At 39.2% G+C, this 205,797-nt stretch overlaps 4 protein-coding genes and 1 long non-coding RNA gene across 6 annotated transcripts; 3 read left to right on the top strand and 2 right to left on the bottom strand.

Moving 5' to 3' along the window:
- The first annotated feature begins 6,463 nt into the window (after window positions 1-6,463).
- LOC129779328 (uncharacterized) lies at window positions 6,464-31,250 on the top strand. 2 transcript variants are annotated; one of them, XM_055786747.1, is made up of 8 exons: window positions 6,464-6,826; window positions 7,618-7,797; window positions 20,849-21,046; window positions 21,115-21,210; window positions 25,919-26,017; window positions 26,077-26,208; window positions 26,277-26,565; window positions 26,631-31,250. In XM_055786747.1, exons 2-8 carry the CDS (start codon window positions 7,675-7,677, stop codon window positions 26,819-26,821), a joined length of 1,128 nt encoding a protein of 375 aa, XP_055642722.1. In that variant the 5' UTR covers window positions 6,464-6,826; window positions 7,618-7,674; the 3' UTR covers window positions 26,822-31,250. The 2 variants fall into 2 exon arrangements, with proteins under 2 accessions (XP_055642722.1, XP_055642723.1); XM_055786748.1 differs by lacking the exon at window positions 6,464-6,826 and adding an exon at window positions 6,854-7,102.
- A 6,343-nt stretch (window positions 31,251-37,593) lies between these two features.
- Window positions 37,594-167,693, top strand: LOC129775841 (carbohydrate sulfotransferase 1-like). The gene is made up of 5 exons (XM_055780985.1): window positions 37,594-38,379; window positions 64,981-65,583; window positions 137,750-137,929; window positions 165,757-165,958; window positions 166,022-167,693. Exons 1-5 carry the CDS (start codon window positions 38,180-38,182, stop codon window positions 166,136-166,138), a joined length of 1,302 nt encoding a protein of 433 aa, XP_055636960.1. The 5' UTR covers window positions 37,594-38,179; the 3' UTR covers window positions 166,139-167,693.
- On the bottom strand, window positions 158,967-159,883 carry LOC129775842 (uncharacterized). The gene is made up of 3 exons (XR_008743019.1): window positions 159,531-159,883; window positions 159,247-159,472; window positions 158,967-159,158 (listed from the first exon to the last, which is right to left on the bottom strand). It is a non-coding gene; the product is annotated as an uncharacterized LOC129775842 (long non-coding RNA).
- Window positions 167,694-183,161: 15,468 nt separating the features above from the next.
- Window positions 183,162-184,629, top strand: LOC129777122 (thioredoxin-related transmembrane protein 2 homolog). The gene has a single exon (XM_055783195.1). The coding sequence runs from the start codon at window positions 183,319-183,321 to the stop codon at window positions 184,147-184,149; it is 831 nt and encodes a 276-aa protein (XP_055639170.1). The 5' UTR covers window positions 183,162-183,318; the 3' UTR covers window positions 184,150-184,629.
- Window positions 184,630-201,849: 17,220 nt separating this feature from the next.
- On the bottom strand, window positions 201,850-204,122 carry LOC129775788 (minor histocompatibility antigen H13). Its single transcript, XM_055780883.1, has 3 exons — window positions 203,675-204,122; window positions 202,732-203,609; window positions 201,850-202,669 (listed from the first exon to the last, which is right to left on the bottom strand). The coding sequence occupies exons 1-3, from the start codon at window positions 203,876-203,878 to the stop codon at window positions 202,549-202,551; spliced, it is 1,203 nt and encodes a 400-aa protein (XP_055636858.1). The 5' UTR covers window positions 203,879-204,122; the 3' UTR covers window positions 201,850-202,548.
- Window positions 204,123-205,797: the final 1,675 nt, after the last annotated feature.

Below are 205,797 nucleotides of genomic sequence, written 5' to 3'. Positions count from 1 at the left end.
GTTGTCACATCGGGACATCGGTAAGATGCTGGGAATCGTCCAATCCACGGTCAACAGAGTACTAAAACGATACTTCGAGAACCTAACCATCGACCGGAAGGTGAAGAACGGCAAAAATGGATGCTCCGTCAGTGAAAAAGATCACAAGCGCGTAGTTAAGCAGTTTAGACGTGATCCGAGAAGTTCGGTCCGGGATGTCGCCAATAAGCTGAATTTGTCAAGTTCATTCGTCCAGCGGACCAAGCAGCGGGAGAGGCTGCGTACATACAAGGTTCAGAAGGCTCCTAACCGCGACGAAAGGCAAAACATGGTGGGGAAGACGCGAGCCCGGAAGCTGTACACCGAAATGCTGACGAAGCCGCATTACCTGGTAATGGACGACCTACGTCAAAGCGGACTATCGTCAGCTGCCGGGCCTGTTGTTCTTCTCCGCAGAGGACAAATTCAGCGTTCCGGAGGAGATTCGCAAGCAGAAACTATCCAAGTTTGCCAAAAAGTACATGGTGTGGCAAGCGATCTGCTCTGCGGAAAGCGGAGCGCCCCCTTCGTGATGACCGGCACGGTAAACGGGCAGGTTTGACTTAAGGAGTGCCTACAGAAGCGCTTACTACCACTATTGAAGCAGCACGAGGGCCCGACCATCTTCTGGCCGGATCTCGCTTCGTGCCACTTTTCAAAGGACGTGTTGGAGTGGTACGAAGCCAACGGGGTCACCTTCGTGCCAAAGGAAATGAACCCGCCCAACGCGCCGGAGCTTCGCCCAATAGAGAAATATTGGGCGATTATGAAGCAGGCCCTCCGGAAGAACCCAAAAGTTGTCAAATCGGAGGCGGACTTCAAGAGAAAATGGATTTCTGTTAAAAAAAAATTCTTAAGAAGGGATCCGATCTCTCACAAAGGAAAAGGAAAAGGAAAAAATAAGGGTATAAAGACAATCACACACGAAGATCGATAGCTTCAAGGAATACATATATTTGGGACATGTAATCAAGGTCTAACCGAGCCAACACGTCTCTCACCGGCACCATGGGCAGCCTTCCTCGGGCCCGAAGTGTGTCTTCTAAATTCGATCTGGCGACAAGATACAGCTCGCACGACCAAACAACGTACTCAATGCCGTGGTAACCTTGGCCACAAACACAAAAATTGTTGTCGGCAAGATTAATACGAAAGAGTAGCGCGTCTAACGAACAGTGATTGGACATGAGTCGGGAGAAGGTGCGAATAAAGTACCGACTCAAGTCCAGACTTTTGAACCATGGTTTGAGGCTAACCTTAGGGATAATCGAGTGAAGCCACCGGCCCAATTCATCTTCGTTCTAATTGCGTTGCCAGTTAACTATGGTATTTTTGCGGACTAAAGAATAAAATTCATTGGAGGCGATTTTACGCTGATAAATATCGCCTTCAATTGCACCTACCTTTGCTAATGAGTCAGCCCTCTCATTACCCGGAATTGAGCAATGTGAAGGGACCCCGACCCAGACAAAGGTAATGACATAACAGCGTCTGGATAAAGCACTCAACATTTCTCGTATTCTCTCAAGGAAGTACGGCGAGTGCTTTTTCGGCCTCACTGAACGGACAGCTTCGACAGAGCTAAGACTATCCGTTACAATGTAATAGTGTTCAACAGGTCGTGAGGTCGTGTCCAGCGCCCAGTGTACCGCTGCCAATTCAGCAATATACACTGAGCAAGGATTCTGAAGACTGTGGGAGGTGCTAAAAAATTCGTTGAACACTCCAAATCCTGTAGACTCATTCATAGAGGACCCATCAGTAAAGTACATATTATCACAATTGATATCCTTTTTTTTTTTGATTGATAAATTTGCATCGAAGATCGTTGGAACGGTCCTCGATCGAAGATAATCTGATGTTCCATGGATATCCTGCTTCATGGACAGATCAAAATGCACAGAGGAACTGATGTAATCAGGAAAACAAACACGGTTGGGAATAATGTTCTACTAGTTAAGCCTTTTCATTTGATATACATATTTATGGGGTTTTGAGAAAATGTGTAATCCGCCATTTTGTGGTGGCGGCCATTTTGGATTTGCATTCCTCATGAATAACTGTGTCCTACTAGTCAAGCCCTTTCATTCGATACCCATTTTGATGGGGTTTGGGATAAATCCATATTGATAAGGTTTTGAGAAAATATGTAACCACCATTTTGTAGCGGCCGCCATCTTGGATTTTTAAAATTATGAAATACGCAGTTTTATAATGACTGCAGATATAAAGGTGTGTTCCAAATTTCAGATCGATCGGTCGACAGGAAGGTGTTCAAACTTACAACCTACAAAAAAAAACTTAATTTCAATAAAATATTGAAAAAGTTTTTGTTAGAAAAACTTGTTTATCTTAAATATGCACAAGTTGCGATGTATGGAAGAGTTGTAGGGCACATATTTATCTACCATTTATCTACCATTCCATCAAAATATGAGATGACAATTTTGAGAAAATCGACTATTAGATTTTAAAATCGTTTTTTTTCAGTGTGAGATTTCAAAAAATATTTTTTCAGTATTTTTTTTGAAAATTCAATTATTTTCCAAAAACTCTTCCACAGATCACTTTTTTGTAGGACTTACCATTTTCGAGATTTAAAAAAAAATCGTCAAAAATATTTGGCCTTTTCCATATGTTAGTCTAGATAAATTTTCAGAAAACTAAGTATACCAAGTTGCTTAATTAGGTAAGATCTTCACGCCCACAAAGTTTCATTAAGTTCTGAGAGGGTCATGCCAATCCCATAGACGAGTTGGTGCGAAATCCGTCAAAGAAAACGCCTCTAAAATCAATTGACCCGGCGATATATGAACTGCGCGTATGCTTTATAGAACTTTACTCGCGACGGCAAAAAGTTATCTTTGGAAATCTGAGAAGGTAACCGAGAGAACTCCTTTTGAATGAATCGATTCGGTGATATATTCCGTTAATAATGGCGCATGCGTTTTGTAAAACTCCCAACGCGAATGTGGAGTATAATGTTTGTCAAACTCAAGAAGGTAACCGAGAGAACTTCTATACACATATCGGAATGGCGATATATTCCGTTAGTAATCACGTGAAGGCTTGATTCTGAAATTCAAAAACTAGAATTAGAAATCCTATCTCTGAAAATTTAAGCGTAAAATCTCAAAAAAGAAAACTAAGTCTAATATTTGAAATTTCGAAAACGATTCTCAATAAGAATTCCAATATAAGTTCATTCTGAAACCTAAAATCAATGCAATCAATGTAGAAGGAAAATGATAAAAGAATGATTGTCAGAAAAAATATGTTATATAAATTTTAAATTGCTACAAATGAATTACTGATAAGTAATGAATAATATATTACACATACATCATATTCACACCTACACAAAAACACGCAATATATTCACAAATAACTATAAACAAACATAATCTAAATTAACATGTTAAAGGCGAGGAAAGCATTACAAATTAGAAGAATATGACATCCCCTGGAATAGCGACACACCAACAAACCACGTTTCTACGAACATTCCTAAATATGAACAGATATAATGCAGAAAGTTCATTCAAAATTCAAAATTCAGAACTTCATGTACAGTAGACGAGCACTGCTACGAAGCCGAAAGTTTTGCTTTTACGTTAATTATGTATCTAATCCAACAAATCAAAATTTTCAAACCATACAACAAATCAGTAGCATTTGGATTTTAAAAACCTTAAAATGTAAATGGACACCGTAATGAAAAAAATAAAAAAAAATACGGGTCTAATATTTTGCGAAAAGGAACAAAACTACGAACTTTCACGAAAATATGAGAACCACTATATCGGTTAGGTATGGAATAGCTGTATTATTGTATTGAGTTTTATTTGAATTTAGTTTCAGATGGATACGTTGCAACACATACCGGACTCGAAATTTTTTACCGTTCTGAATCACATTTCAGACGCTTAGGGCATATGACGCAGAAAACAGATCTAAACTTTATGCACAGGTATTATTTGGTTGATATTTTAAAGAATTTGTTCAACATGCCTTTAAGCTTTCTACTTTGGTACCTATTTGATTGAAAACATAAAAAAAATCTTCGAATAAAATGCTTTTCGAATCAAGCGAATAAAAATCAAACTTCGGACACTATTTATAAAAAAAAATCATATTTCGGACAGATTGAGCTTGAGCTTGAGCTTGGGTAGACTGTACAATTCGTAGTTGCTCTCCGTGATTGACCTGAACCAACCAAATTGCACAAAGAACACACAGAATGACGCTTGGGACTAGCAAATCATTCTCGTTGTGCAATTTTCGGTGATTCGAGGTCAATAACGACGCCGGCCACGTCCTTACAGTCACCAGGGGAAGGGAAGGAATGTTAGTATGATATTCGCCGCCCGAAGGCCAGAAGGGTCGCCTCTATAGCGTGGTTCCCTAGCGTTTATCATGGAAGGGATATTTGTTAGTGGGATAGGTTAAAAATCAGGATTCACTGCGGTAAGTGATGTGATTCTGTAAACTGTGTATTACCTTAAATCGAATGTATTTAAGGTAATACACAGCCGGACGTACGATTCTATACTTTCTGGAATATTATAACAAAGAATATATATGATTATATATGATTTCGACATCTATGAGAAACCTGAGAAGGTCACCAAGAAACCTCTCTACAATAAGAAGGATCTACAATACATATCGTGCCTTATTGGCTCGAGAACATTCTATTTTTCATATATTTTGACATCCAACGACGGAGGTTATGCATGAGAAACCTAAGAAGGTCACTTGAAAGCCTATCTACAATAAAACGAATCTATAATATATTTCGTGGACTGTCACATCGCATGCTTTGTAGCTTTTAGAATATTCTAACAGCCAAATTTCTGAACTCTTGGAATATTTCAACACTCGACCTACATTGTCTTCATTGTACTTCGTGACCAATCGCATCGCATACATGTTAACTTACGGAATATTTTGTCACCCGACGTTGAGTTGATATTCATGAGAAATTATTTATCGCACATACCTTTCATTGAAATAACTCTCAGCGTCATCTTTGGTAAACCTGAGAAGGTAATCTCAAGAGATCTACATATTCTACTATTTCTCGCACGTATTTGTAACTAGATCTAATCGCGATGACGAAGTGTTATGTTTGGAGAACCTGAGCAGGTAACAGAGGGGAATTTATATTTTCTAATTTATCGAAATTATTTTTTTTATCGAAATCCTATCGCGAATGCGTACAGTTATCTTTGGGAGACCTGGGAAGGTAATCCAGAGAACTCTTCTAAAATCAATCGAGCCGGCGATATGTATCGTTATTCATTGCACGTGCGCTCCGATCGAGTTACTTTTGAAAAACATGAGAAGTTAAATTTACATAATCACTCTTATACAAAACGAAAAGAAACTCTACAAAAGAACTACAAAACGGAACACTAGCTCTTCTACACATAGGTTTTTATCACAATGTTTTTTTTAACTGAATTGCCAAAACATTACAAATTCCTACAATTTTGCTACTCATGTAAGAATACTGGTATTTAGGCTAAATCAAAATCACCTGGCATCCCTGTATGCCGCAAAACAACAGACATATACCCACATATACATCGATGGAGAATAAACGAAATGTATAACACACAAACAGCTCCAACTCTGGATTCCGTGGAATAATAATACAAATACATGTGCAAGGGCAAGAGAGGGAAACCCCCAAGATAAAGAGCGAGCAACGATTGAGTGCACAACGATACACATATTTTTCACCAACATCCTGAAGAACTAAAGAATTAAAGATCTACTTGGAGAAATGTATAATGTATGAATAGCAGGAAACTTAGCTAATCAATCAAATTTCGGACAGATTGAATTCAAATTTCGGATACTTTATTTTGTAATTTTTTGGACGAAAATTACATTACACTTGATTATATTTTATAGCCACCTGCGAAACCCTTACCAAGCAATCACAGTAAACTGTTAACGATGGTGAGAACTGATGAAACACGGGAGAAATTTAAACACTGATGAACGGGTAAATTCTACGTGCTCATCCTAAGCAAACGATAATGAGTAGTGTTGTCAGATTTTTGCCGATTATGTTATAATTAAAATGTAGTTCTCGTATGAAATGATAGTGAAACCAAGGGATTACTATAAAGAAGCAATTATGATATTAATTTTATAGTTATATTATCAGTGTATTAAGCATTTCAAGATATTAGAACAAAGTGTTCAAAATATGATTCAGAACGGTACTTCACTGAAAATGCGATTCAACACAGAAATGCAACCCCTCGGCTCTGATATCCTGTTTTATCCAAGCTTTGCGCATAGCGAACGCATATCCATTCATAACATCAGAAGCTTTTCATCGCCTAGTTACATCCTTGAAGGCGGTTTGCTGGGTGGTGGTGTAGCTTTATCTCCCTTCCGCTCATGCTGTCCGTACAGTTTTTTCCGTCACGCTCGGTAGTTGTTTGCTGATGAATACGCGTGAAGCAGCAGCAGTGGTAGTCATCATCGTCAATGTGATAAGCGAACGCGACAGAAGCGAAAGGACATTTCCGACCATGTTCTGCTGAAAAATTTGGTGTGTCGTGCGTGCGTGCGTGTGCTGCAAATTCTTGCAGAAATCAACGGACGGACGGACGGACGCGTATTTCTCATCCGCCTGTGGCGTGTGAATTCTTTGTTGCGTATTTTGTGTGTTTGTTACAAACCAAAAAAAAAAGCTAGTGTTGCACCTAGGAAGTGGAACAGATTCAAAACGGCAGCCCTTTCGATGGAAAATTGATGAAAACTTCAAGTGGTGGAAAAATTATAGGTCACTCACATTATCACGTTTTCTATTCCTTCTCCTCGCTCCTCGCACTTGTCTATTGCAGCTCTCTTTCTTATGCTCCCTGAAGTTCCTGACTGGTTCAAATACAGTGTGTGTAGATATTACACTGGGATTCTAGTGTGTTTCTCTCTTTCGATATCGATTATTTCGCTTGTAATTGTAGCATGTGTTTACTGTTCATTTTTACTCGCTGGCGACATGTGATAAGCAAAAGTTCTCGCCTTTCAATCGGCTGCAGATCTTTCCAATCAAGGATAGGTAAAACTATGATTGATAAGAAAGCTTGAAGGGAAAGTCGCGTTTTCGCAGTGCTACAGACGCATACACATATGCATACATACGCTAGTAGCGCTTATTTGTTATGTAAAACCACCCCTTGGATTGGCATTCCATAACCTCATTTGAACGTGTGCCTCTTTCTAGTGTTTTTCTCTTGACATCCGTTCTCTTTCTTACCCACTCCAAAATATCATTTCAAACTAACACGTTCGAAGTTTCTCATCAAAAGGAGTACATTATTGACATTGGCAGGACAAATGCCATTATTATTGTGGTTTTAAATCTCCCTAATTCGAACCATCAAAATATTTCCCAGCACGATGTATTGACCCACAATCGAACTTCACATACCGTCACATATCCTTTCCCATACTCCCATCACAGAAAGGAAAACAAGTGTGTTACACGCCAGTCAAGTGCTTGTGGCGTTCACGTGTATACTAACTAAGCGTAACGCAGCTCTGCTCTAACGGATTCGTTCTTCTACTAAATAGTTTCGGGAGACGGACCAGTTTCGCATACGGTGATGGGGGTGTACCCCCTGACAGGAAATGCAACCACCCCAACGTTACATACCGTCAGTTTCTGATTTATACGGTACAGACGAAATAGAATTCCTACTGGACGAAATTCGGGATCTCGAACCGGCCTGCTGTCAGCTAGAGGACATTCAAGTACGTATCACCTTGGAACTCGGATGCTAGCAAGGGAAAAGTTTATCTAGGATAATGGTGCATCATAATTGTTCTTCTGAGGTATTATTTATAAGTGCAATCATATGTGTTTGTCACACACGTAATCAATACACGTTATGCATTGTGATTCAATGAGAGCATGTCATCAGAGGTTCGCATGCTCCCCCGGTGTATAGCTTGTAGTGGGAAAATGAAACTGGAAAAACTTCATCCCTTTGATTAAGTGCGGAAATTGGAATATACACACAAAAGAAGATTGAGACCGTTTATTCTGTGATTTTGAGCATGTCGTAAGAAGTAAGTAGGATGCGGAAGCGTATAAGCTTCGGAGAGTTACAAGTTTTAGGATTACAGTTTAAAACTTCCGAGGTATGTACATAAAAGTTTACAATTTTGCATATATGAAATATTGGGGATCTTGACACACTACAAGAAAATACAACGAATCAGTGTGGTGAGCCATCCAGAGAATATGTCATGTAATGTCTCTACGTTTCCATGTTGAGTTGTGTCGTAATCAATGGAGGCATATCCACGCTAATGGATATGATGCCGCAGAATAGAAACTTAATGCTCTGTTTAAATTTAACATCATGTTATCTGTCCGATATGTGTGGCAACCATTCTACAGATGAGATGGGATTGGGAAAGTGAGCCGAAATCGGGTTCCCTAGTAGCCTAGAATCGGGTTGGCTCATGCTGTATCAAGAAGTCATTTCCATTTAATTCGCTACTGACGAATGCACGGATTTATTCGAGTCATCGTGCAGACTATTCTGTTTCTGATGCCAGAAGGGCTATTGAGAAGAAATTTTTCAGCCGGGTTGTCATCCAACATCCTTACTTATCGTAATTCACTGACTTTTTTCAGACGTGCAATGGCGTTATCTTCTTGCGCCTTACCATTTTCCGTCTTTCGCCATAATTCTAAAAAAATCTTTCATAAACTCTAAGTGCACTCAGGTCCTTAACGAGCAGTGTGGTTGCCTTGAGTTCATAGAGGACAGCCGGTGTTTCGTACAACATCCCCTTCGTGCAGCGACGCACTCGATCCGATACCAGCGTCTCCCGAAATAAAAAGTAGACACAATTTCCATATTGAATGAGTCTCTGAATATCTTTGTTGTCGCTAGTTACCATTGAACCCAACTACCATAACCCTAAGACAAGATGAGACAACTGGCTTCTTACTCTTCTTTCTTCGTACAAGAACGAAGCCATGACATAAAGATGCCAGATTTCCAAATATTATTAGGCTGTCAAAAAAGTCCTGCGGTATTTTTTTTTAATTTTCATTCGTTCATAAAATTAGTTACAATCATCTGTTTTAAGTCAAATATGCGCCGTTTTGTTCGATGACTTGTTCCCAATGAGATGCCAACTTCATAATACCCCTGTTATAGAAGCTCGCTTCCTTATTGGCAAAAAACTCGGATAGCCAATTTTCACAGGCCTCTTTTGTGGCTTTTGTGGCTGACTACCTAGCTCGTTCGCCATGGACAAAAACAGGTGGTAGTCACTTGGTGCAAGGTCCGGACTATACGGCTGATGCAAAAGAATCTCCCATCCGAGCTCCCGGAGCTTCTGACGCGTCACCAAAGAAGTGTGTGGCCTGGCGTTGTCCTGATGGAAGACAATGCGGCCTCTGTTTATCAAAGATGGCCTCTTCTTCATGAGTGCTACCTTCGAGCGGTCCAGTTGTTGGCAGTACAGGTCCGAATTGAGCGTTTGGCCATAGGGAAGCAGCTCATAATAGATTATTCCTTGACAATCCCACCAAACACACAGCAGAACCTTCCTGGCCGTTAATGAGGGCTTGGCCACCGTCTGAGCCGCTTCAGCGGGCTTCGACCACGACCGTTTGCGCTTCACGTTGTCGTAAGTGACCCACTTTTCATCGCCAGTCACCATCCGCTTCAGAAACGGGTCGATTTTGTTGCGATTCAGCAGCGATTCACATGCGTCGATACGGTCAAAGATGTTTTTTTGCGTCAACGTGTGTGGCATCCATACATCGAGCTTCTTTGTGAATCCAAGCTTCTTCAAATGGTTAATAACGGTTTGATGACTTATCCCCAGCTCTTGGCCGATGCTACGGCTGCTACTATGCCGGTCTTTCTCGGCTAATTCAGCGATTTTGTCGCAATTTTCGACGACAGGCCTTCCGGAGCGTGGCGCATCTTCGACGAACTCTACACCAGAACGAAAACGTTGAAACCATCGTTGTGCGGTGGAAATGGAAACTGTATCGGGTCCATAAACTGCACAAATTTTATTGGCAGTTTGAGATGCATTTTTGCCTTTGTCATAGTAGTACTGTAAAATATGTCGGATTTTCTCTTTATTTTGCTCCATATTTGCGACACTATAACTCACGAACGACTTAACCAAACAAAACACTGTCAAGGATTATATTACCGCGCAAAAATACCTTTCCAACAAGCTATAGTATGACTCGATACAATGAATACAAATAGAACTACGCGCTTACAACGACACCTCGCGGAAATACCGCAGGACTTTTTTGACAGCCTAATATAAAATTTCGGTTTTTTTTTTAATTTCTGTTTTTATGAATCGTAACATTTGGTTGGTGCGAAGGCAATCTCAAAAAGAATAAAGGATAAAATAAGTCTTTTGAATACCCATATCTATAATATAAAAATGATATCCATAACAACTCGTCCAAGATTGTCTGGAGAATCTTTTCTCGTTGGTTAGTGCAAACACAACGGCGCTCAACTCCTACAATTCAGAAACAACTTAAAAATCGTAACTCTTTCGCAATACATGACCGTAGTACCGAATGCTTCGCATACAGCCGATACACAAGAACATCTTGTTGGATTGATGGACTTGCTATCAAAGCGACGAGAAGAATGTTCAGCCCAGAAATTGATGGACAGTGAAGCAGCATCGACATCATATCATATCGGCTTCATCTAATTTTAGTGATAATGTGGATGACATGAATATTGAATTCGACTATGAGTACACCGTCGATGAAGCGAAAGCTTTCCTCGACAGAACAGAACAAAATTCGTAGCTCTTTACATCATCAAAATAAGTCAGCGGGAAAGAACATGTCAGCAGTGTAACAATTGGTAGTCAGCAAAACACAACCTGGATGGTATCAGCCATCTCTTTTTTCATATTTACGAGCTAGAGTTAACAACTCTGCCATCTGCATAGTGAATGATGAGACTTTCCATTTCTTCTTAGCAATGGAAATTATATTAAGAAATGAGAAATCGCATTAGGGACCTAACGAAGCTAAATTGACAAATGAGTGTTTTGCCGTTCACTTTACTCCATTGTGAAAAAACACATACATAAACTTGCATATAATTCCTTCACATTTCCTTTAAACTAAATATCGTAATATTCATTAAATTCGCAATTTCTAATTTCAATACAAATCCAACGCTATTTATTTTTATTGGCAACACTGAAAAATCGGTTTTGTTTACAAAATTTATCGAAATCAGCCAATCAGAAATCAGAACGACTGACAGAAATTTGGTCCGTGAAATGCGATCAGAATGGATGTTGTATTAGTGATCGGACCACAAGTTTGTCGTGAAAGCGGACTACAATGCTTCGGTCAGGGATGTGGCCAAAAATTTGACTAAATCTTTCGTTCACAGAGCCAAGGACCGGGAGGGACTGCAGACGACAACGTGCAGAAGGCTCTAAATCGTGAAGAACTGCAAAATACGGTGGGAAAGTCATGGGCCCGGAAACTGTACACCCGATGCTGACGAAGCATCATTGTCTCATCATGGATGATGAGACTCACGACAAGACGGACTTTCGACAGCTTCCGGAGCTACTGTTCTTCACCACCCAGCACAAGTTTGATGTTCTGGAGGAAGTGAGGAAGCAGAAATTTTCAAAGTTTGCCAAGAGATACATGATTTGGCAAGCGATCTGTTCATGTGACAAGAGAAGTGCGCCGTTCGTGTCTACAGAAGCGTCTGCTTCCTCTGTTGAAGCAACACAAGGGCCCTACGATCTTCTGACCGGATCTAGCTTCGTTACACTATTCAAAGGATGTCCTGGAGTGTTACGAAACCAACGGGATCACTTCGTACCCAAGGACATGAACCCCCTCAACGCACCGGGACCGGAAGGTCCATCGAAAAATACTGGGTTATTATGAAGCAGGCGCTACGGAAGCACCCCATGGAGGTCAAATCTGCGAAAGACATGAAGAAAAAGTGGATTTCCGTACAGAAGAAGCTGCAGCCAGATGTTGTACAGAATGGAATTGGATTGGAATTGGAATTGAAATTGAATTAAATAAATATGTCAAAAGCTTATTTATGGGTTATATTTATTGTCTGAATGTTAGAAAAGGATCGGTCAACTAGATAATTTTATTTTTCATCCTGAATTGTCGTATAGTGCTCCCGTGGCCGAGTGGTTAGCGTCACACCTAACATGCCGGAGTACGGGTTCGATTCCCGTTCTGATCGGGAGAATTTTTCGTCAAAGAAATTTCCTCGGACTTGCACTGTGGTCACGCGTATTCTTGAGCTTGCCACTCAGAATGCATTCAAGACGTGTTATATAAAAATCTCAACTAAGTACTAATAAAAAATAACGCAAGTAATACTACGTTGAGACGGCGAAGTTCCTCTAGGAACGTTAGTGTCATTTAAGAAGAAGAAGAAAAAGAAGAATGTCGTGAAGTTACGGGCTTTAATATATTAGGCTGCCAAAAAAGTCCTGCGGCATTTTTTTTTAATTTTCATTTGTTCATAAAATTAGTTACAATCATCTGTTTTAAGTCAAATATGCGCCGTTTTGTTCGATTACTTGTTCCCAACGAGATGCCAACTTCATAATACCCCTGTTATAGAAGCTCGCTTCCTTATTGGCAAAAAACTCGGAAAGCCAATTTTCACAGGCCTCTTTTGTGGCTTTTGTGGCTGACTACCTAGCTCGTTCGCCATGGACAAAAACAGGTGGTAGTCACTTGGTGCAAGGTCCGGACTATACGGCGGATGCAAAAGAACCTCCCATCCGAGCTCCCGGAGCTTCAGGCGCGTCACCAAAGAAGTGTGTGGCCTGGCGTTGTCCTGATGGAAGACAATGCGGCCTCTGTTTATCAAAGATGGCCTCTTCTTCATGAGTGCTACCTTCAAGCGGTCCAGTTGTTGGCAGTACAGGTCCGAATTGAGCGTTTGGCCATAGGGAAGCAGCTCATAATAGATTATTCCTTGACAATCTCACCAAACACACAGCAGAACCTTCCTGGCCGTTAATGAGGGCTTGGCCACCGTCTTGTATTTGAATTTCCCATAGATAGCTGTGTTCTACTAGTCAAGTCCTTTCATTTGATACTCATATTGATTGGGTTTTGGAAAAAGTCACAGAAGGGTTGTGTCCGAGACACGACCGCATAATTGACGTAGGATTCCGTTAAGCTATCTCTTGATTCTAGATGAGTTGGAAAAAATACATCGGTAAACTTTTCGATAATGATTTGGTGGCCCTGAAAAGGACCGTTTTGTTTGGTTGTTCGGTATTGTTTGTTCTCTCCACCACTGTTTACCGAGTGATGATGATAGAAGTATGATAAACAGTCTTTGGATGGTGCGTATCAAAAAAAAGTTCCCGAACGAGATATGATGAAAACCGCCCTCTGTGATCCTAGACGAGATGCCTCCTGTGTTATGTATGGATGAAATGAAGAAAAAAACTCACCAATGTAAAATATAATTATTACCAATAATTATCAATTTTTCTCATCAGTAAAAACATGTTACTTCAATATACAAAAAACAAATTTGAAATGGAAAAGGCAATTTTGTTTTTTAATTTTTACTTTCTGAGTGTTTATTCAAACCAATGCGAATTTTAATTGGACTAACAACATCTATACTATACTATATATAGAGCATTTGGGAAATCACTTTTTCTACTATTTCTTCACTTTTCCAATTTTTCTCGCCGTATAAACTTTCCTAGGATGAAAATGAACACAACAAAACAGACAGCTTAAACCGAATGACCCATTCTCGAGCGGGAACACACCTTGGTTTTTATTTATGAAAATTAAAATAAATCGTTTCATATATCAAGTCATTTTTACCACAACTGCTACCATATACAATTTTACACCTAAACTTGTGCTAATTTTTTCACAATACACGATCGTTCATTGGTATACCCCCTTATTCTACGTGGCGAATGACGTGAGATGGCTCAAGTGACTGCATTCCCGTAGGCGAATGGCGTGACTATAGTCCGTCAACAGGTGAGATTTGAAATCGTGTCCTCATTTGTTATCGACTCAAGCGTCAAATAGGAGCTAAAAAGTAAAGTGGCTTCCAGAATTAAGTAGTAAACTTTGCAATCTCACGTCACTCGCCGCGCGGAATAAAGGGGATTAAATTTCACGAAGCAACCAACATTAAAGTTCCAAATTAGGATTTCATTTACTGAATTAATCGTGTCACTCACCTTACTTGCAATATAAAAATGTCGCCGACTTGCATATATTTGCAATGTCGAGTTCATCGGCATCTTGACCAGCATTACGACCATATATAAAAGTCCACGAGATTAAGGTCCAGGGAGCTAGGAGGGCACAAAGTCTTATCGAGAAAATCAGTTAAATTCTTCCAACACCACGCTTGGACGGTATTCGCTATGTGGGCCGGTGCTCCGTCCTGTTGAAAGACTTAATGATCCTTTCCGTTGATTTCCTGAAGTGGTGCCACATACTTCTTCAGAACTTCGGTCTTATAGTACGTTGGGCTTTGATTTTCACGTTTTTGACGTGAGACTACGTCTAACCGGAATATATGGGGGGTAAAATGAAAACATAAACACAGAACATGCAGGAAAAAATGAAAGATTTCGAATGCTTACAACTAGAACATTTCATACTGGATCGGAAAGATGTTTGCATCAATTGGTAGGGAATATTTCTACGCATCTATCGCAATTAATAAAATGTTATTCTTCATTAGATAAACAATTGAATAACTGTAAAATGTTGAGCGTTATCTAAACGCCCTAACTACCTCGTTTTGATTGGCCCGATTTACAGCTTTCCCAACACAGCCATCAAAACCATGCAGCCTTGGGGGAATCAACATTCCAAATACATGAAAGTATGGGGATTTTTGTTCTCACCGAAATGTGTTCCCTAACACAGACTTCAAAACCAAGCAGCGTTGGAGAAATCGGCTTTGCAAACACGTGAAAGTTTAGGGAGCTTCTGATCCCACAGAAATGTGTTCCTTAACAGAGATTTCGAAACTTTGGTGCCTGGAGGAAATCGGCAAAGCAAATTCATGCAAGTCGGGGGTATTTTGGTTTCGACTGAAATGTGTTTCCCTAACACAGACTTCTAATCCATGGAGCGTGGGGAAATTGGCATTGCAAATTGATTCGAATCGGGAGTTTTTTTTTCTTCCGACCGAAATGTGTTTCCCTAACACAGACTTCTAATCCATGGAGCGTGGGGAAATTGGCATTGCAAATACGTGCAAGTCAGGAGCATTTTTGTTCCCACTGAAATGTGTTCAAAAACTTCAAAACCAAGGTGTCTGGGGAAATCGGCTTTGCAAATAAATGGAAACTGCGAGTACTTCTGTACTCTCTTGCCTTTGTGCAGACTAGAAAATGTTTCCCTAACACGGTCTTCTAAACCTGAGAGAATCATGCATACACTAGAGGCGAATGAAATTTCAAGTTTCAAGCAAATTCGCGTTTTGAGCAGTAAGTACACTTGAGAGAACAAACAAACTGCAAACTTCAGGGGGAAATGTTAAATAAAATAATCGTTTGATAATTTTCCCGTTCACATATTTTGTCCTAGGCATCATACCAAACGTAAAAGGACTGTCATTAAATTTACTTGTAACGAAGAGCATAATCTATCACAATGCAATGAATTAACCTTACATGGCATTTGTTCAATCTTTTTACTCACAAAGCAAATACACTCGACAAAAAAATTAGAGGAACAGAATGCGAAGTCGGAAATTTTAAGTGATTTTTGACATGCTGTAGAGGAGCATTTAATCGGAAACCGTACCAGAAGTATAAAATCATACCCGATTCTCAGAATGAACGATTTGTAACTTTCGTCTTTATGAGTTTGTGGGTGAAGAGTGCGTGTATGTGTGGAAATGCGTATGAATATGTGTGAGTATCATCACTCCTTACAATATTTGTACCTACAAATGCATGAAAACGAGAGTTACGAATCGTTCGTTCTGAGAGTCGTGCAGGATTTTGTACTTCTGATACGATTGCGATTAAATGCAACTTTAATTTACTCCAAACTTTGAAAAATCGGCTCGAAAAAACAGCTAAACCTATCAATATGAAACGTTCACAGATGTTGAGAGAATGGACTAGGCTAAAAATTTGCCTGCAAATATTAGAACTTACTGCGATATTTGCAGAACCACAGTGAATTTTGTAAAGCACTATGAAAATCCTGGTTTTGACCCTTTTTTGAAATCGATGCAAAAAAATTAAATAATTTTTTTTCGTCAAAGTAACAAAATATCCTTGTACAGAATTTATTGGAGATTTCAAAACTGCCTTCCAATTTGCGGTACGATGGTTGTTTATCGAATTATTCATCATCATAGACGAAGCGGTAATTTTTCATTCAAATTGAAATATCTCTGTGTGGGAAGGTCCTACAGGAAGGTTCTTGGAACCAAAAAAAATTACGGATGGGTAATGTCGGGGACATAACCGGATATATAATTTAAATATATTGTTTTATTTTCTTCTCCTACGTGAATACCTACCTATCTACCTGAAAAATGGATTAGTTTACTGTTTACTCTTTATGAATATGTTGATGGTTCTGAAAAGAACCTTTGGTGTTGTGTTTTTGTTATCACTCGATATTCCCATCTTGTTCGGTTAAACCTTCCTGTTTAGCTATTGCGTTTGCCACTCGCCACAGCTTTCACAGTCGGAAAATTCCCATCCAGCTTGTGACATGTTGTTCAGTAAATTACATTTAATGCGACGTGCCGGAGAAACACTTTGCCACTCACTGAAACTAATTGTTGCCTTGATGAGCGCCGAACCGAAGCTGCTCTGTTCTTGATGCGGGTTTTCTGATTGTCGTGAGCAGATTTGCAAGCCAACTCGAGCACTCCGACGGCCGAAACTCTATAATCGCTGTTAGGTATACTGGTGCTCCGGCACCAATCCGTTCGGCCTAGTTACCCTTGCGGAGCAATCAGGGAATGCGACCAACAGGGAACTGGAGACCTGCACGGTTCGAGTGAGACTTTGCCTTTCCCTTAACTTGTCCTCCTTTGTTACGTCCACGATGCCGATGCCGTACAACCACACGGATTTGAAAGAAAATAAGATATTTTTTTGGGGTCCGCGTGTTTTATACTCTAGCGGTACACACTCACAGGATAGAGACAAATCGGCAGACTCAGCCAGAGGGGCGAGTCCAACGAGACGAACGAATGAGCGTTAAAAGGGAGCGATGGCAAAAAAATACATTCATTACGATTTGTTCGCTCGTTGGATTCACATGCAGGCTAAAAAGGGTCCTTTTCAGGATCACAAAATTATCTTCAATCTAAAGAGTTTATTGTTTTGTTATCATTCGATATCCCCATCTTGTTCGGCTAAACCTTCCTGTTTAGCGATTTGTTGCCACTCGCCACAGCTTTTTTTTTTTTTTATCTTCGCTTATTTTTCGTCGGCCTATTTCCGCCACTTTAGTGCCAATCACCGACATCAGGGAGGCGACTCCACCTGTTCCTACCTATCAGACTCAACAACTCATGAGCCGGGCCAACTTCTTTTACTTCCGCTCCGAAGGAAGACGTAACCAGAGATTTTTCGCCTCAGAAAATCTCAACGACGCCAGCTGGGATTGAACCCAGGCCGATCGGATTGTGAGGCTGTTACGCTAACCATACAACCACTGGCGCCGTCTCGCCACAGCTTTCACAGTTGGAAAATTTCTTCCCATCCAGCTTTGTGACATGTTGTACAGTAAATTACATTCAATGCGACGTGCCGAAGCGCCACTCAGTGTCGCATTGGAGGCGATTTTAACCTGTAATTGAACATTTGCGATGACAGTGGTACAGTGTCGACTTTCAATGTGGGGTCATAATTTGGATCTCTATGTTTACAAAAATGTCCAACTAAATAAGTCGCATTACATGTCCGTCCAATTAGCTAAATGTCGAACTAATTGTAAATTACTGTACTTTCAATCTGGAAACAATTTAAGAACTGGTGAAAATTGAATAATCAGGAAAGTCCCCAACTATCAATAAGCTCAGAACAACTGCCAAATTCACATACTCATCAGATCCTGGCAAACAAATTATGAAAAAATCAATTTTTTTTTTTATTCAAAATATATATTTTATTAAGGCTCATATGGCGTCAGCCTAACGGGGCCGGGAGTTCAATATTTTGACAATGTTTGCTTAGACTATGTTAGTAATATGTAACCGATTACTCGCGGTTGACTCGAGGTTAGTATTACAAGTGTTCTCATAATTGGTATGTCGCAGTCTTCGATGCTCTGTACGTGTGCCCGACACGGGATACTTCCTATTGGGATGCAGCTGACCATTAATCAGCAACGCCCCCCTAGTCTGTACCCCATATCTAGCGTGGTGCGTCTTTCTCGACTCGAGGAATCCAGGATAGAATGGTCACTAGCCGGCGCAATCATCAGCTCGTGTAGAGTTGTCATGAGCGGTACAACCTTTGGCTCTTGTTGGATGATCAGTGGACTGCACAACCTTTGGTCAATTTGTGTTTTATTATTATTTTGGAAAATGTTTTAGAAAGCTGTATTTCCTAAACTCTTTTTTGGAAGGTTTAATGGCCCTGAAAAGCGCCTTGTTTTATGGAATGGTTCCAATTTAGAAAATTTAGTACTCGTGGTTTTGAAAATAAACCATTTCGAACGCCCTCGATGCCGCCTTTTTCTTCTGCTACCTGATGCCGTTTTGTGATTGCGTTTGCCACTCGCCACTCACTGCAACTGCCTGTTGTCTTGATGTCCACCGAACAGAATGTGTTCTGTTCCGAATGAGGGTTTTCTTATCGTCGCGAGCAGCTTTGCCAGCTAACTCGATCACTTCGGCAGCCGAAACTATATAACGCCGGCTAGGTGGACTGGTGCACTGGTACTAACGCGCTCGGCCTAGCTACCCTTGCGGGGAACTCCAGATCAACACGGTTCGAGCGGGATTTTGCCTTATCCCTCCCCTTTTCCTCCTTTACCATGTCCAGACATGGCTGCTTGGGTTGGTTTGTTGATGTGTTGTGATGCGAACCGATGTGGTGTACGGTTTGAATGAGAATGATCGTTACGGCAGCGGAGCGGGGATTTTTGAGCTGACTGGCTGGCTCGAGAATTACGCATGTGTGAGACTGCGACCAATGTTTCGTTCATTTTTTCTTTTTCCTTTCCAATCGTGCTTCATTCTATTTCGTTGCTGCTCTGGTTGCCCGTTTTGGTCGGTACGATTTGAGGAGCACAAAATGGACCAATCAAAAATGGGCACATAGGGCATTTTAACAATGCTTGATATTTCACAATTATTCAGTTATTTATCCCATGAAAAATGAAATGATATTCGTTATGATAGATGCGTAGATATATTTCCTATCAATTGATGCAAAAACCTTTGCGATCTATTGAGAAATGCTCGAGTTATAAGCGTTCCAAATCTTGCATTTTTTCATACTTGTTCAGTTCAGATTTCCATTTCACCCCCTATATCTTCCGGTTAGACGTAGTCCTACGTCAAAAAAACTGATTGATGAGGTTAATTGGATTTGCTGTTGAGTTGGTTGGCGAAGAATTGTGTTGGTCCAGAATATTCTTGAAAAAAGAAAGAAATATCGATTTTTCTTCCCGATATTGTTGCCCACTACACCTACACACACCAAGATAAAAATATGTACGTAAAATATTCTAATACCTGAAAGTTCTAGCTTCAAACTGCGTGATCTGCGTGCCACGAAAGTATCAGTTTGGCTCTGTCCAGGCTTTTCTTCGTTGTATCCTTCGTTACCTCGTGAACCTTGCGTTTCATGTACGGTTTGTATACCAGGTCCTTCGTCATGATGGTGTAGGCAATCCCAATCGACACATCCAGGTCAGCTGGGGTCTTACGGATCGAGCGGTTCATTTTTCGACGAACCCGCTCCCTCACCACCTTGATGGCTGCTGGCGTCCTCGCCGAACGTGGCCGCTCGGATCTCGCACGATCCTTGCCTGGGCCCATCTCCCAGTACCAACGGATGGTGGTATAGATGAAATTTCGCTTCACCCCGTGGGATTTCAACTGCCGGAATATGTCGCAGGGTCGCTCACCTCTCACAAACAACTTTACTACGACGTCGCGGTACTCTTTCATCATGCGCCGTAAACAAACAAGTGACAACAAGTCGACCCCGTGCGCGTCGGTTAGCCTATATACGAGGCTAAAGCTGACACCAATACCAATACACAGAATGCACATGGTGCGCACCTGCACAGCGATGAACTTATTGAACACCATGTAGAATACATAATCATGCACGTCATTATTTTGGAGCGAGTGAATGAGTTCCGAGTAATATATGAGCGAAGGTTTTCATGATGTTATGCCACACTCATAACGGTGAGATATGCTACCCCATGTGTTCACCGAAGACCTTAATACTGTTTTGCAGGCGTTAATAGATGGAGCGAGAAAAGTCCGAAGAAATCGAAACCTTAAGTTGAACGACAAGAAACACAACAAATGGTGCGTCCAAATCAGCTTTCGAAATGGGCGGTTGGATATCGTGAAATAGTCGCGCGAATATGAGAGAATCGCGAACAACATAACTGTAGAGAAAAGTATTGCCGAGAATATTACTAATAGTCAAAGCTCCATTCAGAAATTCAGAAAACAATTTGAACACCGTATCCTAGGATAAAACGATCAAATCGTCGTATTCTCAACCAAAAAAAAAGAGTGGTAAAAAAGAATAATGATAATATTTTTGTCAACTGCAGGATTTTGAGATAGCTGGCAGCAGAGCTGGTGAGCTTTCAATCTCGCTCGAATCACCGCTGGGGACCTGCACATCCTGGGACTCACATGCACATTATCGTCAAAGGATAGGGAACACACCGCTACCGTGGGGCGTTGCGTTGCACTGCGACGCCTCACATCTGACCACTCCTACAGGCATTGTTAGGATATTGCTGGTGGTAAGTTACGAGATCTTGTGAAACAAAGATGTGGAAAATTAGAATAATCATATATTTTTAAATTTTAGATATCATCAGCAGCCTGTCTCGCTTGTGAATGTTCGGCTGGTACCGTACAAGTGGGATTGTTTCTACTGCCACTCATTGGAAGGTTGAGGTTGATGGTAAGCCTATAAATAATATTTTTTAGATTCGATTAAACTCAGTTAACTCTGGTGAATATCCAAACTCTTAAGTTATCCAAATTGGGGTTAGTACTTCCGAAATATGTGTCGTCGGCCCGAGCCTATAACAAAAAAAACTTGTATATGTAGCAAATCACTCGTTAAATTTTCGGTCTGTCATATACACACAAACAAACAAACAAACAAACAAAGTCAATCAAGTTTGAAAAGTACCCGTTTTTCGTTCAATTTTTGAATATTTCGTCTATGTTTTTATAATCCTTCGACATTTGTGTACAATTTCTGTGGTTTATCAACAAAAACTTTTCCAAGTGATTTTCGACAGCTCAAAAGCTTTTCCAAATGATTCTCGACAGCGGGTTATGCCATGCCTATTTCCTTGCTCCCAACATACCCAACGCACCAACTCATTTGGCTTGAACAAAAGCTTTGAAGTTGTTTGTGGTGGCTCGCTTTGCTTACCCTATGATCTTCTGCGAGAGATATTCCTGTATTTTATCCACTATCTGTGGCTCATGACGATTTGATTCAAAATGGCTCAATTTCGTTGCGTCTTAGAAATGTTAACTTGCGTTTATTTATGTGACTCCCAATCATCCTGTTTCTTTGTGTAGTTGGACTTTAACAGATGATTCCAAACTATCACATGATTGATTCTTATTTCATTAGCAGCCTATTGACAGCTTGCATGCTGGTCTCACTTGACTAATTACAAAATTTTCAAGTTTTACAAATATTGGACAAAGGGAGATAAATCTTTTACATCAAAATTTTCAGAAAAAAGTCTAACAAACCAATCCTACGTTCACTCACAGTATTCGGATAATTTTCACAATTTTTTCGGTATTTTTCGCTGCGTATTTACCTTTTCTGAAGTAAAAAAGCATCACATAGCGTATTTCTTCAGAAATATCACTCATTTTCAAATTAATATAACTTTTGACACGATTCGTGAATCACCAAATTTTGTTTACAAAAAATGTAGGTTACATTGTCATCTTTGAAGAGCACGTTCCTTTTACACAATTGGATTAGTGCTGCTCAATATATGACCATCAACAATACCTAGTGACAAAAAACTGGGGATATTTTTTAAATGACCCAAAATATTAACCACCAGTAATCATAGTCGATATACGATCTTCCATAAAACTTTAAATAAATAGTGGAAAACGCATTCAAAAACATCGAAGACCGAATGTTCAGCAAATAGTGAGTTTTTCACCAAGACTAACGGTAGGGGAACTGTCCGCTATGGAGGTGCGACTCAAAACAGCGTTTGTTGCCCATATCAGGGGCGACACAGGGAGTTGGTGCAGGCCCTGCGAGCCATACGGAGAAATGAACAGCACAGGGAAATTCGTAAAGAAATTCGAGACCAGACTTTCGAACTAGACCCAAGTAAATAATACGGATTGAAGATTAAAACTTAGAACATGGAATTGGAAGTCTTATAACTTTCTTGCAAGTACCCAAATTCTTTCGGAAATATTGAGAGCCCGTAATTGCAACATCCTAAGAGGTCCGGGAAAGCCTATTCAGCATATGTCAGGATCTAGGACACAGAACAGTTACCGGTGGAGTGGAATGAAAAAGTAATATGCCCCATCTAAATAAAGATAACAAGCTGTAAGAACCGTACAATCACTATCCTGAATGGTGTCTATAAAATTCTGTCTCTGATCAGTTTTGGTCTTCTACCGCCAATAATCAGTAAATTTACGGGGAAAAATATCAGGCGGGATTCATGCCGACGATGGACCAAATGTTTGCGTCACTGCGTCAGATGCTTCCAAAGATGTCGCGAATATCAAGTCCCTACGCAACGAATCTTCGTCGACAACAAGGCCGCATATGATACCATCGATCGATTACAGCTATGGTGAATCCTGGACGATTTTGACTTTCCCCGGAAGCTGACAAGACTGATCCATCGAGGAAAAGGAGAAAAAAGCCAAGCAAAGCTCTTCGCGAGCGAGGTGGTTGGACCACTTGAAGCAGGACCTAACAAAAATCAGTTTGGTCCGAAGGTGGAGAACTTTAGCTATGTACCGGGTTTACTGGCGGAACAATGTTGTGAATAAGATACAATCTCTTCATGGGATGTACTACATGGGCTGAAAATACCCGGGATTTTTTAAACAGATAGCGCCACTAAAAATGAACAGGATTTATTTCGAGAGGTTCATCTGTCACTAGCTTATATGTGAAGTTTCATGACATTGCGTTTATTTCTTTACAAATTATAGTCGTTTAAATGTCACTACTTGAGCATTCGTAGAGAAAATGGAAAAAGAGGAATATCGTATTTTAATCAAACATAGTTTTTGATGGGAGAAACTCCTCAACAAGGAGACGAAATGTTATTCCACTTCTGCTCCTTCGAGAACAACAGTTTATCGGTAGTTTAGTGAATTTAAAAGGGGCCGTACAAGCACCGTAGATGCACCTCACTCTGAAAGGTCAAAAGATTCTACGAATCCAGAAATCCTAAAACAAGTGCATAGACTCGTTTTGAACGATCGTAAAGTGTGAAGTTACGCGAGTTAGCTGGACCACAGACATTTCAAAAGAATGAGTGGGATACATTTTGAACATGAAAAACCTATCCGCGCGATGGGTGCCGCGTTTGCTGACCGTCGCGGCGCGTTGATGATTCAACAGCCGGGTTTTTTTTATATCTGTATTATAGTGATTTTCAACTCCTTTAGCTGGTTCGTCACTTTTACTTCCATTTTTGGACGACTGTCGGGAGTGAGAATTGAACTCGTGACCTTTAGCGTGAGAGGCAAGGATGTTACCACTACGCCAGATCGCCTCCACTAACAGCCGGGTTGGGGTCGTTGAAGCGCAATCGAGTGGACTTCTTTCGAAGTTTTGTGACAATGGATGAAACGTGGATTACCACTCTCCTGAGTCCAATAGGCAGTCTGCAGATTGGCACTGAGGCGTAATTCGAAGACTTAGACGTTTCGCACTACAAAAAGGGAATCGAATGTTGGAAACTCGCTATACCAAGTGTATTGCCCTCGAAGGAAACTATGATCAGGAATAAATACAGCTTTGCTCAAAAACGTTTTCATTAAAAATCCCAGAGCTCTTTAGCCCATGTAGTAGCATCCAGAAAGGGCTTCGTGCCACGAGCAGAAATGTGTCGGAATAAGGATGGGAGTATACTGACGAACGAACGTGATTTAACCGAAAGGTGGAGGCAGCACTTCGATGAACTCTTGAATGGCGTACAGGCAGATGACCAAGATGACGATGGAAGCGATTACGTTGGTGCAGTAAATAATGAAGATGTACCACCCGCAACGATAGGTGAAGTTAGGAATGTTAGGAAACAGCTTAACAGCAAATCAACTGGCGAAGATGGCATCGGAGCGGAACTCATCAGGATGGGCCTGGAAAAGTTGGTTAGTTATCTGCATCGGCTGATTGTCAGAATTTGGGAAACAGAACAACTACCGCAGGAGTGGAAAGATGGGGTTATTTGCCCTATCTTCGAGAATGGGGACAAACTGGACTGTGAAAACTTTCGTGCAATCACCGTCCTGAATGCCGCCTACAAAGTGCTTTCCCAACTCATTTTCCGTCGTCTATCGCCACTGACAACCCGATTCGTGGAATGTTATCAGGCCGACTTCATCGATGGTCGGTCTACTACTGACCAAATTTTCACCTTGCGGCAGATCCTCCAGAAATGCCGTGAGTACAGAGTCCTTACGCATCATCTATTCATCGACTTTAAAGCCGCATTCAATAACACGAGAAAAGCTATGGAGAATCATGGACGAAAACGGCTTCCTAGTGAAGCTGGTAAGACTGGTTAAGGCTACGAAGGATGGAATACAGTGCTGTGTGCGAATATCGAGTGGATTATCTGATTCATTCGAGTCCCGCAGAGGGCTAAAGGGTGCTATGAGACGAGCGGCGTTCAACTTGCGTGGTATGATTTTTAATAGATCCAGTCAATTCATCTGCTTCGCTGATGACGTAAACATTGTCGGCAGAACATTTGAGACGGTTGGATCAATTTGTCTACCTTGGCTCAATGGTACCGTCTGACAATGATACCAGCCGCAGGATCCGGAGACGCATTATCAATGGGAGTCGTACCTACTATGGTCTCCACAAATACTTAAAATCAAACAAACATAGCAATCGTGCGTCTTGAATTTCATTTGAATAAGCTTGTCATAAATGCACAACTAAGTTCTCGGTTTCTTTAATGCAATGCAACTTTAATGTGAAAAATGGTTACAAATGAATCATTCATAATAGCGTATCACTAGCGACAACTTTTTCCCAGCTTTCTGGTAGAGCTCGAACATTGTTACGATAAAAGTATTATGTTTTGATGCTATCCATGACATTGACATTGAAGCATATACGCAGGCGGTCGCCAACACAGAAATTACCGTCTTTGAAGGGAACCAATCGAGGCATGTTTTTTTCACTCAAAGCAGCTTTACCGTAAACTTCTTTGAACTCTCGATGCGCTTCAGTTTTCTTCGAACAAAAGAATGAAATCAGAAATTCCCGTTAAGGACAATCATTTGCCACAGACATTTTCACACAAAAAAACTTGCGTACCTGATAGTAATAATAATTTGATATGATATTCTTTACGTGTAAAACATTGATATGATATGCATAATTCATCAATTTTGAAATATCATTTCAGGTATTTTGTGCCCTATTTTCACTGTTAGTAACGTGTTTGATGCTGTTCTTGGATATATCGCATATAGCGTTAATGTTTCCCTTCAACTGGGGAAAGTTGGTAGGATAGTTACAAAATCTAATCGGTTTTGAGATAATATATCCATTTTGTCGTTCCAGAATGCATGGATGTACCTGACAATCGGTTTATTATTTCTTGTTGGTTCATCATTGCTAATCCATATGGTATTCTTTGCTGAGGAATTTATGTGGGTGCCGAAGCACACCAAGGACACATTGTTCATATCAGCGGTAGGAATGGATGTAGGGGAAAGAGTGCTGAAAATGGTTGTGAACTTGTTTTTGGTTTTCATTTGCAGATAATAGGTTATGTTTGCTCCATCGAAGCCGTGATTCTTGCGGCGCTTACGAAATGTCCCTCCCAGTATCGTCACGTGATCGACGACTACAGCGACATGTGCTTGGAGGAGCGCGAACTTAGTCCTATTTGTAGTAACGAGCTAACTAATAACATTAACAACACTTCTACCGATAACAATAACACAAATGCAGCTGCGAACGAATTAACGAATCATCGGAATTACAACAACAAAATCGAAACGGGTGATAGCGTGACACCAATGTGTAATCAGAAACCTTATATACCAGGTATGTGATTGGGTCAAAATATCGTGGGGAGGATTGGTTCTTACTAGACTCATATTTTTTTCTAGTGAAACGTCCCGACCAATCGTATAATCAGCGTCCTACCCTAGGTAATATGCAAAAATCGAATCATCGCAACCGCCAGGGTTATCATTATCAACCAATTGCCTCAACGTCACGGCAAAGTCCCACGTTCGTCCTGGACGACGATGCCATACCGGGACCGTCGAACCGATCACTGGACTATTCCAGTGCGTGATAATAGAGGTACTGTTCTTTTCTACATCTTGTCTTGGTTCTCTTCTATCCAGTGGGAAACGGTCTATAGGAGATGAAATGATGCATCATTTTAGTACCTTGCACACAGCAGTTATCGTTCGGAGTAATGATGTGCGAGAAGTTCACAGAACAAGATAGATTTATTTGATAGGTTATTGTCTTCAACAAATATTTTACCGGTTATTTTTATTGGGAAGATGAGTGCAAAAGAACTTTCTCAAGTATATCCGCTATGAGTAATCAGAAAGAACAGAAACATCAATGCAGTAGAGTAGATCACAACGTAGGATTAAATTAGTTCAAGTTCCATTCCTCTGGTCAGATCCATTGTCCAACTATTTAGAAATATTTACGCGAGTATATAATTCGGAAGAGAGACGCGATCAAATACATGAAGAAAAGGAGCTGATCGAGTATATATATATTATAATTAGACATCAAACAAAATCAAATCCTTTTTGTATATAGAAGAAACCGAAACTCTGAAAACGCATAGAAGTATGCATTCACACCCATTTTGTGGAGTAACTGGTGGTAGTAGCTAGAAGATGCACCGTGCATTGTTACAACAAATGGGAATTCGAAGTTGGTGCGGGAGGATGAAGAAACAATAAGATATAAATTATATTAATTTAGCAATCAGAAGATTTCGTAAAGTAATAAATTGAGCAAGTAAAAGTAATAAAAGTATAACAAGAACGTTTTGGATAACTAGTTATTTAAACTTGAACTGACATATGAGGAAAAAAACATAGAAGTGTATAATTTCATAAATATTTATACTACATAGCAGAGCAAACTAGTCAACAGTTTTTTTTTAATATAACAGAAGATGAGAATTGTAGATATCATTACTAATGCGGACGATTTTTGCTAAAGCCATGCGAAAATACCTAGAGGCTAGAGTTGGGAATAGAAGAAGAAGAAGAAGAAGAAAAACGCAATTTATGAAAGTTAGAAATGTGTGGTAAACATTTTCCCAATACACCTTTGTGATGGAAAACACATATTCGAAGGTGATTATTTGTTATTCAAATTGACATATCTTTAGCTATGTCATCATTTCCACCGCGTAGGAAAATGGCTTAGTCAAATGTTATTGCTATCCATTTTGGTTATTACTGCAATTCTCTCGCACAGTGGGCAAACAAGATGTTGCTTTTTTCAAGGGTAGAAATGTTGGCTTGTTACCACAGATGTGTAGTTAATGCGCCAATGTACTTGTAAAAAAATCTGACTTGAGTTTAGGACCAGAATTCTGCTTAAGGATCGTGAAAACTGCAATGACAATTGAGCAATCTTTATAATAGAGACAGTGTAATGGAAAGTCAATTCGGAAGCGTTTGATGCCAATGAGATGTTTCTATTTACGGTTCATACAGAGTAACGTGTACATTAGTAAGGAAGCTTAGCGCTTGAATACTTCTCCAACTAACATAACCTACACTACATCCGTCCCAGTGAAACTATTTTATAGAACTATTTAGATTCAGTTTGTACTTCCATCTACATTGTAATCTCTCCGTAGAACGAAATTATGGTGCGTAGCTGAGTCAGTTTTTGGAATATTTATCTTATGTGCCGTCCATATTGAGAATATAAAAGAAAATGCGAAAGCGCAACATACAGATTGGATTACGGGGACAGAGAGCGAACGAGTTGATTCGCCCACTTCTTTTCAAAACAAAAGAAAATGTTGAAATTCGTTCGGATGTGACGCATAACGATAGGTTTGACAATAAAGTAGTTTCGTTCCTGCTGTCGCATGTATGATTTTGGTTTGAAATAGTACAATTTTTGATCAGTAACTTTCCTTGATTTCACGTACCGTTCAAAGACAATAAATAGGTAAAACAGATAAAATCCGAAATGTCTCAATGCTTCACTCGCCCACTGTGCTTCTCCTTAACACACACTGAATTCCTAAAAACAAAAACAATGTATCATAAGCTCGCTAGTGTTTTAACAAAAAAAACCAAACGGTATTAAAATGGTCCCAAACTACAGTTTCTACCTAATTAAACGGAGAGTATTACATTTACAGAACTATTGTTTACACAACTCTATCAATTTTTACCATCGTTCATGACAGGTTTTGCAGCAGTGAAGACAAAGTTTACCAATTATCAAAATGGTACTGGAGGTTTCTTTAAGCGCCGAAAGATAACAATCGAACAAATGCCGCGAACGGGCCAACTAATCGAGACGAAATTCCTCAGGAAAATGTGTTCAAATAAAAACAATTAGAAACACTTCCTGTCAAGTGTTGCATAAGTAAAAAAACAAACTCTAGTGACAAATTATACTTAAAAACAAGAAAAAAACGAAACATAACCAATCGAGTCGTATCGTTTAAAAGGGGAAAGTATTAACCATTTTAATTACGCAGCTCCCGCGGTGCGAGAGCTCTTTCCAAACGCACAATGGCATCATTGAGGACCCGCAAATGTTCAAAACTAAGACAACGACGATACTCTTAGCGATAAGAAGCACCGCGATGGCCACCTCAATAGTTGGTAAACTTTGGCAAATAGTTGTAACTTACAAAAAAAAAAAGAAATCTCAATCTCTTGTTTATGCGATTACTTTTCACACAAATTAATGAATAAATGAGTATTACAAACAAACATGTTCAGTCTTTCCCAAACACACACAAACACAGACGTTATCTTTTATTTGCAATTTACTAGCGAAATAGAAAAAAAATGAGCGCTTTAACAAAAGCGTGGTGGAGAATCAGAAACTTAAAATGATACATAGCGCGACACATTCTAGTTTTTTGAATGTTCAGTAAATGAGAAATGGACAGACGCAAATAAAATGGCATGTGAACTCCATTGAACACAGACAAAATCGGTGTAAATATAGATTTTAGATAGTTTTGATGACGGTTGTAGGAAGATTTATAAGAAACCAAAAAAAAAATAAAAGAGTAACATACCAATAGAGAGAACTACTGCCAAAGAATTATCCTGAAACGTTAGTCGTCTTTAGTGATAATATTAAAATTTAAAAGCAACAAACTCGTGAGAAACTTTGTTTGGAAGGAAGACAACCTACTTGATCTATATTTCCCTACGCCAAACGTTAATTTCGGATGGTGCATTCGGTAAAACAACACACGGAAACGTGCGAAACTCAATTAATTCGCAATCCGCTTCTATGCACAAGCACAAAACGAAATAAAAACGTTTCTCTTACCATTTTGTATTACATTCGCGTCGGGAACGAATCGTATAGCAACAAAACAAAACCTAAAGCATTAGTTTCTTTAACCAAAAATATAATCAAAATTAAAACGAAAGCAGAAATTCGATTCAATATACCATGATTTTACAGGGTACATAATTAAAATTCCGTTTCGAGTGTGATTTGGACAACACACATCTTCGTAGAAAGTATAATGAAACAAACGCGCGAAATTGAAACAAAATTATATGAGTGAAGAGAATTTTCAAAAAAACAAAAAAAAACAGGAAATCAATTCAATATTTAAACATAATACGGTTTTGACATAACAAACGATGTAGATAGAATTGTTGAATATGAAATCATGAGATCATCGTAAAAGAAAATAATATTAAGAACCGAACAAAACAGTTTCAAATGTTCACCCAATAAAAAATCGAAAACTGAATTGTGTGAAGAGGAGAATTCCACGTAAGCTTGTGAAAGTAACAGTTTAGTACTGATTTTTGAACTAAAGTAGTGAAAATAGGGCGCAACTGTAAGGACACTGAAACAGTATGTGTTACTTTTTTCCTCCTTTCCATTTTTGTTCATCGTTTCCCCCCTCTATTTAGTGAATCTTTAGGTGTCGCAAGTGAGTGTAATGTTCGAGTTTTCTTAGTTAAATTCGAAACACATTACCAGATGTATGTAATTAGTTTTTGAAGAAGGAGAAAAGTGCCTGAGTTAGGATATATGTTTGTGGACGATATTTGCGGAATTTTTCTCCGGATCAATGAATGATCGACACAATAGTTTCGATAAATTTTCTCACTGTACAAGCACAAGCTTTCTAGGCAAATTTTCTCGTACTAGTAACTAATATAATAGTCATTTTCACTTGTTTTCATTTTCGATTACATATATGAAATGTGTCGTATTGAAATCATTTATTCGATTCATCGATCGGTAACGAATGACACGTCATACCACACAGTTACACATTTTGGCGATATTCGAACCGTTGGAGGCTAGAGAAAAAAGAAAACATTTAACGAAAATTTAAAACAAATCATAAACGTTTTGAGCAGGAAGTATTACTTCGTGGCGAGAAAAAAGATTAATGAAAAAAGAACAACAAAACCAAAAAAAAAGAAAAAGATTATAGCAAAATTATTTTAATTAAAACAAGAAACAAAACGAAACAAGACAAAATCATTGTAAAAATAGATAATTCAACATTCCCAAAATAAATGTTGTTTTCTTTATTAAATAAAATATTCACTTAGCAACATAGGAAGTTGAGAAATAATGCCTCATAGGGGGAAATTATCATGTCTTCAATCATACCAAGTATATAAATATGAAACCGGATTTTTTCCGTTAAAATTTCATTCAAAGTAATGACCATTAGAATCTGCACATTTTCCTCATCTGTCAGACAATTAATGAATGCCTCACCATAAAAATCCATCTGTTATTTTAGCTAAATCAATTATGGAGCCATTTTCGCACATTTTTATAAGATTTGAAGAGCATCCCATCGAGTGCGTATCCCATCGATGAAAAAAAACGAAACTGGAAGGGTCAAAATTTGGTGATTAAGCCGCATGCGTTAGTTGGTTGGTCCCAATTGAACAGCTCAACCATTTCTTTGGCCTGTCTTGCTCGGTGTGATCCGGGTCTTGTCTTGTCATCAAGAAAAATCACTTTGTATTGTTGCTTCTGATGTTCCGGACGATTTTGGAGCAGAACACGATTGATTTCGATTAATTGTTTTCGGTAACGTTTAGCAGTTTCATATGTTTTCAGGGATTTTCTAATACTTTTGATGGCTTCCCACGTTCCTCGTCCCTTAAATTAAAGTTTGCACTTTTAAACTTTTTGAATCATCCATGACGTTGTGCTTATCCGAGCGCAACCGATATTAATCGGTTTCATTGTTGAATAAAACCACTCCTGATAGAATCTGAGGAAAGCCGCCAGAGCAATACTGCATTAAAAAATAGATTAATTTTGGATGACGATGAAAAAAACAAAAGATAGTTCAAAGGAACAACTTTTCTTACATTTATAAGGGCTTTTACGAAAATGATTCGACACTTTGCCGGGCGGCCGTCTTACAACAGCTGGCCGGATCTTTAGGCATGACAGTTGAAAATATGGATGTCTACATGTTCTCCAACTCTTTCGTAGCCTTGACGGTCAAATGGTTTTCCGTTTCAATCACGAAGTTATTGGAGTAGATCCTCTATTTGAGGTCCACCCAACAATTTTCTGTTGGTCGCAGTGGGGGACGTTGGGAGGGTTAGCAATCTTCGGTAGAACGTTTATTTCAAGTCGGTCCATCTATTCTAGTGATTTCTTGGCATGATACCTCTTGACTTCGGACAGATTCTTCGTACTGTATATCTCTTCATTCACCATAAGCCCTGAAGGAAGGAACAGCGGCTACAGAAGAACCTTCTTCGATAACTCAATGTCATATATTTGATGTATTTCCCAGTCGTTGCCGTCCAGCGTTAAGTAGGGTTCGTCTCGACGTCGCGCTTCGCAAGAAAGATGTTTTTCATCAACACCATCAGTCGCTCCTTCCAGGTGCTCAGACACGATCGCTCTCTACTGACGCTTCCTGATAAAATGTCCATTTTGGCCAGGTACTCCTGCACCGTTTGGTAGGTTGCTCCGATTTCTCAGCCCAGGGCACGGAACGGTTATGCCGCCTTTCTCTCTATCTTCGTCTTCAGCTTCAGCAGCACCTTCGGGTGGCCGAAGTTGGGAAAATCGGACTTAAAGCAATTTCCGGGACAGGAGTTTTGCACAGTGACGAGAAGGGGAAAGGTATCAGAAATCTTCAATATCATGAAACTATCCAAGTTCTCCATAAATATCTTGTTTTCGCAGGCCATCTGACCTGAGAATGGAATAACGGTATTTTCATCGCTACCACTACCACTACCAATTTGAAGACTAATTTTATTTTAATTTTTGTCAATGTTCAAACAATTTATTGCGAAAAGTTTTGAAAAATAATTGCAAAATAATTACTCGAATGTCGTTTCGCGTTCAAATTCTAAACGAGCTGTATCAATCACGTTATCACAATGCATAATAATAATTACATATTTTACAAACATTTTAATAATTACATTTTATTTTTTATTTTTGTATGCTCCTCAATTGAGGTCTCCCCTATTGAGAGTCTGCGCTATTCATTGAGCATAGTAATACAAATGCCATACAAATAAAACACTAATTTCTGCATTACTCGAGAATTAATCAAGCTAATGAAACGAAATTTGGCATGTGGAGGTTTTAACATGCAATAAATGATTCTGACCTGAATGGCGTTAACGTTCCCTGTGGAACTTCTGCCGTTTCAACGTACGCATTAACTAGCGTCATTTATTAATACTTAGTTGAGATTTCTTAAGCCAAATAACACGCTTTGAATGTACTCCGAGGGGCACAGTGCATGTCGAAGGAAATTTCTCTGACGAAAAATCCCCCGGCCAGAACGGGAATCGAACCCGAACACCCGGCATGATAATGTGAGACGCTAACCACTCGGCCACGGATGCACCATGCTTTTCGTATTTTAGAATATTGTTCAATGAAATGTATTAAATAATGACGGGGAATATTTATTGAATATGCATTGCATAAGATCATAACCGGTCTATTCTTATTTAGTTTTAGTCTTTTTTGGTCGTAGGATTGAACGGATTCATTTATTATACGTTGTTATATTCATACGTGCAAACGAAAAAAGCAAATGTTTGACTTTCGTATAGTTATTCGCTAAATGCAATGGTCATATATATACTCACTTGTGAAAGAAATGGACTTGTGGAAGAATTGTGAACTGTAAACTATAATCGGTGGCTTATGGTTATTTTTCACAGTTACAGTTTCGGGGATATTTTTTTATATACGTTTTTATGTTATTTTATAGCTCTTTATACTTTCATGAATTATATTTAGTTGTTTACTTTCAATTAATAACAGGAAAAAAGTCGAATTTCATCATTTATGTTGGAGTATTAAAAATTACTCTGCATTGAGGAGGTTGAATTAGATGATTAGTATTAAGATGAATGAATTAAGATGAAGAAAACATATTTTCTGAAGTTTTACATTCAATTATACTCTCTTCTTCAAATAAATATGAACAAAGCCTAGTAAATATACAATAGCAATATTACAGAGAAGTTCAATTTTCGGTCTGTGACACCGTGCGCGAGTATACATGTTATTATTCTGCACGCGAGTACAGGAGAGTTATTGAAGGAATGAAAGGTTTTGTTTTTAAGAAACCAGTATGTACGACTTAGACGAAAATTGTGAAATAATAAACAAATATTGTTCATCCGAATCTTCCAACTCAATGGAAAGCTAATGAAGCTCCACAAGAATTTTGTTGTTACGAAAAATGCTACCGTAACGCAAAATGTCTACCGTCGAAGACATTGCATATGCAGACGTTAAGGGGTATTCTAGTGTAGAGACGCGAATTTCGGACGTTTTTTCGAGCTCCTAAAAAATAAAACAAGGAATATTTTTATTATTTATTTTTATTGTCGTCAATCAAAATTGTAGACCAATGCATTCTGAATACGGTAATCTATGTAGAAAATGTTAGGGTTTCTCAGGTGCCTAATCCTTGCGTAAAAATTTAGGTTTCCTAATATTTCTTCTGAGTCCACTCGTTGTGATATGATGTCAATAATAAATAGAATCATGGCAGAGTTCCGACGTTCTTTTAAGCTTTTCATATTGATTAGCATGCAACGTGCCTCATATGGAGGGAGATGGTATGAAGACCAGCATAGTTTACGAAGTGCATAATAGAATAATAGAAATTGTTTTTGTACAGATTCAATTCTGTCTTCGTGTGAAGTTATGTAGGGGGACCATACAATACTACAGTATTCGAGAATTGATCTGATCTGATGTTATATACGATGTTTTTATTGTGTACGGATCGTGGAAATGGTAACTAAAGCGTTTAATGAAACTCAACATATTATTTGCTCTATGGATGATTGTATTATAATTGTCAACGCAGGTTAGTTTTGAATCTAATACTTATGACAGACATACAGCTGTACTTGCGTTGTACTTCGAAAATTGTATGTCTGTCACCATGTACAGCGCTAGAACCATGCAAGCAACTCGGTACAATCGCTGTACCTGTACCGACCTATTTTACCGCTGTACATGGCTACAGTTGTACTGTGCGCAGCGCCATAGACGGTTAGTGGTGGGTAGCATGAACAAATCGTATCAAAACACTTGGCAAACATTCTTTTCACTGACTTTCTCTTGAGTTAATAACTCAGAATGGAAATTTGCTTGTTGTGTTTAATAGTTTAGACGCTAAATAAAAACCTTTTTCATTGAAATATGTGGTGAAAATTGGAAAAATTCTGATTGTCAGTTTGACATACGGTACAATGTATAACCAAAGTATGTCTGTCATGGTACGAAAGTACCTGTACAACGCTGTACTCTTACAACGCAAGTACAGCTGTATGTCTGTCCCTGGTATAAGACCACGCTTAAGTTTCTTACACGTTGACATCTACTGATGGGTTGATTTCCCAGCTTAACACCATTGTTCAATGGTGTTCTTCTTCTCGTAAAAGTCATCAAAGTGCATTTCCTAACATTGAGCTGTAATAAACTCTTAGTGCACCAATTATTTCATTTTGGAATGTTTGAGAGTCTTCATCATTCTTTATTTCCATGTACAGCTTCATATCATCTGCGTAGATTAGTGCCTTGACACGCAAACGTCATTAACAAATAAAATGAACATAAGTGGCCTCAAATGAGAGCCTTGAGGAACTCCGGATGTAACAAATATTGGTTTTGAAATTTTCCCATCAAACCTTACTATTTGCGTGCGGTCAGTCAAATATGATTCTAGCCATTTCAATAGCTTGACTTCTATCCCTATTTTTTGAAGTTTAAGAAGCAGTAATGGTATATCAACACGATCAAAAGCCTTACTAAAGTCAGTGTATAGAGCTTCAACTTGATTACCATTATCCATTGCATTCAAAGTGAATGTGACAAATTCCAGCAAATTTGTTGTTGTTGATCGTCCTTTGAAAAAACCGTGTTGTTTATTCGTAATTCGTGTCGTTTATTCGTAATTCGTGTTGAAAAAGTTTTTGGTTTATTATTGCTTCAAAGAGTTTTGGAATGCAAGAAAAAATTGCTACTCCACGATAATCTATTACCGGATTTGAATATAGGTACAAGAAAAGAGTTTTTCCATATTTTTGGGAACCTTTCTGATTCCAATGACTTATTGAAAAGCCATAAAAGTGCCATAAAAGAGCCATAAGAACCGGTGGAATACCGTCAGGACCAGGCCGTTTTGAGGCATCAAGCATATTTAATGCGTCAAAAATTTCAATGTAAGTTAGTTTTCTGACTCCAACATCACATGGAAATTCTGGAAGAAATGCAAAGAAGTCACGATCTCGGTCCTCCTCAGCTGTTTCAATATAAACTTCTTGAAAAAATGTTGCAAAGAGGTTGCAAATTTTTTCTGGGTCATTCCCCACGGTATCGTCAAGGTGCATGCGTGATGGAAAACCATTGCTTTTTAATTTTGTTTTTATGTAATTAAAAAAAAATTTTCGGATTAGACTTTATGTCCGACTCTGTTTTTAAGTTGTAATCTTCAAAAGCGATTTTAACAGTTGAGTTGAGCTGTTCACAAATGTTCAGATATTTTTCGAGATTGGCGTCAGATTTGTATTTCTTATAAATTTTATGTGCCTCCTGTTTTTTATTTTTTAGATTCTTTATGTTTTGATTAAACCAAATCGGATACTTTTTGTTTATATTTCTCCTTTTTCGTCTAGTGAAGTGAGAGGGTTAAAATGTGAATGAAGTGAGAGGGTTAAAAAAAAGTTGTGCCATGGCGTACACGATTCCAGCCCTTCTGTTCATCGGAAACAAAAAAAAATCGAACAGATTCTGAATCAGTGAAGATGCCGCTATCGCATGAACCTCGGACAAGTCAAAAACATATTTTTTGATAAAATGGTCGCCGTTTGAAAAACAAAATGCGGTTTAAACCGTTTTTTCTTATGTTTCCCGATTTTTTAAAAATAGTGAAAGTTGAAAGATATTATTTTTTTAGAGGTTCATGCGATGCCTGCAGATTGTATTCATAAAAATTCGACATGAATCGGCTCAGTAGAACTTGAGATATCGTGTACGCCAGTTTGAAAAAACTAGTTTCGAGAAAAATGCGTTTGAAGTTCATTGTTATGGCCGTACCAGGTCCTTTCTAGAGTATATTCTTGAACGCCTAAACTACAGAAATATAAAGAATTTTTTTTTTTTCAAATTTCTAGACTAGAATACTGCCTTAAGTGAGGGGATAGATTTTTGCAATGCCATTGATTTCAGGATGCGCGCAGACTAATTTTTGCGTATTGACCCACCTGCTTAAACTCTCTATTCATCTCGCTGAAAAATAATTAGCATTTGCCCGCCTCTTCCGCCGCTTGACGGTTCGTGCTGTCATAATGTTACTGTCGCTGGCGGGGAAGTTAAATGGATGGAAAATATAAACATTGGAAACGAAATGCACAATCAATTCACATCCATACGTCGCGTATTCAACGTCGTCGCGAACAATTATATGCACTTCGTATGGCATTCATTCGTGCGTGTTGTGTAAAGATTGATTTTTGGTGTTGTTAATATCGAGGCCAAATTCTTGATTATTATTGGATACGTGCATACAGTATACCTATTGGTTTTGCCTGTGGTCCTAATTCCTTTCTGGGGAGAAATTCTATTTGAGGGATATGATGACAAGGTGTGACGGGTTGTGTGGCCAAATTTGTGTTTTGAAGATGGTAATGGCACGGTAGAATGTGGACAAGGTGAAATTTAGAACGGATTTATAATACAAAAAGTTATTGGTACAATCTTGTTTTATCGGTCTAAAAGGGTGTGTTTTTTCATAAAGTGAACCTGCAATGCATATGTGTAACTAGTCATTCTTATCAGATACTGATAAAGCTATTGTGAACTGGAAATAGTTAATTCCGAGGGAAAATAATTGTGAGAGTAATTTAAAAGAGGAAAAAGCTCAAAAGTTAAATGTGGATGGGAGTAGCTCTGCTCTACTCTGTATATGGAGAAAGTAAGCGAACAAAAACGGGAGATAATGTCACGCCGCATAAATCTTATCGGAGTTTGTGCCGTCAGTGGTTTGTGTATTTTGCTGCTTTTTGCCAGCCACCGGCTAACGTCCAACAATTATGCGACCGAGTATTTTAAGCCGCGGGAGCGCAATGCCAATCTCCGTCTGCTGAATGCGCACAAATTCTATGGGTAAGTTTGATGGACACGATAGCGTAATTGGTATTCGGTTTCAGTGCAGAAACGAAAGTTGATTTTGCTATGCTCATAGATTTAGGTGAAACACCTCATGCAGACACAGCCAAGCATGTTGGATTTCCAAGCTCACATAGGACTGTAATTGAAAGTGAATGGCAATGGTGTTTTCGTCGTCGCAACATATGAGCGGTTACCTGGTACATTTCTAGACTAGTTTGTAATAGAAAAGGGGTGATTATCCTCTAAGTATTTCTTCACAACTTTAGGCGTTCAGCATTTCAATGCACACTCGTGTGACAAATAGTATTCAAATGAGGTATAGTTGAATGTAGCAATCAAACAACTTTCAACCCTTTCACTTGTGTGTAATATGTCATTCTGTCAGTCTCTCTTATCAATCTGAAACGATATTTCAATAAATCTGAACGATCGAGACGGTACCCTTAACCGGTTTGCATATGTGATTTGTGATGATGCGTGTTGTTGGTAACATAAGGTTGTTTTCATCACAATGAGTGTACGAATGAATAAGTACCGTTTTGTCTCAAATTCCGAATACTGAAGCTTTGATGGCCATTAAATAGTATCTCATTACTCAAATTGGTACTTTTTCGCGAAATTAATTTGATTGTTGGATACAATAGAGCCTTCTTTTTTTATTTGACTTAGTGAAAAACTAAAAATATGTTTAATCACATTTGTCTCAAATTCCGAACACCATTTTTGTCACTGACTCGTATTCCTAACACTTTTGTCTTAAATTCCGAACAGTGAAAATGCATTTTTTTTAAATCATAACTTTTGAACTACTGGATCGATTCATATGATCGATATATCAAATTAAACCAATTAGCTAGTCTTTTTTGAAAAAATGTTAAGCCAGCGCTACACGATGCTACGAACACGCTCGAATGCTGGACGCTCGATGATTCGACGCATCGTGTAGTCGACTGACGAGCTACAAACCTCCAGTGTCGAGTGTCGAATATTCGCGTTGGAAGGTAATCCGTTCGTTGTGGATTACCTTCCAACGCGAGTGACACGAGTCAAAGGATTTTTGTCATTCGGTGATTCGACACTCGATGACATCCGATACACCGCTACACGATTCGTCCGAATCTATCTTTGACAGATTGGTTTGTTCACAAGTTTTAGGTGAAGGAACTATGAAATTGATTCTTAAAGTTAAAAATATTCGGCGAAATATTGTATTTTAACAATGTTGATTTGAAGCATTTTTCATTTACAGCCCGATATCAATACAATTGCTACGGCAGCAATTTCAATACTCGCATCGTCATTCAGTTTCCTAACGTTTTTGATGGTAAATAAAAACAATAAACATTCGATCCAAATACTCGCCGATTGTTTGGACCGATTGCATTGAATCGAACATTCACTTCACCGTGTAGCAGCAAATTCGTCACAACATTTGACGATTCATCGAGTCAAATGTTTGAGTCCAACATTCGAGTGAAACGTTGGACGAATCGTGTAGCGCCCGCATTATACTCGCGAACATTTGGATTTTGTTTTCGTATTAATTGATTGTATTTCTATTTCATAGTTTACATGGTTTTGGAACCAAGAACGCTATTTTTTTAAATTTTTTTCTTCGAAGGTGAGATTTGTTTACAAAACATATCTAAAAATGATAGATGTGTTTTTTTCGTTTTTGAGTTATAATTTTCCAAAGTTGAGTTGTTTTGTTTGCGGTAGCTTATTGGACACAAAAACGGAACAGGGAAAATTTGCAAGTTTAATATTCAGCTAATGTGCTCCCTTGGCCGAGTGGTTAGCGTCATAACTAACATGCCGGGTGTTCGGGTTCGATTCCCGTTCTGGTCGGGGGAATTTTTCGTCAAAGAAATTTCCTCCGACTTGCACTGTGATCACGCGTATTCTAGAGCTTGCCACTCAGAATGCATTCAAGGCGTGTTATTTGGCATAGAAATCTCAACTAAGTACTAATAAAAATGACGCAAGTAATACTACGTTGAGACGGCGAAGTTCCTCTAGGAACGTTAGTGCCATTGAAGAAGAAGAAGAATAATATTCAGCTAATTGACTTCAATTTTATATGTCGAACATCTGAGTTGGTCCAGTAGCTCAAAAGTTATGAATTTTTTAAAAATTGTATTTTTGGAAAAAAGGTGAAATTTTATTTTTCGGACCAACGGTTGAAAAATTTAACTTTGAAAAAACTATAAAAACGATAAAAATCACATCTTTAATTTTTGGATACCTGATGTAGAAAAAACTTCAGTTTACAAGAAAACCATGTACCGTTTTGTCACAAATTCCGAACAGTTAAGCTTTATTGGCCATTAAACAGTGTCTCGTTATTGTGCCCGTCTATCATCGCACTCCAAGAGGTAAATCGAATTTCCCCAACAAACATCCAAAAAATCCGTGGGGCAAGTTTCACTGGCACACCAAGCGGGGATCCGTCCTGCAACACTCCGTTGCACTGGGCGTCCTAAGAAATATTCCCCATCTCCGGAAACAAATTTCCACTGAGCTACCAATAATAGCAGTCCGAATCGAGGCCCCTATTCCAATCACCATTATATCCATATACCTGCCGTGTGGCACAATCCCGGAACTACGACGGAAGCTGCTTGAGGCATTAGAGGGCTTGGAGGACCCCATAGCCATTTTGGGGGACTTCAACGCTCATCACCGCAATTGGGGAATGCAAACACCAGACGTCAGGGGGAATATCATTGCCAACCTCCTGGAGGAGCAGGAGCTCTCGGTATTAAACGACGGCACGGATACTTTCAGTAGAGGCACCAGCAACACAGCCTTTGATGTTTCAGCAACCAGTTTTAACTTGGTGGATAGGCTAGGGTGGAACAAACCCGATAACCATTAGCTTCAACGGCCCGCCGCCGCTAACGACTCGAAAACCCAGATGGATCTTCGAAAGGGCTGACTGGGCTGCTTACCAAACAACCTCCGACTTCCTGCTAACTAGGGACAACCCGACCATCATCGCCAATTTCAACAAAATCATTATGGAGGCAGCCGAAGCCTCCATTCCAAAAACGAAGACCACTCCGGGCAAAAAAACGTTGCATCGGTGGTCCGAGGATATCAAAGGGGAGGTCAGGAAGCGGAGGAAGTTCCTCCGTGCGGCCAAACGACTACCACTCGGAGACCCTATGAAGGAAGCGGCCATGAACAAATATCGAGCGCAACACATCAGGGTACGTCGATTAATCCGGAAGGCGAAACTAGACAGTTGGACTCGTTTTCTTGAGTCCATCAACGAGAACCAGTCCTCGGCGGATCTTTGGCGCAGAGTTAACGCGCTGAATGGAAAGAGGAGACTACACAACCCTATTCTTCAAGTGGACGGTAAAACCCTCAGAAACCCTGTAGATACTTCGGACACGCTCGGAGAATATTTTGCGCGACTGTCCTCCATCTCCGAATATGACCCCGATTTTATCCGTCGACAGGGAGCGGGAATCACTTCGGTCAGCAACTTCATAGTCCCCATGAGTCGTCCTGATAATCCTCTCAACCGGAATTTCACCATCGAGGAACTTTCCGTCGCCCTACGTTCCGCGAAAGGTGAGTCAACCGGCCCTGATGGTATCGGCTATAAGATGCTGAAACAACTGTCCCTGCTCGGACAGTCCGTCCTTCTCAGCATCTTTAACGACCTGTGGAGTACACACGAATATCCCGAGGATTGGAGACACAGCCTAGTAATACCCATACCTAAGGTCGGCCAAAGCCGCAACAACTGCAAAGGCTACCGTCCAATTTCCCTAACCTCCTGTGTATCCAAGATCCTGGAAAGAATGGCGAACAGACGCCTGGTTACCTTTCTGTCCGAAAACAGGAAATTGGACTATCAGCAGTTCGCCTTCCGGCCAGGTATGGGCACCAACATCTACTTCGCGACCCTCGGAGACGTGATAGCCGAAGCCAACAGGAACCGTCAGCACATGGAGATGGTAGTACTGGACCTGGAAAAGGTGTACAACAGAACATCGATCCCGTTAGTGCTGAAACTCTGGCAGACTGGGGTGTTGACGGTAAACTACTTCAATTCATCAAGAACTTCGCCACACGCCGAACCTTTGAGGTCAAAATTGGGAACACCAGCTCCCGAGTTTTCCACGAGGAGACAGGAGTACCTCAAGGTTCCGTTCTAGCCGTCACCCTCTTTCTCGTCGCCATAAATAGCCTGTTCCAGGTCCTGCCTAGGGGTGTCTTCGTGTTCGTCTACGCGGACCACACTCTTCTGATAGCAATGGGTGATATCCACAGGATTCCACGCATCAGGATACAGGCAGCTACCAACGCCATCGGACATCAGGGTCCCACTTCCAGGATCCATCTATACAAAGAATACATTCCTCGTCGAAAAAAAATTAAAGATCCTCGGAGTGCTGGTCGACCACAAACTTAGCTTCCTCCGCCATTTCGAGGAAGTTAAGAAGAGCTGTGCCACCCGGTTGAACCTTCTGAAAACCATTTCCAAACCGCACCGGAGCAACAACAGGAAGATCCGGTTACGGGTGGCAAAAGCTATCATCAGCAGCCGCCTCACCTATGGCCTCGAGCTGACGTGTTTGGCCGGAGACAAGCTCCCAAAAACTCTGGCACCGATTTATAATAAGGCACTACGGACTGTCTCCGACCTCTTGTCATCAACACCAGCTGCCTCTGTCTGCGTTGAAATTGGGGAACCCCCTTTCGACCTAATCATCGACTTGGCCATCATATCTAGGACTGCCAGTTCTTTGTCGAAAACCAGCGGTAGGGGGGAGACCCACTTGACCGCCCTTAGCAACACGATCCTGCAGCGGGTGGTGCATTCCAAACTTCCCCCGGTGGCAAAACAATCCTGGTTTGGGGCGAACGATTGGAGGTTCCCAACGACTCTCGTGGAGAACAGTATCAGGAACAACTTCCGAGCCGGGGTGAGCTCAGCCGGTCTGCCAGAACATTTCAAGGCCATCATAGCAGAAAAATACCGCCTCCACGAAATCAGGTATACGGACGGCTCGAAAGGACCATCAGGAGTTGCATTTGGGGTAAGCGACGGTAATAACAGACTGATTTCAAGCAAAAAAGTGGCGGACATCTGCCAGGTCTTCTCGGCAGAGGTGGCCGGCATTTTAGAGGCAACCACAATCCCGTCCTCTAAGCCGTTGCTGGTCGTCTCCGATTCGGCAAGTGCCATTGATGCCATCGGTGCGGCTAGGTCCAAACACCCATGGGTACAGGCCGTCAGTGGTTGCCCAAAATACGACGATCTGTGAAATCTTTATGGAATCAGCGGGAGCGTGCGAGATATCTTAAGCGACGAACCAGCGAAAGTACCAGCGCTTTTCTACTACTTAAAAGATGCCGAACTATTCTTCAGAGTCTAACGCGTGGAAAATGGATCAGCCACGAAGATCCTTGTTCCTTCCCCTCCACGATGAAGGGGAATAAGAACTTCTCGGCATCTTCAACGGTACGGCTTCCTCTCCACTGGCCTGGAGCCATGATCCGAGGACATCCTTACCATCTGGTCCAGCAAGCAAGCAGCAATTGGAGTAAAACTACAGGGTTTTCCAACTTTAAATTCCGAAAGTAAATTGAAATAAAACACACTTAGAATTCGAATTTCGATGAAACTTGAAAAATTAAAAATTAAAATTGAAATTAAAGTTTGGTTTATGCCATTATGTCCGAAATACAACATCATTCAAATGTCCACCTAGGGCTTCCTCGCACACCTTGATCCGGAACAGGTAATTGTCGATGACTTTTCGGCACATATGGGGCGGTATCTCGGTCATAACTTCACGAATGTTGTATTTCAAATGTTCAAGAGTTTGCGGAGAGTTGGCATAGACACGGTTTTTCGCATAACCCCACAAAAAAAATCTAGCGGGTTCAATACGCATGATCTGGACGGCCAATTGGCATCACTAAAACGCAAAATTATGCGTCCCTCAAATTTCGTTCGCAATATGGCCATGTTCGGTCGTGTTGTGTGGCACGTGGCGCCGTCCTGCTGAAACCACATGTCATCCGTATCCATATCTTCAATTTGTGGCAAAAAAAAAATCGGTTAACATGCGGCCATAGCGCTCACCATTCACAGTTACCGTCTCGCCGTCCTCATTTTCAAAGAAATACGGCCCGATGACTCCACTAGACCATAATGCGCACCGAACAGTGACTTTTGGCGGATGCAATAGCCTCTCAACAATCACGTGTGGATTTTCTGAGCCCCATATACGGAAATTTTGGGTGTTCACATAGCCACCGAGCTCGAAATGTGCCTCATCGCTGAAGAAAATTTGTTGCGAAAATTCAACATTTTGCTGCTGTTGTTCGTTCACCCAATCGACGTATACCCGACGCATTCCATGGTCACCACGCTCCAATTTTGTACCAGTTGGACTTTGTATGGATGTAGGTGCAAGTCCAAATGCAAAATTCGCCACAATGATGTGTTTGACAAGCCCAATTGCTGAGCACGCCGTGGAATCGAAACATTCGGGTAATCCTCCACACTGGCAGCAACAGCAGCAATATTTTCGGCCGAACGCACATTACGATGATGCACAGGTTTCACAACATCCGCTACGGATCCAGTTTGTTCGAATTTACGCACTACATTAGCGATAAAACGATCCATATTGTAAAATGGCAGACATTCAACTAACGATATGACGCTTTGGTTGACAGCTATGTCAAACGGTTGTCAGCGCAGGGCTGTATACTTTCGGAAGCCCGAAATGGAAAACCCTGTAGTATTTTTTATTCAATTTATTTAAAAATGTTTTAATGCGTTCTTCTTTCGTCGTCATTTCAAGGTCCAGTCTATGTAGTCATTTTACGTTAATGTTTTATGTACATTTTATGTAAGTTGTTGTACCTTGCGGCAATATTTACTACCGTCACTACAGAGGCGAACCAGCCCAGGAGGCTGAAAGCCTCTCAAATAAAGAATTTAAAAAAAAGTGTCTCGTTACTCAAAATGTTACTCTTTCGCGAAATTAGTTTGATTTTTGGATACAATAGAACCTTTTTTCATTTGGCTAAAGGGTGTGTCACATCAAATTGCATCACGGAAAAAACGCTGTAGAAATTTAATTTTTAGGAATTATATCTTCAGCTTTCACTTATAATCAGATAAGAGAGTGTATAGATCACGTTGGCCATGCTTCACTGTCAATTTTTCGTAAATTTGGAAAAATATCGTCGAACGAAAAAGAGCGTCGTGAATTAATCCTGTGCACTCATTTCGAGAATCCGGAGTTGTCACATCGGGACATCGGTAAGATGCTGGGAATCGTCCAATCCACGATCAGCAGAGTACTAAAACGATACTTCGAGAACCTAACCATCGACCGGAAGGTGAAGAACGGCAAAAATGGATGCTCCGTCAGTGAAAAAGATCACAAGCGCGTAGTTAAGCAGTTTAGACGTGATCCGAGAAGTTCGGTCCGGGATGTCGCCAATAAGCTGAATTTGTCAAGTTCATTCGTCCAGCGGACCAAGCAGCGGGAGGGCCTGCGTACATACAAGGTTCAGAAGGCTCCTAACCGCGACGAAAGGCAAAACATGGTGGGGAAGACGCGAGCCTGGAAGCTGTACACCGAAATGCTGACGAAGCCGCATTGCCTGGTAATGGACGACGAAACCTACGTCAAAGCGGACTTTCGTCAGCTGCCGGGCCTGTTGTTCTTCTCCGCAGAGGACAAATTCAGCGTTCCGGAGGAGATTCGTAAGCAGAAACTATCCAAGTTTGCCAAAAAGTACATGGTGTGGCAAGCAATCTGCTCTGGCGGAAATCGGAGCACCCCCTTCGTGATGACCGGCACGGTAAACGGGCAGGTTTACCTTAAGGAGTGCCTACAGAAGCGCTTACTACCACTATTGAATCAGCACAAGAGCCCGACCATCTTCTGGCCGGATTTCGCTTCGTGCCACTATTCAAAGGACGTGTTGGAGTGGTACGAAGCCAACGGGATCACCTTCGTGCCAAAGGAAATGAACCCGCCCAACACGCCGGAACTTCGCCCAATAGAGAAATATTGGGCGATTATGAAGCAGGCCCTCCGGAAGAACCCAAAAGTTGTCAAATCGGAGGCCAAAAGTTGTTTAATAGTTTTTATTTTACTGTCTAAAATTTTCAAAAGGATCGGTCTACTGGACGAATTTCTACAGCGTTTTTTCTGTGATGCAATTTGATGTGACACACCCTTTACAATAAAATTAATTTGCAAATGAATATTCATGGCGAAAGACTAAAAATATGTCACCGACTCAAATTCCGAACAGCAAAAATGCATACGATATGTTCCTCGTATCTTCGGACGTTAAGGTCCATAAAAGGGACTATCTACATTAGGGTGCCAATGAATGTATGGGAAAAAATCAACCCTAAAATTCCAAAAAGTTACCCTATACAAAATGTTTACCACATCGAAAATACACCCTATGCCGAATTTCAACTCAATCGGACCTATGGGAGGGTGGCGCATAGCGGTCAAAGTTTTAGATTTTTGAAAATCGAAAAATCACCCAAGAGGGGAAGAAAGGAAGGAAATCGGAGGTTTCGAAAAAAAAATTCATGCCAAATGTCTTAAAATGGCATGAAACGTCAAGATCTAGTGTCATCTCGAAAAAAATTTTTTTGTCAAAAATCGGCATACGTACTTTTTCATCCGAGTACGAAACGAAAAGTATGGTTTAGGGTGCCAATAAAAATAGTTATCTCGATTTTTCATTCGGAACATGCTACGAAATATTGATTTGCACGATAATATACTTTATGTAAAATATTAGCTCATCCGGACTTCCTTTACTGGTGTCACAAAGGTTAAAATTTGTTTTTTTTTTGAAAACCAAAAAATCACTGGAAATAGGGGTTTTAAAAAAAATTGATGCCAGATGCCTTAAAATTGCATGACACGTCGAGATTTACAGTTATCTCAAAAAAAAATTGTCGAAATTCAATCAGAAGAACGAAAAACGAACAAATCAGGCAGAAAAACGACCAAGCGCCAAGAAAAACTTTTGTCAAAACAAAAAAATCGAGATAACTGTAAATCTTGACGATTAATGCAATTTTAAGACATTTGGCACCAAACTTTCTTTTTTAAAACCTCGATTTTCGGTGATTTTTTGTTATTCAAAAAACTCAAATTTTAACATTTGTGACACCAGTAAATGAAGTCCGAATGAGCTAATATTTTGCATAAGGTATATTATCGTGCAAATCAACATTTCGTAGCAAGTAGCAAGTTCTATTTTTATTGGCACCCGAAACCATTTTCGTTTCGTACTCCGATAAAAAACTAAGTCGCAGAATGCCGATTTTTGACAAAAAAAAATTTCGAGATGACACTAGATCTCGACGTTTCATGCCATTTTAAGACATTTGACATCATGAATTTTTTTTCCAAACCCCGATTTCCTTTACTCCTCCTTGGGTGATTTTTCGATTTTCAAAAAACTAAAACTTTGACCTCTTTGCACCAAGAAAAGAGCTTGCAAACAGTTGGTCAAATGGTCTTTTTATATTGTTGCTCCAGAATTGGATTGTCCTTCTAACCCAGTTTGTGAACTATTGCTGTATTTGTCTGAAATCATGCGTCGAAACATGATTCAAATTCCCAACACTAGTTAAATGCGAATTTCTATGAATATTTCTGCATAAAAGTTCATTTTTTTCATCCATCAAGAACAGAAAAATTCGCGATGCTGGTTTTTTACGAAATTTACTAACGCAAACATTTTGACACTGGTTATGATAGCCACTCTTTTCGAAAATGCTCAGTATTATAAAATATAGGCTGTATCGATACATGTAAATGGTGTTGAAATGAAGCCTATTACGATGCTACTTCAGAATACATCAGTTGACTGATTTTCCCATTTTCCTTCAAAGTCTGAAAAAAAAGTTCTCCCCGTAACATTCATCTACAGGCAGAGACAAATACAACAAAATAAAGCCTGCAATTCAATCGAAATCGACATTAGCATTCTTAAATCCGTTCGACTAAATTCAATCGTTCAATGCAATGTTAATATTCGTGAATGATTGTCCGCCATTATTAGTATTTCTTCGTTGATATATTGGATACCCGCCTACGCTTGTGATCGTGTCGTTGGTGAAATCTCAATTAAAACGCCTTTTACATATTCCATCTGCTATTCAAGGTGATAAATTGGTTTGGAACTCTTTCGAATTTCACGATTCGATCGAAATCGACATTAGCATTCCTAAATCCGTTCGACTAATGTAGTAACCTTGCTTTGTCGCAAAACACACGTCAAAATAATTCATCCGTATTCGTGGAGCAATTTACTCTCTATCAAATTGACAGTCCTGAAAGCAATTTTAGATTATTTTTTTTAATGAAAATTCATACTCGGTGTCGTTTGAATATTTAGAAGCAATAGTCCAGAATAAAGATGGGCCGAACAATTCACTTCGATCAATGGTTCAGTCACTAACCGTTCATCTGAGTTCTTTTGAACCGCTTTTAGGCTCTTTCGTTCAGCGGTATTAAAAACAACATAGAATATGAGCTGGAACCCAACATCAATAGATAGGTTTTCATTGATATCGTTGGATTGAATGTATTTTTTATTCACATCGGATTTATATTTTTGAAATTTAGTCTGTTAGCACAAAACACAGGGTCCATGTGAGATCATGTTTCATAATGGTTCATTCAGAGTCCAAAATCCACCATTTTCACTAACAATCAAGCATACGAGCCATCACGATAACACGCAATAGACCAAACAATGGATTGAAAGTAACGAAAAAACTGTTTTCTAAACTTGCCCTCACTAGAATATTTTATGTTTACTTAATTCATCCCCCAGATTTTTTTTCTGATAATCAGGAAGTATATGAATGTTACGTGGAATTGAACAAAAAAACACATTAAATTGAAAATATATATCTTTGAGAATATACCTCCAAAATAAAATAATGTAACTGACGGATTTACAACATCGAGTCTCACTCGTGGTGTACTTGCATAACATAGGGCGCTAGAACGCTCAGCAGAGTAGTGAAATCACTTGATGTGTGACGTATTAGATAATACGGGAAAGGGGTTAATACCAGCACTGCATTTGCAATTCTTGCAAATGCTGGAGATCTCGGCTTTACTCATGTTGCTAAACAATGTCACACTTTTCTTTGTTGAATTCTGATGATTACGCAGAAACAAAATAATGGTATTTCTTTTCCGCCACTTTAAATTTGCTGCCGGGGCGACTGGTAATTTTCAAACAACTGCAGAGTTTTTATTCATCCTTTTGGTATCTATACAATCCATTTATTATTATCATATCTACAGTGACTCTTAATAGATACCTAAATCTACAACAACTATTCGATACCTGACCGACCGATCGAGCTATTGATGACTATTGTTTGAGAGCTGTCGTTGCTCTCTGAATTGAAACATATTGTATTTGACTGCAAAAAAGCTGAAAACTGAAAACTTTAGCATCCATTAATCTTTTTCTACCTGTTATAATTTTTTTCTATAACTGTACACAAAAAAAAAGGCCTGGCCGGATAAGGAAGTAAAAAATGCGCCCAAACCAAATCACCAGCTGTATGGCAAATACTCTATAGGATATTAAATAAGAAATTTTAGCGGTTTTTTTGAACCCCTATGTGGTTTAACATAAGATTTATGGTGAAAAACGTACTTTTTCGTTTATTTCACGCCATCCTCAAGAGCTTCGAGATAAAAAATTTGAAAAAAAATACTGAATGTGCATTTTTCTACGGTGTATCAAGAAAAATTAAAAAAAACTTTCATAAAAAAATTAAGTACCAAAAAACTTATTGAAATTTTGAAAACTTTTTCTTTAGAATTTAGAGATTCAGTACTACTCTAATTCATATTTCAACGTGTTCCTACGAATTTTCTAGATATGTGTGATTTTTTTCAGTGTTACGCGGTACAAAAAATATTGTTTTTATATTTCCAGAGGGTCTGGCTGGGTAAGGGAGTAGGAAGTTCCCCAAAGCAAATCACCAGCTGTATGGAAAATATTGTATAGGGTACTGAATAAAATATTTTGGCAGTAGTATCATATATTTGAGTCCTCATATGGTACACCATAGTATCTATGGTGAAAAATGCACCTTTTCATTTTTTTTGCACGCCATTCTCAATAGCTTTGAGACAAAAATAAGAAAAAATACTGAAAGTACATCTTCAAACGTTTTTCTACCCATTCTCAACTCACGGTTGTCATCAACTGTTTTTAGTTCACAAACACGGTCAACATCAAATAACTTCTATACACTTTATTTCTCATTTTTTTTTGGTACCAAAGACACGATACTCTTTATATTAAATTATCTGAAGAAAACTCAACACGACCTATCGCGTGGCGTGAGTCTCTAGAACTCCTTAACACTGGTTACTAAAGTCCTAAGCTAGTAGTTACAACAATTTGTGTAGAGTTTCACTGGGAGGAGCCAAGTTGATTTCAAAGGGGAATAGCCAATCAATCGAATGCAGTGTTCGATGTGAATGGGGTCAAGAAATAATAATGCTTACTGCACTCGTAAGCGCGCATATCGATTTCATGGGAAATCGTAAAGTGTCACGACGACTTTGTATATGGTCGCGTATTTCATCAGAATAGAACTAGGTTTGTTTTGGCTACTGGTTTATTGCCTTTAGCTGCGCGCGATATGATGTAAGAGTACATTCATATCGTCAGCGCACGTTGGCTTGTTTCTATGGATGAATGTGGGGAAAAGCAATTAACTAAATAATGCAGTTGTGCTTGAGGAATGTTTCATGGGAATTGTAAATCGAAGTGACTACGCATGAGTCATTTATTAAGAAACAATCAACTGCTTATGAGGATGGGTTTTGGGGATGGATTTAAAAAATGGGTTATGGAATGATATATGGCCTATGAAATATGGGATTTGAAATGAGATTTGGAAATGGGATTTGAAATCATACTACACCATCCCTCTTCGGGAGAATGATGTAATAAAATGAAATCATTCTTAGTATTCTGGTTTTCAAATAATTGTTCCTTGGCTTCTCTCAATGTTACAAAGTTTGATACATATAGTTTTTATTTCATTGATATAAATTTTATTCGAAAGTTCATGTGAATATTTTTAAATATATATATTGGATTTGTAAGATACTTAATAAATAATGTAATTTTAAACAGTTACCAAGATATTAAGGATAATTAAAAGTTTAACTAACTACTATACTCTTGTAATTGAAATATTTTTGAAATTATAGGGAAAAAAAATTTTTTTTTTTTGTGTTAAAAAAAATTCGTTTGGAATGGAATACAAATTGTTTGTCATATTTCTTGTTTATGTTTTTATTAATCTATTTTTGTGTACAACTTTTTCATGGTTTGTTCTAGGGTTTAAAATTTTACAATTAGGATCTAATAGTTCCTGCACTATGTATGGTCCATCGTAGAAAGGATCTAATTTCCTTCTGTTTTCTATTTTCAAATAAACTTTATCGTTTATATTTAAATGAATTGGGTTACAATTGTTTTCAGTATTGGTTGCTCTTTGAACTTTCTGATTTATTAACTTATCTCTTGCAATTTCGTTAGAACGTTGTATTTTAAATTTCAATTCTTTGCTATATTGTTCAAAATTATATATTGGTTCTGTTCCATTTTTGAATAATTCCTGTGGTAGTTTAGCTTTATTTCCAAAAACGAGTTCATGTGGTGTAAAACCATGGTCTGAATGTGGGGTTGTATTATAGTTGAAAGCATAGAATTTTAACCATTCATCCCAATCAGTTTGATGTTCATTAACGAAAGATCTCAGGTATTCATTTAAACACCTGTGATTTCTCTCTAACGATCCAATCGTCTGAGGGTGATAAGCTGTACTGAATTTTTGTTCGATTTTAAGCATTTTACAGATCTGCTCAAAGACTTCGTTATTATACTCAGTTCCTTGATCAGAACGTAAAGTTAGAAATGTTCCATAAGTCAAAATAAAATTGTCTACTAATGCTTTAGCAATTACATTAGCTTCTTTTGTGGGCACAGGAATCAATACGACATATTTTGTCAAGTCGCATTGGACACTAACTGCATATCTATTGTTGTTGTGACTTCTAGGTAAAGGTCCAACTGTGTCTATGGAAATAATTTCGAATGGATAAGATGAAGTTGTAGTTACTACTTGTTTTTCCTTGGTATGCTTTATGATTTTGTTTCGTTTGCATAATTCACAGGCCTTAATGAATTCTGCAATCGATCTTTTCATATTGCTCCAATTGTACACCTCTCTTATTTGAAGGTATAATCTATGTTGTCCGATATGTCCTCCAGTAGGGGTATTATGATAATTGTATAATACTTTTTGAATATTTTCCCTTTTTGTTAAAAATGTTGGTGGATTGTAAATAATAATTTCTATTAAATAGACTCGTGCATTTGCTAACGTTTTAAAGTTTTCAATTGATAGCATTTTAAAAATTTCATCTTTAGTTGAGAGCGCTAATTTATTTTGGTTCATTTTAATCATTGATTCTTCCACTTTTAGAAGTGCAGATTCTAATGTCTGACTCCCATTTAAAATTCTTTGATGCACTTGCGCAATAATTTTATTGTTTTTCTTTAATATAAATTTTATTTCATTTTTGTCAACTTTTGTTTCAAGTTTAATTAATTTGTTGGTTTCTGATGGATTATTTGTCATGTACGTAGAGAAGTGATCAAGTTCTCTTGGTACAGAAATCTCTTTATCTGTTGATGTTACTATTCTGTCATCATTTTTTATGTTACGAGTCATTGCTCTCGTGCTTACTCCTAATATGTTTAAATTTTTTAGTTCGTCAGAAGTTGTTATTATTCTCGACAAAGCATCTGCTCCTACATTCGATTTTCCTGATATATATTCAATTGAAAAATCATATTCTTCTAAATCAAGACGCATTCTGGTTAATTTTGATGTTGGATTTTTCATTCCGAACAGATAAACTAATGGTCTATGGTCTGTTTGTACTAAAAATTTTCTACCGTATAGGTAAGGTTTGAAATAATTAATAGCCCAATGTATGGCTGTTAATTCCTTCAGAATAACTGGTTTATTTTTCTCGCCAGGTGTAAAAGTTTTACTTGCAAATGCTATTGGTAAATTTCCGTTTAGTGTTTGTTGTGACAATACAGCTCCACAGCCAATGTCTGAAGCATCTGTTGTTAATATAAATTGCTTCGTAAAATCTGGATATTGGAGTAATCTAGGTGACATTAATGAATTTCGTAATATGTTGAATGCGTTTTGGCAATTATCTGTCCATCTGAATTTTGAATCCTTTTTTAGAAGTTGGTTAAGTGGATTTGCAATCAATGCAAAATTTGGTACAAATTTTCGATAATAATTACAAAATGCAACGAATCTTCTGACTTCATCTGCATTTTTTGGGATTGGGTAATTTTGAATTACTGAAAATTTAGAATCATCTGGTAACATGCCATGCTCTGTTATTTTATGACCTAGAAAGGTAACTTCAGTGCTAAAAAATTTGCATTTCTGAGCATTAAGTTTCAAATTATAAAATCTTAATCGTTCAAAAACTTGAGTCAAATTTGAAATATGATGATTAACTGAACATCCCGTGACGATAATATCGTCAATATAAATAAAGGATATTTCTGGAGTTAAACCAGCCATTGCAATGGTCATCATGCGTTGAAAACTGTTTGGGCTTATATTTAATCCAAACGGTAATCTCGTAAACTGATAATGTCCATTTTGTGTTGAAAATGCTGTAAATTTTCTAGACTCATTGTCCAAAGGTATTTGATGAAAACCTGACATGAGATCTAAAGTTGAAAAATATTTTGCTCTTCCAAGTTGGTCTAAAATATCATCAATTCTTGGTAGAGGAAATTTGTCTGCTAAAATTTTCTTGTTCAGTTGTCTGAAATCGACAACTAAACGCCATTTCTTGTCATTGTCACAAGATTTTTTTGGTACAAGAAGAATTGGTGAATTATATGGTGAAACCGAGGGTTCGATTATATTACTCTCTAACATTTTATTCACTTGTCTATTTATTTCATTATGTTGAGCATGAATCGTCTTGTAATTAGGAATATATACAGGTACTTTGTCGTTAAGAACAATATTCTGTGAATAGAAATTGTTTCTAGTCACATCCTCCTCTGGGAGACAAAATATATCTTGATATCTAGCAATTAAATTTTTAAACTTGTCTTTAGCATATATGGGGATTTTTTCTGTATCTATGATTTTAAAAATTTCATCGAATCTCTTATTATTTTTGTTATTACTATTAAGTATTGTATAATTATTTAAAATACTTAATGTAGGTTTAAATTCTGAATAGTGTATATACAAAGGTTTGTTTGTGGTATTTACAAATTTTACATAGGGTTTTGCTGGTGAAATTATAGTATTTCCACAGAAAACTCCTGGATAAATTTCTTCCGAATGAACTACCATATCTTCTATAATATTTAAATATGGTATCCTTCTAACTACTTCACTACGGCTTGGTAACATGAAGCCTTCTTTTAAATTATCTTCTATTGGTATTGAAATCTGTACATTAGCTATATTAAAGGTAAGTAGCCAATATTCATAGTCTATTAAACACTTATAATTTATTAAAAAATCCCTTCCTAGTATACCGTCTGCTTGTATTGGTAGGTCTGCGGTAACTAGATGAAAATCATGATTTAAAGTTAAAGTATTATTAAAACACATAGCTGTATTTGTTATACCTAAAGTTTCTACACTGTTTTCCGTAATTCCGGTTAATCTAATTTTATTGTTACTATTTACAGGTTGAGTTGGGAGAATATTTCGTGCTTTAAACAACGAAATATCTGCACCGGTGTCAATGATTAGGTTGCATACTTTATTTCCAGTCATGTGCACTTTGACCTGAATAAAGTTTGATGCATTTAAATTTATTGTCAAAATCGGTGAGTCTGACCGTAACAATTGTCCAGTTAGTCGACATCTGCGTTCAATTGTTACTGGTTGACTAAAAAATAATCAGAATTGTAATTTCCTGATTGCGTCGTTTGATTGTTGGGGTTAGGTACTGTATTGTTGTTATTGAATGGTACCAAAGCTTGGCAATTATTATCCGATTCAATTTGTGGATAAAATTGATTATTGTTAGTATGTGCGTTCCGTCGAGGAATATTTTGATGATTTACAGCGTACATCCTAGCTGGAATGTTATTTCTATTGTAAGTTCCGTTAGGATTTCTATTGTTATTCTGGTAGAAATTTCTTTGAGTAGGATATTGTTGTGACCCTTGGTTGAAATTTCTGTTAATGGGATATTGTTGCCAATTCCGATTGAAATTTCTGTTGTTATTTGGGTATCTATTCTGATATCCGCATTGAGAATAATTTCTCTGGTTGAATCGATCGGTCATCATTGAATTTCTATGGTTAATATTGTGGTTTAAGTACTTGTTATTATTCTGTCCAGAATTGTTTGGAATCAATAAAGGATTTTACTCCACCTGGACTTCCATCATAGGTGGGTATAAGTGTTGCTAGTTCAGCAGCTGTCTTAATACTTAACGCCATTATCTTTTTGTTGTTTGCTCTTAGATACCAAACTACAATTTTTGCTAGTATTTTGAGCTTAAATTTTCTCTTGACCAGATTTATTTCACTGCGCACTCTTAACAATGAGTCTTCAGTGTCTGGTTTCAAATATTGGAGTAAGCCAGGAGGTTTTTCGCTTGTTTCCGGCTCACTGTCATATTCTCGTTGTATAACTTGAGAATTGTCAAGTAATTTTATACACTTTTGGTATATTACCTTCAATGCTCCGTAGGTTTCTACTTCTTCATTCCACTTAGATGCATTGATTCTGAATTCGAATGTTTTTAAAACTATTCTATATTCCTCCAAGTTTTCTTGTATTTGCTGTCTTTTTATTTCAATATTTTGTAAGGTCCTAGGTCGAAGTTTATTTTTGGTTAGGTTTTGAAATTCTTTCTTTAAATGGAATTCGATTTCTCTAAGTCGATCCATTGAAGAGAACTTGTTCGTTTAATTTGTACACCCTACTTCTCATTTTGTTGGTGTAATCTCTTGCCAGTTTCATAATCTATCCAGGTAATTGGATCATCTCCAGGCAATTCACGTATTCGAGTTAACAATTCTTCCCAAGAATTGAATACTTCGCTCGTTTGTAATGGAGCAAATGGTCCCGTTCCTTTACCTTTTCCTACTTCATCTAGGAATTCTAGAAATTCTTTGAGCTCGACTTCCGAAATCATTTTGTATGTTATTTGTATTTAATTATTGATGAGAAAAAGATTAAATTTATTTTTAAATAGGAGGAGAGAGGAAGAGAAAAAAAAATGTATATACGCATATGTGTTTTTATGCTATTTCCTGTAGACCAGCGATAGTTCGAGCGGCTCTCAAAGCTTCTGTCCGCGTACAATTTTTATACAGTTTGTAAACTTTGTTTAATGCAAGCAATAGTGTGATGATTAAAATCACACACAATATAACTTCATTAGTTTCATGGAATCGAGAATGCTGCTCAAGGTAATTTAGAACTGTGACCTGTGGATCTCCAGTATTCGTTACCTTTTTAGAGCTAAACAATCCCATGTTAGTTCATATTCGAATTCCTTAAAGTTTCATTATTATTCGTGTTACATTCGTGATTCATTAATTTATTTCATTAATTTATTTCATTAATTCTTTGATGATATTTGAATGATAAAAATTATTTAATTGTATAATATCTACTTGCATTTCATTTATTTAGTCTTCTTTTTTTTTTCAAATAACTCACTCTTGTTTCATCATATCATTTTGATTAAAAAAAAAAATTTCTGAAGTGAACTTTCATCGTATATAATCTACAGACGTAATCGATAAAAAAAAAGATTTAATCATTTACTTGAAAACTTCCTTTGGACCACCGTCTAGGTTGATTTGCTGCTCATCTGTTTGCTGCTCACGCTGCTGCTGCTAGTTGATGGCCTTCGCCGGGAATTTTCTTCTGCGCCTCTTTTGGTTTTCTATCTACCCGCCTGCCAGTTCCTTACTGCTGGCAGTGGTCTCGCCTTCCAAGGAGCACTTGCGAGCCAACTCTTAGGCAGCTTTTTTCCATGTTCATTGCACAGGTCGTTGTTCACTGGACACTTCGGTAATTGTTGTTACAGTCCGTTATCTGACTTTTTTTTTTTTTTTTTTTTTTTTTTTTTTTTTTACATGGCCCTTTCGCACTGCGATACAGTTAGTCTTTCTTCTGGCACTGTTTCTCTCACTACTCAGTTAGCTGCTTTTTTTTTTTCTGGCACCGTTTCGCACTGCGATAAAAAAAGTTCTGAAGTGATAATCAGTAATGTCCATGCTTTGTTCACTCCAATTTTTGGGTTCACATTTACTATCACAGTTTAGTACATTGTTGTGATACGGCTGGTTGGTTTTGCACACACTTTTTCTTGCTTTGTTTCACTCAGCCACACCAAGAATTTCGATTACTAATTCTTATCAGCGAACTTCATTTCACTCTTGCACCGCAGTACTCTTGCTCACTTTCATCCTCAATAATATTGCACTGGATCTCCTGGAATTCCGCCGATTTTCCGATGAATTCAAATACCGTCGCACATCTAGAGCTGTTACATCGGATCGCTTTTCCTGTGGCTCGTTTTACGTGTCGAGCACTATCATATCGCACTCGCATCCGAAGATTGCATGAATTCTTTTTAAAACACGGTCGCCATCAAACGTTTTTCTACCCATTCTCAACTCACGGTTGTCATCAACTGTTTTTAGTTCACAAACACGGTCAACATCAAATAACTTCTATACACTTTATTTCTCATTTTTTTTTGGTACCAAAGACACGATACTCTTTATATTAAATTATCTGAAGAAAACTCAACACGACCTATCGCGTGGCGTGAGTCTCTAGAACTCCTTAACACTGGTTACTAAAGTCCTAAGCTAGTAGTTACAACAATTTGTGTAGAGTTTCACTGGGAGGAGCCAAGTTGATTTCAAAGGGGAATAGCCAATCAATCGAATGCAGTGTTCGATGTGAATGGGGTCAAGAAATAATAATGCTTACTGCACTCGTAAGCGCGCATATCGATTTCATGGGAAATCGTAAAGTGTCACGACGACTTTGTATATGGTCGCGTATTTCATCAGAATAGAACTAGGTTTGTTTTGGCTACTGGTTTATTGCCTTTAGCTGCGCGCGATATGATGTAAGAGTACATTCATATCGTCAGCGCACGTTGGCTTGTTTCTATGGATGAATGTGGGGAAAAGCAATTAACTAAATAATGCAGTTGTGCTTGAGGAATGTTTCATGGGAATTGTAAATCGAAGTGACTACGCATGAGTCATTTATTAAGAAACAATCAACTGCTTATGAGGATGGGTTTTGGGGATGGATTTAAAAAATGGGTTATGGAATGATATATGGCCTATGAAATATGGGATTTGAAATGAGATTTGGAAATGGGATTTGAAATCATACTACAATCTTACTAAGGTGTATCGATAAATATCTTCAAACAATTTTTTCATCAAAAAAATCTAATAATAAAAAAAATTAAATACGCGGTGCAAAAAATATAACGTTGAAACCCACTTCTGCTCTTCTTTTTATTTAAATGCGTTTGTATGTGTTTTTTTTTCTACATTTTCTTCTTTTTATTTAAATGCGTTTGTATGTGTTTTTTTTTCTACATGTGGCGTAATTTTTCCTGAATTTTTAAAAGCATTGCGAGACACAACAATAATTTTCTTCATTGTCTGCATTATTATTTTTATTTTTTTGAAATCTTGAAAAAAATATAGTTATTTGGATTTTTTTAAGTGTTCTTCTCATTAATCCGAATGATCTTTCCACAAGGACTTTTTTTTCTCACAGAGTTCTATCGTACTGTTGACTCCTATGAATTTGGTAAACCATTTAAATCCAATGTAAAGATAATCTCATATATTTTAAGATACGAGAAAAAAATCTTTGTACAGCGCAATGCTCTAAATATACCGACAAAATTTAGACGTATGAAAAAAAAAATTTAAATAAAAATCAGAGCAGTACTGAAATAAATACAAAATAAATTAAAAATGCCCAAATAATTCAAGAAAAAATACGCAACCTGTGGAAAAAACAACACATACGAACGCATTCCAATAAAAATTAGAGTAAAATTGGGTCTCAAAATAATTTTTTTTTTCAAAATTTCGAAATGACTTAAAATGTATAGAATGTTTTTGTACCACGAAAATCATTCTAAAAATTCTAAAAAAAATCAAATATAGTTAAAATAGACGTAGGAAGAAATACTAGGGTAGTACTGAATCTAAAAATCAACAAAAATAAAAAATTAATTTAAAATTAAAATAAAATTTTTTTTTTTGATTTTTTGATGAAAAACTTGTTTGAAAATATTGATCGATACACCTTAGTAAGATGTACTTTCAGTATTTTTTCTTATTTTTTTCTCAAAGCTAATAAGAATGGCGTGAAAAAACTAAAAAGGTGCATTTTTCACCATGATCTATGGTGAAAAATACACCTCTATGGTGTACCATATAAGGACTGAACTACAGTTATACCTCGATATAAGGCAACCTCGATATAAAGCAACCTCGATATAATGTAACTCGATATAACGTAACTTTTTAAGATGTAAACATAAACAATACAGAAATAGTTTTTGGAGTACAAATTATTTTGAATAAATGTTTCTAGTAAGTTTTTAAACAAATAAGTACCGTAAAATGAGGAAGCTTCGGTAGTTTTCATTTTGGATCTCAATTTTATTTTTTGATAAAAAAGAACTTGTGGAAAAGCAATGTACGAATTGTTTTGTACATTGCTTTTGAGAATTTGTCCACGAATGAAGTACACATGCCTTCAACCTGATATTCTTGGGTGAACTTTCCACTTGGTATTATTATGAAATTTTTCGAACTTTTAGCATAACTTTGAACATGCTTCAAGACCAAATTCAGAGGAATTTCCATTTGGATATAAAGTAAGTCAAACATAGAAACTATAAAATAAACATTGATACTAGAGATGAAACGGATATCCGGCCTATCCGGTCAATATTTGCTATGCGGATGTTGGAAATAAAAACCACAATTTCTCAGAACATATTAGGCTGTCAAAAAAGTCCTGCGGTATTTTTTTGAATTTTCATTTGTTCATAAAATTAGTTACAATCATCTGTTTTAAGTCAAATATGCGCCGTTTTGTTCGATGACTTGTTCCCAACGAGACGTCAACTTCATAATACCCCTGTTATAGAAGCTCGCTTCCTTATTGGCAAAAAACTCGGATAGCCAATTTTCACAGGCCTCTTTTGTGGCTAACTTCTGACTACCTAGCTCGTTCGCCATGGACAAAAACACGTGGTAGTCACTTGGTGCAAGGTCCGGACTATACGGCAGATGCAAAAGAACTTCCCATCCGAGCTCCCGGAGCTTCTGGCGCGTCACCAAAGAAATGTGTGGCCTGGCGTTGTCCTGATGGAAGACAATGCGGCCTCTGTTTATCAAAGATGGCCTCTTCTTCATGAGTGCTACCTTCAAGCGGTCCAGTTGTTGGCAGTACAGGTCCGAATTGAGCGTTTGGCCATAGGGAAGCAGCTCATAATAGATTATTCCTTGACAATCTCACCAAACACACAGCAGAACCTTCCTGGCCGTTAATGAGGGCTTGGCCACCGTCTGGACCGCTTCAGCGGGCTTCGACCACGACTGTTTGCGCTTCACGTTGTCGTAAGTGAGCCACTTTTCATCGCCAGTCACCATCCGCTTCAGAAACGGGTCGATTTTGTTGCGATTCAGCAGCGATTCACATGCGTCGATACGGTCAAAGATGTTTTTTTGCGTCAACGTGTGTGGCACCCATACATCAAGCTTCTTTGTGAATCCAAGCTTCTTCAAATGGTTAATAACGGTTTGATGACTTATCCCCAGCTCTTGGCCGATGCTACGGCTGCTACTATGCCGGTCTTTCTCGGCTAATTCAGCGATTTTGTCTCAATTTTCGACGACGGGCCTTCCGGAGCGTGGCACATCTTCGACGACCTCTACACCAGAACGAAAACGTTGAAACCATCGTTGTGCGGTGGAAATGGAAACTGTATCGGGTCCATAAACTGCACAAATTTTATTGGTAGCTTGAGATGCATTTTTGCCTTTGTCATAGTAGTACTGTAAAATATGTCGGATTTTCTCTTTATTTTGCTCCATATTTGCGACACTATAACTCACGAACGACTAAACCAAACAAAACACTGCCAAGGACTATATTATAGCGCGCAAAAATACATTTCCAACAAGCTATAGTATGACTCGATACAATGAATACAACTAGAACTACGCGCTTACAACGACACCTCGCGGAAATACCGCAGGACTTTTTTGACAGCCTAATATATAACGGACGGCGCCAGTGGTTGTGTGGTTAGCGTAACAGCTTCACAACCCGATCGACCTGGGTTCCCAGCTGGCGTCGTTGAGATTTTCTGAGGCGAAAAATCTCTGGTTACGTCTTCCTTCGTAAGGAAAGTAAAAGAAGTTGACATGAGATGTTGAGTCTGATAGGTAGGAACCGATGTAGTCGTCTTCCTGATGTCAGTGATTGGCACTGAAGTGGCGGAAATAGGCCGGAAAAAATCAGCGAAGGTAAAAAAACAGCATAAATCATAACAAAATAGCTCATTAGCTAGCTAGCATAGCATACCAAAAACATTTATCCACAATTAAAAATAAGATTTGATTACTGAAATGCTAAAAATTTTATTTTAAATTAAATTAATATTTACTCATAATATTAATTTATGAACAGTACTCAAAATTACCCAGTGGTTATTATTATGATGAATAAATAATCAATTTTCGGAAGTTGATGATGACAATCGATTACGCTTTGTTCCGTAAACCAGGCTAACTTCAGAGAACAGTCTTCGCTGTAATACTACTGCAAGGAACTGAAAGATAAACTCTAGCAATCCTTGCCCTCGATTGACTGGTTAGATTTTAATGACCACCAAATTCCGAATCGATCGCAAACGTGATTCACATTTCGTCGATTTCGTTAGCAACGGGACTTTTTTTCCTGAACGCAACTCTTATTTTCATTTGCCACTTCGTTGAAACAGGTGTGTGTGTCGTGAGTTTCGTGTATAAGGTTTGATTCAGTTTCGTCTCTTTTGTTTCATTTATAGGTCTTGAAGATGACGATGAGCTGATACTCTCAGACTATTCGTCGCAAAATGCTTTATGTACTCCAATAACATTGCCACTGTCTGCCACTGACTGTTTACGTTTGAAGAACTCCTAAATAGTCTGACTTGATCCTCGGGTCTAAAAAGGTTGCAATTAAGTAATTCTGATCTTTTCATAAATAGTTGAATCCTTATCAGAAAAAAATCCTGTTGAAGATTCCTTGCAGAAAACTTGAATCTCTATTAAAGGATATCCACGGAAACGAGAAATTTATTCATAGCTCATTATTTTTATGTAAAAGTGTGTTTATTTCTTCTAAAATGTAATCCTTTATTCACTTCATGCACAAATGCAGTGTCATCCAGTTTCGTATTCACAAATAAAAATCCGAATATCCGACTGCCAGATATCCGCCTATTAGGCCTTGAAGCTATCCGGTACCCGGCCAAACTACTAGCCGTTACATTACTAATAAATACCAATTTCAAATTTTTTCAGACTTTTTCTTCTATCATGTTTGTCTACGAAAATTTTCTTAAATGGGCATAAGAAAGGTTTATAAACACTGCTGGGTGATATAAAATTAGTTTTTGCGCATTTTTGAGTAATCATGAACAGTTTTGCATCAATCGAAAAAAATATTTTTTTTGTTACGTTATATAACTCGATATAAATATACAATATTTGCCATGCATTTTGAGAAAACCGACTTTTAGTTTTTGAAATCGAATTTTTTCAGTGTAGGATATCAAGGAATATTTTTTAAGTATTTTTTCTGAAAATTCAATTATTTTCCTAAAACTCTTCCATGGATCACTTTTTTGTAGGACTTACCATTTTCGAGTAAAAAAATTTTATTAAAAATAATCAAAAAAATGTAGCCCTTTCCATATGTTAGTCTAGATAAATTTTCAGAAAACTAAGTATGCCAAGTTGCTTATTTAGGTAAGGTCTTCACGCCCAGAAAGTTTCATTAAGTTCTGAGAGTGTCATGCCAATCCCATAGACGAGTTGGAGCGAAATCCGTAAACTGCGTTACATGTATTTTGCTCGTAAATGAAAATATCGTTTTATTTTTCTTACAAGCGTTCTCGTTATATTATATTATATTCATAAACAGTTCGTTCGTTCATAACCAGTTCGTTCACAAACAGTTGACTTTCAATCAGTTCGTTCTCAAAAAGTTCACTCGCAAACAGTTCTTTAGGAATCCGTTCGCTCGCAATCAGTTCGTGGGGCGAACTACCGTTATTTAAAAAAGAGTGACCGTTCGTTCACTCTTTTTGGCGAACTATTTCTTTCGTACCGTTCGTGAACGGTTTGCCAATCTCTAGTCCAGACCCCAACATAACTTACTTCTGTAAATTACCTTAAATTCCCATCAAAACTTTATCCAAAATATGAAAGTATCATCAGACACAATTTTCGCTCAAGATTTTTCCCCACTTGCAGAGAATGTACTGCTTTTTTACATAGAACACATGATAAAAATATTGATTTATATATTGATAACCCTTCATCTATGGAAGAGAAATATTGTCTTATTTTTTATTTGTTGATAATACATCACTCAGTAAATTCGTGGGCGTAAACAGCGTCACTAATGGAAAAATCACTTGATTTTTTTGAAGGTACCACTATTCAAGCGACATGAGTTAAAAATTCATGACAACCTCACGTTTAATTCACAAGATGCTTGCATTGCAAAAAAACGTGTAAAAGTTGAATTTCCACTCAATAAATTCGCATGATGATTGAACCAATTCAGGCAATCTTCAAAAGCCACCAATCTACATTCACAGCTACTTTTACTGCTCGACCTTGTCAGTGAGAAGGGCTATTTTGAAGTTCAAGGCAAATTGAAAGGCTGTTGTTTTAGTTTCTTGTTTGTCAGAGTCCGAATTCTTCAGTTAACCGTTTCAATACGGCAGTGTGCTCCGCCGGAGTGCTACCGATGAACGGAGCACTGCGCCGAAAAGTATGCATATCGCGCTGGTGTGATCTGCACATCGATCACACCAGCGCGTATCACCATGAAAACGAAAGGGTTAACTCATATGATTGCACTATTTATGGCTCATAAATGTTTTGAATGTGAAAACTATTTGAGCGATGTCTTTAAACGTCGACTGTTCAAAAGCATTTATACGTTCTTTGAAAGTTATGCACATTGTACATTCACTACTAAACCATTTAAAAAAAGGTATTCAATAAACAACACTTTGTATTGATGCTGTAGTCATTGTTCCAATTGAATTTGTGTTGGTTGTCGTAAAAATGTTGAAATACAGCAGTATCAAGAAATCGACTGACTGTTAACTGAAATTGTATTGTCTCTTTTCCAGAATGAAAACATTCAGCGCGGCTTCATCGTACGACACGTACCCACCCATACCAACGCCCCAGAACTCCACAGTCACGATTGACGATGTCCTCAGCTATCAGCGATCGCGGATAGCAGACGAAATGGCCGAGTTTGAGTATCCGAACGGACAGTACGATAACAAGGCCACCAAGCTTGCCGATCTCACACCGGAAACGAACGGTCAACCGATGCGGAGTATCATCATCACAACGTGGCGATCGGGTTCCACCTTTTTGGGGGACATTTTGAATGCGATGCCCGGTAACTTTTACCACTACGAGCCACTGTTGGACTTTGACATAGTTCAAATACGGGGCCCTCCGAACGACCGGATAGCGATACACAATCTCAAGCATTTGCTGAACTGCGACTATAGCGATATGGAGAACTATCTTGAGTTTGGCAAGACACACAACTATCTCTTCAGCCACAACACCCGACTGTGGCGCCATTGTCGTCTGTTTCCGCACTTTTGCTACGAACCAAAGTTCCTGGGACCATTTTGCAAACTCTTTCCACTGCAGAGTATGAAAGTGGTTCGCCTCAGGGCCTCGCTCGTTACGCCACTGCTGGAGGATGAAAGGTAAGTGCCAGCTTGTGTTATGCAATTTCTTTTTTTTCCTGCTCCACTTTTGAGAGTGCCAAATCAATACACTTCCCCCCGCTACAGGCATGTATAATGTATGCATAATTGGCATACGAAAACGGCACTTTGGTGAGGTTGTGCTGAGGTCATGTGTAATATGTAATTTTCTGTGCATTCAATCATTTTTTTTTGTTCAATTTCAATTCAAATTTTGCTGCATTTAAAAAACCAGTTTCCACTCAACTTCTCTTCGCGTCACGCGAATCCAATATTTCGTGACTGGCAAAGCGGTAATAATCCGCATTGAGGCGGCGTTGATAAGAATCAAAAACCACCATACATGTAGCCATATCGTTGGGCCAAAAATACCCTCGAGCAAGATATGGTGTTCATTGTGGGTTATCACTTCCTACTTGATCGTTTTTCTGGTGATTTTGTTGGGAGTTCTTCTGCACATTCTGTCGTCTGCTCTCGAATTCAAGCAATTTCCCCCACCTCCGCATGAGGCAAGGATCGATGTTGTGATGCTGGTGATGTTCACGAATTCACAGATATACAATTAATAATTCAAGGTGACCGAGATAGTAAAACAGAATACCTACATTTCTGTTGAAAGAGTCAGTGACATTCCACACATCCGACGGTATCAGACAACTCAGAAAAAAAATCAAACATATTCGATATATGGGTATAACAACAGCTCATGCTCCAGACTCAACCGGTGCGGGTACTGGTGGTTGCATTTCGAGGAGCACTAGAGACGATGTTGCTCTTCGGGCAAAGAAAGTACGTAATGTACCCAACTGCCCGCCAACACATTATATTAGACTGAGGGTATGTTAGATATATGCATGTCACAATCTTTTGGTCATTATTTTCATCGGTTTAAATTAAACTGGGTCAATCGAAGGTACGGTGGAATAGAGCGTGGAGAAATACGATAGCGGTAATCTATTTTGTGATTCAATGCAAAATGATGCTTAAACTTGGGTCAGAGTTTTGTTTCTGAATTATTTCCATTTTTTTCTATTAATTGAATTGTGGTTCTTATCGCTGTGGAGGAATTAATTATATTGTGGTTTAAAAATAACGGCTACATTAGACCCTTACTTACATAAAATTGACGTTGATTTTGTAATTATGTAACCAATACATCACAATTTCTATAGTTGTGAAGCATGTTTTGTTCCCTTTATTTATGTTTCGCGTCTGACCAAAACAATACATGGTATAAACCTCGTTCTTATAAACGAAGATAATTATTATATCCAACTTTATGTATATCGTTTCAACTAAGCACTTATAAAGGGTCATCCATTAGCGACTCGATTGTTTTGTGTCTTTATGTGAACGAACCCTTAAAAACCCCGCCTGCGAATGGCGGATGTCTATAGGAGCATGTCCGAAACTATTGAGAACCAGAGCAGTGGGTCCAAAGCCCCTAAGGAGCCGCTATAGAGGCGACCCTTCTGGTCTTCGGGCAGTGAATATCATACTAACATTCTTTCCCTTCCACTGGTGACTGTAAGGACGTGGTCGGCGACGTTGCTGACTATTTGAAGTTCGAATCACCGAAACTTGTACAATAAGAATGGTTTACTACTCCCAAGCGTCATTCGGTGTGTTCTCTGTGCAATTTCGCTGGTTCAGGCCTATCACGGAGAGCAACTACGAAGTGTACAGTCTACCCAAGCTCAAGCTCTAGCTTTATGTGAACGAACCCTTAAAACATTTTAATGATCTGTCAATGTCAAAACGTTAGTCAAAATATCGTGAAGTGAAGTGAAGTACACGAACGAGCAACGCTTAATGATTATTGAAAATTACTACCGAAATTCGAAGTCGGTGGTTGCAACTTTAAGAGTGCCTACTCCAATTTTCGGCCACAATAATTGTTTCAGCCGGCAGGCTCTGCATAGTTTAGTGAGCAAATTTGAGTCTAAATTTTCGCTGTTGAGTGTTCCCGTACCAACGAGAAGCCGCCCCGCACGAAGTAACGAAAATATCACAGCTTCAAGTGAATTCACCCGAAATGATTCAAATCAGTCAATTGCATGGCGTTCTCAAGATTTGGGCACCTCCTTAATCTCATTGTGGCATATTTTTTTTCGCCTTGGGCTTTTTTCCCCTGTTGGGTGTGAACCACTGCGTCCCTTATTCTAACTATTGTGGTATGCCCCATTTTTTCTACAGCGCTTCAAGCATATCTACTGTTTATTGATGAAGGAGTAGACTGGAAGCACTCATTTTTTGTGAGTTTCCGGAGATATGTAAGAAGTCGGTAGAATTGAAGTATATAGTGTATGATATAACAACTATCTTCATTTGAAAGACTGGCCATTTGAACTTTATTGTTCAGACGTGAAACATTCCAAAAACAAAAATGCCAGTGTTTCATAACTATAGAACCAAATGGAAAAAATCTCACTCCTTTACAAAATTAACGCCAATTTCACATGAATTACAATATGTTTCTGATTCGTAGGTCATCAATTCATAACATCCGGAAAGTCAAGGCATATTTTATTGAAGAGGGGCTTCAGATTCTGGACTGGTCAGCTTGTTTACCAGATCAAAACTCTATTAAGAACTTATGAGGAGTGATCGTACGAGTAGTAGATGCAGCTTACAAGCCGTATGAGTGATTTGAAGAGCTTAAACAAGCAGTATCCTCTGCGTAGAACGAGATACATACTACAACATGACGCAGCTGGGTTAAAACAACTCCGAATGGATTATTTGAACTGATTGAGAACTAACGATGACCTACGAATTGAGCTTGAGCTTGGGTAGACTGTACAATTCGTAGTTGCTCTCCGTGATTGACCTGAACCAACCAAATTGCACAAAAAACACACAGCATGACGCTTGGGACTAGCAAATCATTCTCGTTGACTAAGGATGACCTACGAATTAGAAACATATTGTAATGCATGTGAAATTGACGTAAATTTTGTAAAAGAGAGAAAGTTTTTCCATCTGGTTCTATAGTTATGAAACACTGGAATTTTTGTTTTTGAATGTTTTGCGTCTGAACACAACAAATAGCCAGTCTTTTAAATGAAGATAGTTGTTATATCCTACACCACATACTTCAATTCTCTGGACATTAAGAAAAAATGGGTGGTTCTATAGTTGTGAAACGCAGTGTATAACGAGATAGGTGCCAATCAGGAAAAATCTGTTTTATAAAATGTATAATCCTGATCGGCGACACAGACTAAACTTTCTTGGGCTCCAGAGTAGCTTGATCAAGGTGTGGAAGCCTGCGTCTTGTTAGAGCTCTGCAATTGCAGAACAAATGTTCCGAGGTTTCGCTTTCGACATTACAAATGCGACAAATATCATCTTATACTAAACTCAATGAGGTACATATAGAGGTGGAGCAGTAGGCGAAATGTATCTGTATTGGCAAGCCAAATATCGTGTCGTAATTATTTGCATTCAATATGGAATGTATATGGAAGAAACAAAACAATGTTGAAAGTACTTACGGTTGCATGATAATTTGAGCCAAAATTCTCATGAAATCATTCAACTGGTTGTTTTTTAACAGATGACAATTATATCGTGGCTTATTTCGATTACCCATGTGGTAAAAAGATCCAGAGAGCATTCGTATGCTTAGTTCCCGAAGGCAGTAACATTTTCGATGAAATTTTGATTAATTGGCAATTATTATCTCACAACATACACACCGACACTGAGGGCCTTCGAAACATCAACTTCATAACGGTAAAATAATGAAACATTGTTTGTTTCTATGAACGTGTGGGAGTGAAAATGGCACATGGAAATATCACTTTTATCCGTCTTTTTCGACGTGATTTCACAAATATTCACTTCACGCTATCACATTAGCCTCATATTCAGCGGGAGCTCTACAAAAATTTACATTTTTAATTGATAAATTACTTCCTGAAAATAGCATTTTTATATGGATGTGGTGGGCAATCAAAGATAAACACAACGACTGACGTCACTATTTGCGAAATAGTTATGGCAGCGCATGCTATGTCGCTCGAAACTCGACCATCTACCTTTTTTCCAAGACATTGTACTAAACCTATGTTTTTAATATGGTATTTGCTCGGATGGTGTCCTGTTATAAGACCAGTGAATGTGCTGAACTCATCCAATTTGCTTTTACTTACCGGTCTTCACATTTATTCAGCCCACTATTAAAATGACAGTCAGAAATTCCACAGAATGGTTGATGGTGATTTAGACGAGTGAATGGTATGGCCACTTCTGGCAAGTTCATCTGCTTGCTCATTTCCCTCTATACAGCAATGACCGCAATGGAAACCAGTACAGTTGTACCGAACTTATCTGACTCAGTTGCCGTAAAAAGCAAATGTATTCCGAGACAATTTTTAACATAATTTAAAACCATTAAGAGCTTTAAGTGTCGTTTGACTGTCTGAGAATATGCAGATTTCTATATTTTCTTTTGAGGCAGACATTTAAAGATCCTATTATTGCAACTATTTCTGCCTGAAAAACTGTTGGCCAGTTTCTCATAGCTACAGAGATTTTTATTCTGGGCCATACACTCCGGCACCTGTTCTGATTCCGATTTTCGACCCATCAGTGTAGAACCATTACGAACACTGGGACCACCTTCAGGTTCAGGTTCAATTACACTTTATGGAATGTCGTCATTAGTCCTAGGTTCCATCCAATCACTGTTCATCTCTGAGGATGGTCCTACAGGTAGGATATTCAGGATGCCCAAGTGACCTGTTTTGTCCCCGTCTAGTATTGTTTTCCATCTTTTAGCCTTTGAGTGCTTTTCTTAACCACTAGCTCAGGGATCCTCAAAGTAGTCGATATCGACTTGAGTTCAAGGGAATATCGTTCTCAATTGTTTTTTTTTTTTGGGATATCGATATTCTCTCTCGATATTCTCATGCAAAGACGCCTCTTCCGATTCGTGCCGGCTATGAATTTTCTCTGAAATTACTGGACTGCACCGTGTTAGGTCCAAGACTGATAGCGTTTGTGAACGTTGGTTCATTCAAAAATTCTAAAAGACACTCACCTCGGTTGGTAATGTCGATACTTCGTTGGTATCGTTGGTATCGCAGCTGAACATGAAGTTTTTGTTGACTTCTCTCAGGTACTCCCACAGGAAAATAACCCCACACAGTTACGATGTTGGATCTTCCTTTGGCGGTTGGAACATCAATTCTGAAGGCGAAGATACCCATTAAATGAACTATGTAATAGGAAAGAATTCGATATGTATCAACTAAGACAGAAGCTCTTAGGATGTCATGTTTGTCATCGTAGAACAACTTCTTCTGTGGGAGCCTTGAACCACTGCGACTATTAGTTTTATCAATTGTAGTGAATGAAGAACAACTTACATGAACTCATTATCTTAATATCTACTTAATATCTACTATTCTTCTTTCATGGACTCGAGGGCTTTGAATCAGAGCTAGATTAACAGCGTCTTTTATGAACCTCCTGGACGGCACACTAGACGCTGCCTTTACGTGATGGAGATTAATTTTCAGAATCCTAATGTTCCTGATTATGTTGGATTATACGATCGCTTGGATCTTTTTGGACAGTCGGAATCCCATCTGTTTGTGTAGAATTTTTTTTTGTTTTTTTTTTCTTTGCCAGTATCCGAATTCGTGTTCGATCCAGAGTATTGCTGGCTTTGAAGGAACTCACCTCTTTTAGTGTTTCTAAATATTTTACGATTGTCGCTGAGTTGGTACCGCTTGGCCCAGAAACTGCTAGATTGCCAAACTTCGTGGAATTCGGAGGTTTATCGCGGGGAATTTTCGCATTGCCAGAAAAGCTGATGACGTCTCTTTGAGCTTTGGTTGGAGCCACAAGTCACCACGAACCATGAGTCATTTCCATTTGCATTCCTCTGTTATTCCCAAAGGTTTAACGAGAGCCTGGTTTGAGAAGTTGAATGTAATAAAGCAAAGTTTATCAAAGTAATTGTAATAAAGATGATGTCTTGGTCGATGTCCAATAGCTCCGTGTAGGTCTTGCTACTAAAAATTTGTGCAATCGTGACTCAATACAGTGATATCGAGCACATTTTTGGCTATGTAGCGAATTTCGTAATGAAAGAACTGAGTTATTTATAGAACAGCAGCCCGATGTGTCTTGCAGAGCAGAGCAGTTGTATGGATGATCGATCTCAAGGTTGGATCATCAACGTCAGACTGGTTCTGTAGTCTCTCAGGAGTGCTTCAGGGAAGCAATCTTGGCCCTCTGTTATTCTCGCTCTTCATGAATGACGCAACTTTACTTCTGGAGAACGGGTGCTATCTGATATACGCTGACGAAACTAAAATTTTCGTGATCGGTGATAACGAAAATGATTGTCGCCGGCTTCAGGAGCTACTGGACAAGTTTGCATTATGGTGCCGTGCCAACAACATGACCTTCAGCGTTCCAAAGTGCAACATCATCAGCTTCCATCGTAAGAAAGTCCCCCTCGAATACACAGAAAATCACTCGAATACACTGTCAATGGAACACCCTTAACACGCGTGCAGACGGTGCGCGATCTCGGAATTACTTTGGACTCGAGCTTAACATTCAAAAACCATCATTCAGAAGTAATTTCGAAGGCACGACGACAGTTTGGTTTTATTGGAAAGGTAACGAAGGAGTTCAAAGATCCCTACACACTGAAATCGCTGTATGTCAGTCTGGTTCGTCCCATTCTTGAGACGGGTTCGATCATCTGGGATCCGTTTCACAGTACCGTAACCGATCGCATAGAGGCCATTCAGCGTAAATTTGTGAGATTTCCCCTCCGCAACTTGCCGTGGAACGATCCGGTCAATCTGCCGCCCTACCAGGACAGATGCCAGTTACTAGAACTGTAAACATTAGAACAAAGGAGGAAGAATGCGGAGGCTGTTTTTGCCGCTAAGCTGCTGAACGTCGAACTCGACGCTGCTAACCTCCTGGCACTAGTGGACATAAACGTTCCTGGTTATGCACTTAGGACCTTCGAATTCTTTCGCCTGCCACGATGGAGACAGGACTACAGTGGTAATGAACCAATACGAGCAATCATGTGTCATTTTAATTCCGTGTTTTATCTATTTGATTTTAACGAGAACACAGCTCAGTTTCGCACAAGGCTACGAAGAAATGAGAATTAAGTACCCTTCATTTAGACTATATAACGTTGGATGAAATAAAACAAATAATAATAATAATAATAATAATAATAATCTCATTTCGACCGTGGATCGATCTCCATCGCTGATGATTGTTGCGTGGACGTTGTTATTCTGTAACAACACAAAGATGGCCAATGAGGGCCCTGAGGTTTGAACTCACGATCGATCGCTTACTAAGCGAACGCGCAACCATTGTGGCTACGGAGACCTCCCACTTTACTCTTGATACCGCTCATCAGTCGGCGCACCCCTTCTTCGGTCACAGTCCTGGCCAGCCGGTTCCACTAGTTCATCATCTAGCCAATGTGACTGCTCCCTCCATCTTCAACTTCGCTTCGTAGGTGCCCAATATGTATTGGACGATAGTTTGAGGCTTCGGTTGGGTTGTTTTCTTGCTCGATAACACCTGCAGCATTCACGGAGACATATTCGCCGCATAGTATCCACAGCATTCAGTTTTTATCACCAAATCATAATCCGAGATGTTGGCATCATCCAAATTCACCTCAGTTGACGATCAAGGTTATCATTCACTCGCCTGGGTTGTACTTTGCGAGCAGTCGTGAGAGTTTGCCTGTACCCTTAGTTCAAATAACCGAAGTTTTTTTATTAAGCCTGCATCACGTTCACGATATGTTCGGAACAACGATTCTTACCTCTGGAACTCTTGATATAGTCTGTTACATAATCTGACTATGATTTACTCGACAGTACGAGCTCGACAGAAACTTACATCGTTAACTCTACGGACAACATGCTATGACGGAATGAGTTTCAAATTTTTTCTTGAATTTAGGGAAATATAAACAAGGCTTCTGTTTCCGAATCGATGTTCGACCTCAGGTTTGATAGTATTGAAGCGATACGGAGAGCGGCGAACAAACTAAATTCCTCCTACCAGACTGAACCTGATGGAATTGCAGCGTGTGCCTGGAAAATTGCCTTAACGATTCGTTTTCACACGAATTCCATCCCGACAGAAGCGTCTTAAGTATTTGTATGAGTTCACATCTTTTTGTCTTCACCACATTAAAGATGGTCGATCTGGTATAGTGGTAACATCCGTACCTCTCGCGATCACTTACACTTCACTTAATCTTTTGGTGTCTATCATCATTGTCACGGATAGTTGCGAGTAAAAATAAACTCCGTGAAGTGAAAGAGCTCATTCCCGTTTATAAGAAACATGTCAGTTGCATAATTTCGGGGCGTTTGAACGTTATATCGGTTGCATAATTTCGGACGTTTGAACGTTATGTAGGTAAAATTAATAAGTGTATGCGATAATATTCCATTTAACCCTTTCACGACCACGGGGACGCCGATGTCCCAAGCAAAAATCATGGATTAATTAAATATTCACGTAACCATTGTAAATTATTTTTTTATTTTAATATTTCGGAATGTACCTTTTTATTATTTTTACTGGCAATACATAATAGCGACCATAGGGACATATTTGTGCCATAAATTTAACAAAAAAAAAGGTAAAAGTTTTTTGAATTTTTAGTATAAATTATGTTTTTAGGGTGCCTATTGATTCATAACATATAGCTAAATTGATTTAATAAGGTACCGTAACCTTATGGTCCTGAAAGGGTTAATTGAACGTATGTTTTAGAATGACAAGTTTGCGATTATACCTCGATAATTTGGTATTTCAATGCCAACTATTCGGACTCATTCCATGAATCATTTGCTTGGTGCGTTAGTTTGCTAAATCAAACGCTGGTTCAAAGATGAGGAGGACTACTTGGTTGCTCTTGAATAATGTAGTTGTTGAATATATGGGAATTTAATTTCCTCTTTCTATAAATTACTCTAGAGATCAAGCATGACTATCATGAGTTCAATAATCGATATCTCGCATACTCTCGTACTCAGCTCTGTCTTACTCGTCTGAATAGTGAGAAGTATTTAGTATAGCTCAACGTTAGAATCATTTTTAAGAACCGTTTCTACAATTTTGATGAATAATAATATCTTCTATATCTCAGAATAAACCCGGATGTATCCATCTCATGATCAGAATAATCTGAGCTACTCCCATATGAGATTCTGAAGTTTAATCCTCTTATCCTTCCCATTCTCGTGTAATTTTATATACGGGACATGAGGTTTGATATAATTATTTAAACAGAAACCGGTCAGTAGCGTCGGTCAGAAGCATAATTTTCATATGAAACATCTGATGAGTTTCAAGGAATTTGCCGAAAGCAGAAAATTATTCAGATTTTCTTTAGACGGATATCAAAATTATGGAAAAAGAACTAGAGAATAATTTAAAAATTATTAATTTAAAAGCTTTGCAATGATAGATTCATATTTTCCTTATTTGAAACTTGAATATTCTTTCATTCGAAGTATGTCTTCAAAACAATATCTTTGAAAATATCTATTACGTAAAAACAAAAGATCAATGGCCTTATTCGATGTAACTATCGTCCTGATTCGGGTCTTGTCCACCAATTGCGAATGTTTGAATTACAAAAACCAGCTCTGCAATGTTGGAAAAACATTACAGTTATTATTTTATATGCAAAATATCAACAAATCAATATTATACATAATCAATCATAATGATCGTTTTGGGCCAGTGGCCTCCATTGCCATTTTATGGGGTTGCAACTCGCTCGCAAAAAAATTCTATTCAATTAGGACAATCGAAATTAGACCTTTCGCCATGTTTCAATCGGTTTACGGGAGCTACATTTTTAGTCCTCAATTACATTCCATAGCTCATTTATCGAATCCAAATAAACAAATTTACGTCCACTGGATAGTCAGGATTTCGTTCTAAAAATGCCACCAAGCGGGTAAATTGCTGTTTGTTTACCTTTTCTTTCTTAAAAAGCAAGACAAGATTTAAAATGTTAGCAAAAAAGCTAAATAAATCAGAAATTAAACTTACTCCATTTCACGTGACTAGCTTTCACCACCTAAAACACAAGTGACAAATATACTTGTTTTTTCCCGTGACGTGACAGTATCGTGGTATTCATAATAACACCGAGTTCATCGAAGTTGTCACGACGGATGAACTCCATGGATTCTACACACACGGTGGCAGCCGTAATAACGTTGTATACAATTCACTTCGTTTTCATCGTGAACTGGCGTTCGTGAGCCCACAGAGAGATAAAAAAGGGCAACAAACTGACACTTTTTACACTGAGCTTAGAGCAACATTCGACAAGATTGATCACAGGTTACATCTGACAAAACTACGAAAACTTGGATGCTCCGTGAGGCTCGTTGAATGGCTTCGATCATATCTTCTCAAAAAATCGGTTTCCGCAACTCAACCTGGTTGAAAAGCAGTTCTAGGGTTTCTCATTCGAGTACACTGTCGGCCGTAGGCCGAGTTCAAACAATTCGGAATCCTGATGCCATTCTCTCCTGCGTCAGTTCGGATTCGCGAGTAAGGAACTCAGTGACCCGTACAGGTCGAAATTCTTGTATGTGTATCTGTTTCGACTTTATAAAATGAGGTCCTTACCGTTGCACTTAGATCACTCGCATCGAATCCGTTAAATAATTCGTCAGATTCGCTCCACGTAGCCTCCCATAATATGATCCAATAAATTTGCTGCCGTACGAAAGTCACTGTCAGCTGTTGGGGTTAGAAACGCGAAGGTGGGAGCGGGCTAAGGAAATTCTCATTGTACAATTGTCGCTGCAAATAGATATGAAAAGCAGAACAAGCCTACATGCGTCTAATTTTTCATAGACATTCAATTTTTTTTGTTCATTAAGAAATCTAATGAAAGAGAGAAATATTGGAGACACTTTAAATCGTTCACTAAGCACTAGTTGAAGTTCCAATGCCTAAAGATTATTTTGAGTGGCACGCCAAATAAAGCCTGTCCACGTTAAATTTCGGACATCAAGATAATCCCAGTAAAATAAAAATTCACGTAATAAAACAAAACCGATTGTTTATTCCAGTAAAGTAGACTTATATCTAAATCAAGGAAAGCTTACTTCGATGTTGATTACGTTGTCTGTAAAATTCACGAACTTTCTTAGGAAAATCTGCCATTAGATTCCGTACAGTATCCTCAGATATGCTGGCGGCGGCGCTTTTCCACCTCCTCTGGAAATCACTAATGCCATTAGCTTTCTTCTTAGTTTCGAATAGTTTTCGCTTAATCAGAGCCCAGCACTTTTCCACTGGGCGAGGTTCAGGACAGTGCGGTGGATTTGCTGTTTTTGGCACATATTTGACCTCATGTGCATTATACCATTCCAGGATGGATTTTCATAGTGACAAGAGGCCAATCTGGCCAAAACAACGCTGGAGAGTCGTGGCTTCTTATGAATGGTAGCAACCGCTTCTGGAGACATTTCTTCTCGTAGACATTTTTGTTGATAGTGCCGGTAGAGACGAAAAATTTAGATTTTCGGTCACAACTGCATATGGTCTGTCAAACCAAGTACTTTTTGGGGAATTTAGACTGCTTCTTGGTCCGGAAACACTCGGCTACGGCATTCCTTCGCATTGCAGTATAAAAAGCGAGACCCGGAAGCTGTTTGAAGTCTTCGAGAACATAAGTTTCATCGTCCATTATGGTGCATGATCATTTTTGCAAAAACTGGGTGTAGAGCACCTTAGCACGGCTTTTTGCAGTGAAATTTAGCTTATCATCACGATTGGGCACCTTTTCCACTTTGTACGCCTTCAATCCATGCCTCTGCTTCACTTTTTGTACATATGATTTTGATTTTCCAATCTTTCGAGCCACATTTCTAACTGAAAGTTTGGGATATTTCTCAATAATGGCAACCACCTTTCGGTCCATCTGTCGGGAGCATACTTTTCGATTTGTTCCGCTTCCAACCTTCCGATCCACAGCTAAGCGCTGATCAAACGATTTGCACGCACTAAACACGGTACTCTTCGGCAGTTTTAGCTTTTTGCCGAGATCGCGTACCGACAGTGTTGGATTTTGCTGCCGTTCGCGCAAAATGCGTTTGCGTACTTCCACTTGATTCGACGCCATTTTACCAAACTGAAGAAGAATGTAAACATGTTGGACATCGAAATGAAGAGGAAGGTTTCAGCTTTCATGTAAGTGAAATATTTCATTGATTAGTGAAATATTTCATAAACTACACTGAAAGAAAAGTGTCTGGAGTTTAACGGGGACAGGCTTTAATACGCGAATACTAATGCAAACCGATAGATTCATTTGATGAAAAATCTACCTACCATAAAAAAATCCAAATCCAATCCATTCCAATATTTGTGGCGCCAACACTCAGCTATGAGTACCCGTCATCCTATGATCGGTTATTGTAGCGATTATGATCATCATGCGAATGGATATCGACTATAATATACAACTCAAACTAGTTGTCGTTGAATTGGATGCAGGCCATCCATCCTCCGTATTCTCCAGATCACATCAGATAAATGTGCCGCGAAAAGCGAAACTCGTCATCGCCCAACTTTTGCAGCGTACAAAAACAAAAAAGCGAATAGGATAGGTCTTGCACGCGAAGATGTTTGCGTGGTGACCTTTTCTCCAAAACATTTTGCGATCGTTGAGTACCTTTTCCATTACTTGAACACTATTTGACTCATATTGATGTTATGCTCTATCCAAGCGACAGCGAGAGCCATTATCGAATAGGATACAATTCACCTTTCAATTTACGATACCTTATGTTCTGAGTGCTGTGGAACTTCAAAGTAGGGAATGGATAATGGCAACTGTAATTTAAAACGATGCGCTCATTCTGTTCATTCCAATAACTGCTTGCATGGATTCTCAAGTGCCCTGGACGTGTTCATTTGATTATGATAAAGGTTTCGAGATTTTCCTTCTTCCGCTGCAATTCATTCTCAGTTCCTATAGCTTGATGTAGAGTAACCCGGATCACAAAAAAAAATCATGACCCGCAATGGAATGCAATATATCTGCCTAATTGCTTCGTGCCGCCACTGCTGGCGCCTTGACATCTACAATCGCGCTGTTCCCTTCCGTTTGGATGCACTCTAGAAACCGGTCTGGCAGGCTCTTTCGCCCCGTGAGATGGGCTTCTGCAAACCAGTGCCGATTAAATGGCGAATCTTTTCAATGCCAATGACTCTTCCAATTCAGCCAGTATCACCGGTTCTGCTCGATCCGGTACAATCGTTAATTGCATCGAACAATTTGTCTACCCGTCGATCAGTATTTGTGCAGTGTAATCCATTTATCATTGTTCCTCTAGTGTTCGTGGAACAAAAGTGAACAGGTGTCATTTGTGTGTTATTCTCCACGAAACATCAAGTTCATAACAGTTACCGTTTGTATGGTCTCTGTGCATAAAATGCACACCATCGGCATTAAATTATTTCCAAGCCACGACTGAGCTATTAAGACAGTTACGACCAAGCGCTTGGGGATACCCCGAGTAATCCGGCGCTCATGCGAATTACCCTAGGAAATATGGTACTGCCTCATTACCTTTTATTTGATTGCATGCATTCGCGTTAACTCGCTCCAATTCCACTCTATAACAGATGTTCTAATAGCGCTCCTGACGTGTCTGTCTGGTTTTGGTGCACTGTTCTTACGTTGTAATGCATTTATCGGGCGGTGTAAATCAATCCGTTCGATAGCGATCGCGCGCGGCAATTCTCCAATTTGCGCTGCACTGGCTGGCTAACGTTTCCCCGCCCAGGCTGACAATGTGAGATGCTAAAAGCATGCATATAACCACAGTAGCAGCAGCAATAGTTTTGTGCATCTTTGCGCACTGTTTAATTTTGTTTGCGAAAAAAAATACAAACGATACTTCATTATTCTGGCGAGCTGATAGTAGTGGGGCTTGGCAGCATCGTGCAATGCCATACCGCAAATTGAGCTTGGGTGGGTGTATGAGAAGTCACTGCAAAGGTCAATTAACAATGCGCTGAGTTGACAGCGTCGGCGGTAATTGTCGATACGATCGCACACTTGTGGGATGGTTCGATGCGAGAGGTGCGTTGTAGTTGTATTGGCAGGTGCATAAACAAAACTAAGGTATTGTTTCCGTTGTTCAACTTTTGCCATAAAACATAACGAGAACGGTGACAGCGTGGGTCAGAGCATAGCTTGAAGCAAAATGATCTCTGACGATGAACCAGTTCTGCATGTATGATCATCTACTTGTTTATGTGGCATCATTGGGAAGTACATGGTGGCGCATAAGTCACGCAACCGATTTGCTCAAACAAAAATTCCTATAAAATAATGTCTCATGATACAAATATTTATTCTCGAATAGAAAACGATACAAAGTCGACAACCGAACCGCTTAGGAGCCAACACGCTCGATAGTTGCAACGCGATCGTTATTTTTTTCCCTTCAAAGAGCGTTGAGTGACTTATGCGCCACCCTGTATAGACAACCGCAAATTGGACGTACTCGTATAATGAGATGAATTTGTTTGATAATTAAAAAAAGTGAAGATGTCATTTAAGGTTTAATGCACTTTAAAGAAAAATATAACAGAAGTGTGGTGTTCAAGACACGACGGTATTGTTGACATAGGACTGCGAAATCATTTAATTTCATTCGATTTGTTATTACTTTGGTTATAATTTTAGAATAAATTGAAACTTGAAAAATTACTTCTTTAGTAGGAAATTGTAGGTGGCCATGAAAAGGACCGATGGTTTGCATGGTTTTGTGGAAGCATCTGAAGATGGTGCATTCAATCGTCTTGCCCTCGTGAGAACAATAGACTGAGTAGACTTGAGTAGATTTTACACTTTGTAATTGCTCTTCGTTATTGACCTGAATCAGCAAAACTGCCCAAACACATTGAGCGGAGCTTTCTGATTGTGCAAATTTCGGTGATTCAATCTTTATATAGTAAATAACGAAGCCTACCACATTTTCATAGTCACCAGGGGAAGAAAAGAATTTTAGTAGGACTAAAAGAAATTCTTATAAATGGAATGTAGGGGAACCCGGGGCAAGAGTGCCACCTTAAGCTAATACGCGTTTTTGTTATATTTTTTCCATTTTTTGTGCTGGTTTGTTCATTTATACTCCTATTTAGGTGTAGCTATGCATCAAATTATTCAAAAGTTATGTTTACTATGAAAATGTTTCATTTACAAAAATGATGTTTTTGGCTTGTATTTTTCCAGTCCGGGCAAGAGTGCCACCTCGACGGGGCAACAGTGCCAATCTTATAAAAATATAATTTTTGATGAAAAAAGCACTGTGAAATTCACGGTGGTTCCAAAGAACGCAAACTCAAGTTCTGGTGGCGTTCACGAAAACTGGTAAGCCAATCTTCTCCGGTCAATTTGGATGTTTTGTCGAAAGAGTAATCTAAATTATTTCACTCTGCGATTTTATACCCTAGGTTCCGGATGTCCTGTATTGTCAGCCCATAAAATAACTTCTGCATATTAAGGATGTGACTCACGAGTTGCTCCTCTTGTTGTTTAGAAAACACAGTTTTAAAACGACCTAACTTCTGCACATATTTGGCCAATGTTCTTCTGGGCAAACTATATTCCTCCGCAGCTCGTCTCCATGATTTACAGAATGTACGGCAACAATCATAGTTTCCATCTGCCACTGGTTTCGGAACGAAATCCGTTCATATTCACAAACCATGACCACAACAAACACAACCACGATTACACTATTTGCGTTTGACAGATTGAATTCGAGGTTACGACTATGGCATTTTTACCCCGGTAATAATGGCTCCTTTTGCCCCGGAAGTTGAGAGATAACAAATTTATTTTTTATTGAAATAAATGTGTACGATTTAAATTAGTACATACAGTAAGTTGAAGAAAAATGATTATTCTATTTGTATTTATGGGTGGAGTCATGCAGACGTATAGAAACTGAGGGTATTTCGTTAATTTGTGCCTGTGTGTTCTTATATAGATTGCAGTATTTATCTGTTTTCCAATAAAAAATATTTATGGTTCTGGCTGATAATACTTGAGATATATGCAATATCTGTATAAAACAAAGTCCTGTAGTTAAATAATTGTAAAAGATGGAAATAGGCAAAATAATCAGATGGGCACTCTTGCCCCGTGTTCCCCTATATTGTGTTTTTAATAAATATGTTTTATACTTAATGTGCATATTTTTTGTTAGTCATATACATAACTGTTGGTTCCATTCTGTGATAAAATCCGTCTTTCTTTAAATGTACTGTAATTCTTCAAAATATGTAAACTTTGTTCTTCAATTCGAAAAACTTTTTATCACCTGCTATGGTCATACTAGCATACACATTTAAAACAAACTTGGAGGAATAAAAAAAAATTGGTTCTCATTCCCAATGTCTCCAAGGAAAGAACAAAGAAAGAAAATAAAATCTGAAATTTTTCATGTAAAAAGCTCGTCGGTTTTGAGTCGAGTTCCATTCGTAAAGTCTTCCTAGGAAAGAACAAATTAAAAATAAAACCAAAATCTTCGTGTAAAAAGTTTGTTCTCAACATTAGGTTTTTATGTGATATATCACACTAAAACTACATTTCAATTTCCATTATATCAGTGTAGGGTAATTTATTGCAGTCAACTCTCTGCAATGGTTTCTACTATGGAGAAACATTTCAATTAAGTTAAATGGGTAATTTAAAATGCTAACAGTAGAATTGTTTTATAAAGGACATAGAATCCTAACTGAGCTAATTTCTTTTCCTTAGAATTGGCAGTTTTTTTCACTATTAGTAAATTGTATACATAAAATGTATCACCCTAGTGCAATATCAAGTATAAAGATATCTGTAATGTACTAAATTGAAATATTAGATTGGAAAAAGGAAATCCATTTTTTTTTCGTTAGCTGGCTGTAGAGATCGATAGCTCGCGTAATATTGATTATACATTCGTTGTAGAGGTTACATTTCACACTAAAAAAATCTTTTGCTGTTGTTTTTGTTCCTTCCATTCAGTTGTGAGTTGCAGGGTGTTAACAATAAAAGTCAACAAAGAGAAAAATCGGTTCATCTCACACTTTTTCTTTTATAAAGGCGAAAATGCAAGTCAGATCGTTTAAATTGTGAATGGTGTTTATGGTGCCGATACTATAATAACTAAATACATACAATTTAATTTATTATTTATTATTTTTTATTTAAAAAAAGCATGATTGAGATGTTTTAATGCATCCACCATATACTTCGGACCTGGTATCAAGCGATTATAACCTTTTTCTCGCAATGCACAACTTCATGAGTGATAAAAAATTGGGATCAAGAGAAGATTGTAAAAATCAATTGCTAGAATTTTTCGCCAATAAGGACCAAGACTTCTATGATAGAAGTACCTTTAGAATAGCAACAAATTTTACAGCAAAACGGTGCATATTTAGTTCTCAGTCAAAAAATCCATTCGGGGTAATTTCGACCAAGGTACGCCATATTGTATTGTGTATCTCGTTCTACGCAGATGATACTGCTAGTTTAAGCTCTTCAAATCACTCATACTGCTTGTAAACTGCGTCTGCTATTCGTATGATCACTCCTTATAAGTTCTTGATAGCGTTTTGATTCGGTAAATAAGCTGACCAGTTTAGAATCTGAAGCCCCTATTCTAAAACCATGCCAGGACTTTTCGGATTTTAGGCATCAATTCCAAATTACCCAATTATCATGATGTTTTTGATTCAAAAGCAGAAGTAAATAATTCTGAAGTACATGATTGCACTTTTGACTGTGCTTTCGTGTTGATGAAAAGCCGTCTGAGCCAGGCCTTTTTCAATATTTTCCTCAAACCATCTAACTGCCGCCTGCAAAGTTTCGAGTTGAAAAGTTACATGACACGTTCCATATGTCCTTCCAGTATGAAGGAATTCTATCCAAGTTGAGTTTCTTTTCATTAGAGAAGTTTTCCTAAAATAGTGAAACCTATGGGATTAGCTTCCACATTAGTTTTTGGACCCGCAGCTTTTTGTGGTTTTTGTGGTTTGAGGAGAATTTTTTCAAAAAGATCTGGTTTAGATAGCTTACCGTCAACACGAATGAATAGTTGGAAGTGCAACGAAGTACTTCAGAATCATTCACTGCTGTGTTTACATCAAAAACAATGTGATAATTGTGTAATTTGGTAACAATTCATAAAATCCGGAAAGTCAAGACATGTTTAATGAATAAGGGTTTCAGATTCTGGACTGGCCAGCTTGTTTACCAAATCAAAACCCTATCAAGAACTTATGAGAAGTGATCGTACGAATAGTAGATGCAGCGGACAAGCAGTATTAGTGATTTGAATAGCTTAAACGAGCAGTATCCGCTGCGTAGAACGAGATACACACTACAACATGGCGCGATCTCTATCAGGAGATCGCCCTTTTTATAAAAAAATTGTAATTGTAATTGGGATTCACATGTAGTGACCATTTGCCCATCACTTTTTCAATTTTAAATTATTCTAAATCGTCTAAGACTATAAATGTTCAGACTATAAACTCTCTGTAGGGTTTTCAGTATGCTGTTTATTTTTTGCCTGTAGGTGAAGTTAGTCTCCAGAAGGGTAATCAGTGCAAAAGTGAAAAGCTTCTGCATTCGCGCAGTTTTTGTTGAATAACTGTCTTAAATTAGAGTGGAATGCACTTCTGATTATGTAGATATGTTCTCTAGTAATGAACTTAAGAGTGTTCAGAAAATTGTTGAAAAGTAATTATTTTTTTCGAAATTAAATGAAAGTTTACTCAATCTTACCCCTTAGAAGAAGTGACAATGGGTCAAAGTAATGTATATTATTTTCTTTTAAGAATTATGTATTGATTCTGAATAAGTTCATAATAATTTGACAAAATTCAAGTGTTTGAATGATTAGTTTAGTTACGATTAGTGTCAATCCACCTAGACGTGCGAGGGAAATGATTATATTTGAAAATTTTCCTGAACTTTGCCGTCGACGATGTCTTCTGCCGTGATGATGGTTTCTGAAGGGATATCAAACTTCGCTTTCGTGTGCCGCTCTCATTCACTATCTCTAGTTTCGAATTGAGGCATTCGTCGATTATTCTGTTCTCAATTCTTTCTGGTGAATTTGGAACATGTGAGAAGTTAGCGGCTTCACAGTAATCGGATGAATGCCACATTTCTTTAGATCCGAAATCAAGTTGCTTTTTTAATTGTCCTGGAAAATGTGGCTTCTGGTAAGCTTTCGCTGAGGAAACGCTTTTCTCCTCATATGTACGAATAATTTGCCTCCAATTCCTCTTCATAGGTCCGAAAAAGCCACGTCGGGGCGGTGTTATAAGTCTTGAATTTGGAGAATTGCAACTAACTGTGAGTGCATTAATGTATTTTTGCATTGCAACTTAGTTGTATGTGTTCAATTTTATGCTTGACCCATTCTCACCTCCATAGACGGTACCACTACGGTACCAATGAAAATGGTAATCTTGAATTTCAAAAAGTCACCCCATAAAAATGTTTACCAGCTTGAAAAAAATCTCTATACAAAATATCAGCTCAATCGGATTTAAGGGAGAGTGGCGCAAGGTGGTCAAAGTTTGAGTTTTTAGAAAATCGAAATATCACCCAAGGAAGAAGGAAAGGAAATCGACGTTTTCTTAAAAAAAAATTTGATGCAAAATGTCTTACAATTGCATCTACTGTCATCTCGATTTTTTTTGTCAAAAATCGACACTCTGGGACTTGTTTTTTTTCGGAATAGGATCAATCTCGATTTTTCATTCGCAACTTGCTGCGAAAAATTGATTTGCACGATAATATACCCAATACAAAATATTAGCTCGATTGGACTTCATTTAGGGTAACACGGGGTGAGTTGGACATACGGGGTGATTTGGACCACCCCTTTATCTATAAAAGTACGACTCAACTTGGATTTTTTTGTAATATCATCTCCTTTTACTGTTGAACCGTATATACCTAACGTAAAAAAAAACTTTGGTAAAATTCGACAGGTGGAAGGAAACGGTAGCATGAACACAGCAAGCACATTGATTGCCACAAAATGTGAGTTTTCCGATCGTGGTTTTAAGGTTTTCCCGCTGATTAAACAAACTTTTCGTGTATTGTGCAGTAAAGTTCTGTTGACCTACAGAAGAGGAACAATTTGATGCAGCGCAACTTTAAGTTTGACAACAAATCACCCCGCATAAAATTTTAATGTCCAAAAATCTTCTTTTTTATGTTATGGTATATTTGGTAATTTGAAGCTTGATGTAATGATTAAACATTATTGATTGAAAGAAAACAAGTGTAGTCAGTATACAATGTGACATTTTTGACTTAGACCGTAATACATAATTTTTTTTTAGCGTGATTAAATTTTTGTTGGTATTTTTCCATGAAAATTTAAACAGTTTTCTATATTTCATCTTTGACTAGTATTTCACAGGTATTATAGTTTTTGAGTTATAAAGAATTTCGAATTGAAAAAAAATAATTAAAATTGAGAAAAAAGCCAATCTACTCGTTGTATATCCCAAACATCGCTTTGAATATAACCACCAGTGTATCCCCTTCCCTTTTTAGAGAATGGAAGTATATATGAAACCTCCTTGTAGTAACATTTGCTTGATAATTTCTCGATTTATGCAGAAATTTATGTTTCATTTGTATGGCAGATACCAGAACATATTTTTTAACTAAAACACTAATTTGGAGCACGTGTTCATTCCAATTATTTCAAACTAATCAAATTTTAAAAAAACTTTTTTTTGTCCATGCAATAAGGTTTTTTTCTTTATTATAGAGACATTCAACTGTAGGCTGGTTAGTTTCTTGATGATGGAAATGTATGAAGATGGGTACACATCATATTAGGCTGTCAAAAAAGTCCTGCAATATTTTTTTTGAATTTTCATTTGTTCATAAAATTAGTTACAATCATTTGTTTTAAGTCAAATATGCTCCGTTTTGTTCGATGACTTGTTCCCAACGAGATGCCAACTTCATAATACCCCTGTTATAGAAGCTCGCTTCCTTATTGGCAAAAAAATCGGATAGCCAATTTTCACAGGCCTCTTTTGTGGCTAACTTCTGACTACCTAGCTCGTTCGCCATGGACAAAAACAGGTGGTAGTCACTTGGTGCAAGGTCCGGACTATACGGCGGATGCAAAAGAACCTCCCATCCGAGCTCCCGGAGCTTCTGGCGCGTCACCAAAGAAGTGTGTGGCCTGGCGTTGTCCTGATGGAAGACAATGCGGCCTCTGTTTATCAAAGATGACCTCTTCTTCATGAGAGCTACCTTCAAGCGGTCCAGTTGTTGGCAGTACAGGTCCGAATTGAGCGTTTGGCCATAGGGAAGCAGCTCATAATAGATTATTTCTTGACAATCCCACCAAACACATAGCAGTACCTTCCTGGCCGTTAATGAGGGCTTGGCCACCGTCTGAGCCGCTTCAGCCGGCTTCGACCACGACCGTTTGCGCTTCACGTTGTCGTAAGTGACCCACTTTTCATCGCCAGTCACCATCCGCTTCAGAAACGAGTCGATTTTGTTGCGATTCACATGCGTCGATACGGTAAAAGATGTTTTTTGCGTCAACGTGTGTGGCACCCATACATCGACCTTCTTTGTGAATCCAAGCTTCTTCAAATTGTTAATAACGGTTTGATGACTTATCCCCAGCTCTTGGCCGATGCTACGGCTGGTACTATGCCGGTCTTTCTCGGCTAATTCAGCGATTTTGTCGCAATTTTCGACGACAGGCCTCCCGGAGCGTGGCGCATCTTCGACGACCTTTACACCAGAACGAAAACGTTGAAACCATCGTTGTGCGGTGGAAATGGAAACTGTATCGGGTCCATAAACTGCACAAATTTTATTGGCAGCTTGAGATGCATTTTTGCCTTTGTCATAGTAGTACTGTAAAATATGTCGGATTTTCTCTTTATTTTGCTCCATATTTGCGACACTATAACTCACGAACGACTTAACCAAACAAAACACTTTCAAGGACTATATTATAGCGCGCAAAAATGCCCTTCCAACAAGCTATAGTATGACTAGTATGATGAGAAGAGTAATACTATTCAATCCGGTGGCAGAAAAGAAATGGGATTGTGAGAGAAGAGCAATAATATTCAATCCGGTGGCAGAAAAGAAATGAGATTGTGAGAGAAGAGCAATACTATTCGATCCGATGGCAGGAAAGAGATGGGATTATGAGAGAAGAGCAATACTGTTCAACCTGATGGCAGGAAAGAGATGGGATTGTGAGAGAAGAGCAATACTGTTCAATCCGATGGCAGGAAAGAAGTGGGATATTGAGAGAAAAGCAATAATATTCAATCCGGTGGCAGGAAAGAGATGGGATTATGAGAGAAAAGCAATAATATTCAAGGTGGCAGAAAAGAAATGGGATTGTGAGAGAAGAGCAATACTGTTCAATCCAATGGCAGGAAAAAAATGGGATTGTGTGAGAAAAGCAATACTGTTCAACCAGTTGGCAGAAGAAAATGGTTTGGGAGAGAAGAGCACTGTTCAATACAATGGAAGAAAAGAAATGGAATTGTGAGAGAAAAACAATACTGTTCAATCCGGTGGCATAAAACAAATGTGATTGTGAGAGAATACTGTTCAATCCGATGGCAGGAAAGAAATGGGATTATGAGAGAAGAGCATACTGTTCAATCCGGTGGCAGAAAAGAAAAGGGACTGTTTGAGAAAAGCAATAATATTCAATCCGGTGGAAGGATTGGGAGAGAAGAACATACTGTTCAATCCGGTGGCAGAAAAAATTGGATTGGGAAAGAAAAGCACGGTTCAATCCGGTGGCATAAAACAAATGTGATTGTGAGAGAAGAGCAATACTGTTCAATCTGATGGCAGGAAAGAAATGGGATTATGAGAGAAGAGCACACCGTTCAATCCGGTGGCAGAAAAGAAATGGGATTGTGAGAGAAGAGCAATACTATTCAATCCGGTGGCAGAAAAGAAATGGGATTGTGAGAGAAGAGCAATAATATTCAATCCGGTGGCAGAAAAGAAATGGGATTGTGAGAGAAGAGCAAGAATATTCATTCCGGTGGCAGAAAAGAAATGGGATTGTGAGCGAAAAGCAATAATAATCAATCCGGTGGCAGAAAAGAAATGGGATTGTGAGAGAAGAGCAATAATATTCAATCCGGTGGCAGAAAAGAAATGAGATTGTGAGAGAAGAGCAATACTATTCGATCCGATGGCAGGAAAGAGATGGGATTATGAGAGAAGAGCAATACTGTTCAATCTGATGGCAGGAAAGAGATGGGATTGTGAGAGAAGAGCAATACTGTTCAATCCGATGGCAGGAAAGAAGTGGGATATTGAGAGAAAAGCAATAATATTCAATCCGGTGGCAGGAAAGAGATGGGATTATGAGAGAAAAGCAATAATATTCAAGGTGGCAGGAAAGAAATGGGATTGTGAGAGAAGAGCAATACTGTTCAATCCAATGGCAGGAAAAAAATGGGATTGTGTGAGAAAAGCAATACTGTTCAACCAGTTGGCAGAAGAAAATGGTTTGGGAGAGAAGAGCACTGTTCAATACAATGGAAGAAAAGAAATGGAATTGTGAGAGAAAAACAATACTGTTCAATCCGGTGGCATAAAACAAATGTGATTGTGAGAGAATACTGTTCAATCCGATGGCAGGAAAGAAATGGGATTATGAGAGAAGAGCATACTGTTCAATCCGGTGGCAGAAAAGAAATGGGACTGTTTGAGAAAAGCAATAATATTCAATCCGGTGGAAGGATTGGGAGAGAAGAACATACTGTTCAATCCGGTGGCAGAAAAAATTGGATTGGGAAAGAAAAGCACGGTTCAATCCGGTGGCATAAAACAAATGTGATTGTGAGAGAAGAGCAATACTGTTCAATCTGATGGCAGGAAAGAAATGGGATTATGAGAGAAGAGCACACCGTTCAATCCGGTGGCAGAAAAGAAATGGGATTGTGAGAGAAGAGCAATACTATTCAATCCGGTGGCAGAAAAGAAATGGGATTGTGAGAGAAGAGCAATAATATTCAATCCGGTGGCAGGAACGAAATGGGATTGTGAGAGAAGAGCAATACTATTCAATCCGGTGGCAGAAAAGAAATGGGATTGTGAGAGAAGAGCTATAATATTCAATCCGGTGACAGGAAAGAGATGGGATTATGAGAGAAAAGCAATAATATTCAATCCGATGGCAGAAAAAAGATGGGATTGTTAGAGTAGAGCAATACTGTTCAATCCGGTGGCAGAAAAGAAATGGGATTGGGAGAGAAAAACAATACTGTTCAATCCGGTGGCAGAAAAGAAATGGGATTGTGAGAGAAGAGCAATACTGTTCAATCCGGTGGCAGAAAAGAAATGGGATTGGTAGAAAAGGGCAATACTATTCAATCCGATGGCAGAAAAGAAATGGGATTGTGAGAGAAGAGCAATAATATTCAATCCGGTGACAGGAAAGAGATGGGATTATGAGAGAAAAGCAATAATATTCAATCCGATGGCAGAAAAAAGATGGGATTGTGAGAGTAGAGCACTACTGTTCAATCCGATGGCAGAAAAAAAGATGGGATTGTGAGAGTAGAGCAATACTGTTCAATCCGGTGGCAGAAAAGAAATGGGATTGTGAGAGCAGAGCAATACTGTTCAATCTGATGGCAGGAAAGAGATGGGATTATGAGAGAAAAGCAATAATATTCAATCCAGTGGCAGGAAAGAGATGGGATTAAGGGAGAAAAGCAATAATATTCAATCCAGTGGCAGGAAAGAGATGGGATTAAGAGAGAAGAGCAATAATATTCAATCCGATGGCAGAAAAAAGATGGGATTGTGAGAGAAGAGCAATACTGTTCAATCCGGTGGCAGGAAAGAGATGGGATTATGAGAGAAAAGCAATAATATTCAATCCGATGGCAGGAAAGAGATGGGATTATGAGAGAAGAGCAATACTATTCAATCCGATGGCAGGAAAGAAATGGGATTGTGAGAGAAGAGCAATACTATTCGATCCGATGGCAGGAAATAGATGGGATTATGAGAGAAAAGCAATATTATTCAATCCGGTGGCAGAAAAGAAATGGGATTGTGAGAGAAGAGCAATAATATTCAATACGGTGGCAGGAAAGAGATGGGATTATGAGAGAAAAGCAATAATATTCAATCCGATGGCAGAAAAGAAATGGGATTGTGAGAGAAGAGCAATAATATTCAATCCGGTGGCAGGAAAGAGATGGGATTATGAGAGAAAAGCAATACTATTCAATCCGGTGGCAGAAAAGAAATGGGATTATGAGAGAAGAGCAATAATATTCAATCCGGTGGCAGGAAAGAAATGGGATTGTGAGAGAAGAGCAATACTATTCAATCCGGTGGCAGAAAAGAAATGGGATTGTGAGAGAAGAGCAATAATATTCAATCCGGTGACAGAAAAGAAATGGGATTGTGAGAGAAGAGCAATACTGTTCAATCCGGTGGCAGAAATGAAATGGGATTGTGAGAGAAGAGCAATAATATTCAATACGGTGGCAGGAAAGAGATGGGATTATGAGAGAAAAGCAATAATATTCAATCCGATGGCAGAAAAGAAATGGGATTGTGAGAGAAGAGCAATAAAATTCAATCCGGTGGCAGGAAAGAGATGGGATTATGAGAGAAAAGCAATACTATTCAATCCGGTGGCAGAAAAGAAATGGGATTGTGAGAGAAGAGCAATAATATTCAATCCGGAGGCAGAAAAGAAATGGGATTGTGAGAGAAGAGCAATAATATTCAATACGGTGGCAGGAAAGAGATGGGATTATGAGAGAAAAGCAATAATATTCAATCCGATGGCAGAAAAGAAATGGGATTGTGAGAGAAGAGCAATAATATTCAATCCGGTGGCAGGAAAGAGATGGGATTATGAGAGAAAAGCAATACTATTCAATCCGGTGGCAGAAAAGAAATGGGATTATGAGAGAAGAGCAATAATATTCAATCCGGTGGCAGGAAATAGATGGGATTATGAGAGAAAAGCAATAATATTCAATCCGGTGGCAGAAAAGAAATAGGATTGTGAGAGAAGAGCAATACTATTCAATACGGTGGCAGTAAAGAGATGGGATTATGAGAGAAAAGCAATAATATTCAATCCAATGGCAGAAAAGAAATGGGATTGTGAGAGAAGAGCAATAATATTCAATCCGGTGGCAGAAAAGAAATGGAATTGTGAGAGAAAAGCAATAATATTCAATCCAATGGCAGAAAAGAAATGGGATTGTGAGAGAAAAGCAATAATATTCAATCCGGTGGCAGAAAAGAAATGGGATTGTGAGACAAGAGCAATAATATTCAATCCGGTGGCAGGAAAGAGATGGGATTATGAGAGAAAAGCAATACTATTCAATCCGATGGCAGGAAAGAAATGGGATTGTGAGAGAAGAGCAATAATATTCAATCCGGTGGCAGGAATTAGATGGGATTATGAGAGAAAAGCAATAATATTCAATCCGATGGCAGGAAAGAGATGGGATTATGAGAGAAGAGCAATACTATTCGATCCGATGGCAGGAAAGAGATGGGATTATGAGAGAAAAGCAATAATATTCAATTCGATGGCAGAAAAGAAATTGGATTGTGAGAGAAGAGCAATAATATTCAATCCGGTGGCAGAAAAGAAATGGGATTATGAGAGAAGAGCAATAATATTCAATCCGGTGGCAGGAAAGAAATGGGATTATGAGAGAAGAGCAATAATATTCAATCCGGTGGCAGGAAAGAAATGGGATTGTGAGAGAATAGCAATACTATTCAATCCGGTGGCAGGAATTAGATGATCGCTTGCTAGTATGCGGTGACTATAATCAACCTGGAATTTCCTGGAGTTGTTTTGATGGTCTCATCCAACCCGTGAATTATGTTCCTTTATCAATGGCTAGCTCCCTATTGATTGATAGCATGGATTTCCTCAATCTGCTCCAAAGGAATCTTGAGTACAACCACTTAGGGCGAATTCTCGACTTGTTTTTCTGTTCCTCTGATTTGCTTGTGGAAATCTCGAGATCGGTTTCACCACTTCTACCAGCTGACCTTCACCATCCGCCTCTTGTCATCTCCTCTCCACCTTTGGTCGATGATTGTGCACAGTCGCATAATATGAATGAGAATGTTGAGCTTGCGTTAGATTACAGGAAGATTGATTTCCTTGCTCTAGATGACTTCCTGACTGGCGTTAGTGATCTTCTTGATGGACTGAATGTTGATGAAATGGCTGAAACGTTGTGTTCCGTGCTAAATAATTGGATGAATTCGAATGTCCCAACTCGTCGACCTGCTGTTTCTCCTGCCTGGAGCACCTTGCTGTTACGAAAATTGAAACGGAAACGTAATGCCTCGCAACGCAGACTTCGACGTAACCGTTGCTTGGCAAATAAACGTATTTTCCACTTGGCGTGCAACGAGTACCGTAATCTAAACTCATCGCTCTACAAATCGTACGTATTGCGAGTCCAAACTAATCTCAGGCGAAACCCAAAGAGCTTTTGGAGCTATGTAAACTCTAAACGGAAGAACTCGACTATACCTCCCAGCATATTTTTAAACGATGTTGAATCATCGTTCGGCGAGCAGAAATGTGAACTTTTTGCCACTCATTTTTCTTCAGTGTTTACCTCGGAATCAGTTAATTCGGAGGACCTTATCTCAGCTGTTGCGGATGTTCCGGTGGATCTAGTTAACATTGATGCCTTTGAAATCACGCCCAATATGGTAAATAATGCAGTCAAGAGAATCAAATGTACCTTCGCACCTGGACCAGATGGCATTCCATCTGCTGTGTATTGCCGTACGAATGGAGTTCTCGTTGAGCCGCTGTGTAAAATATTTAACAAATCTCTCGTTGAGTCGAAATTTCCAACAATCTGGAAGCAGTCTTTTATGGTACCGGTTCACAAGAAAGGTGACAAACGAGATGTTAAAAACTATAGAGGGATAACTAATCTTTCATCTGCCTCGAAACTGTTTGAAATAGTTGTGAGCAGCATCATTCTCGAGAGCACCAAATGCTACATCTCCAGTGATCAACATGGCTTCATGCCTGGACGTTCGGTTACCACTAATTTGCTTAGTTTTACAACGATCTGTTTCGAGCAATTGGAAAATGGAGCCCAAGTAGATGTCATCTACACCGACCTCAAAGCAGCCTTCGATACCATCAACCATGATATCCTGTTGGGAAAACTTTCAAAACTTGGCGTGTCTGAAAGGTTAACGTCGTGGCTTCGCTCATATTTGACTGATAGGTGTTTGCGTGTAAAATTGGATTCTACTACTTCTTCGAGTTTTACAAATATGTCAGGTGTGCCGCAGGGTAGCAATCTTGGCCCCTTGCTGTTCAATTTGTACTTCAACGATGTATTGCTTGCACTTGGAGATGGATGTAAGCTAGCATATGCGGATGATCTGAAGTTGTATTTCATCGTGCGGACTGTTGAGGATTGTATGCGTTTTCAGTCGTTATTGAATATATTTACTGACTGGTGCCGTCGAAATAAGCTTACGGTCAGTATTCCCAAATGCTTGGCAATGTCATATTATCGCGTCGAGCAACCAATCACTTACGACTATACCATAAACGGAGAAATACTTCATAGAATCGATGAATTCAGTGATCTAGGTGTTCATATGGACCAGAAGCTAACATTCAACCTCCATCGCTCTGCTCTGATCACTAAGGCAAATCGTCAGCTTGGATTTGTGTCAAAAATCTCAAAAGATTTCTCTGATCCTCATTGCCTGAAAGCCCTCTATTGCTCTCTGGTACGCCCAATCCTGGAAAATGCTTCGACGGTTTGGTTTCCTCATCAGCTAACATGGAGTTTGAGGATCGAACGTGTTCAGCGCAAGTTCATCAGGATTGCGTTGCGAAATCTACCATGGCGCGATCCGCAAAATCTCCCACCATATTCTGATCGCTGCAATTTGCTGAGGTTGGAAACCTTAGAACGTCGACGAAAAAATCAGCAAGCGGTTTTTGTTGCAAAGCTTCTGAATGCTGAGGTCGATTGCCCAAGGCTACTCTCGTTGTTGGATATCCGAGTGCCACCGAGGGCATTACGAGCTAGAACGCTGCTTCAACCAAGATATCATCGAACGACCTTCGGGTATAATGAACCACTCACAGCTATGATCCGTATGTTTACGACTGTCGAAGATTTGTTTCAATTTGAAGAATCTTCTGCTAAATTCCTCGCACGAATTAGAAACATTAGAAATTTATAGTATTAGGTCATTTCATGTAGACAACAGTCCGATGAATAAAAGTGAATAATAATAATAATAATAATAATAATAATAATACTATTCAATCCGGTGGCAGAAAAGAAATGGGATTGTGAGAGAAGAGCAATAATATTCAATCCGGTGGCAGGAAAGAGATGGGATTATGAGAGAAAAGCAATAATATTCAATCCGATGGCAGAAAAAAGATGGGATTGTTAGAGTAGAGCAATACTGTTCAATCCGGTGGCAGAAAAGAAATGGGATTATGAGAGAAAAACAATAATATTCAATCCGGTGGCAGAAAAGAAATGGGATTGTGAGAGAAGAGCAATAATATTCAATCCGGTGGCAGAAAAGAAATGGGATTGTGAGAGAAGAGCAATAATATTCAATCCGATGGCAGAAAAAGGATGGGTTTGTTAGAGTAGAGCAATACTGTTCAATCCGGTGGCAGGAAAGAAATGGGATTGGGAGAGAAAAACAATAATATTCAATCCGGTGGCAGGAAAGAAATGGGATTGTGAGAGAAGAGCAATAATATTCAATCCGGTGGCAGGAAAGAGATGGGATTATGAGAGAAAAGCAATACTATTCAATCCGATGGCAGGAAAGAAATGGGATTGTGAGAGAAGAGCAATAATATTCAATCCGGTGGCAGGCAAGAGATGGGATTATGAGAGAAAAGCAATAATATTCAATCCGATGGCAGGAAAGAGATGAGATTATGAGAGAAGAGCAATACTATTCAATCCGATGGCAGGAAAGAAATGGGATTGTGAGAGAAGAGCAATACTATTCGATCCGATGGCAGGAAATAGATGGGATTATGAGAGAAAAGCAATAATATTCAATCCGGTGGCAGAAAAGAAATAGGATTGTGAGAGAAGAGCAATACTATTCAATACGGTGGCAGTAAAGAGATGGGATTATGAGAGAAAAGCAATAATATTCAATCCAATGGCAGAAAAGAAATGGGATTGTGAGAGAAGAGCAATAATATTCAATCCGGTGGCAGAAAAGAAATGGAATTGTGAGAGAAAAGCAATAATATTCAATCCAATGGCAGAAAAGAAATGGGATTGTGAGAGAAAAGCAATAATATTCAATCCGGTGGCAGAAAAGAAATGGGATTGTGAGACAAGAGCAATAATATTCAATCCGGTGGCAGGAAAGAGATGGGATTATGAGAGAAAAGCAATACTATTCAATCCGATGGCAGGAAAGAAATGGGATTGTGAGAGAAGAGCAATAATATTCAATCCGGTGGCAGGAATTAGATGGGATTATGAGAGAAAAGCAATAATATTCAATCCGATGGCAGGAAAGAGATGGGATTATGAGAGAAGAGCAATACTATTCGATCCGATGGCAGGAAAGAGATGGGATTATGAGAGAAAAGCAATAATATTCAATTCGATGGCAGAAAAGAAATTGGATTGTGAGAGAAGAGCAATAATATTCAATCCGGTGGCAGAAAAGAAATGGGATTATGAGAGAAGAGCAATAATATTCAATCCGGTGGCAGGAAAGAAATGGGATTATGAGAGAAGAGCAATAATATTCAATCCGGTGGCAGGAAAGAAATGGGATTGTGAGAGAATAGCAATACTATTCAATCCGGTGGCAGGAATTAGATGGGATTATGAGAGAAAAGCAATAATATTCAATCCGATGGCAGGAAAGAGATGGGATTATGAGAGAAGAGCAATACTATTCAATCCGGTGGCAGAAAAGAAATGGGATTGTGAGAGAAGAGCAATAATATTCAATCCGGTGGCAGGAATTAGATGGGATTATGAGAGAAAAGCAATAATATTCAATCCGATGGCAGGAAAGAGATGGGATTATGAGAGAAGAGCAATACTATTCAATCCGGTGGCAGAAAAGAAATGGGATTGTGAGAGAAGAGCAATAATATTCAATCCGGTGGCAGGAAAGAAATGGGATTATGAGAGAAGAGCAATAATATTCAATCCGGTGGCAGGAAAGAAATGGGATTGTGAGAGAAGAGCAATAATATTCAATCCGGTGGCAGAAAAGAAATGGGATTATGAGAGAAGAGCAATAATATTCAATCCGGTGGCAGGAATGAAATGGGATTGTGAGAGAAGAGCAATACTATTCAATCCGGTGGCAGAAAAGAAATGGGATTGTGAGAGAAGAGCAATAATATTCAATCCGGTGGCAGGAAAGAAATGGGATTGTGAGAGAAGAGCAATAATATTCAATCCGGTGGCAGGAAAGAAATGGGATTGTAAGAGAAAAGCAATACTATTCAATCCGGTGGCAGAAAAGAAATGGGATTATGAGAGAAGAGCAATAATATTCAATCCGGTGGCAGGAAAGAGATGGGATTATGAGAGAAAAGCAATACTATTCAATCCGATGGCAGGAAAGAAATGGGATTGTGAGAGAAGAGCAATAATATTCAATCCGGTGGCAGGAAAGAGATGGGATTATGAGAGAAAATCAATAATATTCAATCCGATGGCAGGAAAGAGATGGGATTATGAGAGAAGAGCAAGACTATTCAATCCGATGGCAGGAAAGAAATGGGATTGTGAGAGAAGAGCAATACTATTCGATCCGATGGCAGGAAATAGATGGGATTATGAGAGAAAAGCAATAATATTCAATCCGGTGGCAGAAAAGAAATGGGATTGTGAGAGAAGAGCAATAATATTCAATACGGTGGCAGGAAAGAGATGGGATTATGAGAGAAAAGCAATAATATTCAATCCGATGGCAGAAAAGAAATGGGATTGTGAGAGAAGAGCAATAATATTCAATCCGGTGGCAGGAAAGAGATGGGATTATGAGAGAAAAGCAATACTATTCAATCCGGTGGCAGAAAAGAAATGGGATTATGAGAGAAGAGCAATAATATTCAATCCGGTGGCAGGAAAGAAATGGGATTGTGAGAGAAGAGCAATACTATTCAATCCGGTGGCAGAAAAGAGATGGGATTATGAGAGAAAAGCAATACTATTCAATCCGGTGGCAGAAAAGAAATGGGATTATGAGAGAAGAGCAATAATATTCAATCCGGTGGCAGGAAAGAAATGGGATTATGAGAGAAAAGCAATACTATTCAATCCGGTGGCAGAAAAGAAATGGGATTATGAGAGAAGAGCAATAATATTCAATCCGGTGGCAGGAAAGAAATGGGATTGTGAGAGAAGAGCAATACTATTCAATCCGGTGGCAGAAAAGAAATGGGATTGTGAGAGAAGAGCAATACTGTTCAATCCGGTGGCAGAAATGAAATGGGATTGTGAGAGAAGAGCAATAATATTCAATACGGTGGCAGGAAAGAGATGGGATTATGAGAGAAAAGCAATAATATTCAATCCGATGGCAGAAAAGAAATGGGATTGTGAGAGAAGAGCAATAATATTCAATCCGGTGGCAGGAAAGAGATGGGATTATGAGAGAAAAGCAATACTATTCAATCCGGTGGCAGAAAAAAAATGGGATTGTGAGAGAAGAGCAATAATATTCAATCCGGTGGCAGAAAAGAAATGGGATTGTGAGAGAAGAGCAATAATATTCAATACGGTGGCAGGAAAGAGATGGGATTATGAGAGAAGAGCAATACTATTCAATCCAATGGCAGGAAAAAAATGGGATTGTGAGAGAAGAGCAATACTGTTCATCCAGTTGGCATTAGAAAATTGTTTGGGAGAGAAGAGCACTGTTCAATACAATGGAAGAAAAGAAATGGAATTGTGAGAGAAAAACAATACTGTTCAATCCGGTGGCATAAAATAAATGTGATTGTGAGAGAATACTGTTCAATCCGATGGCAGGAAAGAATTGGGATTATGAGAGAAGAGCATACCGTTCTATCCGGTGGCAGAAAAGAAATGGGATTATGAGAGAAAAGCAATAATATTCAATCCGATGGCAGAAAAGAAATGGGATTGTGAGAGAAGAGCAATAATATTCAATCCGGTGGCAGGAAAGAGATGGGATTATGAGAGAAAAGCAATACTATTCAATCCGGTGGCAGAAAAGAAATGGGATTGTGAGAGAAGAGCAATAATATTCAATCCGGTGGCAGAAAAGAAATGGGATTGTGAGAGAAGAGCAATACTGTTCAATCCGGTGGCAGAAAAGAAATGGGATTGTGAGAGAAGAGCAATACTGTTCAATCCGGTGGCAGGAAAGAAATGGGATTGTGAGAGAAGAGCAATAATATTCAATCCGATGGCAGAAAAGAAATGGGATTGTGAGAGAAGAGCAATACTATTCAATCCGGTGGCAGGAAAGAAATGGGATTGTGAGAGTAGAGCAATACTGTTCAATCCGATGGCAGGAAAGAAGTGGGATTGTGAGAAAAGAGCAATACTGTTCAATCCAATGGCAGGAAAAAAATGGGATTGTGAGAGAAGAGCAATACTGTTCATCCAGTTGGTAGAAGAAAATGGTTTGGTAGAGAAGAGCACTGTTCAATACAATGGAAGAAAAGAAATGGAATTGTGAGAGAAAAACAATACTGTTCAATCCGGTGGCATAAAACAAATGTGATTGTGAGAGAATACTGTTCAATCCGATGGCAGGAAAGAATTGGGATTATGAGAGAAGAGCATACCGTTCAATCCGGTGGCAGGAAAGAAATGGGATTGTGAGAGAAGAGCAATAATATTCAATCCGGTGGCAGGAATTAGATGGGATTATGAGAGAAAAGCAATAATATTCAATCCGATGGCAGGAAAGAGATGGGATTATGAGAGAAGAGCAATACTATTCGATCCGATGGCAGGAAAGAGATGGGATTATGAGAGAAAAGCAATAATATTCAATTCGATGGCAGAAAAGAAATTGGATTGTGAGAGAAGAGCAATAATATTCAATCCGGTGGCAGAAAAGAAATGGGATTATGAGAGAAGAGCAATAATATTCAATCCGGTGGCAGGAAAGAAATGGGATTGTGAGAGAAGAGCAATAATATTCAATCCGGTGGCAGAAAAGAAATGGGATTATGAGAGAAGAGCAATAATATTCAATCCGGTGGCAGGAAAGAAATGGGATTGTGAGAGAAGAGCAATACTATTCAATCCGGTGGCAGAAAAGAAATGGGATTGTGAGAGAAGAGCAATAATATTCAATCCGGTGGCAGGAAAGAAATGGGATTGTGAGAGAAGAGCAATAATATTCAATCCGGTGGCAGGAAAGAAATGGGATTGTAAGAGAAAAGCAATACTATTCAATCCGGTGGCAGAAAAGAAATGGGATTGTGAGAGAAGAGCAATAATATTCAATCCGGTGGCAGGAAAGAGATGGGATTATGAGAGAAAAGCAATACTATTCAATCCGGTGGCAGAAAAGAAATGGGATTATGAGAGAAGAGCAATAATATTCAATCCGGTGGCAGGAAAGAAATGGGATTGTGAGAGAAGAGCAATACTATTCAATCCGGTGGCAGAAAAGAAATGGGATTGTGAGAGAAGAGCAATAATATTCAATCCGGTGGCAGAAAAGAAATGGGATTGTGAGAGAAGAGCAATAATATTCAATCCGGTGGCAGGAAAGAGATGGGATTATGAGAGAAAAGCAATACTATTCAATCCGGTGGCAGAAAAGAAATGGGATTATGAGAGAAGAGCAATAATATTCAATCCGGTGGCAGGAAAGAAATGGGATTGTGAGAGAAGAGCAATACTATTCAATCCGCTGGCAGAAAAGAAATGGGATTGTGAGAGAAGAGCAATACTGTTCAATCCGGTGGCAGAAATGAAATGGGATTGTGAGAGAAGAGCAATAATATTCAATACGGTGGCAGGAAAGAGATGGGATTATGAGAGAAAAGCAATAATATTCAATCCGATGGCAGAAAAGAAATGGGATTGTGAGAGAAGAGCAATAATATTCAATCCGGTGGCAGGAAAGAGATGGGATTATGAGAGAAAAGCAATACTATTCAATCCGGTGGCAGAAAAGAAATGGGATTGTGAGAGAAGAGCAATAATATTCAATCCGGTGGCAGAAAAGAAATGGGATTGTGAGAGAAGAGCAATAATATTCAATACGGTGGCAGGAAAGAGATGGGATTATGAGAGAAGAGCAATACTATTCAATCCAATGGCAGGAAAAAAATGGGATTGTGAGAGAAGAGCAATAATATTCAATACGGTGGCAGGAAAGAGATGGGATTATGAGAGAAAAGCAATAATATTCAATCCAATGGCAGGAAAAAAATGGGATTGTGAGAGAAGAGCAATACTGTTCATCCAGTTGGCATTAGAAAATTGTTTGGGAGAGAAGAGCACTGTTCAATACAATGGAAGAAAAGAAATGGAATTGTGAGAGAAAAACAATACTGTTCAATCCGGTGGCATAAAATAAATGTGATTGTGAGAGAATACTGTTCAATCCGATGGCAGGAAAGAATTGGGATTATGAGAGAAGAGCATACCGTTCTATCCGGTGGCAGAAAAGAAATGGGATTATGAGATAAAAGCAATAATATTCAATCCGATGGCAGAAAAGAAATGGGATTGTGAGAGAAGAGCAATAATATTCAATCCGGTGGCAGGAAAGAGATGGGATTATGAGAGAAAAGCAATACTATTCAATCCGGTGGCAGAAAAGAAATGGGATTGTGAGAGAAGAGCAATAATATTCAATCCGGTGGCAGAAAAGAAATGGGATTGTGAGAGAAGAGCAATACTGTTCAATCCGGTGGCAGAAAAGAAATGGGATTGTGAGAGAAGAGCAATACTGTTCAATCCGGTGGCAGGAAAGAAATGGGATTGTGAGAGAAGAGCAATAATATTCAATCCGATGGCAGAAAAGAAATGGGATTGTGAGAGAAGAGCAATACTATTCAATCCGGTGGCAGGAAAGAAATGGGATTGTGAGAGTAGAGCAATACTGTTCAATCCGATGGCAGGAAAGAAGTGGGATTGTGAGAAAAGAGCAATACTGTTCAATCCAATGGCAGGAAAAAAATGGGATTGTGAGAGAAGAGCAATACTGTTCATCCAGTTGGTAGAAGAAAATGGTTTGGTAGAGAAGAGCACTGTTCAATACAATGGAAGAAAAGAAATGGAATTGTGAGAGAAAAACAATACTGTTCAATCCGGTGGCATAAAACAAATGTGATTGTGAGAGAATACTGTTCAATCCGATGGCAGGAAAGAATTGGGATTATGAGAGAAGAGCATACCGTTCAATCCGGTGGCAGGAAAGAAATGGGATTGTGAGAGAAGAGCAATAATATTCAATCCGATGGCAGAAAAGAAATGGGATTGTGAGAGAAGAGCAATACTATTCAATCCGGTGGCAGGAAAGAAATGGGATTGTGAGAGTAGAGCAATACTGTTCAATCCGATGGCAGGAAAGAAGTGGGATTGTGAGAAAAGAGCAATACTGTTCAATCCAATGGCAGGAAAAAAATGGGATTGTGAGAGAAGAGCAATACTGTTCATCCAGTTGGTAGAAGAAAATGGTTTGGTAGAGAAGAGCACTGTTCGATACAATGGAAGAAAAGAAATGGAATTGTGAGAGAAAAACAATACTGTTCAATCCGGTGGCATAAAACAAATGTGATTGTGAGAGAATACTGTTCAATCCGATGGCAGGAAAGAATTGGGATTATGAGAGAAGAGCATACCGTTCAATCCGGTGGCAGAAAAGAAATGGGATTGTGAGAGAAGAGCAATACTATTCAATCCGGTGGCAGAAAAGAAATGGGATTATGAGAGAAAAGCAATAATATTCAATCCGATGGCAGAAAAGAAATGGGATTGTGAGAGAAGAGCAATAATATTCAATCCGGTGGCAGGAAAGAGATGGGATTATGAGAGAAAAGCAATAATATTCAATCCGATGGCAGAAAAAAGATGGGATTGTTAGAGTAGAGCAATACTGTTCAATCCGGTGGCAGAAAAGAAATGGGATTGGGAGAGAAAAACAATAATATTCAATCCGGTGGCAGAAAAGAAATGGGATTATGAGAGAAGAGCAATAATATTCAATCCGGTGGCAGGAAAGAAATGGGATTGTGAGAGAAGAGCAATACTATTCAATCCGGTGGCAGAAAAGAAATGGGATTATGAGAGAAAAGCAATAATATTCAATCCGATGGCAGGAAAGAATTGGGATTATGAGAGAAGAGCATACCGTTCAATCCGGTGGCAGAAAAGAAATGGGATTGTGAGAGAAGAGCAATAATATTCAATCCGGTGGCAGGAAAGAAATGGGATTGTGAGAGAAGAGCAATACTATTCAATCCGGTGGAAGAAAAGAAATGGGATTATGAGAGAAAAGCAATAATATTCAATCCGATGGCAGAAAAGAAATGGGATTGTGAGAGAAGAGCAATAATATTCAATCCGGTGGCAGGAAAGAGATGGGATTATGAGAGAAAAGCAATACTATTCAATCCGGTGGCAGAAAAGAAATGGGATTGTGAGAGAAGAGCAATAATATTCAATCCGATGGCAGAAAAGAAATGGGATTGTGAGAGAAGAGCAATAATATTCAATACGGTGGCAGGAAAGAGATAGAATTATGAGAGAAAAGCAATAATATTCAATCCAATAGCAGGAAAAAAATGGGATTGTGAGAGAAGAGCAATACTGTTCATCCAGTTGGCAGAAGAAAATTGTTTGGGAGAGAAGATCACTGTTCAATACAATGGAAGAAAAGAAATGGAATTGTGAGAGAAAAACAATACTGTTCAATCCGGTGGCATAACATAAATGTGATTGTGAGAGAATACTGTTCAATCCGATGGCAGGAAAGAATTGGGATTATGAGAGAAGAGCATACCGTTCAATCCGGTGGCAGAAAAGAAATGGGATTATGAGAGAAAAGGAATAATATTCAATCCGATGGCAGAAAAGAAATGGGATTGTGAGAGAAGAGCAATAATATTCAATCCGGTGGCAGGAAAGAGATGGGATTATGAGAGAAAAGCAATACTATTCAATCCGGTGGCAGAAAAGAAATGGGATTGTGAGAGAAGAGCAATAATATTCAATCCGGTGGCAGAAAAGAAATGGGATTGTGAGAGAAGAGCAATACTGTTCAATCCGGTGGCAGAAAAGAAATGGGATTGTGAGAGAAGAGCAATACTGTTCAATCCGGTGGCAGGAAAGAAATGGGATTGTGAGAGAAGAGCAATAATATTCAATCCGATGGCAGAAAAGAAATGGGATTGTGAGAGAAGAGCAATACTATTCAATCCGGTGGCAGGAAAGAAATGGGATTGTGAGAGTAGAGCAATACTGTTCAATCCGATGGCAGGAAAGAAGTGGGATTGTGAGAAAAGAGCAATACTGTTCAATCCAATGGCAGGAAAAAAATGGGATTGTGAGAGAAGAGCAATACTGTTCATCCAGTTGGTAGAAGAAAATGGTTTGGTAGAGAAGAGCACTGTTCAATACAATGGAAGAAAAGAAATGGAATTGTGAGAGAAAAACAATACTGTTCAATCCGGTGGCATAAAACAAATGTGATTGTGAGAGAATACTGTTCAATCCGATGGCAGGAAAGAATTGGGATTATGAGAGAAGAGCATACCGTTCAATCCGGTGGCAGAAAAGAAATGGGATTGTGAGAGAAGTGCAATATTATTCAATCCGGTGGCAGAAAAGAAATGGGATTGTGAGAGAAGAGCAATAATATTCAATCCGGTGGCAGGAAAGAAATGGGATTGTGAGAGAAGAGCAATACTATTCAATCCGGTGGCAGAAAAGAAATGGGATTGTGAGAGAAGAGCAATAATATTCAATCCGGTGGCAGGAAAGAGATGGGATTATGAGAGAAAAGCAATAATATTCAATCCGATGGCAGAAAAAAGATGGGATTGTTAGAGTAGAGCAATACTGTTCAATCCGGTGGCAGAAAAGAAATGGGATTGGGAGAGAAAAACAATAATATTCAATCCGGTGGCAGAAAAGAAATGGGATTGTGAGAGAAGAGCAATAATATTCACTCCGGTGGCAGAAAAGAAATGGGATTGTGAGAGAAGAGCAATAATATTCAATCCGATGGCAGAAAAAGGATGGGTTTGTTAGAGTAGAGCAATACTGTTCAATCCGGTGGCAGGAAAGAAATGGGATTGGGAGAGAAAAACAATAATATTTAATCCGGTGGCAGGAAAGAAATGGGATTGTGAGAGAAGAGCAATAATATTCAATCCGGTGGCAGGAAAGAGATGGGATTATGAGAGAAAAGCAATACTATTCAATCCGATGGCAGGAAAGAAATAGGATTGTGAGAGAAGAGCAATAATATTCAATCCGATGGCAGGAAATAGATGGGATTATGAGAGAAAAGCAATAATATTCAATCCGGTAACAGAAAAGAAATGGGATTGTGAGTGAAGAGCAATAATATTCAATCCGGTGGCAGGAAAGAGATGGGATTATGAGAGAAAAGCAATAATATTCAATCCGATGGCAGGAAAGAGATGGGATTATGAGAGAAGAGCAATACTATTCAATCCGATGGCAGGAAAGAAATGGGATTGTGAGAGAAGAGCAATACTATTCGATCCGATGGCAGGAAATAGATGGGATTATGAGAGAAAAGCAATAATATTCAATCCGGTAACAGAAAAGAAATGGGATTGTGAGTGAAGAGCAATAATATTCAATCCGGTGGCAGGAAAGAGATGGGATTATGAGAGAAAAGCAATAATATTCAATCCGATGGCAGAAAAGAAATGGGATTGTGAGAGAAGAGCAATAATATTCAATCCGGTGGCAGGAAAGAGATGGGATTATGAGAGAAAAGCAATACTATTCAATCCGGTGGCAGAAAAGAAATGGGATTGTGAGAGAAAAGCAATAATATTCAATCCGGTGGCAGAAAAGAAATGGGATTGTGAGAGAAGAGCAATAATATTCAATCCGGTGGCAGGAAATAGATGGGATTATGAGAGAAAAGCAATAATATTCAAGGTGGCAGAAAAGAGATGGGATTATGAGAGAAGAGCAATAATATTCAATCCGGTGGCAGAAAAGAATTGGGATTGTGAGAGAAGAGCAATACTGTTCAATCCGGTGGCATAAAAGAAATGGGATTATGAGAGAAGAGCAATACTGTTCAATCTGATGGCAAGAAATAGATGGGATTATGAGAGAAAAGCAATAATATTCAAGGTGGCAGAAAAGAAATGGGATTGTGAGAGAAGAGCAATACTGTTCAATCCGATGGCAGGAAAGAAGTGGGATTATGAGAGAAGAGCAATACTGTTCAATCCAATGGCAGGAAAAAAATGGGATTGTGAGAGAAGAGCAATACTGTTCATCCAGTTGGCAGAAGAAAATTGTTTGGGAGAGAAGAGCACTGTTCAATACAATGGAAGAAAAGAAATGGAATTGTGAGAGAAAAACAATACTGTTCAATCCGGTGGCATAAAATAAATGTGATTGTGAGAGAATACTGTTCAATCCGATGGCAGGAAAGAATTGGGATTATGAGAGAAGAGCATACTGTTCAATCCGGTGGCAGAAAAGAAATGGGATTGTGAGAGAAGAGCAATATTATTCAATCCGGTGGCAGAAAAGAAATGGGATTGTGAGAGAAGAGCAATAATATTCAATCCGGTGGCAGGAAAGAAATGGGATTGTGAGAGAAGAGCAATACTATTCAATCCGGTGGCAGAAAAGAAATGGGATTGTGAGAGAAGAGCAATAATATTCAATCCGGTGGCAGGAAAGAGATGGGATTATGAGAGAAAAGCAATAATATTCAATCCGATGGCAGAAAAAAGATGGGATTGTTAGAGTAGAGCAATACTGTTCAATCCGGTGGCAGAAAAGAAATGGGATTGGGAGAGAAAAACAATACTGTTCAATCCGGTGGCAGAAAAGAAATGGGATTGTGAGAGAAGAGCAATAATATTCAATCCGGTGGCAGAAAAGAATTGGGATTGTGAGAGAAGAGCAATACTGTTCAATCCGGTGGCATAAAAGAAATGGGATTATGAAAGAAGAGCAATACTGTTCAATCTGATGGCAAGAAATAGATGGGATTATGAGAGAAAAGCAATAATATTCAAGGTGGCAGAAAAGAAATGGGATTGTGAGAGAAGAGCAATACTGTTCAATCCGATGGCAGGAAAGAAGTGGGATTATGAGAGAAGAGCAATACTGTTCAATCCAATGGCAGGAAAAAAATGGGATTGTGAGAGAAGAGCAATACTGTTCATCCAGTTGGCAGAAGAAAATTGTTTGGGAGAGAAGAGCACTGTTCAATACAATGGAAGAAAAGAAATGGAATTGTGAGAGAAAAACAATACTGTTCAATCCGGTGGCATAAAATAAATGTGATTGTGAGAGAATACTGTTCAATCCGATGGCAGGAAAGAATTGGGATTATGAGAGAAGAGCATACCGTTCAATCCGGTGGCAGAAAAGAAATGGGATTGTGAGAGAAGAGCAATATTATTCAATCCGGTGGCAGAAAAGAAATGGGATTGTGAGAGAAGAGCAATAATATTCAATCCGGTGGCAGGAAAGAAATGGGATTGTGAGAGAAGAGCAATACTATTCAATCCGGTGGCAGAAAAGAAATGGGATTGTGAGAGAAGAGCAATAATATTCAATCCGGTGGCAGGAAAGAGATGGGATTATGAGAGAAAAGCAATAATATTCAATCCGATGGCAGAAAAAAGATGGGATTGTTAGAGTAGAGCAATACTGTTCAATCCGGTGGCAGAAAAGAAATGGGATTGGGAGAGAAAAACAATACTGTTCAATCCGGTGGCAGAAAAGAAATGGGATTGGGAGAGAAAAACAATAATATTCAATCCGGTGGCAGAAAAGAAATGGGATTGTGAGAGAAGAGCAATAATATTCAATCCGGTGGCAGAAAAGAAATGGGATTGTGAGAGAAGAGCAATAATATTCAATCCGATGGCAGAAAAGAAATGGGATTGTGAGAGAAGAGCAATACTATTCAATCCGGTGGCAGGAAAGAAATGGGATTGTGAGAGAAGAGCAATAATATTCAATCCGGTGGCAGGAAAGAAATGGGATTGTGAGAGAAGAGCAATAATATTCTATCCGATGGCAGAAAGAAATGGGATTGTGAGAGAAGAGCAATAATATTCAATCCGGTGGCAGAAAAGAAATGGGATTGTGAGAGAAAAGCAATAATATTCAATCTGATGGCAGAAAAGAAATGGGATTGTGAGAGAAGAGCAATAATATTCAATCCGGTGGCAGGAAAGAGATGGGATTATGAGAGAAAAGCAATAATATTCAATCCGGTAACAGAAAAGAAATGGGATTGTGAGTGAAGAGCAATAATATTCAATCCGGTGGCAGGAAAGAGATGGGATTATGAGAGAAAAGCAATAATATTCAATCCGATGGCAGGAAAGAGATGGGATTATGAGAGAAGAGCAATACTATTCAATCCGATGGCAGGAAAGAAATGGGATTGTGAGAGAAGAGCAATACTATTCGATCCGATGGCAGGAAATAGATGGGATTATGAGAGAAAAGCAATAATATTCAATCCGGTAACAGAAAAGAAATGGGATTGTGAGTGAAGAGCAATAATATTCAATCCGGTGGCAGGAAAGAGATGGGATTATGAGAGAAAAGCAATAATATTCAATCCGATGGCAGAAAAGAAATGGGATTGTGAGAGAAGAGCAATAATATTCAATCCGGTGGCAGGAAAGAGATGGGATTATGAGAGAAAAGCAATACTATTCAATCCGGTGGCAGAAAAGAAATGGGATTGTGAGAGAAAAGCAATAATATTCAATCCGGTGGCAGAAAAGAAATGGGATTGTGAGAGAAGAGCAATAATATTCAATCCGGTGGCAGGAAATAGATGGGATTATGAGAGAAAAGCAATAATATTCAAGGTGGCAGAAAAGAGATGGGATTATGAGAGAAGAGCAATAATATTCAATCCGGTGGCAGAAAAGAATTGGGATTATGAGAGAAGAGCAATACTGTTCAATCCGGTGGCATAAAAGAAATGGGATTATGAGAGAAGAGCAATACTGTTCAATCTGATGGCAAGAAATAGATGGGATTATGAGAGAAAAGCAATAATATTCAAGGTGGCAGAAAAGAAATGGGATTGTGAGAGAAGAGCAATACTGTTCAATCCGATGGCAGGAAAGAAGTGGGATTATGAGAGAAGAGCAATACTGTTCAATCCAATGGCAGGAAAAAAATGGGATTGTGAGAGAAGAGCAATACTGTTCATCCAGTTGGCAGAAGAAAATTGTTTGGGAGAGAAGAGCACTGTTCAATACAATGGAAGAAAAGAAATGGAATTGTGAGAGAAAAACAATACTGTTCAATCCGGTGGCATAAAATAAATGTGATTGTGAGAGAATACTGTTCAATCCGATGGCAGGAAAGAATTGGGATTATGAGAGAAGAGCATACCGTTCAATCCGGTGGCAGAAAAGAAATGGGATTGTGAGAGAAGAGCAATATTATTCAATCCGGTGGCAGAAAAGAAATGGGATTGTGAGAGAAGAGCAATAATATTCAATCCGGTGGCAGGAAAGAAATGGGATTGTGAGAGAAGAGCAATACTATTCAATCCGGTGGCAGAAAAGAAATGGGATTGTGAGAGAAGAGCAATAATATTCAATCCGGTGGCAGGAAAGAGATGGGATTATGAGAGAAAAGCAATAATATTCAATCCGATGGCAGAAAAAAGATGGGATTGTTAGAGTAGAGCAATACTGTTCAATCCGGTGGCAGAAAAGAAATGGGATTGGGAGAGAAAAACAATACTGTTCAATCCGGTGGCAGAAAAGAAATGGGATTGGGAGAGAAAAACAATAATATTCAATCCGGTGGCAGAAAAGAAATGGGATTGTGAGAGAAGAGCAATAATATTCAATCCGGTGGCAGAAAAGAAATGGGATTGTGAGAGAAGAGCAATAATATTCAATCCGATGGCAGAAAAGAAATGGGATTGTGAGAGAAGAGCAATACTATTCAATCCGGTGGCAGGAAAGAAATGGGATTGTGAGAGAAGAGCAATAATATTCAATCCGGTGGCAGGAAAGAAATGGGATTGTGAGAGAAGAGCAATAATATTCTATCCGATGGCAGAAAGAAATGGGATTGTGAGAGAAGAGCAATAATATTCAATCCGGTGGCAGAAAAGAAATGGGATTGTGAGAGAAAAGCAATAATATTCAATCTGATGGCAGAAAAGAAATGGGATTGTGAGAGAAGAGCAATAATATTCAATCCGGTGGCAGGAAAGAGATGGGATTATGAGAGAAAAGCAATACTATTCTATCCGATGGCAGGAAATAGATGGGATTATGAGAGAAAAGCAATAATATTCAATCCGGTGGCAGAAAAGAAATGGGATTGTGAGAGAAGAGCAATAATATTCAATCCGGTGGCAGGAAAGAGATGGGATTATGAAAGAAAAACAATAATATTCAATCCGGTGGCAGGAAAGAAATGGGATTGTGAGAGAAGAGCAATAAAGAAAAGAAATGGAATTGTGAGAGAAAAGTAATACTATTCAATCCGGTGGCAGAAAAGAAATGGGATTGTGAGAGAAGAGCAATAATATTCAATCCGGTGGCAGAAAAGAAATGGGATTGTGAGAGAAGAGCAATAATATTCAATCCGGTGGCAGAAAAGAAATGGGATTGTGAGAGAAAAGCAATAATATTCAATCCGGTGGCAGAAAAGTAATGGGATTGGGAGAGAAAAACAATAATATTCAATCCGGTGGCAGGAAAGAAATGGGATTGTGAGAGAAGAGCAATAATATTCAATCCGGTGGCAGAAAAGAAATGGGATTGTGAGAGAAGAGCAATAATATTCAATCCGGTGGCAGGAAAGAAATGGGATTGTGAGAGAAGAGCAATACTATTCAATCCGACGGCAGGAAAGAAATGGGATTGTGAGAGAAGAGCAATAATATTCAATCCGGTGGCAGAAAAGAAATGAGATTGTGAGAGAAGAGCAATAATATTAAATCCGATGGCAGCAAAAAGATGGGATTGTGAGAGAAGAGCAATACTGTTCAATCCGGTGACAGGAAAGAAATAGGATTGGGAGATAAGGGCAATAATATTCAATCCGGTGGCAGGAAAGAGATGGGATTATGAGAGAAAAGCAATACTATTCAATCCGGTGGCAGAAAAGAAATGGGATTGTGAGAGAAGAGCAATAATATTCAATCCGGTGGCAGGAAAGAGATGGGATTATGAGAGAAAAGCAATAATATTCAATCCGATGGCAGAAAAAAGATGGGATTGTTAGAGTAGAGCAATACTGTTCAATCCGGTGGCAGAAAAGAAATGGGATTGGGAGAGAAAAACAATACTGTTCAATCCGGTGGCAGAAAAGAAATGGGATTGTGAGAGAAGAGCAATAATATTCAATCCGGTGGCAGAAAAGAAATGGGATTGTGAGAGAAGAGCAATAATATTCAATCCGGTGGCAGAAAAGAAATGGGATTGTGAGAGAAGAGCAATACTGTTCAATCCGATGGCAGGAAAGAAGTGGGATTATGAGAGAAGAGCAATACTGTTCAATCCAATGGCAGGAAAAAAATGGGATTGTGAGAGAAGAGCAATACTGTTCATCCAGTTGGCAGAAGAAAATTGTTTGGGAGAGAAGAGCACTGTTCAATACAATGGAAGAAAAGAAATGGAATTGTGAGAGAAAAACAATACTGTTCAATCCGGTGGCATAAAATAAATGTGATTGTGAGAGAATACTGTTCAATCCGATGGCAGGAAAGAATTGGGATTATGAGAGAAGAGCATACCGTTCAATCCGGTGGCAGAAAAGAAATGGGATTGTGAGAGAAGAGCAATATTATTCAATCCGGTGGCAGAAAAGAAATGGGATTGTGAGAGAAGAGCAATAATATTCAATCCGGTGGCAGGAAAGAAATGGGATTGTGAGAGAAGAGCAATACTATTCAATCCGGTGGCAGAAAAGAAATGGGATTGTGAGAGAAGAGCAATAATATTCAATCCGGTGGCAGGAAAGAGATGGGATTATGAGAGAAAAGCAATAATATTCAATCCGATGGCAGAAAAAAGATGGGATTGTTAGAGTAGAGCAATACTGTTCAATCCGGTGGCAGAAAAGAAATGGGATTGGGAGAGAAAAACAATACTGTTCAATCCGGTGGCAGAAAAGAAATGGGATTGGGAGAGAAAAACAATAATATTCAATCCGGTGGCAGAAAAGAAATGGGATTGTGAGAGAAGAGCAATAATATTCAATCCGGTGGCAGAAAAGAAATGGGATTGTGAGAGAAGAGCAATAATATTCAATCCGATGGCAGAAAAAAGATGGGATTGTTAGAGTAGAGCAATACTGTTCAATCCGGTGGCAGAAAAGAAATGGGATTGGGAGAGAAAAACAATAATATTCAATCCGGTGGCAGGAAAGAAATGGCAATAATATACAATCCGGTGGCAGAAAAGAAATGGGATTGTGAGAGAAGGGCAATAATATTCAATCCGATGGCAGAAAAGAAATGGGATTGTGAGAGAAGAGCAATACTATTCAATCCGGTGGCAGGAAAGAAATGGGATTGTGAGAGAAGAGCAATAATATTCAATCCGGTGGCAGGAAAGAAATGGGATTGTGAGAGAAGAGCAATAATATTCTATCCGATGGCAGAAAGAAATGGGATTGTGAGAGAAGAGCAATAATATTCAATCCGGTGGCAGAAAAGAAATGGGATTGTGAGAGAAAAGCAATAATATTCAATCTGATGGCAGAAAAGAAATGGGATTGTGAGAGAAGAGCAATAATATTCAATCCGGTGGCAGGAAAGAGATGGGATTATGAGAGAAAAGCAATACTATTCTATCCGATGGCAGGAAATAGATGGGATTATGAGAGAAAAGCAATAATATTCAATCCGGTGGCAGAAAAGAAATGGGATTGTGAGAGAAGAGCAATAATATTCAATCCGGTGGCAGGAAAGAGATGGGATTATGAAAGAAAAACAATAATATTCAATCCGGTGGCAGGAAAGAAATGGGATTGTGAGAGAAGAGCAATAAAGAAAAGAAATGGAATTGTGAGAGAAAAGTAATACTATTCAATCCGGTGGCAGAAAAGAAATGGGATTGTGAGAGAAGAGCAATAATATTCAATCCGGTGGCAGAAAAGAAATGGGATTGTGAGAGAAGAGCAATAATATTCAATCCGGTGGCAGAAAAGAAATGGGATTGTGAGAGAAAAGCAATAATATTCAATCCGGTGGCAGAAAAGTAATGGGATTGGGAGAGAAAAACAATAATATTCAATCCGGTGGTAGGAAAGAAATGGGATTGTGAGAGAAGAGCAATAATATTCAATCCGGTGGCAGAAAAGAAATGGGATTGTGAGAGAAGAGCAATAATATTCAATCCGGTGGCAGGAAAGAAATGGGATTGTGAGAGAAGAGCAATACTATTCAATCCGACGGCAGGAAAGAAATGGGATTGTGAGAGAAGAGCAATAATATTCAATCCGGTGGCAGAAAAGAAATGAGATTGTGAGAGAAGAGCAATAATATTAAATCCGATGGCAGCAAAAAGATGGGATTGTGAGAGAAGAGCAATACTGTTCAATCCGGTGACAGGAAAGAAATAGGATTGGGAGATAAGGGCAATAATATTCAATCCGGTGGCAGGAAAGAGATGGGATTATGAGAGAAAAGCAATACTATTCAATCCGATGGCAGAAAAGAAATGGGATTGTGAGAGAAGAGCAATAATATTCAATCCGATGGCAGAAAAAGGATGGGTTTGTTAGAGTAGAGCAATACTGTTCAATCCGGTGGCAGGAAAGAAATGGGATTGGGAGAGAAAAACAATAATATTCAATCCGGTGGCAGAAAAGAAATGGGATTGTGAGAGAAGAGCAATAATATTCAATCCGGTGGCAGGAAAGAGATGGGATTATGAGAGAAAAGCAATACTATTCAATCCGATGGCAGAAAAAAGATGGGATTGTTAGAGTAGAGCAATTCTGTTCAATCCGGCGGCAGAAAAGAAATGGGATTGGGAGAGAAAAACAATACTGTTCAATCCGGTGGCAGAAAAGAAATGGGATTGGGAGAGAAAAACAATAATATTCAATCCGGTGGCAGAAAAGAAATGGGATTGTGAGAGAAGAGCAATAATATTCAATCCGGTGGCAGAAAAGAAATGGGATTGTGAGAGAAGAGCAATAATATTCAATCCGATGGCAGAAAAAAGATGGGATTGTTAGAGTAGAGCAATACTGTTCAATCCGGTGGCAGAAAAGAAATGGGATTGGGAGAGAAAAACAATAATATTCAATCCGGTGGCAGGAAAGAAATGGCAATAATATACAATCCGGTGGCAGAAAAGGAATGGGATTGTGAGAGAAGAGCAATAATATTCAATCCGATGGCAGAAAAGAAATGGGATTGTGAGAGAAGAGCAATACTATTCAATCCGGTGGCAGGAAAGAAATGGGATTGTGAGAGAAGAGCAATAATATTCAATCCGGTGGCAGGAAAGAAATGGGATTGTGAGAGAAGAGCAATAATATTCTATCTGATGGCAGAAAGAAATGGGATTGTGAGAGAAGAGCAATAATATTCAATCCGGTGGCAGAAAAGAAATGGGATTGTGAGAGAAAAGCAATAATATTCAATCTGATGGCAGAAAAGAAATGGGATTGTGAGAGAAGAGCAATAATATTCAATCCGGTGGCAGGAAAGAGATGGGATTATGAGAGAAAAGCAATACTATTCTATCCGATGGCAGGAAATAGATGGGATTATGAGAGAAAAGCAATAATATTCAATCCGGTGGCAGAAAAGAAATGGGATTGTGAGAGAAGAGCAATAATATTCAATCCGGTGGCAGGAAAGAGATGGGATTATGAAAGAAAAACAATAATATTCAATCCGGTGGCAGGAAAGAAATGGGATTGTGAGAGAAGAGCAATAAAGAAAAGAAATGGAATTGTGAGAGAAAAGTAATACTATTCAATCCGGTGGCAGAAAAGAAATGGGATTATGAGAGAAGAGCAATAATATTCAATCCGGTGGCAGAAAAGAAATGGGATTGTGAGAGAAGAGCAATAATATTCAATCCGGTGGCAGAAAAGAAATGGGATTGTGAGAGAAAAGCAATAATATTCAATCCGGTGGCAGAAAAGTAATGGGATTGGGAGAGAAAAACAATAATATTCAATCCGGTGGCAGGAAAGAAATGGGATTGTGAGAGAAGAGCAATAATATTCAATCCGGTGGCAGAAAAGAAATGGGATTGTGAGAGAAGAGCAATAATATTCAATCCGGTGGCAGGAAAGAAATGGGATTGTGAGAGAAGAGCAATACTATTCAATCCGACGGCAGGAAAGAAATGGGATTGTGAGAGAAGAGCAATAATATTCAATCCGGTGGCAGAAAAGAAATGAGATTGTGAGAGAAGAGCAATAATATTAAATCCGATGGCAGCAAAAAGATGGGATTGTGAGAGAAGAGCAATACTGTTCAATCCGGTGACAGGAAAGAAATAGGATTGGGAGATAAGGGCAATAATATTCAATCCGGTGGCAGGAAAGAGATGGGATTATGAGAGAAAAGCAATACTATTCAATCCGATGGCAGAAAAGAAATGGGATTGTGAGAGAAGAGCAATAATATTCAATCCGATGGCAGAAAAAGGATGGGTTTGTTAGAGTAGAGCAATACTGTTCAATCCGGTGGCAGGAAAGAAATGGGATTGGGAGAGAAAAACAATAATATTCAATCCGGTGGCAGAAAAGAAATGGGATTGTGAGAGAAGAGCAATAATATTCAATCCGGTGGCAGGAAAGAGATGGGATTATGAGAGAAAAGCAATACTATTCAATCCGATGGCAGGAAAGAAATAGGATTGTGAGAGAAGAGCAATAATATTCAATCCGGTGTCAGGCAAGAGATGGGATTATGAGAGAAAAGCAATAATATTCAATCCGATGGCAGGAAAGAGATGGGATTATGAGAGAAGAGCAATACTATTCAATCCGATGGCAGGAAAGAAATGGGATTGTGAGAGAAGAGCAATACTATTCGATCCGATGGCAGGAAATAGATGGGATTATGAGAGAAAAGCAATAATATTCAATCCGATGGCAGAAAAGAAATGGGATTGTGAGAGAAGAGCAATAATATTCAATCCGGTGGCAGGAAAGAGATGGGATTATGAGAGAAAAGCAATACTATTCAATCCGGTGGCAGAAAAGAAATGGGATTGTGAGAGAAGAGCAATAATATTCAATACGGTGGCAGGAAAGAGATGGGATTATGAGAGAAAAGCAATAATATTCAATCCGATGGCAGAAAAGAAATGGGATTGTGAGAGAAGAGCAATAATATTCAATCCGGTGGCAGGAAAGAGATGGGATTATGAGAGAAAAGCAATACTATTCAATCCGGTGGCAGAAAAGAAATGGGATTGTGAGAGAAAAGCAATAATATTCAATCCGGTGGCAGAAAAGAAATGGGATTGTGAGAGAAGAGCAATAATATTCAATCCGGTGGCAGGAAATAGATGGGATTATGAGAGAAAAGCAATAATATTCAAGGTGGCAGAAAAGAGATGGGATTATGAGAGAAGAGCAATAATATTCAATCCGGTGGCAGAAAAGAATTGGGATTGTGAGAGATGAGCAATACTGTTCAATCCGGTGGCATAAAAGAAATGGGATTATGAGAGAAGAGCAATACTGTTCAATCTGATGGCAAGAAATAGATGGTATTATGAGAGAAAAGCAATAATATTCAAGGTGGCAGAAAAGAAATGGGATTGTGAGAGAAGAGCAATACTGTTCAATCCGATGGCAGGAAAGAAGTGGGATTATGAGAGAAGAGCAATACTGTTCAATCCAATGGCAGGAAAAAAATGGGATTGTGAGAGAAGAGCAATACTGTTCATCCAGTTGGCAGAAGAAAATTTGTTTGGGAGAGAAGAGCACTGTTCAATACAATGGAAGAAAAGAAATGGAATTGTGAGAGAAAAACAATACTGTTCAATCCGGTGGCATAAAATAAATGTGATTGTGAGAGAATACTGTTCAATCCGATGGCAGGAAAGAATTGGGATTATGAGAGAAGAGCATACCGTTCAATCCGGTGGCAGAAAAGAAATGGGATTGTGAGAGAAGAGCAATATTATTCAATCCGGTGGCAGAAAAGAAATGGGATTGTGAGAGAAGAGCAATAATATTCAATCCGGTGGCAGGAAAGAAATGGGATTGTGAGAGAAGAGCAATACTATTCAATCCGGTGGCAGAAAAGAAATGGGATTGTGAGAGAAGAGCAATAATATTCAATCCGGTGGCAGGAAAGAGATGGGATTATGAGAGAAAAGCAATAATATTCAATCCGATGGCAGAAAAAAGATGGGATTGTTAGAGTAGAGCAATACTGTTCAATCCGGTGGCAGAAAAGAAATGGGATTGGGAGAGAAAAACAATACTGTTCAATCCGGTGGCAGAAAAGAAATGGGAATGGGAGAGAAAAACAATAATATTCAATCCGGTGGCAGAAAAGAAATGGGATTGTGAGAGAAGAGCAATAATATTCAATCCGGTGGCAGAAAGGAAATGGGATTGTGAGAGAAGAGCAATAATATTCAATCCGATGGCAGAAAAAAGATGGGATTGTTAGAGTAGAGCAATACTGTTCAATCCGGTGGCAGAAAAGAAATGGGATTGGGAGAGAAAAACAATAATATTCAATCCGGTGGCAGGAAAGAAATGGGATTGTGAGAGAAGAGCAATAATATACAATCCGGTGGCAGAAAAGAAATGGGATTGTGAGAGAAGAGCAATAATATTCAATCCGATGGCAGAAAAGAAATGGGATTGTGAGAGAAGAGCAATACTATTCAATCCGGTGGCAGGAAAGAAATGGGATTGTGAGAGAAGAGCAATAATATTCAATCCGGTGGCAGGAAAGAAATGGGATTGTGAGAGAAGAGCAATAATATTCTATCCGATGGCAGAAAGAAATGGGATTGTGAGAGAAGAACAATAATATTCAATCCGGTGGCAGAAAAGAAATGGGATTGTGAGAGAAAAGCAATAATATTCAATCTGATGGCAGAAAAGAAATGGGATTGTGAGAGAAAAGCAATAATATTCAATCTGGTGGCAGGAAAGAGATGGGATTATGAGAGAAAAGCAATACTATTCTATCCGATGGCAGGAAATAGATGGGATTATGAGAGAAAAGCAATAATATTCAATCCGGTGGCAGAAAAGAAATGGGATTGTGAGAGAAGAGCAATAATATTCAATCCGGTGGCAGGAAAGAGATGGGATTATGAAAGAAAAACAATAATATTCAATCCGGTGGCAGGAAAGAAATGGGATTGTGAGAGAAGAGCAATAAAGAAAAGAAATGGAATTGTGAGAGAAAAGTAATACTATTCAATCCGGTGGCAGAAAAGAAATGGGATTGTGAGAGAAGAGCAATAATATTCAATCCGGTGGCAGAAAAGAAATGGGATTGTGAGAGAAGAGCAATAATATTCAATCCGGTGGCAGAAAAGTAATGGGATTGGGAGAGAAAAACAATAATATTCAATCCGGTGGCAGGAAAGAAATGGGATTGTGAGAGAAGAGCAATAATATTCAATCCGGTGGCAGAAAAGAAATGGGATTGTGAGAGAAGAGCAATAATATTCAATCCGGTGGCAGGAAAGAAATGGGATTGTGAGAGAAGAGCAATACTATTCAATCCGGTGGCAGGAAAGAAATGGGATTGTGAGAGAAGAGCAATAATATTCAATCCGGTGGCAGAAAAGAAATGGGATTGTGAGAGAAGAGTAATACTATTCAATCCGGTGGCAGAAAAGAAATGAGATTGTGAGAGAAGAGCAATAATATTCAATCCGGTGGCAGAAAAGAAATGGGATTGTGAGAGAAGAGCAATAATATTCAATCCGGTGGCAGCAAAAAGATGGGATTGTGAGAGAAATGCAATAATATTTAATCCGGTGGCAGAAAAGTAATGGGATTGGGAGATAAAAACAATAATATTCAATCCGGTGGCAGGAAAGAAATGGGATTGTGAGAGAAGAGCAATAATATTCAATCCGGTGGCAGAAAAGAAATGTGATTGTGCGAGAAGAGCAATACTGTTCAATCTGATGGCAGGATAGAAATGGGATTACGAGAGAAGAGCAATACTATTCAATCCGGTGGCAGAAAAGAAATGGGATTGTGAGAGAAGAGCAATAATATTCAATCCGGTGGCAGGAAAGAGATGGGATTATGAGAGAAAAGCAATAATATTCAATCCAGTGGCAGGAAAGAGATGGGATTATGAGAGAAAAGCAATAATATTAAATCCGATGGCAGCAAAAAGATGGGATTGTGAGAGAAGAGCAATACTGTTCAATCCGGTGGCAGAAAAGAAATGGGATTGTGAGAGAAGAGCAATAATATTCAATCCGGTGGCAGGAAAGAGATGGGATTATGAGAGAAAAGCAATAATATTCAATCCGATAACAGAAAAAAGATGGGATTGTTAAAGTAGAGCAATACTGTTCAATCCGGTGGCAGAAAAGAAATGGGATTGGGAGAGAAAAACAATACTGTTCAATCCGGTGGCAAAAAAGAAATGGGATTGTGAGAGAAGAGCAATACTGTTCACTCCGGTGGCAGAAAAGAAATGGGATTGGTAGAGAAGGGCAATACTATTCAATCCGATGGCAGAAAAAAAGATGGGATTGTTAGAGTAGAGCAATACTGTTCAATCCGGTGGCAGAAAAAAGATGGGATTGTGAGAGTAGAGCAATACTGTTCAATCCGGTGGCAGGAAAGAGATGGGATTATGAGAGAAAAGCAATAATATTCAATCCAGTGGCAGGAAAGAGATGGGATTATGGGAGAAAAGCAATAATATTAAATCCGATGGCAGCAAAAAGATGGGATTGTGAGAGAAGAGCAATACTGTTCAATCCGGTGACAGGAAAGAAATAGGATTGGGAGATAAGGGCAATACTATTCAATCCGGTGGCAGGAAAGAAATAGGATTGGGAGAGAAGGGCAATAATATTCAATCCGATGGCAGGAAAGAAATGGGATTATGAGAGAAGAGCAATAATATTCAATCCGGTGGCAGGAAAGAAATGGGATTGTGAGAGAAAAGCAATAATATTCAATCCGATGGCAGAAAAGAAATGGGATTGTGAGAGAAGAGCAATAATATTCAATCCGGTGGCAGAAAAGAAATGGGATTGTGAGAGAAGAGCAATAATATTCAATCCGGTGGCAGAAAAGAAATGGGATTGTGAGAGAAGAGCAATAATATTCAATACGGTGGCAGAAAAGAAATGGGATTGTGAGAGAAGAGCAATAATATTCAATCCGGTGGCAGAAAAGAAATGGGATTGTGAGAGAAGAGCAATAATATTCAATCCGGTGGCAGAAAAGAAATGGGATTGTGAGAGAAGAGCAATAATATTCAATCCGGTGGCAGGAAAGAGATGGGATTATGAGAGAAAAGCAATAATATTCAATCCGATGGCAGGAAAGAGATGGGATTGTGAGAGAAGAGCAATAATATTCAATCCGGTGGCAGAAAAGAAATGGGATTGTGAGAGAAGAGCAATAATATTCAATCCGGTGGCAGGAAAGAGATGGGATTATGAGAGAAAAGCAATAATATTCAATCCGATGGCAGGAAAGAGATGGGATTCTGAGAGGAGAGCAATACTATTCAATCCGATGGCAGGAAAGAGATGGGATTATGAGAGAAAAGCAATACTATTCAATCCGATGGCAGGAAATAGATGGGATTATGAGAGAAGAGCAATAATATTCAATCCGGTGGCAGGAAAGAAATGGGATTGTGAGAGAAAAGCAATAATATTCAATCCGGTGGCAGAAAAGAAATGGGATTGTGAGAGAAGAGCAATAATATTCAATCCGGTGGCAGAAAAGAAATGGGATTGTGAGAGAAGAGCAATAATATTCAATCCGGTGGCAGAAAAGAAATGGGATTGTGAGAGAAGAGCAATAATATTCAATCCGGTGGCAGAAAAGAAATGGGATTGTGAGAGAAGAGCAATAATATTCAATCCGGTGGCAGAAAAGAAATGGGATTGTGAGAGAAGAGCAATAATATTCAATCCGGTGGCAGGAAAGAGATGGGATTATGAGAGAAAAGCAATAATATTCAATCCGATGGCAGGAAAGAGATGGGATTCTGAGAGGAGAGCAATACTATTCAATCCGATGGCGGGAAAGAGATGGGATTATGAGAGAAAAGCAATAATATTCAATCCAGTGGCAGGAAAGAGATGGGATTATGAGAGAAAAGAAAAATATTCAATCCGATGGCAGCAAAAAGATGGGATTGTGAGAGAAGAGCAATACTGTTCAATCCGGTGGCAGAAAAAAATGGGATTGGGAGATAAGGGCAATACTATTCAATCCGGTGGCAGGAAAGAAATAGGATTGGGAGAGAAGGGCAATAATATTCAATCCGATGGCAGGAAAGAAATGGGATTATGAGAGAAGAGCAATAATATTCAATCCGGTGGCAGGAAAGAGATGGGATTATGAGAGAAAAGCAATACTATTCAATCCGATGGCAGGAAAGAAATGGGATTGTGAGAGAAGAGCAATAATATTCAATCCGGTGGCAGGAAAGAGATGGGATTATGAGAGAAAAGCAATAATATTCAATCCAGTGGCAGGAAAGAGATGGGATTATGAGAGAAAAGCAATAATATTAAATCCGATGGCAGCAAAAAGATGGGATTGTGAGAGAAGAGCAATACTGTTCAATCCGGTGGCAGAAAAGAAATGGGATTGTGAGAGAAGAGCAATAATATTCAATCCGGTGGCAGGAAAGAGATGGGATTATGAGAGAAAAGCAATAATATTCAATCCGATAACAGAAAAAAGATGGGATTGTTAAAGTAGAGCAATACTGTTCAATCCGGTGGCAGAAAAGAAATGGGATTGGGAGAGAAAAACAATACTGTTCAATCCGGTGGCAAAAAAGAAATGGGATTGTGAGAGAAGAGCAATACTGTTCACTCCGGTGGCAGAAAAGAAATGGGATTGGTAGAGAAGGGCAATACTATTCAATCCGATGGCAGAAAAAAAGATGGGATTGTTAGAGTAGAGCAATACTGTTCAATCCGGTGGCAGAAAAAAGATGGGATTGTGAGAGTAGAGCAATACTGTTCAATCCGGTGGCAGGAAAGAGATGGGATTATGAGAGAAAAGCAATAATATTCAATCCAGTGGCAGGAAAGAGATGGGATTATGAGAGAAAAGCAATAATATTAAATCCGATGGCAGCAAAAAGATGGGATTGTGAGAGAAGAGCAATACTGTTCAATCCGGTGACAGGAAAGAAATAGGATTGGGAGATAAGGGCAATACTATTCAATCCGGTGGCAGGAAAGAAATAGGATTGGGAGAGAAGGGCAATAATATTCAATCCGATGGCAGGAAAGAAATGGGATTATGAGAGAAGAGCAATAATATTCAATCCGGTGGCAGGAAAGAAATGGGATTGTGAGAGAAAAGCAATAATATTCAATCCGATGGCAGAAAAGAAATGGGATTGTGAGAGAAGAGCAATAATATTCAATCCGGTGGCAGAAAAGAAATGGGATTGTGAGAGAAGAGCAATAATATTCAATCCGGTGGCAGAAAAGAAATGGGATTGTGAGAGAAGAGCAATAATATTCAATACGGTGGCAGAAAAGAAATGGGATTGTGAGAGAAGAGCAATAATATTCAATCCGGTGGCAGAAAAGAAATGGGATTGTGAGAGAAGAGCAATAATATTCAATCCGGTGGCAGAAAAGAAATGGGATTGTGAGAGAAGAGCAATAATATTCAATCCGGTGGCAGGAAAGAGATGGGATTATGAGAGAAAAGCAATAATATTCAATCCGATGGCAGGAAAGAGATGGGATTCTGAGAGGAGAGCAATACTATTCAATCCGATGGCAGGAAAGAGATGGGATTATGAGAGAAAAGCAATACTATTCAATCCGATGGCAGGAAATAGATGGGATTATGAGAGAAGAGCAATAATATTCAATCCGGTGGCAGGAAAGAAATGGGATTGTGAGAGAAAAGCAATAATATTCAATCCGGTGGCAGAAAAGAAATGGGATTGTGAGAGAAGAGCAATAATATTCAATCCGGTGGCAGAAAAGAAATGGGATTGTGAGAGAAGAGCAATAATATTCAATCCGGTGGCAGAAAAGAAATGGGATTGTGAGAGAAGAGCAATAATATTCAATCCGGTGGCAGAAAAGAAATGGGATTGTGAGAGAAGAGCAATAATATTCAATCCGGTGGCAGAAAAGAAATGGGATTGTGAGAGAAGAGCAATAATATTCAATCCGGTGGCAGGAAAGAGATGGGATTATGAGAGAAAAGCAATAATATTCAATCCGATGGCAGGAAAGAGATGGGATTCTGAGAGGAGAGCAATACTATTCAATCCGATGGCGGGAAAGAGATGGGATTATGAGAGAAAAGCAATAATATTCAATCCAGTGGCAGGAAAGAGATGGGATTATGAGAGAAAAGAAAAATATTCAATCCGATGGCAGCAAAAAGATGGGATTGTGAGAGAAGAGCAATACTGTTCAATCCGGTGACAGAAAAAAATGGGATTGGGAGATAAGGGCAATACTATTCAATCCGGTGGCAGGAAAGAAATAGGATTGGGAGAGAAGGGCAATAATATTCAATCCGATGGCAGGAAAGAAATGGGATTATGAGAGAAGAGCAATAATATTCAATCCGGTGGCAGGAAAGAGATGGGATTATGAGAGAAAAGCAATACTATTCAATCCGATGGCACGAAAGAAATGGGATTGTGAGAGAAGAGCAATAATATTCAATCCGGTGGCAGGAAAGAGATGGGATTATGAGAGAAAAGCAATAATATTCAATCCAGTGGCAGGAAAGAGATGGGATTATGAGAGAAAAGCAATACTATTCAATCCGATGGCAGGAAAGAGATGGGATTATGAGAGAAAAGCAATACTATTCAATCCGATGGCAGGAAATAGATGGGATTATGAGAGAAGAGCAATAATATTCAATCCGGTGGCAGGAAAGAAATGGGATTGTGAGAGAAAAGCAATAATATTCAATCCGGTGGCAGAAAAGAAATGGGATTGTGAGAGAAGAGCAATAATATTCAATCCGGTGGCAGAAAAGAAATGGGATTGTGAGAGAAGAGCAATAATATTCAATCCGGTGGCAGAAAAGAAATGGGATTGTGAGAGAAGAGCAATAATATTCAATCCGGTGGCAGAAAAGAAATGGGATTGTGAGAGAAGAGCAATAATAGTCAATCCGGTGGCAGGAAAGAGATGGGATTATGAGAGAAAAGCAATAATATTCAATCCGATGGCAGGAAAGAGATGGGATTCTGAGAGGAGAGCAATACTATTCAATCCGATGGCAGGAAAGAGATGGGATTATGAGAGAAAAGCAATAATATTCAATCCAGTGGCAGGAAAGAGATGGGATTATGAGAGAAAAGCAATAATATTCAATCCGATGGCAGCAAAAAGATGGGATTGTGAGAGAAGAGCAATACTGTTCATTCCGGTGACAGAAAAAAATGGGATTGGGAAAAGGGCAATACTATTCAATCCGGTGGCAGGAAAGAAATAGGATTGGGAGAGAAGGGCAATAATATTCAATCCGATGGCAGGAAAGAAATGGGATTATGAGAGAAGAGCAATAATATTCAATCCGGTGGCAGGAAAGAAATGGGATTGTGAGAGAAAAGCAATAATATTCAATCCGATGGCAGAAAAGAAATGGGATTGTGAGAGAAGAGCAATAATATTCAATCCGATTACAGAAAAAAGATGGGATTGTTAAAGTAGAGCAATACTGTTCAATCCGGTGGCAGAAAAGAAATGGGATTGGGAGAGAAAAACAATACTGTTCAATCCGGTGGCAAAAAAGAAATGGGATTGTGAGAGAAGAGCAATTCTGTTCACTCCGGTGGCAGAAAAGAAATGGGATTGGTAGAGAAGGGCAATACTATTCAATCCGATGGCAGAAAAAAAGATGGGATTGTTAGAGTAGAGCAATACTGTTCAATCCGGTGGCAGAAAAAAGATGGGATTGTGAGAGTAGAGCAATACTGTTCAATCCGGTGGCAGGAAAGAGATGGGATTATGAGAGAAAAGCAATAATATTCAATCCAGTGGCAGGAAAGAGATGGGATTATGAGAGAAAAGCAATAATATTAAATCCGATGGCAGCAAAAAGATGGGATTGTGAGAGAAGAGCAATACTGTTCAATCCGGTGACAGGAAAGAAATAGGATTGGGAGATAAGGGCAATACTATTCAATCCGGTGGCAGGAAAGAAATAGGATTGGGAGAGAAGGGCAATAATATTCAATCCGATGGCAGGAAAGAAATGGGATTATGAGAGAAGAGCAATACTATTCAATCCGGTGGCAGGAAAGAAATGGGATTGTGAGAGAAAAGCAATAATATTCAATCCGATGGCAGAAAAGAAATGGGATTGTGAGAGAAGAGCAATAATATTCAATCCGGTGGCAGAAAAGAAATGGGATTGTGAGAGAAGAGCAATAATATTCAATCCGGTGGCAGAAAAGAAATGGGATTGTGAGAGAAGAGCAATAATATTCAATCCGGTGGCAGAAAAGAAATGGGATTGTGAGAGAAGAGCAATAATATTCAATCCGGTGGCAGAAAAGAAATGGGATTGTGAGAGAAGAGCAATAATATTCAATCCGGTGGCAGGAAAGAGATGGGATTATGAGAGAAAAGCAATAATATTCAATCCGATGGCAGGAAAGAGATGGGATTGTGAGAGAAGAGCAATAATATTCAATCCGGTGGCAGAAAAGAAATGGGATTGTGAGAGAAGAGCAATAATATTCAATCCGGTGGCAGGAAAGAGATGGGATTATGAGAGAAAAGCAATAATATTCAATCCGATGGCAGGAAAGAGATGGGATTCTGAGAGGAGAGCAATACTATTCAATCCGATGGCAGGAAAGAGATGGGATTATGAGAGAAAAGCAATACTATTCAATCCGATGGCAGGAAATAGATGGGATTATGAGAGAAGAGCAATAATATTCAATCCGGTGGCAGGAAAGAAATGGGATTGTGAGAGAAAAGCAATAATATTCAATCCGGTGGCAGAAAAGAAATGGGATTGTGAGAGAAGTGCAATAATATTCAATCTGGTGGCAGAAAAGAAATGGGATTGTGAGAGAAGAGCAATAATATTCAATCCGGTGGCAGAAAAGAAATGGGATTGTGAGAGAAGAGCAATAATATTCAATCCGGTGGCAGAAAAGAAATGGGATTGTGAGAGAAGAGCAATAATATTCAATCCGGTGGCAGAAAAGAAATGGGATTGTGAGAGAAGAGCAATAATATTCAATCCGGTGGCAGGAAAGAGATGGGATTATGAGAGAAAAGCAATAATATTCAATCCGATGGCAGGAAAGAGATGGGATTCTGAGAGGAGAGCAATACTATTCAATCCGATGGCGGGAAAGAGAAAAATGGGATTGGGAGATAAGGGCAATACTATTCAATCCGGTGGCAGGAAAGAAATAGGATTGGGAGAGAAGGGCAATAATATTCAATCCGATGGCAGGAAAGAAATGGGATTATGAGAGAAGAGCAATAATATTCAATCCGGTGGCAGGAAAGAGATGGGATTATGAGAGAAAAGCAATACTATTCAATCCGATGGCAGGAAAGAAATGGGATTGTGAGAGAAGAGCAATAATATTCAATCCGGTGGCAGGAAAGAGATGGGATTATGAGAGAAAAGCAATAATATTCAATCCAGTGGCAGGAAAGAGATCGGATTATGAGAGAAAAGCAATAATATTCAATCCGATGGCAGGAAAGAGATGGGATTCTGAGAGGAGAGCAATACTATTCAATCCGATGGCAGGAAAGAGATGGGATTATGAGAGAAAAGCAATAATATTCAATCCAGTGGCAGGAAAGAGATGGGATTATGAGAGAAAAGCAATAATATTCAATCCGATGGCAGCAAAAAGATGGGATTGTGAGAGAAGAGCAATACTGTTCATTCCGGTGACAGAAAAAAATGGGATTGGGAAATAAGGGCAATACTATTCAATCCGGTGGCAGGAAAGAAATAGGATTGGGAGAGAAGGGCAATAATATTCAATCCGATGGCAGGAAAGAAATGGGATTATGAGAGAAGAGCAATAATATTCAATCCGGTGGCAGGAAAGAAATGGGATTGTGAGAGAAAAGCAATAATATTCAATCCGATGGCAGAAAAGAAATGGGATTGTGAGAGAAGAGCAATAATATTCAATCCGATTACAGAAAAAAGATGGGATTGTTAAAGTAGAGCAATACTGTTCAATCCGGTGGCAGGAAAGAAATGGGATTGTGAGAGAAAAGCAATAATATTCAATCCGGTGGCAAAAAAGAAATGGGATTGTGAGAGAAGAGCAATTCTGTTCACTCCGGTGGCAGAAAAGAAATGGGATTGGTAGAGAAGGGCAATACTATTCAATCCGATGGCAGAAAAAAAGATGGGATTGTTAGAGTAGAGCAATACTGTTCAATCCGGTGGCAGAAAAAAGATGGGATTGTGAGAGTAGAGCAATACTGTTCAATCCGGTGGCAGGAAAGAGATGGGATTATGAGAGAAAAGCAATAATATTCAATCCAGTGGCAGGAAAGAGATGGGATTATGAGAGAAAAGCAATAATATTAAATCCGATGGCAGCAAAAAGATGGGATTGTGAGAGAAGAGCAATACTGTTCAATCCGGTGACAGGAAAGAAATAGGATTGGGAGATAAGGGCAATACTATTCAATCCGGTGGCAGGAAAGAAATAGGATTGGGAGAGAAGGGCAATAATATTCAATCCGATGGCAGGAAAGAAATGGGATTATGAGAGAAGAGCAATAATATTCAATCCGGTGGCAGGAAAGAAATGGGATTGTGAGAGAAAAGCAATAATATTCAATCCGATGGCAGAAAAGAAATGGGATTGTGAGAGAAGAGCAATAATATTCAATCCGGTGGCAGAAAAGAAATGGGATTGTGAGAGAAGAGCAATAATATTCAATCCGGTGGCAGAAAAGAAATGGGATTGTGAGAGAAGAGCAATAATATTCAATCCGGTGGCAGAAAAGAAATGGGATTGTGAGAGAAGAGCAATAATATTCAATCCGGTGGCAGAAAAGAAATGGGATTGTGAGAGAAGAGCAATAATATTCAATCCGGTGGCAGGAAAGAGATGGGATTATGAGAGAAAAGCAATAATATTCAATCCGATGGCAGGAAAGAGATGGGATTGTGAGAGAAGAGCAATAATATTCAATCCGGTGGCAGAAAAGAAATGGGATTGTGAGAGAAGAGCAATAATATTCAATCCGGTGGCAGGAAAGAGATGGGATTATGAGAGAAAAGCAATAATATTCAATCCGATGGCAGGAAAGAGATGGGATTCTGAGAGGAGAGCAATACTATTCAATCCGATGGCAGGAAAGAGATGGGATTATGAGAGAAAAGCAATACTATTCAATCCGATGGCAGGAAATAGATGGGATTATGAGAGAAGAGCAATAATATTCAATCCGGTGGCAGGAAAGAAATGGGATTGTGAGAGAAAAGCAATAATATTCAATCCGGTGGCAGAAAAGAAATGGGATTGTGAGAGAAGAGCAATAATATTCAATCTGGTGGCAGAAAAGAAAATGGATTGTGAGAGAAGAGCAATAATATTCAATCCGGTGGCAGAAAAGAAATGGGATTGTGAGAGAAGAGCAATAATATTCAATCCGGTGGCAGAAAAGAAATGGGATTGTGAGAGAAGAGCAATAATATTCAATCCGGTGGCAGAAAAGAAATGGGATTGTGAGAGAAGAGCAATAATATTCAATCCGGTGGCAGGAAAGAGATGGGATTATGAGAGAAAAGCAATAATATTCAATCCGATGGCAGGAAAGAGATGGGATTCTGAGAGGAGAGCAATACTATTCAATCCGATGGCGGGAAAGAGATGGGATTATGAGAGAAAAGCAATAATATTCAATCCAGTGGCAGGAAAGAGATGGGATTATGAGAGAAAAGCAATAATATTCAATCCGATGGCAGCAAAAAGATGGGATTGTGAGAGAAGAGCAATACTGTTCAATCCGGTGACAGAAAAAAATGGGATTGGGAGATAAGGGCAATACTATTCAATCCGGTGGCAGGAAAGAAATAGGATTGGGAGAGAAGGGCAATAATATTCAATCCGATGGCAGGAAAGAAATGGGATTATGAGAGAAGAGCAATAATATTCAATCCGGTGGCAGGAAAGAGATGGGATTATGAGAGAAAAGCAATACTATTCAATCCGATGGCAGGAAAGAAATGGGATTGTGAGAGAAGAGCAATAATATTCAATCCGGTGGCAGGAAAGAGATGGGATTATGAGAGAAAAGCAATAATATTCAATCCAGTGGCAGGAAAGAGATCGGATTATGAGAGAAAAGCAATACTATTCAATCCGATGGCAGGAAAGAGATGGGATTATGAGAGAAAAGCAATACTATTCAATCCGATGGCAGGAAATAGATGGGATTATGAGAGAAGAGCAATAATATTCAATCCGGTGGCAGGAAAGAAATGGGATTGTGAGAGAAAAGCAATAATATTCAATCCGGTGGCAGAAAAGAAATGGGATTGTGAGAGAAGAGCAATAATATTCAATCCGGTGGCAGAAAAGAAATGGGATTGTGAGAGAAGAGCAATAATATTCAATCCGGTGGCAGAAAAGAAATGGGATTGTGAGAGAAGAGCAATAATATTCAATCCGGTGGCAGAAAAGAAATGGGATTGTGAGAGAAGAGCAATAATATTCAATCCGGTGGCAGAAAAGAAATGGGATTGTGAGAGAAGAGCAATAATATTCAATCCGGTGGCAGGAAAGAGATGGGATTATGAGAGAAAAGCAATAATATTCAATCCGATGGCAGGAAAGAGATGGGATTCTGAGAGGAGAGCAATACTATTCAATCCGATGGCAGGAAAGAGATGGGATTATGAGAGAAAAGCAATAATATTCAATCCAGTGGCAGGAAAGAGATGGGATTATGAGAGAAAAGCAATAATATTCAATCCGATGGCAGCAAAAAGATGGGATTGTGAGAGAAGAGCAATACTGTTCATTCCGGTGACAGAAAAAAATGGGATTGGGAAATAAGGGCAATACTATTCAATCCGGTGGCAGGAAAGAAATAGGATTGGGAGAGAAGGGCAATAATATTCAATCCGATGGCAGGAAAGAAATGGGATTATGAGAGAAGAGCAATAATATTCAATCCGGTGGCAGGAAAGAAATGGGATTGTGAGAGAAAAGCAATAATATTCAATCCGATGGCAGAAAAGGAATGGGATTGTGAGAGAAGAGCAATAATATTCAATCCGGTGGCAGAAAAGAAATGGGATTGTGAGAGAAGAGCAATAATATTAAATTCGGTGGCAGAAAAGAAATGGGATTGTGAGAGAAGAGCAATAATATTCAATCCGGTTGCAGAAAAGAAATGGGATTGTGAGAGAAGAGCAATACTATTCAATCCGATGGCAGCAAAGAAATGGGATTGTGAGAGAAGAGCAATAATATTCAATCCGGTGGCAGGAAAGAGATGGGATTATGAGAGAAAAGCAATAATATTCAATCCGATGGCAGGAAAGAGATGGGATTCTGAGTGGAGAGCAATACTATTCAATCCGATGGCAGGAAAGAGATGGGATTATGAGAGAAAAGCAATACTATTCAATCCGATGGCAGGAAATAGATGGGATTATGAGAGAAAAGCAATAATATTCAATCCGGTGGCAGAAAAGAAATGGGACTGTGTGAGAAGAGCAATAATATTCAATCCGGTGGCAGGAAAGAGATGGGATTATGAGAGAAAAGCAATACTATTCAATCCGATGGCAGGTAAGAGATGGGATTATGAGAGAAGAGCAATACTATTCAATCCGATGGCAGGAAAGAAATGGGATTGTGAGAGAAGAGCAATAATATTCAATCCGGTGGCAGGAAAGAGATGGGATTATGAGAGAAAAGCAATACTATTCAATCCGATGGCAGGAAAGAAATGGGATTATGAGAGAAGAGCAATAATATTCAATCCGGTGGCAGAAAAGAAATGGGATTGTGAGAGAAGAGCAATACTATTCAATCCGATGGCAGCAAAGAAATGGGATTGTGAGAGAAGAGCAATAATATTCAATCCGGTGGCAGGAAAGAGATGGGATTATGAGAGAAAAGCAATAATATTCAATCCGATGGCAGGAAAGAGATGGGATTCTGAGAGGAGAGCAATACTATTCAATCCGATGGCAGGAAAGAGATGGGATTATGAGAGAAAAGCAATACTATTCAATCCGATGGCAGGAAATAGATGGGATTATGAGAGAAAAGCAATAATATTCAATCCGGTGGCAGAAAAGAAATGGGACTGTGTGAGAAGAGCAATAATATTCAATCCGGTGGCAGGAAAGAGATGGGATTATTAGAAAAAAGCAATATTATTCAATCCGATGGCAGAAAAGAAATGGGATTGTGAGAGAAGAGCAATAATATTCAATCCGGTGGCAGGAAAGAGATGGGATTATGAGAGAAAAGCAATACTATTCAATCCGATGGCAGGAAAGAAATGGGATTGTGAGAGAAGAGCAATAATATTCAATCCGGTGGCAGGAAAGAGATGGGATTATGAGAGAAAAGCAATAATATTCAATCCGATGGCAGGTAAGAGATGGGATTATGAGAGAAGAGCAATACTATTCAATCCGATGGCAGGAAAGAAATGGGATTGTGAGAGAAGAGCAATACTATTCGATCCGATGGCAGGAAATAGATGGGATTATGAGAGAAAAGCAATAATATTCAATCCGGTGGCAGAAAAGAAATGGGATTGTGAGAGAAGAGCAATAATCTTCAATCCGGTGGCAGGACTAGAACTACGTGATTACAACGACACCTCGCGGAAATACCGCAGGACTTTTTTGACAGCCTAATATGTCAGTCCAGTTTCCACTTGAGATGTCGTGTACGCATGCTTGAAAAACGCATTGTTTCGCATTGAATTGAGATCGTACCAGATTTGATAACGCGCCTCTAAAATGACATATCCTTGATACTCTAAACTTCGAAAATATGAACGAAAAAACTTCGATTTCTTTCAAATCTCTAGACTAGAATTACTTCTAGTTTCATCAAACTTTTGAGTTCGGATTTCAAGATTTGGTATTCTCAGAACGATTCGATTTTATAAGATTTTTTAAATTAATTTTTAAAGGCAGATGACTAATCAGGGAAGACCTCCGAGTATTTCTTGTCCCACCAAAGTGATGGGGGATGTCTTCGGTAAGGCGTTCCTTCCTTCCGAACAAAAAGAGTGCTTTTGTAGAGTACATAAATTATATATGCATCGGAATGATTGCTTCAGATATGATTTTCGCAAGCTTTAAGCATTTCGGTTTAACAATACACTGGGTTTTTTTATAAGCAGAGAACTATTGTTTAATGAAATGTGAAAAGATCCTCTCATTTGAATCAATCAATCTTGGTTACAGGCTTAAAAATTCATGGTGGGACCTAGAATGCCTAGAATATCAACATGAGTCAATTGAACTTGATGTTGTTTTTTCAAATACTGGGAACAAACAATTTTTGTTGTGTTTTTCCGAAAGATTATGCATAAAAACAACGTTTTATGAAGAAGGGAGTAATCTGCAATACTTTGCAGAATATAAATCTCGTTGTTATTAGGCATTCGCAAAAAGGAATACACGTGTTCTGTTAATTTTTTTTATTTGTTTGAGAATTTGTTCGTTCTTCCAGACCAGAAAAGAGTACATTAGCCCTGCTGAAGAGTGACATAAAATTTTTGTACATGAACCGATTTATTTGATATGTAACCTTGAAAGAATGACGCAGACCTTATATCAACATGACGCAATTGACACCATATTCTATTTAATTTTTTATATCTATTTGATTTTTCTTCATCATAGCTATAAATTTGCGACTTTCAAATGCTGTATAGCAGTTTATTTATCACGAAGTTACAGCCTTTCAAAATCTCTAAACCTTTTTGATGCTGCATTTGCATTTGTTTTTTTTTAAGTTTATTTTCACATTCACTGCTGATGTTTATTTACGTTCTGTACACAGTTTTTCCACGTTGTGCGGAACTAAAGCCCTGTAAAATGTTCGCAATAAGAGATGTTGAATGTACACAAGAACAAATACTAAAAAAATCAAATCTCTATATGTGATTTGTACAGTATCAAGTGTGGTATCTAGCAGAACCTAACTCAACTGAGGCCGTTGTTTTTTTTCCGGTTCATCCAAGGTATAACTTTCATTTCCAACATACTTGGGTCGGATTTCCAGTGTTGATAATCCTCACAAAAAGCGCTTATCTCTACCCCCAATCGAATTAAATTATCTGCAGCGTTGAAGATCTAGGAATAATGCGGTGAAACCCACTTTTCTTGCCGGCGTAGTGTTTCTGGACCCGTTATCATTTAATAGAGCATGGCAACCGAAAGGCAAGCAACCCAGAGAAAAACCACCGCCAAGTGGTGGTGGTGGTAACAGCTGCGAAGTAATTGGCTGTGGATTATGTTCTTACTTACGCCCAACTGGCATCAACCGATTCGGAGTTTGTTTTGCGCTGAATGAATAGCTGTTATTTTTCACTCTTCCAATGTCCAGCTTACTTTCGATGCAGTTTGTTTGCAATAGAAAAAAATAACATTAATGAGAGATTTATTCAGCACACTTTCCGATGTTTTGCTCAAAAGGAATGAATAAGTTCCGTACAGCACACAAAGATATCGCTACTGATATCAATCGTATTTAATTTCTTGGTTTTCGAATACCAGTTGATCATGACATGTATAAAGGGTGTGTCACATCAAATTGCATCACGGGAAAAACGCTGTAGAAATTCGCCCAGTAGACCGATCCTTTTGAAAATTTTAGACAATAAAATAAAAACTATTAAACAACTTTTGGCATTTTCTTTTCATTCATACTTCGAGCCCAAGCCCGTATGCTCGCACCTTCCTCTTTACCCCGTCCATAAGGTTCTGTACAACGTCAGGTTGTAGTTTTTTTGACGTATTACTACGTCTTTCATTTCTATACCGGGGTGTAAAATCAAAGTTTCGAAAACGAAAGCGTTACGCCGGAGACCGAGATTTTGAGTGTTAATAGCTCCTAAACAACTGAACGAAATGGGATGATAAACACTTCATTCGAAAGATAAAATGTCTACGCGTTCTATACTTGTTACTTTCTGATCCAAAAACTTGTTTCAATAGTCTTAAATTTGCTTTCAAAATAGGCTATTGAAATCACCAATCGGTATATAAGCGAGCGCCGCTCGGAAATCCACTCAGTTCTAATTGAACAGCGATTGGAGCATGTTGTCGCTGTTGTGGTGAAGCTCTTCATTTATCATGAAAGCGCGGATGAACGGTGTCACCAAGAGCCTGTTTGTGCACCTTAGGCCAGAAGGGAATCCATCAGGAGGAGAGTGATGCTACAAACGGTTCCCCGGGAAGATCTCGAAGCAGCCGCTACATACACACACATACACGCACGGAATTCTTTCCGTTTGGATCGAGAAAGATCCGGAAAATAATCTGCCAGTTCCTCTAGGAATTTAAAAATACATTCATGTGAAAGAGTTTATTTTAATGTTTTCTATCCATGTAACACTGTGACCAAATATGTTTCAATCAAGTGCTATTAACAGATGGTTATCGAGTTAGCATTAACCACTGGTGGGCTTCCAGTATCGAGGAAAATGTGGAAATATCTAATCGTTACTGAAAATAATCTGCCAGTTCCTCTGGGAATTTAAAATTACATTCATATGAAAGAGTTTATTTTAATGTTTTCTATCCATGTAACACTGTGACCAAATACATTAGGTTTTGTGATTTTTCAATCAATCGCAATCAACAGGATAGCTTCTGAAGATTATTCTTCCCCATCAGTAGGATATTTCCGTATCCAATATTGGATGCATATAACCTTGTGCCTCCAACATAACGCTCTCGTTTTCGAAGTTCTCCAAATATTCATTCATTCAGAATGAATTCAGATTCAACTTCATACAAATGATCTCTAAACCAACGATAGTCCTACGTCACCCTTGCGGTTATACCATAGATATAACCCACTTCCTGTTTTTTGAACAGAAATCCATTTTCTCTTGAAGTCCGCCTCCGATTTGACAACTTTTGGGTTCTTCCGGAGGGCCTGCTTCATAATCGCTCAATATTTCTCTATTAGGCGAAGCTCCGGCGCGTTGGGCGGGTTCATTTCCTTTGGCACGAAGGTGACCCCATTGGCTTCGTACCACTCCAACACGTCCTTTGAATAGTGGCACGAAGCGAGATCCGGCCAGAAGATGGTCTGGCCCTCGTGCTGCTTCAATAGTGGTAGTAAGCGCTTCTGTAGGCACTCCTTAAGGTAAACCTGCCCGTTTACCGTGCCGGTCATCACGAAGGGGGCGCTCCGCTTTCCGCAAGAGCAGATCGCTTGCCACACCATGTACTTTTTGGCAAACTTGGATAGTTTCTGCTTGCGAATCTCCTCCGGAGAGCTTCCGGGCTCGCGTCTTTCCCACCATGTTTTGCCTTTCGTCGCGGTTAGGAGCCTTCTGAACTTGTATGTACGCAGGCCCTCCCGCTGCTTGGTCCGCTGGACGAATGAACTTGACAAATTCAGCTGATTGGCGACATCCCGGACCGTACTTCTCGGATAACGTCTAAACTGCTTTACTACGCGCTTGTGATCTTTTTCACTGACGGAGCATCCATTTTTGCCGTTCTTCACCTTCCGGTCGATGGTTAGGCTCTCGAAGTATCGTTTTAGTACTCTGCTGACCGTGGATTGGACGATTCCCAGCATCTTACCGATGTCCCGATGTGACAACTCCGGATTCTCGAAATGAGTGCGCAGGATTAATTCACGACGCTCTTTTTCGTTCGACGACATTTTTCCAAATTTATAAAAAATTGACAGTGAAGCATGGCCAACGTGATCAATACACTCTTATCTGATTATAAGCGAAAGCTGAAGATATAATTCCTAAAAATTAAATTTCTACAGCGTTTTTTCCGTGATGCAATTTGATGTGACACACCCTTTATTATATTCATCGGCGAAAACGGCGTTTTCATCATACGAACTAAGTTATGAATTGATTCACCTTTCTCTGTATTCTCCCAGTTTCGATCTAAACCATTTATTATTTGTTTATAAATTTCTAAAGATGCCTCCAGAGAATAAAAGCGTAATTTTCATTGTTTCATTGCGAAATAAAACTAAAAAGTTATTTAATACAAGTGTTTTTATTTTTTTAACTACTGTATATAAGCAATGCTTTGCATAACCTGGGATTGCTTGGAATTGTGGAAATGTTTTGAAACCTAATTAAAATCTAGGAATAAACTTCAGAACGATTATCATAAGAATTGCTCTAACATCACTTCTGAACTCAAATCTAAAAACTTCCTACGCTCCACAAAGTTTCTCCATGGGAAACTCTTTCGCTGTCCCGAAGGGGAACAAGCTAAGCGAGAGATAGCGCTTTATCGCTGCTCTATATTCCGCATCCATCAACTTTTGCTTGCAAATTTCAAACGACGTCTTAGTTTCCGGGGCGATCCTCATCTGCATTTGTCGCCTGTTTCCAGAGTCATGAAGACCGACATGGTTGCTGTATTGCAGCATAATGAAATAACGACTTGTTCAAGACAAAAGCGCACGATGCTATCGATGGCCCAAAGCTCTCTCGGTACTCTGCACTGTTTTGCCGGCAGACCATGGTCCTCCGCTGCTCCACCACTCCCTGGTGGGAAAGGAAACGAGTTATTGTATGCCGCACCGAAAGCATGTGAATGAATGGCACACGGATGACTTATTTCAAATAAATTGCAATAAGAAAAGTTTGCTCGCTAGCAGTAGCAAGGTGGCGCGAAAAAGGCTCCAAGTCGAAGCCGGGGAAAGTTTTCACCCACGCGAAGTCAAAATCCCCGTCGCACAGGCGACACTTTCTCGTTGCAATTAGATGCAGCACCGGCGCACCAAATTTTAATTTGTTATGCACTTTAGTCAGATTAATGAATGCTGCTTTATTTTGTTTTCAATTGGACATGGAATTTTAATTCTGCTGGTGCTGGAGCTGCCATGTTACTGAATCATTGAGAAAAAAACACTCCTTTGATTACAAAACCGCATAACACGCGCAGTATCACATATCAACCATTTATGTGGGAGTCCAGCCGAAACAATTATGTAAATTCTATTAACTAATGTGGCAGTCGTTTAAATTACGCTTCGTTCAAGTTGATTCCCAAACGTGTCGCAATTTTCCGCCATCCACTGAGAGCAGTATGGTGTATTTTCAAAGTCAGCATTCAATCCGTCGCTTTGGTCGACAGCGAGAGCTATGTGAAAATCGAAAAAAACAGACAATTGCCCCATAGTCGCACATGACGACGAGACCAACAACAGTAATAATTATACACAATAGCTTTCCCACACGTTAACTGACGAAATAGTTTTTTTTTTCTAGGACCAATAAATATTTGTCACATGGCTACATCTGGTTTAATTCGTACCGAATTGCACCACACTTCCTGTGTACTCTAGTCTGTGATCTGATCAATGTTCATCCACTACATATTGCCACATAATTAAATAACATATCCCATGCATCGTCGTATTTTTCTGTTACCGAATTGAAATTCTAATCAAATGATGTGTACTTTCTCTCGTTTACAGTCTGAACGTACGCGTGATCCTGTTGATTCGGGATCCCCGAGGGTCGCTTCAATCCCGCAAACATCGCGTGTGGTGCCCTGGCCGACCGGATTGCGACCATCCACCAACCGTGTGCAACGATATGCAGCTCGATTACGAGGCGGCTGTCGAGCTGACAAAGCTCTATCCCACAAGGTTCCGGTAAGAGTTCTTTTTTGTATGGCCTGACAGGGAACATTATTCGGTTGATGTTAACAGCTATATGGTACATGTACATGTTCAACCTGGAACAAAACTAGAGCTATGCATACGTAAAAGAATTACTTTCGTTCGTTGCCGAAGCTTAGCCTGGCACGGTTACATAATCAACGAAACAACACTAACGAAGCCGAAAGACATAAAACTCCTGACGGGGGCATGCAGCACAATTTCATTAGCAGTCATGACTCATCGACTTCGAATCGTATGCTACACACGTGGCGGGGCAAGCGAAATGATGCCAGCTCAAACCAAACACTTTTGCTATCTAGGGGAAATGGGGGTAAGACGGTCATGTTAAGAAGAACTTCAACTGTATCTTTGGAAACTCATGTTTTCCAAAAGTCAAAACAGTTTCTGACAGTAGTGACACTGGTTTTCGAAACAACTGGCCAAATATATATATATATATATATATATATATATATATATATATATATATATATATATATATATATATATATATATATATATATATATATATATATATATATATATATATATATATATATATATATAATATAAAAATGGATTTCTGACTGTCTGTCTGATTCTTATGGACTCGGAAACTACTGAACCGATCAACATGAAAATTGGTATGCAGGGGTTTTTGGGACCGGGGAAGGTTTTCGTGATAGTTTGAGACCCCTCCCCCCTCTCTAAGGGCGGGCTGCCATACAAATTAAACACATATTTCTACATTACTCCAGAATTATTCAAGCAAATACAACCAAATTAGGCATATTGAGGTTTTAGAGTGCAATAAATGTTTTTGTGGCGGTTAGACTCTCCACCCCCCTCTCTAAAGGGGGGCTGCCATACAAATGAAACACAAATTTCTGCATTACTCGAGAAGTAATCAAGCAAATGAAACCAAATTTAGCATGTGGAGGTTTTAGGGTGCAATAAATGTTTCTATGACGGCTAGACTCTCCACCCCCCCCCCCCCCTCTGCATCACCAAAGGGGGGGGGGGTTAGGGTAGGTGTCTGCCATACAAACGAAACACGAATCTCTGCATTACTCGAGAAATAATCAAGCAAATGAAACTAAATTTGGCATGTGGAGGTTTTAGGGTGTAATAAATGTTTTTACGGTGGTTGGATACTCCTTCCTCTTCTCTAAGGGGGGCTGCCATAAAAATGAAACACAAATTTCTGCATTACTCAGGAATTAATCAAGCAAATGGAACCAAATTGGGCATATTGAGGTTTTAGAGTGTACTAAATGTTGCTATGATGGTTAAACCATCCACCCCCTCTCTAAGGGGGGGGGGGGGGTGACTGTCATACAAATGAAACACAAATTCCCGAATTACTCGAAAATAAATCAAGCAAACAAAACCAAATTTGGCATGTGGAGGTTTTAGGGTGCAATAAATATTTTTATGGTTGTTAGACACTCCTCCCACTCTCTAAGGGTGGGCTGTCATACAAATGAAACACAAATTTCTACATAACTCGAAAACTAATCAAGCACAATTTGGGATGTGAAGGTTTTTGGGTATAAGAAATGTTTCTATAATGGTATGACACCCCTCCCTTCTTTGGAATGGAGAGAGGGTCCCATAAAAATATTACACATATTTCAACCAAAAATATTCCAACCAAACATGACAATTGAAAATTTTCGGAAAACTCTGAAGGAGAAAGGGAAAATTAGATTCTTATATGTTCTACAATTACATAGTGACAAGTTCTGTTAGTCCATTTGTCCATTTGATGTTTGCGCTAACGAAATTGATTTTTATTCGAAACTGGAAATGGATTTTAATGTGATGAAGGAAGGAAGGAATTGTCCGATTTAGGGCTGTCTTTATTCTATTATATTTTCTGTATAAAACATTTATTCCATGTAACGGAGAAACATGTTATTTGCAAGTGGTTGAAAAATCTTGAACAAGAAATGTGTCTGAAAATAATCTGATATTATAATGATGAGTTTTGTTAGAAATACTAGGAATTTTACAGTAAAAGGTGAATTCAACGGGGTCGAATAGAAGATCAATCAATGAAGAGCTCTGCGATTGGACCCATGAACTTGCTCATAGTAAGAAAACGTGAATGTTTGAAGGTATTGAAAACAAAAAACAAATTTTGGGCGGGACGAAGTTTGCCGGGTCAGCTAGTGTTTTATGAAAATGTGTTCTTCAGTTTTTTTACTGAAATTAAAACAAACCGAGAAGTAGAACATTTTTATCGATGCGGGTATAATGGACATATAGTGGGGTAATATGGACAGGTTCATAATATACGAAGCCTAAAAGTTTATCGCTTGCGAGAGGAAAAATTTCGCTCTCTCTCAGTGTTTGTGTGTCCAGTAACTGAAATAGAACAAAAAGAGAAAGCAATATAAAAAAGAGTTGAATATTCTCCTCTTCACTCACATGCGTTGGATGTGATTATGGATGTGACTATCCATTTCAACCCCACCAGTGCAATTATTTCAATAATTTAAATTTACGTCGTAAGTGAATGAACTTTTCCGTACATACCTAATGTCACTTCTCTGTCAACTCACAAACCAAAATATAACCATCAGCGAACTCGATTTTGCAACCAAACCACTCAAAATGCGTAATATCGAAGCCGCAAAAATTACATCCACACTCGGAATCATGTTTGATTTTCGGTTTTTGTTTCACTATTCCACTTTTGATCAGTATTCATTGTCATAGGATGGTTTAAATATTGTAGAATAGCATGTAAAAAAAATGTATTTTTCAACAGAAATTTGAAATTCATAATGGAACTATACAAATCAACCACCTGTCCATTATACCCCCACTGTCCGTCGTACTCGCGGTTCCCCTACTAGAACTATGCGGGAACCAATCTCGCGTATATATGCATGCAGAAGAAAGAAAAGGAGATTAACCAAAAGCTCATAAGTCCGATCTATTATCTATTCCTAACACGCACGCGAGTTTGCAATGCGAAAGTGAAAGGGAATTAATCTGTTGAACGATTTCCTTTTGGCCCGGTACGCTAGGCATCGGAACGAAATAACGTAAAACTCCGAAACAATTTTGTTTAGTTCGCTGTATTTTTTTCACTTTGCCTTTTACTATGCCCTAATACTTTTGTTTTTTCTCGGTCTTAGATTGGAGCCTCTGAGACCAATAAAAAAAAAACAAAAATAAAACGTATTATCTGTTTCTACTGTCATGTCATTCACGCCAATGGAGCCAAATATTCACAAGCTTGTTCTTAACCCTTTCGTTACGAGCGACGTCTATAGACGAAATCCGCGCGACGAGCTGTGTGTACGAGCGTCGTCTTTAGACGACATGAAATTCATACTGCTCTTCGATCACACCAGCGCGATGTGCATACTTTTCGGCGCAGTGCTCCGTACAGGGGTAGCACTTTGACGGAGTACACTGCCGTGATGAAGGGGTTAATCGACAAAATGACTCAAGTGCATGCGCGTAATATTGGACCAAGATAGCAATATAAGAACTGCCATATGAATGAAACACAAATTTCTGCATAACTCGAGAACTAATCAAGCAAATGGAACCAAATTTGGCAATTTTGGAAGTTTTAGGGAGCAATAAATGTTTTTCGTAGGGGGTCTTCGTAGCCTAATAGGTTGCGTGTCCGCTACTAAGCGAACGATCATGAGCTAATAACTCAGGGCCCCTCAACTGACCATCTTTGTGTGTTATTCTAGCTACTACGTCCACGCAACAATCATCATGTGTCGGTAATCCCAGTCCCTTACCGCTCACATTACGATCTGCTGCATCGGTAATTGGTGCTAATTCTAACACAGCAATGGAAGCCTCATATCAGCAGTCCCGTTATGAACAGTCCAACTGTGAACATTCGAACAATAGGAATATTCTAACGCCGAAAAAGGCGGCATGTGTTGTGTATCGATAGAATTGGAATATTCTTAGGCCTAAACAGCTACTGTGTTATACATAAAAAAAACAAATGATTATCGATGGATAGGAATCTTAAGCCTAAATAATATACAACAATAGTTATCTTAACATAAAAATGTGTACGAATAAATTCGGCTCTGTGACAGCTGAATTGCTAAATGAGCCTAATAAACGGATGGGATAAAAAAAAATGTGTTTATGGTAGTTTAACACTCCTTTACCTTTCTAAAGAGAGGGCGGGGTTGTGTTGGAAGTTGCTGTACAACCCGAGAACCAATCAAACAAATGGAATCAAACTTGGCCTACAGATCAAACGTAAATTTCTGCGTAACTCGAGAATTAATCAAGCAAATGAAACCAAATTTGGCATGTGGAGGTTTTAGGAGACAAAAAACGTTTCTTAAGTGATTTGACGTTCCTCTCAGTCTACATGGGTTGCGCTGAATAACTCGAGAACTAATCAAGCAAATGGAATTAAACTTGGCATATAGAGGTTTTAGGGATCGATTAACGTTTCTATGGTGGTTCGACACTCTTCCCCTCTCTCTAAGGGGAGGCTGCCATACAAATGAAACACAAATTCCTGCATAACTTGAGAACTAATAAAGCAAATAGAGCCAAATTTGGAATGTGAGGGTTTTTGGGTACGAGAAATGTTCCTATGATGGTAGGACCCCTTCCTTCTCTGGAATGGAGAGAGGGTTCCATAAAAATAATACACATATTCCAACCAAACATGACAATTGAAAATTTTCTGAAAGGAAAGGAAAATGTCTGAAGGAAAATGGGAAAGTTCGAAAAATTCAATTCGCATGTGTTCTACAATTACATATTGACGAGCGTTGTTAGTCCATTTGATGTTTGCGGTAACGAAATTGATCTTCGTTCGAAAGTGGAAATGGAATTTAATGTGATAAAGTGATAAATATAAAAAATGGATCGCCGAATGTGTTGATGAGAGCAAAACTCGAGAAAGGAATTGTCCGATTTAGGTCTGTCTTTATTCTATCATATTTTCTGTATCAAACATTTATTTCATGTAACGGAGAAACATGTTATTTGCAAGTGGATGAAAAATCTTGCACGAGAATTGTGTCTGAGAATAATTTGATATTATAATGTCAAGTTTTGGTGGAGTACTGAAATTTTATAGTAAAAAATAATTTTTAAGGGTAGATTAGAAGATCAATCAATGAACAATTCTACGATTGGACCCATGAACGTGCGCTCAGTAAGAAATGTGATAACGAAAAATAAATTGTGGGCGGAACGAAGTTTGCCGGGTCAGCTAGTGATTCATATAAAATTTCAGATGATTTTGTTGGAATTGAACAAAGTTTTAAAATATGAAATTAACTTTCGCCGTCAAATATTTACTCTTTTTGAAGAAAGGGGTAATTACCATGATTTGCCTGTACCACTGCCAATCCTAATAACTATTCTTAATAGAAGCGAAAAATCATGTATATTGGAATATTTTCTATTATTAAAACCTATTAAAAGTGTTTAGTACAGGAAAACCTGCTATTGTGCGGTTTTTTTGTGCGACGATTTGTGCAATTTTTTTTGTGCGGTAAATTAAAATAAGCATATTTGGCGAAGTTATCGTCCATTTAGTTTTTTTTTCGATGGTTTATATGGATTTCAGTGCGAAAAAAGCAAATTTGCGTCTAAATTATTCACTTCTCAAATCATTCCCATCCATCCATCAAATGCTCTAAGTTGCGCATGACATGATTTCTAATAGCAATAAGTTTCACAAGCAAATAAAAGCACAACATAGCCACACGCAACCAAAAAGTCAAACTGTCCCATCCCGAAGAAAGGAAACAGAAAGAAATCAAACGGTGAATGGCGTGGGTTTGAGTTATTTTCTTTAGGGGAACCCTATTAATGCGGTCTCTATCTACCGCACCAAAAAAGTTTATTTCAAATTGTGTACCGAACGATTTTTTAAAGCTACTGGTGAAGTATTGTACGACTTTTTTTTACTACGGTCCCTATCCCCCGCACAAAAAAAGGTTTACCTGTACGTGTTTAGAAAAAAATGTAGATTTGGAAAGTCTAGAAAAAATCTCATACCCGAACGAGAGAATATAACAGAGCTCGCGACGGATGAAGACAGAAGTAACAAGAATCATTTGAAAAGTCCGTGCAATGTCAAAGAAGTAGCACTATTAGCGCATATCGAGGTCAAATCCCTCGTTCTGATTGGCCCAATTTGTGCTCCTCAAGTTGTACCGATCAAAAGGAGCAACTAGAGTAACAGCGAAACATAATTTTATTACATCAATACCATTGCGAACACAATCGTAGCTATCCACCGTGCATATAATTCTTTTCAAGGGGGATAAGTAAAATAGAGAAGGGAAATATTGCGACGCAAGGTCCACCCCTGTGTGGTTCTCTTATCAGTCAGTATGCGTATATTTGGAACCGCAGTCATTTTCTAGCCGGGAAGGAGGTAACACAACTAACAATCAGAATCAGTCATCCGCTAGCGCAAATTTCATCAAATCAGCTAGCGACCGGACAATAATGGCGGTTCGATGAAAAAATAGAACGTACCGCATCGCATCTATGATTTTGTGTGTTCATAATGACGGTGGTGGTTCAAATATATAATCGCCTGCCGTGTTTTTGTAGGTGTCCAGAAGAAGAGTGAGTTCTAAGCTTGTGTCTTGTTTTCGTGAGAACAATAATGAATAATGAATCTATGTTCAGCTGCTTCCACATAACCAGGGTCCTTTTCAGGGCCTCCAACGCTATCACTAAAGAGTTATTTCAAAACGTTCGATGAGCTCTAACGTAATATCCGATGCTGGATTGTTCAATGCTTGTGTTAATTTAGTGGGTTTTTGGGACGATTGATGTTTTTCTCCGATCGATTAATCAATTTTTGCGAATTCATGCATTGTTTCGGGTATGAAATTCAAGGATGTGAAGAAAGAATTTTACAGCGACGAGAGTTGTTTTCTTCGGTTGAAAACAGAAGGTGAAAATTCGTTCCGCTGCGGTTACTTTTGCTCACCCCCACTACTTAACCGAATCGGTTCAGATTTTCTGTTTCCATTGCATAATGGTCCAGGAGATGTATTTAAGTGGAAATTAGCATTAAGAGCTCGACAGTTAAAGGGTGTGTCACATCAAATTGCATCACGGAAAAAACGCTGTAGAAATTTAATTTTTAGGAATTATATCTTCAGCTTTCTCTTATAATCAGATAAGAGTGTATAGATCACGTTGGCCATGCTTCACTGTCAATTTTTCGTAAATTTGGAAAAATGTCGTCGAACGAAAAAGAGCGTCGTGAATTAATCCTGTGCACTCATTTCGAGAATCCGGAGTTGTCACATCGGGATATCGGTATGATGCTGGGAATCGTCCAATCCACGGTCAGCAGAGTACTAAAACGATACTTCGAGAACCTAACCATCGACCGGAAGGTGAAGAACGGCAAAAATGGATGCTCCGTCAGTGAAAAAGATCACAAGCGCGTTGTTAAGCAGTTTAGACGTGATCCGAGAAGTTCGGTCCGGGATGTCGCCAATAAGCTGAATTTGTCAAGTTCATTCGTCCAGCGGACCAAGCAGCGGGAGGGCCTGCGTACATACAAGGTTCAGAAGGCTCCTAACCGCGACGAAAGGCAAAACATGGTGGGGAAGACGCGAGCCCGGAAACTGTACACCGAAATGCTGACGAAGCCGCATTGCCTGGTAATGGACGACGAAACCTACGTCAAAGCGGACTTTCGTGAGCTGCCGGGCCTGTTGTTCTTCTCCGCAGAGGACAAAATCAGCGTTCCGGAGGAGATTCGCAAGCAGAAACTATCCAAGTTTGCCAAAAAGTACATGGTGTGGCAAGCGATCTGCTCTTGTGGAAAGCGGAGCGCCCCCTCCGTGATGACCGGCACGGTAAACGGGCAGGTTTACCTTAAGGAGTGCCTACAGAGGCGCTTACTACCACTATTGAAGCAGCACGAGAGCCCGACCATCTTCTGGTCGGATCTCCCTTCGTGCCACTATTCAAAGGACGTGTTGGAGTGGTACGAAGCCAACGGGGTCACCTTCGTGCCAAAGGAAATGAACCCGCCCAACGCGCCGGAGCTTCGCCCAATAGAGAAATATTGGGCGATTATGAAGCAGGCCCTCCGGAAGAACCCAAAAGTTGTCAAATCGGAGGCGGACTTCAAAAGAAAATGGATTTCTGTTAAAAAAAAACTACAACCTGACGTTGTACAGAACCTTATGGACGGGGTAAAGAGGAAGGTGCGAGCATACGGGCTTGGGCTCGAAGTATGAAAAAAAGAAAATGCCAAAAGTTGTTTAATAGTTTTTATTTTACTGTCTAAAATTTTCAAAAGGATCGGTCTACTGGGCGAATTTCTACAGCGTTTTTCCCGTGATGCAATTTGATGTGACACACCCTTTATTCTCTAGACAAAAACTGTCTTCGACAAAGTTTTTACATATGATAGAGCGCTCATTTTTGTGTTATCGGAAATAGGGTGACCAAAATTGTCAATGAAATAAGAAATCTAACTTTCTTATCTTTATAGATAGAGGTAAACATAGTTCGACAATGTTGTAGTCCTAGTTATTTGAGACATCTTTGTAGAACAAAGTTTTTTTTTCTATCTCTTGAAATAACCGAAAAAAACAGGAAGTGGGTTATATCTATGGTATAACCGCAAGGGTGACGTAGGACTATCGTTGATTTAGAGATCATTTGTTTGAAGTTGAATCTAAATCCATTCTGAATGAATGAATAAATGAATATTTGGGGGGCTTCGAAAACGAGAGCGTTACGTTGGAGGCACAAGGTTTAATGCATCCAATATAGGATACGAAAAACCTTGTTCTGAAGAATAGTCTTCAAAAGCTTTCCTGCTAACTGCACTTGATTGACAAATCACAAAACCAAAGGTATTATATGGATATTTTATGGATAGAAAACATTAAAATAAACTCTTTCGCTTGAATGTAATTTTCAATTCCAAGGGGAACTGGCAGATTATTTTCCAGCAACGATTAGATATTTCCACATTTTCCTCGATACTGGAAGCCCACCAGTAGTTAATACTAACTCGATAACCACCTGTTAATAGCACTTGATTGAAACATATTTGGTCACAGTGTTACATGGATAGAAAACATTAAAATAAACTCTTTCACATGAATGTATTTTTAAATTCCCAGAGGAACTGGCAGATTATTTTCCAGCAATGATTAGATCTTTCCGGAACTTTCTCGATGCTGAATGGCATCCAAACGGAAAGAATTCCGCGCGTGTATGTGTCGATCCTTCGCCGTCCACGTCTTCCAGCACGTTAGGCAACGATGTTGTCTTGTCGATGTCCTCACGAAAAATAAATGCGTCTCACCACCAGAATATCGCTTAAGTATGTTTTGTGTGTGTGATTGAATCGAGAGAAGGTGTGGTTTACGATGGCAATTTGGAAGGCAAACTAGAGGGGAATGAACTCTCTGAGCTCGAAACTTTCGGCGACTGAGCAGTAATCGATTGCGTGCGCATACAATATTGGATACGGAAATATCCTACTGATGGGCAAGAATAATTTTCAGGAGCTTTCCTGCTAATTACACTTAGTTGAAAAATTACAAAATCAAATGTATTTGGTCACTGTGTTATATGGTTAGAAAACATTAAAAAAACTCATTCACATGAATGTATTTTTAAATTCCCAGAGGAACTGGCAGATTATTTTCCAGAAATGATTAGATCTTTCCGGAACTTTCTCGATGTTGAATGGCATCCAAACGGAAATAATTCCACGCGTGTATGTGTGTGTAGCGATGTCTTCCCGGGGAACCGTTTGTGGCATCACTCTCTTCCTGATGGATTCCCTTCTGGCCTAAGGTGCACAAACAGGCTCTTGGTGACACCGTTCATCCGCGCTTTCATGATAAACACGAAGAGCTTCACCACAACAGCGACAACATGCTCCAATCGCTGTTCAATTAGAACTGAGTGGATTTCCGAGCGGCGCTCGCTTATATACCGATTGGTGATTTCAATAGCCTGTTTTGAGAACAATTTTAAGGCTATTGAAACAAGTTTTTGGATCAAAAAGTAACAAGTATATAACGCGTAGACATATTTTTTTTTACCCTCCACTGACCCCCACACCAATGTGCTCAGCAGAGCCCTGGTAGTGGACACTTACTATCATTTATAAAAAAATAAAAAATAAACGCGGAGAGTATAATTACAGACAAAGAAACAGTAAAATCCCAGTGGAACATAGTTCCTTTGAAGGGATTCACGAAAAAATACAAAACAAAATTTAACAATGATAACGTTTGACAATTACTAAAACATAGAAGAAAAAAAATAGAACTTCATGGTTAGATGATTGGCACACTTGAAGGAAATATTCGCTTACGTTCCTGTTTATATATTGTTTAAGCTTACTTTTAAAAATATTGCTGTTAGTTATGGACTTCAAGTCGTTAGGAAGTGTATTAAACTTTGATGGACCGTAGTTTACAATATGTGTAAGACCCAAGTTCGTGCATGCTCTGCTTCTCATTAGTTCATTGGCATTTTTAGTTTTGTGATGGTTAACTCGAGTCGAAAAATTTATGTTGTGGTGAAATTTGCTATTGTGTAAGGTATTATGTACAAACATGATTGTTTGTGAATCACACAAGCCTAAAATTGGAATGATTCTGTGTTGTATACTAGTATAGAGCGCATCTGTCGGATGTAAGAAATGTAGATTAAAGATTATTTTTACACATCTATTCTGCAATGTTTGTATTTTTTATGTTTTGACTTAGCAGCATGACCCCAGATAATTATTAGATATTGAAAAATGGAATGAATACATGCGTAATCAAATCGCAACAACGCATCTTTGGGAACGAAACCTCGTACTCTTTTCATGAGACCATATAAAGTTGAAACTTTACTCGATACGTGGTTTATGTGGGTGTCCCAAGAGAGACGTGAGTCTAGATGTAGCCCTAAGTATTTGAATGATGCGACTTTTTCAATTGTTAGGCTACAGACAGACGGATCAGGATGTTGGAAGATTTTTCTGCATGGCGAATGAAAAACCATATACTTTGTTTTGGTAAGATTGACAGTAAGATAATTACCGTTGAAGTATTCAATTAGTAACGCTAAATCTGCTTCCATGTCTGCTACTATGGATTGAGTATTATGGCGAGGATAGAATAAAGCCGAAACATCCGCAAATAGTCTTGGTGTACCATGAAGCTTTAGGTTTCCTAGGTCATTGATATAGATTAAGAAAAGCAAAGGACCTATGTTACTTCCCTGGGGAACTTCTATGTCAATTGGGCGCAAGCTACTGCGAACACCGTTGATTATAACGAATTGTTCTCGATCACATAGATAGCTTTTTATCAGATCATTGGTAACTCCTCTAATCCCGTATTGATACAGTTTTTTCAGAAGAACTTCATGGTTCAGGGTGTCGAAAGCTTTTTTAAGATCTTTTTTAAGATTTTTTTATCTTTCGAATGAAGTGTTTATCATACCATTTCGTTCAGTTGTTTAGGAGCTATTAACGCTTAAAAACTCGGTCTCCGGCGTAACGCTTTCGGTTTCGAAACTTTGATTTTACACACCGGTATAGAAATGAAAGACGTAGTCCTATGTCAAAAAGGCACTATTTTTTTTAAAATTACGTTAAGATTAGCATGAAAAAAAAACTCTTTTTTATACTAGCTCACCCGGCAAACTTCGTCCCGCCCAAAATCTGTTTTTTGTTATCAATACCTACAATATTCACGTTTTCTTACTAAGCGCAAGTTCATGAGTCCAATCGCAGAACTGTTCATTGATTGAACTTCTAATCGACCCCGTTGAATTTACCTTTTACTAAAAAATTATTAGTACTTCTACCAAAACTCATCATTATAATATCAGATTATTTTCAGACACAATTCAACATTCATTGCATCCTAAAACCTCCACATGCCAAATTTGGTTTCGTTTGCTTGATTAGTTCTTGAATTATGCAATGTATGCTTCATTTGTATGGCAAACCCCCTCCCCCCTCAGAGAGACGGGAGGAGTGTCTATTCGCCATAGAAGCGTTTTGTGTCCCCTAAAACCTTCGCATGCCAATTTGGTATTTTCTTGATTAGTTTTCGAGTCATGGTGGAGTCTCTAATGCAGAAATTTGTGTTTCATTTGTATGGCAGCCCCCCCCCTTAGAGAGGCGGTAGGGGTCCCAAACTATCATGAAAACCTTCCCCGGCCCCAAAATACCCTACATACCAATTTCCATGTCGATCGGTTCAGTAGTTTCCGAGTCCATATGAATCTGACAGACAGACAGACAGGCAGACAGAAATCCATTTTTATAGATATAGATTCTACATACAAACTGTCTTTGGAAGACTTTTAGAACTTACTAATACAAACATTTTGCGATGCAGAATATGTGAATATCTCAACTTAACTCAAAGTTATTGATATTTCTTCCCAAAAAAAAGCTCTCTTCAATTGTTTGTCATTCTTTCCGGGGCAAACATAAACAAAGTTTATTGACGACATTTTAGCATATTTCACTCTACATGATGTGTGATTTTCAACACTATGTTATTTTTTGTGTTTGAGTAAATTTAAATTGAAATCATGAGTTTTTGGGTAGAAAAACATCAATAACATTAAGTAGGATTAAGATATTGACAACTTCTGCATCGCAAAATGTTGGTTTTGATAACCTCTAAAAGTCGTACGAAAACAGTTTTGATGTAGAATTGAATATTAAGTTAAAGCAAAAAAAAACCGTTTTTTCATGGTCACCCTAATGCAACTTAGGAAAAAGCGCTAAATCGATTATATCGATATACATCTATCTATAAAGATAAGAAAGTTAGATTTTTTATTTCATCGACATTTTTGGTCACCCTATTTTTGATAACAAAAAAATGAGCGCTCTATCATATGTAACAACTTTGTCGAAGGCAGTTTTTGTCTAAAGAATAACGGTCGAGCTCGTAAAGCTAATTTCCACTTAAATACATCTCCTGGACCATTGTGCATTGTGACAAGTGCATTCCACATGCCATCAAGTCTCGCATAGCAACCATATTTCTTTCGTAGACCTCACCTTGCCTTTGACACTATTAAAATTGGATAGCTATTGCCTTTCCTACGATTCATTTGAACATGTCGAAAAAGTCCTTTAGATTTGGCCTCTGTATTTCATTTTTATTACGCTTATGGGCTGCATTAACTAGTAGAAAACATAGTTAAACAGTCTCCCAATTCGTACAATTCAATGCTGAAATCACACAAAAAAATAATGAAAAATAATAAAAATAATACCACCATTTCCTATACATATCTCATCACAATGCGATTATTTTCTACGAACACCCTGAGGATAGTCTAATTCATCCGGGTATGAAATGTAAATCTAATCTAATTGTAAAAATGGAATATTGAAAAATATTCTCAAAATACCCTCAGTAGAATTGTGTCAGCACAAAAAGTGCCAATCTCTAAGTAATTCGGTTTCCACGTAATAACGATAAAATCGCTTCGGATGCAGCCTAGCCGTTCGAAGCCATAATCCTTGGAATGCATCCAAAGCCCAATCGATTATTCGGTATTCGGTGGAAGACAAATCCCAGATAATATCATTGTTTGCTGATGAATGAATAATGCTCAATGTTCAATACACAATAATCATTCAAATGGCGTTCAGTAAAATTGTCATGGGATTTGAGCCTCATCACACGCGACATGCGACTATCAGGAGAAATCGTGCACAACACGCGCGATTTTACAGCAAATCTCACGAAGGCGTGCCTTCATTTGCCCGTCAGCTATTTTTTCGCGAATGCAGCCGTACAGTTATTATGTAATCCATTGTTAGATTAAACTTTCAACGATGGAATGGACAAAGTTTGGCGGAAGAAGACAATTTAACTGCTGCCGCACTGGCCGTGTGGAAACAATGGCAGAGAAAGGAGTAATCGTAGTATTATTATAGAAAACCCCCTGCGAATGTCTGTTGCGCCACCATCCACCACGATGGCAGGAGCAGCAATGCCGTGCACGTAAATGCCATAAAATGCTATAAATATGCCCAGGTCGAAACAAATAGCGGAGTCGTCGCCAGAACAATTTGAACGGGACGAATGCTTGTATTAATGATAAGTGTCGATTTGGCTTTGGCCAAATTTAATGTCCTCTTGGTTCCACAGCGTTAGGTATCACGCACAGATTACTGCGTGATTCAAACATTGCAGTATTGCAGTAGTTTTGAAAGTAGTAGTGATACAATGCGTTTCACAACTATAGAATCACTCATTTTTTCTATGTTTCCAAAGATACGTAAGTTGTGTCACCCTTCTAAACTCGAGTCGACCGCGAGTAATCGGTTTCGTATTTCATTAACCGTAGAATTAAGAAAACATGTTAATAGTAAAAGTATAGTTGAGAGTTTGGCTTCTTTAAACCTATGTAACTGAGCCTGTATAAAGAAACGAATTATAAAAAAAAAAGATACGTAAGAAGTCGGTTGAATTGATGTATACAGTGTAGAATACAATAACTGTTTTCATTTATAAGACTGGCCATTTCAACTTTATTCTTGTGTTCAGGCGCGAAGCATTCAAAAAACAAAAATTCCAGTGTTTCATAACTATAGAACCAGATGGAAAAACTCTCACTCCTTTACAAACATAACGTCAATTTAATATGAATTTTAATCGGTTCTCTCAATCGGTTCAAATAACCCATTCGGGATGATTTTGACCAAAATGCGCCATGTTGTAGTGTGTATCTCGTTCTACGCAGAGGATACTGCTCGTTTAAGCTCGTCAAAGCTTTTAAGCAATATACATTTTTGAAATTTTTAGCGAAGCGAAATATGAAGCCGAGACTAGAGGAAGCTTTTGATACCACGTAAGCGACATGATTCTTGAATGTGAGCTTAGAATCAATGAGTATTCCCAAATTCTTGTTGATTCCCGTTGCAAGCTAGTGCCCGATAGAACATAGTTATGATGAATCAAGGCACGATGTCTGCCGAATGATATTACGGAGCATTTCGAAACATTGAGTACCATGCGGTTCAGTTGGCACCATTCGGCGAAATCTTCCAATTGATCCTGTAGGGAACTAGTATCGCCTGATTTCCGTATCACCAAATACAGTTTTAGGTCATCAGCGTACGACAACTTAAGGCATTTCGGAATAGTGTTAACATCGTTCATATATAACAGAAACAGAAATGGTCCGAGATGACTGCCTTCAGAAACACCGGATGTCACGGGGAAGGGAGAAAAAACATAGTCTCCAATTTTAGCAGACATATTTCGACCAGTTAGGTAAGATGATAGCCAGGCAAGCAGATTATTATGGACGCCTAATTTGTTGTATTTAGCCAAAGTAATATCGTGGTTCATTTTATCGAACGCTGCAGAAAGATCCGTATAGATGGCATCTACTTGATGGCCTAGTTCCACTTCGCGGATGATGAACGAAGTAAATTTCACTAAATTGGTAGTCGTCGACCGCTTGGGCATGAAGCCATGCTAGTCCTCCGAAATGCAGTGGGCGAAGTGTTGAACCAGTTTTTCTAGAATAATTAACTCGAATAATTTGGAGGTAGCACTTAATGAAGCTATTCCTCGATAATTAGATACATTCCTTCTACTACCCTTCTTGTGAATCGGGAAGACGTAGGATTCCTTCCAACAGACTGGGAATTCACCGGATAAGAGAGAGCAGTTGAAAACACTGACCAAAGGCATTGCCAGCGCAGGCAAACAGCGTTTGAGGACCAATGACGGAATGCCATCTGGAACGGAACCCATTGAGCTCTTCAGTTGATTCCCAGCTGAGACAACCATTTCTCTGGTGATCGAAAACGGATTACTTGAGAAAGCTGAGGGAGGTACATTGCGATATGCAGCTTCTACGTCCTGATTGCTAATTCGTTCATTGCTGAAAACGCTTCTGGAGTGTGTGCGAAACATGTCTGCAATATCGGCGATGGTGGCAGCTTCCATTTCACCATTGGTCATGCTTGAGGGTAACACTGTTTCCTTCCTTTGTGTGTTTACGTATTGCCAGGATCTCTTAGGATTGGATTTCAGATGACGTTGCAACTGTGTTTGGTGCGCTTGAAACAAGTGATCGTTCAGCCGTTTGTAGTTCGAAATGGTCTCGGAAAAACACGTCCTCGTAGAGTCAGTACGAAGTTTAGCGTGTTCTCGAAGAGTTGCCCGTTTTTTTCTTTTCAAACGCCCAAGCTCAGAGTTTGACCAGGCAGGTTTGATAGACTCACGGTTGATACGCTTAGGTACAAATTAATCGATTGCGTACGTTATGATGCACGATACCGTCTACGCCGCGACATTAGCGTCTCGATTGGCCAGTTCTTCTTCCCAATTAACGTTCGAGAGGAAGTTGTTCATCTCGTCGAAGTTTGCTCTGCCGAAGTCGTAAAACATTCTCTCTGTCGTGTCATTGTGATCACAGTGTACACAGGAGTCAATGCTGATCAACAAAGGTGGGTGATGCACGCAACATTTGACGAGCGGAGATGGAGCTGGTATTACTGAGCGGATCGCAAATATTTGGAAGGCTTTGTAGAAGGAGAACAATTGCCATATACTTCCTATCTATGAAAATAGTTCGATCAATTATCGTCAGGTTAATGATCAAAGGATCATTCAAATTAAAACCTCTTAGAACTTGATCAGAGAGTGTAATGAAAAAATTCATCGAATTTTATTAAATTTCACAAACTGGCTGATACAGACTGTAGCACATTTCCTCACTTACAAAGCAGAGGTCTAGCATTCGATTGTTACGGTTGAAGACTCCATTTTTCTGTCCGAGTCTTGAAGTGCGATATGCGTCCAATAGATTGCGAGATACGAGTCCAATCGACGAGTCGGATGAGGGAAAATAAAAGCCGTGAGTATTCAGCTCCCATCCAACGTCACGTAGGTTGAAGTCACCCAGGATCAACAAATCGTCTTTCGCGTCCATTAGAGAAACAACCCAGTCAAGCAACTGCAAGTGCTTCTCGATGAGAGTATTATCGTTCAAACGATCCGGAGGAATGTATACAACGCAAATAAAGAGCATTGAGTCGCCCAATTAACCGCGACTTATAGCGAGAACGAATAGCCAACAAAACTCCGCCGCCAAAACTTTTGTTACTGTTGGATGCTAATCGATCTTGTCGGAAAACGGCGTAGTTACTATCGAAGAGCTGGCTTGAAATAGTGTTGTCGTTGAGCCACGTTTCCGTAAACGCGTAGATGTCGTAGCAGCCATCACTGCATGCAATCGCGCCAAGGTTTTGATAATACACGAGAAGGACAGATGAATTGATGGCATTGGTAACGTCAGACATAGAAGCTCCGCGAATAATCTGCGGTATCCCGCTGCAACTTGACGAAGCATCAGGAGAAGGAACATCACGAATGATATGGTACTTGCCTGTCAACACAGGCTGGGAAACCTTATCACCAACCTCGACCACAGGGCCAAGACGACTTCGATTGCAGAAATCAGCTAACAGCGCGACTGGGTCGGGTGGCGCCAGGGCTTCCGATGAACTGTATACATTGCGTCCTGGTGTATCCACATTCATTTGCAGTACGTTAGAATTACTGGGTTCAGCTGGGGAGCTTGAATACCTCACATCTTCAGAGAGAGGCGCTGACTTAATTTGAAAGCAACAGGGCAAATTTGTGGTCTGTCGCTTGACGAGGAGCTACGATTTTGAAAACGATCAGGGACAGAATATTCTCTAATCTCTAATAGTTATGAAACACTGGAATTTTTGTTTTTTGAATGTTTCGCGCCTGAACACAACAATAAAGTTGAAATGGCCAGTTCTTATAAATGAAGATAGTTATTGTATTCTACACTATATACATCAATTCAACCGACTTCTTACATTTCTCTGGAAACTTTTTCGTGTAACTGAACAAAGCTGGAAGAATCTATTTTTCCCCAATTTGGTTACATTAGCAATAACAATCAATACTCACTTTTCTTCATGCATGTCTACATAATTTTTAAAAGCTGAAATTCCTCGCATAGTTTTTTTCCTGTTCTCATTCTTAGTTTTGTTTTGGTCAGATTGTATTCCGAATCAACGTTCAACGGTTGCTGAGGAATGTGACAAAATCGAAATTGTAATATTTTTTCTCAATTTGGGATGAGAAAAAATATTGTCATATTTTTTAGTGAAAAATATTACCTCAATAGAAAAAAAGCATTTTTGTGTTCGTTTCCAATGAAGTCAGTAAAATCCAGGTTACGGGTCTATCTCAATTCATTATCGATATCCTGAATATCATTTCGATCGCAAATATTTGGAAGACTTTGTAGAAGAGGAACAATTGACATATACTTCCTATCTATGAAAATAGTTCGATCAATTATCGTCAGGTTGATGATCAAAGGATCATTTAAATTAAAACCTTTTAGAACTTGATTGAGTGTAATGAAAAAAATCATCGGATTTTATTAAATTTCACAAACTGGCTGATACAGACTGATAAAATTTTCTATATGTTACAGAAGTTAAAGAAGGTTAAATAAATATCCTTCGAAGGTTTATTTAAACCGTCTTAGATGATCTTATCTTATTTTTTGATCAACATTAATTCGGAGTATTCTGTACTACTAAGGGGGTTTTAATTTCAGCAAACTTTATGTTTTATGATGGACTACAGCTGAGATAGGAGTAAATTTCCTTAAACAGCTGCTCGATTCTATCAGGTATCTGTTTACATGCATATAATGCACACAGGGCCATGCTATGGCAAACACATTTTAGTGTAATCAAGTCTGGGCGGTCTTTCCTTATATACGTTCTTGATGGCTTCTAGGGACCGATCCTGTGGAGCGTTTTGGAGTCAGTTTCGATAACCGCAATGAATTCCTAGAATCAGTTCTCAACATGAAGTGTATTTTCTTTCCAGGAGAAATCTTTTGTTTTGTAAAAAACTTGAAATTAAAAAAAAATTAAAAAGCTGTAAAAATTAAAGAAAACTGTATATTTTTGGCCTTTGGCTGTTTTACTGTTGAAAAACTGGCAATATCCAGGAAAAACTGAAAGGCGAACGGCTTTGCGTTGGAATATTTCAGTTTTTAAAGTAGTTGTGGTAGTCAAAGGGGACAATATTACATCTCACACCTACTCAAAAATATTGCTCTCAAAATGAAACTATAGTTTTTCTCAATCTATAGAAATAAAAATGGATCACAGAATGTGTTGGTGAGCGCAAACCCCGAGGAGGGAAATGTCCGATTTGAGCCGTTTTTATCTTGTTGATTCCTTAGATCAATGTTACGGAGAGAAAAATCGGAAAATTTTCGGAAATCTCTGAAGGAAAATGGGAAAATCCGGAAAATTGAATTCCCATTTACATCTTGATAAGTGTCAGTCCATTCGATGTATGCGTAAATGAAATTGATCTTTGTTCGAAAGTGGAAATGGATTTTCAGGTGAAATAACGCACACCTGTATCTTCTGTTCAGAGATACCAACCATCCTGATTTTTCAAGATTTTCTAGACTATCTGGCACATTCCCTGATATGCTGACAAACACTCAGTTTTCCCTGAATTTACTTAAATTATCCTAATTTTCTCTGATTTTCGTGCCGTTTACTTCATCATATTTTAAAAAGTGTGGCTCTGACTCTTACTTAACCGTTTGTCTATAGATTTCGTGATATCTCCATAAAATTCATCATGATAATATAAAATCATCACAGTTATTTTTGTTAAATTCCGTTAACAAATTGTGACAAAACCTTATTCCTCTATTACGCTTTTAAAGTAGAGTCTATAATTGTGGGTGCCAACTGATTTCCGGACTTTGTTTTGTTGGCATTGTAAGGCGAGAATATTCGCTCAACACACGCTGATGAATGTTATAAGATTCCATTCCAGAAATTTCCATAAGATTCGTCTTGTGTAGCCTGAATTCGTTATCCAAGCCTTGTCTATTACCTGCTTCAAAGAATTGAGGAATTTGATGCATCAAATCTTTAAGATTTGGTAGCTTGACGAAATTTTGAGGGTTTATCGAAGCCGCAGTTTTGATAACCGGATGTGGCTTAAAAGACATTTGGGAGAAATGAGTTTTCAAAGATGGAAAGATGGTGAAAGATTAAGAAATAAAATGTTTGCATATAAAATTGTATGCTTGCCCTTTGAAAATGGTGCTCTTGTTTTTTTCAAAAAATTGGCACGAACTTTCCGGACAACCCAATATGAACTATCCTGATTTCTTCCTGATTTTTATATTCATTCATCCTGATTTTTGAGAATTATAGTTGGCAACCCTGCTTTTATCTATACCCAGTCTACTTTGTTGTACCGTATTGGTTCCAAAATATGGTGTCGACAACGGTACCGATGTCGTGCCATTTTGCAATGATTTTGTCGACCTATTCTTCGTATTCGACAATCAAATACGGGCCAACACTGTGCCAATTTGGCACCGCGTCGACCGAACGAAAAACTACTCGACCCTTTACCCTTTTATGGCTATATTCGTATTCAATAAATATGAAACAAAAAATAAAGAAAAGTCATGGTTCACTAATAATCACTTTATTATAATATTTTAAAATTCTTCTGTTTTTTTTTCAATTTTGAATATAAACTAAAAAATAAATACAATAGTGTCAATTGTCTTCGTCGTATTCGTGCTCTACAAGATTTGTGCAGCCGCAGCATTAAAAAAATGTGTATTAAAAATGTGGTCTTCAATGCAGTTACGAAATAAATTTGCTGATCATTATCATCAATATCGTAACCAATCTCTTCTCTGGCTCCGGCTACTAACGAGGCGTTCAATGTATTAGATTACCTGGAATTCAAAATGTGTAAAAATAGTGAATATCACCAATAAAATGAAATAATCAATAGTAATAGCCACCTGTGACTTTTTTTTCGAGAGAAAGAAATTTTGTTGGGATTCGGATTTATCATCCTCATAACCTCAGCTGAGATTGTCGAGTGCCTGGCAGTTCCGCTAGATCATCCAGATGTACAGCAGCTTATACCGAGTCTAGTGGCAACTGATTTCCTCCATCACCTGTGGTGGTATCTTGAGGGATGAGAATCAATTGCATAGAAGAACTTGAAGAAGCTGAACAAACGTTATATACGTTAGTTGTTGGTGATTGCGTTGAGATGTGTTCATTTGTCCGGTTTAATCGGCAATCCTTCACCGAAGTTGGAGGCGGAAGATGGGAGTCCAGCGAGTGTTGTCTCGAATATTCCTGTAGACAATGTAGTGAACGGTAATCAATGGCCGCTACATTAATGTATAATAACTGCAATAACTATTGAAATAGATTGAGTTATTACCTCTTTTACCCATCTTCTCCATCAAACAGTCGAACGGAAATGGACGCTCAATTTCTTCGATTTTGTTTTATTCAGGCACCGCTATTTATTCCTTCAACCGCTTTTCAATTACGTCCGACTTTTGTAGGATTGTTCTACATGAAAATACGCATATGCTTTTGAATGTTCGTAGAACTTGCGCATTTTTTTTCAATAATTTCTGCCGTCGTGCAGATGAATTCGTTACCTAAAATAAACAGATAGTTTTACGTAAATTGAACATAATGAAATAGAGTTTCTGTTACCTGTCCGATTTTCTTCGTACTGTTTTTTTATTTGCTCGTCTCCGAAAAACAAAATCCATGCTCATTTTTACCGTACCGAGAAGTATTTTGGATGGAATGACAGTACACAACAACGAGCTGATATTTGAGACTGTTTGTTTAGAACTTTGATGCTCCCGTCCGTTTGCTGACAGTTCATAAAGAAAGAGAAAAAGCAGTGATGCCGTTTCCCTCGGACATGTAATCGCGTACGATTATAGCTAGAACTATAGGCAGAGCAGCCTGCGGGGGGCAAGGCGGGGTTAGAATCCAGCACTTTTGTAGCACTTTTCGTCGCTCGGTCGACATGGTGTCTATAACCACTCGAAAATATATGAATCTGGGTATGACTAAAAATGGGTCGCCAAATGTGTTCGTGATACTTATGACAGACATACAGCTGTACTTGCGTTGTACTTCGAAAATTGTATGTCTGTCACCATGTACAGCGCTAGAACCATGCAAGTAACTCGGTACAATCGCTGTACCTGTACCGACCTGTTTTACCGCTGTACATGGCTACAGTTGTACTGTGCGCAGCGCCATAGACGGCTAGTGGTCGGTAGCATGAACAAATCGAATCAAAACACTTGGTAAACATTCTTTTCACTGACTTTCTCTTGAGTTAATAACTCAGATTGGAAACATATTTGTTGTGTTTGATAGTTTAGACGCTAAATAAAAACCTTTTTCATTGAAATATGTGGTGAAATTTGGTAAAAATTCTGATTGTCAGTTTGACATATGGTACAATGTACAACTAAAGTATGTCTGGCATGGTACGATAGTACCTGTACAACGCTGTACCCTTAGGCGGCTCGCACACCGGAGCAATAAGCAACTAGCAAGCTGCCATACGCAATATGCAACAGGCAACATATTTTGTTGTGCTTCGTATATCAAAGCAATAAAAACGCCTGACATTATGCAAACACTCGGCTTAATGTACAAAACTTGTCAAATTATGGGCGATAAGTTGCTTTTCAACCGACACGTTGTGTTGCTAGCAATATGTGTTGCTCTACAAAGGTGATAGCGATATCGTATTGCGTTGGTGTGCGAGATCAACAAAAATTAAATGGAAAAATCCATTGGCGATAATATTGCTTATTGCATGTTGATAGTAGTTAGTTGCTTATTGCTCTGGTGTGCGAGCCGCCTTACAGCGCAAGTACAGCTGTATGTCTGTCCCTGGTATGAGTGCAAACCCCAAGGAAGCAATCGTCCGATCTGAGCCACCTTTATTTTGTTGTATTCGTCTTCGCCCGTAGATCATGGTGAGAAAAATTTCAACTTCGGAAAACTTTGTGAGAAAGTTATTAAAAAATAATTTCCATATGATCTAAAATGATATCGTTGTTTGCGAAATTAAGCTTCGTGTTCCGTTAGGCGTGGTATGCAAATTAAGTCTCGCTAAAAATGCGAATTTTGGACCCCCTCTCCCCTGAGTAACAATAAAAAACGCAAAACAAACCCCGCTTCCCCTTATGTTACGTGATGCTAACATAATCGGTGCAAAAATTCAATGTCGTTTGAAAAATTTTCAGAATATTTTAACTTTTTATTAAGTAATGAAAATATCAACGTAAAAAATTAGATATCCGCCCAGGTTAGGATCAAATGTTTAAACGGATGGTCCTTATATGCAAGTAGTAGCTTCGGAAGAACTTTCGATAAGTTCATAGAATTTCGAACAGAGACGGAAAATTAATGCTCACATGGTGCTTTCAAACCATCTGACGTTTAGCTGAGAGGAACATGAGCTGATATAAATTGATGTTGATTTATACGAAAGTAACTACTCCTTGGTTCAATGCAGCAGTTCCTGTCGTCACATTTCACTACATGATCATGAGAAGTATTGAACCTGCTACGGGAAAGATGACTCATCCGACGTTCAACTCGATTGAAGGCACTGCGACCTGGAGCATTTGAAGCAACGAATATTGCATCAAGATTCAATTGATTAAAATTATAAATTGAAAATATCTATGATCTTTCTATAATAAGGGTTCTCGTCTTGTAAGCCAACTACATTATTTATAAATTATGAAACTCAAATTCAGGCAGCTCGCACACCCTTTTAAAATCGAGCCCATCAGAAAACCCGTTCGAAAAACAGTGCTTTCCTGAACCAATGCAACTAACATTGGACCACTGCTTCAGCATGACCAAGATGTGCTAGCTTTATTTTGCATCCTGCGAATGAGCTTATGTTTAGCAACCCTAACAAAATCATGATTCGGTAGATAAACTGGCTGCTATTAACACATTAAGGACCGCACGTTTTGGGGCAAACTTAAACGCTTCATTTGTTCGGATTCCACGAAAGAGATCGTTTCCTTCGATGTGGATGAGACGAAGGCGAGGCATCGGTAGGCCTTGTTAGATTCTTGGGAAACCAAGGATAAAACCTTCAAGTGTAGAAAACACTGGTTATTTCGTGATCCATCCGTAACAGACGGGACGCGAAACACGAGAAATCTCGTGAGCGGTCCGCAATGTGTTAAGCCATTTATCATTTTGGCTCAGGAAACACACCTCATTCGGTCCCAGAATTGAAGCTAGCATACTTTTTTATGTAATTTTATGATCTTCGAGCACGAGCGACCCCTCCGAGCGTCCTCCCTATTGAAAAAGATCACATAGTTTATGGATGACCCCTCAAGTCAAGCAAATTCTGTTATAGGCGAATTTCAAGCCAACTCGTCTTAGGAGTTATTATTTTGAAAAATTAAAATTTATTCTTCTCTGAAACGTATTTTTTTTAAATTCTCAAAAAAGATATGTAAATAGTTCTTAAAATTTCCAGCAAATGGTCTATACATCGGAAGATGGGCACTTTTACAGGGGAAAAGTTTTTCCAACAACTTTTTCATGCTTCTTTGGAAAAAATACAACTAATCATAGTTTTGTTTACAGTCTAGATAGCGATATAGTGTATTTGACAAAATTTTAGATCTCATTAAAATAACATAGAAATGTTAAGAATTAAATATTAACACGTTGAGTGCCATGTCAGTCATCGGTAACTGACACCGAGCTTTCCGTTCAGGCCGTGTCAGTCTACGGTGACTGACAGTATAAAATATGATAATAAAGGTAAACATTGATTTATTTTTAATGATTTTTATTATTACGTTGAGTGTCATGTCTGTCATTGATGACTGACACCGAGCTTTCCGTTCAAGTCGTAAGAATTTATTTTTTTTCCAGAAAAGTTGAATGATTTTTATTAACACGTTGAGTGCCATGTCAGTCATCGGTGACTGACACCGAGCTTCCAATTTGTCAATATTGCGCTTCGCATTTGCTCTATACGATACGAATATTAAAAAGTTGGTGTTTGAAAAACTTTTTTCTTGTAAAAGAGCCCTTTTTCCGATGTATGGGTGACTTTTTGGAAATTGTAAGGGCTATTTATATCAATTTTTTTCCAGAGTTTAAGAAAACATGTTTTCGAGGAAAATTAATTTTATTTTTCATTTTTTTTTTCTTCAATGAAATCGAATAAACATCCAGGTTTTTTTACGCGTAAAAAAATCTGCATTAATTCGAAAATCCGCGTAAAAAAACGCGTTAATTGGAAATTCCGCGTAAAAAAACGCGTTAATTGGAAATTCCGCGTAAAAAAACCAGGTCACCTAAAATTTACGTAAGCATCGTGATAGAGTGCGGCACTAATTTCCGTTATAAGCGCTATGTTCCGTCGCAAGCACTGATTACCGTCATATGCTCTGAGGGAGCATGAAGAAGAAATGTGAGTTGAGAGAGAAATGTGATATTGCTCAGGTTTTTTTTATAACAGATTACTGTTGTACGAAAATTTTCATCAATGGATTGTTATGGTTTTGATTTAATTAAATCCTTGAATAAATCTCAATATTAAAAAATATAGTAAAAAATCTACTTTCGCTTTTTCCACTAAAACTACAATTTGCGCAGTTTTGCGCTACGACGGACAATATCCACTTGAAAGCTTATGTTTTTGCCTAAATTTTTCATATAGTCTGAACAGTGGCAAACTTTGGAAAAAACTTTCAAGTTAGTTTTCTACAAAAAGTCACTTTTTCTCATTTTTTTGCCAGGCCTCCTATGATGAAATTTTACAATATCTAATGAAAGAGATTTGTTTTGTACAGTTTTTCGAACAACTTTTCCTTTGACGCCAAAAAAATCAAGTTATCATTGAAGCTGCAGAGCGTATGCGAAGCCAAGCTTTGAAATGTTCTGAAAATCAGGTTTCATGATATAGCAAGAAAGGAAAAAACAGTACGAAGCAACCGACTTTACCTAATGGCCAGCGATTCCCCACTGTGCCCCTTCTCGCGTTACACAATTTGTGCACGACGCTTTAGTGTGAAGCAAAAATAGCAATGGATTCTCAGGTGAAATAACGCACTTTTAAAATAAAAATTATGAATGAAAATTTAGTTTTCTGTATCAATCATGTGTTCCACGTAACGGAGAAACATGTGGAATTCAAAATCCTATTGGCGCAAGTAACGCTGATGACTTGGATTTTAAACGGTGACACGTTCACGGGCCAGACAACTGCACTGTTCTACGAAAAGGATTTCGGCATACTCCACGATCATGTACCACGTAACCACGTAACTACGTACCACCTTCAAAATATCGTTCGGAATGCGCGTAAACGTTTTCTCCGCGGAAGATCTTGGCGCAAAAGGGAAAGATTAAAACACCTTGAAGCCCTTTACAGCGAATGTCAAAAAAACGCGTTTCGAAGCTACACCAACCGCACCGAGTCGAATTTGAAACGTGATTCGTTATCTTTCTGGTCCTCTATTAGGATCCTTAAAAATACTAATCGAATTCCTTTAGAAATGACGTATAATGGAGCAACTGTAGACTCGCCCGAGTCTTCTCGGGCAGAGTTTTTCTGCAGCATGCATAATTGGCGATCTAACGCAAAACGTAAACGATCGGTGAGACATCTGGATTTTGTTTTTGAACTAAGAAAATGATACTAATGTAACCTAAAACTCAAAAACAAAACACGTATATTTTACTTCCGGGCTTTCCAAGGTAGTTCTCACATGCAGGAATCGTGCATTTTTCTACTTGTGTTTGATTGTACTCTCGAATTTCCTTCTTTAATTCAACCATTGTCAACATTTTTATAGTTTTCACTACTGAAAGAGGTAAATAAATAACATGTTATATATAAAATTGCGCAGAATTAAATTTCTTATAAACTCATCGCAATCAAATATTCTTTTATGATTATAACATTGTAATTTATGGAAAGAACTACAAACTTTCCATAAGCTCACATGGCAAAATTTAAAACCATCATCACTTTCACCGCAGCGCTGCCTAGGTGTAGATTTGTACGTTAGATCGCCAATAGTGACTCTTCCAGTTTTTCAGTGACTGGTCGAAAAAAACTATCGTTTGACATAACGTAGCTGCAGTTTAAAAAAAAAACTTGACGCTTCCAAAGGTGCCGGTACAGATTGTCTACCTCTTCAACCGCTCCCTGCGTGATCAAATATTTCCAGAAGTGTGGAAGATGGCATCGATCAATCCAATCCACAAGTCTGGTAGTGTTCACGCCATTAGAAACTACCGAGGAATCTCGATACTATGCTGCATCGCCACAGTTTTTGAAGAACTCGTCCACGGGAATCTCTCCAATGCTATTCGCCGCTCGCCGACGGTTTCGTGAAGAAAAGGCCAACCGATTCAAATCTGATGAGTTACATGAGCGTTTTATCAGAAACCGTAGAAAGTCGCAATCAGGTAGTTGCTATCTGATTTGATTTCTCTAAAGTTTTTGATAAAGTTCCTCACGAACTGACTATCGCGAAATTTAAACACATTGGACTTCCTGAATGGATAAATGAGCGGCTCAGATCGTACCTAAACGACAGAAAAGCTTTCGTGAAAGTTAGAAGTTATCGTCTCCGTACATATCGTATTACATCCGGTGTACTAGGTACTAGAAAATCTATAGTAAATGGAAATTGTAAAGGGCCAATCAGAAGATCAATCAATGAAGAGTTCTGCGATTGAACCCACGAACGTTCGCTTAGTAAGAAAACGTGAATGTTCGATAGAATTCATATCAAAAAATCAATTTAGGGCAGGACGAAGTTCGCCGGATCAGCTAGTGCATAATAATTTCATTGATTTTTTTTTATGAAACTTAATATTGTCAAAATTCTACCTTTTTCTCTTTCAGAGTAATCCGATACGAGGATCTGTCGTTGAATCCGTACCAGATGACCAAAGAAATTCTCAAATTTTACGGTCTACCGTTCGATCCGGCCGTCGAAGCATTCCTCGACACTCACACTAAGCTGGACATTGGTGGTGTCAGTTCAACCTTTCGCGACTCAAAGTCGGCCCCATTCCACTGGACAAAGGATCTCTCTTTTGAGGAGGTAAACCAGTTATAGTTTATTTATGAATAAAATAGTATGAATCCCTTTAATTATTCCCCACAGGTGAAGATAATTCAGGACAGCTGCGTGGTTGCGATGAAATCCTGGGGATATAAAAACGCCACTAACGAGCAGAATCTGCTCAACTTTGATCCTCTACTTCCCTTTAGCTTGTCGTGAGAACCGAGTAAGGGGCATAACACTAGCTGATCGGATGTATAAACGAGTAGCTCCTAATAACTCTCTGGATGGCTCTCGAGGTGGCAGAGAAAAAGTGGTTGATTGATGATTTTCGGAGCATCCGCGTATATCCGATATATTGTAACAGGTGTAGTACTTGTTCGTTTTGAACGAAAAAAAGTGCTTGAAAGCATATTGAAGAAATATTAGTGTAAAAACATAAGCATCTGTGATGAATTAGGTAATTTAGTATGAGTTAATTTAATGTGACCGTTACTATACACGTGTTCCATCGGAATTTTTTGCATTGTTACTTCGGGATTTAGAAAGTAAACGATGATATACTCCTATGTTGCAAAAAATACGTTGCAATGGTTCCTTTCCGGTTTTTTTTATCGATTACCAGGTCTGACTGATCACTGAAGCAGGAGAATCCTAATCAACGTCAGAGTTTTGGCATATTTATCCTAAGAAAAATCCGGTGTTAGTTAGGTAAACAACGAAACAGTAACTCCTTGTTGACAGCAAATCCTGTGTACATTTTTGAATTCTACTTACGGATCTTTGTGTTAACGTGTTCGTTCAAATCCACTCGTCGATGGATTTTTTTTCTTTCACTTTCGATGCAAACGCAATTGTTTTCGAGCATTTACTATAACATTAGTTGGTCGAATTTGACGGCCATAATCGATTTTTAAAGTTTCCTCTTTTTATTTCTCGAATCTAATTCGCGAAACATAAGATCGCTTGCAAAAACGACTTCTTAACTAAATCACATATCTGTTTTCCATACACGAATATAGCTCGCAAGATGTTCGGTGCGCAGTAAATATCGCGCGAGCACCAGTAGGATAATGCAACATATCGTTAATAGGAATCCGTAGAAAATAAGTAGCTGTTCGTATCGATTTTAAATTATTTAAGATTACTAGCGACAACAAAATAAAAATAATCCATTAATAACCCCTTTTGAACAGGGAAAATTTTTTGATGCAAATTTCAGAACTCGTAATATTGGCAAACATAGATAGTTAGGTTGTTTATGAAACCGACAGTTAAAAGATACTAAACATGAAGAAATTAGAGTGCCTTTCGATCTGACGCAGATTATTGCAAGCTAGTAGATAAATACGAACACGATAGTGCAGAGAAGCACAATTCTTCAGAATACAATACAAACAGGAACAAACAAACACTGAGCAATCTTACTAATGTGGCAGAACGGAACGCTCCTCAACTTATTTTGGAATAATCTACTATTTGGAGCGGGAGCATTCACGGTTTAACTATTTGAAGCATACTTTCTTCAGCACTGCACCGAGCGAGAGATATACACTAGAAGAAGAAGCAGTCTTTGCTTATAATCAGATACTAGTTTTCTATGAGAGGAACACATACAGTGATTGCAGCCTACTGACTGTACTGAGGTTTTCGGAATACTTTAGAATAACATTACTTAGGAATCTTTAGGTAGTAGAACCAATAACTAACAATAACTTATTGAAACAAACGAATACGACGAAATGAATGAAGCACATGCTCAAACATTGGAATAACAAACAAGAACGGGTTTGGTTTTTGAAAAGAACAAAAAGAAAGCTATTGGTACTGGTACTGGCTCAGCCATCTTTTCCATTTCCTCTACGGAAAATGTTATCCAATGAAGCTATGTGGCTTTGAGGAGGTAAAAAACCATTTATTTGTTTTGGGTTCCAGCAAACATTTCTTTCAGTTTACCCACTCTTGGAGAGGATTATCCTCAACCGACTGAAGAAATGTACGGATAGTGATCATGGTCTGTCAAAAATACAGTTCAGCTTCCGGAAAGGCAGGTCCACCATTGACGCCATCCGGGCGGTGATCGGAAAGCCTGAGAAGTCGTCCAAACAAAAGCGGAGGGGTGACTGACACTGCGCAATAGTAAATATTGACGTGAGGAATGCGTTTAATAGCGCTAACAGGGACACCATCTCAGAGTCCCTGCTCCGTATGAAGGTTCCTGGGCACCTGTGCAGAAACTTAGGCAGCGATTTCCAGGACCGCGTTCTAGTCTACGAGACGAGCAGAGGACAGGTACCGCTGAAGATAACGTCCGGAGTACCACAAGGCTCTATCCTGGGTCCAACGCCCTGGAACGTTATGTACAACGGAGTGCTAACATTGAAGCTTCCCAAAGGCGTGCAGAAACTTAGGCAGCGATTTCCAGGACCGCGTTCTAGTCTACGAGACGAGCAGAGGACAGGTACCGCTGAAGATAACGTCCGGAGTACCACAAGGCTCTATCCTGGGTCCAACGCCCTGGAACGTTATGTACAACGGAGTGCTAACATTGAAGCTTCCCAAAGGCGTGGAGATCGTGGGCTTCGCAGATGACGTCGCACTAACAGTGACAGGAGAAACGCTAGAAGAGGTGAAGATTCTAGCAACCGAGTCCATCGTCACAGTAGAGAACTGGATGCAAGCAGCGAAACTGCGGATTGCTCATAACAAAACGCAAGTGCTGTTGGTGAGTAATTGCAAAGCCGTGCAACGGGCGGAATTCACAGTCGGTGAACACGTGATAACTTCGAAGCGTATGTTGAAGTACTTGGGAGTTCTGATGGACGACCGGCTGAATTTCAACAACCACGTCGACTACACCTGCACGAAGGCAGAAAAGTCCATCAGTGCGATAGTGAGGATAATGCCGAATAACGCTGGACCCTGTAGTAGCAAAAGACGTCTTCTAGCTACTGTATACTCGTCAATACTGTGGTACGGAGCGCCAGCCTGGTCTCGAAACCCATCGGAATCGCAGAAAACTGGACCGGAAGTTTCGGCTCATGGCGATACGAGTTGTGAGCGCGTACATGAGGATTTCGTTGGAAGCAGTATGCGTTAACGTCAGCATGATTCCGATTGGCTTCCCCCTGGCGGAAGACGGCGAGTGTTACAAACGAAAGGAAACCAGCGGTTTCGGAAAAACAGCGAGAGCCGAATCACTATTGAAGTGGCAACAGGAATGGGACACGGCGGAGAAAGGCAGGTGGACGTATGGGCTCATACCGGTACTATCGACCTGGCTGAACAGGAAGCACGGAGAGATCAATTTTCACCTGACGCAGTTCCTGTCTCGACATGGCTGCTTGAGGCAATATCTTCATCGGTTCGGGCAAGCAAGGTCGCCACCCTGCCCGCAGTGTGGGATGTGGAGGAAACAACGGAGCACGTCGTATTCGTATGTCCCAGATTCATCGCAAGGCGCGAGTGGCTGCTTATCCTTTATGCTGGGAATATTGTAGAGAAAATATGTCGTGACGAGGGCACATGAACGTTGTGAACAGTGCAATCGTACACATCACGGGGCGCGCGCCAAGTTGGAGGGCGCTTTCTAATCGGTTCACGTCTTGACAGATGACTACCCTTGCACCAATATGTGCAACTTGAAGCGGAAAAAGGTACTCTTAGGCTGAAACGTATAAAACATTTTCTAGAAGGAAATCTCACAGGGCATTTACAAATCCTGAAAGATTTTCAACTGAACACCATAGTAAGCATGAATGAAGACTGAATGGAAACAAAGACTAACTTCAGTGTTCTCTCAAAGTGATTGAATTCAATAGCAACGAATGGGGAGAAGGTGGTCCTAAAACTCGTCCAGGATCATTCGTGTTTTATACCGATGGATTCTAAAACTGATCTAAAATTGGTAAATATACGGGAGCTGGGATTACTGGACCAGGAATCGACATGTCAATTCCAATGGGACAGTGGCCAACAGTTTTTCAAGCAGAAATACAAGCTATTCTAACATGTACAAATATTTGTTCGGCGAGAAAATACAGGTATGCTAATATCTGTATCTTCTCAGATAGCCAATCAGCTCTTAATGCAGTAAAAGCATACACATGTCAGTCAAAGCTAGTTTGGGAATGTATTCTGTCCTTAAAACAACTAGCTGCTACTAACGAAGTTAATCTATGCCGGGTTTACATTAGGATTAGGTTAGATCAGGATCTTCAACAAAATTCGTCGGGCCTGAGCCATTTTGTGGAATATCTACATCATGCATAAAATCTGAGCTCAAAATCTGGAAAATATTAATGATTGAAGCCAACTGGAGGGCTCTGTCAACAAAAAGATAATCCAAATTATTCATTACACCTTGTAACAGAATAACACGCAACCTACTCAGCTTGAATAAGGCAGATTTGAGTACATTACCCGGTCTATTGACCGGACACTGTCCGAGCAGGTATCATCTTAAAAAATCGGAAAACTGGCAGATGATAACTGTCGTTTCTGCAATTTAGAAGATGAAACTTCGGAACATTTACTGTGTCAATGCAGTACACTAATTCAACGAAGACTACGGATTCTTGAAAAGGACATTCTTATGACTAACGAGATTCGGTCTGCTGAACCAAAAAAGGTAAGGAACTTCATAAAGGAAGTCATACCTTCGTGGGGGGGATATGCAAAGTACTGGTGCGACTATCACATATTCCCTGAGTGATGGAACGAACTGACACTGCTTACATAGCAATCTGGAGTGCACTACAATAGATCAAACTAATTGTCGCAGAGGTTCAATGCTCCTGCAGAATTTATTTTACAGACGCATTTATAGACGCTGCGATCATGGCTTTTTTTTCACCGGCTTCATTCAGTTCTCGATTATAGCGTTCTACTGGGTATATAAGGATCTCGAAAAAGTGGCATTTATACCGCGTTCAAGACAGTATTGAATATAGTCCTCTCTATTAAAGGGGGCCCGTTGTCTGGTTTTATGACCTCCGGGTAGCCCTCCTTTTCAAACACCTCATCCATGATCTTTCGTGTATGCTCGCCGATTTGGCGATCACTAACCTAGAGCGATAGTCCACAATAAACAACACCGGTATACCCCCGCATTTTGAATAGGGGCCGTTGAAGTCCAAGCCGATGATCTCCCATACACCATATGGGGCAAACGCACGTGCATTAGAGTGGGCTTCTCAGTTCTACCGGTGATTGCGCAAAAATGAAAGACTTCATCTCTACTCCGCATCTTCCGTCATACTGGTTCACCAAACTCGCTCTTTCAAAATATTTTCAAACCCCATTACGTTTTTCGCGTGGTGATCTCGATCCACCATCGTATATAATTGCCACATCTATCAAGCGCGGAGTCTCAGTCTGCTATCATTCGTTCTAACCATCGCGGTCGTCTCGATCCGCTAATTGAAAGAAAACGCGGTCGTCTCGATCCGCTACAAACATTCAAACCACGGTCGTCTCGATCCGTTACAAACACTGCGGTCGTCTCGATCCTCTACAAGCGCGGTCGTCACGATCCGCTTCTAATACACCAAGTGCGGTCATCGCGATCCGCTTTTAGGCCAGGCGCAAATTGAGACGCGTATAGCGCGAGTAACTTGCCGCGATATATCGCCTGTTTTTGTGGCTATTAAAACAGATAGAACGGTGTAAAATGGCCAGATGACTCGAGATTGTGGAGCGCTCGTGAGATACGGCTCGCGTGACGCTGTGGCTGAGCCACAGTTTCTCGTGTTGGTCGTACCGGTCGTGGTAGTTGTGTTGGTAACCAATCATATAGCGCCGTGAGTTTGCCGTACCGGTCGGGTGATTGTATTAGTAAATAAATATATCGCGCAAATCTGTGTGAACCAGACATTGTATGCGAGTGGCACTTTATTTACACCAAACTGTGACTAAATATGCACTCCACCACGCTACGTTTGTGGCACGTATAAGTCGTGTTGGTAGTCTCTTGTTCGTTTACGAGCGCCATACGCTTCTCAATTTGCGCCTAGCCTTAATAACACTAAGCACGGTTGTCGCGATTTGCTTTTAATTATACCTAGCGCGGTCGTCGCGATCCGCTTTTAATACATCTAGCGTGGTCGTCACGATCCGCTTTTAATAACAATAAGCATGGTCGTCGCGATCCGCTTCTAGTAACACCAAGCGCGGTCGTCACGATCCGCTTTTAATAAACACGATTCTGATCCTTTCCACAAGTCCGGTCATATAAAAAAAGGTCATCACTACACATTTTCCCCTCATTTAACAAACGAAATGTGAGGAAAAAACACTCGTGTACAACCATTTTTCCAGCAACCGGCGATAATACAACAATCACAATGACTAAGCCGGGACGACAGCTATGTTTTTTTTCCCATTTCCACGTATTTGTTTTTTTCGATTTTTTTTGCGTTTTCGCTCTAATACCATACTAAAATAATCGAACACGAACACAAGTAGCTGTACTGCAGAAAATTTTAGCTCCTGGCAGGACCGTCACTGTGTGATTTTATCCACCAAAACACCAGCCATTTCGGAGATGCTTTATGCTTTAACCGCAGAGAACACATCACCGCTGCCAGAATACTGAATAGGGCGAGAACTCGTGCTGCGTAAAGTGCGATACACATCCAACGTCCCATCACCACGAAGTCATCAATCTGAACCATTGCCACACAGCTCAGCAACTGTTGTGGCAGTCGACAACAGAGACAAAATGCGACGTTGCAATCATAGCGGAGCCGTACCGAGTACCCCGTGACAACGGCAGCTGGGCGACGGATAGTTTAGGGATTGCTGCAATACAGGTGATGGGCAGATATCCTATCCAGGAAGTGGCTGGAGGTTCACATGAAGGTTTCGTAATCGCCAAAATTAATGGAATCTTCATATGTAGTTGCTACGCACCCCCGAGATGGACAACTGAGCAATTCCACCAGATGCTAGACGCAATGACCGAGGAACTAATTGGTAGAACACCGATCGTCATTGGAGGCGACTTCAACGCCTGGGCGGTGGAGTGGGGAAGTAGATGCACCAACATCAGAGGGTACAGTCTGTTGGAAGCTCTAGCAAAGCTGGAAGTAACGTTACTGAACGAAGGTACCACCAGCACTTTCCGGAAAGATGGGCGCGAATCCATCACAGTGATCACCAGGCGATCCGGTACAGAATCGGTCAACGAAACCACGTGCTAGTTCGGAGGACAACAAGCTGTGAGCGGAAGTGGAAGACGAATGCTTTCGACAAGGACCTTTTCGTCGAAGCACTTCGTCTAGATAGCGGACCTTCAGATTGTAACACAGAAAAGTTGACAGGTCTACTGGTGAGAGCATGCGACACTACCATGCCGAGGAAAGTTGCACCAAAAAATGGAAGACGCCTAGCTTACTGGTGGAATGACTCTCTCCGCAACCTTCGCGCTAGCTGTATTCGAGCCAGAAGACGCGTTCAGAGAGCACGAAACAGTGCTGATAGAGAGGAACGTAATACGGTGTACCGAGCAGCTAGAGCCGCCTTGAAACGGGAAATTACACTGAGCAAAGCGAACTGTTTCAAGGAGCTGTGCCGAGAGGCAGATGCCAACCCATGGGGCAACGCGTATCGAGTCGTGATGGCGAAGATCAGAGGACCTGTGACGCCCGTCGAATCGTGTCCCAAGAAGCTGAAGATCATTGTGGAGGGTTTATTTCCGATGCATGATCCTACGATATGGCCACCGACACCGTACGCCGAAATAGCTACCGAACGTTCTCAAGTTTCCAATGAAGAACTGGTAGCAGTGGCGAAGAGACTGCAGGTAAAGAAAGCGCCTGGCCCCGACGGAATCCCCAACGCGGCCTTGAAAACGGCGATTCAGGCGTTCCCGGACATCTTCAGGATAGTGCTACAGAAATGCCTGGATGATGGTCACTTTCCTAAGAAATGGAAGATCCAAAAGTTAGTGTTGCTGCCAAAACCAGGAAAGCCCCCGGGGGTACCAAAATCCTATAGGCATATATGCCTGCTGGATACGCTCGCGAAACTCTTGGAAAGGATTATCCTCAACAGACTGACGAAATGTACGGAGAGTGACCATGGTCTGTCAAATATGCAGTTTGGATTCCGGAAAGGCAGGTCCACCGTTGATGCTATCCGGACAGTGGTTGAAAAAGCAGAGAAGGCATCACAGCAAAAGCGGAGGGGCGACCGACATTGTGCTATAGTAACGATCGACGTGAGGAATGCTTTCAACAGCGCTAGCTGGGAAACCATCGCCGAGTCCCTACACCGTAAGAAGGTTCCTGGGTACCTGTGCAGAATTCTAGGAAGCTACTTTCAGAACCGCGTCCTAGTCTACGAGACGAGCATGGGGCGGACAACGTTGAATATAACGGCCGGAGTAGCACAGGGCTCTATACTGGGCCCAACGTTCTGGAACGTAATGTATAACGGTGTACTGAATCTGAAGCTTCCCAAAGGCGTGGAGATCGTGGGCTTCGCGGATGATATCGCTCTAACAGAGAAAGCAGAGAAGTCCATTAGCGCGATAGCAAGAATAATGCCGAATAACGCAGGACCTTGCAGTAGCAAAAGACGTCTTCTGGCTGCTGTATCCTCGTCCATACTGCGATATGGAGCACCAGCCTGGTCTGCGGCTCTCAAAACCCATCGGAATCGTAGAAAACTGGACCGTACGTTTCGGCTCATGGCGATGTGAGTGGCGAGCGCGTATAGAACGATCTCGTTGGAGGCAGTCTGCGTTATCGCCGGCATGATCCCGATTGGCATCACTCTAGCGGAAGACGGAGAGTGCTACAGACGGAAGGAAATAAGAGGTATCCGAAAAACAGCGAGAGTAGAATCACTCTTGAAGTGGCAGCAGGAATGGGACTCGGCGGAGAAAGGTAGGTGGACGTATGGGCTCATACCGGTACTATCGACCTGGCTAAACAGGAAGCACGGGGAGGTGAATTTTCATCTGACACAGTTCCTGTCTGGACATGGCTGCTTCAGGCAATATTTGCACCGGTTCGGGCACGCAACGTCGCCACTCTGTCCGGAGTGTGAAGACGTGGAGGAAACACCAGAACACGTGGTATTCGAGTGTCCCAGGTTCACCGCAAGACGCGAGGGGCTGTCTGCCCTTCATGCCGGGAACATAGTGGAGGAAATGTGTCGCGAGGAGGGCACCTGGAACGCTGTGAACAGTGTAATCGTGCACATCATGTCCGAGCTACAGCGGAAGTGGAGGGTCGACCAGCGTGGTAATAACCCCTGACCGTAGAAGAGAAACAACTGCGAGGGCTGCTGCAATGGACTGTACCCCACGAGAGTCGCTGTGACGGAGTGCGCGTTATGTTGGAGGGCACTGCCTTATCGGCGCTCCGTTGGGAAGAGAAATCCAGTGAGGGTGGCTGTGACGGGGCGCGCGTCAAGTTGGAGGGCGCTTCCTAATCGGTTCACGTCTCGACAGGTGGGATACCCCGCGAGGGTGGCTGTGACGGGTTGCACGTTAGCCTGGAGGGCAATTCCTAATCGGTACACGTCTCGACGGGTAAAAGGAATCCTGTGCAACGGATGTGCGTGGCGGAGTACAACGGATTCGTAAATGAGATATACAGAGAAAAAGGGACGGATCAACGCTAGTTAGCGTTGAAAAGCTCGTGAAGTGCATGAGCACAGCCGCCCCTGAAGTAGTCGCCTAGATGTGGTCCCGGGGGGAATGAGGCTACTAGTAGAGGGCTTGGTTTTTTGGGTGCGATCCCCACTCGACGTCTGGGTTATCCCTTCCCAGATAAGGCTGGAAGAGCGTTCCTCGCCTCTATAAAAAAAAACAGGAAGTGGGTTATATCTATGGTATAACCGCAAGGGTGACGTAGGACTATCGTTGATTTAGAGATCATTTGTTTGAAGTTGAATCTAAATCCATTCTGAATGAATGAATAAATGAACATTTGGGGGACTTCGAAAACGAGAGCGTTACGTTGGAGGCACAAGGTTTTATGCATCCAATATAGGATACGAAAAACCTTGTTCTGAAGAATAATCTTCAGAAGCAAACCTGCTAACTGTACTTGATTGACAAATCACAAACCCAAATGTATTATATGGATATTTTATGGATAGAAAACATTAAAATAAACTCTTTCGCTTGAATGTAATTTTCAATTCAGTTCCCCTTGGAATTGATAATTACAGATTACAGATTACTTTCCAGCAACGATTAGATATTTCCACATTTTGCTCGATACTGGAAGCCCACCAGTGGTTAATACTAACTCGATAACCACCTGTTAATAGCACTTGATTGAAAAATATTTGGTCACAGTGTTACATGGATAGAAAACATTCAAATAAACTCTTTCACATGAATGTATTTTTAAATTCCCAGAGGAACTGGCAGATTGTTTTCCAGCAATGATTAGATCTTTCCGGAACTTTCTCGATGCTGAATGGCATCCAAACGGAAAGAATTCTGCGCGTGTATGTGTCGATCCTTCGCCGTTCACCTCCTCCAGCACGTTAGGCAACGATGTTGTCTTGTCGATGTCCTCACGAAAAATGAATGTATCTCACTACCAGAATATCGCTTAAGTATGCTTTTTGTGTGTGATTCAATCGAGAGAAGGTGTGGTTTACAATGGCAATTTGGAAAGCAAACTAGAGTGGAATGAACTCTCTGAGCTCGGAACTTTCGGCGACTGAGCAATAATCGATTGCGGGCGCATACAAAATTGGATACGGAAATATCCTACTGATGGGGAAGAATAATCTTCAGAAGCTATCCTGTTAATTGCGATTGATTGAAAAATCACAAAACCAAATGTATTTGGTCACAGTGTTACATGGATAGAAAACATTCAAAAGAAAGAAAAAAAAAGAAAGAGTTTATCACATGAATGTATTTTTAAATTCCCAGAGGAGCTGGCAGATTATTTGCAGTAACGATTAGATATTTCCACATTTTCCTCGATACTGGAAGCCCACCAGTGGTTAATACTAACTCGATAACCACCTGTTAATAGTACTTGATTGAAAAATATTTGGTCACAGTGTTACATGGATAGAAAACATTCAAATAAACTCTTTCACATGAATGTATTTTTAAATTCCGAGAGGAACTGGCAGATTATTTTCCAGAAATGATTAGATCTTTCCGGAACTTTCTCGATGCTGAATGGCATCCAAACGGAAAGAATTCCGCCCGTGTATGTGTGTGTAGCGATGTCTTCCCGGGGAACCGTTTGTGACATCACTCTCCTCCTGATGGATTCCCTTCTGGCCTATGGTGCACAAACAGGCTCTTGGTGACACCGTTCATCCGCGCTTTCATGATAAACGAAGAGCTTCACCACAACAGCGACAACATGCTCCAATCGCTGTTCAATTTGAACTGAGTGGATTTCCGAGCGGCGCTCGCTTATATACCGATTGGTGATTTCAATAGCCTGTTTTGAAAGCAATTTTAAGACTATTGAAACAAGTTTTTGGATCAAAAAGTAACAAGTATAGAACGTGTAGACATTTTATCTTTCGAATGAAGTGTTTATCATACCATTTCGTTCAGTTGTTTAGGAGCTATTAACGCTCAAAATCTCGGTCTCCGGCGTAACGCTTTCGTTTTCGAAACTTTGATTTTACACCCCGGTATAGAAATGAAAGACGTAGTCCTACGTCAAAAAAAAATCACGAAGTCAACGTGAAGGAATGAAATATCAAATATACCATGGAAATCGTATGGTAGCATTCACATACACCATGACCGGCAACTTTGACGATGGCAACATAAGTCCAAGAGAATAGTTGACGGTGATGTTGTATGTGTGTCGCACTTAAGTCGGGTTTATTGGACATACGGGGTGATTTGAAACTAAGTGGTGCGGACTCAATTCACTTCATTTTCAAGCAAAAAAAATGCATTTTTTCAAGTGATTCTCATACCACCAGAGATGCCAGATTTACAGATATGTTTGTAAATTCACAGACATATCTGGAAAATACTTTTAATTTTTGTTACAGGCTTTTTTGATATAACAATATTTCACAGGTTTATGAAAAATGAGAGGTTCTCTTCATCACATCAAATATATTTGACTCACCATATGACATTTTTCCATAGTTTTAATACTTAAAAGGTTTTCATATTTAGTTTATATCAATACACATGACGTTAGACCGATTTTTTGAGTCACTCATCAACACTTAGCCGTCCGGCGTAACATAGTATCGCTCAGTGGTCGACGACAGTACTTCAGTATCTTTTGCATTCTGCTGGTGTTTTGTTTGATAACAATAACTTGTACACGATTGGTAAAACTTGAAAGATTGTAATTTCCCGATAATGTCAAGAATAGCTGGCGACAAACCAACCAAACCGAATTAGCGCTACCGGCGCCAAGCGAATCATTTTTTAGCAAACGTGTGGACTGCAACACGGCCTAGAGGAGTCTCTTTTGAGCAAACGACAATGAGTTGATTCTCAAAGCCCAAACTGAACATCTTTGAGTAATATTAAGATTGACTACATCCAAGCGATAACGGAAATCGTTTCATCCCAGTTCATGCGCATCCCTTCAACTTCGCACTGTAAGCCTATATCTATCTATATAAATAAAAATGGAAAGCCAAATCTGTTCGTATGCGGAAAACCCGAAGAAGGGATGGCCCGATTTTAGCCTTCTTTATTTTGTTGTATTTGTCTCTTCCCGTAGATCAATATAGTGGAGAGCAAAACCGGAAAAAATACGGAAAACGCTGAAGGAATGTCGGAAAATTTGGAAAATTGAATTCCCATATGACCTAAGGTTACATCATGATATGCGTTTTTAGGCCATTCGATATTTGCACTAGCGAAGTTGATCTTTGTTCGAAAGTGGAAATGGATTTTCAGGCAAAACAACGCATTCCTATATCTTCTATCCATCTATCTATATAAATAAAAATAGTAAAAATGGAAGGCCAAAAGTGTTGCTAATCGCAAAAATCCGATGAAGGAAAGGTCGCTTTTGAGCCATCTTCATTTTGTTGTATTTGTTGTATTCTGCCCATAGAACAATGTTATGATGAGAAAAAGTTTAGAAATTCGTTCTAAAGAATTCATATCAAAACAATAATTTTGGGCGGGACGAAGTTCTCCGGGTCAGTTATATATATATATATATATATATATATATATATATATATATATATATATATATATATATATATATATATATATATATATATATATATATATATATATATGTCGCATATATATATATATATATATATATATATATATATATATATATATATATATATATATATATATATATATATAGCTATTCCATGCGTTCTCAAGGGGAAAATGATTTTTCGGACTACCGGTTAAATTTGAAAAATTATATCTCAAAACGAAAAAAATTGCATCTCTGAAATCGAGATATGTTATGGAATCTCATATTTCAAGAAAAATATAGAAAATATAGCGCCCTCTAGTCCAAAGCCATGAATACAATAAATAACAAATGCAATCGATAATTACGAAAAAAAAATCCATTTTTTTTGCAAGTTCGATATTTTTTAATAAAATCCTAGCTCATTGGCTTCATTCAGATATGTCGATAATCTAAACCCGCTCAGTGGTTCTAAAGTAATGAATTTTTGAAAAAAGTCAGTTTTGGGAAAAAGTGGGGAAAATTATTTTTCGGATCACCCTAAAATGGAAATGGTCACTCTAATGAAAACATAAAAAATAAGGGTCTATTATTTTGCGATAAAGAACAAAACTACCACTTTTCATCGAAATCTGAGAACCACTATATCGGTATGGCATGGTATGATTGTATATATACAAAAAAAACATATACAAAATATACAATAATATACAAAAGACAATCTTACGTGCATCGCGATGTACAAAATATCAATGAACCTATGAAAATTAACGTTAAAAGACATTTTTGCAGATCCGCACACTTTTACAGACATTTCCACATTTTTAACAGACTTTCCCATATTTTCACAGATTTTTTTTTAAATCATCTGGCTACTCTTCGTCCCACTTTTTGTTGAATGTTTTGCAAATCGCGGGAGTAAACATTTACGTGACTGTGGGCCTGATTCTCGAATACACTTCACGGTGGAAACGAAATAAACGGCACGCCATTGAACTACGTTTTACGAGTTAGTGAAGTGTCGAAGATAATAATGAGTTTTCGGGCAGAATGAGCACTTTTCAAATAAAAAATCATTAATGAAAATTAACTTCTTCGTATCAAAGTGGTATTCAATGTGAGTGGAAAACTTTGTTTTCTTCATGTGATATAATAATCTCATACAAAAATTTCATCTGAAGATAATTTGATATTATAATGATAACTTTAGTTAGAAACTAATCTCGTATCCAGATATCGACACTGTACCGTTGTCATCGCGAATACGTTTCATTCCTTTTCCACCGTGAAGTGTATTCGAGAATCAGGCCCTGTGACTTCGTTTGTTTATATTTCGTTTGGAGAAATATTATATCAGGGAAAGTGGACAATAAAAATGGGTTGCTCAGTGAGAGGCTGCCCGAATACGAGTGGAAATGTTCGCGTTAGCTTTTATCGTATACCATCGGAAACATATTTACAGACGCGCTGGGTCGATTTTTGCGGAGACGACAAACTAGTTCCGAATAAGGGTTCGCGTATCGGTGGAGTAAGTACGATGTTTGAATTATTGAAAACCAAAAGTGTATCGAACTTTATGCGGCTTACCCAGCGAGAGAAACCAAATTCCCCACGTGGGCACGATGCAGACTACCTTCATTGCAGTGATGCAGCGGGGATTTTTCATTCGCATGGAACTTCACATCACTGTGGCAGATTGAGGGACTCGTTTCTTCGGAGACAAAACACAACACACGCTTAAACTATAACTATGTACATTGTATTTTACTTAATACTATAGAAATATACATGAAATTATACAGAGCTATAAATTATACAAGCACTTAAATTTCTTCTCAAATTCTGCATCAAATTTGCTGCTGTTGCGTACACTCTGCTGTCTTAAAACGAACTGGTGTGCTGTCCTGCTGGTGGACCGGTGGTCCGAAAAATCATTTTTCCTCTTGAGAACCACTTTATTGGCATGAAATGGCTGTATATATAGTAGTTCACATTTAATGCCACATTTACCAAATTGGACAGACCTGTAATGCGACACGTTTAATTGGACATTTTTGCCTCTAGTTGGACATTTTTGTAAACATCAGGTTCGGGGCCCGAATTATGGTCCCACATTGAAAGTCCCAACCAGGCGTCGACACTGTATCACTCTCATCGCCAATGTCCAATTACAGGTCAAAATCGCCTCCAATGCGACACTCGGCATGTCGCATTAAATGTAAATAACTGTAAATAATGTAAATAATGTAAATAACTGTAAAATGTATACATATACTAGCTAACCCGGCGAACTTCGTACCGCGCAAAATTATTGTTTTGATATGAATTCTAAAGAACGAATTTCTAAACATTTTCTCATCATAACATTGTTCTATGGGCAGTATACCACGAATACAATAAAATGAAGACAGACAATACAATAAAATGAAGGGACCTTTTGGGATTAGCAACACATTTTTATTCATATAGATAGATAAAAGATATATGAATGCGTTGTTTTTCTTGAAAATCCATTTCCACTTTCGAACAAAGATCAACTTCGCTAGTGCAAATATCGAATTGATTAAAAACGCTTATCATGATGTAATTTTCGGTCATATGGGAATTCATTTTTCCGAATTTTCCGACATTCCTTCTGAGTTTTCCGGAAACTTTCCTATTTTGCTCTCCACTATATTGATCTACGGGAATAGACGAATACAACAAAATAAAAAATGGCTAAAATCGGATCATCCCTTCTTCGAGTTTTCCGCTGACGAACAGATTTGGCCTTCCATTTTCATTTATATAGATAGATATAGGCTGACGGTGCGAAGTTGAAGGGATGATCAAGGACTGGGATGAAACGGTCTCCGTTATCGCTCGTCAATCTTAATATTACTCAAAGATGTTCAGTTAGGGCTTTGAGAATCAACTCATTGTCGTTTGCTCAAAAGATCATCATTTTTAAGGAAATTAGCGAGGTACATGTTGCACCGTACGTTTGCTAAAAAATCATTCGTTTGGCGGCAACAGCTCTAATCCGTTTTCCTTGGTTCGTCGCCGGCTGTTCTTGATATTCTCGGGAAATTACAATCTGTTAAGTTTTACCAACCTCATCGTTAATTCTCATAAGTTCTCGACTCTGTTTCCTCACTGTCATGAAAGTTTGAAGTATAGTATAGGTACATTTAATGCAATTTTTCATTCATCGTGAAGAATTGTATTGTCTGTTTCGTCTGCAATGATTTCAGGGCAAAAGTACTTATGAAATCATGAAAAACGTTGACGTCTACGAGTTATTGTTACCAAACAAAACACCAACAGAATGCAAAAGATACTGAAGTACTGTCGTCGCTAACTGAGCGATACTATGCTCACGAGATCAATGCAATGCGACCTATTTTGCGCACGTAATCACTGTGGTGACACCGGCAGTTAGGCGCTAGTTTGCGCACATAACCACTGTGGTTACGCCGGACGACAAAGTGTTAATGAATTACTCAAAAAATAGGTATATCGTTATGTGTATGGGTATAAACTAAATATAAAAAAACCTTTTGTAATACGTGTAGTGAAATGTAGTGAAAACTATAAAAATGTTGACAATGGTTGAATTAAAGAAGGAAATTCGAGAGCACAATCAAACACAAGTAGAAAAATGCATGATTCCTGCATGTGAGAACTACTTTGGAAAGCCCGGAAGTAAAATATACGTGATTTGTTTTTAAGTTTTAGGTTACATTAGCATCATTTTCTTAGTTCAAAAACAAAATCCAGATGTCTCACCGATCGTTTACGTTTTGCGTTAGATCGCCAATAGGTAAATGTTAATTTCAATTCATAACTATTGTTTCTAATGTGTGTTAGTTTCACCTGAAACTCTATTCCTATTTTCGATTCACACCAATGGAACACATAGCTCAATGTCGTCCACGCGAGTTGATTGCCTAAACATTATGATATTAAAAATTAAATTTTGAAAATTTTCCAAAACTCTAATCATTTATCTACGTGTTCTCACCTATTCCATTTGTAGTCATCTTGACACACCGTTTATAGCATCCGACCTTTGTAAATAACGTAGTTCATAAATGTCAAATGATTTCCGCCCGCTCCACCCTCCGATTATTTTATCCTCTTCACGATCAGACTCAGATTTCACAAAACTGCATTGCTTCAGTTAATCTTGGGAGGAAATCATTAATTAAGGTCAAGAATAAGTGTGAAAAAGGCTGCCGATACGAAATAATAGTCAGTTTTGTATGAACATTAGTGATGTCGTTCAAAAAAGATGTGGCCCTGCTCATTAAACCCTACTATTGGGTGAACATCCTGATGGGCCTTTCATTCATAGTGGCAAAACGAGCGCCAATGATTTGTAACTATTTATGGACTTACTTGTTCAACCAGCAGGATCAGTGTGAACTGGATGGACGTGAAACAGAAATTCTATTTTTCCTGCTAATCGTCGTTATGATTCGTACAAGAAAAACGGGAAGCGTTACCATGATCAATTATCTAACATCCAGCTTCACGTACACGAAGATAGCGAACCTTGGGCTGTGGTTCTACAGTGACATTCGCTTGGGGCTAATATATGGAGCTCTGTTCATCCTAGTGGCGCTGACGCTCCCCGAACCAACATATACGGGGCCGGAAAATGTTGTGTACTTCCGGGTGGAAAATGGTCTTGAGGATGAACTCGAGAACGATAAACGTGTCAATTGGCTGGTGGCATTCTATACCGTGTGGAATCCTGCTTGCGTAAACTTTGCTCCAGTTTTTGCCGAACTATCTGCCGAGTATAACTTGCCTAACTTGAAATTCGGCAAAGTCGATATCGGACGATTCCCAGCCATTGGCAAGAAGTACCACGTTTCCGACAGTTCTTTCAGCCGACAGCTACCTACGGTGATACTGTTCCGCAATGGGAAGGAAGTGGCCCGACGTCCTTTTTCCGACTCCAAGGGAAAGCTGGTGAAATTTTTCTTTACCACCGACAACGTGAAGGCGGCCTTCGATATGAATAATTTGTATAAGGAATGTAAGGACAATCCGATCAAGAGTACCAAGGCCATAACGGGTGCGGAAAAGAAGAAGAATTAAATTATTAGGGAAGTTCTTGATGTCGGGCTTAGAACAAGCATTTAAAGGGGGTTATTTGAGCACCATTTTCCAATAAAGCTGTATCGGAAGGTATGTCACTAGCTTGCTAGTTATTTTTAAATGTAGCATATAATAGACATGAGAAAAAGCGCTAAAATGATTTACGTCCCAAATATAATAGTCTCAGTTTGTTTCTGGAGTGCTAATAGATAGATTCAGTCGTCCATGCGACCAGCCTAATCGCATTCAAAGACCAATGATGTGTTGTGTTGACTTAGTTATAAGGTCCGCTAGAGAAAAAAAAAAGTAATCACGAAGTAATTAATATGAAAAGCGAAGTGCTAGTCAATAAATCGAGCGAAGATTTCTGAAGGCACAGATGTTACTAATCCGAACACCCTTGCGCTTCTTCTTGTGTTCAATTGTTATATAACGTTTCCCCAAATGTAACTTAGACGAAGAAGAAAGAATCCCTAAAATCAGATTAAAATTTATGTTGAGTCGATGATAATAATTTAATATCAAAGAGTGTCCGTGTAAAAAATTGTTCTAGATATTCCACAATCTCCCTGTTTGTGGCGAAACATCGTTTTTCTGAATTTATTCAATCGGTTTTTGGAACATAATATTCACCTCTATTCCGGAACCCGAACGAGTTTGAAAATTTCGCAATCCGATTGAGATCGACTTTTCATTCTGCAACCTAAACGAGATCGATTTCTGCAACTTCTGCAAAATCCGTTCGAGATTCAAACCCATTCGACATATGCAAAGGTTGTCCTTGACCCAAATAAACGCCAAAATAATTCATTCGTATTTGTGAAGCTATTTACTCTCTGTCACATGTCCCAATGCAGTTTTAAATTGTTGAAATACGAATGAAAATTATTACTTGGTGTTCTTCAAATACTTTAAACACTTATTTCTCACCCTAATTTTATTTTTTTTAATAATTTTTCAAGTATTTCACCAAAAAATTTAATAAATATAAAATCACTATCACTATCGATTGGGTTTATATCTTAAGGCGCGTCCACATTACCGGCTTTACCGGGCGGTCGAGGCCGCTCGGTGTAATGCGGACGCGTCTTTACAAGTCAATCTCGTTCGAATGCATCATCGTGCTAACTTCAAACCCGATCGTGTTCTGAAATACGGGTGATTCATTTTTTGACGTGGGACTAAGTCTAACCGGAATATATGGAGGGTAAAATGAAAACCTAAACACAGAACATGCAGGAAAAAATGAAAGATTTCAAATGCTTATAGCTCGAACATTTCGTACTGGATAGGAGAGATGTTTGCATCACTTGATAGGGAATATTTCTACGCATCTATCGCAACTAACAAAATGTTGTTTTTCATTAGATAAACAATTGAATAACTGTAAAATATTAGGCGTTATCTAAACGCCCTAACTGCATCGTTTTGATTGGCCCGATTTACAGTTTCCCTAACACAGCCATGAAAACCAAGCAGCCTTGGGGAAATCGGCATTGCAAATACATGAAAGTAGGGGGACTTTTGTTCTCATCGAAAAATGTTCCCTAACACAGACTTTAAAACCAAGCAGCGAAATCGGCATTGCAAACACACGAAAGAGCCTAGAGGCGAGTGAACTGAAAAGTTTAAACCCTCTTAAAGCCAAAAAGAAGAAAAAGAACACACGAAAGTAGGGGGAGCTTTTGTTCCCACCGAAATGTGTTCCCTAATAGAGATTTCTAAACCAAGGTGCCTGGAGAAATCGGTATTTCAAATTCATGCAAGTCGGGGGTATTTTTGTTCCGACTGGAATGTGTTTCCCTAACACAGACTTCAAATCCATGAAGCGTGGGGAAATCGGCATTGCGAATTCATACAAATCGGGGGTATTTTTGTTCCGATTGAAATGTGTTTCCCTAACACAGACTTCAAAACCGAGGTTTCTGGGGAAATCGGCTCTGCAAATAAATGCAAACTGCGAGTACTTTTGTCCTCGCTTGCCTTTGTGCAGAGTGTAATATGTCTGTCCTAACATGATCTTCTAAACTTAGGAACCTGGGAAAATCGTGCAGCCACTAGAAGCGAATGAACTTCCCAGTTTCAAGCAAATTCGAGATTCGAGAAGTATGTACACTTTTGGGATGTAAACTTCAGAGGGAAATGTAAAATAAAATAATCGTTTGATAATTTTTTTTTGTCTTTATTGGAAAGATTTTCAGCCTTAGGCTGGTTCATCAAACGTTTGATAATTCTTCCGTACATATATTTTGTTCTAGTCATCATACCAAACGTAAAAGGTCCGTCATTAAATTTACTTGTAACGAAGAACAATCAATCACAATAAATGAATTGACTTAACACGGCATTTGTTCATTTTTTTCACTCACAGAGCAAATATATTGAACTCAATTGAATTTGGAAACTGTTTCATTCAATCAAGAATTTAATCAATACAAACGAATGATTGCTAAGCTAAGGTAGTTCCACGTGAACCTTGCGGTTATATCATAGATATAACCCACTCATTTTTTTTTTGACGTAGAACTACGTCTTTCATTAAGGGTGCCAAATCAGAAAACAGGTCACGTTTTTATGAAATAAAGTTAACGTCAATAACTATTTTTTGCGCGAAAGGATTTTGGCGATTTACATACTAAACGAATCGGAAATTCCGTAAGATTTGTTTAATATGCTATATGTACATTAGAATCCCCTGGTTTGTAAATGGTTAAAATTCATGAAAACTTTAAGCGTTTCCATTTTCCCATACATTTGTTCTGTCCATTTGAGTGCTTTCCCGAACAGAGCTGTCAATAACGAGCAACTTATCGACGACCAACGGAGGGGAAATCGTAGGATTTAAAGTCTCCGTGAACAAAGGAAAAGTAGAAGAATTAAGGGGAACACTTGCCTAGAGTATAAACAGTGGATCTCGCTGAGGTAAACTTTCATTCGGCATCGGACTGTTGAGTGATCCAGTTCACTTTGCTTTCGCTGCGCTTCAATCTAAGATTGGACCCCACCTGTGGTAATCCAACTCGGATATCGTCGTTTGGTTTTTCTGTTCGTTTTTCGCGTTATTCGTATCGTGTGGTTTTCTTTCCGCGTCATAAATTGGACACTTCGCGTAATGTGTGATGAGCAAGAAGAAGAGGAAGGCAGACTCGAGCCCTGCAAAAAAACGAACGCATTGCCAGGGGCAATAAAATTTCGAGGCAAGCGCCATCTAATGATGCACGCGATATTGGTGCAGTGAAAAGCGCTCGCACTGAACCGAGCCTTCGCGAGTTTGACACCGCTTTGAACAACAGCGAAGTAGGCGATTTCGGCGCGTCGTCGAAAATGTAAACGCCGTTACCTAGGCAGCAACCAAAATCAAGCTCCCCCCGCTGGTGGTGAAGGTGGTCACTCTTGACAAACTCATCAGCGAATTCGCATCGATGGGTGTTACAGCAGAACACAAGCTGTGTGACATAATTCAGCCTTTTTCCAAGCAGTTAACATTGTTTGTTTTCCGTCATCATAAGGGCTTCGTTGGTGCCTTTGAGAATGCATCAATGCATTAAACTGATGTTATGGCGAAGCAGGCGTTAAGGTTGTGCACCAAAAAATATTTGGGGAATACCAAGCATCTTGAATGTCTTACTGGAATGTTATAAGTTATTTGGCTTCGCGTGCCAGTCGCAAAACTGCCTTCAACTAGGATTGCATTTGCGCTAATATGGATGATAATGAAGCATTGCTACTGTTTTAGAAGTTGTTGATATTAACAAAAAGAGTTTATTTCGCTTGTTTAGTCATCAAGAAAGTAAATGTTCTGGAATCTTGTATGTGAATAAGTTTCGCTTGCCAGTAACAAAACTTCCTCCACTAAGGGTGACAGCTGCGCTTCTCTCGAGCATGAGAAAGTTATGCAACTTTTTTCGAGGCCAGTAATATTGACAGAAGCGTTTCTTTTGAGAATAGCACAAAATGATGAGAAGTGTTTATATTCCTAGTAGTTTCAAGCCACCAATGTATGACTCTGTATGCATGCTATGGTGAACGCTTGTTTGGCGCTTGGTTTACGTTGTACGAACAATGCCTAGAGGTGCGATTCCACTGAGGCAATACTAAATAACATGTAGCATGATATTTGATACTTGCATGTGTTGTCAATGGTGCTCCCGTGGCCGAGTGGTTAGCGTCAAACCTAACATGCCGGGGGTTCGGGTTCGATTCCCGTTCTGGTCGGGGAAATTTTTCTTCAAAGAAATTTCCTCTGACTTGCACTGTGGTCACGCGTATTCTAGAGCTTGCCACTCAGAATGCATTCAAGGCGTGTTATTTGGCATAGAAATCTCAACTAAGTACTAATGAAAATGACGCAAGTAATGCTACGTTGAGACGGCGGAGTTCCTCTAGGAACGTTAGTGCCATATAAGAAGAAGAAGAAGAGAAGTGTTGTCAATGTTGTTGTTTCCATGCGGTGCTTAAGATGTATTGATGTAGTTATGAGATGTGGAATAATGGTGCTGGTGCAACATGTATATAATCGACTGTAGCCGAGTCTATGTCAATCGCGAAAAGGGCCACCGGAATAGTGTTCGAGGTAAATTTTCAATGCATTGACATGAAATAAATTGCGACAGACGATCAGCAAGTGTATTGTTTTGCGAGGGCAAGAATGAACCATCAATCAATTATCGTCAACTGATTCTACAATAAAAAAAAACATTTCAAAGATTAATCTACTAAGCAGTTGTTTCTAAAATTTCACAGCATTATTGAACAATGTCCGAAGGTATAAATAAGCGACTTATATAAAATAACAGCGTAGTTCTACGTCAACAATGCGGTCGTATCTTGAACACAACCTCCTATTATTTTTTTCTTCAAAATATATATTTTATTAAAGCACATGTGGTGTTAGCCTGACGGGGCCGGGAGTCCAATATTTTGACAATTTTTGTCTTACAACTATGTTAGTAATATGTTACCGATTACTCGCGGTTGGCTCGAGGTTAGTATTACAAAGATCTCATAATTGGGATGTTGCAGTCTCCAGTACTATGTATGTGTGGCCGACACGGGATACTTCCTATTGGTGTGTAATTGACCATTGATCAGCGACGCCCCCTACTCTGTACCTCATATCAATCGTGGTGCATCTCTCTTGACTCGAGGAATCCAGGGTAGAATGGTCACTGGGCGGTACAATCTTCAGCTCGTGTAGAGTTGCCATGAGCGGTACAACCTTTGGCTCTTGTTGAATGATCAGTGGCCTGCACAACCTTCGACCTGTGTATCTGTAAAGAGTATGTGTATGTATTGCCGCGACTAAGTAAAAGTTCATCGATTGGATAGGAGGGATATGATACAGGGATACAACGGAGGAAACATCATCAAACGTTGACATCGGCGTTTCTGAGGAACAGGTATAGATGAAGCAGAAGATCAGGATCACGGCTACCTAAGATATCCCGGACGGAGATATCCGATTGCCTGCCTAGTGCCCTCAATGCTATGGAAAGCTGAGAGCGAGCAGCATGGAACCGGATACACGACCAGACAACATGCTCGATGTCGTGGTAGCCATCGCCACAATCACAAAGATTGTTTGTTGCGAGCCCAATGTGATAAAGATGCGCGTTTAGGTTGTAGTGATTGGACATAAGCCGGGTGATGTTCCAGGTGATTGTAGACAAGTAGGAGTTATAGCTATTCGAAAACATGCGCTCGACATCAATTCGTACCGCCCAATAGCGATTATGCGATTGTATATGGAAATTGTTGGAGAAAATGATTTTATTTCTTCTCGACAAATTGGTTGAAACAAAGGGCCTAATCTCAGATCTCAGATACACAATATTGGTTCCGCAAGAGCAAGGGGACAAATTATCGTTTTGCGTTGCTTTCTTCATAAATTAAAAAAAATCAGCTCACGCTCAAAAAAAGGCATTGGCTTCAGTATTCTTGGACATAAAGGGGGTCTGATTCTGTTTCAATAGAGGTTTTGTAAGTCAAATTACACTCGGGACTTTGTTTACATTTACATTTATTCATTACTATCAACAGGCCTGATCATGGGTGCCCTAATGATACTAATACTACAAGGCTACTATCTACTTAAAACTATACCTAACTGGAAAGAGCGGTGAAGTATTCCTTTTTCAAGCCTGCATAAGATAAGTGAAAGTCATAAAACAAGTAGCAACGGTTCAAAACACGAGACATACTCGATACGGGTTCGTTGTAACCGTAATTTGTACGAGAGTGGGGGAGGCGGAGAAAAGTATGAGAACGCAGGTTACGAAGGTGTAGGTCAAAATTGATCAACTGAAGAAGATCAGCACAGTCGATTTTCGAGGGAATCAGATCTGATATGAAAGTTGCCTTCGCTACATCCCTACGTAAGCTCAGCAAGTCGAGTACGATCAATTTACAACGATCATCATAGCTTGGTAGATTCGAAGGATCCCTTCTGGGCAAGTTACGTAGGGCGAAACGGACGAATTTTCGCTGGATAGCCTCAATCCGCTGGACTCCATTTTGGTAGTAGGGAGACCATACTATGCACGCGTATTCAAGAGTAGAGTGGACTAGAGCACAATAGAGAGCTTTGATACAATGTGGGTCTTTAAACTGCTTGGTGACGCGAAAAATGAAACCTAAGGATGGGTTTAGACTAGTGATATATTCGTGTGAAGAAATATGATGAGATTTATAGAAATCGCATCCAACTTCAGTGATTTCTCACCAGTGAGAAATTCGCCAGCGTTTACATAAGCCTGAATTTATTCTATACATTCTATACATATATACCTTGAAGAAGTGTATCATATATATTCTCACCCGTTTACATCTATTTTCGGATGAATGAATTCATCCGTAGCTATAGATCTCCCTAATGTAAACCCACCAAAAGAACCTAGATGCCTCGGTGATGATGTACGAGATAATCATATCTCGGAATGTTAGCTCAGAATCTAGGACGATACCAAGGTCCTTTATGATCCTAACAAGGTTTAAGGGGATATTGCGTGTTTTATACGAAAATGTAACAGGCGATCGTTTCCGCGTGAACGATATGACTGAACATTTTGCTGGATTCAAAACCATTCTATTTGTCTCGCACCATTCAGAGAAAATATCGAGTTGTTGCTGAAGGAATATCGCATCATCGTCGCTATTGACTGTGTGAAACAATTAAAAATCGTCCGCGTATGCAAGTTTGTGACACTTTACGCAAAAATTAATATCATTGAGACAAAGCAGGAATATGTAAGAACCGAGATGATTTCCTTGAGGTACGCCCCATGTGACCCGAAAAAGAGATGAAACGATGTCACTGACATCACACGATCAGTAAGATATGAGTGTAACCAGTTTAAAAGAAAACTGGAACTCAAGGCGATGTCATGATTGATTTTTTCTAACGCGGCTGGAAAATCTATATAAACAGCATCGATTTGGTTACGAGACTGAAGAGAACGGGCGATGAACGATTTGTACAACCCCAGATTTGTGAAAGTAGACCTTTTGGGCACGAAACCGTGTTGTTGGTCGGAGATGTAACTGCCGCTGGCGTGGGAGACAGTATCCAAAACTATTATTTCAAGTAGTTTGGAGATAGAACAAAGGTAAGCGATACGTCTATAGTTGCTGACGTTCTTTTTACTGCCTTTTTTAAAAACAGGGTAAACGAAAGATTTTTTTCCAAGCCTTCGGGAAAACTCCGCAGCGTAGTTAGCGATTAAACAATAAACTTAGCGTTGAAGATAGACTGCTGGAACACTTTTTCAACATGATGTATGAGATGCCATCTGGTCCAAGATTCGAGGATTTATTGAGATTCAAACAAGCAAGTTGTACTCTGCTGGAACTTGTGGCAGGATCAGTACAGATAGCAGGTAGACAAGGTACACTGCTGGCAGCTTTAGAAATTTGTTCATTATGGAGTCTTCCATTAACGAAAACACCACTGAATTGTTCTCGAAATAGCTCACAAATACCCTTTTTGTTTGATGCGTCCACATTGTTGCGTGTCATTACGGTAGGTAGTCCTGACTCCTTCCTCTGCACATCGACAGATCTCCAGAATTCTCGTGGGTTGTTTTTCGGATTACTCTGAATACGGTTCAGATGAGCTCCAAATAGCGCTCTGTTCAGTCGTTGTGTGAAACACTTGAATTTTCCTCACGAAAATTCAGCAGTAAGTTGGGTCTCTTACATGGGCCTTTCCCAGAGCTTATGTTTAACCCCTCCTTTGTACAACTTCTACGTAAGTGACATTGACAATTTCCTTACACAAAACCAAATTTCCTTTACTCCCCTCTTTGGAAGATTTTCGAGGATCAAAATTTTTTTTTCGAGATGACACCAGATCTCGACGTTTTATGCATTTTTAAGTTATTTGGCATCGAGAAAAAAATTTCGATTTTCCAAATTTCTTTTTGAACTTTGAGCGCTTTGAGACATCCCTAAATCATGTCCGATCGAGCTGAAACTTTGCACAGATATTTTTTTTGGGCCAATAAACAAAATATACATGGTCGGTTTTTGAAATTCGATGATAACATTTTTCCAATACATCCATTGCCACTCTAATGTTCATATTATCCGCCTCGAAAAAATTTTTGTACTTTCCGGTCTGTTTTAATTTCAGTAAAAACATTGAAAAACACTTTTTTGTAAAATATTTGGCCAATTAGGTAGAGGAAACAGTATATTGAAAAGCAAGAAACTGCATCAAAGTTTTAGGAAACATGAAGTTACAAAGATATAATCGAAATTCTTCTTAACATGTCCGTTTTACCCCCACCTCCCCTAAGAGATGTACGTGACGGAACAACCACGCAGTAGGTAGGTGGAAATGATGTTGGTTGGATTTTTTCAAAAGTCGTGTAATGCTGTGCTGCATAATACAAGGAGTAGAATAGAATAACAAAAAAGTGGAATCACTTTGCCATCGAATGGACTGCACACGCTGTTCTAGGGTTTGGTATTATTCCGGAATTGCTTCTTTTCGACTCCATACCAGTGCTATGTCCTATACAGAAGACACCTCTGGACAAGAAAAGGTATGACATCGGAAACTATTCCAAAAAAGTTCTGCAATTACCGTTCCTTCATATTATGCGTATTTTGGAATTGTCATGTGATCCACTGGGAGTTATTGGATAATCGCGAGACAGTTGATCGGTACCGGTATCAGGATCAGCTTAACATAGTGGCTTTTGACGTGGGACTACGTCTTACAGGAATATATGGGGGGTAAAATGAAAACCTACACACAGAATATGCAGGGTAAAATGAAAGATTTCGAAAACTTATAACACGAACATTTCTTGCTGGATCGTAAAGATGTTTGCATTAATTGATAAGGAATAGTTCTACGCATCTATCGCAATTAATAAAACGTTATTTTTCATTAGATAAACAATTGAATAACTGTAAAATGTTGAGCGTTATCTAAACGCCCTAACTGCCTCATTTTGATTGGCCCGATTTACGGTTTCCTCAACACAGCCATCAACACCAATCAACCTTGGGGAAATCGGCATTGCAAACACATGAACGTAAGGGGACTTTTGTCCTCACCGAAATGTGTTCCCTAACACAGACTTCAAAGCCAAGCAGCGTTGGGGAAATCAGCATTGCAAATACATGCAAGTCGGTGGTATTTTTGTCTTCACTAGCGGCCCGGTCTCTTATTTTTATAGGTTCACAATTACAACAGTGCTAAGGTGGACCGAGGTAAAAAATACGACAAATAGAGCTGTGTTTTGTTCGTCCGCTGGAACCAATGAATCGACGGTGATGTAATATTATCCAGCTATTTGTAGGTGGCCAAATTCCTAGCCAGGATATGCGAATGAACTTAAGAGCAATTAAAGTTGAGTTCGCTCAACCCAGCGAAAACACCAGAGGAGGCACTCAATAAAGCTTTCAAGTTTTGACTTACACAGTCGGTGCCTAAGATAGATAGAGGCAGACAAATCCATGTTTAGATTCGATTATCAGCCGACCATCTTGAAGTGAGCACTTGAACCATATGGTTGTCGCTCGGAATGCCACTGTGGAGTAAGAGTAGTCAAGTTCGGTCGGCTGATAGGATTCATTTCGGCTATTCCTGGCACTCTCAATGCAGAATTAGAAGGGTAAATCTTACTGGGATCATTCAAGCAGTCTATACGGCAGGTGTTGTGCTGCCAAAACCGGTCGCTTCTCGTCGCCACTGGAATGTGTCTCTGAACTCTAAGTAGCTGGTTGAGGTAAATTCGGTTTGGCTTGAGAGATTTTTCGCAGATTAGCTTATTGATCAAATGACTGCAGGTTAAATTTTCTCATCTTTTACGGAACATGACGATGCAGAGAACAATCAAGAGCATAAACTGTCGGATGATACGAAAACGTCTGGTTTCCGCAAAATACGGGAAGCGGATTTAAAAGAGACCTTTCTATGCTGGAAAACAAGTTCCCTCACTGGTTCTTGCCCCAGGATGGTATCATCGATTTTTTCATAGGGTAGTAGCGATTTTTTCCATTAAGTGTTATAAAAAATGGCAACAATGGCCGATCATGACCGTACTAATCAAAGTGATTCAACCCATGTATCAGACATGGTAGTCCATCACTGCGGGTTTTGCAATGGTAGCATCCCTCGAACAGCTTTATTATTCACATCTTCCTCACTCATATCCGGTTTTGCAACAACAGCAGCAATATCATCACCACTATCAATTACTATGGAGCGGGTAAAAACACGTCAATTCTTCCCGAAATCATTGGGTTTTCATCAATGAGTAGACAGTAGGAAATCTTGACAAAGTAATACTAGAATAACGACATTATGAAAATGAAGTAGATTATTGTAAGCATACTCTCAAATTTTAGAGGTTTTTGTTAACTTAAGGGGGACCCCTGTCAGGAAGGTCGAAAAATAATGAATTTTCGAGATTTTTTTTTTTCGGATGTTGGGAATAAAGTGAAGTGTTCGAGTATGTTGGTTTTTGTTTAAGGTACATTTGAAGATGTATTTTCGATTTGTTGATTGCTCGAATTATGATTATTACGCTGTTGACTGTTTGATGATTTTAAATCGGTACCTTGCTGGTGGTATCGGTTCTGAAGCAACGGGGTGTTGAACGAATTCCAATAAATATTTTGAAACTTTAGGACAATACCTAAAGCGTTACATAGGGGTTTTTGAAAATTCGAGAAATTGCCAAACCGACGGCCATTTTTGTTAAAAATGAGTCATTTTTTATGGAAAATCGCTGTGTAGAATCTCATAAAAAAAACGAAAAAATGAGATATCGATAAACAATGTTTGAAAAGAGACTTTAAATTTTGATATAACAAAAACATTGGTGTCAACAGCGACCAATTAACACGTCTCCGGCCAAAATGGGGGATCGACAGAGAGCTTTTCGTCTGGCCCACGTCGGTCCCAACGCATCGACAGTGAACTTTTCTAAATATCTATTTGTAGCTTGGTTGTTGTCGTTTCTAGTGATGTCTAAATTTTTCATTTATTCGATTATCGATTAACCGTTGGGGAATTTTTCAATATTCGATTCATTCGAATAATTGTTTTTCAATATTCGATTTATCGAGCGAATATTTATTTTTGTAATAATCACGTATCACGTTATCATTCTGGTCGCGTGGTCTATCGGGTTGTCGATGTTAGAAGGATGGATATAAAAATGTTCGATTAAAAAATTATATAGCCTGATTCTTAACCTAAAAATGCGTCAACCTTGAGAAAGATTCCTTTTTTTATTAATCGCGATTACAGTGGCAATTATTCGATGTATTTATATTTTGATTTTGAATTATTCGATACAAAATTACTCGATTATAATTTCAGATATTCGATTATTTGAATTAATCGAACGATTAACCGACGTCTCGTCGTTTCCAATGCCGACACTCAAGCGAACGAAAATTTTACTGTCGGTCCGGTGAGATTGCCACAAAAAAAAACCTAAAATTCAGTCCTCTCAGTGTTTACGACCGCACCGTTCTTGTGCACATTTTGTCATCGTAGCAATCACTGCTCACTGCATTCTCTCTGTTTATTTACATCGCGCTTTTGGACACGAGTTTTTAGCGCCTTTATTTAGGCTAGGCGCAAATTGAGAAGCGTATAGCGCTCGTAAGCGAACACGAGACTATCAACACGACTCATACGTGCCACAAACGTAGCGTGGTGGAGCGCATATTGAGTCGCAGTTTGGTGTAAATGTCGTGCCACTCGCATACAATGTCTGATTCACACAGAGTTGTGCGATATATTTATTTACTAACACAACCTTCCGACCGGTACAACCATACAGTGTCAGACTCACGGCGATATATGATTGTTCACCAACACAACCAACACAACCAGCATGAGCAGCACGAGAAACTGTGGCTCAGCCACAGCGTCGAGCGAGTCGTGTCTCACGAGCTCTCCTCCATCTCGCGTCATCTGACCAATTTGCGCCGTTCCATCTGTTTTCATTAGCCACAAAGACAGGCGCTATATCGCGTCAAGTTAGTCGCGCCATACGCGTCTCAATTTGCGCCTAGCCTTATAGTGACTTCAAATCCATGGAGCGTGGGGAAATTGGCATTAAAAATTAATGCAAATCGGTGGTATTTTTTGTTCCTATTGAAATGTTTTTCCCCAACACAGACTTCAGAACCAAGGGGTCTGGGGAAATTGGCATTACAAATTCAAACAAATCGGGGGTGTTTTTGTCCCGACTGAAATGTGTTTCCCTAACACAGATTTCAAATCCAAGGAGCGGGGGGAAAACGACTTTGCAAATAAGTGCAAACTGCGAGTACTTTTGTACTCGCTCGCCGTTGTGCAGACTGGAATAAACTTAGGAACCTGGGAAAATCGTGCAGACACTAGAGGCAAATGAACTTTCAAGTATAGTATAAAAAGTCTATAGTATAAAAAAAAAGACGGGTGGGTAATGTCGGTGACATAACCGGAGTGACGTAGGACAAAGGGGACAGCTTTTGCTAAATATATTTTTTAAATATATTGTTTTATTTTCTTCTCCTACGTGAATTCCTACCTATCTATCTGAAAAATGGATTAGTTTACTGTTTACTCTTTATGAACATGTTGGGGGTTCTGAAAAGAACCTTTGGTGTTGTGTTTTTGCGTTTTTTTACAAACTTGATTCTTGATTTTTTTCTGAAGGCTTAAATGTTCAACGTCGGGCATCTTTCGGCGTATACACATATCGTACAATCAAAATGATGGCTGTGATAGGGAATGCATAGATGGTCATCAGCTCGTTCACTATCATATATTTCACTATTGAGCACATTATCGTACATTAAGCTGTGGTTTCGGAGACGAATGAATTGTAAGATTTGTAGTCTCCGCAAACAAAGTAAATAAAAATGAAAAAGAACTGAGATTTTGGAGACGAACTCTACGATCTGTCGAGAAATAAACGAGCTATAAGCGTTCTGAAAAACCAACAGTAAATACAGGGACGGATGACCTTCGGATTAAAGTCCTTTAAAATAAGAACAGAGCAGCAGGAAATACATAGCTCATCGTGTTGCTCCTTAGTTATTTCTCTATGCAATGCAGATGTAACGTCAGTCAATTTTCAACATCAGTTATCATCAGTTATCTCTATAATCGCTGTTAGGTATACTGGCACCAATCCGTTCGGCCTAGTTACCCTTGCGGAGCAATCAGTAAATGAGACCAACAGGGAACTGGAGACCTGCACGGTTCGAGTGAGACTTTGCCTTTCCCTTAACATGTCCTCCTTTGTTACGTCCACACGTCCACGTTGCTGCTTGTTTTCTTTTTATGATGTGATGCGATGCGATGTTAAACGAGGTCGTACAACCACACTGGTTTACGGTTTGAAAGAAAATGAGACATTTTTTTGGGATCCGCGCGTTTTATACTCTAGCGGTACACGCTCACAGGATAGAGACAAATCGGCAGACTCAGCCAGAGGGGCGAGTCCAACGAGACGAACGAATGAGCGTTAAAAGGCAGCGATGGCAAAAAAATACATTCATTACGATTTGTTCGCTCGTTGGATTCACATGCAGGCTAAAAAGGGTCCTTTTCAGGATCACAAAATTATCTTCAATCTAAAGAGTTTATTTTTTTTGCTATCACTCGATATCCCCTTCTTGTTCGGCTAAACGTTTCTGTTTAGCGATTGCGTTTGCCACTCGCCACAGCTTTCACAGTTGGAAAATTTCTTCCCATCCAGCTTGTGACATATTGTACAGTAAATTACATTCAATGGCACGTCGCATTACCACCACTCAGTGTCGGATTGGAGGTAATTTTAACCTGTAATTGAACATTTGCGATGACAGTGGTACAGTGTCGACTTTCAATGTGGGGTCATAATTTGGACCCCGAACTCTATGTTTACAAAAATGTCCAACTAAATATGTCGCATTACAGGTCCGTCCAATTAGCTAAATGTCGAGATAAGTGTAAATTACTGTACTTTCAATCTAGAAGCGATTTAAGAATTGGTGAAAATCAATAACCTCAGAACAACTGCCAAATTCACATACTCATCAGATCCTGGCAAACAAATTATGAAAAAATCAATTTGTGTTTTATTATTATTTTGGATATTATTTTAGAAAGCATTGAACTGTATTTCGTAAACTCTTTTTTGGAAGGTTTAATGGCCCTGATAAGCGCCTTGTTTTATGGAATGGTTCCAATTTAGAAAACTTTGTACTCGTGGTTTTGGAAAAAAACCATTTCGAACGCCCTCGATGCCGCCTTGTTCTGGATTTGCCACCAAAGTAGATTGTATAAAGAACAAACTTTTTTCTTCTGCTACCTGATGCCGTTAGCGATTGCGTTTGCCACTCGCCACTCGCCACTCGCTGCAACTGCCTGTTGTTGTCTTGATGTTCACCGAACCGAATGTGTTCTGTTCCGAATGCGGGTTTTCTTATCGTCGCGAGCAGCTTTGCCAGCTAACTCGATCACTTCGGCGGCCGAAACTATATAACGCCGGCTAGGTGGACTGGTGCACTGGTACTAACGCGCTCGGCCTAGCTACCCTTGCGGGGAACTCCAGATCAACACGGTTCGAGCGGGATTTTGCCTTTCCCTTCACTTTTCCTCCTTTACCATGTCCAGACATGGCTGCTTGGGTTGGTTTGTTGATGTGTTGTGATGCGAACCGATGTGGTGTACGGTTTGAATGAGAATGATCGTTACGGCAGTGGAGCGGGGATTTTTAAGCTGACTGGCTGGCTCGAGAATTACGCATGTGTGAGACTGCGGCCAATGTTTCGTTCATTTTTTTTTCTTTTTCCTTCCCAATCGTGCTTCATTCTATTTCGCTGCTGCTCTGGTTGCCCGTTTTGGTCGGTACGATTTGAGGAGCACAAAATGGACCTATCAAAAATGGGCACATAGTGCATTTGGACAATGCTTGATATTTCACAATTATTTAATTCTTTATCTCAAGAAAAATGAAATGTTATTCGTTATGATAGATGCGTAGATATATTTCCTATCAATTGATGCAAAAACCTGTGCGATCTATTGAGAAATGCTCGAGTTATAAGCGTTCCAAATTTTGCATTTTTTCCTACTTGTTCAGTGCCTAGATTTCCATTTCACCCCCTATATCTTCCGGTTAGACGTAGTCCTACGTCAAAAGTAGAAGTTGAAGTTGTTGATTCATGCAAGCCAGGAGTACTTCTGCACCCGTATGTTTTTCTTGCATTCCGAAAAGTGTTTTACAAAAACGGGAACGAACACAACGCTTTGGTTCAGTCATTCAAGATTGCATTGAAGGTTATGCTTTCATATATTCTGCTCACTGAATTTCTACGCATACCATTTGATGATTTGGCAAAATGATAACCATTTGCTGCGATAATGCCTAGTGATTAAACAATATGCGTTCGATGTACATGGCAAAATCGAAACTAAGTACCTGAAGTTCATCAAATCACGCAAATTCGCGATTCGAGAAGTACGTACACTTGAGAGATGCAAACTTTAGAGGGAAATGTAAAATAAAATAATCGTTTGATAATTCTTCCGTTCACATATTTTGTCCTGGGCATCATACCAAACATAAAAGGACTGTCATTAAATTAACTTGTTACGAAGAAGATAATCTATCACAATGCATGAATTGACCTTACATGGCATTTGTGCAATCTTTTTACTCACAAAGCAAATATATTGGATTCAATTGATTTCGGGAACTGTTGCATTCAATCAAAAATTTAATCAATACAAACAAATGATTGCTAAGCTAAGGTAGTCCCACGTCAACCCTGCGGTTGTATCATAGATATAACCCACCCATTTTTGTCAAGTGGAGTCTTCTGTATGGGACATAGGTCGAAATTTTCTATTCATAACTGGTTAGCAGACTGGAAAGCAAGTTATCACGTTCACTTCTCTCCAACATAACTAGAGATAGCTCAATCCTGTAATATCCTCGAGTCTGCCTTAAATGGGTGATAGCTCATCCGGCGAGATGCGTAACCAAGGGAACGCGGCGCCACAGATCTCGTTAACTGCCTTGAATTATCCCTAATCAACAACAGGTCCATGACAGATTGATATCGATTAATAATTTTTAATTCATTTCTGGTCAAACTAGGCCGCTCTAAGGCTCCTTGAGGTTCTACTAGTGACCTTGCCCTCAGGGGCTCAATTACCAGCACCATTCCCAACGGTACCAGTACAACTCGTGGTTCAGACAATGAGAGGCCTCGTCTACATTTTGTCGTGTCAGGTGGACTTAGTGCTATCTGAGGGGTTTCTAGTTGCTGATTGGCTTGACTTGCCCTAAGCGGTTCAATCAAAACCCGTGGTACAGTAATTGCTGATTTATATCTAGCAGGCATAAAGCAAACCAGAGTGTTGTCAGTAGCCCTTCAATTTTTTGACTAGAACGATAACGGTCCGTTTTCAATCGCTCCTTCCGTTCTTCCGTATTTTTCTTTATTAGAGAGATTTTCAGCCGAAGGCTGGTTCATCTCTGTATTCTTCCGTTTGTGGTTTGTACCTTCTTACGCATTTGCATCCCACGAGTCGCTAGGGAAATAACGATCCACTGTGTCAAGGCCCTGCTGTAACACAGTAAGTGCAAGAAACTGTGGAGGGTGTCCTGAAGTAAGACAATAAAAATATCCTGATTGAGGAATTTGTGCTGACGGTAAAATAGTTATAGTTGGGGTATTTGATGTTTTCTCGAGTCCTGCTCGTTTCTATGGTGATCTATTCGAACGGTTGCCATGCGCTATATAATTTTGCAAGCTAGTAAATGTAAAACGTAAATAAGCTGCATGTTAATAACACTTGCGTATTTTCTGAGTAAATAGTTCAATCAAGTTGAAGGAATTCGGATAAATTCTACAGAATCCTTTCAAAAGCACCAACAGTTTTTGCATGATGAATGTAGAAGTTTATTTTTTGCTGTTCTTTTTTTCAATTTTTCTGTGTGTATTTTAAAATAGTTTATCTATATTCCAAATTTAGTTACATTTTGCATATGCTTCCAAACTTCTGCTCCGGAAGTTGCATATTCATTCTCTTTAAGTTATTCTTGGCTGGAAGCCAGATCTTTTTAACGTATTATATACTATTTCTCGCAGCATCCAATACAATGTCAGTCAATAAAGCTTGTAGATTTGTAAAAAAAGGCAAACAATTTAACTCAATCTTCCCTCGAAAAAATAAAACTATCGCTGTAAATTGTGCAGAACTAAACCATTTTTGCTTTGTAAACTTTTATTGTTCGATTTCTCCCCTCACAAACGAAGAGGTTGCAAGAATCACAACGAAAGCGCGTTTTCACATTCTGGCTGTCTGTGAATCGCGTCGCCTCCGTGAACCTATTTCGGATAAAGTAAATTGAGCAGTCACACCCAACAAAAAAGTGCTAGGATCTAAACCGAAAGGCTACATGTTTTTTTTTTCGATTTCGGTAATTTGCTGCTCACTATCGGCGCACTCTTTTCGAGCTTTTTGGTCTGGAAAAATGAACGGTCAATTAACTTGATTTCATAAACTATGAATACTGAAATACACGCATGTCGGATTGGGTTCGTGATGGTGAGCACATTCTCGTAACTGATTTTGATGTGAAGCAGAAGCATAATGATGGTATGGTAAAATTCAAAACGATTGCCAAATATTGGTAAAATGAACAGGCATTCCCACTGTTGTGTAAGAGGGTTCTTTTTTGTTTGTTGTCGCGGGTTAACAGGAGTCGACCTTTATTCTGAATTCTCCTGATTTTGATTTTTTTTTGTATCAACGAATTGGTTTCAGATCGAATTCAGAACAAAGAGGATTATCCAATAGCTGTCGGTTGGACACGGGGTAATAGCGGTATACTTATGTATGCCACAGCCAGACACTCAAACTCTCATTTCTTTTGTAACTGCTCATTTTACTTTTTTAGATTCCTTTTTCTTGGTTTCCTTTTTCGTCTTGCCCGTCTCCTCGCCGGTAGCTTTCTCAGATTTATTGGTATCCTTCGATTTTTCCTCTGGATGGTCCTCGTAACTGCAATAATATGCAATGAGGGGATGAAATTACCGCACTTGAAAATAGCTGATAACACTTACGCAAACAACTTCTTGATATCACCCTTCAGCAGCGCCAATAGAAGAGGCGTTCCGAGACAGGCCGGTACCAAATACAGCAGCGCCGGTTGTGCGTGCTTGAAAACATGCATCACGAAGATTGTGGCCAATAACCCGAAAAAGTACGCCGTAAAGGTTGCATAGAAATAAAGATTACTTTTCCGTTTCAGGCTGTTGTCGAAGCGTAGCAACAGTGCGATAAAGATTCCTGGAATCACAATATCGCCCAGCCCGAGGACAGCAAAATTCGAAGCGCTCAGTCCGTTGGTAATCAGATCCTGGGGGAAGACCAGTTTAATGGGAGCTTCGAACGATTTTGCTACCGTAACCATCACGTTCGTTCCGAACACCCAGAAAATATCGTAGAAAAATAGCCCTCCGAGCAGGATACATCCGGTGACGATGTTGTTCAAATGCAGCAGTTCCACGCCATTCACGGCAAATGCTAATCCGAGCAGATTATTGGCAATCCAGTGCTTCTGCAGCAGATACCATACTCCGATGATCAATGAAATGATGAAACAGACAATATCGTGCGTGGTGAACTTGTAATCGATCAGATAGCTTTCCTTGTCGTCTTTCACACCTTCCGTAGGGCCCTGGATGAAGGACAAGTGGTACGGAATCTTCGGGATCGACGAGGGAATCAGAGAGCTTATGACTGGACTCAGCAAATGCGAAAGCGCCATCACACCGAGGAAAAAGAAATAACCAGTCAGCAGAAAGTTAATATTGTCCTTGGAGAATATCTTGAAAAACATGTACAATCCGAACAGCGCACAGGAAGCCATAATCGGGAACATCATTGCGTCCTTTGAAGTCATCGTGTCAGGTTTTTCCCCAGTTTTCTCAAAGGTGGCCTACGCGGGAGTGAGAGCTCAGACGTTAATCTCATTTCCTGATCCAAAAGCCCAAACAAACTTACCGTCTGATCCTTATGATGCTTAACGGAGCGCATTGAACCGAAGAAGATGGGAAGCATTGCCATAACGACCAGTGTACCGTAGGCGAGGGCCATCCCTTCGGGTGTCGAGGGGGTTTTTGTGGTACCATTCGTGGCTGCCGCGTTGGCGGATTCCGTCAGATTTTCCTGCATCTGCTGGACGATTTCCTCTATCACCTCTGCCATGTTTCACGCGCTTGCCTCTTTGAAATACCACACAAATATGAAAGTAATGTTATCTTACTTTCTGCAAATTGGCACGTTCTAGATCTGATCAGATGAACCACCTCTTGTTTGTGCAATAATAGAGGTGATTCGGCAGCAAAAAATGAAAGTAAACGCTCGGCAATCGCGTATGGGTTTTACGCGAAGTCTCTCGGTTCTGTCGTTTTTGATTGCGTGTCAGTCGGATTTGCCAGATAACACAAAAGTTGACAACCCGTCTGACAAATGGCGAGTTCTGTACACCAAAGGAGTTTTGCTGTAAATGGAGCATATTTTACCAAATCAAAACATGAATACAGTAATTTACACTTAATGCGACATGCCGAGGAACCACTCAGTGTCGCATTGGAGGCGATTTTGACCTGTAATTGGACATTGACGATGAGAGTGGTACAGTGTCGACGTCTGGTGGCGAATTTCAATGTGCTCGATGTTTACAAAAATGTCCAAAAATGTTGATTAATTAAACGTGTCTCATTACAGGTCTGTTCAATTACAAAAATGTCGCATTAAATGTAAATTACTGTATCATATTTGGGGTATTATTGATTCAATAAAAAAAAAAATGGTGATGTGTACATAAGGCGGCTCGCTTACCGGATCAATAAGCAATTAGCAACTAGCGGTTTGGATTTCGTCTGTCCTAATTTCCGACCTATTTGAAGCGATTTGACCCGACAATGCTATATAAAATGAATAGAATGTGCGCATATAATACTGCATACTGTGATACCAGGATGATCGTTATACCGATATACGGCTTAATCCATCAATGATATGGAAAATCTTGTTTTCACATTTTATACAATACCGGATACACATGTTATACGATTGATTGTTTGTATAAAAACAGGAAGTGGGTTATATCTATGGTATAACCGCAAGGGTGACGTAGGACAAGCGTTGATTTAGAGATCATTTGTTTGAAGTTGAATCTAAATCCATCCTGAATGAATGGATAAATAAATATTTGGGTGACTTCAAAAACGAGAGCGTTACGTTGGAGGCTCAAGGTTTTTCATGTTATGCATCCAATATTGGATACGAAAATTTTCTACTGATGGGGAAGAATAATTTTCAGAAGCTTTCCTGTTAATTGCGATTGATTGAAAAATCACAAAACCAAATGTATTTGATTGCAGTGTTATATGGATAGAAAACATTAGAATACACTATTTCGCTTCAATGTATTTTTCAATTCCCAGGGGAACTGGCAGAGTATTTTTCAGCAACAATTAATTCATTTCAGATTTTCCTCGATACTCGAAACCCACCAGTGGTTAATACTAACTCGATAACCACCTGTTAGTAGCATTTGATTGAAAAATATTTGGTCGCAGTGTTACACGGATAGAAAACATTAAAATAAACTCTTTCACATGAATGTATTTTTCAATTCCCAGGGGAACTGGCAGATTATTTTTCAGCAATGATTAGTTCTTTCCAGCCCTCCAGTGGTTATTGCTAACTCGATAACCACCTGTTAATAGCACTTGATGGGAAAATATTTGGTCGCTGTGATATATAGTTAGAAAACATTAAAATAAACTCTTTCGCATGAATGTATTTTTCAATTCCCAGGGAACTGGCAGATTATTTTTCAGCAACGATTAGATTTTTCCGGAATTTTCTCGATGCTGAATGGCATCCAAACGAAAATATTCCTTTCAGTTTGGTCTGTAAAAAACTTTTCTGAACTCTTATCCATCAAATTTGGAGCCCTGAAAAGGGCAGTTGATTTTATGCTAAGCTAATAGCACGCTCTCCTCGGATACAATGGGCCAGCTGGATGTCCTTGGGCATGATGTGACGTGTTTTGCATGGACAGCACACAAATTGTTATTTTCGAATAGGCCTCCTGCAGCATCATAACCGCGGAA

This window comes from Toxorhynchites rutilus, chromosome 3, assembly GCF_029784135.1.
Source record: "Toxorhynchites rutilus septentrionalis strain SRP chromosome 3, ASM2978413v1, whole genome shotgun sequence".
NCBI lineage: Eukaryota > Metazoa > Arthropoda > Insecta > Diptera > Culicidae > Toxorhynchites > Toxorhynchites rutilus.
The sequence above is the reverse complement of the archived record's forward strand: the minus strand, read 5'-3'. Positions and strand labels throughout refer to the sequence as shown.

Coding starts and splice junctions, on each gene's coding strand:
- LOC129779328 (XM_055786747.1), top strand. CDS start 7,675: ATGCAACCACCCCAACGTTACATACCGTCAGTTTCTGATTTATACGGT. Junction 21,211..25,918: donor TTGGAAGGTTGAGGTTGATG/GTAAGCCTATAA, acceptor ATATCATTTCAG/GTATTTTGTGCCCTATTTTC. Junction 26,209..26,276: donor ACACATTGTTCATATCAGCG/GTAGGAATGGAT, acceptor TTTCATTTGCAG/ATAATAGGTTATGTTTGCTC.
- LOC129775841 (XM_055780985.1), top strand. CDS start 38,180: ATGGAGAAAGTAAGCGAACAAAAACGGGAGATAATGTCACGCCGCATA. Junction 65,584..137,749: donor CCACTGCTGGAGGATGAAAG/GTAAGTGCCAGC, acceptor TCTCGTTTACAG/TCTGAACGTACGCGTGATCC. Junction 137,930..165,756: donor CTCTATCCCACAAGGTTCCG/GTAAGAGTTCTT, acceptor TTTCTCTTTCAG/AGTAATCCGATACGAGGATC.
- LOC129777122 (XM_055783195.1), top strand. CDS start 183,319: ATGTCGTTCAAAAAAGATGTGGCCCTGCTCATTAAACCCTACTATTGG.
- LOC129775788 (XM_055780883.1), bottom strand. CDS start 203,878: ATGGCAGAGGTGATAGAGGAAATCGTCCAGCAGATGCAGGAAAATCTG. Junction 203,610..203,674: donor AGCATCATAAGGATCAGACG/GTAAGTTTGTTT, acceptor ACTCCCGCGTAG/GCCACCTTTGAGAAAACTGG. Junction 202,670..202,731: donor GATATCAAGAAGTTGTTTGC/GTAAGTGTTATC, acceptor ATATTATTGCAG/TTACGAGGACCATCCAGAGG.